This window comes from Liolophura sinensis, chromosome 6, assembly GCF_032854445.1.
Source record: "Liolophura sinensis isolate JHLJ2023 chromosome 6, CUHK_Ljap_v2, whole genome shotgun sequence".
NCBI lineage: Eukaryota > Metazoa > Mollusca > Polyplacophora > Chitonida > Chitonidae > Liolophura > Liolophura sinensis.
Genome location: NC_088300.1, coordinates 12328221 through 12616578, shown reverse-complemented (window position 1 = coordinate 12616578; position 288358 = coordinate 12328221). Strand labels below are relative to the sequence as shown.

Below are 288358 nucleotides of genomic sequence, written 5' to 3'. Positions count from 1 at the left end.
AGGTTCTTTAACGACTCTAACCATGCATCTGAACGAAGTGTATATTTGAAGCAATCCAATACGGAATGGTGTTGTAGTGATACCTAATAACCTTGTGGATATCCTCTTAGACTGTATAGAATACAGATCAAACGGATTAAGATTTATTTATTTATTATTTATTTGATTGGTGTTTTACGCCGCACTCAAGCATATTTCACTCATACGACGGCGGCCAGCATCATGGTGGCAAGAAACCGGGCAGAGCCCCGGGTAAACCCACGATCATCCCAGGTTGCTGGGTGACCTTCCCACGTACGGCCGGACAGGAAGCCTGCATGAGCTGGACTTAAACTCGCAGCGATCGCATTGGTTCCTGGGTCATTACTCTGCGCTAGAGCGCTAACCAACTAAGCCACGGCCCTCAAACAGACTAAGACTTGTTGCCAGGTGTTTAACACTTTTGTTACAGCGGTCAGCCTTATGGGTGGAGGAATTTCATGAAACAAACCCACCGCCCTTCACCAGCTAATCTAATGAAGAAATACAGCAACACTTATTAAAGTACAAGAAAGCTAAAATATAAAGTAACGTTCATCATACAGACAACTGAAAACGATGCGCAGAAGTGCTTTCATTTATTTTTTTCAGATTTTTAAAAGAGTGGTGAAAGGCATTCAAATATTTGAATGGTAAAGTGGGCTTTATGAGCCATACCAACAGTATCAAGGAACTCTGACGTCACATCACCTTTTACCGGATGTTCACGAGAAGCATGGTTAAAAGGAGTAATCCCCAACATTCAGTGTCGTCATTAGAGTTGGACAAAATTCCTGTGATTTCAGAGCTCCTAAACTCTGATAGTATGGCCCACAAAGCTCACCTTAGAATTCAAATGTTTTGAAGGACTTTAACTCTCTTCACAAAAATAAATAATCTAAACCATAAATAAAGGTATATTTATGCATAGTTTAAAGTGTTTTGTTTAGTGATGCCTACCTCGATTTTCAGAGGTCTTTTCCTTTAAACAATGTAGCCTGTTTTGTGGATACAAGAATCGTTTCGCATGTAAATAAGCTCATGAGTGATAATGCTTTTTCAGTACATCTGAAGCTTCAGTTGTAGTTATGTAGAGGAATCAGTTTCATTGCTAGTGTACATGTATTTCAAAAGGATACTAGCCTAAATAGTACTAGGTGAGGTATCTGATCTTTATTTCTATAGGTTTGACGAATACATTCACAGAAACCAAGACATGGAAGATGTCGGAAAGCATTACTGGCTAGTTGATATGATTCCCGGGAGAAGACATAGAGAGGCCTCGAGCTGGGCATCTGCCTCACCTCACAGAGTATTTGAGGATAGAATGGATTTCATGCTTGTAACTGTCTGGTGATGTCCGTATCATATCAATATGAAGCAGGTGTGTCCTTTGGCGATTTGCTGAAACGCCAAACACAGGGAGTTAATTTACCTCCTGCAACGACATACGTTTGATGGATAATAGCTGGTCACACTTACCAGGTGAAGTTGGTCCACGTCATATTTCTTCAACACACAGAGTTTTCTCCTGGAAATGCTAAAGATGTAGTATTACGCATGTCCATTAGCACCAGGGCGAGACCGGAACTCAGTAATACATGCCCGTTACAGCCGCATATTCTCTGAAACAGCCAATAGTTCCAGACAGGCTATAGGGTGAGAGTGTCAGTACAGTTGGCATCGAGAGATGACTGGCCCAGAGCAACATCTCACAAAAATAATTTAATTTCTTGTGGACTGCAATTTGCAAAAGTTTAACCTGTATTAGCACGGTGGTGTTTGCGCTGCCGTCATCTGCGGATAAGGGAAATAACGGATAATGGAAGAAATACCATCGTTGTCATGGCTTCCGCTTGGCCCTGTGTCATTGAGGTCAGGGGCCCAGTTTCATGAAGCTCACTTAGCTAAGTAAGCCCTTAACTATCATGGCAACGTATGTTGTAGAGATATAAAGTGCACCTGGCTAAGGGCATCTTAGCACTAAGTAAGGTTCATGAAAGCCGTATTAGGATGTTAATTTGTTGAAACCTGCGGATGGCTGTGGGTTTTCCCGGTTCCTCACACCATAATGCTGGCCGGCGTCGTTTAAGTGAAATATTCTTGATTACGGCGTAAAACACCAATCAAAGAAATAAATAAATAATTTGTTGAGGTATCTGCAGAAGGGCTGTGGTATATGTACCCTCCGCCCACAAACCTCACTACTGTCATATGATTTAAGTATTCTTATGTACATACAGAGTTAATTCAAAATGGAATAAATATTTCTGTACATTAAAGTTAGTGGTGCCCATAATTAAGGGCCTGTACACTGCGGTGAGAGTCGGTGAACCACCGCACATAATAAATGATAGATTTATTCTATGTAGGCGGTTAGCGTGACAGCTCGGGGCAATGGACCTGGAGCCTTTCATCAATGCAGCCACCGTCAGTTCACGGCCATCTCATGGCTGGCTTCCTACCCGGCCGTACGTGGGAAGATCTAACAGTAATTGTCGTGGGTTTCCCCGGATGTACCCGATTTCTTACACCATAATGTTGGCGGCCGTCGTACAGGTGAAATATTCCTGATTACGGCGTAAAACGCCAATCAAATAAATAAATAAATAAATAAATATACAAAATATTCTGTGAAATTTGAGGATCCAGGAAGCAAACCCCGACATTGTATCAGCTCATCAAAACATCTGCGAAATGTTGAAATGTCAAAATCGGTGTAACAGTAATGATTAATATAAAAGAATACAGCACATATACAGAAAACTTAGAGCAGTGACGACAGAGGTAGTTTGCAAATAGTAACTTGTAACCAGTGAAAGCTTGTCAGTCAACATCTTGCTTAATGCTTAAATAGTATAGCAGCATAAAATATCGAAGTACCATGACTTAAAAAGAATTATGCGTCAACGTTAATTGACGTCACTGGTGAAAGTGTTTATAAGAACACATCTGTTAAGACAAAATCATAGACAAAAATTTTCACATAAAACTTTCAGTCAGTTTTCAACAACCCGAGTAATTCGATATATACGGTATAGGCCTACCTGGCTAGAAATACAAATGCGATTTAAGCTCACAGTTCAAATAAATACTGTCCAGCCAGGCATTCTACATTGGGTAGATCTGTGTTGGTACGGTAGCGTGGCATAATGAATATAAGCAAGTCGAAACCACCATGTAGAGCTTTTCACCGCCATCAAATACGCAAGGTTGTCCCTTTAATAAAGTTTTCAAATATACATGGAGATTTGCCATATCGTATACTGAGGGTTAGAAGCTGTAGTGACAAAAAAACCAGAGCCTATTAGAAAGTGCAACATCATCTAAACATTCGGCGTACAACATGAAATCAATGGTCTTGTCAGTGGTATACTTGTCTTAAACACGTATGTTTGTATGGTCTTGTAATAACTGCAAAGATCATCGCATGGGACGACTGGTGAGACACAGTTATTTATTAACTAAAATGTCCAGGTAAGCAGGCGTTTATTTCGTGTATTAGAATCCAGCATGTAACAGATCTGATAGAGATTATTTTTATAGTGATTTTAACAAAGAAGTTCATCGTCTTTACGTTTCCTTTTCTTCTCGTGCGTTTTTTGATATTTATTTATTAAATCTTGAAGGAATACTTCACTGATTTGGCAGAGGTGAGGACTATAGGTGAAGGAATGAGGGAAACCATTGCATGTTGTTAGGTACCTGACACTAGAGTCTCGCCACATCATCAGTCTGAGAATCGTGAATAGTCTGGACTAGGCCAACAATTGTCCCACGAAAAAAACACATTCCTCTACATGCAAGGACTTTCATTTCATTTCAATTACTTATGAAGAGAAGCATCTGTAAGTAAAAAGTATAAAGCGTGGATAAATAATTGGCATTCCCTATGGATATTTATTATATTTAACTGACACAGTTAAATACGTTTTCTTTCAATGTTCTCAGAGGACAGGAAATTGCGATGGGGCAGATGTATGCAAAAGAGGTACTGTGCACTGTAGCAAAATGGGACATGCACCTTCGTATGCATGCATGTAGTATTTATTGCCATAGGTAATACTGAGATTGGGATTCAGAGAATAGCCTCTTTGTATGTGCACATTAATGATCAAAGTGTCAGTCTGGCGGACATCAGGTATTCAGTCATGAAAATGTCAAATTCGTGGAGTTTTCCAGTGATCAACTGTAGTGAACACACTCAAATGACGGCTTTCTTGGACTATACAGGAGATCTAATATCACCTTAAACCCATTGTAAGACTGATATTATATACCAGAAATGTCACACCATGCATATGCACACGATTTTGTGAAAATGTAGACGACAATAGAAGACTTCTCTTGTTTGCTTTTTATACAAAGGGAGAGGAGCGGTATTATAAAACATCAGATTTGAAGCTAACTTTTGCCGGTGGAACGACACAGAGCGCAGAAAGAAGCTATTGTTTAATTTAATTCCGTATGAAATGTACACAAGGCTTTCTGTTTAAACTCGAACTGTGGAAACGTGATCCAAATGTAGTTCTACTGAGAATGTATCTGAACTTATGATAGTGTGCCTGAGAGAATGGAGAGGAGATGAGATCCTGATACTTTCTCACCCCTCACATGGGTTTAATACTATACCCTTGGTGTCCTGGCAACACCCGATTTCCTGGGAATACACACAGCGGTCATTTGCCAAATAAACTTGATACAAACTCTCGCTTCATGAAAAAGGAAAGCAGTTGTTTTTTCTTCATTATAAAATCCCGGGACTTGACTTTAACAACATAACCTCTCGACTACCAGTGGAGATTGATTTCGGACAGAAAAAATAACCTTTGTTTAAATGGACAACTCGCCCCAGAGTTCCCTATTTTGACCCTTGAAGAGGTCATTTCCTGAAAGAGTTTTTCCACTGTGTTATTTTAGTATCCCTGGATTAGGCTCTGGTTACTAAACAAAATGATCGTATGGGCCAATATGGAAAGTATAAGATCACATGATCGCTTTTTGAAAACGTGCCAGGCTTTCCTCTTGTTAAGACAATCTTCTAGTTTATTCCAACTCCTTTTTTAGGATATTCAGATTCGTTAAGATTTCTGTATGGCAAACTTGGAGTGTCACTTATCTCTGCATTGTCAACGTCTCCATGAATTGATCGCTTGGGTAAAGGGACATAACCCTTGCAGTTTACGGCGCAGGCTTTTCACTCAGGAGTTATTGACCATTTACAGCACAGACGGTAACATGCGTCCTTAAATTCATCACGCGCAAGCAGTAAATATTTCAACAGAGCTGCTAACTTGTAAAAATGTCACAAACTGCCCTTCATTGCTAGCCTTAGGTGTAAGTTCTCCCGTAATTCAAACGTGTCAAGTCCTCAGCTGATCAGTGACTTGCCTCAGGACCATCTATAGTCTATTTCCTTTATAGAGTCGCCAACATTCAGCTGTCTGTAAAATCAGTCGTAGTCACTACCAAAATTTTTCTTTAGTCACGAAACAACATAAGCTCTGTACATTGATATGTTGAACGTCCATATCATTACAAGGAAAGTCAGAAGACTTTTTCTAATGCATAATGTTAAAGTCCATAGGCTCGTTTTCGACAGCAAGAACCCATAGCCTTGAGTGACGTCATAATCATTCAAAAATCAGCAAGACGCTGGATATTGGGCGGAGTTCAACGTTTTTTGACGGAGGTCGACATCAGTTACCGAAACTGCTAGCTGTTTTACTGTAAGCCCTCTTCATAACACTGTCATATTTGAAATTGTTAACACGTTTACCATAATATAACCTTATTAATGTTAATTTTATTTTATCTCTTGCAGTATACGATCTCATGGCAGTATGGTTTTAAAGCTGGATGATAGGAAATTCTGTTATAAAACACAATGTAGTCTATTCGTTGAGTGTAGTGTAGGCTGTGTTACTGCGTGGAGTTTGTTCTAACCGCACGCTGGTGCACCTATTGTAAAACAAATCAGTCTCCACGCCCATTCCTCAGGATGCCATGGGTTTTTTAAAATAATTATGACGTCACCCGAGGCAACGCGTTCTTGGTGTCGAAACTGAGCGTATGGAGTTTAACGTTATAAATTAGAAAAGGTTTTGTAATTTGATTTTCTTTGCAAGAATACGGACTTCCAACATATTCATGTGTAGAGCTTGTGTTGTTACGTGTCACTGACTAAAGGCAATTTTGGTAGCGAGAATGACTGATTTTACAGAGAGCTGAATATAGGTGACTCTCTATATAGAAAGAAATAGACTATAATTCAAGCACCAAACGTACTTGTAAACCTAGTTAACACTTGACCTTCGGGTTAGGTAGGACAGAGAAGTTGAAGACGCGTCACATTATATCCACATAGATTTACTCCGAGAATTCCTCAAGTATCATCAAAAATGAAGCTTTCATCATCAACCAAAGACTTTTCCCGAAACTGTCTAGCGTGTCCATGGTAATAAGGGTGCCAGCGCGGCGCAGTGACCGAGGAGCCTCTCACTACGGCGGTCGCTGTGAGTTCAAGTTCAGCTCATTCTGGCTTCCTGTTCGGCCGAGCGTGGTCTGCAGCAAGCTGCGGATGGTTATGTATTCTCCCCGGGCTCTGCCGGTTTTCTTTCCACCATATAATGATGCCCGCATTCGTATAAGTGAAATATTCTTGAGAACGGCGTATACGCCTAACACCAATCAAAAAAATAAACATTTTATTTGTTTTCCTGAGGGATGACTTCCTAAAAGTTAACTAATTTTAAAATCTTTTAAAATATTCCATACATAATTTTCAGACAATTCAAACTTGTATGAAGCCGTCTCTCACCAAGTAACCGTGTATATTTAAATGTGTTGAAAAATAATGTGAAGCCAAATATGGTCGTAAACCCTTCATCATCAGAAAAAAATCATTTTGCTCTTTCTTCTTCAGTACAAACTGTTCAAAGAGAAAGTAAAATAACGTATTCATACAAATTCTTTTCAGTAACCTTTTTCTTTAAATGGACACCGTCCATTGATTTGTTAACAGGCAATGTACACGAGCGTCTCACCAAACACGATAGCTTCAAACACAAACTTGTATCAAAGAATTCAATAAAATATTGCTGAGAATCAAATTAAGGTGGAGTAAGTTGTAAGGCGAAACATTACTGGATTAAGAAGTTGTCATATTGTACACATAAATATATTACGAAGAGCGTACAGTCTAGCAAGACGTTTAGTGCTTATGTAGGCTTACCATACTGAATCAAGCAGGGGGACATAAAAGATACCGTATATATAGGCCTACACTGTTTTCCAGATGGTGTCAGCCAATACCGAGTTGACAGGAATAGGCCTACATGCTGTGTGATATTCTTATCACGGTGACAGTGATGACGTCGTTATGTGGCATGTAGAGGCTTGGACGACCTGTCCTGTGGGAGACTCATACCAGCACGCGAGAATCTGATTGGTCAAAATTTTGCTTACTCAAGAATACTTAATATTTGGATAGAAATGCTAAACAGTATAATGTAACAACGTTACATAATTGGGAGCAAGTGCTATATTTTGGTTACTAAGTATTACAGTACGGGATTTTATTTCACCACAGGCATCAGAACACGTGCGAAGTCTGTGATACACTGTGTTCCTTGCTTAACTCATATTCATTAAATCAAGCCCGATTTAATGAATCTAATGGTTACGTACTTATCACTCTGTTTACTACCTTGATTCAAATACTGTGCATCTATATATGGAACCTGTTCTGTTTTGGAACCTGTGGTAAAATACCTTTTATCTCTAGCTCTCCAAAATAAATTTTTCAAATGTTGCATATACATGCAGTTGAATACTTACCCTAAAAAACATTAAACAGATTTTGGATATCTTTCCTAGTATTAAAGTTAATATTTAGAAAATCCATGAGAAAATGACCACTGTGAAATACGTCTGAGATGAATGATAAAAACCTGCAGGACAGTTTTTCAGTACAAATTGGAAAATAAAACCTTGAAAATGTAGAAATTAGTAAGAAAAATAACATTATGAAATTTTTTTTTGTTCAGCTCTTATATTTTTTATCTACAAAAGTTTTGATAGTATGTTCGGAATCCGCAGTCCTTTTGCATTCAGTGTATACATATGGCTATTCGATGAATATTTTGGGATACATAAGACAAAATATAGAATTTTGCTAAAGAAGGTTTTAATATCCAGAAAGAGGAAAGCTTTGAGTATAGTTAATAACCTTTTTGGGCCTATACTCTCAAAAAATATTCCTTTAAATTCGTTCCCTGGGTGATTACGGATTGCATTTTCGACATTCGTCGATCTAACGGATTAAGCCGTGTCTATAGAAACGAATTAATCTGTTCCAGATAAAGAATTAATCCGTAATCAGCAAAGGATTAATGAGTTAGATTCCCGGACGGAAATGCTATCCATTATTGCTCAGGGAACGGATTTAACGGACTTTTTGTAGGAACATTCTCAGTAGTTATACTTCTTAAATTCATCCTCTCTCGTGCCTTCAACATATATGTAGTTACCGTCGACAGAGTTAAATAAGTCTCATTCACGGCTTGTCCTCATTCGTCTTCAGCTCCGTTCAACAACGTTCTTAGGCCTCTCACTGTTCAGCTTCCCCATTTCTGGATAGTTGAACACAGCATTGCCGTTCGAGTTCTAGTTGTCCACATATTTATGCAAATCGAACACTTTGTTATTTATTTATTTATTTATTTATTTATTTATTTATTTATTTATTTGACTAGTGTTTTACGCCGTACTCAAGAATATTTCACTTATACGATGCATGCGGATATTAGCCGTATTGCTTTGGTCTGTGTTGTTCGTCGAAACGGAAAGTGGACCCTATTCATGTTACTTAACTGTGTTTTGTATATAATATTTTGTTTAATGTGAAAACATATATATGTATGCTTATGGTTTTTAGTCGTTATGACAATAATAATCACGCTGCTCGTGTTTTCGGATTATTCAAACAATTCATCTTATAAGGTGAAGAATATTACAGTATTCTTTCTTGAGTAAAATTTTTCACTGATACGATGGCGAACAGTATTATGTGTGAGGAAACTAGAGTGCCCGTCTTAAAGGACAATACAAAGAGTGAAACTATGCCAGAAGTGACGGAAAGATATGTACACCATACGGATGGAAGACAAGTGGCCTTTAGGCTTTTAACTTTAGACTTCGCAAACGGAAACACGAGAGTTTTCAGAGTTGTCTTCTGCTATAGTTCATCTGCACGGTGAAGAATGATCATGTTACTTGTCTTCTGCTATAGTGCACTGTGAAGAATAATCATGCTGCTTGTCTTCTGCTATAGTGCACTGTGAAGAATAATCATGCTGCTTGTCTTTTGCTATAGTTCATCTCCACGGTGAAGAATAATCATGTTGCTTGTCTTCTGCTATAGTTCGTATGCACAGTGAAGAATAATCATGTTGCTTGTCTTCTGCTATACTGCACTGTGAAGAATAATCATGCTGCTTGTCTTTTGCTATAGTTCATCTCCACTGTGAAGAATAATCATGTTGCTTGTCTTCTGCTATAGTTCGTATGCACGGTGAAGAATAATCATGTTGCTTGTCTTCTGCTATACTGCACTGTGAAGAATAATCATGCTGCTTGTCTTTTGCTATAGTTCATCTGCACGGTGAAGAATTATCATGTTACGTGTCTTCTGCTATAGTTCGTATGCAAGGTAAACAATAATCATGTTGCTTGTCTTCTGCCATAATGCACAGTGAAGAATAATCATGTTGCTTGTCTTCTGCTATAGTTCGTATGCACGGTGAAGAATAATCATGTTGCTTGTCTTCTGCTATAATGCACGGTGAAGAATAATCATGTTACTTGTCTTCTGCTATAGTTCGTATGCACGGTGAAGAATAATCATGTTGCTTGTCTTCTGCTATAATGCACGGTGAAGAATAATCATGTTGCTTGTCTTCTGCTATAATGCACGGTGAAGAATAATCATGTTGCTTGTCTTTTGCTATAGTTCATCTCCACGGTGAAGAATAATCATGTTGCTTGTCTTCTGCTATAGATCGTATGTAAGGTGAAGAATAATCATGTTGCTTGTCTTCTGCTATAATGCACGGTGAAGAATAATCATGTTGCTTGTCTTCTGCGATAGATCGTATGCAAGGTGAAGAATAATCATGTTACTTGTCTTCTGCTATAGTTCGTATGCACGGTGAAGAATAATCATGTTACTTGTCTTCTGCTATAATGCACGGTGAAGAATAATCATGTTGCTTGTCTTCTGCCGTAGATGGTATGCAAGGTGAAGAATAACCTTGTTACTTGTCTTCTGCTATAATGCACGATGAAGAATAATCATGTTGCTTGTCTTCTGCTATAGTTCATCTCCACGGTGAAGAATAATCATGTTGCTTGTCTTCTGCTATAATGCACGGTGAAGAATAATCATTCTGCTTGTCTTTTGCTATAGTTCATCTCCACAGTGAAGAATAATCATGTTGCTTGTCTTCTGCTATAGTTCATCTGCACGGTGAAGAATAATCATGTTGCTTGTCTTTTGCTATAGTTCATCTCCACTGTGAAGAATAACCATGTTGCTTGTCTTCTGCTATAATGCACGGTGAAGAATAATCATGCTGCTTGTCTTCTGCTATAGTGCACGGTGAAGAATAATCATGTTGCTTGTCTTCTGCTATAGTGCACTGTGAAGAATAATCATGCTGCTTGTCTTTTGCTATAGTTCATCTCCACGGTGAAGAATAATCATGTTGCTTGTCTTCTGCTATAGTTCATCTGCACGGTGAAGAATAATCATGTTGCTTGTCTTCTGCTATAGTTCACAGAATAAATTATTATCGTTGTGTTCTGTGGTAGTTCATCTGATGAGGAGAAAAATCCCATTGCTTGTGTTTTGCGGACAATAATCATCATGCTTGCATTTTGCAATAGTTGTTCTTAGGTTGAGAATAACCAGCATGCTCATGCATGCGATAGTTTGTGTTAGGAGGACAGTAATCATGTTGCTTGTACCGTACAGTAATTTCATCTTTCATTTCCACATTTCGTCTAAATGGTGGAAATCATCTTGTTCTGTGCTAATTCTCCTGTAAGATGGCGTGATACCACGATGCCTGTATTTTGCAATAGATACTCTTGTGCTGAGATTAATAATAATAAAAATATGATCCTGTTCCTTATGCTGTGTGATGGATATAGGCTGAATACAGTGAATATATTTGCGTCAGATTGATATACGGTGTATCTAATCTCACCTACAGCTACAGCTGAAGCACCCACGCTTATTATTTATTATTTTGGCGCGTTTTGTATGCATGCCTCACTGGTACTGTTATCTAATCCGTCGCTTTCAACGCAGACCACAAACTTTTGACCGGTGAGGCCAGTTTCGACTGTGCTGATAAAATATTTTTGACAATGACCGCACACCAGTAAATAATGAAACTGTGTTGAATCAAGGGAGACAACTCTTATAGGTATAACTATTTCAACAACATACAGATCGTCATGCAGGACCCTGCTTCTCATGCTCTGCTATACCGTCTCATGTCACCTATTACTATTCGTAAGATCTGAGACCGTTTTCCCTTACTGTTTTCAAAGTTACATCCATGAAAAAGTACACGTCATGCCTGAGGTTTGTATAATAAGATACAAGAACGTACACGAATGTCGATGTGTTATATGATTGCTCTCTTCTAAGCGTTTCTGTTGATAATCAGACTGTATATAGACATGCTAACAAACATGCCAAATCTCTTAAAGGATTGTTTTTGCACATACAGCACTACCTAGACATTTACCACAGTCTCCCTGTGCTCCCTGTTTCATCCATGAAAAAGTACACGTCATGCCTGAGGTTTGTATAATAAGATACAAGAACGTACACGAATGTCGATGTGTTATATGATTGCTCTCTTCTAAGCGTTTCTGTTGATAATCAGACTGTATATAGACATGCTAACAAACATGCCAAATCTCTTAAAGGATTGTTTTTGCACATACAGCACTACCTAGACATTTACCACAGTCTCCCTGTGCTCCCTGTTTCATCCATGAAAAAGTACACGTCATGCCTGAGGTTTGTATAATAAGATACAAGAACGTACACGAATGTCGATGTGTTATATGATTGCTCTCTTCTAAGCGTTTCTGTTGATAATCAGACTGTATATAGACATGCTAACAAACATGCCAAATCTCTTAAAGGATTGTTTTTGCACATACAGCACTACCTAGACATTTACCACAGGGAGACTGTGGTAAATGACCGGTAGACTCAAATAACCGGTAATCAGTATTTGAAGTATGTGCCGTCGGTGTCCTGTGGACCATGTCCATCTAATTACATCGTAAATGTTGTCACCACTGTGTTAAGTATCAGATACAAATTACAACCATTGCGTATTTACTACCCGAGCCATATATACCATATAGGATATGTCAGAAAAAAAGGAAACGCTTCTCAAACAAAGAGAATAAGAGAATATTTCACATATACGACGGCGGCCCGCATTATTGTGGGAGGTAACCGAGTAGAGTTCGGGGAAACCCACGACCATTCGCAGGTTGCTGAAAGACCTTCTCACGTACGGCCGCATGAGCTGGACTTGAACTCACAGCGATCGCATTGGTAAGAAGCTCCTGGCAATATTTTAGTCACCGCCTTAAAAGACAAGACAAATATTGTGGTCACTGTGCCTGTATCGAAATGTATTAAGCCTGGAGGACGTTTACCGTATCATACAAACGCATGCCAAAACCGAAAGAAATCAGTTTATTTATTTATTCCATTGGTGATTTACGCCATACTCCATAATATTTCACTTATACTATAGGGAGGTGAGAAGAAACCGGGCAGAGAACGGGGAAACCCACGGCCATCCAAAGGTTGCTGACAGACCATCCCGCGAACGTCCGGAGAGGAAGCCTGCATGAGTTGGACTTGAATTCACAGCGACTGCATTGGTGAGAGGCTCCCATGCCCTAACCACTGGGCCATGGAGGTCCAGAAACACAATAAAATTGAAAGCATGGGAGCACCCAATACGTTGGAGTGATCTGGGCCGGATATCTCGAATTCTCCGGGTACAAACCAAAACGGTTTTCCCACATTGGACAACCCAAACGGTAGTGCGGAAAACTCAAAGTATACATGATGTGGTTGATTCAAAGTTGATAGTAACTTCGTTACTTGTCATACGAAGGTCCCCGATTTTGACAAGCAATCCGTGTCTGAATAGTTCATGGGCGAAGTTTTCTTTTCATTTAACTCAGACCCTGTGCCTGTAACTTGCGCACTGACGATGAGTCAACATGTCATGCATGGAAGTAATGTATAACGCGAGTTTTGCTCAGACTGGTAACTGGAGAATTGTTTATAAATGCAGTCACTGGCTGTAGGCTGCCACCGCCGAAGTGTGCTAGCGTAACTGAACGACAGATTAGCGGGAAATAATAAACTCGCCTGATCACGTCCACTAACCGTAGACTGAGAGAGATATGGGGAGGTTTGACATACAAAATACCTGTCATAGCCTGACACTGTGTCCATATTGACACTAACACGTGATATGTCGACCGCTGACCTCAGCTCACACTGCAGGCGGGGTAGCGGATTGCATGGGCTTAGGGGTTGGTGTCACTTACCGTATAGCCTGCGTATATAGCAGACGCATGTCGCTAATAACATAGGACAAACGTTATCGTTTTGTTTCCAAATTTTCGTCCCAATGTACCTCTTCAGGATTCAGTAATTTAGTTCTAACATAGTATAAAACATACTAAGCAAATGTTGACGCCATGTGCAGGACCCTTCGGTGTATTGCTGTCCAACTAGGAATAAATTAGAGTGTCATAATTAAAACTATCCCTCTTGTCGTAAAGTCTTTGTACAAATAGAGGTCCAGATAACATGTACCATCTGGAGAGTCTTTTTGTAGTTTTTTCTTTAAATCCAGAAAATATGTATATATCTTTCACAGCCATCGCTGTATATAGATTGTTTAAAGCTAGCGGATTATCAATATGCCGTTTAGTGAATAAGAAAGATCCGGCCTGGGTGGGATTATTCCTTAATAGCTTCTGGATATAGTCCTATTCATAATAGAACAGGCAGAGGTCAGCCAAAAGCAATTTGTACCATACTTGGAATAACTACTGCTGATACATGGTTCACCCGAATTTCACATAGATGTTATTAATGAGGAATTCAAGCAACTCGATGAACAACGAAACGTCCCATGAAGTGGAGCTGCAAAGGTTTTGTTTTATTTGACGATAATGTAGCGGTGACCAGTTCTATGAAACACAGATACAATTAGTGATGAAATTAAGTCTGTGTGAGGAATAGTAGTATAGAGAGTGAAGAAAATCTAATTAGAGATGTCCTTCTGTACGTGTATTCGAGCCTTTAATTATTCACTGAGACGTTTGAAGTTTTTATTTATTTATTTATTTTATTTATTTGGTGCTTTATGCCATACTCAAGAATATTTCACTTATACGACGGCCATCAGCATTATTGTGGGTAGAAACCGGGCAGAGCCCGGGGAAACCAACGACCATCCGCAACCGTATCTACCAGAAGTATAATCAGATATTACAAAACTTTCATTAAGCTTTGGCTTAATTAAATATTTTGCAAGCGATTGGTTTAGTGTATTGGTTGGAAATGGGGTTCTCGTATCAACAAAAAGTTACCATAACAGTTGAATACAGCGTAAAACACCAGTCAAGTAAATAAATAAATAAATAAATATAAGGTATAATGCATTATGGTATCAGGTAATACCATATTTTTGTGGAATGTGGGATACGATATATACGTTATTCTAAGTATCATCTATCGGGTCCAAGTTTGAATTACACAACACTGTATCAAGTAAAACCAGATAATAAAAAAAACGGATAACGCGATGCAGGATCCGAACAACAGTTGTTGATTTCTGGACAAAAATGAATCTTAATTTTTATTATTCTTTCTGTGCTATGTACAAATGAGTAAAAAATACAACGAACTATGCAAGTCTGGTGTGCATGCCTGTTTGTATTAACTCTTTAACATCAAATAATGCTGAGGAGACGATTCGTTGAGAAACTCTCTACACCCTGTATCGATCACGTTATATAAACATGTCACGTGTTTTAAATGACCACGAATAAAAAACAGTACAATATCAGCAGCTCTATCTGTTCTAATTAACAGACGTATTCTAATCTAAAGCTACATTTATTGGAAATGAACACCATGTACTTCCGGAGACCATAAAAACTCAAGTCAGTAAACAATGAAAGGATTTCTTTGCATAAAATGTATACAAAAGCTAATAGTCAACGTAATTTGGGAAAGTTTTACCAAATTCTGTATATTTTCCAAGTTCTACCTTTACAGCAGATGGAAAATATGTAATGAAATTGAAATGTCGATGAAATTTTTCATATATAAAAGAATGTAGAAAGTACAGATGCCATCATGATTTCTTACAGCAACAAACAGCATAGCACAATATTATGCAAAAGATAACGAGTCTTTCATGATAAGAATGTAATGCCGTAATACCGCGATATGCTATCCCTTGACCACGAGCAAGGGAAGGGACATAACTCCATGACTACTACCGCTGCTCAGCAGCAAATTATATAGAAACGACTATTATACAAAATCACAGATTTGTGTACATTACCCTGTATACCACGCATAAAAATGTATAAAATGAGTTACCGAAAATGTCGCAACAAACATCAACACTAACAACCGCAACACTCATATCAAAACATACAAACATTTTTGGAGATTAGGTAAGAAGCCACTGATCGTGGGAAGCAATAATATTCATTGGGTGAAACTAGCTCTTTTTAGGAAGATGTACAAATGGAATATGTTAATTTACTTGAGTAAGTCTTCCATTTTATAGTTTTACTATACCATCAGTGGCATAATCATTTAGTACCGGTACCTCAAACCCACCGTTTCCATCAACTGGGTGTATCGTCAGCATGCTTCAAGCCAGAATCAATCATGGGATTTAACCACAAGTATATGCCTTTTTAACGAAATCAGTGTCGAATGAACCCTCAATATTTAGAGAGCTAGCCCAAGTCGTTAGCTAATACTAGGCGATGGGAGGATTGAAATATTCCGTTAATAGCATGAGAAGCACACGTACGGATACAACCACGATTGACTTATCACACACCAATCCTCCAGAGTTAAGCACTCAACACTTGCAAATTACCATATTATATCCACATCATGATCCAACTCCTAATCGACCGAGCCACACTTTATAAAATTAACTAAAACCCTGTAGATTCCTCAACAGCACCGGCAAATAAATATGAATCAATCTCAATTTAACGGCCTCCAACATGTCGTCTGCCTGCTTCATAACTGGAGTGTTTGAGCTTTAAGGTAAACGTTCCATCAAGAATATACCTCAGTCATTGGACGATCAGAAAAGTCACACACCATCCAAGGGCACATTACTCTTCGCTGACAAACAGCCGCATGCCTTTACTTCTAGTCGGTTTACGGAATCCATTCTTTAAATGTGTAATTTTCCTTCCTGTGGATTTAGAAAAAAAAAAGAATTATTCATAATCCACGATACCACCAGACAAGGAATGTACTCAGGAAACTGACTTAGTAACAAAGTCATCGCCTTCATTTGAAACATAACTGTTTTAGTTACAAGAACCTATACATTTTGAGAATTTGAAGCGCCAACATTTTAAAACTTTCTATTAAAGCGAATGACAAAACATAAATATGTGATCAGAAAAACAACCATTTATATATATTCCGGATAATGGAATTAAGACGAGGTCCGCAAGAAAGTATCGATTTTCAAACTATCGGTACATTCATGAGTTTAGACTATCTTAAGAGGTTAAGTGGCAAAAACCGATCAACGCATATCTAACTCATTGACTGCTCTTATTTTAGAATAGCCTGAGTAAACAAATATCTTTAACACTATAAATAGTGCATGTACGCCTCTGACATTTGAAGAAAAATAATAATCTTGAGGTATTCTTGGTAAAACCTTACAATTTGATTTATTATTACATTTATGTCGAATATGGATTTGTTGCCAAAAATCTCCGGTATAACCTCTTTTCATATTACATTAAATTACACCAGAAAGTCGCAGTGTTCAGCAAAAGAATCTTATTTAATTATTTATTTAATTATTTATGTAATTGGTGTTTTACGCCCTACTCGAGAATATTTAACTGATGGGACAGTGACCCGCATTACAGTAGGGGGGGGGGGATACTATATTATACCTACATCTAACATTATGCTAAGTATCATTGTACCTGTCCACGTCATTTGTGATGTCATCACAAAACTCCGGCACTCCGGATCGGTGTTACACATGTCTTCAGCCTCTCTCTGGTCGAACACTGAGATGGTACAACCACTTCCGGAAAGTGATAATTTACAGCGATAGTCGAAATGACCTGGTGTGTCGCTGTTTTTGTATTCCCTGTAAACTGTAAAAAAAAATTCAGAATATCTGAGATTATAATGCAAAGTGGTTTGACACTCGTCATAAATATTTCTATGCTCGCTCCGTGACCTGGTCCCATCTAAAAATATGTTTTGAGCGGACTTTCGGAAGTACATTTTTCGGGCTCATAGCGTACCAAATGGTATGCAAATACTATCTACACTGAACTATGCCCGTTCATCAACACACTAAAATGTTGAAATAGAGATAAGTGTTAACGATCGATATAATAGGTTCTCCCTTTAGACAAGCAGCTTTTCCCAAACGAGGTCACGTGTTTCAGCTCACGCTTGTTCGAAAGAGGCTTCTGTGTCAGGAGATTTGTCAATTTCTCCGCGGTAAATCAAACCATTCCTGCAGCTACAACATACCGTACAACATCAACGGCCACTTACAAGTTTTATAATCCTCTGGCTTGGTCCGGTTAAGATACACTCCGGACCTGTACATGTTCACAATTTTGTCCATTTGTTGTAACAGCTGGTCCGTTGTCATGGTAACATTTCCGAATCCGTCCACGCTTTTGTCGATGACTGGTCGAAGTCTCTTCGGAGCACCATGGGGTAACAAAAAAGTGGTGAAATGCCGACCAGCATTGAAGACATTTTTCTTTTCGTTGTAACCAATGCATCTCCCCGATGCACAAGGTGTCCTAGAAAATAAAAGACAAGGTATAGCGAAATGGTCAAAGCAGAAGCACTGCGTTTATGAGAAGACTAAAAATCCTGTCCATTTTCCTGAGAAATGACTTTCATTATAATATACAACAAGTCATCAGAAAATGACTTATATCGTTATATCCTGACATTTAGTTCTGTGCAACTGACCTTGGCATTTAACTGGAGTCATCACTCCCACCATTTACAACTCACCTTAAATTAGCCTAACAAATCAGAGGTAAATATGCCTAGTTTTTAAAAGGTAATCAAAACGCACAAAATTTGCGCAAAGATTTTCCACTGTTTACAGGTTGTGTCAGTTCACCACCCTCTTAATGACGATTATCATGCAATTAAACAAAGTCGTACGTAACTGTTTGGTGGTTATAAATGGACATTTGTCGTTATCATTTGGACGCGAGTGCCAGATTGACATTTAAAAACAACTATAATTGTACAGTGTCAACATCTGTACCATTTAGTGAACAACTGTGTTGAAAGAAAAACCTTAAACTTTGGACAGAAGTATACCCAAGAATGATGTGGCAGAGGACTAAATATACCATGTGTTCAAAGCTGTACCTTAGAGTCAGATTATCGTTGAAGAAGAACAATTCGCAATCCTTGTCGATTTGGCATGAAGGTTCCTCCATTCCCATGTCGTCCACGTCAGACAATTTCAGCTCGCCGTCCACCAGAACAAACTGCTGTCGCCGGAAGTCGTTCATGGACAGGGAACCGTATGGAGTTCGAGCGAGGAAGTGAACGATCTTTGTCATATCATAGGCTACCTGAAACATACAGACAGACTAAGTGAAAACTGATGCCAAATCCCAAGACTGCCTTCGATGCATACATATTATACGTAGACACATGGTGGGCGTTGTATCCCGTGGTGTTTCGAATACATAGTTTTTGCCTTCAACATTACATTTCTACAGTTTGTCGTCTATTTTTCCCTCTGAGACGACAGCTGCTATGGCGTCATATAAACAACGAATTTTGCAAAACGTTTTGGTAAAAGCTTCTTTGATGATAACGTTAGTAACGTTCTAGTATTAAAAGATATTTAAAACAACGTTCACGAAATTCTCCAAACATTGCATTTGTTTATCATGAATGAGTATACGAGCACTAAGACTGACCTGTAAGTTCTAATTTTATACCTTATCTTTCGTCAGTTCTGCATTTACAGATTGTACATGTACGTATCTGTATTACATAATACGCCTTCAAAAATATTACAAAGCAAGCTGTTATATTGTGTGCAAGTATATGTCTGTGATGTATCCGGGGTATTAGTGAGTTTCGATGCCAAGCCTACATACATGAACGCGCGTTACACTGAGCAATGGAATCTGTTTAGCATTAAACAATAGGCTCCAACGGTGGACCACCTTAGGCCTCCTTCATTAGCTTTACTAGCACTTGTATTTATTAACCTAATAAGTGTTTCTTTATTATACACTTAATATAACTTAATATTAAGTCTCGTCGAAGACTGAAGCTATAATGCTTGTAGCGCAGCTTAAGTCTATAGCAGTGTACCATTTTCACGATAACACATGCTACATATACCGTGCCTCAGCCGTCAACCTTCTGCTCAAAACCGGGCACATGCCTATCTACAATAAAATGGTGAATAGCAATGCCATTACACTTGTATCACTATCTGTCTACGTTTTGGATGTAACTTTATTACCTACTGGACTGATGATAAATACATACAGGGCTGCAACATGTATAGATAGAATATCATATGTAATATTTATTCCGCAAATGCATTATTCCTATGCATATTGGCGAGCTTCTATCCGTAAAGACCAGTAAATGTCAAGTGGATTCACTGGTATTATGACGAAAGTATGCATATCCTCTATGTAATCTTACTTATGTGGACGTAAGACTTGACTTAACTAATTGTTGTTTGAATGCCTTCCCCGAGTATTTAACCTCGGTCCTCGGTGTCATATAACGTCACCGTGTACATGTACCATTCGACGAGGTTCCTATCCCATACAACGTCGTCTTACATACTCTGAACAGATATTAATAAGTTTCTTTCATGTATTAAAAATATCAAATTAATTCCAAGCGGGAGCACATGCGTGGTGAAACAAATTGTTATGTTCACAAGTTTCCAAATTTAAAAAGCGTGCATGTGTTAATATTTGACTGGTATTTTTCCCACGAAAACCATAATCAGTTAACAAGGCAACTGGGTTTTTTAACAATACAGGGCACCAATATTTGGCCACATTTTTGTCTGAAAGCTAGTGAGATTTGTCTTGGATACATTTTCAACAAGACAATGCTTAGAAACAACATACTCTGTGTGAACATAGTTAAAGCAAATATTTATACATATTAAAGAGAAAGGATCAAGAACTCTGCATCCATTGATTTTGAAATTACATAATCTTATCAAAATATTTTATTAAAAATCTACTTGTAGAAAAGGGTTATTGCTTGAATTTGTTGGTAAGCAGTTATGATATAACGTCGTCAAAGTATTTGAACAACTTTACGGCAGAAATGGATTAATTATCATCATTAATATTATTTAATCCTTTTAATTGGACTGTTTTAGTTATGCCTTAACACACTTTACAGAAAAATAATATGCACCACCATCTTCAATATTTGTAATCTATGATCAAAATTTATGTTTGCTTCCGGAATCCTTTTTCCTCGTCGTTGTGCACGTGATTCACACCTGAAAAAAATGTTTCATTGAATAAAACAAAATGAAGCATGTCTAGATTTGAACCCACTCTTAGTCTGTCTTCCCACCACATTTGCAACAGGCGAATAATGTCGATTGGTTCTCCCAATTCGGTGACCATGGTAACAACAGTATGAGGCTCTCCCGTGTACGGTCTGTCCGGGATACAATAACCAAGGACCTGAAATAACAAGAGAAGAGAATGCATGTTGGTAACCAATCATATGATACCTTAGTTAGAACTCAGGTGTGATAACAGAGGAGTTGAATACTATAAGCCTACCCGGTGTGATAACGATCGTACGTGGCCCATGGGTAAATTTGTGTTACTTCAATCCTGCCCCAGGCTAAATAAACAGACGGCGAACAGAAGGCATCAGCCTCTTTATCACAGGTCTCTGTTCACACCCTATGGCCTTATCCTCTACCTTAACAGCAATAGCACGTGCTTAAGGATTACATCATTTGTGCCAGAACTAGAGTGAAGGAGCTGTGGGTACAGGAGAACAGAACACGGTAGAAGATCATATCTTGATGACACTATCAGATCGCTTTAGCTAATGCCGCATAAGGTTGCTCAGATCAGGAAAACGATAACAATAAGTTTTACACAACACTAACGTAAACGTCTGACTCCAACTTGTCGGAAAATATCCACTTACTTTATATACAGCAACCCATCATGCCATTATCGGAACTAAAAGTACCAAAAATCCAGCAAACATATACATTGTTCTGTACATTGAAAACACAGGAGTAAGCAGGAGAGTTGTCCGTTGAAATGGTATATAATAATACAGACAAAACAATGGATAAGTTTAAAGAATTAGAAATCTGTATATTATATATACGCTGTGAATTCATAGAGCCAAAATATATATGGAAAATCGGGCACAGTACATGAAAATCCTATTCCACGTAGGCCAAGAGTTCGACCCTGTTTTTAAAACGTGAGTTCTGTTCGGCGCTCTGCGGAAGTTGTCATATTAGGCTTGTTTACTCATCGATTGCCAAATTAGAGACATGTGTGTCGATAAACAACAAATTTTGAAAAACGCTTTCTTAAGGTCAAAGCGTTGTTTAACGACTGCACACAAGATAAAACAAAGAGCAGCAGTATACCCATAAACACGAAGAATGCAGCCTGCACTGGAATAAAATACGTGCCGTAATAGCGCACCCTGACATGCGCCAAATTCGTAGTAAAACTGCTAATTTGCTTTTTTCTTTCTTTAACTAACTGACACAAAACACCACATTTTGACAACTCTCATCTCAGTAGAGGCAGCTGCTTGGCATTCAGTTTACAAAACGCATGGAATGACATTCCAAACGTCACATTATTAGCAAAATCCTCCATGCTAATTCGTAAAAAACATTTCAATTTTATCGACACTTGACCATTCTGCATCCTTGTAAATACATGTATAATTATGATGATTTTTTGACAAATTGACAATTGTCATTAAACAGCGAGAAGTTCACGGGATGTTTTGTTGTTAAAACTCCATAATAGCATTCAGTTTTTATCACAACACTGTTCATTATCAAAAATGCACATTTGCTATGCACAGTACAATCTGATATACATTATACTGCAAGTGATATTTACCACTTAAAAATTCGCGTGCACTGTATGTCCATGCTTTCAATGTTTTCTTTCCATCTTAAATAGTCACAAATGATAGTTACAACAAATACGTGTATGTTTCTTTGAAAATCATAAGTGGTCAATCATCAGATATCCGCCTACCTCCCGGGACAACTGAGACGCGCCATGAAGGATAGTACATATCCTAACTAGTGCTATAACAATACATACACAAGGTACAGACTAGAAGTACGTGTATATTCTGTGTTAAATGTCCAAATTCAATAATTCTTACCTCGATAACATTGCTGTGCTCAATCCCTTGCAACAGTACAATTTCCTTCAAGATTTTCTGCGTAGCTCTATGGTAACATTCCGTCAAAGCGTATCCTTTTTCTGTACATGTGGTCACCTCTTGTCCACTAATATCCACTGTTTTAATCGCCACTGGTCTCCCATCGTAACGACCTTTATATACTGCTTTCGTCCATCCTGAATCGATGTAAGTCACATCGGTAATTTTATGTAAATCATCACAGCCTATTAATGACGTAGGCGAATCGGTTTCGACAATCTCCTTGGAGACTTTAGGTGGGTTATGGTTATACTGCAGCGATTCCTCAAAGGGTGCCCGTTTTTTATTTCCAGTAGGGGCATATTTTGAGCCTTCATTGTTGTCAGTGTCTTCCATTAATTTCCTTAAGCTGTGCTCCAAAACAAGTTCGCCCCGAAAGGCCATCGATTCAGCGAACTGTCCCTGCGATGATCGTCCTCCATGTTTGAGGACGTCCACTCTGTCCGGCTTTAACTGATGCAGGTCATCCTCATCCTTGCTTTCGGATAGAGGTTCGAAGCTGGATCGAAGTATAGCCAGGTTTCCAAGGAGACATATGAGGATGCTGGATGCGCAGATATACCACAGGTAGGTAGAGAATCTGGAAGACCGTGTCACCATCCTCAGCTTGCAGCTGCCAGTTAACGAATGCCACTTCTTTGTATCGTCTCACATTTTCACAGACCCTCCGCGGCAATCTTGCTCTCCAATTAAAAAGCTCTGTCTCATTCAGTACTTGCCCGCCATTAGGGTTATGTTGCCACCACTCGTCCTTTGACCCAGCGGCCAAACTCTGAAAAATATTTGAGAAGAAAATCTGAAAATACGCCGACTAACATGTAGAGAAAAGGGAGTCTGGTCAGGACTGGTGGACTCGCCAACTGTATGTCGCATAGGCCTAACTCTTGTCAACGCGGTACCAACCAAACATGATGAACAAATAATGTGGCGAGCAGGCTGGCCATGATGTGCTTACCAATTAAGTCCCCAACGCCCTGTCAGTTTGTTCATTGCTGGAAAAATGTGCTAACTGCGAGCGGTAATCGGCTTACACAAACAGAATTGTCCTGGCGTATCAGGCCGAACCTCGGGTCCCAGTCTATTAACAATGATTAACGCAGCCTTATTTGCTCGGTAAATTAGAACTCTTTTCATGGCCGATTCTTCAGGTTTCTTTACCTCAACCAGCGGTCTTACAAAGCCTTACAAAATCGCCACTGACGCGGCACCTGAGGGACGGAAGCCCAGTCTCCCCTTGCCAGCCTATGAATGGCTATTTCACCCGACTGGATAGTCTACAAACACAAGGCTTACCCCCTTAAACTGCTGCCGTTGTTCGGAATCACGGAATAAATCCTACTATAAGTCCGTATTGTATAGACACATAATTGGACCAAACATACCGACACAGAAATCTCAAATTTGAAAGAAAATGGACAAAAAAAAGGATTCCGACAAGAAAGAGGGAGTAAGAGCTGGTTTTGACCTGTGACAGAGCTCTACGAAGGACATATAATTGGTCACGGCCGCGGTACATACACGCTTTATAACTTCGCCTGATTCACTACAGCTCACCCTTCAACAGTGCTTGGGATTGTGTTGACAATATAATATACAGGTGCCACATAGATTTTACCAGGCCTAAACACCTCTGCCATCTACATGTTAAGCACACTAACGCCTTGTCAATTACAACTCTAAGCTACTAGGTACGTGGTTACCGTACATTTGATAGGCGGCGAATAGCAGACCTGTCAAAAAAGACCTTTCTTCTGCGACCCCTAACATTTTAACCCCGACGGAACAAAACAGCCATACGATCCTGCACCTGTTAATGTCAATCTATTCCTCTAGAATAGACTGTTTCGTTTAGTACGAACCCATTAATACATGTGCCTGCTCCAATCTACGCCGGTATAGGTCCGCTGTATAGTGGCTGGATTGCACGTCTCAACTGGGAATCTACCGTCCGCCTAGCATCTATATAAGGTGTACAAAACGTGTGATTTATAACGGCTATATAATAGTCTAAGCGTCAAAATATGAAAATCAAAACTCAGCTTACTGACGATGGGTCAGGGCAGGCGGACGTATCGCGCAAGGATATTTATAGCCTAAATCAATAAGATGTCGATTACAGGGCTTGGTTGTGTGTAAGCTGCCGGATGATGGACAGCTGTCAGAGCGACATATGCCTACTCCACGCCGACTCGCTCAGTATTTTCCCAGGAAAATGGGGGAAGCAGCCCTAACGATAAAATGTTTATGCGAAACGTCAAGCTCTGTTCACTTCTGACGTCCGCTTGGTCGGACCTTTTTCTAACTAGACGGTGGAACATAAATGGAACAAGATGGAATCTAATGTATGGCGCAGCTTTAAGCTGATTAGGTCAGATTTGGCTTCCCATCTCCGTTACCCTTGTTTGTAAGTTATTGTGTATCTATCACAGTCTAGGGAACAGCCGGAGGGGTGTCATTGCTAAGCAGTTTATACCCTCAGAAAGGAGCCATCTGCCTAGGGACTAGACAGTCGCTGTCCCCCATTTAACCTACCTCACCCGACAGGTGTCACAAGCCGTCAACTGTCCACATACAGAATAGCTCTGTGTAGATTTCTTCCCTTACCCACATGGCCTGAAAAACCCGGTCCCCCAATAGCACGGGACACAGAGGAAGCGACTGTGCCTGAAATATCGGGTAAAATTACCCGGTATATACCGTTAGATTTACAGCATATAAGAGACGTTCTGCGCGCGGTTAACGACCCCACGGAAAGGCTGAGTTAGATGCAGGGGAAAACCTGCATAGGGTAATCAATGGGTCAAAGCGAATCAAAGATTCAGTTGGCGATAATATCAACTTGTATACGTCGTGACTCGTTGCACACCACGGGAACGGTGTCCTCTTTCGTCTCAGCCTCCTTCTGTCGTGCAAACTCAACCATGTGGGAGAGGGATAGAGCTAAGGGTAGCAGCTGGTGAACTACAATTCCACATCCCACTGCCACGGGACGACAGACTAGGTACCGAATTCAAAACATGCCCCATCGAGCGCCTGTTGTTTACTTTCGCATTGACCACATGTAGTGTTAAATTCGGATCAGACCTCTCGCCAGCACCTCTCTCTCTATCCTCTACAGATGAGCAGCGCAAACTAAACACGGCTCTCCATGTAGATTTGGTTCCAGCTAACTAGCTACAGCCGCCTGAAGTCACCCACAAAACATTATTGACAACCAGCCGAAATATTTATAGGCATCCCCGGTCAGGTTATGCTTTATTGAAGCTGCATGTGCCACCCACCCACAGGGATTCGCCTCTGCTATAAACACCGGCTTCTCAATGTTTACTTAGGGAGCGAAAAGTGTTCAGGGGGTCTGGCAAATGAAACGCATGTATACATCATTAGAGCGGTAACGACTACCCAATTAAGGCTGTGTTCAAATGCTCCGGTTAACTGATGGAATTTGGCTTGGTGCATCGTTCTTGTCCTTACTACATTCTTACATGAAAAAGAAATGGACATAGCTAAACAATGAGTCTGTCACAACAGAAGAAAAAATTCTACACTTACATCGATCTCCTAGTTCAGCAAAGTTAAGACTTGATGTGTACTTTTTTACATCCCACTAACTTTCCATCAAGACATTTGAATGAGACTTGTCTCAGCCCCCTGTGGAACATTCATTCTCAAGACGTTAGCTGTCAAAGAATGTCTAAATTCAAACCTTATCAATTCCGCCTCTCTCGAGTGCTCAAACTTAATGGTGTTGTTCACAGCGCTAAACCCTACGCCACGCGTGTTCATGGAGATGTGGACTTATCTCCTTTTCTTTTAAAATAATAATGTGCCATTGATTTGTGGTAGATGTTTACACAATCCAGCGTTACCCAGGAAATCAGTGGACAGCTCTACACCGTGTTGACTCGCTCTCTCGATGTTTAACGAGCGGATGTTCGAGTAGGCCATTTATAAATGGACTGTCGCACGGAGGGAATAAATTATGGCAGTTCTCTCAAGTTGGCGTTGTGGTGCATGCAAGACGTGAGAAATCAAATATAGATTTACCTGTCTCGCCTCAATTTACTCTCTTAAAAGCTTTGATTGACAGGTCATCTCTCGCATACTTAGCAGTGGCCAACTGAAATTAACAATATCACGTCTACAACCCGGTGTTATTCAATACACCACAGAACGAAATACATATACATTACACGTATATACCATGTCGGCATCTTGTATGTTGGCCTACTAACGAAGTGACCCCTATTGTACACAGGTGTTTTGAAATCACTGCAGCTTAGTTTAAAACAAGGTTATGTTAAAATTTTGCATCTGAGGAGAATTATAGCACTTATATACTGGGTGACCTGAAATAGTGGGCATTCGGGAGCCGTGGTATAAGTAACAACACATCCTCATATGCAATATTTCTGGACATCCACTGAAATACACTGACAGTTTTATATAAAGACACTTTAAACTATCTAAACACTGTAAACAACTCGTTGTACCCACAGGCAAATTGTTCAATGCAATCAAATGTAATCATAAGAACTGTAATTAGAACAACTGTTTTAGTCATAAACAGATTTGACTAGGCAATGTGTCACAATAGATGTGCACATACTAGTATGTCAAGTTGAAGCGGCATCTGGAACGAACGCTAGTAAACAATAACAGTAAATACATGCTATCATTGTCAGCCTATACTGCTGGCAACATGAACTCAATTTGTGTTATCTTGGTACATTTGCTCGCCCCATATTCATCAAATGTTCACTTCAAGATTCACTAGATGTAACGATGAAGATAATTTACAAAAAAAGACGTTCCACTCATGCGAAAGGTTACATCACTCGACAAGGCCGCAGCTCACTAACGGCCGATTGGTACATGGTGCTGACTGTTGATCAATTTTCCAAATTTCCCATGAATTGTTAAGCAATTGCCATTAGGGACTCGAGTGTGTTTAATTTGCTAGCGTTAGACCTCCGAATGCAACATACAGGTAAGGCATACCTATCCAGGTTGTTTTATCTGGCTATACAGTACAGACAAACATATATCACGGCAGATGCATCTATGTCATCTATCACATCTAAACATTTTCTCTAGCAAAACTATACCATAAAATAATATTGTCGTCCTAGTAATAAAGTTCTTCGCATCTGTTGTACGCGTCCGTAAATATTTCCAAAATCGTATAAATACATGATCTTCGAACGGTTAAACTGGTTTCACAAGGGTCAGAAAAATTGTACTAAAAACCTAAAAATTCACATCCTATTTTAACACCTTGAGAATTTGGGAAAATAGTGAACGCTAAACGGAATAAAGCAATAGCTATTACAACATAAAAGCGTGATAATTGAGAAACATTATAATGCTTATATACGATATCACAAACTTGCAAACCTGATTTCTGAATCCGCATGCATGAAACATAATTTTCATTTATGGTAAATGATAATTTGTACTTTAGTTACACCCTCTGACATCGATAGCAGTGATTTTATCTTATTGGGGCGTCGAATACATCCTCAAATAAATACCCTGGACCGAAAACATTATAGTGGCAAAAACAAGTCAAATACAGAAACGCCATGTGTCCATGGTTATATGGAGAGGACGCCAATCGACAGACAGTCATAATAAAGCGCTCTATCATCTATAATGTATAAGTGAAAGACACACCATATTGAAAATATGAGCTGGGAACGTCCATAAATTCTACCGTACATGTCTAACTAACAATGACTGGCGTGGGCCTCGACAAATAACAGTGTTAGTCGAGCTGGGAGTGAGCAGATCGCTAGAAGCTTACTCGATTAGGTGAGTTGTATGGCTCCCGGGCAATCGTCGTCGTGTGGAGAGACAGCGCACAAAATACCGCACCTCGTAAATCAAAAATGGAGGAGGGAAGGGCCGTCTTCCTCTAGCAGATCGTCCATGTCTAGGGGGGAAGGATTTATGACGTGCCGGATCGATCGCCTAGCACGGTCCTAAACGCTTTACGATGTGCCACAAATCTCATGGCCACCCGATATTGCCAATAAAGTATGCAGCGCCAAATAGAACCATATTATTAAATATGAACGCCTATAGTACACGAACTTTCACCCATGTGAGACGGTGTGGAGCGTTCAAACCACGCAGATCCCAGCTCGACCACGAATACCTTCGGGGAGAGAGAAAAACGTATTCAGCCCTCGGAGCGAGGAATTAAATCTAATTAAACGGCCATAAATCCGCCGCCAGACCCATAAACATTTCAATGAAACAAACGCCTGGGCCAAGTAGCCTTTTACAAAGCCATAAAATTTTTATCCCACCATCGCGGACAAATTGTTATGAGTGTTTAATTCCTGCAATAATAAACCTCAGCGGGTAGTTTATGATAATTAAAGCTCCTAGTCGCCGTGGTTCATTGAAGAGATAAGGGGCCTTTACGGTTCGCAAGACAGCCTCAATGGAAATACCAGGCTACACTCACAAAAAAAAAGCTTCAAGCAAAAACTCACGTCTGAAGTATCACAGGCTGTCAATCAACCCGATGGACTGGGGATTTAGTGGGAACAGTTGAGAACCCCGAAACTGATGTACGACTAAGAAAACAAATGCCCAAATCTATACAGCCTCTATGATTTCAAGTGATGTACAGTTCCCCAGGAATTCTTTACTCTGGCATTTTTTTCTTTTCCATAAGTTCGGTACTCCACTCGTACATTGTTGTAACAAGATGTTTGACATCAGTATAGCTTTTCAACTACATAAACACAGGAGGCGTGCATAAAGCATAGAAAACCGCGTATGAATTTGGCTTCGGTATACTTACAACTCATTTGTCCCATGTGGCTATTTCCACTGATCGGGGAGGTGTATCGATGCTGGCCAGTGTACATAGCACCGTGGACAACGGGTAAATCTGTCTAGAACGGGCTGTGGGTCGCTGACAGGCTATAGATGAATGCTGCCGTGTTATGGTCGGGAGTTGTACAGGAGTACCACCAGCCCAGGCTGAGCGGGTGACTAAAGTGAGGGGGAATTTGGCGGGCACCTCGCTCGCATCTGTCAGGACAATTCCTAATTCTCTCCCTCACTTCCTTGGGTTCGGTCCTGTAGCTTCCTGGCTTGGTGCAGCCTGCTGTTTCTCTGGCACATGGAGACCGGGGAAGCAGGGTTGGTGATTGGGGCAGGGGACCGGCGCTGGCTGCCTGGTCAACATCGGGAGGGGTCCCAGTATTCCGTGACAATGAGACGATCGTGTGTCCGTGTCACATCATGCAATAGCCATTCTCATCATTTCTCCCTGTGCCTCCGTGTCTCTTCGTACCAAACGCGACTCTCTCTATAGTGTGACAAGCCGACGGTGGGTCATGGCGCTCTCAGTGCTTCGTCAAACTAAACCACACTTGCTTTTTTCAACGAGAAGTGTCCAGTCAGTCGCGTGGTTGTGGACAAGATGATAATAGTGTGAGAGTAGATTTTATAACGAGGGGTGGGGAAGAGATTGTCCCAGTGGTCAATACGGCCTGGGGGTTCTGTGGGTCCTGTGGAGCTGATCAATACCCAGTCATCACGGACCGCGGAGAGAGCTGGAACAACCGCCTGAAGCGAGAATTAAACCCCTCCTATAGCTAATCCTTTCGCTCGACCTTTACGGCTAAGGATTTCAGCTGGATGACCATCGAGTGGACAGCGCCCAAGTCGAAGGGCAGGAACTGGTCCGGTGATACGGCCGACTTTACAACCCAATCTCCCAGACACATAAATCATGTCGTGGTGAAGAGCCTGATTAAGCCGCCATTACGGCCCTGATCATCAATCGCCCCTCTGACCATTGTGTGCACGTGCATCGTCACACCAATTATTACATCTGCACTTTACTCATCATTAATTATCCCTACACTTAACACCTCACTTTGCCCGCTTGTTGCAAAGATACGGTCATGTGTGAAGCTAAATAGGGAAACGATACACTATTGTATGCCCCATGGCCCCCTCTGAAAACCCCCACCAATGTGACCAATGGCGCCTGCCTGTGTAGCCTTTGTGTACCCTTATAGACGGGAAAAAGCCGATTAAATGTCTAAAAAAAGTAGCAGACAGTTCGAAAGTAAAGCTCAATAAAATTCCGTGATGTCAGAGTAGTTAAATTTGTCTAAAAAGCACAGCTTGAACTTAATACAATGAAACAGAGGTTCTTGCAAATTGAAATTTTTTTTTGATAAAACCAGAAATTTTTAGCTAAGCTGTCGTTGTCTTTATTTATATCTTTGTGTGGTGTTTTAGCCGTACTCAAGGATATTTTACTAAGGGTACGGCGGCCAGCATTATGATGGGAGGACATCGGGCAGAGCTTGAGGAAAACCCACGTCTTGAGAGAACAGAGAGAGAAATGATAGCTAAGGACCGAGCACTAATGAGCTCAACAACGTAGTGTAGCTTTTCTGTTTGCAAACTTATGAACTTTAATTGTAACACCTTGTTGTGTATTTCATTTATATTAATTAATCTTCTTTCCTCTCAGGTCATCATGCAATGAGAAATCAGAAAATCGCTTTAACCCTAATGTAATGTAAACCCTAATTGTTTTCGTTTTCTTTTCTTTATTTTTTTTTTTTTATTTTTTTATTTTTTTTTTTTTTTTTTGGTTTAGGTCACTCTTTTGAAATAATATAAAATTTTAGTTAGTTAAATTGTGAAGAAGTGTACAAATCACCAAAAAATAAAGCATACGAATGGTGTCACTCAACTCAGGCTTGTCAGTGTTCAAATTTACTGCCTGACATAAGCAGATGTGTATCGTTATGATTTCGCCTTAATATATGAACAACCAGCGACAGTTCTGAGCTATCCTGTTCTCACGTACAGTCTGTAGTTTCCAGTAGTTACTATATCTGGTTACTATAAAGTGGAATGTAAAATGTATGTGTGACACTTGTTCAGTATGCGCTTATGTGCTGAACAATGGTCTTCGTGTCATTTCCTTTACAATAAATACGCTTCATCGCAAATGCGAAGGTGTTTTCCGTCATCCCATTTATGCCAATATTGAATCCTGCGATCAAATTTAAGTATGTAAAAATCTCAATTCCTGGAGATTATGGAGAAAGTAAACGTTTAGTCTGTCACACAATGTTAAAAGCATGCGACTGTGAGAACTTATACGTTCGACTAATACATACAATGAACGAGACATCTTTGAGAAATATTCCGTGTGGCACCATGTGGGTGCTTGAGCTCCTGAACCTTACACTTTATAATGAATGTGTCGCTCAAGTAGCTTGGCAATCAGTGTTGCTTCACATATTGGAACCTACAGACGCAGATATTCACATGTACCCTCCTATGGACTGCTTTCTCTAAAGAGGTAAACAAGCATTCTCTAAGAACTGTGTCAACAACCAAGAGCTTAAGGAATTATTTCGGTTTAGATTTCGATTAAGATTTTTGTTTCCTGAGCAAATCTCACGGGCAAAGGCGCTCATTCATTTGAACGCGCGAGTTTCATCAGTAAATCCATCTAAATTCAGCTTTGTTCCCGTGACAGCTGGGTGATTGATGAGATCTCGCGTGAATTATGTGATGGGCGCGTGAGTAATGGCGAACTGACAATGGCTGATGCTGTGACTGATGTAGCGGCAGCCTTTTGTCTGTCCAGTGCTCGGGTATTGTCTAAGGGGGTTCAACTGGCGTGAACCGACCTGCCTCCCAACAGACCAGCGAGGCCAGCAAAGTTGATCCCACTCGTAATGAGATGAGAAGTTCGCAGACACTTGACGTGGCCGTCAAACCTCTACCATTTCTAATCACGTTTCCATGGAAACTTAGCAGATGTGGTGCCAAAGAAACACGTCTTTCCACAAATGGCAAATCCCCGAATACCCTCTTGGTACGCTTGACTAATCTTCCATGTAACACACTGGAATATGTCTATATAGTGAGGTCAGCCCCACTCTTATCCTTTCTTACCGCCCTAACCACGGACTTGACCTTATATCGACCAATTTTTCAGAGAACTCAAGCCCTCAAGTTACGTTACAGCCATCGAATTAAAAGACACGGAAATGTACTTTTAAATGGTATATAAACAAGGATGATGTTGAGTATCTCTAACAGTCATACCAGTACTGATTGCTATTCGGAACGATATTAATAGAAGTTTTTACGTTAACATTGAAAAGAAAAAAAACTAATAGTTATCGAAGTGATGACATATTTAGTTTATTCGAATGATTCGCCTTATAATGGTGCTTATATATACCCTAGTGATCTCGTATTGGATCATTCCTTGTGTTCCTTGCTGCTTTCTGTCTGATAATCCACATTGCATCACTATTACCTAGAAATAAATACCTACATGCATTGTTTTGATATTCATTACATAAATAAACTGCCAGGCTCTTCCCTTTTGAAGTTAATACCCATTCATATGGAATATTAGGCAGTGTAAACATATTTATAATGCAAAATACTTAATTAATAGTTGATTGGCTAGTACCGTATTACGATGCCCGGTTCCTTCCCACCAAAATGCTGGTCACCATCGCATTAATGAAATATTCTACAGTTTGACGTTAAAGACCAATGAAATTCATAAATAAAAACCTTATGGATGGAGGAAACTGCTAAGAGTAAACTACCAAGTGACAAGTAGGTGACAGACTTCAGAAGTCAGATCTCCAACAACACTTGATCGGCCTCATGCAAGGTTTCCACTGCATACTTATTGTATGACTGCATGGAATTTAACAACCCCTTTTTGCGTCCTATGTTAAAGAGTACAGGCCTGAATACAGTGAAGCGAAGCTATCTCTTTCAAGACACCTTTATTCAATATAGCTCTTAATGCTTTTGTTATGGTGTGAAAATTGGCGATTCCGATGTCAGTTTATTGACAGTAAATTGCGGCTTTGGAATGGTTCCCGTCCTGGAAGACTTGGGTTTCCGTTTTATACTTTTGCTGTTAGCACTTAAACTGATGAACTTCAGATTACAAATTCTATGTATACATAAGCCTGTACCGTCCAGTCACTCAGCAGTCCATGTTATCGACTGCTGGAAGAGCCCAGCAGACCCTTTGGTGATACAGAGTGGCCAGTTCTGGTTTCCCCCCAAATGGTTTGCCGTACCATCTTGACAAGCACGGCCACACATATGGTTCAGGGACGGACTGTTGGTAATTTCTCCGGCACTTCGTCTGTATCCTCAGCTGTAGAGGCCGGTCTTTGGGTAACACGATAGCAGATGAATGGGGGAAACACCTTGTTAATCACCTAACGACAGGTATATTCGGTCTGCTCCTGACAGATCGGCACAAAGATGGATGAACATGGGATAGAGTTCGCTTAGCGAGTCCTGGGTGTTGACACGTTCTGGTGTGGGCTCCTTGTGTAACAGTACCACAATTAGTCACCTGACCTTTCCTGGCGTGAAGATATTTATCTTCGTACGCGTCTATTACCACAAGAAAGACAATTCTAATGTCTTCAAATCTGTTTGTCGGTGAGGTTTGGAACATGGTGGGTAACTACTGATGAGACTAAATACACTGGGAAGATATCCGTAGCATTATTCAATAATGGAAACGGATTTGGCGAAATGTTTGACTAAATTGGCGAAAACAGCATGAATTACAGGGACTAAATCAATCTGCAGTCAATGCTTTATTGTTTTCACTACTGCAGCTTAATGATCCACTCTGCATTCTGATACTAACGCCGAGTAAGCGTCTGCTAATGTCACATATATGACTGGCGATCTTGTCGATTGGCACTGTTGTATAAGTGAAATATTCTTCAGTGCGACGTAAAACACCAGTCAAATAGAAAAAATAAATAAACCTTGTCGGTTGGATACAGGGAGTAATATATAGAAATATACGACGAGAACGCAATGGTTTTGCCCGAGAGTGAAAATAAATAATGCATGGGAAATGACAGTAATGAATGTCAGAAACGGAACATTGCAAGAAAATTTTTTGCGGCTTGTATAAATTGCATGGTCATGGGAGAATATCTGTGACACGCCAAGAGCCGCTGAACCTTGTGACCCTTTCATGGATTAGTGAATTGACAAAAAAAGACAACAAATAATATAACGTTTCTTATTCCGAATGACGGATGCATGACTAAACAGTCACCGCCATTTCTTTCTGACATGTTTGGTAATTCTATCAACCAGCTTTTAATCTCTTATTCTTACTAGACCATGGGATATACCATGTCGCGAAACCCATTGAAACCCATTGAAACCCATTGTCGCGTCGCCCGTACCCCATGTGAATAAAAAAAGTGTCCGCGTAACGTCAGTTGCAACAATCGCGTTAGACTTCATGACATTTCGATTATGTGCGAATTTGCGCGCTTTGAACTGTGCTATCTCGGTTATTTAATCTGCTTGAATACTTCATCGAAGCATTAATACAATTTCTCTGTAGTGTTGTTTTTTTTTCTTTTAAAGGTGACCACAAAGGTGTTTTATGAACAGCAACATTCTGCTGCTTGTGTAAAGCGCTGTCGCAATCTAGTCGTCTTATCTCAGTTCATATCCCACAATTCACAGCGCCCAAAGATGTCGACATCAAGTGTAATATAGATAGGTCCTGCCCTATAGAGCATTAAATGCATGGTAAATGCTAAATTACATTAATCTGTGTGATTTTGGCAAGGCACTTTGTCGTGGCTGTCACATATACATGTGAAGCATGCATGTACGCCTACATCTGCGACTTTGTTTTAATATCTCTCAAAGGGGTTAAATATCAGAAACGTGACGTCATACAGGAGTATTGACTTTTATCGGACAACATCTGCTAGTATCTTCAACTGCCAAATATGCACGATCTCATTATTGGTAATGCAATATTCCAAGGTACTGATTTCCGTCCTGAAATAAGTTTCACAAAGCAAAAAATGTGTTTTTATTTTTCACTGAAAGCAAAGGAACAGTGGAATCAACGGTGTTTTATTTCCTTCTTTCTCTTGCAGACGCCTTGTGTGAATATCAGGGAACATGCATGTTATGTCGTCTTTCTGACTCATTTCACAAATACCCGCATGCACGCGTCTGTTATTCTGTACTAAAATTGTGGAGAATGCTACGTCTGAACGCCGAGCAGTCCTCAACATTTTTGAAGACAGCTTAAAAAAGACGATATTCCTGCTGCGGGATTCTAACGGATAAATCAGTGACAGCTACGTTTAAGCATTCTGCTAGTCGACGCTTTCAGAATTGAATAAGACGCCTCCCTAACACATTTAGATATATTTACAGCCGCATCTGTTCAACTATACATCATGATTATAGCTGTCCTGTATCATCTTGTGGGCCGTTTGGGGACAAAGCGGTTCCCTTTTCACACAGCAATTTTTTGAATTCTGTGCTGATACTGGATAAAGCGGTCAAAATTAAATGTTAATTGTCTTTATACGTATTATGCAGGTAGACAAATGTCTCCCTTAGTCTTGTCGTCGAAGCAGACATATATGTACGTATTCTAGTAACAATGGGCCTTCCTAGTCAGCAATTGCAACATTCAAGACAAACCACCAAATAACTAAGAAAGTATGTAACACTTTAACTTGTTCGTCCCCTTTACTATCATTGTGCGCTGCCAAAAATATTGTGCGCTCGCTCTTTAAACCAAGACTTTTTCATTGTAAAGATACTATGATGAGCTCACAAATGGATTCTTAACCCTCATTAGGCACTCATAACACCGAAAACCGTCTTTTACTGGCACATAAAGATTTAGACATCCCTTAACGGTAGGCCTACCTTTGACCCCATATTTAGGTCAGGTACAATAAATCGCGGAGGTCTGAGAAACAAAATAACGGCGAGTAAAGGCGTCAGTGGGAACTCGCCTAGCACCATTCGACAATTAGTCTGACAGTAATGAGTTACAGGGCGGGGATATAGTCCCGGCAGATTTACTAGGTTCCTCATTACTGTGGGTTTATAGCCCTAAAACGAGCCCCAGCTGGATACGGGGGAAACTTATCCGTATTCCCTGTCGCTCACCCCACATATACGTTAAAACGCAATTTCTGGCATTTGCCCATCGCATGCAGTCACCCTAGCTTGTGTCACTATACCGAACACTTTGTTTTACTTAAACGTTTGGAGGTTTATTCTCAGCGCCAAATGTGTGGAGTTCAAGAACAAAACCAAGTTGGTTTGCTTCATGTGGATACCTTTACAAAACTATAAATATTGTGCTTCCAGCTTACCGAAGATTTGTCAACAAGACAAACAATTTGATTCTGAAATGCCAATTTCCTTTCACACACACTTAAGTATCACGAGGGCTAGGTGTATAAGATCTATTCTGTTCCTCAAACGTGCCTTAGAAGTATTGTCTCTGAAAGACGTACATGTTCCACTCTAACATGAGGGTTTGGCCTAATAATCTTGAAAATTTTGAATTTTTGTCAACATGTGCTTTTTATCGGGTATATTTTGTATTATTATACGTGTGTAAAAATGTTCACCACACATATATTCTACAGGCCTTTCTTGCCTCTTTGTTAATGAGTAGAAAGTTCTATATTTAAAGTTAATGCTTACTATATCGAACATAAGCTTGGTATTTTAAAGGGTTTTTCTTTTATGTTTTTCACAATTCCATCGAATGATTGAAGCCTTTTCGCTGAAATACATTTGAGGTGATATCAAGGCCAAATTAATCAGTCATTCAGTACCACAAAGATTTGGAAATCTCCTTTGTCTGCCATATACAGACCTCTTACATTACAGTTGACTCAGTCACTGGCAGATGTAAAGTTGTACGTTTTACCGGTGTACAATGAATCTGTAGTTAATTCGAATCAGCTCTAGGTGGACTAATGGCATTGTCTCCAGCTCACCAATCTCTCGGCTGTGTTCCACCAGGCATGCCGGGTTTCCGCTCGCGAATCCATTACAGCCGGACTATGTCCTCAGCGATCGTGTTCTACACTCAATCAATAAGCCATTAAAGCGTCTGCCGCGAGGTGTCGCTCTATTCTCACTTGCACGTGACTTTTGAGCACATGGTTGAGAGTGGAGTACCCGGTTCTGTTTATCAAACATGTCACAGTTACTGAAGAAATTATGAGAGCGAAAGAGAAAGAGAGAAAGAGCAGTGGCCTGTACAGGCCAGGTCGATCAGTACAATCGATTATCGATTTCACACAGTCTTGTACACAATCTATAGGCTTACCCCTGTTCTGCCCAAAGTGGGTCACTTAGGAACAAAATCAGTCCATGAATGAAAACTCTTGAGATATACACAAAATAAAAAAAAATGACATTCTTTCACTTGGACCATTATAACACTATTATCGTTATTATGATAATGATAATACTGTTACTCAATCCACTTTCTAAATGACATCTGTTAGACCAAGATGTAGATGTAGTCATTTGTAGACCGATATAAATGTGCCAATGAGTCTAAACGTTAACCACTGACCGCTGAATGGCCATTTAATGGTACACGATTTGAATACTGATTTCACTCAGTCGCCTAGAATATACCTTGCGTCTTCCCAGCATCATTGAAAACTGTTCAGTGCTTCTCTTTGCATGATTCCGACCTATTTTCGTGCTTTATATACTTTCTTAGTTCTTTGTGTAATACATTGTTTTGGGGAATTGGCCATGCGATTATTGACCTGGAATGTCCTTATTGGTTGACCGCTGGTATACGAATGTTTGTTTCGACGCATAGATTTAACAGACATAGGACCTACACAAATGCCATTTAGTATAACTTACAAATACCACAAAATCTATACGCATGGTGAATGTTATATTAAATGTCATCCACCAGTTATTATAGCATAGATGTTTTGGAAAGATCCGAAAGTCATGATATAATTCCTATATATATAAAGTGGTGGTACAGGTGGAATATCAACACACATTTCGGGGTCTAAATTTGACGCAAATGTGGGAAAGTTCGGAAAGACCGATGGTATATTCCTGATGCTTCGGGTGGCCTCCGCCTGTAAAATTCTTCGGTATAAGGCATGACCGTAATATTTTTTTTTTAGTTTAAAGCAAACAGTGGAACAAATAAATAAATAAATATAGGAACATGTTTATCACATCCCTTGCAGGGATCCCCGGACAACAACAGCATCGTATTGCCCTACCCTCTGTGTAACCGTTGAAAAGAGCCAAGTGAAGAGATACACTTGCCTACCGGTTCTTGACATGTACTTCAGGCATGTCAAGTGCTTCCCTATGCGCTGAAGACGAGGATGGCGACATTTATAATGTATTTCTGTGGTTGCCCGCGTCTGTTTCTCTGCAAGAATTACTTTTTTTCTGAGATAGGCCTACACGGATATAAGTATCTGTCATCATGGCAGGGAGACAGTAATTAATTGTCTCTGATTATAATCAGATAACTCAGATGGCACATTTGCGTGTGTGATTTACTGTATTTTTGGTTGTATAATCGACATAGCGGAGTCACTTATTACATAGTGTGAAACGATTTTAGCAGATCTTAAGGTATGGTTCGTGTACGTATTTAGGTATACAGTTATACTGCATATATACAAGCGTGACGATCTTGATAGTTCATGGGAACAGTTTTTTTGTCTTAAAATAGGCCTATTTTTTTTAAAACATCATGATTAAATTTTTTAAAAATTTTATGATTGCGTGTGGCCAATGACCATTTGCTGTGTATTTTTTCATGGGAGTCCCCACAGTGTACATATGTTTAAAGGAAACAAAAATTCGTTCATTTCTTATGGTTTTCCTTAGACAGACAAAGAAAAAAAGAAAGGGATGTTGCTAGGTTTTTGCTATACAAACCGACGTTTCGGGGGTAGGTCGGCTTGTAAAGGAACGACATACTCTTGAGAAGAAACAATTAATTATGTGGAATTCTAAACAAACTTCAGGCTTTTTAGTGAAGTGGTTTCTCTTGTATACAGATGTATTTTACGCTGAGTGCCCTGACTTGGGGGAGGTTATGTATATTAACTGTGGAAGCGCACGGTTCTGGCAGCGGTGCTGGCTGCAAATGTTAGACCTCCTCACAACCCAGCGAATAGCCTGCGGAGGAATAGCAGCCAGCGTAAACAAGCAACATCATCAAAATAACTTTGCTAGAAATGTTTTCACAGTGTGTATTGGGCTAACGAGACCTGGGAACGGTAGGTTCCCTCGAGCCGCGAACATGTGGTTCTTCTCGACAAGCACTTATGCCGTCGTGATGGTTCCCAGACCTCCGTCGACTATACAGGTCAAATTCCCCCCTCGTGGCACTATGCTTATTGATGGGCAGAAATTTTTATTAAATTAAGCGTCCATTGCTTATCACAGCAATTACGTTGATCCATATCACACAAGCACATTTAAATCAAAATCTCCGTTGGCAACCAAAATTTAATCACAATATGTTTAACAGGAGGAAATGATCCCAGTTGATTAACCCTGCCTCAACTATTACGTTTCATAAACTACATGTTATACCCAGGCAATATTACGAGTTGACTGAGCTCATAGTTGTTAGTTTCTTTATTTTCGATTTATTTTGTGGTTATTTGGTTTTATTTAATTTCATTTTGTGATATTTTGCAGCCATGTGAGAGAAACTCTCCATTACCCCATATTTGAGGAGAAGAATATACATTTAAGCACATAGGACACGGCAGCCACTTGAAATCACATTAGCTGGAATCGGTGAGAAATCGATCTCTGTTTCTTTCGAAAAGTTCCTCAGCAGCGGCAATGCAATACATAGCAAAGCTCGATGGCTTTCCACCAGCACTCCGGTTCCTTCACCTATAAAACTAACCCGTCATAATAGAAACAGAAAATTCTTGAGTAAAACCTTAAAATACAGTCAATCAGTCTATCATTTTTTGTTTCAACCATATACAAGTTATATCCCACACATTACATAGTGTGGTATGTAAAGTGCCGCCTAACTAAACCACCACGCCGAAGACATCAAAGGGCATACAGAGTCACTCCAAACCGATGCCTTTAAAGCTCATCTGTCATTTTTTAAGATTTGCACGTGCCCTGGCTTAACCTGGATGATCCTTGTAAAATTTAAGGCATATTCATCATCCACTTAAGCGACTGCAACCAAAGGGAACTTAGGTTCTATGGCTCTAACCATGAATAATATCCATGGTTTGAAGTTGACGATGTTAATACAACTGGGTAAAACACTCTCAATCTAAAACTAAAAAGCACTAGCATGACTAAAGCGTTGAGATTATCATCTTGAGTAGTATTTGAACACACAACCTATAACAAATTTTGCAATAAAGTGAAACACCCTGTGCCGTTGTTATTAAACATTTCAGACTAAAGCTTTATTATCTCAGTCACTTGCCATAAGTCAATCTGAAACCATGGTGGTCAGATTTATGGGATAGTAGAAACATAGAACTTGTTCACAAACTCTCCCAGGAGTCGGTAACGAACTTGCATTTCGAAGAAGGCTCAACGAGCGCCGAGATTGTTCTACTTTGTCACCAAGACCAAACAAATGATCAGGGGCTATAACACTTTTGAAATAACTTGTTTAAGACAAGGGTTGAACCGGGAACTCGTGTGCCGGTAGATGAAAGCCGCCTAACAATCAGACATGGTGCTAATATAGTTATGATAATCCACTCCCCTTGCTGAACCACAAATGCTGTACCATGCTCTGACGAGATTCGCTTTATGGTGGAGGATACTCTCCGTGTTCCCAGACTTCCTCTTGTTGGCTTACGTTTCAAAGGACTGGTGGTGACAGGAAGTCTGCTGGTGTCGTGTTCGGAATGCTCAGGTTCCAGGTTTCTGACACCAGGGGATAGTAATTGGTCACCAAACGCGCTTGATCGCCCGATGGCTATGAGCCAGATAGCTCCCCGGCGATTCGGGTTGTATTCAAAGCGGTTGGTCTCGCGGGCATCATTTGCAATTAGAGCTGAAATGCGAGGAAACAAATGACTAGACAGATGTGATAAAGAGGAATGTTGTGTTTTTATGTGCGGTTTATACGGAGTAAATTGGCCACTGTACAACTGTAGACATGACCCGTATCGCCTATTCTGTCAATTGATTTGCTCATTTGTGGCGTCGATGCGTTTATAGTACTACGGCGTGGAATCTCTTGATATACATAAAACCGTGTACGAATACGTTATAAGACTCTGGTATAGGATGATTTGATGTTGTATACTGGTGTAGTATGGAAAGCCCTGCTCACGTATACGGTTCAGGTATGTTAAAGAACTTATGTATGAAATACCTCGTATATCTATACCGTGTTCAAATGTGTTATACAAATGTGCTCAGATGTGTTATAAGTGTGTAGAATGGAATGCCTTGTACACACGTATATGCCGTGTTCAAATGTGTTATAGCAGTGTGGTATGGAATGCCTTGTATACTCGTATATGCCGCGTTCAGATGTGTTATAGGAGTGTAGTATGGAATGCCTTGTATACTCGTATATGCCATGTTCAGATGTGTTATAGGAGTGTAGCATGGAATGCCTTGTATACTCGTATATGCCGTGTTCAGATGTGTTATAGGAGTGTAGTATGGAATGCCTTGTATACTCGTATATGCCGCGTTCAGATGTGTTATAGGAGTGTAGTATGGAATGCCTTGTATACTCGTATATGCCGTGTTCAGATGTGTTATAAGAGTGTAGCATAGAATGCCTTGTATACTCGTATATGCCGTGTTCAGATGTGTTATAGGAGTGTAGCATGGAATGCCTTGTATACTCGTATATGCCGTGTTCAAATGTGTTATAGGAGTGTGGTATGGAATGCCTTGTATACTCGTATATGCCGTGTTCAGATGTGTTATAGGAGTGTAGTATAGAATGCCTTGTATACACGTATATGCCGTGCTCAGGTGTGTTATAAGAGTGTAGCATAGAATGCCTTGAATACACGTATACGCCGTGTTCAGATGTGTTATAGGAGTGTAGTATAGAATGCCTTGTATACACGTATACGCCGTGTTCAGATGTGTTATAGGAGTGTAGTATAGAATGCCTTGTATACACGTATACGCCGTGCTCAGGTGTGTTACAGGAGTGTAGTATAGAATGCCTTGTATACACGTATACGCCGTGTTCAGATGTGTTATAGGAGTGTAGTATAGAATGCCTTGTATACACGTATATGCCGTGCTCAGATGTGTTATAGGAGTGTAGTATAGAATGCCTTGTATACACGTATATGCCGTGCTCAGGTGTGTTACAGGAGTGTACTATAGAATGCCTTGTATACACGTATACGCCGTGTTCAGATGTGTTATAGGAGTGTAGTATAGAATGCCTTGTATACACGTATACGCCGTGCTCAGGTGTGTTACAGGAGTGTAGTATAGAATGCCTTGTATACACGTATACGCCGTGTTCAGATGTGTTATAGGAGTGTAGTATAGAATGCCTTGTATACACGTATATGCCGTGCTCAGATGTGTTATAGGAGTGTAGTATAGAATGCCTTGTATACACGTATATGCCGTGCTCAGGTGTGTTACAGGAGTGTACTATAGAAGGCCTTGAATACACGTATACGCCGTGTTCAGATGTGTTATAGGAGTGTAGTATGGAATTCCTTGCACATGAACATGTGCATATTCATACTCCGCCCTTAGGTGTTATATGAATACGCCATTAATACCTTTCACATGCAAAATGTGTCCAGAAGTGTTTTATGAATGTGACATGCTTAATGCCTTATAAATGTATGTCTTGTCAGTTCGTGTTATACGAATCTTGTTGTGAACGGACAGGAGCCTAGTAGGACGGGAGCCCTTAGCCTTTATTTTAATCTTGGTCATGAGCCCACAGCTATGTGTTTTAAGTCCGGGAATGTGTTTTCTGGATTTCCAAATCCTCTTTGTGTAATAAAACGTAAAGGCTGAGATAAACATTAAAAGCAGCATATCTTCCATTAAAAGTAAAAAGTAATTATAGACCAAAGTATGCCAGCGCGTGTGATAGAAGGGAGATTCATATAAATATATTATATGTTTTAAGTCAAAAATGAAATCAAACATTAATATACTTTAATAACATTTTAGAGATTTCTACACAAATAGAAAAATGACATTTCTCTGACAGTATCTTCTTCAAAAACATGTCTAGAAAGAAACAAAATGCAGAAACAAAACCAAAATGATTACTTATGAATATTACTTATAAATGTAACAATATAAATGTTTCTTTAATTCCTGATAACATCTCAATTTGGGACAAGTGGCAGTATCATGCACAAAAGCATTTTCTAATATGTTGCAGGATTTGCAAATAAGAAACACATTTTTACATTCTGAGCTCATGTTCTGATATGATCGTGTCCTATAGAGCTCATGTTAAGATCCCCTATCCTGTGCTGCATGGTTTCTAGTCCTTAAGGGCTCATGCGCCACATCCCAATTTAGCATGTAAATGGAAATGTGATGTGCACGTCTTCCACGTGAAATGGCTTAATCACAGATTCCGTGTCCATATATATTTTATATCAATGTAACGGGGTGCTCGCTCGTTGGAACAATCGCCACGACATGGCTGAAATATTACCGATGTGGCCTTAAGCAATAATCATTCGTTCGCGCAGATCGTTTAAGTACTGACTCGCTGTAACTATCAGGCCCTTAACCTGAGGTCGAGTGTTCGACTCCAACTCTGGCTACTTTGATTGCGGATATATAAGGGAATTTGTCAGGTACCTCGCGGTCATTTATTCCAAAGACTTCAATCTTCTACACGTGACCTCCGTTAAACAAGTGAAAAATTTCTTGCTTATATCGTGTGCATGCACGTTTCTGGCGGGGAATACAATACACGTTTATTCCATGTATGCATGTTTCTGGCATGGATTACCCTGCACGTTTATTCCGTGTACATGCATGTTTCTGGCATGGATTGCCTTGCACGTTCATTCCGTGTGCATACATGTTTCTGACAGGGATTGCCTTGCACGTTTATTCCATGTACATACATGTTTCATGCGCGGATTGCCTTTATTCCGCAAAATTCCATGTAACAATAACCTAGCATGAAACGTCTTCCATGTGCTTACGGGTTACATTAATCTCAAATGGTGTGCCTTGCTAGTTTATTGCGTGAGCATACGTGACACATTAATCTCTCATGGGATGCCTTGTTTATTGCGTGAGCATACGTGACACATTAATCTCTCATGGGATGCCTTGTTTATTGCGTGAGCATACGTGACACATTAATCTCTCATGGGATGCCTTGTTTATTGCGTGAGCATACGTGACACATTAATCTCCCATGGGATGCCTTGTTTATTGCGTGAGCATACGTGACACATTAATCTCTCATGGGATGCCTTGCTTGTTTATTGCGTGAGCATACGTGACACATTAATCTCACATGGGATGCCTTGCTTGTTTATTCCGTGTGCATACGTGTTATATTAATCTCACATGGGGTGCCTTGCTTGTTGATTCCGTGAGCAATTGAATGGCTGTACATGTACTTCTTGTAGAGCCTTGGTAAACAGAGTAGATGCCGATTTGGTGTACAGCTTCGTCACCCAACAACCATTTGCACGGCCTGAGAACTTGTCTATTACCTGAGTGTTGGTACTAATGATATGGTAGATTGCATAGAGTACCTTTGTTTTTACTTGCTCAAGCCAAGTGTCAAGGACTGAAGGTTCTACCTTCTCCTGTTTAGATTATATTTTGCAAAGTTTAAAAGCGCCGAAAGGACAAATAGTGATATCCATTTAGATAGTCTTCTTCTGTCGTATGACAAATGCGGCTGGGTTGCAATCTTTAAAACGATTGCCGTAGCACAAAAAAATGAGAAAAAATGAATTCTGGTTAACATCATTAGTTAACAGGACACTAATTAACTCAGACCATTAAGCTAATCAACCTTATATACGAGGCTGGATTGAATTTGGTAACTACAAGATCACACACACACTAAAGTAGACGTCATTTAGAAAACCATTGGTTCTTCAGAATGTTGCTGTCAGGTTCTCCAACGTAAATCAATGCACGTGCGAATGTACATTTAAGATAAGCACGCAAGATCAAAGATATTGTCTATTTACAATTATTTAGCAAGTATTCGGCAGTCACGGTCCAAGATGTTCAATAGAGCCTGTGTGAGGAGGCTTATCGTATACGACTCCAGCTACAAATCAGGCGGAGAGGTAATGGGGAAGTTATAAACATAAGCCCACAAAGTTTACCAGATTAAGTTTGTAGTCTGACGGTACGTACAGCGGGGCGTCTCGACGAGTCGCAATAAATCACACTCAAGCCGTGCCATTTGTCAGAGAGACACCGGGAAACTGGTGCTTGCACAACGTAGCCTCGCTCCCAGATGCCATCAGATAAACTCTACAGGCATTGATGGAGACGTCCTGTTTACCCGCTCCCAGTAAATTCCGTTTAGCGGCACAGGGCGGAGCAAAACGGCGATAAGAAATTTACAGCGGAGAAATTCTGCCTTGGCAGCCAGCACTCATTCGCTGTTAATTTCACCCGTCTACATGTATGTAGGCGTACATTATGTTCAGCATATGTCTGTTTTGTTTTGGATAACGTCGAAGAAAACTGAAGTTCAACCAACATGTATACAGAAATAAAAGCTCAATGTTTAGATCAAAGCAAACCGTGTAAAAAATACGTCTATAAGATACAGTTTTTAAAGAACAGCCATATAGTAGATGTCAACCCGATGGCAGTGTACAGCGAACGTTTATCACGAACGTTTGCTCTTTTGTTTTAAATATTAACCACATCGAGAGAACTTTACTCGGCTTGACTCTGTTTTATTCCCAATTTCACGAAGTAATAGGGCTGAAGTACTATTCTAGCTCTATATTTACCCACGGAGGTCACCATCTTGATCCCATATCAGGAATTTACTATCGAAACCTAACATTGCATCCGACAAGATCTGGAACAAAAGGCCCTGTCAATGCACCGGGAAAAATCTTGAGCCAACAAGGCTACTGTTACACAGGACAAAATCTGGAACAATCAAACCTACTGGTGCATATACGACAAGATCTGTCTAAAACCTTTATGGCATATTATAACAGTCATTTCCGGCATGTTTACAACTGGGTCAGAGTGGAATGTCAGTTAACACATACAGCGAGCGCCTTTTAAGACTTGGCTCTTGGTGGAATTACAGCCATTTGAATACAGTTTCTTTTCTGACTGATTCGAATTTCAAACCAAAAAAGTACATGTGTATACCTGCGCGGACGTTATTGTTACGGTGAGCAACAGAGACAAACATTTCTCCAACTCGTATGCAGGTAACAATTTAAAACAATTTGACCATACACGATATGGATGCGATATTGCTGATGTGGCGTTAAGCCATGTATGATCATTCATTCATTCATTTTTTTTATACAGGATGGTTTCTGTCGACGGTTCCCTTGAACTCTTGATCAGTGAAACATGCACAGATTCTGGACAAGTTCCGGATGGTCCTGTTGCAGCATAAAGCCAGAAGGTTTCTTCGGTAGACTATATACACCTGGCCACGTGCACTGCATGATTCTCACCTGTAATAAATCAACCTCCGCCCACACAGTTTAAGTTAAAAATCAGGACGATGTAGAAAATAAAAAATTTAGTGCAAGCTTGACAAGAGCAAAGGTGATTATTGATCACTGTGACCAGTAGCACATGCGACGTGAAGTAAAATGCTTTCACCACTGAATGCTGATGAACCGTGTACACAGTTACAAAGAATCAAGCTGATTGTTGTTGAACATCAATGAATATTTTCCTTATACGGGAAGTAACCGGGATAATCGGGCTAAACAACCAGATCTGGCAACTTACTGACGAAAATGTTCACCTACAGATTTGCAGTCCATATATATATTTGTTGAAGACAGTACACTGGAGCGCCACTGACCGCCTCTTGTCGCCAAGGCCGCACGAGCAATGACATCTATTGAATCTTGAAATTGTCTGTCCAAGGACCAGATTGACCCGATTGAAGTGATCGCCCAATGGTACCGTACCTTCTCAATAATTACAGATACTCGCTAACTGAGACACACCGGAAGTAAGGGGATAGATCATACAAATCTCCCGCGAAGCGCTCACAGCGGGTGATATTGACATGTCAGTTAGTCCAGCTGGAGTATATTATTTACAGGGGAACATTCAAGACCCTACCGCATTAGGCATGATATCTGCAGGATTGTCTTGAATGTACCGATCTCCTGTCTTCCGCACACTCGTATATGGGGCCCATATAAGAATGGCACATGGATGATTAGTGTTTGATCAATGAACTGCACGCATTTAGGCCATGAGATATCCTTTGAATTTTACTGCATTCATGACGTAACAAATCTATCACTTTAACTGATTTACTCATCTGTGCATATTTCTTATACAAGAAACACATTTAAACAGAGTTTTAGTCAAATTTTAATTCGTTGAAATAAAATACACTCTTTATACAAACACAACATTTTCCTTCATGGCGACAAAAGCCTTGGAATATAATTGGCACATTTAACAATCAAATGTAATTAACTTTTCATAAAATGCTGATAACATACATGCAATTCTTCAAAATACTTAACAACCATAAATTGATAACAAAATATATATGAGTACGATATATTTTCCATTTCACAAATATCATGAACCATAAATTCACGCCTGTAACAATATTACATTATTACATATTATTATTAATGGTACATACAATTAAGCCTGACATGGCACAAATGTACATATACACATCCACAAATTAAGATTACATCCTTAAAAGTTGAAGTAAAATACAATGTACAAAATAAAATTACACACACTCATAATTTATCTACATTTTACACAAATTTAGACTCTTAAAGACCAGCTGTTAAAATTTCATTTGAAAACAATTGAAAGACACAATGAAGGTCTGAACGGTTCAGAAAATGTGGGTTCATGGTTAAATTCTCCATGTGAATGTACTTGTGGTTTGACTGCATCCAATGTACTGCAAGGCCTTTCCCACATACAATCCACCTCACCAGTAACTGAGGATTGTAACTGTGCCAGGTTTTTCTGGAGAAGCTGTTATCAGTTTAGTGTCATTTATCCACATCAGGTGCAGTTTGGTTGGCTGACGATGGACTACATTTAGCAGTTTACCTTCCTGTTGAAAGATATAAAACATGTTGAGTTAATCATTGGTCTTTCAACTTTTGAATATCTATTGTTAAATAAATACATAGAACATAAAAATTAGCACCAATGGTTTTCAAATTTCATTTCTTGGTTTAATTTAATGCTAATGTCAATTTTTATTTTCGAGGTTAACGATAAGTGTTCATAATTTTATTTTTGGGGGTAACTGATATGTTATATTTTTATACCATGGCCCAAAGATGGACTCGTGGACCATATGGTGTGAAAAAATCTGATGAATGCACGTTGAAACAACATGCAAAGGGGTTGAAGGCCTTGTAGACTTTTTCCAGTCTGACTGGAAAAAAAATGTACTGAAGCCAGATTCAAACCAGCCAGCATGAAAAAAAAAAAATAAAGGAAAAGACAACACAAAAACAATACATAAGCACTTTGAAATATAATAGCTTCTCTTGTATAGACAAAATAATAGCTTCTCTTGTATAAAATAATAAGAGCTTTCTCAAGGTTATTTTATTGTAGACAAAATAATAAGAGCTTTCTCAAGGTTATTTTACTGTAGACAAAATAATATGAGCTTTCTCAAGGTTATTTTATTGTAGACAAAATAATATGAGCTTCGACATGGTTATTCTATTGCATAGACAAAAAAATAAGAGCTTCCATATAGTTATTCTAATCACGAAAACAGGTTGACATTAACATAATGTGACAGTTTTGGCATACAGCTGTAGAGATTATGGAACTCTCAGCATCAGGTGATGTTGAATATACTGAAATATTCAGTGGAGGTCTACAAAAGAGAGGCAACATTCATCACGTTTGTATACCTCTTTTTTTTTACTAAGGAACAAGAAACACCTCCTGGGAAATCCTGATAAACTGCTGGCTAACTTGTACAGATGATTCTTATAAAAACGTCAGCAATCCACATGATGGCCACATGACTTCTTGTCTTTGGACAGAACAAAAGAATACTTAATACTCATCACCCTACTTCAGTCTAGTGACTACATGTACACACATGCCATAAACGAGGAACAACCAATGTCAGTATCTGTTCACTGTGAAGCTATAGACATCAATCACTTCTGAAAAAAATTATGCTAAACTAGAGTTTCTTCAAAAGGATCCGCAAGGCTTCTACTCATATTATAATCAGCAGAATATTTGTGAACTAGTAATATGTAATCTAGCTCATATCTGCAGGTCAATATTATACCTTGTAATCCCAGACGATAATTTTCTTCTGATCTCCACCACTGACTAGCCTGTGGGGGGTGAGATGAAGACAGCGTACCACACCCAGGTGACCGTGAAGGGTGTGGCATAGATGTCCTGAGGGATACACATACATCAGACATGTTAGCACTGCAGTATGAATCATAATCCAAACTGAATGTCTGACTGATCTCTACTTCTGCAACATTACAGGATTACACTCTAGACATGCACTGGAATAGACCCACCATTTGACATATGGCAACCTCTTAGCTCTACAATGCTATGGACTTATGTGGACACAACTCACAGCAAGACAAATATGAACAAGTCTCATTTATGAACGTACTTGTACACGTAACAGTCAGATTTGCTTGTATTAGTGCTGAAAAAATATTATCAAAAGTACGAAGATTAAAATGTTGTCAAAGCTAAACTTTCCAATATGTAAATTTGTTACAGTATTCAAAAATCTACACCAAAGTATTAAATAAAACTAGAATAATGTTAACAATATGGTGACAAATTGTCATGGTGATGACACTATCTGAGGAGCCAGGCACCCTCACCTGATCACTGTAAGTTTGTCTTACCTGGTACAGACCAGATGATGATAACACTGTCTTAACTGTTATAGGCCAGATGATGATGACACTATCTGACGAGCATGACACTCTCACCTGATCATTGTAAGTCTGTCTTACCGGTTATAAACCAGATGATGATGACACTATCTGACGAGCCAGACACCCTCACTTGATCATTGTAAGTTTGTCTTACCTGCTATACACCACATGATGATGACACCAACTGGGGAGCCAGGCATGCTCACCTGATCATTGTAAGTTTGTCTTACCTGCTATACACCACATGATGATGACACCAACTGGGGAGCCAGGCATGCTCACCAGATCATTGTAAGTTTGTCTTACCTGCTATAGACCAGTTGATGATTAAACTATCTGACCAGCCAGACACGCTCACCTGATCATTGTAAGTTTGTCTTACCTGCTATACACCACATGATGATGACACTATCTGACCAGCCAGACACGCTCACCTGATCATTGTAAGTTTGTCTTACCTGCTATACACCACATGATGATGATAACACTGGTTTACCTGGTACAGACCAGATGATGATAACACTGTCTTAACTGTTATAGGCCAGATGATGATGACACTATCTGACGAGCATGACACGCTCACCTGATCATTGTAAGTTTGTCTTACCTGCTATACACCACATGATGATGATAACACTGGTTTACCTGGTACAGACCAGATGATGATAACACTGTCTTAACTGTTATAGGCCAGATGATGATGACACTATCTGACGAGCATGACACGCTCACCTGATCATTGTAAGTTGGTCTTATCTGCCACAGACCAGAGGATGATGACACTATCTGACGAGCCAGACACAATCACCTAATCATTGTACGTTTGTCTTAGCTGTTATAGACCAGAGGATAGTGAAACTATCTGACGAGCCAGGCATGTTCACTTGATCATTGTAAGTTTGTCTTACCTGCTACAGACCAGATGATGATAACACTGTCTTACCTGCTAGAGGCCAGATGATGATGGCACTATCTGACGAGCCAGACACAATCACCTGATCATTGTAAGTTTGTCTTACCTGCTAGAGGCCAGATGATGATGACACTATCTGACGAGCCAGACACAATCACCTGATCGTTGTAAGTTTGTCTTATCTGCTAGAGACCAGATGATGATGACACTATCTGACCAGCCAGACACCCTCACCAGATCATGGTAAGTTTGTCTTACCTGCTAGAGACCAGATGATGATGACACTATCTGACGAGCCAGACACAATCACCTGATCGTTGTAAGTTTGTCTTATCTGCTAGAGACCAGATGATGATGACACTATCTGACCAGCCAGACACCCTCACCAGATCATGGTAAGTTTGTCTTATCTGCTAGAGACCAGATGATGATGACACTATCTGACCAGCCAGACACCCTCACCAGATCATGGTAAGTTTGTCTTATCTGCTAGAGACCAGATGATGATGACACTATCTGACCAGCCAGACACCCTCACCAGATCATGGTAAGTTTGTCTTATCTGTTAGAGACCAGATGATGATGACACTATCTGACCAGCCAGACACGCTCACCAGATCATGGTAAGTTTGTCTTACCTGCTAGAGACCAGATGATGATGACACTATCTGACGAGCCAGACACAATCACCTGATCATTGTACTTCAGGCAGTACTGAAATCAAAAAAGACCTCCTATCAGGAGCAGAGTAATAACTAAGATAAGAAACTGCAAATCTTAAATACCCATACATATTATAACATGTAATGAAGCTGGAAAGAGTGTACAAGAAAAAAATGCATAAAAAAGTGATCACTTCATGGAGGTGCTTTCTATTACATATAACCTTGGGTCAGTTTCATACTTGATACTGTTAAGTAGCCCTCAGCTAAGTGCACTTTATATCTCAACAACTACCGTTGTTAAGATAGTTAAGGGCATACTTAGCTTAGTGAGTTTCATGAAACTGGCCCCTGGGATCAGGACCATGGAGCAAAGTCATTAAGTAGCCCTTAATCAAGTGTACTTCATACCACTACAACATATACTGTCATAGTAGTTAAGGGCTTACTTAGCTTAAAATGCACTTCGTTAAACCAGGGCCAGGTGTTGGTCATTTATTCACGGACATATATTGCTGGTTGAATTGTACAAGTACATGTATGTTAGCAAGAGGTATGTTTGACCTTTAAGTTTTTGTCTTTACAGTTCTGGAGAAAATTGAGTTCATTTATTTATCTATTTCATTGGTAGTTTACACCATACTCTTTATATCATAACATCTAATTCTGTCCTCTTGATACATGTGATGAGTACTCACGACTTCTCCAGTGTGTCCACTCAGTTCCTTGAGGCACTGGCCAGTCCTGGGACACCAGATTCGCAGGGTTTGATCAGCACTACCACTGACAATCTTTTTGTCATCAAACTGACAGCAACTAATCACTAAAACAAAATCTTAACTAGGTCATTGATTGGAATCAACTGATTTTAGTTTTTTCACAAAAGAAAAAGACATAAAAAAGCAATAAATAGTGTAAGAACCAAAAAAGGACAGAAAAAAACCCCAAAAAACCCCACAAAACATGTACCCAGATTCAGTATCTGCACCACTTAGATTTACTTCATTGGACACCATATTTATCTTAATATCTGTATTTTTTACAGTGTGCACCCTGCCTTCTCCTAGTCTGTAACTTTACAGCACCAGACAGCAAGCTAATATCAGCCCATGTAAGCACATTGGTTTCCATGAATGACAATTAGGTAATTGATGTAACTCTTCGCTTCTTTAATAGGAAGTCTTATTTTATTTACTTGATTGGGGTTTTATGGCTTACAACGTTTCACATATACAGTGTCTATTAAATTAATGACCCTGTAAGTTCAATAGCAATTCCTGCTTGCAAGAGTAGGTTTAGGCAGATTTTCCTCTAGAAAATGATATGTCCAACTTGGCTGAAGATATCTTATCGTGTTTTCTCTCCCCTGGGCAATTCTAGCATACCAAAACAGTCTTATTTAGGCCACAGGTAATTGATATCGTGAAAACAATGTTTTAGCATGTCTACGAAAATAATCTGGCATTTGAGCATGTTTCAGTATTTAAATTCAGTGAAATACCTTGATGGTTACCCTTTCTCTTTCTCTCTTTTAAAGGTAAGGTGTTAAATGTCAGCATTATGTACATGTAGATAACTGCATGGTTTCCATTCATATCCCTCAAGCCATTTTCCACCTGGTAATTTAGCTTTTAGCCTGTACTACTGTACGTATACTCCAGAACCTTGTCGGACTATAGAGTTTTATGTTTCACTATTTCCAGCATGATCCAGTTTGCTCTGAACTGAAGCCACTCACCTTCTGTGTGTCCAGTAAATGTGAGCAGACGATGACCTTTCACCACATCCCACATAATCAATGATTTATCCCATGATCCTGTGATCACATGACTACCGTGCTCCCATATACACTGGGCAAAGAAGACAAGGTACACGTTGATATCAGTGGCTATCTGACAATCTGCCCCATGAGAACGCGTGTGTTTACCTCAATGTCATCTGTGCATTCCCTGAGAACATGCGTATTTACCTCAATTTCCCCTGTATGTCCCCTGAGAACGTGCGTTTACCTCAATATCATCTGTATGTCTCCTGGGAACACGTGCGTTTACCTCAATATCACCTGTGTTCCCCCTGAGAACATGTGTGTTACCTCAATATCATCGGTGTCCCCTGAGAACATGTGTGTTTACCTCAATATCATCTGTGTATTCCTTGAGAACATGTGTGTTTACCTCAATATCACCTGTGTATCCCCTAAGAACATGCGTGTTTACCTCAATATCATCTGTGTATCCCCTGAGATCATGTGTGCATGCTTACCTTAATATCACCTGTGTGCAGCCTGAGAACATGTGTGTTTCCCTTAATATCATCTGTGTGTCCCTGAGAACAAGTGTGTTTACCTCAATATCATCTGTGTTCCCCTGAGACCATGTGTGCATGTTTACCTCAATATCACCTGTGTGCAGCCTTAGAACATGTGTGTGTTTACCTCAATATCATCTGTGTTCCCCTGAGACCATGTGTGCATGTTTACCTCAATATCACCTGTGTGCAGCCTTATAACATGTGTGTGTTTACCTCAATATCATCTGTGTTCCCCCGAGACCATGTGTGCATGTTTACCTCAATATCACCTGTGTGCAGCCTTATAACATGTGTGTGTTTACCTCAATATCATCTGTGTGCCCTGAGAACAGGTGTGTGTTTACCTCAATATCATCTGTGTGCCCTGAGAACAGGTGTGTGTTTACCTCAATATCCCGTGTGCCCCTGAGAACATGTGTGTTTACTTCAATATCATTTGTGTGTACTCTGAGAACATGTGTGTTTACCTCAATATCATCTGTGTGCCCTCTGCGAACATGTGTGTGTTTACCTCAATATCATCTGTATGTCCCCTGAGAAGATGTTTCAATTTCCTCATTCCAAGTGACCACACTCGCACAGTCCTGGATGGAGGAAATAAAAATTTTAACAGTACCAGTTCACTTGAGGCAAATCTTATCTTGTACTTACTTCACTTTAAGTTTTAAAAAAAACTTGTGGAAGGGTTTGAAAAAGTGTATATGCGAAAAGCATTTAAAACTTTAGCAAGGATTAGGCTGGATTTTGACACTGATTAGAGGGAGAGACAACAAAGGAAATCGGCACATAAAATATTTTCCAAATCACACAATGTTTGCCGAAGTTAATGCACATAAACCAACGACCTATGAGAAACACAGATTTCAGTAAATATGCACACCTTGTACACAGATCTAGCGTTTTTCTTAAATTTCATCTGAGGTTCCATTTCACCTGAACACACGACTTTATCAAAACTAGATTATATTTGTAGAAATATTTGCTCTGAAACCAATGCTTGACAAACTGATGGATGGACTGACAGACAAACAGACAGTACCAAAGTAATATTCCTTGCATTTTGTGAAAGAATGGGATAATAAATACAGCCTTTATTATTACACTTATTCTTAAAACTTTCACAAAAATTACTTTATCTCTCTTATGTAAAAAAAATTCTAGTATGTCAATGATTAAATCCACATGTTAGGTCATTAATTATATTGTATGTATTTCAGTGTATGAACAAATAATGCACATGTATTTCCTGACCTGTCTGCTCCTTGACTCACTAGAATGTCTTCCCCCATTAATATCAGTCTGTCCACACTATCTGAATGACCCTGTAGAGTGAAGAGTTGTTCCCCTTTGGTCACATCAAACACCCTGATAGCCGTGTCTGCACATCCAGTCACTAACAGATTGCGCTGTAAACAAGCAATCATTAACATATTCAGTTTGCCACATTGATGTATAAGATCTACGTACACGAACACTCCATGTACATACTCTATCTTTCATAACATTCGTGATCAACCTAAATCTGTGTTGGGGGCCTCCGTGGCTCAGTTGGTTAGTGCGCTAGCGCAGCGTAATGACCCAGGAGCCTCTCACCAATGCGGTCGCTGTGAGTTCAAGTCCAGCTAATGCTGGCTTCTCTGACTGTATGTGGGAAGGTCTGGCAGCAACCTGCGGATGGTCGTGGGTTTCCCCTGGTTTCCTCCCACCATAATACTTGCCGTCGTCGTATAAGTGAAATAGTATGGTGTAAAACACCAATCAAATAAATAAATAAATAAATCTGTGTTCAAAACAAGAGCTATTTGTCAAAATTGCAAACACATGTTATACATGCATGAGAAAAGGACGACGAAAAGTAGCATTCCAAATGATCAGGCTGTGCTGGTCGTGTTATTAGTGATAGTTGTCAGTGGTTAGTTCTCCGTGGTGAGTATACAGGTTTGTACATTATAAAAGGTCAGTTAGTTGGAGCATGCATTATTTTCCTTCTTCAGCTGCCAATGGCTCAATCATTCAGCTAAACCACTAATTTTCCCACAAGCAACAGTCCCTGACCAATGAAGTTACTGGTTAGGTTGAATATTTGTCTTTTAGCTGGTGAAGGGCAATGATGTACCCCAGAGGCCTTCTGATGTATAATCTTGAGTGAACTATTATTGGATGAGATAACATTTTGCTTCTTTCTAATTTTACCATTTAGCTATATACATTTTTGACCGCAATTATGTTTTAGTTGAAAATGTTAAGCATATTTACAATGTCATATGTAGATTGAGGAAATAAACACATAAACAATTCTAGAGTTCAACACCTTAATGGATGAGGAATCTTTCCCACCTATTAATTTGGGATGGCCTTTGCAATTATGTTTCATGGGCAAACTAATTATGTATATTTTGTACATTGGTCAATTCAGTATGGACCCCAGTCCCCATACTGCAAGGGAAAGGTACCACATAGCTTGTACATTGGTCAATTCAGCATGGGCCCCAGTCTCCATACTGCAAGGGAAAGGTAGGCCTACCACATAGCTGGTAAACTGGTCAGTTCAGCATGGGCCCCAGTCTCCATACTGCAAGGGAAAGGTACCACATAGCTGGTACACTGGTCAATTCAGCATGGGTCCCAGTCCCCATACTGCAAGGGAAAGGTACCACATAGCTTGTACATTGGTCAATTCAGCATGGGCCCCAGTCTCCATACTGCAAGGGAAAGGTACCACATAGCTGGTAAACTGGTCAGTTCAGCATGGGCCCCAGTCTCCATACTGCAAGGGAAAGGTACCACATAGCTGGTACACTGGTCAATTCAGCATGGGCCCCAGTCTCCATACTGCAAGGAAAAGGTACCACATAGCTGGTACACTGGTCAATTCAGCATGGGCCCCAGTCTCCATACTGCAAGGGAAAGGTACCACATAGCTGGTAAACTGGTCAGTTCAGCATGGGCCCCAGTCTCCATACTGCAAGGGAAAGGTACCACATAGCTGGTACACTGGTCAATTCAGCATGGGTCCCAGTCTCCATACTGCAAGGGAAAGGTACCACATAGCTGGTAAACTGGTCAGTTCAGCATGGGTCCCAGTCCCCATACTGCAAGGGAAAGGTACCACATATCTGGTACACTGGTCAATTCAGCATGGGCCCCAGTCTCCATACTGCAAGGGAAAGGTACCACATAGCTGGTAAACTGGTCAGTTCAGCATGGGCCCCAGTCTCCATACTGCAAGGGAAAGGTACCACATAGCTGGTACACTGGTCAATTCAGCATGGGTCCCAGTCTCCATACTGCAAGGGAAAGGTACCACATAGCTGGTAAACTGGTCAGTTCAGCATGGGTCCCAGTCTCCATACTGCAAGGGAAAGGTACCACATAGCTGGTACACTGGTCAATTCAGCATGGGTCCCAGTCTCCATACTGCAAGGGAAAGGTACCACATAGCTGGTACACTGGTCAGTTCAGCATGGGCCCCAGTCCCCATACTGCAAGGGAAAGGTACCACATAGCTTGTACATTGGTCAATTCAGCATGGGCCCCAGTCTCCATACTGCAAGGGAAAGGTACCACATAGCTGGTAAACTGGTCAGTTCAGCATGGGCCCCAGTCCCCATACTGCAAGGGAAAGGTACCACATAGCTGGTAAACTGGTCAGTTCAGCATGGGCCCCAGTCTCCATACTGCAAGGGAAAGGTACCACATAGCTGGTACACTGGTCAATTCAGCATGGGCCCCAGTCTCCATACTGCAAGGGAAAGGTACCACATATCTGGTACATTGGTCAATACAGCATGGGCCCCAGTCCCCATACTGCAAGGGAAAGGTACCACATATCTGGTACATTGGTCAATACAGCATGGGCCCCAGTCTCCATACTGCAAGGGAAAGGTACCACATATCTGGTACATTGGTCAATACAGCATGGGCCCCAGCTAGGGGAAGGTACCACATAGCTGGTACAGCTGTTCTTAAGCATACTGAGATGTCCAAAATCTTGAAGACAAACTTACTTTCAATTTGATGGCAGTAACTGTGTCAGAGTGGACATTTAGTCTATGTATACATGTACAAGATGCAACATCCCAGATACACACAGATCTGTCCTCACTCCCACTGACCAATGTCCGGCCTAAAAATATACAGGAAACATCATTATAAATTAATGAATTAGGGTCACATATAGTAATCACCAACCCAGTGAATTACTACTTAATTTGACTGGCTGCTTTTGATGCACAGGCCTAATGATAAAACAACAACTGGAGTTCTTAGCATTTAATATACAACATAAGCAACATTCTCAGGAAGTGTGGATGGGTATTGAGGGATGGGTAATGAGGGAATTGAGGTAGTGTTGGCAACTGGGATAAATCAGAATCAAACATTCCTGAGTACTTGACAATCTTCACAACAGTAAATGCAAACAAGCTAGAACCTTAGTGAGCTGTATTATCTTAGACTCAACTAGTGAAATATTATCTGTTAAGATCTAGATTCACAAAAATTTTTTTCCTTCCCTGCATTTCATTTAACAACACACTAAGTTTCTGAAGTGTAGCCATGTGACATTGAATGCATTCATTTCCCTTTCTTGAACCAACAGTGCAATAAAAAGAATCAAGTGACAATAACAGTAAAGATCACATGCTTGAACCCTATCAATAATGTAGAATGGAAAGAAACTACGTAAAGCATGTGATTATGCACTGTGTACACTGCTTGGTCTACTGCATGCATGTTAAATAATAGATTTCTAACCACTACAAACCAAAGATAGAAAAAGCCACAGAACTGAAATTCTACTCAACCATTGCAATCCATTGCTGTGACTTTCTCTTTGTGCCCACGCAGAATTGGGGCGACAGAGTAGCGTCCCTTTGCCCAATTCTGCGACAGATGAGTCATGCGGAGGAAGATATGTTTCCACTTACATATTGGCTTTAATCGAGTTGTCTCTGGTACTGGATAGAAAGACACAACATAAAATTACAACATTACCACTACAAGGGCTGATACCTCAAAAATGTATCTACCATAAAGTTAAGTATGTACTGATAACTTAGTATGTGAAAATTATCATACATTGTAACAACTACATATGTGCATGTAAACTGACATAGACACTTATATGGCTACTTGTTGCTAAAAGCACCATGGCAGCCATTTAAAGGATACATGAAAAGCAACTATAAAACAAAGATTGACGCAAAATGAAGAAAATTATGCTCTGGAATTCATTTTGGGGGTACTTTTATACCCCTCTATAAAAGTTAATAACCCCTCTATATTATGCACATTTTCTATCAACTGTTGGATTTTTTCAGACATTTAGTCATCGTTGATCTTGCTCAGAACTCTGTGTACACCCTTGAAGTGCCCTGAGTCCGGTGAATGGTGTCTCTACAGTATACACCCGCCCCATTCGGTCTATTTCCCATATACGCCCCTATTCGGCCAGACCCGTTCGGTTTTCATGACACATGACATTAGCGGCATAGATATGATGTTGAATCAGGCTTGTTATGTAATATTATAATAACAGGTCAAACCAAGGTACAATGGGATCTCTTCATATCATACCGTTTAATGACTGTGAATTATGCATCAAACAATCTTTTGTGGCCCTGTGCATTATCAAGCAAAACAGAGCAGACAAAAGGCAATATGCATGATGAAAGCCAAAATTGTCATAACGCACAACAGCAGCACTGTCCTGATATATACTGATTATGGCATGGCTGGAGTATGAAGTCATCCTCTATTCTAGCCTGGAGCTTCAAAATGTGTACGCCATGATACACACTTTTATTAATATTTCCAGCCTTTGTCTGTTTGGATACCCCTTAGGGGTAGAAAATGTGTCCGCTGAGCCAAACAGGTGTGGAGGAATATTGTAGGATTGGTGACTGTCATGAATCTCATTGGTCACTTGAGGTCATTAGTGGTCATCAGGACAAAACAAAGTCATTTGCCTTTCTGTTAGTATCCCGATCAACACTATGGGAAAATACAAAATGGGAAAGTTGCCGAACTTATTCCTGCCTTTAACATAGCAGGCCAAACCAATGATACATTTTGTTTTTTCTACTCCAAGCTGGACCTCTTGGTGCATACTTCAAATCTCCCAACATAAAACACTATATGTACATGCATGGTTTTAAAAGCCAAAATAAGAGATGACACTGGAAATAAAACATGTATATAGCTATTAGGTTTTTAAGTATCAGTTTCTGGTTGTACTTCCTCTTGACATACCCCAAAGATAAAAGACAGGGGAATTTCCTGATACATTTGTCTCCTTGGGAAACAGGGATGTCTCTCTGAGGATCTGTCCTGATATCCCATAATGTAACCACCCATGACACATACAGTGGTGAAGCCTGGCAAACAGAACGGTACAACATGCACGTTTATGTTAATGGCATCTGGTTTACTGACCCATTTGTGCAATGAAGCAGCCTGCCAGAATTGAAAAAATAGAGATCTGCCCGAACTTGATATTGCCATGTAGTGACAGAGAATTTCCCTTACATCCACCATTTATTTCATGTAATTCAAATACAAATACAGTATCAACCTTTTTTTTTAACATGAACGGTACTGCACTTACAAAATGTTAGGGCTGAGCTTTACCCTTTTTCATCAACCTCTTTGTCCAAAGTGGATTGCATATGTAAGTGTAGCTTCAGGCAAAATCATATAGGTAAAAAGAAAATTTATTAAATAGTCATGTATTAATATTTCCATTTGATGCAGATCATTTACATCTTTAATTTTTCTCGTACTAATATAACTGAAGGTTAAAACTTACCACAAGGAATCAGTGTTAGCAATTTCTCTCCAAGCAAAACAGCATGCAGAAAACTTACTCAATTCAGAGGGCGTCAAGTAAAACAAAATTTTGAGAGTAAGTTCATGAGGAAGATAATGCACAAAGTCCATTTTTGCTTCATAAGCCATGAAGAAATTTGTTTTCTGAAATTAAAAAGAAAATGTGTATATATATTTTTTAATCGTGTACTGAAATGCATATATATGAATACTTATAAATACATAGGATTGTTGATAGTTTTATACCCAAGAATATACAGGTTTAAGGATACAAGTGACCTTTCAACTTTCTGAGAGAAAATAGCTTTCTGGACATTTTTTTTTTTTTACAAGTACAAGTTACAGATCAAGTTCAAGATTTGGCTTAACCATTTTCAACAAAATTATAGCTGTTTTTATTTTGCACTTTGACATGGCCACATGTATTATTCTGACAGCTCAAAGCATTAGGGAACTTATTTCTAATATTTCCAGAATGCTTGCTGCAGTCATTCCCATGTAATTTTCTTTGCTGGCTCAGTATCAACAACTGACACCAGTGAGGTTTTGCCAGAGAAAGATTTTGGTAATGTTATTGATGATCAGAAGCTCAAATGACCTACCTTAAAGATAACATGTCATGCTTTACAGTATATCAGACCAAGGAAACTGCTAAATCTGTTAGATATCCTCTCTAAGAGGAGAGATATAGAGGCTTGAAGATTTTTTGAAATTTTGAAAGATTTTCTTGAAGTCGCCCAAAGTTGAAAAGACTTTTACATTACTTTCACTGACCTTCTCTCAAGTTCAAGTGGCAAGTACCCCAAATTTATGACTGTCTCAGTCTAGGCTAAGGCCTACACACATGTACTATACACCAGTTATTCTGAATTTTTTTAACTATAACTTACAGCAGATATTGTTATAATTTAGTCCAAGAGCACTGACATCATTACAAAATTTTGTGTGACAATTGGAAGAAGAGATGTTACAATGTGGATTTGACCAGCTAGAAGTGGAGTGGTTCTTCAGCCTGCTACCTGTTCAGCCAGCCCCCACCACTGAGACTACATTGTTGCTGGAGGACTGTGGGTTAAGCAGCCATGAATATGGTGTATGTCCAAATAGTCCTCAACCATCAGTCAGTGTACTCGGACAGGTAATAAATATCAGACTTAAGGCTAAAATTTAGACACAAAAAAATTCCGACTATACACCTGTCTGTAACCGTCTTCATAGGTTACATGTGTTTAGGCTAGCCCAATCTGAATAAATTCAGTTGATCCATATAGTAATATCTTGCCCAACCATCCCAAGCCAGCACAAATGAAAAGAACAATGAGAAAAAATAACTGTTTTTCTAATTTTTTTTCTCCCATGTCAAGCTAAGCATCTTGACATACATATTTACCCTAGTCTAGATTATTCATACACGGTCGATATGGGGCGCATTTTTCGTTGTTCTGTTCGTCGACCTGAACAAAAACACGACTTGTCAGCAGTAACACATTTGAAGCGAGTTTGTGAATGCTCGTCACATCATTGTTTGGTTAAGATCTAGCTTCTCACACTTTTCACTTCAAGTTCACACTTCTAATATCATCTTACAACAAATGAAAACATAAAACTTTGGTAACCAGCGACGCCGTCTCTGTCTCCGTGCTGGTGCCTTGGGTGAGATAAAACAGATCCCCTTCACATCCGGAATCGGACTTCAACTCTGATGTACTGATGTTATGACATCGTTGTTTTGTGTCTTTCAGGAGGAGAAAGTAGTGTGAAAATTTTATAATAGCCCTTTCCGTTTATGTTTCCTTAAGTTTTTGTAACACGCGTTTTACATTGAAACCTATGTTAGTCCGATGGGAAAAGAGCATCAGAAAAGTAATCTCAGTGTGGAAACCCTGACTCAGTCTTTGAGGGTAAGTCAATACAGATTCAACAGATTATATAGCCAAAGTAACACCACCGTGGCTTGATATGAGTTGATATTAAACGTTTTTAAAGTGACCTCCTGAAGTGCTTGTGTGCGTGGGGAGTGTGTGTGTGTGGGAGGGGGGGGGGGGGGGGTACCAGTAAGCTATACATGTAGATAAACATGGGCTATTGGGTTGGGGCAGGTTGCCATAATGGTACGCATTGAATAAAAACCATGATAATAGTTTATAATGTGCATAAACACACATACTTTCAAGCTGATTTTGTTTAATGATTACATAATTGCAAGAAATGTTCTGAATATAGAGCGACATGTACGCAGTATATATATACACACGCTCAGATATAAAGTGCTACATAGAACCATTACAGGTTCTTTACCGTATGACTATGGAATCGAAGATTTATGTCTTCAAGATTCGATATGGAACCATTTTTATAAGGCGTGCATTGGGATTGCTGCTCTATGCAATCATATATTTAGGCCCATATCTAGCGAACCTTTATTTCTTAGAATGTGTATAGGGCCGATAGGCTTATACATGCTATTGCCCTATATATCAACACCATGTGTTAGAAACCTGCAAATGGTTTGCAGCTACATACACGTAGAAATGAACCTAGCTATAACACGCAGTGACTGTTTTTAACGGAAACTCAGCTTTTCTGTTAAAATAAAATTAGAAAATGAATGGAGACAAAATCAGCCAAAAAATTCGCCAGTCACATAGCACCCATATTATATTCCCCGGTTGTACCTATCTTGCTTATTATTGAAATGTAAGGTTGCGTTGTTGTAACATAAAACACTTATTATTGAAGGGTAAGGGTACGTGGCTGTAACATAAGACACTGTTATATATTTCTCAGCGATATGGACTTGAATCTGTACTAAATGTGCATAGAGTTCCACCCCTCCCAACCTCCCGTTGCAGCACTGGGCTATATTCCCCCTCCCTTGACATACGGGGTTATACATTTATTATTATTATTATTATTTTTTTTTTTTGGTTGGGGTGTTACCGCATTCTTAAGATTATTTCACGTATACGACCAGCATTATGGCCAGCGTTATGGTGGAAGGAAACTATAAAATTCTTCAAATGTTGATAAACAGATGTTTAAAATATATGAACATAGTGTGTCAGAAAGCAGTAAATGCCTTATACAGTTACACAGAAACCTATCGCTAAAATGCAGTTTTTATCGGAAACTGAGTTTTCTATTGAGATAAAATCTATATCAAATTCACGCATATCGCATGTATACTATAGAAGTTTTATTGTTCCTATAACATATCACAAGCTTGTTCGCTGCTGCAACAAAAAGCCGACCTATGTCTGTAAACTTCGCCTTCAAATGAAACGTTGATCTCGCGAGTCTGGAGCATAGGCCTATATACATTCTGTATGGATGGAAAGGATGCGTTAGCGTGTGAACGCTAGCTGTAGGGAGGACACATTTGTATGCATGTTTACGTTTCATCGATGCTTTTACGCTGTACTTGTTACCCCCATTTTCTGTGTATCGTTATGTGGGCTGTTTCGATAAAGTGTGGGCATGAAACGCATTATATCACTGCATATAAAACAAACATTCTGGAATTGTATAGCTTTCGCAATACGTTATCCATACCGGTTTAAAACGTAAAGTTACCTATGTCAATATTCACCACAGAACAAAAACGGCCATAATTTTGTTTCAATGTAAAATAACCAAACGTTTTCTAAAATTTGTTTTCTATTCCGCAAAAAGCCCCGAAAACATAACGGGACACAAATCAAGGGCAGCAGTTTCGTTGAAAATGATCAGAAAGTCTAACTTGATCGGTGTGATATCTTTCGATGCAATGCAATGGATCCCTTTCGGAGAAGTCAGAAACCTGTCCAAATCAGCGGCCTGAACTTTGTCGAAATTGGACAAAATGATTCGAACCTCTAAAATCCATATGTAGTTCGTCATCGTGTTTTAAAAACGGATAAAATGCAAAGCAGGAAAAAAAGCGGTCTTAACTTTGTCGATAATTGAAGGAGCTGTCCGAGGCTGTCTTTTATCTGTAAATGACCATGATAAAGCCATTCTTATAAAGCAATATTCATTATTACAACAAATTACAGGTTAAAATCGTGCAGAACGGATTGCAGGAAAGTTGAGAATGTAATAGTACTTGTTTCTACAGCTGGAATACAGGAGGTTTGAATGTGGAAATAACAGGTTGTCAATACATACATGTGGTTGATGGGATGGATGCAATGAAAAACGTTAAATTGTTACTGCTGGCAGAGAGTAGGCCGTTTCAATGAAGAATATTATATACATGATAATTGCTGCATGGATTACAAGCGGTCTCAATGGAGAGCAATGCATTAATACATTTGCTGCATGAATGGCAGGCGGTTTCAATGGAGAACAGTACATTATTACACTTGCTGCATGGATGGCAGGCGGTTTCAATGGAGAACAGTACATTAATACACTTGCTGCATGAATGGCAGGCGGTTTCAATGGATAACAGTACATTATTACACTTGTTGCATGGATGGCAGGCAGTTTCAATGGAGAACAGTACATTATTACACTTGCTGCACGAATGACAGGCGGTTTCAATGGAGAACAGTACATTATTACACCTTCTGCATGGATTACAGGCTGTCTCAATGGAGAACAGTACATTATTACACTTGCTGCATTCAGGCGGTCTCAATGGAGAACAGTACATTAATGCACTTGCTGCATTCAAACGATCTCAATGGAGAACAGTACATTATTACACTTGCTGCATGGATTCAAGGTGGTTTCAATGGAGAACAGTACATTATTACACTTGCTGCATGGATTCAAGGTGGTCTCAATGGAGAACAGTACATTAATACACTTGCTGCATGAATGACAGGCGGTTTCAATGGAGAACAGTACATTATTACAATTGCTGCATGGATTACAGGCGGTCTCAGTGGAAAACAGTACATTAATACATTTGCTGCATTCAGGCGGTCTCAATGGAGAACAGTACATTAATACACTTGCTGCATTCAGGCGATCTCAATGGAGAACAGTACATTATTACACTTGCTGCATGGATTCAAGGTGGTTTCAATGGAGAACAATACATTAATACACAGTGGAGAACAGTACATTAATACACTTGTTGCATGGATGGCAGGCGGTCTCAATGGAGAACAGTACATTGATACACTTGCTGCATGGATTCAAGGTGGTCTCAATGGAGAACAATACATTAATACACTTGCTGCATAGATTACAGGCGGTCTCAGTGGAGAACAGTACATTATTACACTTGCTGCATGAATGGCAGGCGATCTCAATGAATAACAGTACATTGATACACTTGCTGCATGGATTCAAGGTGGTCTCAATGGAGAACAATACATTAATACACTTGCTGCATAGATTACAGGCAGTCTCAATGGAGAACAGTACATTAATACACTTGTTGCATGGATTACAGGCAGTCTCAGTGGAGAACAGTACATTAATACACTTGTTGCATGGATTACAGGCGGTCTCAATGGAGAACAGTACATTGATACTCTTGCTACATGGATTGCAGCTGGTCTCAATGGAGAACAAATGCTGGCTGCCGTCGTATAGGTGAAATATAAGTGAAATATAAGTGAGAACACCAATCAAATAAATATATGAATAAATCAAATGAAAACATTACATTAACACAGCTATTGGATTGCAGACGGTTTCATTAGGGAACATTACATTAATGCTGGATTACAGGCGGCCTCAATGGAGAACATTACATTAATACAGCTGCTGAATTGCAGGCGGCCTCAATGGAGAACATTACATTAATACAGCTGCTGAATTGCAGGCGACCTCAATGGAGAAGATTCCATTAATACAGCTGCTGAATTGCAGGCGGCCTCAATAGAGAAGATTCCATTAATACAGCTGCTGGATTCCGGGCGGTATCAATAGGCAACTTTACATTAATGCTGGATTACAGGCGGCCTCAATGGAGAACATTACATTATTACAGCTGCTGAATTGCAGATGGCCTCAATAGAGAAGATTCCAATAATACAGCTGCTGGATTCCGGACGTTCTCAATGGGGAACATTACATTAATGCTGGATTACAGGCGTCTCAATGGAGAACATTACATTAATACAGTTGCTGAATTGCAGGCGACCTCAATGGAGAAAAGTACATTAATACAGGATTACAGGCGGCCTCAATGGAGCCTCATTGCATCAATACAGCTGCTGGATTGTAGAGTATCTCAATGAAGATTATTACATGCTGGTACTCCGGTTTCCTCCATCCATTTTACTGACCGGTTAACAGTATTGAAGAAAAATTCATGAGTGTAGCCTTCAACATCAGTGAAATAAAGATTTAAATTTTTCCTTGGTGGTCACTCTAACTTTGCGGCCAAAACACCTTTTTAATACATGCTGACCTGTTTATACGTCAGCATAAGTTAACTTATGATGTGATCTTACATACAATAGGAAATAGCAAAACGGTCGATCTCAGCTTCTGTTGGTATCGCATTACAATGTAAACCAAGTGCATGTTATACACCTGCACGCGTGCATAACGCTCTTAAAGACCCCGTCATAGGCCTATTCCATGGGGTAGGGGTGGAATCTTTTATTCATATACAGTTATTTAACATGCATGAAACAAACATGATGTGGAAACCACGCAGACAAACATAATTAAGCGCCTGTAGCACAACTGGTTTGGTGTCCATATGATGGGAAATCAGAGAATAGACCTATCCTCTCTATACATGCACAACCCACGTAGCCATTGATTACGATTATGGTTGTTAGAGAGATTTATATAGGGATATTCAAAATTAGGTTGTGATTTGTCATCAAAGCATGGAGTGACCGTTTGGTGGCTTATTACTTGTGTATCACGTCCAAACTGTCATCACCATACTTACACCATGAATGTATGCTCCAAACATTAGAAGCCCGAATCCAAGCTGATAACTGCTCCACAACCCGTAAATATAACTCTACATTTGTTTTATGTATTTGTTTCTTCGGTTCTAGTTCCTATTCCACGAAGCCATTTCTGGGTGAAGAAATTATAAAATGTAACAGTTCTCCGTTAACATAAAAAATTATCCGTGTTCACAATTCTATTTTCTTTATGTGATGCCAAAATAGTTTTTTAAGTTTCGATTTATTGCTACATACGCATGACACGGTCCACGAAAATTTAAAATTCCGCAAGGCAGAAATAAAAGGAGTCACACGACAACAAATCGACCAACTGACGCATTGCTACGTAATATAAATGCGTTGCATGGAAGTGTAATACTAGTATGTGCTATTCTGTATTTCACACACAGACAATAAGTGACATTCGATGTGCCCCGCAATCCAAGGTCTTACAATTCAAAATGTTTAAATTGGTGTTTCAGTTTAAACTGGCAGTTCGTTGAAAGCTAAATAGGGAAAAAGAAAGGGAAGACAAGAAAGAAGTTGACATCCCGTCCGCTTTAATGCTATAGCCACAAACACATGCATGATCGGCCACTTAACGACCTTGGAAACAATCAACATACCCGGTACATATACATGTAAGACGTAAAACTGCAAAAACTGAAATAATACAGTGATTTATGCATGACAACGGTATTCGTCCCCACATCCGTATGGACGTGGCTTTTGTGATTCACTAATTGTCAACATATATCCTACACACCATTCCACTCAGGATCACTGTATAGATAGACTTATGCACTTGTGTGCACAGAAACTACCTGACCTTTATAATTGTATCCCACACCATTTCTCTGTCCCTATACGAGCTGGTCTCGTGCAAGATATATGGGTCAATCAAAAGAACGCGATCGCTAAGACAGAAATAAACAAAGGAAAGGCTACCAGATCAAACAATCATGAAGCAAATACATAAACAAAGATACCAAATTGAAATCTGGCGACTAAATGTATATACACTGATTGATTTATTGATTTATTTATTTTATTGGTTTTTTACGCCGTACTTAAGAATATTTCACTTCTACGACGGCAGCCAGCATTATGGTGGAAGGAAATCGGGCAGAGCCCGCGGGAAACCCACGACCTTCCGCAGGTTGCTGACAGACCTTCCCACGAAGGCCGGAAAGGAAACCAGGATGAGCTGGACTTGAAACGATGGCTATAATTAGTGTCCATACAGAATATCACTCTCAGAATATGACTACGGATATAAAGCGTCAGGTGGTTTGATTAATTACGATTTGTTGTGTACTGAAGATAAGGAGCGTTTAGTAATGACAAGGGGTGGGGACTAACGAAATATAGTGATGCGACCCCAGGGAATTACAGTTACAGGCATGTGTACGAATATGTTTCTTCACTATAAAGCTGTTCGTAATATTAGCGGAACTGGACCAGCAATCCATTGTCACATTAACTGGACAATAATAAAAAAGCAATGTATAACATTCATAACAAAATAAAAAAAAATTTTATCCCATTTTGTGGATACCCAGCATGTCAGTTAGAGTAGAATGACCACTATTTTACCATATTGTTTTAGCGTAGGCTGCAGCCTACGCTAAAACAATTAATCTATTAATTTTAACAGAAAGTCAGTTATCTGAGTGATGCTAGAATGTATTTTGATATTGCAGCAGGTTGTTCTGTTAAATATAACACATATATTCTATTAATTCAACATAAAGGTTTAATTAAGCTAACCGGATTTTACGTTGAATATGACAGAACATGTTATAATAGCAGAATACATCCAGTATTACTCAGACATTGCAGATTCTGTTAAAAATAGCAGCTACATAGAAACCTATCACTAAAATACAGTAACTGTTTTTTTATTGGAAACTGACTTATTATATTGAATTTAACACAAATTGTGTTATAATAACAGAATACATTCTAGCATCACTGAGACAAAAGACTTTCTGTGACACAAAAGTTGGCCTATATATTCACTGTATAGAGACTGTGCAGATTCTGATGTGGATAACAAGGATTGAAAATAGAAATCGGTCGCTATGATATCATATTCACAGGCGACAGATAGAAAATGAGAGCGATGCAGGCCTAGAGCCAATTTAATTTAGAAGATGAATATCATTTTATTCTCCAGCCTATGGCAATATATGGGTTCGGCAGAGAATATTATTGGTCCATGGGCAAATGTACATTCGTGCACTAAAAGGCTATCATTTCCTATGAAAATGACAATAATCATAAAAAAAATACAATCAAATACAGCTGGCATTAATTATTGCCAATTTCTTTCTACATCTAAAGTATTCTTGACTAATGCCCTACCGAAGAACTTATCCTTCTACAGATGATTCTAGAAATGACTGCAGACGTATTGGCGATTTGTGCTATAACAAGCATCATAGGCTGCCGTGACGTAGCCTGGCTCACAAAATGTGAAGGGTAACGAACTGCGTTATCTCCCCTGTATGGTCTATCGCAGATGTTTACAGATGGCGCGCTGTTGACATCATTATTCGCGGGAAGAGTTGGGAGGGCATCTTGAGATGACAGACGGAAAAACCTGGGTTATTATTGGACTGTCATCAGCAGTTTTGATGACGTATTTGTTCCCAGAGCTTTGTCGAAAAATCCAGCAAGTCTCAAGGTTTCAAGAAGGTGCCTATCTACTCGTCATATCCATATGTTATGTGGTTAACAATCGCGCACGTGTCTATCATCATTCATAACAACAACAACGCGGCACTGGTGTTGTCATTGCCATTTGACCGTCTTATCAATCCTGTGCCTTTCAAACTAATGCCATTTGACCGGCAGTGCTCTGGCTGAGAGGGTAAAGCCCCAGGTCCACTCCGATTTTAGTCTTAGCAAGGTTGATAATACCATATTTTCTTGCAATTATGAAAATAATTCTTGTAATGAACTAGAAGTTGTATATGTTATAGGCCCAAGTGGCTACTTGAACTCCACTCTGTATATTGGGCTGGCGGGTATCGTAGCCACGTGGGAACCAATGGTAAACCATACACTGATTCACGCCATGTCGGAAAAGTCTTTTCTAAAGAATGGCTGCAGTTGTACTGAAGATCAAGTCATTCAATTAAGTAAAATGTTGATTAGGGCAATATTTGACGATCTGAAAGTTAACTGCTACATCAGCATTTAATGAAGCAAATTTTGAACCAAGTGGAATTTTTTCCTACCTGTATGGGTCTGAAAAATCTTTGTATCTCTTTTTTTTTTGCTTATGACAATTTTGGCTAATTTAAACAAATTGCTTTGGGAGAAATAGAGGGCGAGGGGTTTACTTGCACCATGTCCTTTCCCATTGAATACTGGTGTGCCAAAAAGAGGATCAGTTCAGCTGTTGGTTAAAGTGAAAGACAGCGCCTGACTAATGTTTATGTCCACTGAAACACTACCATTCAAAGTATCTTAAACTTAAATAAATAAATATATTTTTTTAGATTTTTTACAACCAATTAAATGTTCAGTGAAACTTTGTCTTGTCATAGCTTGCAGATGTCAGGTTACTCTAGCTCTCTAACGTTGAAGGTATTTCCTGTATAATAGTCTAAGTAGTAGCATATTAAAATTTTGGACTTCAGCAATAAAGGACCAAGTGATAAATGGCTTTCTCAGAAAATGGACATACTGGAAGAATATTTCTTCCACTGTTTGAACTGTTCATACAGTAGGCCTACTATATCATTTCTGCATGGGCCTCTGTGGCACAGTTCGTTAACACGCTAGCGCAGTGTAATGACCCAGGAGGCTCTCACCAATGCGGTCGCTGTGAGTTCAAGTCCAGCTCAAGCTGGCTTCCTCTCCAGCTGTACGTGGGAAGATCTGCCAGCAACTTGCGGATGGTAGTGGGTTTCTCCCGGGCTCTGCCCAGTTTCCAACCACCATTATGGTGGGCGCCGTCGTATAAGTGAAATTGACTACAGCATAAAACACCAATCAAATAAAATAAAATAAATATCATTTATGCAGTTCACAAGTAGCCTGCAGATGCATGGCAGGGGTATTCCTGGCCTCTGAAGGGGTTTCCCTGGTAACAGTAATCCTGACTCCTACTAAATGTTTATGTAATAAAAGTAGGATTGTTGTACAACTGGATCCATGCTCAATTCTGACACAAATGGAAAGGAATCTAAGCACCACTGAGGCTGATCCAGGCGTTCGACTGTCGCAGTATTTTGTTCTTCAGTTTTGTAGAGTTGGCTTCTAAGATGAGCAGTGCTGACCTAGGTTTTGTGGACGTCAGAGAAAGAACCTTGGCTTAAACATGGCGTTGCAATAATTTTACTGTATTTTATAAAGCAAAACAGAAAAAAACTTCCCTTGCATTCAAGAACGACAAAGGGCAAAATTTAAATTCTTCAATTGTAAATTCTGAGAGAAAATATTATAAGATTTAATTAATTTTAAGCATTGTCTTATAAGATGCCGTCTTCTCATTTCCATAAACCTTCAGCATCCCAAATGAATTTTTCACTGACTCTGATATTTTGTTTTGTAGCAAGTCAACTCAAGGCTAACATGAATAACAAAAAATGTATTTGCATAATTTGAACAGCGTGTCTAAGTTTGCCTAAGGTCTACTGGGAAAATGAATGTGGTTTGGGTCAAGACCGTTTGCTACTGTCTGACATAGTTTGTGATACCATCATGGAATACTACACAGCTTGTCGATCAACTAATTTTACATCTGTGGTGGTCCGTAAATGATACAGACCTGTCGCACAACACTGTGTGAAATGGCCCTTCAGCTACATGTGAATAAATCTCCACTGAAAATGATGTCTTATGCAGTAGTTCTTTGTTATCATGCCACTTCACACAGTGAATGGGTAAAGACTACGTCATAGCTTAGGCTGCACAATCTGATAACAACGTGTTTGATTGGATAAAATTCTCAAAATGCCTGCTTCGATTCACACCAGCCATTTTGCAGTATTATCATAATCAACATGTTACTTGGTAAAATCTCATTAAAATGATGAAGTGTGAAACTTTTTAGAAAGCTTGACTACCCTGATTTTGACTGAAATATCTGTTAGCCAGGTGCTGTGTTGTCCTTAAGGAGATGTCTCTGTACAGCAAGAGCACAATTTGCAGCTTCAAAGACAACCTCTCCAATATGCAAATGGCATTTTTGAACTGTTCTCTTGTTCTTTGATTTAAGCCATCAGCAGTTCGCAGTTGTTATATTTACCAAAGGTCCCATGAAACATGTTAAGCTTGTGGTGACTGAAATGAGTAATTTTTGCATAAATGTTTGTATATACGATTCTTGTGTCAAGTCAGATTCATTGATTTTTGATTTGATTGGTGTTTTACGCCGTACTCAAGAATATTTCACTTATACGACGGCGGCCAGCATTATGGTGGGTGGAAACCGGGCAGAGCCCGGGGGAAACCCTCGACCATCCGCAGGTTGCTGACAGACCTTCCCACTTACGGCCGGAGAGGAAGCCAGCATGAGCTGGACTTGAACTCACAGCGACCGCATTGGTGAGAGGCTCCTGGGTCATTACGCTGGGCTAGCGCGCTAACCGACTGAGCCGCGGAGGCCCCATGTGTCAAGTCAGAATTGTAAAAACAGAATTGCATTCTATGGGACAAGTGAGTACTAGTTGGTACATCCCAGAGAAGAGTCTTAGCACTCTGTCTTAAAGACGCAGGTCCACCTGTTTGCTTATTTGTGTAAGAGGCTCAGTTGTAGGGTTATGAAAAAAAAAAGAAGCTCAAGAAAAAAAAAGGTAAAGAAGAAAGCTGGTAGCCAACTTTTCCTGATCATCTGGGTTCTTCATATGCCTTTCCATTGTACAAATGCCATCAACAGTCAGTAGGTACCCAGCCCAAAACTCGTCGCAAACTCTGTTGATTTGAAGCTTAATTATAAACAGCTTAAAAACAACTCAAAAAAATGTAAATATCCATTGATAAAGTATCCCACAGGAATACACAATTGAGATACCGCTGTTCAATGTAGTCAAAATTGCACACATTGAGACAATTGGAAGCGCGACTGTCTTGTAAGGTTTATCCAATCGTGCATTGTTTCTATGACCTAAAGGCTTGTATTTTTGCTTATGTCTCCTGCACCCTGTTTTGCCTTTTAATCATATGAGTAACAAATATGTTTCAAGCCCTAACTTGGTGCGTACCATGGTATGAGTTACGCGTGACGTGACATTATGTTTCCTGCCCTAATATGGTGCATACCATGGTATGAGTTACACGTGATGTGACATTATGTTTCCTGCCCTAATATGGTGAATACCATGGTATGAGTTATGCGTGATGTGACATTATGTTTCCTGCCCTAATATGGTGAATACCATGGTATGAATTACGCGTGACGTGACATTATGTTCCCTGCCCTAATATGGTGAGTACCATGGTATGAGTTATGCGTGACGTGACATTATGTTTCCAACCCTAACATGGTGCATACCATGATATGAGTTACACGTGACGTGACATTATGTTTCCTGCCCTAATATGGTGAGTACCATGGTATGAGTTACACGTGATGTGACATTGTGTTTGCAACCCTAATATGGTGCGTCTCATGGTATGAGTTATGAGTGACGTGACATTATGTTTCCAACCCTAACATGGCCGGCCTATGGTATGAGTTACGTGTGACGTGACATTATGTTTCCAACCCTAATATGGTGAATACCATGGTATGAATTACGCGTGACGTGACATTATGTTTCCTGCCCTAATATGGTGAGTACCATGGTATGAGTTATGCGTGACGTGACATTATGTTTCCAACCCTAACATGGTGCATACCATGATATGAGTTACACGTGACGTGACATTATGTTTCCTGCCCTAATATGGTGAGTACCATGGTATAAGTTACGCGTGACGTGACATTATGTTTCCTGCCCTAATATGGTGAGTACCATGGTATGAGTTACACGTGATGTGACATTGTGTTTGCAACCCTAATATGGTGCGTCTCATGGTATGAGTTATGAGTGACGTGACATTATGTTTCCAACCCTAACATGGCCGGCCTATGGTATGAGTTACGTGTGACGTGACATTATGTTTCCAACCCTAATATGGTGAGTACCATGGTATGAGTTACGTGTGACGTGACATTATGTTTCCAACCCTAAAATGGTGTGTACCATGGTATGAGTTATGCGTGATGTGACATTATGTTTCCTGCCCTAATATGGTGCATACCATGGTATGAGTTACACGTGATGTGACATTATGTTTCCTGCCCTAATATGGTGAGTACCATGGTATAAGTTACGCGTGACGTGACATTATGTTTCCTGCCCTAACATGGTGCATACCATGGTATGAGTTACACGTGATGTGACATTATGTTTGCAACCCTAATATGGTGCGTCACATGGTATGAGTGATGAGTGACGTGACATATTTCTAACCTTAACATGGTGAGTACCATGGTATGAGTTACGCGTGACGTGATATTATGTTTCCTGCCCTAATATGGTGAGTACCATGGTATGAGTTACGCGTGACGTGACATTATGTTTCCTGCCCTAATATGGTGAGTACCATGGTATGAGTTATGCGTGACGTGACATTATGTTTGCATCCCTAATATGGTGCGTCTCATGGTATGAGTTTTGAGTGACGTGGCATGTTTCTAACCTTAACATGGTGAGTACCATGGTATGAGTTACGCGTGACGTGACATTATGTTTCCTGCCCTAATATGGTGAGTACCATGGTATGAGTTACGCGTGACGTGACATTATGTTTCCTGCCCTAATATGGTGAGTACCATGGTATGAGTTATGCGTGACGTGACATTATGTTTGCAACCCTAATATGGTGCGTCTCATGGTATGAGTTTTGAGTGACGTGGCATGTTTCCAACCCTAACATGGTCGGCCTATGGTATGAGTTACGTGTGACGTGACATTATGTTTCCAACCCTAATATGGTGAGTACCATGGTATGAGTTACGTGTGACGTGACATTATGTTTCCTGCCCTAATATGGTGAGTACCATGGTATGAGTTACGCGTGACGTGACATTATGTTTCCTGCCCTAATATGGTGAGTACCATGGTATGAGTTACGCGTGACGTGACATTATGTTTCCTGCCCTAACATGGTACGGCCCATGGTATGAGTTATGAGTGGCGTGTTATGTTTCCAACCCTAACATGGTCGGCCCATGGCCCGTAACAATTCCCCATTAGAAGTTGATTTACGGAGTTACAAAGCATATCAGATAAAAATGTCTTTGACTATTAAGGTGTGTTTTCACCCTGTTTTATCAACATCTAGTCAGAATATTAGTCTAGAACTTTATAGGAGTCCTGCATGATTGTTCACTATCATCCATTAATGGTCTGTTTTCACCTACACACCTTTTATGGCTGCAGGGGAGAAGAAATTATTTTGTTTTCTGCTTTTAGGAAAGCATATAGCATTCAAAAATGGCTGTGGAAAATAGACTTTTTATGAATTATTTGTAGTTCATTACATGCCAAAATCCTTGGAGGGAAAATAATACATAATACAAATAGTAATAATATATTCATTGATAGAAATAATGAAGGTGGTATCTGGCAGTGAAGAAGCAGGCTTTTATTAATAATCATGTACATGTAAATTCACATCTCAGTCTGAAAAATAAAACAAAAGAAGAAACTGTTCAGTCTTTGATCACTCTACTTGTACATTTAGGGAACCAATGTGCTCCTGCTCTGAAGATGCTCAAAGCTTGCACAAAATTTTCTGAAAAAAAAAAGACCCCAAACTACAGATGCATCTTGTATAGTTCCAGTTTATTTTATTCAAAACCATGTTTTTTTTGTTTTTTTTTTTGGTTAAGCAACTTATTTATTACCCTGCTGGCTACATAAATAGCTTGTTGAGGGTAATCTTATCGCTTGCAGATTTTGAGTTATGGTCTACAGGAAATGCTACATTACTGGCTTTTGTGCTTTTTTGTAGGTACACTGCCAAAGTATGACCTTGTGATTGGTATTTTGTCAGCTAGAGACCACTTTGAACACCGACAAGTGATCCGCGAAACATGGATGAAGGATGTTAACAGTGCCCCGGGTGCAAGGTTGGTGAAACATTTTCTTTTCACATGGAGAATTAACTTTTTTTTTTGGAAGTGAAAAGGAAGTGATATACGAGTTCTTTTTTCTTCAATAACATTTAACTCTGCAAATTTTTGCTTAAAAAATTAAATTGAGGTGTTTTCAGCGCTTTTTTTATCAGTTGTGAAATGTTTTTGTTTGTTTATTCAGTTGTGAAATCTGTCTAATACGTCTGGTTTCTCCAAAATGATTGGGATCAAGGCAGTTTACTAACTGATATTTTGACTGTATTCTGGGAACAACCTGCAAGTCCAGAGAGAGGCTTTGCTGCCCTTCTTCAGGGAGGCTTCTGGCTGTGGCTGTTTTGTTTTCTGTTGAAAAATTGGATAGTAGTATGCAGAGGAATACATAGGTGTCAAACCTTTTCGCAGATTTACGGTAAAAGAAGGAATCATTGCCATCGTATGTGTACCTTCACATGATGTGTTTGCATGTTGGCAGAAATTGGACTAACTTTAAACGAAACATCCACTTTTAGAAATGCTCAACTATTTACAGTGTTTTACATTACATTCACTTCAATACTGATGCAGACAGATGTGAGAATGCATAATATGTGATATCAGTTGTTCACTGGTGAGTCCTGGTGAAATTAGAAAATACATAGATTTTCTTGTCATGTCATCTGCAGGGATAGATCTGCACTTTATACCCACTTTTATCACATTGATTGATTTATTATTTGAATAAGTTTAACCCTATTGAAGAAATCTAATATGTAAATTATATAATGCTGTTCATTTTTATGAGTACAAGAAAGTTGAGTGCTTAAAGCAAACTGCTGAAGACATTGGCAAGTACAAGTATAAACCATGTTCATATGATAGCATTGACTTTTAACTCATACTTGATGTGTGCTGATCTCTGTTTTATAGTAATTCTTAACTGGACAATAGGAGCAGTTTAATACTGTGAGGAAATCACATAAAAACTAATTCTAAAATGCCCATCTCATCCAGGCTAGCTAGGCTCCGCACTGATGTATATATGAGAACTAGGTGGAGCAGTCGTCAGACAGTAGACTGAGTGTGTTCTCAGCTTCCCTACATTTGTATGCAGGCTCATGGAGGAGTGGTTACATATGGTGAGGAAGGTTGATTATTTCTGCCATCTCACTTGTCGCTTAATGAGAAGATAAAATGTCATAAACCAGTTGGTCTCATCTGGTGAAGGGACAGAACGGTGCTCATTTCCACTAAGATGTGACAAAACTTCTAACAACTGTCATTCACAGGGTTCTCCTGTATCCCAGTGGGCTAGCTGACAGCTTTATAGGAAAGGGCTACGTTCTCTGTACACAAGTGCCAACTGCATTACCCTCACGTGATACGACATTCGTTGGTTGACCATCTTTTAGCATACAAAACACCAACGTACAATTAATGCTGCTGATTGTTAGTTCACTGCTGGTGTTTGTTTCCAGTGTCCCTCAGGCCGAGGACTATTGTGGTTTCATTAATTTCCAGCATGTTCTTGATGCACCAGAACACGAGGGGGAATTTCCAGCCTGCTAGGGGCCTTAGAGCTAAGCACACACTTCTTCTTTACCGTCTTTCTCCCAAGTGAACTAGAGTCGCCATTCTTGCGGAATCGCTTAGTGGATATGCAATCTTACACTGTTCAAATACTGTTGGCAGAAATCAAATTTGGATGCAGTTGGAAGGCTTTTCAAGAATTTCAAGATCGGATTGGTTAGGCTGTATGCCTCAGTTGATATTTAAGTTTGTATTCTCTCATTAAGAATAATAACCTGCCCCAGGTGAAGTGTGAAATTTATTTTCTCTCAAACTCTTGAATGAGTTACCCAGAACAGATCTTCATACACATGGGTCGTGCAGTGATTATGTGTTAATTACCCCCATGTAGGTCATCTTTCCCAAGAGGGAAACTTTTGAAAGGGTATTTCAAATTGGTTTTTAAACACTCTGTTTTTTTTGTATCTTTGATTCTCAGTTTTCTACGTTGTAATGTTGGCGTGGTCTTGGTGACGTACAAGTGTCTATTTTTTTGTCCCAAGCCTCTAGGCCCTTTTCTGAAGCCATATCGGAGCAAGAGAAGCCTTAAGGGTGAGCTTTCAAGCCTTCCATTTCACTGAAACAGTAATTTGCCTGACAGTAATGTTGTTTATTTCAAGTATACACCATTTTCTTGTGATACTGCAGAAAGTGATAGATGATAATCATTAAAATTGTGCGACATGTGCATGGACCTTTATATAATGGGCTGTGCACACACACAAACGTCTATGTCTAGACAAAGCTATTGAAGTATGTAAATCTGTTTAGTAAATAACATATAATTGGTTCAGTGGATGTACACTTATATATACATGTATAATAATATCTTTTGGGGTTAATTCGGCTTGCTGCGTATCCAGTGTTTCTATACAGATTCATATGTCGTAAAATCCGAAGTCTGTCTCTGAGAATAAACATCTACATTGATCCCCAACTTTATGGGTTTATTTATTGCTTATTTTTACACTTTTTATTGTAGCCGCTTACATTAAGCCATATATTTTAGTGTCGCGTCAAGTAAACGATGCTGAAAACTCCTCATGAGATTATCCAGTTTGAAAATAATGTGCATTTGACAATCTCTTTGATACTGAATTTCACACCAGTTTTGCTTTGAGGCCTCAGACACTACATAGGCTTGTTGGGTATATGTATGCTTGATGGCCAGAAAAGGAAGGGCATCATCATACGAGGCAGGATTATACTGGTCACTGCTCTGGTTAGCTTGCCAGACTGCTCAAAGATCAGGTGTAGCTAATGTTGTACCCCAAGTATTGGCATGAACACAGTGAAAGCAATGCTAAGGTAAATGTTAGAGGTATTATCTTTACATACATTGAGCTCAGGGCTTATATGTGTACAAGCATGTTACCCTATCTTACAAAATTCATGTCTTAGCCTCTTGCGTATTTAAATCAGGGCTCAAATAAATGTGAGGGAGCATCTCAAAACGTACTGCATCTATTGAGCTGAGGCTTTTTTTACGTGTAAGGCACAGTGTACCATGGTTGATACCATAAATGACAAATTTCAGGACTCAATTGTGGTGTGTAACAAAAATTAGCTTTAAGGTAGGTGTAAGGGGAGGTAACTGAAAAGGAGTTGCATCTATTGAGCTCTGGTTTTGCATACATGTAAACCTCAACAACATGATCGGGGAGATCATCCACTGTTGATGCCCTGCATATACATGTATGTGTTAATGTCCACATTCGTGACCTGTATTAGAATCCATGTTACAGTAAATATTTAAGTTGTTTATTTGCATGTGTCAAACTGAAGTTTTGCGTTGGTGCGTCTCCTGCAGGCGAGTTATTTAATAAATCCAAAGTTCCAATAAAATGTAAGATTGACTCTCCATGCTGTAGTGTATTACATTGTGTCTGTTATCTGCACACAAGAAGACTGTCAATCACTTACATACTCATCATTGTAAGGTATTCAGTTTGTAATAGACAGGTGTCTATGAGAGATAGTATTCATAAATGTGAAATCCTTGCTTAATCACTTACCTTATCCCTGACTGTCAGAAACAGGTGTTGTTGGTTGAACACCCACTGTGCTGTTTATTGTGACTGCCAACTCACCAATATCAGCACCCCTCACCCCAGATGTTTCAAGGTCGGATTAATCACCACTGATCCTGCAAGTGTCTCAATCATTGTGTTCACCTTGACGTTAGTCTCCCACAATTCCTTTATTTTAGTTTGCTTTGACAGCCTACATAATTGTGAGCTCTCTTTTGGGTACATGGTACATGAATGCATATTCTTTTTTCCTGTTATATCTTCTGAAACAGAAACAGTGTCCCATAATCATGTAGAATGCGTTTAAAAGCTATTAATTCCAGTTTTTGAACCAGCATGTCTCTATTCTGTATGATTCAACCTTTGAGCTGTGCAGATGTGATACCGTGGACTTGTGCATCAAATCTGATTCCAGGCGGATAAGTTAACATGTACAAAATCTTCCGTTTGCAAGGCTGTCCTAATTTACTCTCCACATAAAATATACAACTGATTCTTTTCCATGACAACGTATTTCATATACCAAGGTGTTAATATTGCGGCAGTCATTAAAAAGATGTCTGTTTCGGGTAACCTGCCTGATCCGCCAAATTGGGGTGGACTCAGCATTATTTTTAGGGTTTTAAGAATTTTTTGTTTTTTACCAACTTTTCCTTTTCGTAAGTTGAACACAACATTGTTTAAACACAAGGCACTGTACTGCTCTGACTTGGAAACTGGACTCAGCATTACATGTTTCCTGGCATAAGAAAGTGCGTTTTCACCCACTTTTGCTATTAGTACATATGTATGTTTTCACACCTTATCAATGTGCGCTCTGAATGATCTCAATTAAAATGCACAGGCTCTTCACTAGGCATATAACAGTATGCAAAATTTTGAACTTCTAAACTGAGAGTCAAGATTTGGCAGGAGATTTCACAATCATGTTAGTCTTTTGTTTACCAGGGGGCTCTGGTTGATGAAAATAAGTTCATCTAATTGGTCAGTGTTGAATTCTGTAAGCTGTCAAGTACCCTTATGAGATTTACACACGTGACTGTGAGTTCCCTAAAAATGTGAGCAGGAATGGAATTAGCCTTGAAATAACACAGTCTTTAAAATTCTTGCAAAGTTGGTTACGGGCATCCAAATTCACCACGCGAACACAACGTTCAATCCGCACATGTTGAGTTCATGATCGCCATTTTATCAAATCAAGAATGTCTGGAGATTGTTCAGCGCAAATTTACTAATGTACAGACACTTTAATAGGCTGTCACAAAATTGCAAGAACGAGGTTTGAATGTGTCAGTTTCGGAAACCTTTCCTCGAGTAAGTGTACAACTGATGGTTTACTAGATGACATGGCGGGAAAATAGAACTCTTCTGTGAGGGTGAAACACCACCTGCATGAGGCTTGGACCACTGATATACATTTGCATGCTGATTTGTTACATTTATTTATGAGGCTGTGAATGCACAACACTGTTCCCCAAATAATGCATTCACCCATGCTATGCAGGTGACAGCCGGAGAAGCAGTCGTTAGGTTGACAAGAACATGCTTTGACACAGTTACGGAAAGTAAAGGTTTGTAGCAACTGTTGCCTGATGCTGTCTTAATTTCAATTTATGGATAAAAGTAAAGAGGTTTTCACCATTAATGCTGGCCGCCACGGCGTAAGTGAAATATTCTTAAGTGTGAATATCTCATTTTCTTGAGTCAAACATCGATCAAATTAATAAATAAATAAATGAAAATGAAGGGGTTGTCTTCAATTCTTCAATCTGTATGTCACTGACTTTGACACTGTAATGTGGATTAGCAACCCAAATCTCTGAGAAACTTAATAATGCAAAGGGTGTGTTTTTTTTTGTTTTTTGTTTGTTTTGTTTCGGGGGCGTACAGGGGGCTAATCACCCTTTTCTGTTCTCTCGCCACCAACTGTGTGGAAGTGACAGACGGAAGAAACATTGGTTCATTTACCATGTGACAGACTCAACTTCAAAAACAATGACTTGTTACCTGCAACAAACATGTTGTTAATGATGGCCTGCTACTTGTATGTGAAGTGCATGTATTTGCTGGAGAAGGTTTTTGTATAGAAAACTGTGTGGATCCTTCTTATAATAAGATTGTGATGTTGATGTGTTGAATTAGATTTGCTGCTGACAGTGAAACCCCTGTAGGTGTGTGTAATAGTTTTAATGCTTGTTTGCGTTGTGTCCCATTGAGGTGGAGTGTATAGCCTGAGGGAAACAGGGGATAAACTCATTTTCTCAGAATTGACTTTGATTCACAAGATACAGTCTACCAACAGGCCATTGTGGTCAAAGTGTATGATGATCTGATTTGAACACATTCTTGTACACGAAGAGCATGAGGATTAAAGAAAGCGATAGCCGTTTGGAAGATTGTCTGACACGTACATTTAAAGTGCTCTGAAGGGTTGCTGTTGTATCAGCGAGTTCTATCTGCAGATTGCATCTTAAAGATGAGTCAACAAACACATTTTATTATGTCAACATGTACATCTACATCTGTTTCCCCACTCGAAATGCTGATCGCCGTTGTGAAAGTGAAATATTTCTGAGTATGGCATAAAACACTAACAAAATAAATAAGTAAATTTCCCCACTCGGTCTGAACAGTTCATAATTAGGCTACACCAGTTTTATTTAGTGTTGGTTGAGCCAGCTGACACTAAAAAATCCACACCGGAATAAAAATAAAATTGAAAATCCACCTTCCAATTTTGTCTGACCTTGACCTTTTTATGATTTTCCTGTTTTTCAGTGTTTTCTCCAAAAGGCAAAAAATTGCTCTGACAGTCTACATTTCCAATGAGTTTGATGATTTGTTGGTTTTATTTTTATATTTATACCCTCCTCCTCTCGACATTGGGAAAAGATTCGTCCTGCCTGTAAAACAAAAATATGAATTGATGTGGCCAAACATGTTTTATCCCATGCCAGCAAGACAATATCACAGTGCTGTAGCAAGACAACAACAGTGTTATATTACATTTACACAGTGTGGGTGATGTACAAGGACAAGTATGACCTGATGTCACAGAAACACAGAAACTACAGCTGTGGTGTGATATATGCCTATTGAAACAAAATATTTCTTTGTTTCCTCAAACATATACATGTAGAAGTATAAAAACTTGCAGATATTTCTAAATTTCTGGTTTGGTAGGATGGACAGTACAGTGTAGAAATAACAGTGCATCAATAAGAGAATCCGAAGTGTGCAAAGTGAAATTCCATTTTAATACACCAGACTAATTAGATGATCTACTACTTTTGGGCCTGGTTTGTGGACACAAACACCTTTTTTTTTTTTGCATGTGCTTGTTTGCTAGAGTAGCCTCAAAGCAGTCATGCAGACCATCTCCTGCCCCAAATTCTGCTCGCAGAATTTGACTAAATTTCAACACATTTCTGGCGCAATGACGGTACAAAATTGTTTGCATTGTACTTGTAATCGGCTTTCGCTCATACCAGAATTTGCCAAATGTGGTTAACACGTAAAGGATCATTATCCAGATTTAGGCACTTGGCCTAATTACGTAGATTAGAACCTGTTTAAACATGATATTACCGCACCCCAGACCCTGAGAAGTGCAACATAATGGATTACATCGAGTAAAGGAAAATTCTGCCCCGATCGATCAACATCCAGGTACTGGTACGTACATGTAGGCCAGACGTCACGGATGTTCAAGGGTTTCTGCCAGAAAATATATTTTGAGTCCCTTTGAGACCGAGGGATTGTGGTAGTGAGTAGGGGGAGAGTGAGAGAGTGGTATTCCTCTGTCAGCTGGGAACTTTTAATGTTGAGTAAGGTCTGTTTCACAGCAGAGAGGCTATTCATAGTAAAATATGTATATGGGAACAGAGCTTGAAAATACAAGAAAACTCTATGGTGTCATCCGCAAATGTCAAGTGAATTACATTTGCCGACGGCTTAGTGGTTTTCTGGACAAGTTTTATCTCATTCCTTGACTTATGCGAGTGGTAGGTCCATAACACCTCGCTTTCTCAGCCCTACTCACAATGTCACCACATCCTCATTAAACATGTGCAGCTATTGTTTTCGTGAGCACCACATGCACACATTGTCAACACTTTGGTGGTGAAAAAAAAAAAAAAAAAACTCAGTCACAGCGTCAATTTCTTGTTATTTTAAAAGCATCTTGCCAATCCTTTTGCCAGTCAGGTAGCTGAATACTTCAAAATCGGGTGCAAACGTTGTTGGGGCTAAGGATGGCAGTGGTCTTTGCATATTAGTAAATATAAGGCATCCTTAGATCGGACTTTCAAGCAAGTATTCCCCCTTCTATTTTCGGCTTTTCGATAAGGTGTAATTCAGGTTGTCTGTAGTAAAATTCCAAAAATAAGTGCCAAAACTTACGCGTCATGGGCAAAAGTCAGGTGAATGCTACGCACCCGTGATTGACCAAAGTTCTGACCTGCCATAAGACATCATCTCGCACATCAAACGTTGATGTCTTGTCACTCTTAAAAATATTTTCCCAAAATTATCGACGTATGAAGAGGTCAGTTGAGTATATCATCCTTAGAGTGGATTTGGAGGGCTACTAAAGGTGTATGTTGAAGCATGAAACAAGCCAATCTAGCTATTATGTTGGAGCCCAGTGGGCCATTAGTGCTGCATGCGCTATTTCCGGCCATAGGACTCGGACACCTGGACACTAAAAATAGAAACTTGATGAGATGCATGAACAGGACTCGTCGGTGGCGTAGAGGATCCACAACAGTTTAGTGAATGTATAGATTGGTTTGGTTTGTGCTTCAACTATTTATTACCATGAACATGTCTGTAAAAGGGTTCAAATATTTCACTGGTGACTAAAAACTTTCCTTTATTTCGCTTTTTGTATGTGTGAAGGGAAATTTTCAGTAGCATTTCTGAGGAAAAGGGTCCATTTACCGGATGCAAAACAGGCCTAGCAAATAGCCTGTGTTCTGCAAGTCTAGTTAAATAACCAGGGAAATCATATGAAAATTAAAGTTGTTGAGGGCTTACTGACCCTAATAATGGAATTGTTGAGGGTGCAATTTTTATCATGCACTTTTCATATCGTCGTATGTTCACCACAATTTCAGTGGCCGGATGCGTCCAGTCAGATCTGGCCCTCATGGTATTTGCCATATTAACTAGTTTTATACTACTACTTCTCTGGAGTTATACGACGGCGACCAACATGACACTGGGAGCAGACTTGGCAAAGCTCAGGGGAAAACCCAAGACCATCGGCAGGTTGCTGGCAGACTTAAGCAGATGTAACGCCTGTGTCTGAAGTTTGAGCAAATCCGATCTTCCAGAATAACATTTTGTTTGTAGTTTATCAAAAACAGGAGCTCCATATGGTCAGTTTGTAAATGATCTCCTTGTTTATCAAAAAAGCGATCTCCATGCAAATCAAAAAGCTGTCTTCCCTGGCGAATGTCTGTGTCTCAGGTGATGTCTTATTTAAAAGCCAAAGCTATTATTTTACCTCTTGTTACTTACACTCTCCATAAGACATACACCCAGTCTGTGTGATAATTACTCATTCTATGAAATGTCATGTCTCAAGTTCAGAAAATAGCAGAGGTTAATACAGTCCCTGTAAACACATGGTTCCAATGACGGGGCCATGAGGAGCAACATCATAACCCCTGCTTTGTAAAGGGGTAAATCTGTTGTAGTGCAATATAAGAACAATAGGCTAGCGATTGAGGTAAGGCTCTTCTGATAATTGGATTATGTATTGGTTGAACATACTGTTAGGGGAGAACATTAGTCTTGTTCTGTGTCCAGCACTATCAAGCTCTTTTGTGTCACAGGTAGTAGTAGGCACCTCACCCAGTGATACAGCTGACAAACTCAGGCTCTAGGCACCTCACCTGGTAATACAGCTGACAAAGTAATATTGCCTGTTTTATTCCCCAAAGCTGTCTTATTCCTCGAAACACGTATTTGATGAGTTATCAAGTTTTCTGCCAGATTATCGTGTGAGGTGTCTAGCTTAGGGTTTAAGTTAGCTTGATTACCTTGTAAGATGTCGAGCTTAGAGTCTGAGCCTCTCAACTGGATTAGGGTTTTAGTTTGTCAGCTGGATCCCAGTGTGAGGGGCCTAGAGTCTGAGTTTGTCAGCTGCACTACCTGGTGATGTGTCTAGCTTCTGGTCTAACTTTGTCGAGCTTGGGGCCTGAGCCTCTCAACTTGATTTGTGCCTTAGCTTGTCAGGTGTATCACCGGGTGAGGTGCCTAGAGGTGTCAGCTGTATTACCTGGTGACGAGTCTCACTTAGGGTCTAACTTTGTCAGCCGTATTAACTGGTGACGTGTCTCACTTAGGGTCTAACTTTGTCTGCTGCATTACCTGGTGATGTGTCTCACTTATGATTAAACTTTGTCAGCTGCATTACCTGGTGACGAGTCTTTGTCAGCTGTATTACCTGGTGACATGTCTCACTTAGGGTCTAACTTTGTCTGCTGCATTACCTGGTGACGTGTCTCACTTAAGATTAAACTTTGTCAGCTGCATTACCTGGTGACGAGTCTTTGTCAGCTGTATTACCTGGTGGCATGTCTCGCTTAGGGTCTAACTTTGTCAGCTGCATTACCTGGTGACGAGTCTCACTTAGGGTCTAACTTTGTCAGCCATATTAACTGGTGACGTGTCTCACTTAGGGTCTAACTTTGTCTGCTGCATTACCTGGTGACACGTCTCATGTATGATTAAACTTTGTCAGCTGCATTACCTGGTGACGAGTCTTTGTCAGCTGTATTACCTGGTGACATGTCTCACTTAGGGTCTAACTTTGTCAGCTGCATTACCTGGTGACAAGTCTCACTTAGGGTCTAACTTTGTCAGCCGTATTACCTGGTGATGTGTCTCACTTAGGGTCTAACTTTGCTGCATTACCTGGTGACGTGTTTCACTTATGATTAAACTTTGTCAGCTGCATTACCTGGTGACGAGTCTTTGTCAGCTGTATTACCTGGTGACATGTCTCGCTTAGGGTCTAAATTTGTCAGCTGCATTACCTGGTGACGTACCTATCCATTATACATGATTCCACTCTCATTATGTATGAGTCTTCGGTGACAGTGTTTGTTGAACTGTTTAAAGTCTTAATGCTGTTTTGAAGACCACTCCTGTTCCACTACTGTGGTATGGTCATAACAATTGCACAGCACATTATGATGGTTGGTCAGTGCCAAGTGTGATGTTTGGTCATAACAATTGCACACCACATTATGGTGGTTGGTCAGTGTCAAGTGTGATGTTTGGTCATAACAATTGCACACCACACTGTGGTGGTTGGTCAGTGCCAAGTGTGATGTTTGGTCATAACAATTGCACACCACATTATGGTGGTTGGTCAGTGTCAAGTGTGATGTTTGGTCATAACAATTGCACAGCACATTGTGGTGGTTGGTCAGTGTCAAGCGTGATGTTTGGTCATAACAATTGCGAACCACATTGTGGTGGTTGGTTAGTGCCAAGTGTGATGTTTGGTCAAGACAATTGCACAGCACATTATGATGGTTGGTTAGTGCCAAGTGTGATGTTTGGTCATAACAATTGTGCAGTACATTATGGTGGTTGGTCAGTGTCAAGCGTGATGTTTGATCAAGACAATTGCGAACCACACTGTGGTGGTTGGTCAGTGCCAAGTGTGATGATTGGTCATAACAATTGCACAACACATTATGGTGGTTGGTCAGTGTCAAGTGTGATGTTTGGTCATAATTGCACACCACATTGTGGTGGTTGGTTAGTGCCAAGTATGATGTTTGGTCAAGACAATTGCACAGCACATTATGGTGGTTGGTCAGTGCCAAGTGTGATGTTTGGTCATAACAATTGCACACCACATTATGGTGGTTGGTCAGTGTCAAGTGTGATGTTTGATCATAACAATTGCGAACTACATTGTGGTGGTTGGTTAGTGCCAAGTGTGATGTTTGGTCAAGACAATTGCACAGCACATTGTGGTGGTTGGTCAGTGTAAAGTGTGATGTTTGGTCATAACAATTGCACACCACATTGTGGTGGTTGGTCAGTGTCAAGTGTGATGTTTGGTCATAACAGTTGCACACCACATTATGGTGGTTGGTCAGTGCCAAGTGTGATGTATGGTCATAACAGTTGCGCAACACATTGTGGTGGTTGGTCAGTGTCAAGTGTGATGTTTGGTCATAACAATTGCGCAACACATTGTGGTGGTTGGTCAGTGTCAAGTGTGATGTTTGGTCATAACAATTGCACACCACATTATGGTGGTTGGTCAGTGTCAAGTGTGATGTTTGGTCATAACAGTTGCGCAACACATTGTGGTGGTTGGTCAGTGTCAAGTGTGATGTTTGGTCATAACAATTGCACACCACATTGTGGTGGTTGGTTAGTGCCAAGTGTGATGTTTGGTCATAACAATTGCACAGCACATTGTGGTGGTTGGTCAATGTCAAGTGTGATGTTTGGTCATAACAATTGCACAGCACATTATGGTGGTTGGTCAGTGTCAAGTGTGATGTTTGGTCATAACAATTGCGAACCACATTGTGGTGGTTGGTCAGTGCCAAGTGTGATGTTTGGTCAAGACAATTGCACATCACATTATGGTGGTTAGTCAGTGCCAAGTGTGATGTTTGGTCATAACAATTGCACACCACACTGTGGTGGTTGGTCAGTGCCAAGTGTGATGTTTGGTCAAGACAATTGCACAGCACATTATGGTGGTTGGTCAGTGCCAAGTGTGATGTTTGGCCAAGACAATTGCACAGCACATTATGGTGGTTGGTCAGTGTCAAGTGTGATGTTTGGTCATAACAATTGCACAGAATATTGAGATCCTCTTTACGCATGTCTCACACTGGTGAAGGTTACATGTTTTCTTTGTCTTGATCTTTGTTGTGTTGGCTGCCATTGAAACACTCCTGAATGAAACTTGTCAGTGTCATGAGGGGGTTATAATTTTGTGATGGGCATGACATGTCGATATTCATTTTGGCTTTTTTCATTCAACTTGTACCACATGTGTACTGTAGCATTTACATTGGAAGAACTGTTAACTAATGTTTTTTTTAACTTCAAAGGAGGAGGTCTGCCTCCTTTACTTTAAGTAAAGGTAAGTGCACTATCTCTCTCAATATTCCTTAAAGCCAAAGGGTCTTTAGTGCATTGCATGTTATATTGGTGCTTTATGATGTACTTTGGCTGCTACACTTCACAGGGGTGACTGGGGTTATTACCAGTGATTCAAGGTTGGATGAATTAACACATACATGTATGTATTCTGGCCATTCATGGATGGGTGCAATCAGGTGGTGAACTTGCTGAGGTAACAGCGCTTAATGAACTGAACTCCTACAGGACAGTGTGGCTGATATTAGGCTGTCATGTTGTTGTAGTCATGTGTAACAGTTGGGTATCCTGTCTGGTAACAGTTGTACGTCTGTTGGGTATTTTGTCTGGTAACCGTTGTATCTCTGTTGGGTATCCTGTGTGGTAACAATTGTACCTCTGTTGGGTATCCTGTCTGGTAACCATTGTATCTCTGTTGGGTATCCTGTCTGGTAACAGTTGTACCTCTGTTGGGTATCTTGTTGGGTATCCTGTCTTGTTACAGTTGTACCTCTGTTGGGTATCCTGTCTGGTAATAGTTGTACCTCTGTTGGGTATCTCGTTGGGTATCCCGTCTGGTAACAGTTGTACCTCTGTTGGGTATCCTGTCTGGTAACAGTTGTACCTGTGTTGGGTATTCTGTCTGGTAACAGTTGTACCTCTGTTGGGTATCTTGTTGGGTATCCTGTCTGGTTACAGTTGTACCTCTGTTGGGTATCCTGTCTGATAATAGTTGTACCTCTGTTGGGTATCTTGTTGGGTATCCCGTCTGGTAACAGTTGTACCTCTGTTGGGTATTCTGTCTGGTAACAGTTGTACCTGTGTTGGGTATCCTGTCTGGTAACAGTTGTACATCTGTTGGGTATCCTGTCTGGTTACAGTTGTACCTCTGTTGGGTATCCTGTCTGGTAACAGTTGTACCTGTGTTGGGTATCCTGTCTGGTAACAGTTGTACCTCTGTTGGGTATCTTGTTGGGTATCCTGTCTGGTTACAGTTGTACCTCTGTTGGGTATCCTGTCTGATAATAGTTGTACCTCTGTTGGGTATCTTGTTGGGTATCCCGTCTGGTAACAGTTGTACCTCTGTTGGGTATTTTGTCTGGTAACAGTTGTACCTGTGTTGGGTATCCTGTCTGGTAACAGTTGTACATCTGTTGGGTATCCTGTCTGGTTACAGTTGTACCTCTGTTGGGTATCCTGTGTGGTAACAGTTGTACCTCTGTTGGGTATCCTGTGTGGTAACCGTTGTACCTCTGTTGGGTATCCTGTGTGGTAACAGTTGTACCTCTGTTGGGTATCCTGTCAGGTTACAGTTGTACCTCTGTTGGGTATCCTGTCTGGTTACAGTTGTACCTCTGTTGGGTATCCTGTCGGGTAACAGTTGTACCTCTGTTGGGTATTTTGTTAGGTATCCTGTCTGGTAACAGTTGTACGTCTGTTGGGTATCCTGTCTGGTTACAGTTGTACCTCTGTTGGGTATCCTGTCTGGTTACAGTTGTACCTCTGTTGGGTATCCTGTCTGGTAACAGTTATACATCTGTTGGGTATCCTGTCTGGTAACAGTTGTACCTCTGTTGGGTATTTTGTTGGGTATCCTGTCTGGTAACAGTTGTACCTCTGTTGGGTATCCTGTCTGGTTACAGTTGTACCTCTGTTGGGTATCCTGTCTGGCTACAGTTGTACCTCTGTTGGGTATTCTGTCTGGTTACAGTTGTACCTCTGTTGGGTATCCTGTCTGTCACAGGATGAGACCCAGTACAGTTCATCAGAGGATGGCTCGTGTCTGTCTGCTTGACACAGATCCAGCGGGTGGGTCATTAGTACTCATTAGTCATTGGTTGTGTTACATCCATGGTAGTGATCTGATTGGCTGTTATTGGCGGGTCTGTACGGAGGTGTATGAACTCTGCAGCCACACTGTGAAATCAGCCGTTTAGTAATAGGTTAGGATTCACCTGCCTCAGTGGAGATTCTTCTATAGGCTGGCAAGAAATAGCTGACATCTTTTTGTCGGGATGTCCCTTCTTTGTTCATTTGTTGAAGCATTTGAATAGATGACGTTTTGATGCTGACATTTGTCAGATGCCTGTTTTACAACTTTGCCCTCCTCGTTGAACTCATCAGAACGAACTCATTTGTAGAGACTCATGTAATACTAATCCTGTCCCCTGTACCTACAGATATAAACCTTGGTCACGTGCACTGTAGCTGACACACAAATTTGCCTCCCAAAAGTTTTATGAAAACATGTAGATAAACGTCATGAAGTATTGCATATAGTCAGAAAGTTGCATGTACTTTTTTCCTGTAGAATGTCATTCTACCCATCAAACAAAGCAAAAATCACCTTTCATTACAACTTCCTGAATCAGACAAAAAAGGTTGATATATTTTCACTGATGAAGTTGAAAACAGTAGGTAAATGTTAGCTGGATATAATGCACTTCATGTCTGTATGCCGGCTGTCAAGTGTTGGGGCTGAACAGCCTCCTTACAGTGACAATAATGTCTCCGTGGCTTATATCGTGTTGGCTAAGCATAGTGACTCACGAACCTCTCACCAGTGTTGTCGCTGTGAGTTCAAGTCTAGCTTATGATGGCTTCCTCTACAGTCGCACATGGGAAGCAATCTGTGGAGGGTCGTGGGTTTCCCGTAGGCTGTTCCTGGTTCCCTCCCACTATTTTCACAGGGTAGTCTTTAGATGCTCTTCGGAGAATCGCCACAACGCTTAAAACATTAGTGTCTCATTATACGTAGTCAAATTACTGACTGCAAATATAACTCTGAGAATTCTGGTTTCCTTCTCATATGAGGTTAAGTTATAAGTTGTCCCAAATTTCATTTTCACCAGGTGAAAGTGTTGTCTTCAACCAGACTATTGTTTATTAATTTATTTCTTTGATTGGTATTTTATGCAGTACTCAAGAATATTTCACTTGTGCTACGGCGACCAGCATCATGGAGGGAGGAAACAGGGCAGAGCATGGGAGAAACCCAAGACCATCTGCAGATCTTGTCGCATCTTGTCACATATCTCGCACGTGGACCAGGCCATTTTTGATCTGGCCAAAATGGCCCTGTTACACATGCATACAAAATTTCCTTTTTCTTCCCATAAACCTAAAGACCATCATGCTTGTGTATAAAAGCAAAAAGTGTTTAGTGTTGCATACTACTTGAGTAAAGAAATGAATACTATTTGGCAGTTTGATTTCTTAATCCAGCTGTTTGTTTGGCTTGTTTCAAGGAGCATCTATCACTGAAATTAACTGAAAGGTATCATACTTTGTTTTCAAAAGTGTACATTTTCAAAGTTAATACTGTGGGGCAGAGAGTTTCAGATTTTGGTACAACTGATACATATGTTAGGCTGTCATGTTATGGTAGTTTTCTCAGGCTAAGCATATAAATGATGGGTTCTTTTGTACATTGATGTCTGGAAATACATTCTGTCTGAACTGCTCACTCATTTGAGCTCTTTCAGAAGGGCAGCTCAGGTGGTGTGAATTGAGGTACATGTACTGCAAGTCGTCAACATTTCAACCATTGAAGCACTTTTTTTAAAGGGATTTATGCATACAGTTATTATGAAAATGAGATTACATACTCAATCTCAGGACTCTGTCTTTCCTTTACAGGGGCTTCACCCAAACATGGCACGGATCTAGTTAAAGTTTTGGTATGGTTGGTACATTTTTGACAAAATTATATCCACTTTTGTGGCCATAGCCTTCATTCTGATGACTGAAACCTGTAGGGAGAGAATGCATGCACGTTTTCCATAATATCCATGTATCACGTGGCTGTTTGCCTTGCTCCCCCATTTCCTGGAGTGACATTTATTTTCAGTTAGTTAGCTGAGTGCTTAACTGCATGGTTGAAGTCTCTTTTATCCCTACAATGAGCGCCATATCTTCATCCTGTAATGATTTGAGTAATGTTGTCACAAGAAGAAGCACAGTTGTCAGGGTGGTTATATGGAAGTCTGTAGCTGTGCTCAGTGCTACAGATACACTCTCAGTGCTACAGATACACTCTCAGTGCTACAGATACACTCTCAGTGCTACAGATACACTCTCAGTGCTACAGATACACTCTCAGTTTGTTAATACCAATGGCCAGAGCTGTTAATTGTGTCAGATCCTTCAGAAATCCACAGTTGTCCATTTATTAGTCTTTTTTAAAAAAACAAACATTGTAAATGCCCACTGGTTTAAATTTTGAAGAAGTACGGAGAACAGCAGGTGCATGGCACCATTAATTTGCTTATTGTCAACTTTTGAAGGCACAGGATTACACCTAATCGATCTGTATGAAAATAAATCAGTGTCCACATGTGTTGATGTTTGTTAAGGGTGATGACTGGGGTGTTTTGACACATTTGCTCACATGCTTAATACAGTGAGTTAAGTAACCAGAATCCGTAAGATTAGCCTGTGTGTGTCTGGCGAAAAATGTTTTATGTTTAAAGCGCTGTCTTTGGTGCATTAAGAGAGCGAAGCGAAGTATCATATGGGAGGCAATTGTTCCGAGAAGCCCTCTTCACCTCGCGATCTGTTTGTGTCTGGTGTAAAATTGGATCCCTACTGGGCGTGCAAATCTCGAAGCCAACGTGAGATTGCTGTCGTCAAAACCATCGAAAGACGAAATTAGTTCCATGTGGCATCTCGGAGAGATGATGAAAGTGATACTCTAGTTTAATGGAGGGATACTGCTATTGGCGATCGATCTCCATTGTTTTTTCAGCTATTAAGCCTATTAAAAGTTGTCTGACCAACATACTTTCTTTTAGACTTCAGACGGAAGAGAAAATTTGGGTGTACTGGTTATGCTACAATTCATTCTTGTGACTGGCCCCGATAGCACAGTGTCTGCTTCAGAAGCAGTAGATCCAGGGTCAATCCTGGGTCGAGTCATACCTAAGACTTTAACAGAGGATGTTGTAACTTCCTCGCTTGGCGTTCAGCATGAAGGGGATAGGGGCCTCTGTGGCTGAGGGGGTGAACACACCAGCATGGCACAATGACTTGGGAGCCTCTCACCAGTGCTGTCGTTGTGAGTTCAAGCTCATGCTGGCTTCCAGCCACTCTCCAGCCACACGTCGGCCAGGTCTGTGAGCAACCTGCGGATAGTTGTGGGTTTCCCTGGGCTCTACCCGGTTTCCTCCCACCATAAAACTGGTCTTAAAAGTGAAATATTCTTGAGGACTGCGTAAAGCGCCAATCAAATAAATGAACAAATAACTTTAAATTAAGACAAAGTAATGAGAGACCTATATATTTGTTGCATTATTGATTCACAAATCTGCATGGCTGCAGCATACAGCACGCAAACAATTGCGCCCGTTTGGCAGTTTTGCCATTTCACCGTCATCATCCACCATTCTCCAGCCAACCGTAAGATCTGGGAATATACATCAAAGACTATAAAGATCACCAGTATTTACAATAACAATGTGTCATTGTTTTATTGTACACACATGTAGGCCTAAATCAGGACAGAGGGCAGGCGATTGGAACAGGGGTAGGACAATTTTGTTGCTGTGCTTCTCACCATTCTGCGTGTCAGGAAAGTTATGATTGGAATGTATGCATTCAAACAGACCTTGACAAATAGAGTATAAAATGCATTACAATAAACTATATGATATAAATATGAAATGTGGTTGCCTACTTGGACTGTCAACCGGGCAGCCGACACAACGTGCTGCTGCACTGTAGGTCTGCTCCGCTTTTTCTCACTGCTGGATACAGAAGAGTCATCAGCAGGGGGAGATAATCCTCATACAAGAAGACAGTAAAGACGATCAAGCATTTCCCTAAAACATAACTTAAATATGTAACATCAGAAAAGTTCTCATGATTGAAGATTGGCTACGATCCCTACAGTTATATTTAATACAGCATTTGTGACTTCATTAGCATCACACCATATGCATGTGTGGTGGAGAACAAGAATTACGTGGTTCCGGCTGAAAGTGTATAATTTAACAAATATATTAAATGATGTACAGGTTTCGAATAAAGAAAATAAATACACGTTTTAGTAGATATGCTTTGAATATCGAGATATTATGACTACAAGACTATAACTTATTACATCTATTACGCAATGTTTATTGTCAGTATATGCACTGTGTGAAGGGAGAGGTGTTCATATATGCAATATGCTTGTTCACCAATCCATTTTCGTTGGTTTGAAATAAATAGTGTTTAAACCATGTACAGGTGCCAAATTACAGGTGGACCTCAATTCGTGCCCCATGTGAACGAGTGGGGCGTGGTGGTGGGGGGGGGGGGGGGATTTTGATTTGTGAGTGGGGAAATCTTGTGAGTGAAATATCAAAAAACTGTAAGGCCACACCAGTTAATATTTTGTTTTAAGAGTGGAGTCAGTGATTTTTCGGTATTGGACAACGGTATTAAAATCAAACTGAGTAATCATCTAATTTATGGGAACTGTTCCTGTTAAAAACATATTTACTTAATCAGAAAGCCTTGAATAAAAAGGAAATAATCAAAAAATATTAACATCAGGCAAAATAAAAATATGGAGTTTGACTTTTTATGTTTTTTTTGGATGTTTTAGTTAAAAAATTTGTTGTCACTGAAAGTAAGACTTTTCAATTTTTTTGCCCTTTCTTGATCTCCACTATCGATCGTCCTCATGGCTACAAAACGGAAAGGAGAGCCTCTAGTTCAGGTTGTATTTTCAAATGCGTGTATGGTGGTCACAGATGAAAGGAAAAGGTCATACAAAACAGTACTTGAGCAACACTAACTAAGAGAGCGATCAACATCTCCCGTTCTAGTTTCAGCCTCCAGCATGAAATCAGCCATCTCAAAGGGGTTTCCACCGACTAACACGGATATTAGTGGCATGAAATACCTACCAGACAAGACCAACCCGGCATACACATTCCGGGTGTATAGAAAGAATCCAGGAGTCGAAACCCAACATGAGGACTACATTCTCCACCAGCCCCAACCTAAAGACCCACCTAAAAGCCACAGGAAACGCCAGTCCACGCTCAAACAGCAACCTAAGGGAAGCATCTATCGTATAAAATGTGAATGCCAACAACACTATATCGGAGAAACCCGCAGACCGTTAAATGTCAGAATCAGAGAACATAAAACTTCAGTAGAAAAAATGGATGGAAAGTCAGCATTAAGTGACCACATAGCTGCCCACTCATGTCACAAACTTCAATGGGACTCCGTCAAACCGCTCTTAACTAACAACAGTGACTACGAGAAATGCAAACTACTGGAAGCCATCGTGATAAAACGAGACCGCCCCCAGCTAGACACCTACCGAGTGCCTAAGACCACCTCATCCAACTGGAGCTAGACCGCCTTAACCCCTCCACCCAGTTACTAATATGCTGATCTCAACTCGCTGTATATTTTTTTTCACACCTTTCACATACTTGTTGATCTCAACTCACTTGTTGCTAACCTAATTGCTATTTTTCACACCTTTCAGGTCATACTTGTTCTTAACATTCATCACTCTAGATAGGTATATATATGCCTAAGTTAAGCTGTATGTCATATGGTTTGAGAACGGTATTAGGAGCTATACCGAAACGTTACCAGCTAATAAACACAGGAGTTGTTATCCATTAGAAACCTGTCAGTTCAACTATACAACCCGAGCTCCTGTATGCCTCTGAAAGAAGTACTTATACTTGTATATGTTGATAAGGGTGGGGCAGTGTGACATATGTCTTTCAGGATGGTGATAATTTCAGAAAATAAAATCAGAAGACATGGAAGTTGGAGGTTCTTTATCAAAAACAGTTGGATTCTAGATTCTAAATTCTGTGTATGATGAACATTGTACTGCTTTTCACCTAAATAAAGTTTAACTTTTTTCAAGTGATTGTTTCCAATTGATTCATCCACATCGAGCATCAGTGAGCTTCTGAAAGTGCATTTTTAAAGGCCAAACTAGGAGACATACATGTACAGCAGTCATCTTGCATGTAGCTTCGAAATGTTCTTGTTGTTTAGGAATGAAAACCCTTGACCTTGCCATATTATGAATTGAAAGGTTAAAGCTTTGAGCTAGTTTCCGTTTTAACTTAATTTATTCGGTGAAATAAAGTGGGAACTTACTTCAGTAATACCTCTTTTTTTTTAAATACATTTGATGTCCTTCTGGGCCAAATACATTGTATGCCTGGGTATGTTAATTTCATATGCTCACATTATGAACAGGAAATGATAAATCATATGGCTTATAAAGAGCACTGATCTGAGGAATGTTTAGGTGAGAAATTAAAGAACAGTTGAACAGTTGTGTAGGTTTTCCAAGCCTACACTAAATCTGTGTAACTAAGGGTTTGAATGCCTATGAGGTTGTCTTGTAACGGAGGCCAGTGAGGATGTCTTGTAACACTCCTTACCACCACCCACACAGTTATATAGAACATGAAGTACTCAGGCAAATCTTTGTGTCTCGTCTGCAAAATTACTAATACTACTGTATGATCCTTAATTCTTTTCTCAGAACAGATGGTGTTATAGATTATGGGGCTCTCTATATTTAGCCTTCATCCAGCCTTAATTACTGGCAAAGTAGTACTTCAGTCATTGCAATATGCGAAGTGATCGAATTATTCTTGAATTATAAATACTTCATAATAATTTTTCTTCCTTGATTCTGGTTAAAACAAGAATTTAAGAATTTATGCAACATATGTAATTGCATGCTACTCGTTCTGCAGATGAGGTGTGGCTTCAATCCTGCCATTTGACAGCAAAATTTTGAGATGCCCTTACCATTAATGTTCCGGGGGCGATGGTGACAATAAACAGTGGACAGGGCTTGTTGATAGGCCATTTTTGTGGACTTACATACGCTGAAGATAACTTTCCTTTTGCTAATATGGCATAGGCATTGAACTTGCTGAGCTGCTGGTGAAAATTAACAAACAGGTTAAAGTTTGTCTGTGTACTTTGTAATCAGATTATGGTTGAGTACAGCCTTCATCGTAACTCTAGTCAGTTCAAAATAAATTAGTCAAATTGAATTTATAATTAAAATGAAGTGTGGGTTACTGTTGTTTTGGCTTTAGTGATGTGTTCTTGTACAAATTGTGTTGGAATCAGGAGGGAAAATGTATGTACTGATATGTATGTATGCTTGGGCTTAAATGTTGTAATTAACAATTTTGCAATAGGTATGTGTACATATACTGAGTCTTGCGGCAGAACAAACCCATGCTGTTAAAGTGCAGCCGCCATTGACGTGTCATGGTGAAGACACTAGGCATTGTACCTCAGCCAGTCATATTATACTGACATCTGGTCAAGCAGTCCTGCTTCCTTGCTCTAACCTCTCAGTGCTAAGCGCCAAGAGAGGTTACCAATACCATTCTTAAAGTTTTTAGTTGATCCCGACTTCGAGGTGGATGCTCTAACCGTTTGGTCACAGAAGTGGTTTAGGAAGAAGTCAGAAAAATTTTAAATGCTGTGTATTCTCTCCCGTGCAAACCATTCAAATCTGTTGATTCTAAACAGTGTTGCAACACGCCTGTTTTTCCGATGTGAGTCAAAAGTGAGCTAAATTAACCAGTGTTAGGCAGTGAATGTCCTGTACAAGCAAAGTACCTCAGAAAATGAGTACAACTTCTCGTAGGTCGAAGTAGAGGTGGGTCTTCATTAATATTCCCGTATCTTACATGTAAACAGAGACAGTGTGCGGGCTAACGAGTTTAGCATTTTCAGCTCATGAGACAATGTGATTGGCGGCAACTTACCTTTGTATACCTCTGCTGTTTTGGGATTTGCGAATGGTGGTCTTTTCATAATTTTTTATAATTTATTATACACACTAATGTATTTTTCAACCTTTCTGCAAGTTTTCAAGGTGTTTATTTAAGCATATTTTTGATCAAAGTATTATGTAGACTGTTAAAATTATACTTTTTGTAAATCCCTGAAATTGGCCAACCCAACTGATGTAGTTTTGTCTCCAGAATCAAATGAAAAAGATGCATAAATTACACTGAAAGTTGCTTTTTCGTATGCGAAAAGGTTGAAATAGGGAACTGTATAAAAAGATAAGATAACGAAGGGTTGATATTTGTTTTCCAATCTTCTAGTAATTGTTGTTTATAATCACGTACTCTTCACTTGTCTTTTGTGGATGTAAATTTCACTATGACAGGGTATTTTAAGCCCTTTAACCTTCTCGAGTGCAATCTAGCTCATGTGTTCTCGTCGATTTAGAATACATTTTCACTTATCTTTTGGATGGACAATTCTCACAAGCAGTCAGGGGAATTATCAGAAGACGTGAAAGACAGCACCTGACTGATATTTATGTTCACTGAATAATTACCAATCAGAGTATCATAAACAGGCATTAAATATATTTTTGGATTTTTTTCAACCCAATAAAAGTTTAGTGAAACTATTAGCATGTCTCCATTATCGAGGACAAGATGACGTAACGTTTACTCTAGCTCTCTAACGTTGAAGGTATTTTCCGTATAATAATCTAAGCAGTAGCCTATAACAGATAAAAGTTGTGGACCTTGGAGATCAAGGTCCAAGTGATAATTAAAGTTTTCTTGGAAATTGGACATACTGGGTGAATATTCTTCCACTGCTTGAACTGTTGATACAGCAGACCTACTGTATCATTTACAAGGAACTCCAGCAACCCTGTTTCAGTAACGTAGTTGCAGATGCACAACCGAGGTATTCCTGGTTCAGGTTGTATATAGCCTCCAGAGGGGTTGTGTGGGGGATTTTGACCCCAATTAAATGTTCACAAAATTACAATAGAATTGTTGTACAACTAGATTCATACTCACTTCTGACACAAATGGAAATAAATCTAAGTATCACTGAGGCTGATCTAGGCATTCTACTGTCGCTGGATTTTATGCTTCAATTTTGTAGCGATGGCTTCTAAGATGAAAGCAGTGCTGATCTAGTTATCGCAGAGGTCAGAGAAAGCACCTTGCCTTGAACACAGGGTTTCAGTAATTTTACTGTAGTTAATAAAACAAAACAGGAAAAAAACATCCTTTGTTTGCGAGAAAGACAAAGGAGCAAACTTTAAATTCTTCAGTTGCAGTAAATTCAGAGAAAAAAATATATCATAAGATTTTTAGTCAATTTTAACTGTTGTCTGGTGAGATACCTTCTTCTCATTCCCATAAACCTTCGGCATCGCTAATGAATTTTGCGTTTACTCTGATATTTGTTATTTAGAAACTGCTGACTAAAGGCTAACATGACTGACAAAAAAGTACTTTGGGAGATGAATGTGGTTTGGGCCGAGACAGTATGCGTACTGTCTGACATAATTGGTGATACTGTCGTTGAATGTTACCTGGCTTTGTGAAAGGGCCATTCATCTACACCTAGCTAAAGTGTTGCACATGTAAATGTTCTCAAAATGATGCTTTATGCAGTAGTTCTGTGTTATCATATGTCACTTCATGGAGTGTTTGGGTAAAGGCTATGTCACAGCTTAGGCCACACAACCTGATGGCAACGTGTTTGATTGGATAAAATTCTCAAGATGGCTGCCTCCACTCACACCAGCCACTTGTGCAGTATTGTCATTTTGTTTTACATGTTATTCGGTGAAATCTCATTAAAATGATAAAGTATGAAACTTTGTAGAGAGCTTGAGCATTTTATGGAAATATGTTTTAGCCAGGTGCTCTCTTGTCCTTTGTGAGCACGACGTTAAACCCCAATCACTCACTCACTCACTTTTGCCCTTTGAAGCTATTTAAAAATGAAATGACAACAACAGCATAGTGTGTACTGGAGCCTTCAAGTTTGTGAAGTCTTATCTGTGGGCTCTAAAAGTATCAGGGCCAATAATCTCTGCCACATTGCCAGGGTTGTCCTTAGAAGGAATGCTGGTGTGATGTACGCATATTAATCGTAAGCAGTGAAGGCAAGCCTTGTGAGCAAGTAATGCCTGTGGTACCGATGTACCGTGCTGGGGTGTGTGAATCCTTTATTTTCCTTTAAATTTAAATATGATTAGAATTGTTCATGTCTAGAAGATTGTTTTTCCTCATGGTCTGACAACATTGCCTTCCCTTAGTAAACACAAAACTCTCACCCTATTTATGTCCACTGAATTAGTAATTCAGTTATCTGTTTACACATATGTAAGCTTTTTTTTCTACCAAAACATCATCTGACTGTTTTTGTGGTTGGTAAGATTTATTGTGCATTTTTTTTGTGTGTGACGTTTAATCACCACAACAACGACGCATGTGATCACCAGTTTTATCTCTGTACATGCAGGCTTTATCAATTAAACAACACTTAATTGTGTATACTAATATCTCAGTATGTAATGTTTACAGGTTACATGTACACTAGTACCCAACCAACCATGTGAATTTCACCATGATTTTTTTTCAAACATCTCTGATACCTTGATGACTTTCACTTTTGCCATTTAAATGAATACAGGAAAGCTCATTTATAAAAAAAAAATCGGTCTGGAAGTTTGGTCTGTCATTTTAACTACTGCATAAGTTGGAATATTTCACATTAGTGGATGGATTTATTGGGTGTTTAACACCTGATGCTCAAGAGATTTTACTTATATGATGGCGTGCTGTTTATTGGTGACGAAAACTAAAACTGGAGTGCCTGGTGCAAACAACCAGCCCTAACAACCATGTTGGGGGAGGATTTGTCCATAATCATTAGCCTAATCAATGGTGGAAATCTGTACCGCTTTGTCATGCAAAAGGCCGAATTTCTGAAGTGATGGACTGTAAAAGAAAAATATGGGAAACAAGAAAAAACTTCAACCATTTTTGCACACGATCTAACAGGTTGAAAACTCATATATGGCAGCGAAAAGAAAGCAGATCATGGCAAAAGCTGTTCATGGTCAAAGAACCTGTTGTCAGTGAGCGGACAAAAAAAATGGTTGTTCGTCGCTTCGCTAAAGGGTTTTTGACAGAGGAAGTGTCAAAATGAAGTTTGGGTGTGTCTAACACGAGAGTGGGCTAAAGAATCTGGTTAGGTAACCTGCAGCATTCATGTTGCCATCAACAACAACAAGAGGAGTATGGTGGCGAAATATGGAACCACCCACACCATCACTGACCCGCCACCAAAATTGTTTCTGTTGACAACATTGGCATCAAAGTAACGCTCACCCAGACAGTGATACTTGCGCTGATGCCTATCTGAATGGGAAAGGTGGAAATGTGATTGGTCTAAAAACAGTACATTTCACCTGTGTGCAGAGTGTCTGCACCGCTGTAGCCTTTCATGCTGATGATGTGGTGTCAGTGAGGGACATATCACAGGGCAACGTCAAAGCAACCCAGTCTCCTACAGACAATTTTTTACAGTTTGTGGACTCATGCAACAATGGTCTGGAATGATTCAAGCGGCTTCTACAGCTGTTTGACGTCTGTTTCTGAGGTGTATCAAAAATTCACTGATTATGCACAGGCTTCGTTATCCGTGATCTCTTGGGAGCGGACGATCCTTTACATCCTGAAAAAATTCTCTGGGGTCAGGTGAGCACTGTTATGGTGTTTCTGCGACAATACATCCGTCCCGTGACCTCCAGTTGCGTTAATTCTATGGCCAGAATGCCAACCACCAACGTTTGTTTAAAGCTTGACAGCATAATGCTTTTAAGACTGAATGGGTGAAGATCTAATGACACACAAGACTGGCAAATCAGAGCATGCAGAGTCGTTCAATGCTCACCACGTGGCAAAACTTTATGTAACGCATAATTCCGAGGTCCCCTGTCATGAATGTTAATGTAGGATGTACTTGTATAATCTTATTCATTAAAACGTTTTGGCAATTCTGCAAACTTCAATCAGTCCGCAGTAACTTTTTTTTCCAAGTATACATGTACTTGTGCTGGTAACCATATAGGTTTTATGTTCATAAACAGAGTAGCCTCCACCAGTCTTTTGGTCTGGCAGAAATTCATTTTAACTGTAGCTAAAATCTGTTATGTTAACCTAGAAAAGAAATAGAAAAATGGAATGGCAGAAATTTTAAATCTCATATCCTGGCTAACTCAGACGTATATTTTGCTTTTCTGGTATATTGAAGTATGAAGGCATGGTTTTTTTTCTAGTATATTGCAGTATAAAGACATGGTTTATTTTTCTGGTATATTGCAGTATGAAGGCATGGTTTATTTTTCTGGTATATTGCAGTATGAAGACATGGTTTATTCTTCTGGTATATTGCAGTATGAAGGCATGGTTTATTCTTCTGGTATATTGCAGTATGAAGACATGGTTTATTCTTCTGGTATATTGCAGTATGAAGACATGGTTTATTCTTCTGGTATATTGCAGTATGAAGGCATGGTTTATTCTTCTGGTATATTGCAGTATGAAGGCATGGTTTATTTTTCTGGTATATTGCAGTATGAAGACATGGTTTATTCTTCTGGTATATTGCAGTATGAAGGCATGGTTTATTCTTCTGGTATATTGCAGTATGAAGGCATGGTTTATTCTTCTGGTATATTGCAGTATAAAGACATGGTTTATTCTTCTGGTATATTGCAGTATGAAGGCATGGTTTATTCTTCTGGTATATTGCAGTATGAAGGCATGGTTTATTCTTCTGGTATATTGCAGTATAAAGACATGGTTTATTCTTCTGGTATATTGCAGTATAAAGACATGGTTTATTTTTCTGTTATATTGCAGTATGAAGACATGGTTTATTCTTCTGGTATATTGCAGTATAAAGACATGGTTTATTCTTCTGGTATATTGCAGTATGAAGACATGGTTTATTCTTTTGGTATATTGCAGTATGAAGACATGGTTTATTTTTCTGTTATATTGCAGTATGAAGGCATGGTTTATTCTGGGAGCACACCCTTGTCTCGTACCCCCGCTGGACAGAGTGGATCCATACAGCTGTCAGAGATGGGATGTTCATTTATCAGGTAACGTGCACTGTGTTGATTCAGTACATGCCATTTTGGTAAAAGCATTTCCAGCGATTCATAGAAATGACATGCACATTAAAACCACGCAACACAATTGTCATTTTACATTCTCTGTTTGGTTGAATTTTGCACATTGTTAGAAAAGGTTTTCAGTGATCAATACACAGGAAACATGCACCTATTGTTTCATATAGAATCTTTGACATATTTCTGAAAACAGTGTGAAACATCTATCAAGTAAACGAAAACCCATGACAGATGTCCCAAGCCAGTGATTAGAGATAAAGTATATTTTATTTATTTTGTTTGTTTTATTGGTGTTTTATGCCGTACTCAAGAATATTTCGCTTAAACGATGGCTGTTTAAGCGAGGAAACTGGGTAGAACCTGGGCGAAACCCACGACTGCTGGCACACCTTCCCAGTAGACTTGAACTCACAGCGACCACATTGGTGAGAGGCTCTTGGATCATTGTGCTGGTGTGCTAACCCCCTCGGCCAAGTAGAACCCCGATTAAGTATTAGAGGTCGCTGTTTACGATCTGGACTTGAGTGGTAAGGGACCTTCCCCATAAATCGTTTCGTGTAGGTTTTTTTTTTCCGAAAAACTGAACTCGATCTACACCCTTCCTTTGCCGATTCAGTTTAAAAAGATTAAAGGGAATCAAATGAATCTGCGTATCGGTCGGCCACTGCGTAGTGATATGTTAAAAAATCATTGTGTAAACTTCTGATCGGTAAAGAGTCTACACAAGAAACAAATCCAAAGAAACATCAACAACAGTGGTTCCTCTAGTGAAACCTTTCCAAAAGAAAGCTTAAGTTTCACACTTGCTTGTTTTTATGATTTTCCCCGAATCTGCCGATACCCAGTGTGTAGGATTAAATATGTGTTCGGACATATATGCCAGAAACTCTTACAGGCCTAGGCTACACCGTACAAGTACACGCGTGCGAGGACATACCAGCTCCTGCTGGTTTGGTTCCAGCCGATCTCAAGTGATGACAACTATATTGTGCGACGGGTGCCCAAATCCATTCTTGAGATCTAATAAAGAATAAGTAAATGATTTAATTTGAACTGTACGCTATATCCATCCTTAGCAATCGGGGTGTGACCGGGCCGCCATCGGGGTGTGACCGGGGCCGTCATCGGGGTGTGACAGGGGCCGTCATGCAGGTGTTAGGATTCCTGCTGATCAAGCCCTGCTTCCCGTTGATTAAAAGTTTTAATTGTCATATGTAACCGGGTGTCAACATCTACTCCCACCGAGTCTTCGTGAAAAAAATGTGCATATTACTTTATTTCACAATAGGTAATCCTTCATTCACAAACATAAGTAGGCCTACCAGCGGGCGTAGAGATGATTGTCGAAAGCGGCTTAAAAATCTCTACAGGCTACATAAAAGCTATCAACTTCAGCTTTTGTCTGAATTCTCAAATAATATTTTAATCATTCGTATTGTTTTGTGTATGTTATCTGATCATAATTTCTAAAGTAAATACATGTACCAGCTGTTGTTCAGTCTGATGTAGCAAATATTACATGTAATCCATTGTATAGTTTGTGTCGCTATTGTTCAGGTGAAAAATTTGTCAAGAAGATAGTTCACTTCAATCCAGATCTGAGTTGAGGCTTCCAAGGGGTGGGAGAAGAGGTAACTTATTTACTGGAAATGGATCATTCGTATCCTTGAGCATACTTCAGCATAATTAGTATTTATATACATGTATATATATGCATATGGATTCTTCGCAGTTCTAAATTTACTGCAGGCATTATTAGGACAAGCAGTCATGTTGTATCAGAAATTGAGCGATACCTTCCAGAACTTCACATCAGATGCAGTTGCCACATGAAATGTACGTGGTTTGTGCGTTATGGCTGACATGTATGCTCACATTTTCGCTCTACAGATTTCAAATGAATTCTTGCGAGGAACCTGGGAATCAAGAAATGAGGCCTTTAATGTTTTCAGTTAGTTCGAACTGCGCAAACTTTGTTGTCAACTGAACGAACGTTGCCTATGCTTTCTATCACACTGCTTATAGCCTGTCCCGGCGCCAAATACCGCCACCATATCCAGAGGCTGATAAATTCTCCAAACATAGTTTGATAACAGTGAGCTTTGAAGTCATTATGACAAAAGTGTACACTGTACACGGATACAAATACTCCTGTAAACAATTATAAAGTCTTTTTTGACTTCTATTGTTTTGTAAAGTAAGATAATATTAGGCGAATTGATTGGTCCTGATGAGCCATCTTCACCCTCCCTATTTTTGGGAATGGGCTGTCAGATTGATGTCATTCTCCCGCCAAGGTAGACACGTGGCCAGTAAAGGGAAGCCATGAGTACATAACATTGGGTACATAACATTTTCTTTATCCAAGTAACTAAAAGGTGAGAAAGTTTACTTTAAAAAAAAACCCAAAGCTGCTACATATACTAATTGGGTTTTTAATTTAGTGCGTTGTCAACGTTTCATGTAGAAAAGATTTACATGGTTAATACAGCTGGGCGGTATCATGACAGTTCTGATCAGTGAAGCGTGTCGTTGTAGTTGTCAACATTCCCTGTTGTGCTTGTGGGACGACTTTCGCCAGGTATGCTGCCTCTTCTCCTGTTTCCATTAATCAACTCCAAGGAAAACGAACTTGACACCCATCAGTTGAGTGTTCATTTGTTTCATTCGTTTTAACTGAGCCTGAAGCAAATGATGTATGAGGATTGTCCCTAACACTACCTGTAGTTGGATGCCAAGTTCTGCCAATAATCTACGTTATTGTTTGTGGGTTTTTGCATTTGAGCCATGGAATATGAAATTCTATGCAGCATTCATTGTTATTGTTAGGTAACCTTGACAGTTGTAAAATGACTCAATATACAAAATTCTGTGCGATCGACAATGACATATACATGTATATATGCTGTATAAATGTACAGATTAGCTGGGTCTTGTCTTTGATTTTTGTGAGTGTTTTACAGCCAGTATAACTATGTGCACCCTTGTGTTCCTTAGATGTGATTGTGAATTCTCCTGGAAATGGTGAAATATCTTAATCTGAACATCTAAAAGCAGCATAATGGTGGGAGGGTAAAACCCACAACCATCCGCAGGTTGCTGCAGAACTTATCACACACAGCCGGAGAGGAAGCCAGCATGAGCATTGCAATTAAGCAAAAAAGCAATTAGACATTTACAATGTACATGAAGGTTATCAGCTCGGCTGTGGAAACAACTAATTTTTTTGAGAATTATTTTGTTATTTTGCAGGTATTTCTGAGAACATTTGTGCACTTTTTCCAACATTTGTTCATAAACCAGGTGGGCAAGTTGATACTAGGAAAGTCAAGGTATCATCCCTGGTATCATCCCTGACATTTAAGGTAAGGCTGTCTGTAACGTGCGATGATCATAACTCAGGAATATCTGGCCTGTCTGATTATGTCCTCAGCTTTTCGTGTTTATGACTTAATGTTACAGCCAGATGAGAAAAACTCATTTATTATTGATATGAAGGTGAAATGTCTCAGGATTGTATTTACTGATAAAAATGATATTCGACTCTGTTATATATCACTTTTGTGAGTACATGTTGATTTTTCTCACCCAGACAATACAACATCAAAAACATGTTTTGTCAAGTTTAACATTCCTATGTCACGCAACAAAACACAATGTCATACAAGACGTCACGGTATTGTCCATGAAGGCCTACAGCAAACTTCATGAAGGCAAACTTGTTCAAATAAACAAAATCATGATGTTGGCAAAAGATAAATAATGAATAGAATATTGCACAGTGAAGGTTGAATATCATAGATATTTTACTTGTGAAAGGTGGAAATTTTCACCTCTCACTCAAAAAGTATATATGGTAGTCAACCTTCATTGTGCAATATCCTCTATATATGATAGTCAACCTTCATTGTGCAATATCCTCTTTGTATGATAGTCAACCTTCACTGTGCAATATCCTCTATATATGATAGTCAACCTTCATTGTACAATATCCTCTATGTATGATAGTCAACCTTCATTGTGCAATATCCTCTATATATGATAGTCAGCCTTCATTGTGCAATATCCTCTATATATGATAGTCAGTATCCTCTATGTATGATAGTCAACCTTCATTGTGCAATTTCCAGTGTGCACTATACTAGATAGCCGTACCTTAATTAGCAGATGAGAAGGTTTCCAAAACACTGCAGTAATCTGAAATATTGTCGCAATTGCATTTAAAAGTACCTGTTTGGTGACAGATTATCAACACATATTAATATAGCTTCATAACTAAATATTGTCACGATATGGTTGCAGCATAGTGGAAGATATTATTCATTCCAAGAATTAAAGGCTGCAGCACAGTCAGACAGTTCAAAAGAGTGTTGAAATAAGCTTATATGTCAAGGATTCAGTCAGTGGAAACCTTGGAATTTAGGATGTTAATTGAATGTGGTAAGTTAAGATATTGGTGAAACCTTTAAGATACATGCTATTTTAAGGGTATTGTGCAGGTATGAATCATGGAATTCAAGATTGTGCTTAGGCCACAATTTTTTTGTGTTTTACTGGCGAGACATTTAAAATCTTAAGATATGAAATGAAAATAAAATTGAATATCCAGCGAGTTCTTATTTTGTCTGATCTTGATATTTGTATGATTTTAGTACTTTTTGTTTTTCAAAGATGTCTGATCATGTAAATATGTGTTTAAGACAAAAAACTGCAGGGACATCTACGTTTCCCACAAATTAGATAATTTTTAAGTTTTATTTTTATTTCTATTTCTATACCCTCTTTCGACATATGTTCTGCTGTATGTTTAGATATGATGTTGTAAAACAACATAATCACTTGGTGTGGCCTTATAGAACATTGAGTTGATTCACTATGTGACTTTTGGACTGAGATAAAATTTGTAATTCAGGATGCTGCTTATGTCAGTGCTCTGTGGTGATTAAATCTTGAAGTTCAATACACTGAAGAAACTGAACGGCATCGGAGGCCTAATGGTTAGAGTGTCAACCTCGAAATCAGGAGACACGAGATCAAACCCAGGTAGAGTGATACCAAAGGCTAGAGGAAGGAGACAGGACTGGTTGGCCCATTGTCAGTGTAATGGGTGGGGTGTCATGGGTGGTGTCTTCAGCATGATACTTCAGTGGCGACAGCACTTTGGCGGCATAGACTCGCTATGCCACAAAAAGACTCAGTATATGTGTTCCTAGTGACTCCTCCTCATCTTTTGACTAAAAAAATTGGTTGATTCATTCATTCATTCATTCACTCACTGAAGAAATACACCATTATGACATCACCAGATTTACTCAAACAGTGTTAGTTACCAATCAGCACTAATCAGGTTTACACATGTACTAGTGTGCTATACCTACATGAAAGCAAATAGAGAACTCCAGCAGACTTCATGGTAGCCTTACACATAAATACTCTGTAAAATATCTCAACAGATTTTTTTCCTCGCAGTATTGATCCAGATGTATTTTTTTGACATTGCACTTAGAATTGGGTTTTCCTTTTGACATTTAAAGTTGGTGAAGCAGAAAATGTTGTTCATCCAGGGAATTATGGTTTAATTTCTTTACAAAGCCAGGCTGTTCGCATTGTTGAACACGAAAAGTTGTGAGGATCATGTTGGGCTATAAATTCTTTCTGGCTGCTGAATTTCCTGTCGAGTATTCTCCAGAACTTGTCTTCAGCTTTTTTTGAAAAGAGATTTGAATTTTTTGTGCATTGATAATCACAGCCCTTGTGGAAGTGATAATCGTCTCAGGGTTTTGTGTATATATTGTGGGTGGTCCATGTGCGATTTCAGAAGGTATTTTCTTTGAAGTTTTCCAGTTTTGTATGAAACTCCATGGCTCATTTGTCCGGCATTTTATACTTGATCATTAGGATTTGTCAGAAGACTTGTGTTTTTATGGCTTCCTGTTCCTGTCTTGAAAAATGATTATGTGCGATTCTTTGCCATGACCTTGGAAACAGTGACTTTATAATTCTCTTGGTTGCTGTTTGAGTTTTTGTGGATTCTTTCCGAAAATTTTTTTGTTATAAAAGAGGGTGGAGGCAATTGATGTGGAAACGCTTTGTTTAGTAACACAACTTAGTTTTATATCATACCCAACATAACAGAGAAATGTTAAGGGTGGTGTCTGAAAAATTACCATAAGTATTGAATTGAAGTTTTTCAAAATGGCACAAGGGGATGTTCCATTGTTGTGCGCATATTAATTACTGTAAATTACTGAACTTCATTTGTGTGTGTATTGAGCTGGAGTTTTGTATTCATGTGTCTCCTACAGGCAAGCTCTTTGGTGGCATTGGGTGGTACATGTATATTGGAAGAAATATTGAAAATTGTATATGAATTCAATTTGAACATTTCTAAAGTTTGCGCAGCAAGTTATCACCCTTGTACAGAAGTCTTCATGAGTGGCTGTATTGAGTAGACTTACCGAATTCCTGACTTCATGTATTGTGCATTAGAATCAAAAGTTAAACAAAATGTTTGGGCTGGTATCACAAAAAGTACAGCATGTATTGACCTGAAGTTTTACATGCATATCAGAGGTATACATATGTGGGAAGGTGTGCAAGCAACCTGCGGATGATCAAGGCTTTCCCCCTCCCAAAATTCTGTTCTATGTGTGGATAGAGGTTGTTGTTTACATTGAATAAAGCAGACAAAAAATAAAGAACAAAGAAACAAAATGGCTTTTTTTTCTGTCGGGGCGAACGATTATTTTAAAGAGGAAAAGTATCAGGTTACAGATAATTTGAAGCCCATAGGGACGTTTGAACGCTACACAATAAGAGATAAGAATGGTTTCACGAAAAGTTTTTGTTTTACATACGGACCTGATAATTCTTCCTGCGAGTCTTTCTTTCAGCGGCCTCTCCTAAATGTCCCAGCTGACCACAAACCATGGTATGGGAATCAACCAGTGGGTCACAAAACGATCGGATCCATGATGTCTGATATTTCCCGCTATGCAAAACTCAGCCGCAGTACACGAATCACTGCATCCGGGCTACCACAGCCACAGTTCTTGCTGATGCTGGGGTTTCTGTGATGGACGTTATGTCTGTGACAGGCCACCGCAATGAATGCAGTGTATGGAGTTATGTGACCAAACCGTCTGTTTCAAAACAACATGAAATCAGCAATATCCTGCATGTGTCCAGTGTGTTATCAGAAAATGCTGAAAGTGAAAATGCTGTTGAGTGAAAATACTCCCATGTCAGTCACGCCACTCCCAGTGCAAATGCCTGACGCTATCGACTGTAATGTTACATGTAACAGTAGCAATACCATCCAACTGGCAAAATCCCAGTTTTCAGTCACGCCTCAAAGTTTTGGAGGGCTGTTCAGCAATGCAATAATAAATAACAGCAGAGTTCACATCAACTTCACATCCTCTGGACAGCAGACTGGCTGCCTTTTCAACTCCCAATCCTTGTTTGATGATCCATTGTGTTTCACAATACAATAAACGCAAATCGTATTTATCATGATACCTTCAACATATAAATTATAATATATTTATTTGCTTACTTATAATAATCATAAACACAAATCTATGATGTTGGTATTGTTTTGTTATTTCTCAACAGAGAAATTAATATTGAATTGAAAATGCGAACTGAAGTGCTCTATTATTTCAGCATTCATTACCCAGTGTTGTTGAATTTGATACAGAATACAAGACAACCGCAAAGCATTTACACAATTAAACCAAATAAAATTTAGTATCAAACTATTGTTAACCTAATTTTGTGTGTTTCATTTTTTTTTCGTACGTAATTGAAAAAACTTTAATTACGTTTAAACAGTTGAGCTCTGCATTTTTGTTGTTGTTTTGCTGATGCCAGAGGTTTCCAGCTCCTTTAGCTCAGTCATACAGGGTTTGGGAAAACTTTTGATCTGTCCGAACTCTGGCTGCCAGCAACGAGTGACCTCCTCGGCTTGCTGTCATTGTGGTCGCTGTTTGAGACCGTGCCTGTCTCACTGAAGCCTACCCTGATAACAGTGTATTAGCTGAAATGTGAAAGCAACCCTGCAGATGTTTCATTTGTAGAACGTTCGGTTGGACGAAAACAACGTGTCATGGAAAGTGGGGGCGTTTTTTGCTCTTTTTGTTTCTCCTCCGACTTCCATATATAAACTCTTCCACATCGATTTGATGTAAAACTACCGTTAGAATACCCTGACGCGAACATTATTTCTTAAATATATGACAATGGGGATGTTGTATCGGTGATGCTCTGATATGTATATTAATTACTAATTAAATTACTAAATTCATGATTTTAGTACATTATGCATTGAGCTGAAGCTTTGCATTCATGTATCTCCTAAAGACGAGCACTTTGGTACAAAATTACTGCACTTTTTTTATATTTTATTTTCCATCAGAGAATGGCATTTTAATTAGCTTCATCTTCTCAGTTCTGTATTTATTTTTGCTCAGTTTGAAAGGCAGTCGCATTAGACTTCCTGTAAAGTGGGGTTGTTTATTTCACAGATAAAACAGTAGAAATTTAGAAATAAGATCTTTGCTTCAGTAGATTTCTTAGCTTATTTTTTCTCCTCAAGTGAATAAACTTTTGTGTTCTAATCCGAATGGAATCTCTGAATATTCTTCTGATTGTTTTGTTCATGTCAGATTTTGTGGCCTGCTGTACTATTTAAATTGTTGAAATGATTCTGAAGTTATGATGCGACTTTCTCTATGAATTTTTAGAACTTTTTGACCGATTTCGAACATAACACATGCACAGACCTGCCTGATATTTGGTGGAAAGTAATTATTTGGGCTATTATAAAGTAACATCAAAAACTGGAATGGAATTGCACTTATAGATTTCTTTTCACCGGTACCCAAAAAAGATTTTGATTTTTACTTTCTTTGGTGTATTTTCATAATTTATACATGGATAGGTAAAGGAATATTGTCAAAATATGTAATACATTTTGTAGCTTGCAAGATTTAGAATGCATATAGGCCTGAGGCCTACATTGCATGTCTTCACACTTATGTAAATGCCACGTATGATTGCACTCGTTAATAAACACGTTTTTTGTGCTAATAAGAATGATTAAACCATAGGATTGACAATTGTGGAATTTGGGATAAAATTTACACACTCCATATGAAAGGGAAAAACATTAACTTGCTGACCTTTATATGTGTCAGTGGTTTGAAGTTTTATAAAATGTGTACCTTGTGTGATGTACCAAAAGGACTCGTTACATGTACGCGGGCATTTTCAAAAGGCTTTTTTTTTTAAGCGTATATACACACGAGGCTGACCCTCATGACACAGTAAAGTCAAATACTCCTGCAAAATTTTGTATTATAAAACTGTCACAAATTTACTGATAAAAAATGCGAAATTTGTGTGCAAGTAAAAGCCATCATGGTGTTCATAAGAGGTATTATGGTTTACAGGATATCGGTGCAAGTAAATATGGTGCAAGTCATAATGGTGTTTATAAGAGGCATGTCGGTTTACAGGATATCGTATTTACAGGTCCGTATTTAGTGTTAAAACATTTGATGGTCTGCTGATGGTCGGCCGAGGGTCAGCAGAGGATTCGCGTACGAAGGCCGGAAGATCGCGTCATGGTGCGTGGTCGGCGTATTGTACGCTATCCATGAGCCGACCTTCAGGGGATCCTCCGGTCTCAGTGGGTGTAGGATTGATTGGTTAGGATCCGGCTTCAATGTATATTATGTCATCAAACTGTTTGATCATGTTTTTATTCCAAAATGGTAGTTGTTAACAAGTGTGTATGGGTTAAGAAATGTTCGGACATGAAAAAAATAGAATGTACCTGTCGCACTATGCTGGTGACCATAGAGTGAAATAATACTGCAACCTATACTGTTATCAAAACACAACTTGACAATACACAAAACAAAACACTCATGGGGAACAGTAGTGCCAGTGTGTATTTAGTGTTTTAGAACTGAAACCGGGTGTGCTTGGTTGCCACTTTACTATCCTGTTGTTAGAGGCCGCCTGCACAAAGCGATTGTAGTCAAAGTGGATTGTAACCGCAATGATGACTCATGCGAAAGGCATATGTTGCCATGGTAGTTACAGGCAACTTAGGCAAGGATCGCTTTGTGCCAGTGGCCCCTGGGGTTTCGTGGCTCACAAAGCATTAATATGACATGAAACCTTTTTAATAAACAAAAACCAGGTAACTGGAGATTGCTATTCTGTTTTCTAGGTAGTGAACAAGATGAAAAAAAAATCAGGCATTTGTGTCCATGCAAAAAATTAAAAACATGACTTCCTGTGGAAAGCTGTTTCACACTAGAGACTTATGAGTAGACTTTTAAAAGGTCATATAATATTTATAAGTAAACATAGGATAACAGAGAATAAGTTTATAAGACTCACAGTTTGGCAGTTTGGATCTACCCTAAATGACCTCTGATTTCACCCACAAAAGTGCATTGTTAGAGGCAGATAAGTGTCTTAAAATATTGTATTTGGTGCTGACATTTGCCTTTATCCAGTAGGATATCATAGTCCCTTCCCTCAAAACTCTAGAACACCTCTTTAAGATCAGTAGAACTCTCAAAGTCCAGAAACATGAGGAAGTTAGTCATGGACAAAAATGTAGGTCATTTAGGGTATGTACATGTGTATACTCAGGTGAAAGACGATATTTTGAATTCAAGATGAGAATGTACACCTTTCAGGAACAATATAATGTTCTTGAGCATTGTTCTATTTGAAATGCCATGAGCTAAGAAAAATTAATGAACAAAGGTTAAAGATGCTGTACTGGAGATTTTTGTTAAAAAATTAATCAGTGTAGATCCAGTTGAAGATTTGATATTATTTTTGAGTAGGCTGCATAATTGCCTTTCCTAAAATATGAACCATGTCTTTGCATGTTATTGTTCAATATTGGTAATAAAGTTTCTGAAATTTGTAAGGCTGGATACTATAACTTTTTCAAGCTTTGTTCAAACTTGTAGAATCATTTTAACACTATAATTAGTACAGGAATTAAACTGAAGTTTAATGAAAGGCAATAATTTTAATTGAGCTATTTTGAGCTATTCAGAAAAATAGATTTGATTAGCCAATATGGATTTTTTTGCCCAAAATTAATGAGCAGTTTCATGAAAAAGTCTGTCATGGATTATGTGATGGGATCCTGGCCAAAACTTGGGCTAAAGTTGTTTTCTTGCTGCAAGCGATCGTTGGACACCTCTCTTTGAAGTGATCTGCTGTGGATTTAAGTCCAGAGGTCTGTCAGCTGCCTGGCAAAGAGCAGTCAGTACACCTGTTTCCACCACACATCAGCCTGATGGAAGTGAAACTTTATCATGCACTGCATAAAACCTAATCAAATAAATGTCTGATTCAAAATACACTATATGTTTATTTTTGTTTACTGTTTGCAGGTCTTGCATCCAATTGTGCTCCTTAGATTAGGGGTGTATGAGGATCTTCTGAGAGATAATCACACTGTGGAGGTGTGGCTAACAGATTTACACTCACAGGTAAGTGAGTGATTAGATTAGGGGTGTATGAGGGACTACTGAAAGATGATCACACTGTGGAGGTGTGGCTAATAGATTGACACTCACAGGTAAGTGACTGATTAGATCAGGGGTGTATGGGGGACTGCTGAGAGATAATCACAGTGTGGTGTGGCTAACAGATTTACACTCATAGGTAAGTGACTGATTAGATCAGGGGTGTATGGGGGACTGCTGAGAGATAATCACAGTGTGGTGTGGCTAACAGATTTACACTCATAGGTAAGTGACTGATTAGATCAGGGGTGTATGAGGGACTGCTGAAAGATGATCACACTGTGGAGGTGTGGCTAACAGATTGACACTCACAGGTAAGTGAGTGATTAGATCAGGGGTGTATGAGGGACTACTGAGAGATAATCACACTGTGGAGGCATGACGGACAGATTTACATTTAAAGTGACAGGTGAGTAACATGTTAGATTTGGGAGTGAATGAGGGAGTACTAATGGCTGATCACACTGTGACTGATAGATTTAAATTCACAGTTAGATGCAGACATGGCCGCAGATCAGAAAGAGCTTTAAAGGGATTATTATTGTTTTTGACATTTTTTAGAAAATATAGGCCTAGGAGGTTTAGTCAGGAGTGAAATGCAGCTCATTTTTGTATTTAGCTGAACCAACTCAAAAATTCTGAATTTCTTTCAGCATTGTGTCCCTTTAAAAACTTACAGTTCACCAGTTCACACCTACAACATATGTTCACACTTACAACATATGTTCACACCTACCACTTATGTTCACGCCTACAACATACGTTCACACCTACAATATATGTTTACACCTACAGTATATGTTCACACCTACAACACATGTTTACACCTACAGTATATGTTCATACCTTCAACATATGTTCACACCTACGATATCTGTTCACACCTATACCATATGTTCACACCTACCACATATGTTCACACCTACCACATATGTTCACACCTACAACATATGTTCATATCTACACCACATGTTCACACCTACAACACATGTTCACGTCTACACCATATGTTCACGTCTACACCATATGTTCACGTCTACAACATATGTTCATATCTACACCACATGTTCACACCTACAACACATGTTCACACCTACAACATATGTTCACGTCTCTGCGGTATATATTCCGGCCAACACCATATGTTCACGTCTACAACATATGTTCACACCTACAACAGATGTTCACACCTACAATATATGTTCACACCCTACAATAGATGTTCACTCCTACAACATATATTCACACCTACAGCGCACATTCATACCTACAACATATGTTCCCACCTTCTAATGTCGACACCTACAATATATGTCCACACCTACAAAATATGTTCACACCTACAACATATATTCACACCTACAACATGTTAACACCTACAGCAGATGTTCACACCTATGATATATGTTCACACCTACAACATATGTTCACACCTATTACATATGTTCACACCTACAGTGCATGTTCACACATACAATGCATGTTCACACCTACAACATATGTTCACACCTACAATATATGTTCACACCTACAACATACATGTATGTTCACACCTATAAAGCATGTTCACACCTATAACACATGTTAACACCTACAACAGATGTTCACACCTACAACATATGTTCACACCTACAAACATACGTTCACACCTACAATATATGTTCACACTTACAATACATGCTCACACCTACAGCATATGTTCATACCTTCAACATTCGTTCACACCTACACCATATGTTCACACCTACACCATACGTTCACACCTACAACATACGTCCACACCTACAATAGATGTTCACTCCTACAACATAGGTTCACTCCTACAACATACGTTCACGCCTACAATATATGTTTACACCTACAACCCATGTTCACACCTACAACATATGTTCACACCTACAACATATGTTCACACCTACAACATATGTTCATGTCTACAGTATATGTTCACATCTACACCGTATGTTCACGCCTACAATATATGTTCACACCTACAATATATGTTCACACCTACACCATATGTTCACACCTACAAAAGATGTTCAATCCAACAAGAGATGTTCACATCTACAATATATGTTCACGTCTACACCATATGTTCACATCTACAACATATGTTCACCTCTACAACATATGTTCACAGCTACAACATACGTTCACACCTACAATATATGTTTTTTGTTCACAGACCCTTCTGTTCTAGGGTTTCTTTAATATTGTGAATATTTATTTGTTTCTGTGATGCCTATGGATGTGTGTGACAAAAACATGATTTATCATAGAGTATTCCAGATGTTTTTTATAGGCCTGTCTTTATAATTGATGATACAGTTGTATTGTGGTACACCATGCAAAGTTTCCAATCCTCACAGTTGTCGTTGCTGGAAGATAAAGTGTGTATTGTTGTCAGCAAACAATCCTTTTGTCGATATTATTGATATATAGCAGTGCATTACTAGAGAATATGCTTTAATACATACATGTACCATTAAAGTTTTAAGTTGCAGCAGACTCTTGTTTATTCTCTGCAAACAAGTGATGTTTGTTTGCAAACATTTTCCTGGTTTTGACTGACAGTGATGTAGATAGAATCCAACAGGAGTCCATTGTCCTGCATGCACCAAGCACCAATTGTTGCCTTTGTTGGTCAACAAGATAGCTGGAACAGTTGTCCTCTCTTGGTGGGTGTTAATTGAAAACAGTTGTTTAAATCAGAAAATCAATTAATGTATGAAGCTGTTTGTCAACAGTTAGGGCACTGATTAGATCATATTTGTGGGCTCTTATAGTGGTGGAATTTATTTTGCAGTTCAGCAGATTGTTGTCAAAACTTTTGGAAACTGTGGACTGTTTGTTGTTTTACAAAAGACCATGACTATAGCATCTTCAAAAAAAAATCCTTTGTCGTTATTAAGTTATTGGAAGTGAATCATGATAGGAGGCTTGAAGAAGTGTACTTGGCTGTACGGTTGTGGGTATTTCTAGGAGCCTCTTCAGAGTCACAGAGGCAAGATGCCAGAGGTATTTTCTGGCAGATGAGATTCCTGATTGCAGACAGCTTCATCTTGTAAAGATGAAGTGTTGTCGTTCCATTGCTGATTCTAGCATTTGTGATTAGATTTCAGGAACGTGATCGGACAGCTACGAACGCTGTTGATGCGACAAACAGTTTTAATGGTTTGCCTTGGACCCTTGTAATTACTTGAGTTTAGAAGGACGCTTGACTGCTCTTCCAATTAGAAATCAATGAAGCAACGTCCGGAAGACATTGTTTGGCGTGTATAACTCTTGTAATTTCTCAGTTTGCCAGAGTTAAGCGCCTCACAGGGAATCCGTTCATCATTCTTCTCCACTCCTGCTTATTATCTGTCATCCTCAAGTACAACCTCAATGAAAATAGCCCACAGTTTTTGCTAACAGGACGCGGTAAGTCCTACAACACAAGTGAGACAGTCGTGTAAGAGCTAAGGTCAAGCACAGTTGATCTGTACAAAAACAAGATTTGACAAGGACAAACTGTGTATCTTTGTTGGTTTACTTCTGATATTAACCTCTGATGAAGTGTTGATGAGTACTATCTCTAGGGCTTTGCAGATCTTATTAATGCCTTACAAAGTGTAGCAAGAAACCTGCACTGTGCAACATTTTATTAATCGTAATAAAAGTTACATGGTGTTGCATTTATAACAAAATTTTCTGTGAAGCTGTCTAAAAGTGAAATTTTGTGTTGAGAAAAAAGAGAATGGTAATACCCAGCATGTAATCCCAAGGTTTGCTGATTTTTTGTTTCTTAAAACATTTTCAGCTGGCGTGGACTTCATTTTAAGAATTTTTGTGATGAACTTTTAAGAATTTAAGTTTAATAATGCTGCTGCCGCCTTTGAATTTGATTTCTAATTTTATGTTCAAATAACACACCACGGAATTCCCATTTAAGGCCATCTTTTCAATAACAGCGCAGGCAGGTAACTAATCACAGATAAACTTTGCCATCTGTGGCTGAAGAGTATTGCCGTTGTCTTGCATGTCCATTCGTATGTCAACAAGTCAATGTGTTGATGACCGAAATTTCTAGAGAACTGACTTATACATCTTCTTTGAATTTGATGAACTTTGTCTCTGCTCCAGTAGGATTTATCCTATTAAAAATGAACATTGTTGGAATCTTACTGACCTACTTTCTAGATCATGTTGAGCTTGCTACATGTACATGTATATGCCTACAACATCTGGAGACCCTGAGATCAAACCCAGGTCGGGTCATACCAAAAAATTTAAAAATGGTACTTGCGGCTGCCACACTTGGTTCTCAGTTCTGAGATGTTAGAGCAAAGAAAACATAACAGGTTGGTCCGGTGTCAGCATATTGTGACTGGGTGAGGTGTCATGTCTGTTGTCTTCGGCATGATACTTCAGTGGCAACAGCACTTTGGGGGCTTGGACTCACCCTGCCACAAGAAGACACAGTATATGTACACAAACCCAATGACTCCTCATCGTCATACGGCTGAAAAAAATGTTATGTATGAAATTAAACCTCCAGCAGTCATTGATTCATTCTAAAACTCCTGAACTAATTTAAATGGAACTTCATACATGAATGTAAAGGTAAGGCAGACCATACAAGTATTTAATGAATTTGCCATGTTGGTGAAAGGCAATTGACCCCATGTAAGATTTCCAAAACTGTCCCTCCTCTAAAAACTTGAAGAATATTGCTGGTGGGTAGAGGCGTGGGGTTGGGAGTTGGAGGGGTGTGAGGCCTGAGGAATCAAAACTCAGAGAAAAAATTTTGGTGCTAAAAAAGTTTTAGAATTGAACACACAACAGTATCAACCTGCTGGTAGAAGCAAGAAGAATCCCCATGCTCTTATTTAATGCTGATTAAAACATGTTCATGAGTTATTTCTATACAGGGAAAACACACTTGGGCTTTGATGTCAAAAGATCTGTGTTGCCTTTTGCCATTTGGGCTAACGCTCACAAGGCAGGTGTGACGTAACACGGTACTTCCTTTTTCCTTTAATACAGCTAATTTTATGTCCTTGTTAGTATTGCACATTAACGGTTTATTTACAGACTTACCAGTTACATCCGAATAAAAAAATGGCGATTGTGTACAGACATACAGCCTTGTGCACCAGTGTATATATTTGTTCATACTCTCAAGAAGGCAAAATTTTACCTCTGTGTAAGATGTCGGGGCACTATGGGATGAGAGACAAACTGTATTGAAAGATATGTGAGATATTACAGGTGGTTTGTTTTTTAGGGATCCCGTTCTTCCCGAATGTTTTTTTTTTTTCACCGACCTTGTTAGCAAGGAAATTTCTACACCGTTCAACATAGAGGTCCCAAATTTTGCTGATATATTCTGGCAGAGATTCTCCAGGGATAAATTCTCCATTTTTTTTGTATGTCACATGGTTTGGCCGCCATATTGAATTTAGTATAAAACCTTTTAAAATCTTCTCAAGAACCACGGAACCGATCGTTTTCAAATTCGACATGTTCAATTGTTCTGAATGTATTCTGATGTATCTTGAGCTGCTGATTCCGAAGCTGCTTGTATTTTTTGCATATCTATGTAACTTTTTGAGATATTAGCAAAAAACTAAAAAAAAGTACGTAATTTCAAAGACCTGTACCTCGAGAACTATGGCAGCTAGAAATGTGCAACCTGCACCAAAATGTAGCCCAAGACATGCTCTTTTGAGCATTCGTCAACGGATTTAAGCTCCGATCAATAGTTTTCTCGCTAGAAGCGTTTAAATGACAACACCGTTTTTTGTTTAGAAAAAGATGGGAATCCTATTGCTTTTACATGGGGTTAGATGGGGACTGGACTGGGTTTGTAGTATTTCATCTGATGCTTTCAGCTACACTGTCCGTGATCTCCCGAAACAGTTGTACGATGACATTCAGCTATACAGTACTCTATTAGATGGCGTAGAATTCTAACTACAACAGCAAACGATGTGGACCTGTAAAAGTTAGCTTTGTAGGCCTTGTCCTCTTTACTATGCGCTAACCAGGCCAGGGTGATTGACAGATATGGACATGTGCCGTGCCGTGGTCCAGGTGTTGACTTTCTGACAACAGCCTAGATATCAGTAGAGCTGTGAGTTTGTGCATGGCAGGTCGTGGATTGAGACATAAAAGTACAAACTTTGTTTTTTCTTATTTCTTTCTTTTCTCTTACCGCTGACGCCTGTCAGTCATGTCATAGTTCGATCGCAGCTTATCCAATTTGTCAGGCGATGAAAATGTTGTGATTTTCAAGGTTTTAAGTAGGCTTCTAGGCGTAGTTGGATGTTCTGATCAAGGGTCTGGTGTTATTTTCTTTCTCCGACGCACGGTTTTGTCGCCAATTGCTATGAAAGTGCGAAAAAGTGCAATTTTAGACCATGTTTGGAGGTCACGTGACACAAAATCGCTGCAGCTGTGGAGCTGAAACTGACTGAGTGCAAAGGGCTATATGGGTACTGTAGGCGTGCGGAAAATCGTTGAACTGTCATAATAAATGTGGGAGTTGCAGGGCTTGAAAAATTGTCCAAAGGCCGATTGGCTATGTGTGGCACTTTGACATCCCCATGTTATATGATGCATTTTAAATTCATTTGCAACTAGGATGAACATACCAACATTGTAATGCTACCAGACGTAGTTTGACGTCCTGATCATGAGTCTGGACGTATTTCTTGATGGCAACGTACAGCTTTGCCGCAAATTGCGATCAAAACGTGAAAAAGCGCAATTTTTCACAATATTTGGAGGTCTGGTGAGAGAACACTGTTACAGCTGTAAACCTGAAAATCACTGAGTGCAAAGTGTTACACATGTACTCTATGTGTGTTAAAAATCTTTGATCTGTGTCATCAAACAAAGGACATACACGTTTTCAAATAATGTCTTAAGGCAGATTTACCACATTCAGCACATTTACATAAATTTGCTGTTACAAGGGCTGTGTTTTATTTGGTGTGGAAAATGTCATCGATCCGATCCGGGATCCTGGCCTAGGATCTGCTGTTCGCAGATCCATTCTAGTTCTTTTTGTCTTTCATAAAATCCAACTAGATCATTCCATAATATCTGCTAATACTACACATCATTTTACTCAACAGTTTCCCTGAGTCTCAGTAACAGTAAAATGAGGAAATCATGGTGTAAGAAAATTGCAGAAAGCCGTGTTACCATCGCCAGAGCAGCGTGTCTAAGATATGTGTACACATCCAAAGGAAGGGGAATAACTTCAGGAAAAAAAGCAATCCACATGATCTTTCCATTTTTTCCTCTGCGGGCAATTGTCGACCAGGAATTCAATTTGGAGAGAGAAAATTGGTTGATTAACACAAACATTGCAGAGTCTTATCCTGGATAAAGCACTCCAACATTATGATTAACATACAAATCAACATATAGCTCACCTGCACCTGAATCCAATAACAGGTGAAAAATGGGATTTTGGCATGAAATCTTGATCCAGCTGAAGTTCATTGTGTGTCATTTACATCTGGAAATATGCAAGATACTTATATAGTAGTTAGGGGTTTACAGAACGAAGTCAGGTTGACTTGGTTTTGGTAAATATTTATTCATATGAGGGAGGTGTTATGATAGTGGGACATGTTCTACCTGTCATGTGGCCACCTGAAAACCCATACAGAAATAATGTTGATTATTGGGAGTGTTATAGCTTGTATCTCGGTGAAGATTTTATTGAATGTTTCCTTTGCTGGAAAAATGCGCGAGGTGAATCAGTTCAGCATGTTCATATGTTACAATAAAATATGTGCACATTTAGTAGACATACTTTAGTGGAAGTTTAACACTTTAATTTAGTAATTTAATAATTCCATGTACTTCATTTCTGTCCAACATGAGAACAGCATATTTACAATTTAAAATATCACTATTTGAACTTACAGATGTTTGGGGCTCCTCTTGGGTTGAGATTCCTGAAAGTGTCTTCCTACCTTAGTGGTGACCTCCATCATATAAGTCAAATATTCTTGAGCACAGCATAAAGCATCAATCAAATAAATAAATCAAAATGTATATAAATATACATAAAAATTTTTTGGAAATAACCTAGGTTTTAGGTTTAATGACAGACTGTAAAGTGCAGGGTTTAAGGTGTAAGTATAAACTGTATATGGATGAGATTTGTCTGAGTACAGATTGTAGAAGCGTCTCTATTGTTTACTGTGTCCACTTGATGAACGTGTGAGCCGATTTCTGGTATTGGATTTTTATTTGTGGCCTGCTCAAGCTTGATTGTTGTGTGGAAGCATCGGACGAGTGTCCCCAGGAGACGGAAGCCCTTTTGTTTGTCTACTTTTGCCCACGGGTCAGGACTAAGTGATCCTATGGGATGGTGAGTGAATAAGTTGTCCTGCGTTTGTTGATCCTGTCCGTATGGTGGTGGGTTTGCAGATTGCCTGTGTTCCGGTGTAGGCTTGGTCAAATGAAGGGTGGCCTGCCTGAATGGCTTTGGTGTTTGTCCTGACCAGAGCCAGCCAGAGCTCTTTGCATTTTTGCAATCAAACAGAAGATCTGGACTTTGCCGTAGATAAATTGCACTGGCTTTGGGATGGCATTGTCATTCGTCATCCTATTACCTCTCGGTTGTTGGCTGCATTTATTACCTCCAATAATTTCTCTGTCAAAGCCTTTGAGGACTTCAATCATAGGTTGGGTAGTAAATACTACCTAGTTCACACATCTACTTATCATAGCCCAGCTGTCTATTGATAGTGATAATTTGAATGTGAAGCTTAAGACGTGATTCCATGGCTTCAGATTAACAGTTCAGTTAGTGATAATTTGAATGTGAAGTTTAAGACGTGATTCCATGGCTTCAGATTAACGGTTCAGTTGGTGATAATTTGAATGTGAAGCTTAAGATGTGATTCCATGGCTTCAGATTAACAGTTCAGTTAGTGATAATTTGAATGTGAAGTTTAAGACGTGATTCCATGGCTTCAGATTAATGGTTCAGTTGGTGATAATTTGAATGTGAAGTTTAAGACGTGATTCCATGGCTGCAGATTAACGGTTCAGTTAGTGATAATTTGAATGTGAAGTTTAAGACGTGATTCCATGGCTTCAGATTAACGGTTCAGTTGACTGAAGGTGCTTATGCACATGGTTAACTCTTAAAATAGACAGCTCTACCCCAAGTCTCACTTCAAACCGGTGCTTTTTTGTGGGATAGACTCATCAGATTTGACTATTCAAACGAGGCAAAAAGTTGTTTTTCATATAATTCAGCAAACTGCTATGTGTAAATGTGATTTGTGAAATAGTATTTGTTCTATTTTCATTCAATAAATCGAATTCGATGAGTCAGTAGCACAAATGGTGCCGTGAATGCAGTTTTATCAGTGCATGTTTCGTTTCAAGATGGAGAACAGTGGATGAAATTACTGGCTTGTCTGAGAATTAAACTGACATCTAGGATCTTGATCATCTGCTATACCATCAGAACTGTGCATTTTTCAATGAGTTTAATTAGTAACATTTTAGTACATGAATGTTTGATGAATCTGTCTTTTGCTTGAATTTTTCCATTAATTTTCCAACATTTAAAAGATCCTTGCAATTTTGCTTTTGAGTGTACCAGTGTGATTAGGTTTTAACTATTAGATATTACCCATAACTTCAAAGAAGGGCAAGGATTAATATTAGTGTTTTAAAAAAAAAAGACTATTTCAGTATCTAATTGTATCCAAGAATATATTTACTGGCATATACATGTACTGTACATTGTCTCTGCTTGGTACAAGTAAGTGGAAAACAGTGGGCTGTACATGTGTAGATTTCTCTAGAAGCTTTAGTACATGAAACAGACTGATGAAGGAAAAGTTGGGAGGGTGGAGAGGTGGGGTGGGGGTGGAGGGTTTGTTTAGCCCAGCATCCCAACATTTGACAGAAGACTGAAAGTGAATGCTGACAAGGAAATTACTCCTGTTCAAGAAATGATTTCCAATAGATAGCAGTTATGATTGGTCTGTCTGGAAGAAATGACAGCTGGCTTCACTCTTGAGTGATTACCGTCTTGACTTTGAAAGGTTTATCTAGTAGATTTGAATTTTTGGTATCATATTGGTGACAGGAGCAAAGTGTAAAGCATGTATGCTGAGAATTGCTGACATGTTGTTCGGTATAATGTGTCAAGACTGAAGAGGATTTCCGTCTTCTGTTTTTCACCGATCCGGATTGTATGACGTCTGACAGAAATTGTAAGAGGTGCCATCCTGAGACTTTCACAGTATACTCATATGTTTTAAATCTGGGTACAACATCTGTTTGAGGAGGTTGATCAATACAGGCTAATATCTAAGCATCTACTGCCGACCTCCAGAGTGCTAAAGGTCATCTGTCCACCTGGCGCCAGAGATTTGGCTGGTTTTTTGTCGCTGAATATTTGGAGAAATGTGGCAAGGTCTTAGCTGTGGTTGGCCATAATGCCAGGTTTTTGCAGTGGGGAGCTTAAAAGGAAAGCTGCACTACATTGAATTATGACAACTTTGGGGCATTTTTGTGATAAGGAGACGTGCAGTCATGATATTACTGAGACAGAAGGGGTTGGTTTGGGTGGGTGGGGGCAGGGGTGTATCAGAAATGTATGTAGCCAAAGAAGGCACAGCACCCTAAAAAGAGAATCTCCCCATCCCTGAACTGCCACCATTACATGTATATTAGCACTTCGCATATCCTATTATTAAAGTCTGTATTATAAATATATGTTTATATCAACACTGCATGTGACCACTTTGGTTGCCCAAAGGTTGAAGTCTCCACTTCGAAGTCTGTTCATACCAAAGATTTCAAAAATGGTACTTATTGCTGCCTCATTTGGCACACAGCACGGAGAAGCTAGAAAAAGGCTGTTTCTGTGATTGCATGTATATACGAAGCAGTTCTTAATTTTGGGAAGTGCTGCTGTCTACCATAGCAACAAAGTCGCGTAATTCTAAATTTCGGTTTGCTTCTTGCTTCTTATGCTGACCGTGTGAATGTTTAAATTGCATTTGTGTTAATACACATTTTTCTGTTGCGTCATCACGACAACAGAATGATGCGCTGGTGCAAAATGACGTCACCACTTTATGGCACAGTAGGGCTACTTGCCTATCTTATAACATGTCAGTTATTGTGGTTAGGTCATAGTACCGGCAGAACATTATTTTTGTAATATTGGGAAATCAGACCCACCCAAGAACATAATGCAGAAGATCAGCCTAATCCCTTTTAATTAGTTTTCTATATCCTATATACCACCCTGTGTTAAAATTACCAGATTGTCCTTATTGTGCCGTAAAGTGATGACATATCACAAAGGGAGGTCAGTCTGTTGTGGTAACGTTGTATCTCAAAACCTTGGTATTGTGATGTTATGGTATTTATCTTTCGTGTATAATGAGGTGAGATGAATTCAGAATTGCTTAAAGATCACGAGAAACCTGTTTCAGTCACATGCAATGTACCTCTTTGGCACCTTGAAGACCATGCAAGCCACAGGACAGATTTCTGGGTTAGTGAATGTAACGATTCATGTGGAGACCGGGATCATGGCCAGTCTATCTCAGATCTAGTTGATGAGGAATCCTCTGAGAGAGTGGCATATATACCCTATGTAATTCTGGTATTATGTCTGTTGATCTTTATTCAGACTTTCAAAGGGAAGTGTTGTGTGTGTGTTGTGTCATATGTTTCAATAATGTATGCCACACAGGCAAGGTATGAGATGCATCAGTGACATGCATGACTGGTCAATACGCTTCATTTCTGTTTTGTGACATTTGCTAGGAAATGATGTACTGTACATGCATATTGATGTATGTAGACAGATGTGTCGCAAGTCTCATAGTGACATCAGTCCTGTACATGGATAGATTGAAATGTGACTGATGGAAAGATATCAGGGCACACCCAGGAAAGATATGAGGGCACACCCAGGAAAGATATCAGGGCACACCCAGGAACTATATCAGGCCACACCAAGTACCCACTCTTTCATAGCCATAGGCTGCATGTTTCCTCGTGATACAGCAGATGGCAAATGCCTATTGTAGTGCTTACAGGAAACTTAAACGACACACATGTAGTTAGAAAAAGAAAAGAACTGTCTTCATGCTCTGTATCCAAGTGTGTTTATTCAGCTTATTATTGACTATCTATTACGTGACATGTAGAATTGCTTCATTTAGTGTGTGTGGAAATGTGATTAGTGTCAGACGTATTGATTGTCCTCATGTGTGTCACATGACACACCCAATACCCTCCCTGTGTTTAGGCACTTACTGCTTGGGTGCTGTGTTTAGAGATTGTGAACCAAAACAACAAATCCATGTTAAACATTAAATTGCATCATGGTTTTTTTCTCATGCTAAATTGACACTCCACTGGAGCAAGATGTTTAGAAAAGTTAACAGAAACGGTAACAAACAGTTTACCCTTAAAGGGACATACCACGGAAAGAAATTCTGAATTTTTGTGTTGCATTTGGCTTCTAACTAAACCTCCTTAGCCTATATTTTCTGAAAAATGTCAGTTTAGAGAACTAAAATGGGAAATCTGACACCGGTCTAAACTGCCCAACAAGATAACATGCAAATAAGGCATTGCAGGGATTCCCATAATGCAACTTTCACTCGTGGATCGCAAACAAGTAAACAATACGATAGATTGAAAGTGAATTATAAGTTTAGGAAACCAAATATGATCATCTGCAAACTTACAACACAGTACTGTGTTTGACACTGTGTCTGAAATCTCTTTTGTCTAGACAAAAGGGGAGGTAACTGACTCTAAAAACCCTGTGTTCCAAATATAGCAACTTGAATGAGTTGGTGGTCACTTGAAACCCTTGATAAAACTGAACATTCGATTGTTCACTCAAAGTCGAATAAGTGTCAGTAGACAACGGGAAGTCTCAGCTTTATGTAGATGAAGTCCAGAATAACAGTGCATTTTTTTTCGATGTAGGCGGTATGTCCCTTTAATAGCGCGGGATGCATTTTGTCAGATTCTACGATTACCCAAATGGATACCCGCAGATGATGTGTACGGGTACCCATCAATATCCAGATTTTCCTGATCACTAATAGTTTTGTCAACTCACTCGTGATCACCTGACCATCATTGGATTAACAAAATAATCTTGTGTGCAAATAATCAGCTTTGATGAGATGGCATGTCAGCTATTTCAAGTTTAAATTCCTATACAAAGTAATATGGTCTGCAACCAGTGTGTTAGCCATAATTAACAGGGAGTGCAAATAAAACACCAGAGCTAGAGCGAACTCGAATCCTTCCCCCGCCCCGCACTTATGTACATTGTACTTGTCTTCCATCTACATCTACTCCACAAAACCTTTGTCAATTTTCAAAATAAATATTCTTCGATTTTTACAATAAAACTGACAAATAAACATTTGTTGAACATTTGTATGTACTAAGACACAGTTTAAGGTAGCAGTTTGTGATAACATTTTGAGGCCCTGTGCAGAGAAGGGCGAGCATGTGAAAGTATTTCCTGGTGATAATTTGGACAGGAAGTGAAGTGAAATGTACTCACTGACAGTTTCAAACCAACAATTTTTAAATCTTGTTAAATAAACTCAATCATGTAACATTTGTTTCCCTTTTCACTTTTGATCTCATAAATGTGTCCAAAATTTCCTTATTTTAGTTAAGCTTTGTATGATGTAGAGGATTCTTCAGTGGTAGGAAATATTCTTGAGTATCTGTACGGCGTAAAACACCAATAAAGTAAATACACAAATGTACTCGTACAGTTGACTGAACTAATTTAATTGATAAATATTAAACAAGGGTACAGCCAGCGTGAGCAACTTGCATTTATGTAAAAAAATTTATGTTAAAGACATTTATGTCTTTGTTTCGCCAGTGTTTGTAAATGTTTTGCACTCGTTAACCAGAGCCCATGAATTCTCCATGGTTCTGTTTCATGAGACTAGGTGTGTGTTTAAAGGTATGTTTGACAGTTGCAATGTTTACAGAGATTTCCTTCAACATTGTGCAATGATTATTTCACCAAATGAGCAGTTAATTTGAAATCTTGCCTCCCTGTGGGAGCGTAAGGACACTGGTGATTAGTTCAGCAAAACATGGGTTCCAACTCCACCTCCCCCCCCCCCCCCCACCTCCAATCCAAATGGATACTGGTGAACACACTTCACGGGCAACTTTATGGGTATAGAATATCTGTATACACCTCCACTGCAGGACTTGCTTAGTTATTACAGATCATTAGTGGAAACAGACCTAAATGCAGCAGTTTTGTTCAGATGTATTTTGTATGTGGAATTTTTACTAAGCCTGGGATACTCCTTGTTAAAGAGACGGGAATGTCATGTCACAGTCATACCCCACACTCATATGCAGCTTAAGAGCAGGACTTTGTCCGCATGTGCATTCATAGGAAAAATTTGCACCTGATTAGTTAAAGTTGATGACATGTCTGGGCTTTGGATTTTGTTAATGTGAGAAATTTTGCTGATTTTGAACTGATGTGCTTTTTTAAATGTTACGTGGGATATTTAATGGAAGGGAATGTATACATTTGGCTTAGTGTTGTGTTTCCTTTTAAGTTTCACTGGTCCTTTATCACAATTTAACCTGCAGCAGAATTACAACTATGATAAGAAGAATTTTATGTTTAGATTCAGCAATTTCATAATGTTAAAATGTTATTGATGCTAATTTTGGAATGCAGAGTAATCAGCAAATGGCCCGTTTCATATTGTTAATCTTAATGTGACAAATGACATGAGATAAGTTTTTCAAAGGAAATTTGATGGATATTTATAATTAAATATTTTTTCTCAATACATTTTGTCCTCTTAGAATTGCCAACTTTTAACTTTGTAGCTCAGCATGAAAGCTGTATATAATGGAATGTGGAAATTTTTGATGTGTCTCGATCAGAACAGGTATTTGCAGTGATAAGAACACTATGTGAACCAGCATACATATACACAGTGTTAATCACTGCTGTGGAAGCTCTGGCAGGAACAGGAAGGAAAGACTTTGCCTGATTTATGTTAAGGGAAACATTTAGCTGTGAGTTTTGGTAATAAAGGGTTCAACACTGTAATATTAAGCCCATTTTCTTTACTTTGAGCACTACAGTGTTGCAAAGCATTGGCAGTTAATAACTTTCCAAATTCAGGAATTTTATCCCATTTACCGTGTTTGTCATGTGGCATTTCTGTGGCATTGTAACCATCATTTTAGGTGTGTTTATAAAAGGTTTTGATACACAGACATACTTTATAGCTTTTGTTTTGGTTTCCTAAGGAACTTTGTTCCATGAACGAGCAATTTCAGGTTTGCAATGATTCTAAAGGCGTCGAGCTGACTAATGCTGGCTGTGGGGTCCAGGGTACTATACTACATGCCACTGTAGCTTCTGACCATGCAATGACATTTAAAGCATTTTGATGTATCACTGTGGATGAGTGTAATAAACTTCATCTTCACCATATAGATATATAGATTCAAATTGGAGTGATTTTGCATAGATTTATACAACCGATTCGCAGAAGTTAACCGTGTGAAATGTTTAGATGTGTGGGTCAGTAGCACATGGAGTCAGTGGTTTTTACTACATCCCTTTGGCGTCATGAATCATTTTTTCAACGAAATTTCATGGCTAAAAGAAAGGAAGGGGCCAAGCAGAAGGTAATGTATTTTCCAAAGCAATTTGTTTGTGAGTTTGTACACTTTTAGTCTTTTATTAAAACAAAGCCAAATGGCCAGTCTGACATGGTTCGGTCAATCAAAACTTTTGTTACATGCAGAACCAAGTTCAAACGCATTAAAAACTAGAAATAGCTACAGATACAGGAGAGTCTATTTCTATGGCTCTCGACTTACTGGGATGAAAAATAATCCCTCTGTGGTCTGTTATTTATTTTGAATAAGCCTTTACTTGTCCTGTTTTAACCACACTTCTGATTTTCATAGTCATCAATATTAGTCACTTGGACGATGACGGGGTAAGAATTTGCTGCCTTTTTGTGCCACTCTTTGGATGCACAATCGACATATCCCGAGAAATAGTTGATTACAAAACTGAAATTAGATAGTTGTTCTGTGACAAGAAAAAGGTACGATTTCAAAGGGTAATATCTCATTATACCTGATGACATTTCCACATTATTTTATTTATTTATTCGACTGTTGATGGATGCCATACTCAAGAATATTTGACTTATATGATGGAAGCCACTTTTATGGGGTGCCCGGGTACACCACTAATCGTTGGTTATTTACAAACCAACTTTCTTACATGTGGTTTAGTGATATGTACACCGTATTGGTGGAAGACAAGTGGTCTTAAACAGACAATGGACTATTCAACATTAACTAGTGAGGGCAGGGGAATCTACAAATCTTCAAATTCCCTGTTCAATGCTGGGGTTGAACACACACCTTGGGTGCTCAAGCAAACAAAAGACAATTTAAGCACCTTTTGCCACTGGAGGCACCTGTTTCTTTGTTTCATATAAATATCAAAAGCACTGCAATAGTTATGTACTTGACTTGTGTTAAGTATCACAAAAATGTAGCAGTTTTTCTAGAAAATTGTATAGCATTTTCATTGAGGCCTGAGGGTATACATGTACTCTGACAAATAACAGATGCAAAGATTTTGCTGATGTGTGTGGGTGGGTGCCCATCAGGTAGTTTCTGTTTTCTTATACAGGCATAACCAGTATAGAATGTAACATGGTACTGCCTTTGATTGAGTGTTGTTTTGAATGCCAGTAACATTGTTTTGTATGCGTGTACATGTATGTAGAGGCAAGCAGACAAGTCTTTGTCTGGCTTGCCTGGGGGTAACTCTTGTAATAATTTATAATCCATGGAATCAGAAGATATAACTTATAGATAACGGTTCATTGTTAATATTGCGCAACATGGTTATAAAAGTATGCTTTTGATATATATCTTAGCGTTCTTGGGTGCTCAGAACCTTCAGCAGATTTCTCTCAAAGGTGAACAGTTATTTTAGTCTTTAACTTTTACAAAGCAGTTGTCCAAAGGCCCCTACTGCTATCACTTCATGTATATATGGCAACTTTCTTTGTGAAAATCAGTAACTAACTCTTCTTTTGCATAATTTTTGGCATTTTTGCAGTATAAAGTTACACGTATTACATGTCACTGACCTTTCCTTCTTTTCAAAATGTCATGACATTTTAGTGATGCCTTTGAATGATGTCATAGACTACCAGAAGAAAGAGCCAAGACCAACATCAAAACATTCTAAAATAAACAAAAGAAAAGCCCTGCTGTTGAAAAGACTCTCCAGATTTGAGTGGTTTACCTCTGTTTGTACATATGTTACATGGCCAATACAAGATAATAGAATAACCTGGCATGAATAACACTGAGTGTGAACTGTACTTCTGCAACCTTTTTGTGAGTAAGTTTCCAAAGAAACCAGGGTTGAATCCATGACAGGTAGACAGGGAAGATTGGGGTAATCCTGTTCGCATAAGACACAAACACTGCAATTCAGGAAGTGTCGGTGTCCATGTGATGAGAGACTGTGTACACAGCACCTGTCAGCCAGCGCCTGCATAGCCGTGTGCTGAGAGACTGTGTACACAGCACCTGTTAGCCAGCGCCTGCATAGCCGTGTGCTGAGAGAGTGTACATAGTACCTGTCAGCCAGCCTGCATAGCTGTGTGTGCGTGCTTGTGTATTGGGAACTACATGACAAAATGCTAGTCACTCTGTATAATATTTATCAGAAATATAAAGTCCAAAACTATTACAGACAATTAAGGTGGTTGCTTTGTTCATGCCTAGATATGACAGTAGTTGTATTCTCGTCAGAACATCTGCATACCACACTATTAGCCCGCTCTCATGCACTAGCAAGGCCTGCAAGGACATTTTTATGTTGATCCTCCCTAAAACTTGCACCAGTGTATATCTCAAGTTCTAGACATTTAATCTTTGTTTCATACAGCATATATATTTTAAAATTGCCAGTGGCATGTGGGACTGAACTGCTGGACGCTGAGTAAGTACAGTGGGATTCACCCAGTCAAAACTTGCAGTGACGCAGACAGTGGATTAAAGCAAAGTTCAGATCTTGCTCAAGGTGTAATTCATTTCCTTTTTTAAGGCTTTATAAATAAATTATTCAACACCAACACTGTGAGAGTAAAAGATGATGCACAACATGTGTTACCGTTTATTGCTACATGTATAGTTAAATGTGAGATTGTTGTCACATTACTTGTAGTTATGCTGAGCTGATAATACCCCACAGTGTTTATTTACTCCGATAGAAGATATGATTAAAATTCAGCAGTGATGAAGTAGGCCTAAACTCAGTGGTGCCAAGCAGTCAGTTCTATGCAAAAATGTTATGTACTCCTCAACAACAACAACAGTTAAGACAGACGTTTTATTTCCACGCAGGATAATTTGATACCAGTACTCCAAATGTATGGGCCCCTATGTGTGAATTTTTAGATCAAAGAATAAAGTCTGTGTGCGAGAAATTTGTTTGGCACTGAAAAAGAGTCTTTGTTCTATCGGGTTGGATAGAGTTTATGATCTTGTCAACATGGTCTCTAGTTTGCTGGTATATCTTGCAGCCCCTGACTATATATTCACTTGGAATCTCAGGATTAAATATGTAAATATGTGCTGCATTACATGGTGCAAAATGGGCTCGTCTCTTTCAGTAGACATGCAAGACCTTGAAACACACAGTCATTTGAGGCCTGCCATGCCATTGGTCATCTTTCTGACCACAGGCAATGAAAACATAGGTTTTTGAAGTGATGGTCAATTCCACTCGTTCAGGTTCAGTTTTAGTGAGAGGAAGCGTCAGTTGTCTTAAAGAACTCTCAAGCTAGAAATAAAATTAACTCTTTTAGGGTTCAGCAAGTTTAGCAATGTTAGACAGGGGTTGACTTGGACAGTTTGACCGGATTTCACTGATTTGGAATCTCTGACTGAGACTGAAATTCAACATTGTGCAACAAGCATTGTCACACTTGACTTACAGTTACTGCCCATCATGGCAGGAATTTGGGGGAATTTCAGAAAATTGTGTGCAGTGCATTTTTTAGTTTAGCCCCATGCCATGCTGCTTTGACACCAGTCAAATTTATGGGTTCACACTGCCAGTACATAGATCTGCCAGCATTGTCTATACCCATGCCACCCATCATCAATACCCGTGACACACATTGTCTATCCATGACAATGGTCTGCTGGCAAGTTTTCGGTCTTATGAAAACAAGCTAGCCCTCCTACTTGCGGCATGTGCTTTCATGTTCTGATAGCTTGGGACATTGTTGTGACGTCATACAGCAAATGGCCTTGTCTTGGCACCTTTTGAAAAGCTTGCTAAAATACGGTACTGTTTTAGAGTGAGGTGTCTCTGGTCTGCCAGAGGCTTTTCTGGAATGAACCTGCTGAATGATTGTGATTTCTGGACAGCTACATGTAAGGCTGATTATTCATAATACCAACAGGCTTCCAATGTGTAGGCAATGTTAAAAGAGGAAATTTAAAGGAGTAAACAAATGCTACAATACAATTTTAAGCAAGTGAGAGGGATGGGCCAAGTTTATGTGGTTATATTGGTGCTTTCTTCTCAGACACTAGGGCCTGATCGAGGTGAGGATTCAAACCCGGCCTGGCACATGTAATTTGTAGATCCCATCCCACCCCTCTCCCTCAAACCCCCACCCCCACCTCTTACCTGCTCTATCTGCTTCTGGGACCTTGGTGATAACCATGACGGTTTGCAGCCTTACACAGTGGTTCTTATTTTATGATACTATTAGAAGACCAACAGTCGGTACTTTTACCAGTACTGCCGTTACCTGTTGCATTTATCATGATGCTTTAAGACTAAATTACTCCCTTTCACATATGAATCCCTTGAATTTACAACTAAAACGAACAAACAGAATTTGTCGAATCCAACAGACAGAAAGATGCAGTATAAATTACCATTTTACCATGAGACTGACCAGTTGCTCTAATCAAAATTATACACACTGTATAATACACTGTAAAACTACATGTAATTCTTTCTGAACACTTACGTTTCCACAGAATACATTTACCACTACAGTAATTAACCTCATCCTTTATTGTATACGTCATCACCATAGATTAAACTGTACAGAAGAGTTATGTCCCCTAAACTGCACTTTTGGGTTTATGAACTTAAATGACCAGTAGTAAATGCTTCTTAAAATCTATATCTGGCATGCTAATAAGAATTGCCAACAATGTCAACAAGAATGAATTCCAAATGAACTTAGAATAGAACCATTTAAATTACTGACAAAATCTCTGTTCCAGTGGGAAAATTTACTGGACGGTCAATTACAGCACTACATTTGGGAAAGGCTAACAGGTCATGACTTTTGTAACTTCGGTTCGCACCGAAAGCTATAAAGCACAACTAACTTATATGATTTCTACATAATCTGATTATCTATGCAGATGTGAGTTACAACACTAAAACATCTCTTTATGAAAAACTATAGCATAGTTACTCTACAGTTATCTCACCTGATGCAAAGCGTTGTATTGAACGCTGGGAGTGTGCCGCACAGCATTGTCAATTGAGATTGGACAATGCTTACACAGCTAAAGATTTAAAAAATTACATGTATCTCACATTTACCATAACATGCAAACTTGTGGCACAATACAATACTTTTACTCTAGATTAATAATTAAAAAAGGGTCCCTGTAGCATTTCACCACATTATCACAAAGACCACTTGTCTTCCACCAAGATATTGTGTATATATGTTCATGACATGCAAGGAAAATGTGAAAAAGTAACTTGCCAAAACTGGCAGCCATCATATAAGTGAAAAATTTTTGAATATGGCATTGACAACAATCGGATAAATCAGCAAAGTGACGTGAATGAGACTTGTTCTTGGAGCATGCTGGGTTAAGTTGCACGCAGTGGAAGGCTTGGATGTTGACATGAACCACAGGGATCAGTAGCTGCTTGACATTTTTGCTCATGACCCTTGATGTGATGTATTAGCGTTTAGCGCAGTACAGAAGAATACTTCACATGTGCAACTGCTTTTAGTGTTACGGGTGAGGGGAACCAATCATTGGCCTGTGCAAATTAAGTAAACTGATGAATTTCCTACATAATGTACATGTCAAGGTAGAGTTTCACCAGCAGGGCAGTGTTTGTGAAGATGATGTATGAGTGAGTGTAAGTGTATCTCCAATCAAGCTAGAGTTTCACCAGCAGGGCAAGTTTGTGAAGATGATGTATGAGTGAGTGTAAGTGTATCTCCAATCAAGCTAGAGTTTCACCAGCAGGGCAAGTTTGTGAAGATGATGTATGAGTGAGTGTAAGTGTATCTCCAATCAAGCTAGAGTTTCACCAGCAGGGCAGTGTTTGTGAAGATGATGTATGAGTGAGTGTAAGTGTATCTCCAATCAAGCTAGAGTTTCACCAGCAGGGCAGTGTTTGTGAAGATGATGTATGAGTGAGTGTAAGTGTATCTCCAATCAAGCTAGAGTTTCACCAGCAGGGCAGTGTTAGTGAAGATGCTGTATGAATGGGTGTCAGTGTATCTCCAGTCAAGCTAGAGTTTCACCAGCAGGGCAGTGTTTGTGAAGATGATGTATGAGTGGGTGTCAGTGTATCTCCAGTCAAGCTAGAGTTTCACCAGCAGGGCAGTGTTTGTGAAGATGATTTATGAGTGGGTGTCAGTGTATCTCCAGTCAAGCTAGAGTTTCACCAGCAGGGCAGTGTTTGTGAAGATGCTGTATGAATGGGTGTCAGTGTATCTCCAGTCAAGCTAGAGTTTCACCAGCAGGGCAGTGTTTGTGAAGATGCTGTATGAATGGGTGTCAGTGTATCTCCAGTCAAGCTAGAGTTTCACCAGCAGGGCAGTGTTTGTGAAGATGATGTATGAGTGAGTGTAAGTGTATCTCCAATCAAGCTAGAGTTTCACCAGCAGGGCAGTGTTTGTGAAGATGCTGTATGAGTGGGTGTCAGTGTATCTCCAGTCAAGCTAGAGTTTCACCAGCAGGGCAGTGTTTGTGAAGATGCTGTATGAATGGGTGTCAGTGTATCTCCAGTCAAGCTAGAGTTTCACCAGCAGGGCAGTGTTTGTGAAGATGCTGTATGAATGGGTGTCAGTGTATCTCCAGTCAAGCTAGAGTTTCACCAGCAGGGCAGTGTTTGTGAAGATGCTGTATGAATGGGTGTCAGTGTATCTCCAGTCAAGCTAGAGTTTCACCAGCATGGCAGTGTTTGTGAAGATGATGTATGAGTGAGTGTAAGTGTATCTCCAATCAAGCTAGAGTTTCACCAGCATGGCAGTGTTTGTGAAGATGCTGTATGAGTGGGTGTCAGTGTATCTCCAGTCAAGCTAGAGTTTCACCAGCAGGGCAGTGTTTGTGAAGATGATTTATGAGTGGGTGTCAGTGTATCTCCAGTCAAGCTAGAGTTTCACCAGCAGGGCAGTGTTTGTGAAGATGATTTATGAGTGGGTGTCAGTGTATCTCCAGTCAAGCTAGAGTTTCACCAGCAGGGCAGTGTTTGTGAAGATGATGTATGAGTGAGTGTAAGTGTATCTCCAATCAAGCTAGAGTTTCACCAGCATGGCAGTGTTTGTGAAGATGCTGTATGAATGGGTGTCAGTGTATCTCCAGTCAAGCTAGAGTTTCACCAGCATGGCAGTGTTTGTGAAGATGCTGTATGAATGGGTGTCAGTGTATCTCCAGTCAAGCTAGAGTTTCACCAGCAGGGCAGTGTTTGTGAAGATGATTTATGAGTGGGTGTCAGTGTATCTCCAGTCAAGCTAGAGTTTCACCAGCAGGGCAGTGTTTGTGAAGATGATTTATGAGTGGGTGTCAGTGTATCTCCAGTCAAGCTAGAGTTTCACCAGCAGGGCAGTGTTTGTGAAGATGATGTATGAGTGAGTGTAAGTGTATCTCCAGTCAAGCTAGAGTTTCACCAGCAGGGCAGTGTTTGTGAAGATGATGTATGAGTGGGTGTCCGTGTATCTCCAGTCAAGCTAGAGTTTCACCAGCATGGCAGTGTTTGTGAAGATGCTGTATGAGTGGGTGTAAGTGTATCTCCAGTCAAGCTAGAGTTTCACCAGCATGGCAGTGTTAGTGAAGATGCTGTATGAGTGGGTGTCAGTGTATCTCCAGTCAAGCTAGAGTTTCACCAGCATGGCAGTGTTTGTGAAGATGCTGTATGAGTGGGTGTCCGTGTATCTCCAGTCAAGTGAACTTCATGTAAGATTGTATGTTAATGGTTCTGCAAGTAGCGGCCACCATATAATACCACCAAGGAAGGCATGGTTCTGCAAGCTCTGTTCACTACATATTGCTGGTCTTATGGAGGCATATGGTTCTACAAGCGCTATCCACTACATGTTGCCACCCTTGTGGAGACATGCATGGTTCCCCAAACACTGTCCACCACATATTGTCAACAAGGGAGGCATGGTTCAACAAGTGCTGTCCACTACATACTATCACCCTTATGGAGACGTGGCTCCCAAAACACAGCCCACCACATATCGCCTCCACGGGAGGCATGTCTCTACAAGCACTTATTGCTACCGTTATGCAGGCATGGCTCCTTTTTTTTTTTTTTTTTTTTTTTTGATTGGTGTTTTACGCCGTACTCAAGAATATTTCACTTATACGACGGCGGCCAGCATTACGGTGGGTGGAAACCGGGCACAGCCCGGGGGAAACCCACGACCATCCGCAGGTTGCTGAAGACCTTCCCACTTACGGCCGGAGAGTAAGCCAGCATGAGCTGGACTTGAACTCACAGCGCCCGCATTGGTGAGAGGCTTCTGGGTCATTACGCTGCGCTAGCGCGCTAACATACTGAGCCACGGAGGCCCCAGCATGGCTCCTCAAACACTGTCCACCACATATTGCCTCCAAGGGAGGCATGGTTCTACAAGCGTTTTCCACCTCATATTGCCACCCTTATGGAGGTATGGCTACTCAAACACTGCCCACCACATATTGCCTCCAAGGGAGGCATGGTTCTACAAGCGTTTTCCACCTCATATTGCCACCCTTATGCAGGCATGGCTACTTAAACACAGCCCACCACATATTGCCTCCAAGGGAGGCATGGTTCTACAAGGGTTTTCCCCCTCATATTGCCACCCTTATGCAGGCATGATTCTGCAAGAACTGTCCACCACATATAATCAAAGTAGAAAAGAGGAATGATTTAAAAACTGGTCAAATGAAATTGATATCTCTTCGTAAAATGTTGAAGTTCAACGTGTTGGAATGTACATCTACCAAGGTATTATACCCACTCTAACGTGGAAATATTTCTTGACACATGCATAAAATGTAGTACATTTGACATGAAGATACAACTTCAGTCGTATAATTCCTTATCCCTCGCTGGAGCAATGGTCTAGCCTGTTCCTTGTTAGATGGGTCACTAATCGGGGACTCGTGTTCTGTATACTCCAGTCTACATGTCTCTCCCTGAGGAGTTATGTCAGTTTGTCAGAACCCGGAATGGTAATGTGAATTATGTGCTTTCCTGCAGGCTTTGCCATGACAACCTCTTCACCCATAAACCCTACCTCTGTCATACTGTCAGGTGAAATATTCATACGAACGGCGTAAATCACGTCTTTAATAAATAGTGAGGCATTTCAGAGATAAAACATTTGTGTAATGCACATAGTGGTATGGTATTTTCTGACACTGTGTTGTTATGTGTGTAAAAAAAAATATTCGGCACTGATTGTATTTTGTGTAAACATAGCTCTGGTTGATTTGTATTTGTTTTCTTACAAAATGCAGTGAATTAAATGTAACAGTATGTATACTGTTGTATACATCCTCTTGACTATTAGCTGAACTAGAAGTGCCTGCAGTTTCACGGCTTCCAAGCAGTCTTAATTTACAAATGGTTTCTAGCTTCTGCTTCAGTTCATAGCAGTGTGCGACAGGACAATTATTGTATTGGTCGATGCTGACAGTAGAGCACACAGTATTTAGCTGCCCATTTTGGGAAATCATGGATGGTTAACTAGATCCTAGGTTAACTGGGTTAAATACATGGGCTTAATTTTTTATTTGTGAAGTAGGGTGATGTCATGTAGTGAGAAAACTGTTGATGACAGCTTTGTATTTTTCAACCCACGTCAAAAGAGCATATTTTGGGCTACAATTTGGTGCAAATTACAAATTTTAAACTCTTGTTGTTTTTGGATAACAGGCCATTGAAGTTATGGATTTTAATGTATTATTAAAACTTCAGGTACCTGTATCTCGTGACATGCGTATGATATGTAAGAAGGATCCATTCAGTGGTTCGTGAGAAAATGTTTGCTGTAATCCATTTTGTCTGCCTAGAAGAACAAACTTCAAAAGTGTAAAAGGTAAAATCTGCAAAATTTCAGATAGCTGAGCTGCTTTGGCTTCCAGCTTAGAAACCTAATGAACAGCCAAACAGAAATATATTACACTGACTTTTATGAGTAGACTTGGTGGTGGTCTTATTTTTGTTTTTATACTAAAAGCCTTAAAATGTCATGTTGGAGTGTGTAGGTGTTTTCAGAAAGACTTTGTACGAGCTGTTGGCAAGATATCCATGCAGCTCTGGAAATTGCTTTTAGATTCCAATTTACTTTGAAGAACAGCTAACTTATTCACAGTTACAGTACATCAAGTATTACATTATTGGAGGAGGCTCAAAAGAAACATATGCCTTTGAAGAAAGACATTGGATATTCTGATATTTTGATAAACTTTTAAAAAGTTGATGACCAAAAGGACTTCTGGAGCTTCTGTATTTAGCACAAGAAGATTGTTTCTTGTCATGGTGGATTGTGGAATGGTGACCACTCCCCCCAGCCCTTTCCCATATTGCTTGTAATAGATGGATGGGAGACACAGTGTCTAGCATCTGCGGAGGGCAGAAAGGAATTCGGGAAAAGAAGAGAGACAAATGTCTGCCGTGATCACCTGTCGGATGGTGATCTGTACCAATTGTCAACGAACATTCATGCAAGCCCATGTCTCAGTCGAGGACACTGTCTGTTTGATAGCATCAAATATTGATGACTGTCTGCTAGAAATGCTTGTCAGATAGATAATATTGTTTGATGATCATAGCATATTGAGTTGAAAGTGAAAGTAAGTAATCAGCTAATGAAAAAATCGGTTAATATACCAAGTATTTATTTATTTGATTGGTGTTTTACGCCGTGATATACCAAGTAAAATGGTCTGCTAACCTGTACTTCTGTGTGTGTGAAAATGTTAACTGGCGGCTGAGCAGAAATCTTTAACTTGTCTTGAAATGAATTCTTAAGCCAAAAAACAATAGAGAATGCTTCATCTTGTATTCCAGCTGAAGTATTCTTTCTTGTTTTTGAGTCAACATTACTCATGTACAATGTCAAACTGATGAGTGGAACTACTGGTACACATTTTTGTAATTTTTTCTCTGGTATACCTGTGGAAGATTTTGAAAGAAAAAGGCTGTCCATTCCAGAGATTATAAGCTCGCTACACTGATTAATCTTGCGATCGTGAGCAACTGTCCCCAGTTGGGTGCTAGTGTAAAAAGATCAATGCAGTTGGATTCAACTGGATGCTCTGTATCGCAGAAAAGATCGAACATGCTCATCAGCAGTTGTCATTGATTGCAAGACGACATGCCAACTTAATCCAACTTTTGATCGGATGCTCCCTTTTGCTTCAAGATGCTTCGGGTGTTCAAAATATTCAGTTGCTCCCAGATGCAAGCTTAATCTACTCCAGGTCTTATGTTCGTAGGCATTCACAAATATCATGCTGAAGTCCTACTGGCTTTATGGCAGGAAGGTTTGTTAGGTTTTGGCAAGGTGTGATTGTTTCTCTTGTGTCAGCTTCACCCATTGACTGCTGTCATATAAGAACAGATGGTACCATGGCAAAATTAGTAAATTGCTGAAGTCAGTAATGTTTTTGCTTAAATCCAACAAGGGTTGTTTCTTTGAAAACCTGATAATGATGCCTGAGCCAGAAGTTAAAGAATTAACTTGTGAAGTTTCAGAAACTGGGCTGATCAGGTTCCCAACACAATTGACATGCAGTGTTATGTTTTCTTTGCATGTAAGGTCTTTCATGATCGTGTACGGTCGATAGGTCTGTTCACATGTATTTATTTGACTGGGGTTTTTATGCCGTACTCAAGAATATTTCACTTGTACGATGATGGAAACCGGGCACAGCCTGTTGAAACTCACAATGATTTACACGTTGCTGGCAGACCTTTCCACGTCCGGTTGGAGAGGATGCCAACATGAGCTGGTCATGAACTCAGAGGGACTGCATAAGTGAGAGGTTCCTAGGTCCTTGGTCATGGTGTGCTAACCACGTCGGCCACGGAGGCCCCCAGTTCATATGCACTGTGATGATGAAGCCATACAGTGGTCATTTTGCCATTGCAATATGTGCAACTGCCAGTGTTAAGCAGTAGTAAATTTGTTAACTGTTACAGGGCAACCCACTGGTAACTTGTGTCCTAAATCTCTCTGAACCATCAATGCATCATTCCATGTTCACTGCTGACCCAGGTGGAATTCATAGAAGTCCCACTCTTCTCCCGGGGAGGAACAGAAGGCGTGTGGTAAATTACTCACATTGCATGAACCCAGAAAATACGCTCTGAGTTAACTAAGCCCCTTACTTAATACAATTACAGGGCCTTTTATCCATTTAGTTTTTCATTGAATGCTTTTTGGATGTCTTGCAAATTAACTTTTATAGGGAAATTTTATCTTGACATGAATACATTCTACTTAAATTTCAAGCATTTATTCACTAAATATCAAAAATGGCATTCTTGTAATAAAGAATTCAGTTCATTATAATAAAGATTGAGATTGCCTTTATTGTCTTCAAAATTCACGCATTGACCTTCTGTGATGAAAGTTTTGAGTGGATTATCTAGGGCAAATTGGTCATCTAATGATCACACTCGGTTTTAATTAAGCAGGCACATTGATTTTCTCCTCCTTGAAACTGAATACCATCATTTAAGTGAAATAATAATCAATGAGCTTGAAAACCGATCCATCAATAAATCACATCAAATCGATCATGTGGTATATAGAATCAGTAGTAGCAGTATCAGTATGATAGTAGAATCAGTATGCTTTAAACACAACTGTTTAGAGTCAAATCTGACTTAAACAAGCGATCCATGTTGATAATTGCAATTAACATTCAATGTCCGAAACAACCTAAAAAACAAATTCTAAAGGGAATGTAAGAAATACATGTAATATATAAATATTAAGTAAAGCTAATTACATGTTTATATTCTAGTATTCACATCCTATCCAAATCCAAATTTAAGGACACCATCCTCTTAAACATTGATAGTCTGTTTTTGAAGGCTTGTTTTACACATGCTTCTGTAAAACAGAACTTCTCTTGTTTTGTGATTTCCATCTTGGATCTGTCACCGTTAGGCATGTTTGCAACTTGTTCTTGTGTCAGTAAATATCTTGTATCGATTTGATGAGAAAGAAAGCAATTTCTAGGTCGAACATTTAATATAGAATCTCATTCGTACTTCGATTTCAGTGTACTGTTCATAAGAGCATCGATGTAACAAACATGAAGGATTGTTCGATCTCTAGCCTTGGGTTCAGCAGAATTAGATATAGCAACTATGACACCTATAGCAACTATGGTGTGAAGGCACTGTCCATATTTGCCAGCCAGTTTAGTGTTACCTACACTCAGTGTTGGAGTGAGTGAGTGAGTGTTTGGGGTTTAACGTCGTACTCAACCACTCAGTGTTGGATGTCATATGCCTATAATATTGTCTGTCTCCCCTGCATCATTAAAAACTGTCGACACCCTTTATAACTTGACAGAAAAATCTTAAAACTTTTCAAACACAGTATTTGAAAGGAAAATTTATTAAACAATGCTGTTACAATGCTCATTTAATGTGCATTAAATATAACTTTGACATTTGTACAGTAATTTCTGCTGACAATTAAATAATATGAAACAATGTTCTTATTGCGCATCAAGAATTAGACATAATTTATTTATGAACTAGAAATTTGCTTCAATTGTTTTCCTTTGGACAAGATAAATTATCGAATAAGCATGAATGAAAAAAGGACACCATCCTCTTAAACACTGATAGTCTGTTTTTGAAGGCTTGTTTAACACATGTTTCTATAAAACAGACCTTGTTTTGTTTTGAGATTTTCCATCTTGGATCTGTCACCGTTAGGCGTATTTGCAACTTGTTGTTGTGTCAAAAAATATCTTGTATCGATTTGTTGAGCAAAAAGGCAAATCTCTAGAAAGAGATGTTATTTGGATAGAAAAATGAAACTTCCATAGCTTTTTTGTTCTGTCTTAACTTGTTTTATTACGCCAGCTGACTTTCTGAGGGATATTCCTGACGGATGTCTGGTTCGTAAAACTTACTGAGGGATATCTGGCTGGTAAGACTTACTGAGGGATATCTGGCTGGTAAGACTTCCTGACGGATATCTGACTGGTAAAACTTCCTGACGGATATCTGGTTGGTGAAACTTACTGAGGGATATCTGGCTGGTAAGACTTACTGAGGGATATCTGGCTGGTAAGACTTCCTGAGGGATATCTGGCTGGTAAGACTTCTTGACAGATATCTGGCTCCTAAGAAATACATACTTGAGGCATTTATGTAAGCTTCATAATGGCAATCAATCCTACTTGTTGATTTCTGTTTTATCATTCCTTCCTGACTGCGAATGAGTTTTAGCATTTCATGCACGTGTAGATTTCAATATAACTGCATGCATCCAGGGATTTGAATGGTAACTGTGAGAAAAAAATGAGAAGGCTGATATGTGAGGTTGTGTTTGTAGAGACCAGCGCGCAGACTGAAACAATAGCTCTGGCTAGCCTTACACTGGCAAACAGCTATTTTTTATTGATGAGGAAATCTTAATTAGTTTCCTTTCTTCCACCAGCTTCAGAAATAATAGATGAGGTAAGTGGCCATTATATGCAGATGTCTTGACGATTGTTGTGTGGTTGTGAGCTACAAGTGGGCTTTCTGCACAGGCTCAGTAGACTACATATTCCAGTAATTCTTTGACCCTTTCCACACAAAAAAACATAAAAATGCTAAGGTTCAGTTTATGTACTCAGACAATGTAATTTCAGGGAGCAAAAAAGCACCTGTGGTCTAGGATGTTACCCTTTGGAATTTGACATTTATCACAGACGTATCTGTCCAGACGTAGTAATTGTTTCCAGAACGTGTCATGAGTACGTGTACATGCATGCTTCGTGGATACTTCGTGGATTACATATTTATATGGTGTCTGTTTGGGCAGATATCAACAGAAGGGATCTGTATGTCATTGTAATAGTAATATTAACTACAACTAGTTATAGTCTGAGGTACACTTAATGAATTATGAACGGGCACCTATAATTTCAAATATTTTTCAGCTGTATATATATATACTGGTGTATTCATGTACATGTAATTTATAATTACGTTGATCACGTGTGCTGTTGTTTTGGTTAATTTTACCTAACTTTAAGGTTTTCTGATGTATATAAGGTACTGGTACATTGCTTATTCACTAAAAGTGGTAACAGCTGTTGTGGTAATACTGCTCGGAGTTTGAATTTTTTTATGGTAATAATGAATGGACCCAAAGGGGGCCCCAGGTCGAGGCTGTGCGGTTAAGTGCTGACGCCCTGGAATCAGTGGACAATGAAGTTTTCTGTTCAATTTCCACTTATTTATTTGGGGCATACAAAGTGTTCTTTAGATTCCTTCACCTGGTTTGTGGGACTGGCTAGGTGGGTGCATACGAGCAATCAGTAGCACTCTGTGGGTGGTTTTGTATGAAGTCTGTGGCTTTCCATTAGTGTATGATTTATACACATTAAACATCCCGGTAAAATCTCCTGAAAAACTTGGCCAGTCTTCTACTTGGCCAGTAGTTCAATCAGGGCACAATTTTCTCACCCCATTAAGTTGATCTCTAATAGAGTCACTTGAGCGAAATCTTGTGCATGGCATTAAAGGCCAGTTAAATTAATGAATAAACCTTTATGGAAGTTAAATAGTAGATATATTGTGGAAAGTGATGAATCATCTTCCCTATATTTGTTAAAATTAAATATCTATATACATATTCACTTTGTTTTACCAATGCCTATGAGAAAACTGCATGTCTACAACATCGTAATGTCTCTAATATGGTACCTCTTAAGCAAATTATTGTCTAATAAATTGTCAATAGGTGGTTGAGTCTCTCATTGTCCTGGTAAGATAATAAGGTGTGTCTTCCTTTCTGGTTTGTCTGCTTTCCTATACAGACTCTGGTAACGAGTTCTCCTGTCTTTGATTCTACAGGAGGAAGTTGTTCGTGTAGTTTACAGCACTTTGGATCATGGGATTGCGCATCAGTTATATCACTACCAGACAACGGAACCATTCCTTCTGCCCAAGGTAGGACATTTGTCAATTAATGCCAGCCTGGATATCCTACTGTGTGTGTTGAATTAAGGGATTAATTCATTTATTGTTTATTTATGGGGTTGTCCGTTGTTGTGTTGCCTGGGGGTAAGGTTTGCTTAGTTACAGTTTAGCCAAATAACCATTTTTATGTGCTGAAATTAATTCCAACTTTTTTGCATGTGTTTTTTCTTTCAGTGTTTATTTTGTGTGTATGTATGATTTTTATGGTACCTGGACAAATGAACAATAGATTCGCAGGGAATGCAGTGAAAAATTTCACAATGGAGAAGAAAAATGAGAACAGTTCTGAATAAAATTAGATACATGTTTGAATCAAAATGTGAAAGAGAGATTTTGTTATGGTATACATCGTTTTGAAAGGTCTGAAGGTGAATGATCTATAATGTCCGCCTGTTACCATGACAACTGGCACAGAGTAATGCAGTAACTTGAACTCACAAGTGTGAAGTTTCCCCCATTGTCATTTGAGTGATGCCTGTTCCTTTTCTTCAGCATTAGCTATAAATGTTGTATTTGTTTTAAAAAGAAGTTCTGAACTATTTTGTTGACTTGTCAAGGGAAATTGATATAACATGGTTCAGCAAACTACTTTTTTGCATGCAGGGCTAAGTAGTCACTTTAAGAGTAGTCTTTTTCAGGTTCTTCATATGTTTTCATATGTTTTAACAAAAAGAGATGCATTTGTGTCTGTTCTTTGTTACCAGGGAATTACATGGCCACACACATTTTGGGGAGTTTGAGGTTTATTGTTTTTAGGGGAAACTATATATGTAGGAATATATTTGAAGGTGAAGAGTCTGTACTCTGTACAGTTCAAGTGGCTGTACGCTTTGGCTGTAGGCTGACTTATCAGTTATCAGCTATGGCGGCATTAATATCAACTGTTGTTGAAGTACATTATTATAAAGGTAATCTATTTTTGTAAATGCATCATTCTGTAGATGTTCGTCTCTAAGTGGGCTGACATGAGATTTAACCGAGGTTGAGTCGTGCACAAAAGATGGCACATGCTCAGCACTGAGAGGCAAGGAAACAAGACACGTTGGTCAGGTGTCAGTATAATGTGACTGGGTGGGGTGTCATGCCTGATGTCCTCGGCATGATACATGTGCTTCAGTGGTGGCAGCACAGACACCCTACAAAAGAAGACACAGTATATGTACCCCAAGAATCCAGGCATACATACATTCTCTAACTTCTTCAGAAAAATGAAGTTTAATACTTTAAAAATCGTCCCAGTGCAACATTTAATTTATACAAAGTGACAGGAGTGCTCTGATGAATGTTTACAGATCGCACATTGTTTATTCAATGAATGCATGTTGTGCTGTCATCATTGAGTATACTTTTTGCGAAGATGTAATTTATCATGAATCTAGCTGTCATGTATTTAGTTTTCCATGTATGTAAATGTAGACAATACTTGTTCATCAATCTATTGATTAGCGATAACATATAGTTCACAGGTTGTTAGGGATGTCACTGTCCATGATCCATGAATGTCACATGAATGAAATTTGGTTGAGTATGACATAAATCTCCCAGTAAATACATATAGATAAATGGAGTGCAGCACCTAGATGTAGTGACATGTCTTGGCATGCTGACATATATATTTGTCATATACCATGAAAGCTCAGAGATTGTCCATTAAGGAATGCTGGGCAAGAAGTCATTTCACATTGTTGGTATTTGATTTTCTTGGATGCGGACAGTGTTATTTCCGGGATTTTGATTTATGAAATCAAATATGCTGGTAGTGAACATGAAATTTATATACTCCAGTAAATTGGAGTGTTCATAAAACCACATTTAGGTGTTGGATAGAACACAGCAGTAAGCTCAATTTTAGGGTAGGTGTTATTGATTTTTTTTCCAGAGCCTACCTCCTGTCTGGGGCTAAGAACATATGTACCTGCCTTTAAGTGTTAGTGTCATAAGAAATTCATGAGTTTAATTTTCGTGGAAAAACTTCAGGCAGCTTTGCAGATTGAGCGTGCCACCTTGAGAAGAAAACTTGGTGCAGTTTAGGGTCTGCTATACTAATATGTTTTCGAGTTGTACATGCGTGCAGTTGCAAAACTAAATTTTTTCTGACTTCTTGAAAACAAGACTGAACATTTACATTGTTAGGACAAGAGAAAACCACCAGCTCCTTGAAGCTAATTCACAATTTTTTTTACATGATTTCAAGCACAGATACCGGCCCGGATAGCACAGTTGGTAGAGCGTCCGCTTCGGGATCGGTAGATCCAGGATCAATCCTAGATCAAGTCACACCTAAGACTTTAAAAGAGGAAGTTGTAACTTCCTCGCTTGGCGTTCAGCATGAAGGGGATAGTGCAACGACTGGTTGACCCGTATCAGTATAATGGCTTGGGCGGGTTGGCTTACTTGCCTTCAGTAAGTCGTCTCAGTGAAGCAGCACTAAATAAAAGAGCGGTGGAAATCCGTCCTGCAACAAGGAGGCACATTACACGTACATGCACCCTAATGATTCCTTCGTCGTCATATGACTGAAAAATTGTTGAGTACGACGTTAAACCCCAAGCACTCACTCACTCACTCAAGCACAGATTATACTCTGTTGTTGAGATCAGTGTGTTTTCAGTAGCTTCATTTGGTAGATGACTCGAGAAATAAGAATAAGAATATAGTATAGGAAGCAGTTTTTATCTCTTGGCCAGCAATATGGACATTTGTCTGGAAAGAAATGAATGGACAAGTAAGAATGATCTATGAAAGAATCTACTTGAAGAGCTATCCATACTCCACTTCTGAGAGACACTATAGACAAGCTAGACCATTGCATGTACAGTCAGTTTAAAAAGTAAATCTTTATATCCTATTTATAAATCTACCCTATTCCCAGTGGTCATATAGTCTGACTGACTTTACAGCCTTGAAATCTGTACCCTTTGACACACTCATACACATACATAGACCTTGGGGCATCTGAAATATCAGTCTAGGGCTCATGTTTGCACTGGTTCTTTGTGGTGAGAGAACAGCGGCCATCATGGCGTCTCAGTTTCTAGCCGTGATGTAAATCTGCCAAATAGAGGATTTGAAAATCATGATAAATACCAACATAGGACGTCTGATATGTAATCTGACTGAGTTAAGTGAAGTGAAGTGTTGTGGATAGAGCGTCTGTGTGTCTGAGGTGAAATTGTAGTGGTTTTAGAATTACACACATATATGTTGAGTGCTGGGCATTTTCCCCAGAGCTGCAGGTTGATCTATTTTTTCCTCTCTTGGCTGAGAAAATCCCATAAACTTAAAAGCTTAACTAATTTTATTGTTCAGAGAGTGTATAACCCCTTGGTACACGTGCCCTGGTGTGGATTTCAACAGTGATTTTGTTACAGAAACTATAAAAGGTCCTACATTTGGCTTCTTTTCAACTTGAAATGTACAGGCATGTGTGTTTTTTACAGCTTCGTCAAACGTGCCCTAGAGACACCGCTTTAGCTCTAAACTTATACCACATGTACAGGTAGGCATTGGAAAAGACCCAATATTCATTTTGTTTGATTATGTATACTGCAAGGCAACACTCAGTAGTGCCTGCTAAATTACGTCATACAAGTGCGACCTTTACAAGCTGTGAGAGCTTTGCCATTTAGTTCAGTGTTCAAAATGCCACATGAGTAACAACAAGAGTATTGCATTTCCCCACATGCTCTTCTGTAAAAACAGGTTGTTCAATAACCCTGGGGTTAGTATTTTTTAGGTTTCTAGACGATTTGGTCCTCAGGAATGAGTGAATATAGAGCACCAGAAGGTGGGATTTTATACCCACTGAAAACAGCCATATCTGCTCTGGGTCTCGCCATTTTACAGCTGATAGCTGAGATAGGAAAACAGCTGAATTCCACAATGGCACCTGCGCATGCACATACAGTACTTACTTAGCAATTGTAGAAAACTCATCATACATGTATTATATTGTACACGACTCTGTTCGGAATGCAGACAACAGCGTGTACTGATAGTTGTCATTTCATATAGGTACCGTAAAGCCACTGATGCAAACTGCACTTTTTCCGTCAGATTCGACCTGTTCGCTCGGGGTGCGGTTATGAGTTGACAACAGAATGTTGGGATAATATTTCAGAGTAATCTGTAGATGCATGGTGTTCAGCCCGAAAACAGCACGTGGCACTCAGCATGAGTCTCGGGAGAAAACAAAGATGGCGGACATGAGGCTGAAGCGTTCAGATCAGCTGAAAACAGATATCTTCATGAGGCAAAACGTGTTTTTATTACAGGAAAATAAAAATATGTCTTATACAAAAAGATATTGTTTTGGCTTTTTCTTTGTCCATTCTTTTGTTATTTTAATTTTGTGATACAAAAGCCTTTGATGTACGCACATACACTGCCACCTGAACAGTTGTGGAATGTGAGGTAGATTGAATTATCTCCCCCTACTTGACTAACCTGTAGCCATGAGCCAAGCAAAATATGCACGTGTTCAAGCTCTTATAATTTTTTACCCGCAGTGTGAGAAATACTATGTGATTTGATAACACAGACAATAACTACTAGAATAGATATTTCATTTTACATAAGGATAAAAATGATAATGCTGAATTGTGACATCTTCGATCAGTCTTTGAGAAAACTCAAAGGCATATCATCCATGTCGAAAGCCTTCGGAGTCTGAATCTTCATCCTCAAACATAAAATCTGTGTGGTCATTGTTATTGTCACCTTTACCCTAGTCTTCAGCAGGCTAACCTGTCCAATGGATATCATCTGCTGTACCATCCAAAGATGTGGAAATGCAGCCTTTTCTCTTGACTGCTCAGATAATAATGGCAGGGTCTAGTTCTTGCCCGGCCTTGAGCAGCCATTCACAGATGACTGGGGGGTCTATCTTCTTCCTGTCCCTGCCTCTGGGGTAGAAGTAGTTGTCTTCAGACATCCACTCAGCTCACAATTGTTTCAGTTTCTGTTTCATGGGCTTGTTCAACAATACAGCAAGGGGTTGTAGCATGGAAGGCATCCCTCCTGGTATGATAGCCAGTGTTTTATTGTGTCTGTCCCGCAGAGTGGCCTTGATCTTGTCAGACTTATGACACCTAAAGGCATCGAGAACAAAAAGGTTCTTTCTTCTCAGTATACTGCCTGGGCGCTTTTTCCACACTGTCTCCAGCCAGTCTGCCATGATGGCATCATCAAACCACCCATTGGGATGTACCTGGACTACGATTCCTGCTAGGACATGTAATTTGGGAAGTGTCTTCCTCTTGAAGACGATGTACATGTATGTTGGTGGTTTTCCCACCATCAATGGTGCAGGGGCAAGCGTAACTCTAAATCGTCTTTTTTTCATTTCCAGTTGTACGGATGGATACTGTTTTAGACCCACATACTGAAATGGACGTATCCACTGGTGGGTCAAAGGTCAGTGGTGTTTGATCTGCATTGCCAGTCTTGTCCAACACATAATATCTCGTTTTGCGGGCTGATGAATTTTCAGAAATTCATTATTCATCAGGTTTGTCCTACGTCGGACAGATAGATTCTTCCTTTGCACGAGTATGCAACGACGATGTATACGCCTTGAGGTTTTCGGCTCCCGGGTTGCACTTGGAGAGTGTCAAGGCTCTTATACCGACTTCCACTGTTGAAACAGACAGGCCTTCCTTTCTTTTATCCTTCATATATTCCAGCAAATATCTCTCAATCCCAGGGTACGGAGGGCTACTTCCTGGGCAGATTCGTCGGTTCCTGGGCACCTTCTCCAGTTTACTTATGCCTGACATTAATCTCGCACGTGGTGAACTCTCATCCAGCGGTGCGGTTACAGTGAGCGTCAGCATAGCAAATGGCCTGCAGTTTTTCCTTTACTGTAAGTGTATGGTGTCTTGACATATTTGCTTTTGGGGAATCATCTTCATTATGAAATTATAGAACATTTTCGCTACTTTTATATTGTAAAGAATTACAGCCAACTCCACCACAGTTGTATCTTTGTGTGTGTTTTGGATGCAGTTAGCACTACATGGAAGTTATTTCATGCAGCCTTTCTCTGTATATACATGTTACACTTCAAGCCGGGTGATGTACCTTGCTGATTGTATGAAAAGGTAAACCAACAAAGCCATACTAATACTAACTTCATGCATTGTTCATATACCCAATGCAAGTTAACCAAAGTTGTCTACACTGTTTATTTACATTCATCACGCTGCGCCCAGTCGAAGGTCGGCACCATTCACAGTATGGGCCATCGATGACTTTGCGCGCTGAGTGATCTGATGTTCCATGCAGCTGGCCCGAGTTTGCCTTGCGGCTTATAGGTTGTTACAGGTGTTTTTGCGATTTAACACTCAAAATTAACACTGCGGCATGTAGGAGGATGCAGGATGTATCCGTGGCGTTACAGTATATATGCATTAGAGTCACTCGGTGGAATTGAATGATACCTATTGTGAAACGGAAAGAGGGACAGAATAGTAAATTAGAATGGATCTGCGAACAGCCTGAATCCCGGATCGGATCACTGACGTTTTCCCCTTCATGTCCTGTGTTTGTTGACACAGATCAAAGATTTTCAGCACACATAGAGCACGTGTGTAGCACTTTCCACTCAGTGATGTTCAGCTTTATACCTGTAACGGTTTTCTCTCACCAGACCTCCAAATATGGTGGTGCTTTTTCGCATTTTGATCGCAATTTGCGGCAAAACTATACGTCGCTGGAAAGAAATAAGTCCAGATTCATGATCAGGACGTCAAACTACGTCGGGTAGTATGCTTACAATGTTTGTGCCTTCATCCTAGTCGCAAATGCATTTAAAATGCATCATATGGACATCAAAGTGCCAAATACAGCAAATCGGCCTTTGGACAATATTTGAAGCACTGCAACTCCCACATTTATTGACACACTTCCATGATTTTCCGCACGCGTACAGTACCCATATAGCCCTTTGTACGTGACTTCCAAATATGGGGGGACCGGCCCGGATAGCACAGTTGGTAGAGCGTCCGCTTTGGGACCGGTAGATCCAGGATCAATCCTTGATCGAGTCACACCTAAGACTTTAAAAGAGGAAGTTGTAACTTCCTCGCTTGGCGTTCAGCATGAAGGGGATAGTGCAACGACTGGTTGACCCGTATCAGTATAATGGCTCGGGCGGGTTGGCTTACTTGCCTTCAGTAAGTCGTCTCAGTGAAGCAGCACTAAATAAAAGAGCGGTGGAAATCCGTCCTGCAACAAGGAGGCACATTACACGTACATGCACCCTAATGATTCCTTCGTCGTCATATGACTGAAAAATTGTTGAGTACGACGTTAAACCCCAAGCACTCACTCACTCACTCCAAATATGGGCGAAAATTGCACTTTTTTGCACTTTCATAGCAATTGGCGACAAAACTGTGCGTCGGAGAAAGGAAAAACCACCAGATTCGTCATCAGAACATCCAACTACGCCTAGCAGCCTACTTAAAACCTTAAAATTCACAACATTTTCATCGCCTGACAAATTGGCTAAGCTGGGATTGAACTCTGACATGACTGACAGGCGTCAGCGATAAGAGAAAAGAAAGAAAGAAGAAAAATCAAAGTTTGTACTTTCATGTCTCAATCCACGACCTGCCACTGCTCTACTGATATCTAGGCTGTTGTTAGATACTCAACACCTGGACCACGTCACATGGCGATGTCTGTCAATCATCCTGGCCTGGTTAGCGTATAGTAAAGAGGACAAGGCCTGTGCAAAACAAAGCTAACTTTTACAGGTCCACATCGTTTGCTGTTGTAGTTAGAATTCTACGCCATCTAATAGAGTACTGTATAGCTGAATGTCATCGTACAACTGTTTCGGGAGATCACGGACAGTGTAGCCAAAAGCATCAGATGAAATACTACAAACCCAGTCCAGTCCCCCATCTAACTCCATGTTAAAGGAATAGGATTCCCATCTTTTTCTAAACAAAAAACGGTGTTGTCATTTAAACGTTTCTAGCGAGAAAACTATTGATCGGAGCTCAAATCCGTTGGCAAATGCTCAAAAGAGCATGTCTTGGGCTACAATTTGGTGCAGGTTGCACATTTCTAGTTCCCATAGTTCTCGAGTTACAGGTCATTGAAATTACATAAGTTTTTTTAGTTTTTTGCTTATCTCAAAAAGTTACACAGATATGCAAAAAATACAAGCAGATTCGGAATCAGCAGCTCAAGATACATCAGAGTACGTTGAGAACAAGTGAACTTTCAGAACTTTTTGTGATGTCACAACTTCGACCAATGGGGGGCTTCCAGAGTTTTGACCCGAAGTGAGCTGCATGTCAAATTTGAAAACAGTCGGTTCAGTGGTTCTTGAGAAGAAGATTTTTAAAGGTTTTACACAAAATTCAACATGGCGGCCGAACCACGTGACATAGAAAAAAAATGGAGAATTTATCCCGAGATATTCACCAACAGAATATATGAGAAAAATTTGGGACCTCTATGTTGAACGGTGTAGGAGTTTCCGTGCTAACAAGGTCGGTGAAAAAAAAATAATAATGATAATAAGAAGAAAAAACAGAATGATTACAATAGGGATCCCGTTCGGGAAGAACAGGATCCCTAATAAATCTTAAATCTTATAATAAACACACTAAGTGTACAGTTTAATACAGGGTCAGGCTATAGTTTACCAGTCCATATTGCCAGTGCTGTTGGAAATGCCTAGACAAAGATCGAATTCAGCAAATTCACCGTCTGAAAACTCAGAATCTGAAGTCTGGCCAGAGATTTTAGTGTGGTAAATCGGAACTTCAAAGTCGTCAACTATGGGTACAGACTGATAAGGCAGTATATTTGCTTCTGAATTACTTGAATCCCTTTTGAAAATGACATCGTTTTGATACAAATTCCCGGGTTATATAGGCCAGCTAGACTTGGAGCGGCCATCTAGGATGTCACCCTCTGAGTTGTACCGTGGGGCAGGCAGCAATAAATGTGTTTTTTTTTTTTTTGGGGGGGGGGGGGGGGGTGGATTTAAAGCCATTATTAAGATTCTCAGAAGCCCTCTGGGTAACATACGGTTTAATCGGGTTGTCTTTATAACCAGGATAAGTAGCTCAGTCTGGACGCTAATTCTTTAATACCTCTTGACCGTTTAGCAATCTTCATCAAACCTATTTCTCTGCGTTCTATTCCACTTTTGTCGTGAATATAACGACCAAATATAACAGCATGTTAGACATTTAAAAAGCTTTATCAAACACAGAGGTTGGTCAGTTTCTTACTTGCTGGGTTTAGTCACAGTCTCTCATATAAAAAGAGTCTGAGAGGGAGGAAAAAAGATGACAGAGTAGGAGGTCTGATGAGGCAGGCGTAATAAAGCCTTTGGGTGGTCATTTCTTACTTTTCAAACTTTTTTAAGTCAGTTAAGTTATATATTTTGTGCCAAGCTTATTGACTTAATATCTCCTGACCACTTAGCAATTTTCATCAAGCCTATTTCCCTGTGTTCTATTCCACATTTTTAGTGAATATAATGACCAAAAATGACAGCTTGTTGGACATCTAAAATACTTTATCAAACATATGGGTTACTCAGTTTCTTACTTGGTCTGCCCAGGCACAGTTTCTAATAAAGAAGAGTCTGAGAGGGAGGAAAGGAGATGACAAAGTAAGAGATGTGATGAGGCAGACATTATAAAGCTTGTATGTGGGACGATTTCAGCCTATATCCAATTCTCCTCATTCTTGGAAACCGCATTTTAAATACTCTCTGATCCATCCTTTCTAGTGCTGCCTTTGTAGTAGGTATGTGTGCCTGAAGACGGCCAAATCTAACCTTCGTTCTGTTTTATACAACTAATTCCCGGCCCTCACATAAACATGTGGTACCTTTTTTATGCCTGTCTGCCTTCGTTTCTCTGTGAAATTCTGACTTGGTCAGCACAGCACGCCATCTATAAATCATTCATCAGAAGCCTGTCTAGGACAAATGCTTCATTCATTCCCCCTCCCCCCCCCCCCCTCCCCCCCCCTCTGTTCATCTGACCTTTTAGATGTGTCTTACAGATAATTTGTAAAGTGAACATATAAGGCCATTCTGAGATTTTGTGTGGGTCTAGTAAACATGAATGGGAGAACCATACCATTTCTTCCATGGTGAGAATTAAAATCCTACTGGAAGTTTTTTTGTTTGTGCTGTTTTGTTCTTAAAAAGGGCGTATAGCTTCATTCTACCCTACACATATGTGCATTTCCAATTGTGCTCAGAGGAGAAATGATTTTCTGGTGGTTTTGAAGCAATTATGATGTTTTATCATCGTTTTTTTTGCTTGAAATTTGTAGCTTACATTTTACCTGGATTTATCCCACATGAAGACTTATTTTTCCATTCTTTGTCATATATGTAAACACAAGCTAGACATGTTGCATAATGTGCCAGGAAATTGCTTTTCACTTACTTTGTTGTTATCAGTCAAGAATCCCTACACTTCTGGCCACCTCTATTAAGACTTGCCTATAAGTTACTTATATAGTAATTAATTCATGTAATTCTGTCTGCGATAGGTGGTACTTTCCTGTATCTGCTTTTCGTCTTTATTCAGAGGGTGTTAACTGGCCTCAGTGGGAAACCCTGGAAGTTGTTGTTGATTTATGTGATAAGCATGTTGTCTCAGGCCTCGTTGGGGTTTAATAACTGAGTTTGCAAAGTTTTGAGTGGAGAGGAAACCTCGCATATGCTGGGGTAATATTCTCAGGTCACATGTGACTTTATTATTGAGATCAGGTTGCAGTGAGCACCTGTTGACATGCACTGTGGTGATTCTTCAGCGTATACGTAGGGATGAGGCCATGGTCTAGTGGTTACACACGTTACAGGTGCTTGCCTTTCAACTGTTCAATAGCTAGGACACAAGAGGTGCTGGCTCAGTCCCTGTCTTTGACACAAGTTTTAGATTCCTCCTCTCTCACTTCTTGGTGACCACAAGCGATGACAACGTCTCATATTTATTGTAGATCAGGCGTCTCACACCGATCAGGTGCACATATCATGCCATGTGGGAAGGGTTGTTAGTATCTTCCCAATGGATGCTGCTTAGGTGTGCATATCATGTCATGTGGGAAGGTTGTTAGTAACTTCCCAATGGGTGCTGCTCAGGTGTGCATATCATGTCATGTGGGAAAGGTTATTTGTGACTTCCCAATGGGTGCTGCTTAGGTGCGCATATCATGTCATGTGAGAAGGTTTGTAACTTCCCAATGGGTGCTGCTTAGGTGTGCATATCATGTCATGTGGGAAAGGGTTTTAACTTCCCAATGGGTGCTGCTTAGGTGTGCATATCATGTCATGTGGGAAAGGTTATTTGTGACTTCCCAATGGGTGCTGCTTAGGTGCGCATATCATGTCATGTGAGAAGGTTTGTAACTTCCCAATGGGTGCTGCTTAGGTGTGCATATCATGTCATGTGAGAAGGTTTGTAACTTCCCAATGGGTGCTGCTTAGGTGCGCATATCATGTCATGTGGGAAAGGTTTGTAACTTTCCAATGGGTGCTGCTCAGGTGTGCATATCATGTCATGTGGGAAAGGGTTGTAACTTCCCAATGGGTGCTGCTTTACTTAGGGCATTCTGATTCTCCCCACCCATGAAACTGATGCAAAGTTTTTGAGAAATGTGTGAAGCAAGTTAAATAAATAAACATGTAAATAAATAAACATGGCTGAAGTTTATAATTTATTAAAGATGTGTTGTCCAGATTGCCACAACGTTAAACTCTAGGCCAATCTGTGAAAGTGTTTAATATTCAAGAACACAGCATTAGTTGGTCACATCTCTTAGTTAAGGAAATGGAACAATTAAAATGAGCTATTGAGAAAATGGCATTGACGAAACAATCACGTTGACAGGATGAATCCAAACGCCCCCATGGACCAAAGCCCCAGTGGACAAAAGACCTGCAGATGAAAACCTGGCAGACAAAAGCCCTGTCATCTTAATTAACCTGCAAAACATATCCGAAGGTCTAACAAACGTGATGTCGTTTTTGTTGACGGGAATCCGCATGTAGTGTGACTTTGTTTTCGATCTAAAATTTGTCATCAGAGTGCAATTCACAGTATCAACACGTGTCTGCCGTAAGGTAAGCATTTTGATTTGGTTACATGCATCTTGGAAAGATCAAAACAGGCACGTTTTGTTTCTTCTGGTTTCTGACGTTAAAACCATCACTGCTACAGGTATTTTGTCCACCGGGGCTTTTGTGCATCTCCTGATTAAACGACTTTCCGTGAATTGTTGATGTTTTGTGTTTCAACAACTTGTTATGTGAAGCATATATCGCCTTAAGTTTATCATCATTTGTACCTCATTGCACAGCTACATTGATGCCAACATTAATTCTGCTATGCCAGCTGAACATTTGAGCCACTTATGGTACAACCTTTGTACATATTCAGATGTATGATATCTGTCAGTGTCAGCTACAAGACAGTATCCTACCGTGTCTACCCAGGGATGTCGTTTGTTTCAGGTGTTAGATTTCACATTAAACTATGTGTAAAAAGAAAAAATTGTATTATCCACAGAAAAGTGGTTTATAAAAAAAAACAACTCTTTCTCCTTCTTTCAGAAGAGATACATTTTAATAGCTGCATGTTTGTTCATTAGACTAAGAAAGGCACTTCCCTTTTGTACACCCAGCCCTCACTCTTGATCTAATGTTGATGTACGTTTATTAGTAGTTATGGCACTACAGATGACTTTCGGTGTAAGAGAATAGTCTAATTAGTTTGTACATGTAACTTTACTACCCATACCATTACCTCCTTATGGCTAAATCATTACTTTCATTTTGGGAGATGGGTGCTATTAAACTGACAGGCTTAAAAAGCAGCCATTATTGCCTCGGGGGTGTAGTGTATCGCACACGTGGATGTGCCAGTTTGGCTTTGTCCAGTATTCCTGCTCTGCATGCCATGGTGTATTGTGATGCAATTTGCATTCAACAATCATCTGATTTGTTTGGCTCCCAGTTGATAAAAGAAGAATAACAGAAGAAAGAAAGTGTCCCTGTTGACTTGGATAGTTAGAGTGCTGGCTCCCTACATCTGCCTGGCCCTTGACAGATCCACCATGTGTTTGAATGTGTAGCTGTCAGTGCTTGGAATGTGCTAGTCAGAAGGTGTATATGGTATAACGTATCTTGTGAAGGGTGGCAGATTTCTACCATCCTTAACCGTGACCACCATCATGCTAGTAATAATATCCTGAATGTGATGTTAACCTTCAACAAATAAAAGATAGAATTCTAACTTCACTAGTTTTGGCAACTACAAATTCTTTAAAATAAGCACCATTAAATAAAGTAATTAAAATGCATTAAGAAAATTATATCATTTTCATGTTGTCACAGGAGGGTGGCTGATAAAGGTATTTTTCTAAGTATTTCCTAATCTATAGGGAAATTAGTGGAAAATATTGAAGGATATCAAAAATGGGATATCTTAATTGTCATTTATATTCAGTTTAATGATCATGTGCAAATTTACAGAGCGAAATGTTATAATAACAGTATTTCAGTATTATAGGTGTTAATTTAAATTTTTACATGTGCATAAACTGTTTTAGGCATAGTTTTTCCAAGATTACTGAAGTTTATTTTTGTTTGGAGGGCATAAGATGGCCTCCCTGTTTTTCTCTGGATGATCTGATTTTCATCCCTGAAACCAGTTACTATACTTATAGGAATTCAATTCACATATGCTTCTCCCATGGGTGTGTTTGAATCAGCGAACATGTGTCTCAGAGTACTGTTTTTTTTTTGCAGAACCTGTCTTGTTTTTCCACTGTTTGTGCTTAGCAAGTCATTAATACAGTTCTTTTACATTACCAGCGTTCCGCATCTGTGGGTATTTCAAAAATATCTCTTTTTTTTTTAAATTTTTTTATGGATTTTTTGAAGAACAAACAGTTTAATGATGAGGTTTTGGTGTTGGTTTACCATTAGTCCAGGTTGACCTTAAGTGCTCATATTGATGCTGTTGTACAGGAAGCCAATGAATGGACGTGTTCTGATAGATACCTGGAAGGAGGGGATATTTTGTCAGGACCACAGTTATTTACATGCTGCACCTCAGTTTGTCAAGCTGAGAGGATAGAATGATGCATCAATTCAAAAGTCAATCTACTGCATGTAATCCGATCCCTTTGGGGGCTCGTTATGCGATATAAACGGACCTATTACCATGGATGTAGTTTAGCGCCAAATGTTTCATTTGGCTGTTAAATTACTAGAGTGATCTTTGCCGAGGTAGCTTGATTTTGTGATCTCATAAAAGTTCTTCTGTTACAATTTTATGCTGCAAGAGGTAACTTTTTTTGCATGATTTACGTTCAGTTGTGTGCAGCATGCGGCTTTGAGCAAGTATTTATTTTACAACAATTCTGACGTGGATGCTTTTTCATCTCATTTAGTTTTGCACAGAATTTATGTCTTGTTGCTAATTGTTGACCTGCGAGATTGAATCCCAGTGTTAGCATTTTCTGGGTGTCCCATTTTCTGTCATTGAACTATGCATGGCTGAAGATTAGAAGGATTCAATGTATCCTTTATGTGAGCAATGTGAACATTCCTAATTTGTGGGACATGCACGCAGGATTTAAATGGAATAATGGCTGCGCAATCAGGTAACCATTTTCACAGTTGATTCTGCCAGTCAGATCAGTGCAAGTTTCAATGCCATCCTCTGTGGGGCTATCTCATTGTTCCTTGAGATTTTTATTCTGTTTCACATTGTGTGGTAAATCATTACTGTTTTGAGTTCTGGGGTATTTTAGGCCTGCATGGCTGCCTTTTCGTCAGTTTTTTAGTGAATTGATTTCATTTGGTTTTGTTAATGCCCCTTTTTACCAGCCAGAACGTATGTTTTTGTTTCTTGCTCTTGTCTTTTTTGCGAGTGTTTTTTTGTGTTCTTTAAAGAAGTCAATAAATTATTAACAGATTTTTGTGAATCTTGCTTCAAACTGTGGCCATAAGCTTAAGGAGAGGAATAGGCCTAGATAAAGTGTGCTTATGTTTTAGGATTGTGTGACTGAGTACATGAGTCTGTGGGCTGCCTTTTAGTATTTTACACAGGATCCTCACCAATTCATTCACTGTGAGTTCCAGTCCAGCTCACGCTGGCCTCCTCTCCGACCGTACGTGGGAAGGTCTGCCAGCAACCGGATGGTTGTGGGTTTCCCGGGGCTCTGTTGGGTTTCTGCCCACCAAAATGCTGACTGCAGTCCTATAAGTGGAATATTCTTGATGAAATAAATAAATAAATAATGAAATTTAGGTATTACTTGTCTTCATGTTTCGAGAACAAAATTTCAAAGAAAGATTGATGTGATCTAAATATCCTGCTGCATTTGTCTGGACTGTGTCCTGATTGCTGATCAGTGAGTGATGTGACATCCAGTTTTGGCATAGAAATGAGTAACGAAGAGACAGAGGTTGGGGAGGATGATGAACAGGGTTGATGCCCAAACTATGAGGCTTAGTCCCAAACTTTTTTCTTACTCTGACTGCTTGGAGGGGTGTTGGAATAGTCTTCCATTCTTTGTTCGTCACGTTGAGAAGTGTCTCAGTAACTTGCCAAAGGTCAGTGGTTTACCATGAAACACTCTTGTTTTCTCCATGCAAAAAAGTGGGTAATGAAGCAATTAATCAATCAAACAAGCAATTCCGTGGACATGATTGCTTCAGTTTTATTCTCTCCTAGTGATTTTTGTGCAGTAGCTCAGGTCTCCAGCATCCAAACTGTGACACTGCTCAGCTGTGAAAAGCCATTCCATCGGTCCTTTTTTCTGAGGAAAGCCAACTGCTTCTTGCCTAATATTGATGGGGCCCTTGGGGTTATTTCGCCAACTAACTGGTTGACACAGTATTACTGGAAGTGAACTGTGACTCAAACATATCAATCAGGATGTTGTACTGTGTTTGTGTTAGCCGGCCGCATGCCAGCCAGACAGGAAGAGGTTGCTGTGTCCTTGTTGCTGAGCTGAGCGCAGAAATGTTCTCTGCATATCAGTGTTGAGAATTTAACTTTTTGTGTGTGGTCCATACCTGAACTAGAAAAGCTTTATCTGAAGGGAAAGGTTGAGTGAAACAGACATTGATGTCCATGACCCAGATGAAGTACAGAGGTCCCTTGACATAACACGTCATTCTCTAGCTGTTTTAGGTAAAATCTTGTGAATATTTGTAATCAAGAAGTTTGTTACACAAAGTGCATTCCCTTCTGTGGTTTTGGGGGACCTCTGTGAACAAGGGTTTGTGTCCTAGCATAGCACATTTGACTCAGGAGCCTTGAGTGCAATTGCTGCAAGTTCAAGTCCAGCTCATGCTGGCTTTATTTTCGGGGTGTCCATGGGAAGGTCTGCTAACAAACTGCAGATAGTCATGGGTTTTCCTGGTTTCCTTCTAACATAATAAGCTGACTACCATGGTATAAGTGAAATATTCTTTACTGTGGTGTAAAACATGAATCAAATATATAAATAAATTTATGCATTATGTAATACTAATAACTTTCAGCATTGAATGACAGCTGACTGAAATGTGGGTAGTTGGTAAATATAATTAAAGATGTAGGGCATAAAGAGTAAAACAAGAGCAGTGATGACATTGTGATAGCTAGCTAATGGTCACACATAACCAGTAAAATACAGCCTCTTTTTAGTTTACCTTATTGTATCTGTAACTGTATGTAAACATAAAGCGACAAAGATATCAGTCCATTTGCTGTGGTTATCACTTTGATGATTAAGATGCTGTGTAATATTAAATTAAAGTGCATATCTTTATGCATTTCAGGCAGAATATGTCCAAAACACCTTGTGTAATCATTCAATCCTAATTTTTAAGTTCTAGTTTTATTTCTTAGTTGATAAAGTTTTGAATGTTAATGAAAAGAAAATCTTTCAAGTTTGTTTCCAGTTGTTGGTCATATGTGTTGATTTTAGTTTATTTTATGTTGACATGAGTATATGGTTGATACTGGAACTATAACATACCATTTAGATTGGCTTGTGTTAGTGAGCTATTCATCACATGTGTAACATTAAGTGGTAATCATAGGATATATGTATATAGACTCACAGACTCTCTGAGCATTCCAGTGTTGATGAAATCTAGCAGGTGTTTGATAGATATTGTATACTCACCAATCCCGAGCTGTATTAAAACATCCACGCTTTTAGACAGAAGGAATGAATCTAGACTTAACGGCACTTCAGCATTATTGCAGCCATATATTGTGGCGACACCTATTACAGAAGATGTCACTACATGGTACTGCCTCTTGTTCAGAGCATTAACTTTCCCCGCAAGACACTTTCCCCTTTGAACAATCCAACGTAAAGACATTCCTTCATGGGACAATTTCCACTAATATATACATGTGTAACGAGGAAATGAACACCTTTATTTATACCTCCATCAACAAAGTTAGGCGGCGTAACATGGACTAAATGTCAAGATTGGTATGCTGCCATCTTTTGCAGTGTTGTCCAGCATGCTGGGAAGATGAAGCAAGTTTTTTTTTGATCCCAGTCATCTTGTTGAGTTGTAGTAAACAGTCTTACCCAGTGTCACCAATCCAAGTTATAGCAGAACTTTGTAGAAAACATTGAAATCAGCACTCATGCAGAATCCCAATATTACATGTAAATGTATAAACTTCATAGTTTCATAAATTAATTGTGAAAAATGTGAGGCAAAACCTAATAATGTTGTGAAACTAAAATTAAATCTACTATGCGGTGTAACAACAATAAATAAATTGGTTATATACATGTACGTGGGGGGAATTGTCCAAAGGGGAAAATGTCCAAAGGGGGAATTGTCTATGAAGCAAAATGTCCTGGAGGGAATTGTCCAAAGGGGAAAATGTCTGTAGGGGAAATTGTCCATGAAGCAAAATGTCCTGGAGGGAATTGTCCAAAGGGGAAAATGTCTGTAGGGGAAATTGTCCATGAAGCAAAATGTCCTGGAGGGAATTGTCCAAAGGGGAAAATGTCCAAAGAGGGAATTGTCAATGAAGCAAAATGTCCTGGAGGGAATTGTCCAAAGGGGGAATTGTCCATGAAGCAAAATGTCTTGGAGGGAATTTTCCATGAGGCAAAATGTCCTGGAGGGAATTGTCCAAAGGGGAAAATGTCCTTAGCGGAAATTGTCCATGAAGCAAAATGTCCTGGAGGGAATTGTCCATGAAGCAAACTGTCCTGGAGGGAATTGTCAAAAGGGGGAATTGTCCAAAGGGGAAAATGTCCATAGGGGGAATTGTCCATGAGGCAAAATGTCCGTAGGGGGAATTATGCATGAGGCAAAATGTCCTGGAAAGAATTGTTGATCCATAGGGGGAAACCTCCTGGATGTTTGTTGTTCACATCATACATGTACTTCACAGAAATTGTGAAGAGAGATCTTAATTATGGTACATATAAATGCATATATAATATATTTGCATATATACATATAAATGCATAATATGGTTTGTCATTTTGAAAAAATGAGAGGGAGAAATAACAAAATTCTGCCCGCCATTTGCGTTGTGACAACCTTGATGTGATTGTGAGTTGGATCGGGTAATCGAGGCCAGACCACTTTGTCTATTATTTAACCAATGCTCATGGTAATATGAACTAACTGGTCATTAACTGGTCAATACAGGTATTGTTTGAAAAGGTCATCGTGTCAACAACACCTGTTGTTGTGTTACATGTTTAAGGATTTGCTTGATCCGCAGAGACTAGACCAGTACTACTAGCAGCACCAGTGAGGCAAGCTCTAAAAAACAGTTGATATTTTATTGATGGTGCGTTGACATGGAAGGCCAACTGTTTCTTTGATACCTTGTTAGTGTTGATGCCCCATCAGTATTTCTGCCCCCTCAGCCCGTGGTATTATCCAGAGTAATTCACAAGCCAGACTTTGATCCACTTTGGTATGTGTCTGTAGGGTAGGAAGGATATAGCAGGTGTGCGCACCATACAGGGGAAGTTAGGGTTCCTTCACATTGATCATTGTCAGCTTTAATTTCTCCTGCATAGCAAGACATTTAGAACACTATAGGTAAATGGCAACATTTCACAAATATACAGGACCGTATTTGTCGTATTATGTCTGCAAAATGTATCTTATGTTTTTCTGGAAACGTGATATGTATTTGACATTTCACTGCATTTGTTAGCATGATTCTACTGATGAAATAACTCGAGTGAAGTCTCAATATTAAGGCTGTCAAAATGCATTTGCTTCAGGTTATTTCCATCACTATTATTCTAATATCTGTTTAACAGATGCGCTAGATATTACACGTGCTGTGAAGTCTTTTGTTAACTAACTGTTTTACATAGGAAATCTCTTATTAAATCACTGCACATTTGGTTTGTTAATCTGAGACCTGTGTGGAATACTCAGTTGGATCAATAAGGACTTCACAAAGATTAACAGTTTCTCTAGTTCTCCATTTCTCCATTTCAAGCTGCCTTGGCTTTAAAGGCTAACTTCAATGGTTTAGGGTCTGAAAGGTGTCAGATTGAATACATGGTTGTGAGTGTGTCACATTTTTGTAATATTTCATATGTGTATACCCAATTCTTAGCTTATGTTTGTTCAGGAATGAACTGCACAATACTGGAAAGTGTATAATTTGCTCAAAATACCAGGACTTCTGTCTCTTGGATTTTAGAAAGCGGCCTTGGTTCAAACATCTGATTTTTTTTATTTATTTGTATGAATGGTGTTTTACACTGTACTCAAGAATATTTCACTTATACGACCACAGCCAGCATTATTGGTGGGAGGAAACCAGGCAGAGACTGTGGGGAAACACATGACAATCCACATGTTGATGGCAGACCAAAGAGGAAGCCACAATGAGTAGGATTTGAACTTACAGCAACCACATTGGTGAGAGGCTCCTGGGTCATTGCACTGCACTGGCATGCTATAAACCACCTTGGTCACGGAGGCTTCTTTCATTCATGCATCTTCTGATGTCACAAACACCATTACATTTCAGTAAATATGATTGGAGGTCATATAAGGGCAAATATTTATGTGTTTTTAAATTATTTTAAGAAGAAAACTTCCACAACTTTGTCGGTGCCTGTTGACTACAATTTTTGAAGAAATTGAATGCATTATAGTTTATAGCTAAGGGAAAGCAATTCTTGCCATCCGCAGCTGTTCCCACAGTTTTCATTGGATTGTTGGGAAACTTGGTAAATGACATGGTGGTCAACAGAAGATGTACATGTGCATTTTTGGCTGAGTTGTTTTCCATGTTTTTGCTGTTTGCATGTGGAAACTGAATTTCTAAAAAATGAGAGAAAAAAGAACAGAAAATGACATATTCTAAAGTATGGCTTTTTTCTGTGTTGCAGATGCAATCATTTTCTGAAAGCCTCAGCCGTTGAGTTAATTTTCCTGGGTTTCTCATAACCCTTGCTGTCATCAGTATCAGTAAATTATAGTCAAGGCACTGTGTGAAAAAAGCAAAAAGAACTGTGCCTATTATCATAAAAGCATGAAACTTGGTACACTTCCAGATTATGTTCTGAAGATTTTCAGGTTTAGAGCCATTTGTTTCTGCCATCAAACAAATGCATTTTCTGCAGGTGGACAAAATTTGTTGACAAATACATACCTTATAACCATGGTTTGATGGTCCTTATATACTGTGATGCCATTTAGAACAACGTCTGCAGCTGTAGATAGATGTACTCACATGTAATACTCAAATGTAATATGCAAATTAAAACTGCCATTATGGAAAAACCTGTTACACTCAGTTTATTTGTAGCACTATGGGATAACGTAGTACTTGAAGTGCCAGTGTCTGTTTTTATGGGTAAGTGATCAAATGTGGATTATGAGGTAAAATGTATGCTAATTGCTCTCACCATTGCCTGTAAACATACTGAAGAAACTTACCATTGACAGCACAGTAATTGTTGCAATGTGAAAGCCACAGTCCACAGTGCAATGAAAATACCAGTTCCCAGCACAACACGGACAGAGAAACACCAAGCGTTGCCAATCCGTGGAAGACTTACAATTTACATGAAAACACAGAGACAGGATCTTGTAGGAATTTGGAATGTCCATGTCATATGAGGGTCAGGGTAATATGCATTATTGCTTCCTTGGATAACAGTGTTTGTGAACAACAAAAATTGTTCAGCAAACTTCTGTGGTAATCTGATATGCTCCCTACATAGCTTGATAACACAGCCCTGCTTCGCATATGCTTCCGGATCATTCCATTGAGAATTGCAGCTGACCGAAGGATGAGAGAAATCTAGAGGGAAATGGAGATGTTTTGTCTCAATCTTGGATAAACCACAGGACAAGAATCTGAATAGCTACCAGAGTCTCCCAACAATAGGTCCATATGTAACTCTTCCCAAAGTGTGCTGGTCCATTCCAAGGAAATGGAATTGCTTCCAAAGGTATAAACTAAATGGTCGGTTAGCGCGCTAGCGCAGCATAGTGACCCAGAAGCCTCTCACCAATGCGGTCGCTGTGAGTTCAAGATCAGCTTATGCTGGCTTCCTCTATGTACATACGTGGGAAGGTCTTCCAGGAACCTGCGGATGGTTGTGGGTTTCCCCCGGGCTCTGCCAGGTTTCCAAACACCATAATGCTGGCCGCCGTCGTAGAAGTGAAATATTCTTGAGTAGGGCTAAATGGCTAAATTTAAAAGGAAATTAGTAAAATACTCAATAACTTTCCATATTGGAGGCATCTACAGTGACTTGCTTATTATGTCCATGGCCCCATTTCACAAAGAGCACGTCATGCGATGTTCACGTAACTACCATGACAACACAATACCTGTAGTGCTGGTCACCAGCCTACCATGTGCTTTTGGAGGATCACCAGCATTCAACTAACATTTACCTTAATTATTATTTTGATAGATCCAGTCATATAATCCTCAATGATGATTTAGTACACAGCATGGCAGTTCATGTCTTCTTTCATGACTTGCCACATGTACATGAATATCTTAAGTTATATGTGGAAATCTTGCTCAGCTATGGTGTGTGCTCAATTTGGCCTGTGCTGTCTAAACTAAGCAACCTTGTAATTGATGGGTTTCATTTGAAAGACATTGTCTGTCGTTTATTTGCTGGTGGTGGCTCAGGCGGAATGGAGAAGGGGGAGAGGAGGGTGGGAATGGAGTGTTTCATTCATAGAATTGCATGCTCACTGTGTTGTGTGCCAAGCTATACGATTACCTGGACGCTGGCTTAGACTCTCATCCATCAGGTCATCAGTCAGGTGATCGGTCAAACTTCACAGGCAGGTCATAGTGATTTGCTGCACACTAGCTGCTCTCAATTAGTCTCCACTGGCCACTCGGGCTTGGGGAATGTCAACCAGTGGACTGACCTGGGATATTGGATTAGACTGGTAATCCTTGATCAGCATTGTAATCAAATACTTCAGTTCTTCTTTATGCAGCGAGACAATTTTATGGCATTCAGACTACTTCAGGGAGATTTTGTACAGAGATTTTTTCTAAATTAATGTACACTCTCTCTGGTGCAGTTGTAGATGGTAACATTGTTTCTGAGGGAAGAACTCCATATGAACCTTTGTGAAAGTGGCCATACAAGAGAACTGCGAAACTATTGGTAAATTTGAACACACTGGAACTGTTTTTAGCATGACTTGTTGAGATAATGAAGATCTTGCTGCGATTCATAGTACATTGAGGCAAAGGGTAAAAACCTGTTGAAAGAGCTCACCAACCTGATACAGATGACTAATTAGCAACGATCGCAAACTGTAGCAAGTTGTTGTTGTTAGGTTAGGCTCTGACTGAGTGAAGTGGGGCGGAAATTAAATGCTTGCCCAAGTTTACGAAATTCATAGGTAGAGATTCGGCTTTAAGTGTGGGGATAATTTCTGGGTCATTTGTGGGCAATAGGTGATGCCAGAAGTAGTTTTTATATAGTTGGAAATGTGAGACTCGGTAGTCAACACCCTGACTTATGTGTAAGTGAGGGGAGTGTTAATGAACACACAACTCCACTTTGACCAATAAAAACTTGTACTTGTTGGCCAAGGTATCTAGCTCATAAGGAGTGTTTATTGGCTAACACGGATTACCTCACTTTCCACTCATATCGGAAAAACAGGTGTCTTTAAACAGAGCATAGAATCAGTAGATTTGAGTGGTTTGGGTCGGCCATCATCAGTGCGGTTCGGGCCGGCCGTCATCAGTGCGGTCTGGACCAGCCATCATCAGTGCATATTATTTGAGACCCCTGATCGATCTTGCGCACCATCGCAGTTATACATTTTTTCATCTTAGTGTTTGCGAGCTGTTGTTATTGTTGTGTGTGCAGAGTGAAGGAATAAGGACTCTTTATCCAATCATTGTTCGTTTTAGCCTGGTAAATGTGGAAGAGTTGAAATTTTAGAAGTATAGGCACAGTGAAGAATGTTTGCAGCAAATCAATTTTGTTCACTTGTTTCACAAATTTCTTATTAGTTTTCACACAAATTTGCAGCCATGTTGTCTTGAGACCTTATTGTCATCAGTGGTAATGAATTTGATTGACAAGTGGGATGAACACCCTTGAGAATCCGCCTACTTTTCAGTGATGTCAGCCTGGTTTGAGTGGTGTGAAATCAGTTGTGATGTGAGTTTCCCATCGTGAGCGTCTCCCATTTTAGATCTATAGGGAGTTCAATTTTTCTTGTTGTAGGAAAATAATATAATAGAACAAAGGTTGAAGCTGCTTCAGATGACTCAGATAACTGTAGTCTGTCCATTACAACTTCTTAGTGTAGGGGCTATATTACTATAAATAAGGGCCTAATTACACTATATTATAGCATAGCAGTGGTATGAAGCAAATGAGATAGACACCTTAGGACTGCATGAATCTGTGTAAAGAAGTTGGACGTCTGTAAAAACCAGATGTGTTATTAACCTGTTCAGGCTATCTAATTTCAAGCTGTCACTAATGATGCGTTATTTATCTAGTTTATGCAGCAATTGGTTTTCTGTTCTATGACCAGCCTATAAGTGCCACTAGACGATGATTTACCCAAGCACTTGTCAAATGCTCCACTGAAGTGGACGTTTTAGTGTCATTTTGGTGCCCGTATTGGTGACCTTGGTACAGTAATATTTCGTCAGAATGATATTATAGATATATAGGTTTTTTTCAGGAGCGCAATATTCCTCAAGATTGTATTAAGACCTAATTCTGTTGGAGCTTATTGCATATCAGTTAGGAAGTGGATTCAGTAACAGAATTATCATGATTGGGAATTGCACTTTGTGAGTAGGGACCTAGTTCTAGTGCTGACGAATGTAGGGTTTTGGAAAAGTGCAATTTGTTTCTAAATGACACGCAGTAAACTTGTGTGTTGAGTTCTGGGAACTGCTGTCATTGGTGAGGTATTGCGTGTTTGCAGTAAATCATATTGTGATCAACATTATCCATTTTTGAAGGACGCCTGTTGCGTGGTTGGTTCAAACAGTTTCTTATTTTTTGTTACTGCTTTCTGGACTCTTAACATGGCAGGTTCACTTTTGGTGCTTGAATTTGAGCTAGGTGCCAAATGATAGTAGTGTTGCTTAAATTTCTGTTTTCTCTGCAGCTATAGAATAGATATGCATCATAGGCGTTAATTTTGTGGGTCATTCAATTTGTGTATCTATATAGTACCAGTGTGAAATAATTATGTCTCGTCCCCCTCTTCAGTTCCCCCGCTCACAAACAAACCTTTGCTTGGAGGGAGATGTATTTGTGTTGCCTGTTGTCCATGTAAGCCAATGTAACCTTGTCCTCCTGATATCTCAAGAAGGAGTGAACCAATCTTCATTCAGTTTACTTTTAAGATTCATATCATTGACTTCCTATAGCCTTGATGGACCATTGTAGTTTGTCGTTCTTCTCTTTAGTCCATTCGCGTATATTCTGAAATATTTGTAGCAGGCAGTTACCCTAGAACGGTTTTGAAGCAAAATGTCAACTGCTTGATGGGAACTGAGAACTTTTGGGGTTTGTTTGTCAGCTTGCTCTCTCAGTTGTTAATATTTTAACGTTATAGCCAGTTATAAATTTGTCTGTGCAATATTTCTGTAACTTATGGGCTGATCTTCAGCAAATGTGGTTTGAATCTTAGTGACACAGATATTAAGAACTGATGCATTGGTCACGTAGGGTGGATATATTCTGGAATCCTGCAGACAACGTCAGATGTGACTGTTGTGTCATTTATCTCCCTTTGTTGTTTTGTGAATGCAATGGTCACATCACTGAAGCGATTCACCTATACCTCGGTCATCTGATTTTTTGCACGATAAATGTGTTACATGGTGACTCAGTAGTGATAAGATATGGAAATATATGATGTCAGTAACCTTCACATTGAGCTTGGCCTTAGTAATGAGGGTTACTGACACCATATATTTCCGTATCCTATCACTGACTAACCATGTAACTGCTAATATCTGCTGGCTGGTTTATGTGTTTTACCTAGAGCCCGTGGATATGTCAGAATGAACGCGATTAGGCCAAGTCTGTAGCCTTTAATGCATGCAGAAATCTGGTGCTAGGCATACTGTGCTATGCCTGATTAACAAGATTTCGAAGTAAAATCTATATATGTATTCAAGCGTGCAACATCGTGGCAAATTGCTGATTTCTCCAATAAAAGCACAAAAGCTTTAATTTTCTGTCTTATCTAGAAGCAGAGACTCAGTGTAATTGAGAGCGAAAGACATTGTTGATAACTCTTGGAAAAGCTTGTGAAAACCTAGACATTTCAGAAAGATTCAGAAAATTTTGCAGCTTCCCTATTAAAGGGTGCAAGAAAGACTGGGTTAAACAGCAGATCGTATGTATTTACAAATTTATTTTGATTTTTTGATGAACCAAAATATCTGTAGGATAAAAGGTAAAAAAAATTACATCACCATTAATTCAGATAAATTTTCTGCAAAAAGGTCAATGTGCTGAGGTGTATTTCATTAATGTCGTATCAGTTTCAATCAGTTTTTCGATATACGTTTGACAGTTAACACAAATTTTAGGAATGCATGACCTAGATTTAAATTGGGATGATCTGCTCAATTCCGTCTGGGCGATTTACACATGGCTATTAATCTGTTAGGTCTGGTAGGTGTCGGGAAAACCACAAATTGGACAAATAATTAGCCATTGAATGTGTTTGGCTTTTTTTTTCTTACTAAAAGAAAGATTCATGCTAACTGCCAATTGGTGTATAAATCTGGCGGCTGTTTACAATGGTTGCTGTACTCCCTGGGGCTACAAAGGCAGCAGGAATTGAGAACAAGTGGAAAAACATGTTGTGTGATAATATGTTTAGCTTCTTTGCTATAGTGAGTTCAGCTCAGCATTTTAATTATTCGTTATTTAAAACATTGACAACCTGTTTATGGTAAGAATAAACACACAGATACATACCATCCTTTATTTTGGTCAAAATTCACTTTTATAAGGAGTGTGGCTTGTACTTTTGAAACAGAATGTTGGTGTAAAGGATACAGAGTAATCCAATGTGTGTTGTATGAGGATGGGGTATAACAAAGATGGTAGATGAGAGATATTAAATGTAATGTAATTACAGTTTTTTTTTATTAGATTAAAATAATTATTGTATAAACACAGATTTAATAACAGATTTAACAACAAGTTTACCATGAATGAATCGAGAGGTTGGTAGAATTTAGTGACAAAGTTCAAAACGGTTAATTTAGGAGTAAAATTAATTTTAACAATGTAATCAATTTTTTTACCAAATTTAGGATTGGAAATAAATGAATTGACAATCTTTAGCAAAGCTTACAGATAATTAATTATAAGATAGTGTACATAGTTTTCAGTTTTGCACATTTTGCTTGATATTTTTTCATGCACCTGCATGCACTGAACAGTACACTCAATTCGAATGGTGTTGTGACATTTTTCATAATAAGGTGCTTTGCCTCTTGGATAAAGCTTAAGATATTTTGTTAGTGAAGAAAAAAAAATCTTCATTTTTAATTTTTTTTACCTCGCCTGTACAATTTAGCATATGCCATACCCTGTGAGTCAAACTGATGTTCAGTCGCTGATTCACTGTGTGCATATTGAGCCCGGCAAACATGGCAGATGTCAAAATTCATGACTTGGTTGTATTGTGTTTGAGTCTAAGAATTCATGTTAAATTAAATGTTAACGATGGTATCTCAGAAAGTACTGCATGTATTAACCTGAAGTTTTACATGCATCTAAAGCACAATGACATGAAGAGGGCAATGTTCCCTAGCTGATGCTTTGTGTGCATATATTAAGTACCATAAATGGCTAAATTCATGATTTTGGTACTTTATGTATTGAACTGACGTTTGACATTCATGCCTTTTCTACAGGTGAGCTCTTTGGTAGCCTTGTTACCAAATCTACATTCTTTACGTGACACAGAGAACAATTTAGGCTGAGAAAGGCTGAGATGTGTTCACCTCTTGTTTAATGGCCATCCCTGTTCCTGATATAAAATGGGGAACAAATCTACTCTGTACAAGGCTAAAGTTAAGCGTTGCATTGTTCAGTGTAGAACTTATGACTTTATTGATAAAAATCAACCAAACTGGAGGAGTCGTTGGAATGTAACCGCGTGCAATGAACGAAATAGATCTTATTCAATTTTGGATATGTTACAAGATTAGATGTGGTTAAAAATAATTCTTTATTAACTTATTATAATGAATTCTCTTTGATATTTTGACAAGTTTTATTGCTTTTTTTAATTGAAGTTTTGATCAGTTTGGCTTGATTACAGTAACAGTGAGCCAAAATTTTAAGAAAAGTCAGTGAATGGTCAGGATCAAAGGATATTTTGTGTGAAATTTTCAAACTTTTTCTGAGATACTCATTACTGAATTGAACGTCTGTAAAATTCTGATATGACTTTCAGAACTGAATGCAAATTTCATTACACAGATTCAGATTAATTTCATATTTGTAGATATCTGTTAATAACATTCAAAAACTGATTTTTCATTAACATTGATCCTTTTCACATGGGTATAGTGACAGACATCTGAGTAAATTGGTTTGCTATCTTTAATATGTAACAGATAGGATCTGTAATTGTAACAAATTTATTCAGAAAATAGATATGATTAAAATGTAATACTTTGTTGTAATGGTATCCCCTTTTGGGAATCAAGTATAATCATCCGGGATTAAGAGTTGATTCTTTTGTCAGTAATTTGAGTTGAAAATTTGAGGGAAATGATGCACTGTGAATTTAGCGTGATCATTGATGTAGCAGAAAAGATGCACTGTGAATTTAGCGTGATCATTGATGTAGCAGAATATAATTAATCTTACAGTGGTTACTTTATGTAGTGTATTCTGAGGTTATTCATGTGCAACCATGATAACATGCACACTCTATGTAGTGTATTCTGAGGTTATTCATGTGCAACCATGATAACATGCACACTCTATGTAGTGTATTCTGAGGTCATTCATGTGCAACCATGATAACATGCACACTCTATGTAGTGTATTCTGCAACCATGATAAAATGCACACTCTTTGTAGTGTATTCTGCAACCATGATAACATGCACACTCTGTGTAGTGTATTCTGAGGTTATTCATCTGCAACCATGATAACATGCACACTCTATATAGTGTATTCTGAGGTCATTCATGTGCAACCATGATAACATGCACACTCTATGTAGTGTATTCTGAGGTTATTCATGTGCAGCCATGATAACATGCACACTCTATGTAGTGTATTCTGAGGTCATTCATGTGCAACCATGATAACATGCACACTCTATGTAGTGTATTCTGCAACCATAATAACATGCACACTCTATGTAGTGTATTCTGAGGTCATTCATGTGCAACCATGATAACATACACACTCTATGTGGTGTATTCTGAGGTCATTCATGTGCAACCATGATAACATGCACACTCTGTGTAGTGTATTCTGAGGTCATTCATGTGCAACCATGATAACATGCACACTCTATGTAGTGTATTCTGCAACCATGATAACATGCACACTCTATGTAGTGTATTCTGCAACCATGATAACATGCATACTCTATGTAGTGTATTCTGAGGTCATTCATGTGCAACCATGATAACATGCACACTCTATGTAGTGTATTCTGAGGTCATTCATGTGCAACCATGATAACATGCACACTCTATGTAGTGTATTCTGAGGTCATTCATGTGCAACCATGATAACATGCACACTCTGTGTAGTGTATTCTGAGGTCATTCATGTGCAACCATGATAACATGCACACTCTGTGTAGTGTATTCTGAGGTCATTCATGTGCAACCATGATAACATGCACACTCTATGTAGTGTATTCTGAGGTCATTCATGTGCAACCATGATAACATGCACACTCTATGTAGTGTATTCTGAGGTCATTCATGTGCAACCATGATAACATGCACACTCTATGTAGTGTATTCTGAGGTCATTCATGTGCAACCATGATAACATGCACACTCTGTGTAGTGTATTCTGAGGTCATTCATGTGCAACCATGATAACATGCACACTCTATGTAGTGTATTCTGAGGTCATTCATGTGCAACCACAATAACATGCACACTTAATCCATTATCACAATTCAGAGAAAAATCTAGGCTTGTTATTGGTCAATCTGCCTTGAATAATTTACCATATTTGCCAAATATTCTCAAGCATAGATATTTTTAAGAATTTAAGCTGCACAGCAGCAAAGCCTCTGAAAACATAGCAAGCCTTGGCAGAGTTACCAGTATCATAACTTAAGAAAAAATTTTCCGTAATGGTCTTCATTGTGATAAATTTGTTTTGCCAGCCTGTTCCATGGGTATGCGGCCTGATATTTTATCTTGAAGATCAATGGCCTCATTGGGCTCATGAAAATATTGATCATCTCGACAAAATATCAGGTTGCATGCCCACCCAACACGCTAGTATAACTTATATTGCTAACTAAGTGGCGTTAATTTAATATTTTATTTATTATATGCTTTAGTTATCTAGGATGATGCAAAGAGACTACCACTATCATTGTTGGCACTGGTCCAAAACCATGTTTGGCCAGACTGATATTTGTTCACTGAAGTTAAACTTCAAATGACCTTGTATTCAACAAACCAAAGTGTGTGACCATGGAATTCCATGGGCATGATGGGACGTGATGGTCTGGTATTGAACAGTTGACCTGGGCAAATTTGTGATATGGCTGCATTTGTTACTGTGTATCATATTTGTTGTTGACTAAATGTTAATATTGAAAGTAAGAAACATAACACAACGAATTATAGGTTGTCGATATGAGACATTGAAAATAAGAAACCATAACCAAACAAATTATTGGGTGTGGATGTGGATATGAGACATTGAAAGTAAGAAACCATAACCAAATGAATTATTGGATGTGGATGTGGATGTGAGACATTGAAAGTAAGAAACCATAACCAAACGAATTATTGGATGTGGATGTGAGACATTGAAAGTAAGAAACCATAACCAAACGAATTATTGGATGTGGATGTGAGACATTGAAAGTAAGAAACCATAACCAAACGAATTATTGGATGTGGATGTGGATGTGAGACATTGAAAGTAAGAAACCATAACCCAACGAATTATTGGATGTGGATATGAGACATTGAAAGTAGGAAACCATAACCAAAAGAATTATTGGATGTGGATGTGAGACATTGAAAGTAAGAAACCATAACCCAACGAATTATTGAATGTGGATATGAGTCATTTAGGACATTTATAGGTGATGTGTTTCGGTTTCTTTCGCTTTGTAGAGACATAGGATGAGTTTGGCTCTGTTCTGTGTGCCTGCGGTGTTCATTTGTTTGATTGATTGGTCAGAAGTTGCCTATAGTCCATTAAGTATAATACATAACCATACAGCTAAATAAAGTAAACTTTAAGGAAACAATACTTACAGCCATGACTGTCTCACGAAATGTCATTAAGGAAACAGTACTTACAGTCATGGCTGTCTCACAAAATGTCATTAAGGAAACAATACTTTCAGCCATGGCTGTATTACAAAATGTCATTAAGGAAACAGTACTTACAGCCATGGCTGCCTCACAAAATGTCAGTAAGGAAACAGTACTTACAGCCATGGATGTCTCACAAAATGTCATTAAGGAAACAACAGTTTCAGCCATGGCTGTATTACAAAATGTCATTCAGGAAACATTACGTACAGGTATGGCTGTTTCACAAATGTAATTAAGGAATATATTAAGTACCAAAAAATGTGATAAGTGCAAAAACAAAAGGCACCAACTGGGGCATAATGGCTCTGCTATGGACATCAAGTTGTTATTTACAAAAAAATAAATCGAGAAAAGTCGTCCAGATTTCATCCAGAAAAATGTGTGTGACTTAGATTACTTATTACAATGCTCAGCACATTAAAAAGGCAGCCCCTGCCAAATTCAAAATACATCATGGAGTTTGGCTTTATTTGCATGAAAAAGACAGAAGGTTTGCATTGATACAAACTGTGCAGAAAATGGGTTGGACCCTATGATATGTGTATTTGTTATGAACATAATAACACATTCATGTTAAGAAATTCATTAACTCATGATCAAGTTAGGTTTGTGGTTCATGCAAACAGGCTAAAGCCATATGTAGACCCACATAGCATAGGCCAACATATCCTCCAAAGGACTGGAGTGAATTTCTAGATTACACATATTCCAAAGCCTGGAAATTAAGGAGATTTACAGAAAAACAAAGAAATCACGGAGTCAGACTGAAGATCACCAGACTAATAACAGTGATCGGATTGGTAAAATACATCCAAAATTTTGCAGTCAAAGAAAAATAAAGGGATTCATTGGTGCATAGTGTGTTTTATGTCAGGTAACCAACCAAAATGGGTTACAGAAAATTTGTTACCTGGAAACTTGGTTCGAGAGTTTGAAGCCCATAAGACACAAAAATGTTGGGCACAGAAGAGAAGAGCCTCAACTCTCTAAAAGTGAAAAGAAAGTCATAACTGACTTTCTAACAGTGTGACAATTTAGGTTGCAAAAAAGGGAACCTGATATTGGTCATTATTGTATATTGTCTATTATATTGAATGAATGATTATGGCTTAGCGCGACATCGGCAGTTTTTTGCAGCCATATTGTTGCAATCTATTGCATTAATATTGTATTAATTCCATACTTTACATACTGCAAGAGTCTTAAACCAGAAAAATAAAAAAAATAGTTTAGGAAGAAAAATACAACTTTGGTGAACTGGTCATCTACTTCGGTTGGATATAACATTGCTCACATTTGGCTTGAGCAACGATTGGATGCCGTATGTTTCAAGAGCAAAGAGGTATACAATTGTAAAAATCAGATGACCTTTGCAGTGTGTGGATCTTCAGAATTACTGTATGTATGTATATATAAATGTATATTTTCATACTCTTAGATGCCTTAAGGAATTGTTTCTTAATGTTCATATACTTATGTGGATCTGGATAGAACTGTAATCAGTCTTAGTAGTCATCGGTTATAAAATTGTTGATTTAGTCCTGATTAGCGTTATCTAGTGATGCTGGCTGGTACTATTCACATCATGGATCACAGGTCTAAAATACTAAACATGTCTCAATTAATATGCGTTTTTGTACAATTTTTTTTTCTTCAGGAACACTTAAAATCGTAGTAACATTAGTTGCATTTTGGAAAATTACTTAAATGTATGAGGTATGATTGTCGGTAAATAAGGAAAACATGTATATTTTTTCCTAAATAAGGAAAAGCATGTTTATCTCTCAGGTATATATATGTACTTACTTAAGCTGTACATTATTATAAATTTGAAGTGAACTTTTCTCTGATTGATAAAGTTCAGATTGAGAAACTGTTGTGGACTGTAACACAAAATATAAACAAGTTATCCGTGCAGATGTTTAGAAGATGTGTTATAAAAACACAAAAACTTGTGACATATACATATTCCTTGTGGTTTAGGAAAGGTTGCTTATATGTCATTCTAAGCTTATTTTTTTGTATAATATTTCCTTATGTGTCATTATTCTAATGGACACAGTGTGAACCTAGTGTGAAAAATTACTAACTGAATATGTTTGTGTCAAGTTAGAACAGAAAATTACATGTATATGTAACATAAAAATGTTCTATACATTTTATCACAAACCTGTGGTAAACCGCATTGAGCCTTATAGATCATTTGCAAATGATGATCTGTTGACCTGAAATATGGCCATAAGTTACAAGGAATTGAGTTAACAATTGGTGCAGTAAAAGTGAATGAATACTGTGAATTTGAGAATCATCTTTTTGTCAGTTTTTTAAACATGCAGTGTAACCCCAAAAAGCCAAGGCCATGTGAAAAAGTATTCCCCCCTCTCATCCCAGCATCTTGGAAAGATGTGCAGGATGAGAGGAATTCTTTGGGGGTCACACCCACCCATACATCATTAAAAAATTCTTTATGCTTCGGTTACTCTCCCTGGTTTTACTGCCAACAGACACTGCTCTTTAAAAAAGATACAGTGGGTTGATGTTATATACAGCCTAAGACGGACTACTTTATAGGTCTTTAAAAATCATGTGGTGCTCTGACTGCATGATAGAATATGCAGTGTGACCCCTCAAGGCTGAACAGTCTTGTTATGCTCAAAGAATTCCTCGCATCTTGCACATCTCTCCAATGTGAATATGTGAACTATTTCACTTTTACTATGGCTGGCAACTTTATGGTGGAATAATATCGGGCAGGGCCCAGGGGAAAACATATGACCATCCACAGGTTTCTGACAGACCTTCCCATGTATCAAGTTAGCATGAGCTGGACTTGAACTCACTGCGACAACATGGGTGAGAGGCATAGACTGCATTAACTACTCCGCAGTGTAATGTCAGACAATGATCCATAAAGGTTTAGCTAGATCCCATGTATGGCTCCATGCTGAGGCAAGGTTATCTTTTTAACCTCAGGAGTCAGTGTGTCTTTATCCCATTGCATTGTTTTCTTGTGATTGTTTATTGAATGTGATGAGACTTTCTTTGTAATTCTGCTGAAGCCATGTCGCTGGGAGAGGGAGGGGGCTTACACATGTATGTTTACTTCTATTCAAGCATTTACATGGACAATTAGAATAAAATCCTAACCGTGGTAAAGAGATGATAAGCAAAATTCACCGGTTACTTGAGACCATTTGCCAATTAACTGTCACACTGTCGTTGCTGATCTTCATGGATTTTGCTCTCCGTGCTGTGGATTTTTTGTATTTGATGCAGATCACATTCCCAGAGGTATTATCCCAGAAACCAAATCTGCATGATTGATAGATCTAATGTTTTTATAGTGACTATACCAGCTGATTTGTTTCTCAAAGACAAGCTGGTTTAGCTTTGGGATCATGGTTGAAAATCATTGTCCTTCTCATAACATATGTTTGGACTTAAGGTGAGATAATAGCAGAATATAACTGACAGTGAAACAAGGTGCTGATTTATAATGGTCAGGTATAATGTTGACCTGTGATAAGTTCCACCACACTTAAGTCGTTAGCAACATAAAAAGTTGGTAATTTATTGTTGAGTCAACAAACTGAACACTTCTGATGAAAAGTGCCATGACTTTCAAGTTAAGCTCTAGGTATGTTTTGTATAAAAGTACCTCTAAACAAAGATGTGTGTGCAAGCATGTCTTCACAGCTGATAGATCAGTGAAATATAGCTCATTACATGGCAAATTTCCAATCAGTCCACAGGTTTACTGTGTGTTTGTCCAGGAACTTTTGATCAGAAAATGCTGTCCTCAATATGTAGTGTTGTAAAGTATAATCAGGGTTTAATCCACAATTATTCATTGAGCTACATAGGGCTAAAAAAAATTGATGAATACTATATGCAATCTTCCATATCCCAGGAAAATTGCCATTTATTCTTTTTTTGTTATTATGAGTAAGTATTTATCAAATTGTGCTGACTAATATGCATATATTATTTAATTCTAACCATTAGAAACATTTGGCCTTAACAGTTTTCGTACCTGGGAATAATGGTGGTGCAACCTGTGGATGGTCTGGGGTTCCCCAGGGCTCTGTTTGGTTTTCCCCCACTATAATGCCCCCCCCCCCCCACCGAGAGTATCTGCGTTTTGTTTCTTTTGGATTAGATAAACCTGACCATTATCTCAGATATATTATACATTTGTATCTAATTAATTTCGAGATGTCCAGTTCACATTGGTTTCATTTTCTCAGCCTTTGGCTTTGTTTTTGTTTGTCATACGATGGGTTCTTATCGGCAGTTATACAAACCTTGAGCAACTAGGACAAGACAGTCATTGATTAAACAATTCAGGGAAGCTTTGCTCGAACATGCCAACATGATAAAAACATTGGACAGCTTTTTAATCCTAAAAACTTTTGGGATACAATCATGGGGATTTTAAATAGTCAAAAAGTCTGTTTTGTGATTGTATCTTATGTGTGATTAGTACGGAGCAGTAAAAGGTACATGGCGGTTTTCCTTATTTTAACTGTGCATTTTTTGTTTATTCTACTTTTGCAGTCTTTCTTTTTTTAAGCAGGCAAAAAAAAAAAAGATAAATTCTTAAGAAAAGAGATTGGATGGGAGTTTTTATTTTTTTTGAGTAGGCTAAAAAACAAGAAGAAATCCCAGAAAAAGATCTTGTGGCCCAGAGGCCAATCAGATTATGTTTTGTTATGCGCTCTTGTTAAAACACTCGAGCATGTGACACTATCATTGGATGATTATCTCAGGGCTTGAGATAACTAAGTCAGTCCGCAACATAACCAGTCAGTCATTTGTCGGCAGGTGTCCAGATTTAGAGAAAACCACAAACCAAGTTGTAATCTGATTATCTCGGGGCCTGAGATCTTTTTCGGAGATTTTTTTTTTTTTCGCTTGCTTAAAAAAAAGGAAACCCCCCTGCCTGATCTCTTTTCTGGGAAGTTTTCTTCTTTTTTTTTTTTTTTGTCTGTTTGCTAAAAATGAAAATGGAGTGCTTTTGACATATAAATGGAAGTACTGTTGCCATATAAATGGAAGTTCTATTACTGTGGAAATGGAGGTACCGTTACCATGTAAATGGAAGCACTGTTGCCATATATATGGAAGTACAGTTGCCATGTAAGTGGAAGCACAGTTGCCATACACATGTAAATGGAAGTATTACAGCCATGTAAATGGAAGTGCTATTGCCATGTAAAAGGAAGTGCTATTGCCATATTAAATGAAAGTACTGTTGCGATATTAATGGAACTATTAATGGTCTGCATTCACACATGTTGACATTAAATGTCAGGACAACTAGAAATGCATTTAAATTGGGACTCTGAGAATATATTTCTGTAGTGGAAAAGTATTCAAACAATAAAGGTAATTGCAACTACAACAGTGAATTTCAAGTTTAGAGTGTCCAAATGATTAGTCAATCATTTGGTCATTGTTGCACCCTTCCATGAGAGTCTTTCCAAAATATGTGTCCCTACTACAATTTTGTACAGTATGAAAGCAATTAATATCTAAAAATAAAGGAATGGCTTTCAAAGTTGTGCACATAGGGTTGTAATTGTCATGGTTGAAACGATGGTTGGGATTGCTTTATACTGCACATTTATTTGTCTATAAGCTATTATCCATGCCGTGGATGCGATATATTCCTTCAAACATGCTTCAAGGGACATAGATATGGCCTAATCAGTTTATAATTTTCATAACTGAGCTTTATTGTTGTTAATGCATGGCTTTTTTTTTAACATGATTTTGGGTCAACTTGATTTAATTATAGAGACAGACATGAATAATGATTTCTTGTCTCATCCACATGATTGTGACACCAAATGTTATTATTTGTTGCTGGGGACCGGTCTGGAAAATACCAATACATGCCTTTATATCTATAGCTTTTTCAGGATTGCAAAGAAATTGGAGGCCTGTAATAGCCTCAAAAGATATAGTGTATGCGACACAGCTGCTTGTTTTTGTCTTGACATGCTGTATGTATGGGCAACGTGATTTCTCAGAGCTGAGCCATTTTAATGAATTTTAATGAATGTCTTTATTAGCAATTTCTGCTATCGGCATGGAGCCTGATGAATGTGAGAAAACTCATTATAGCTCAGAACAAAATTTATCTGTCTAACCTTTGTTTAAAGCCAAACTTAGTTTTATAGGAGATGGTGTAAAAATAAAATGAAATATGAATATTGATATTTTGGAAAATTGATTGTTAGATTGAGATTTGAGTTGACAAACTTCAGTAAGTAGGCCCCCAGGAGCACGGGAAATACACTGATAAATAAATTGGGCGGTATATGAATGGCTTTTTTATGCAGTAGTGGGAAATTAGGTGGACTTCAAGCTTATACATTTTGTTGGAGATATGAAAAAAGGACCGCTTTATATCTTCTGTTTTTTTTGGGGGGGGGGGGGGAGGGACTGTTGTTGTTTTTTCATTTTTTTTGTGCCTAATGTGCAATTATTGGGAAGTGAAGCTCCTCTTGTTTAAGAGTTGTCGTAATGAGCAAGTGTTAAATTGCCCAGAAACTTAGTGCTGTTATGCCGTATTGGATTTCCTGAACTAGTAATTTGGTCTGGTTAACAGTGGGAGAGATGGCCAAGGTCAATCCCAGCGCTGTCCAGCCTGATCACAATGCTGATCATTTCCCACACCAGGGTAATGCACACAGGGTGTAAGTCAGGAAATGGAATTATCTAATACATGTTTTTCGAGGAAATTGAGAGACGACTAATTTCTAGACAGACAAGAACGGACGTTCTTGAATCGTGTGAAGCGGAACTCTCCGATGGTCCTTACTGCTAGAATTTCCTTACTGTATCTCGACTGGGTACCTGGTTATGTGTAACACCATATTATAGTACACTTAATGGTTTCCTGTTGATTTCCAGTGGTTGCGTGTTGGCCTGGCTGGTTTGCTGTGTGTAGGCTTGTTTCGCTAATTGATCTAAATGTGTTCACTATTGTTGCATCGATTAGCAGACTTCTGAGGTGCTAGATTTGGAGCTGCTGTGCTGTCGTGGACTCGCAAGACAGTTCAGATTTGTCACTGAGCTAAGTGTCTAGACCGGAATGCCTGTCTCTCACAGCATTAACCTTATGTGAAAAACTGTGAGAAATGGAAATTGATAATTGTAATACTACAATATATAGCCTTACCATGAAATGTATTACTGTAGTATATAATGTTCCCAAAGAATACCCTTGTAAAGCAATGTCAACATTTCGTGACATTTAATCATGTCCCACTGAAATAAATTGTGGTTGTGCACTGTGGATAACCTGGATGACAGTGGGTAAACAGTTAGAGGCAGATGAAGAAAAGTGAACCCGTATATTCATGCACATGCTTGCACGCAAGCAACATGGCTCAGTTGGTTAGTGCGCTAGAGCAGCGTAATGACCCAGGAGCCTCTCACCAGTGGGGTTGCTCTGAGTTCAAGTCCAGCTCATGCTGGCTTCCTCTCCGGCCGAATGTGGGAAGGCCTGCCAGCAACCTGTGGATATTCATGGGTTACCCCTGAGCTCTGCCCCGTTTCCACCCACCATAATGCTGGCCGCCCATTATATAAGTGAAATATTCATGAGTAAGGCGTAAAACACCATATCAAATAAATAAATATACAGTCCAGTTTCAATTCAATAATCAGGTATGAACCGCATGGCAAAGTGACTATAATCATTTTTTTATAATTGAAAAAATGAGATGTTTTGTGAGACACTCTGCAGTGTCTGCACTAATGTTATGGGCAACTATTATTAACCACATTTACTATAACACGGATGCCTGAAAAAAGTTTCCTATAGAGTTCGAACTCAAAACTCCCCTATTGAAATGATTTGAAATGAAGAGTGTGCTCTCTTGCATATTTTGTGTTTGCATGACTACATTGTAAAGGAAAAGTCAAATTAGCTTGGGGATAGGATTGAATAAAGTGATATGAAATGGTTGGCGATGAAGGATTCATGCTTATGTAGGTTGGATAAAAATGTAAATCGTATTGAAGCAGCTAGCCAAGGCCTGTCAAATTAATCTTCACTTGACTTCACTTCATCTTTGGCAAACCCCACTCATAACTGACTCATATACTCTTTAGCTTAGTTTTCCTGTAGATTAGGCAGAAAAATAGTGCTATCGACAAGCTTCTCATTAAATGAAGAAGAAATTTGAGTTAATTGTCTACCTGTACACATACACAGTGAGATATAAAACCTGGGTGATCTATACAATGATGGCAATCATCATATTGCATGTACATGTAGATTGATCACTCTTGATACCAAGCCATAAAGTTCCGCTGCACAGAATGCTTTCTCAGTGGTGTAACTTAATTTTTTTTGGTGCCTGCCATCAGGGCAGCCAGCACCTCCAGTCAGCCTGCCCTCTCGGGAAAGGGCCTGCCAGCAGGGCAGGTAATAGCCTTAATCTACCTGCACACAGCCATTATTCAAATATTACTAACTAAAATGCCTTTGAAGGAATGGATGACACATTGAAGCACAAGCATTACATATATTATATAAACTGATCGTTCTCCTGTCTTATTAGTTAAATGCTGAGGCCTATAGTTTTCAACACTTCCTTATATTTACTTGCCTAAATGTTTAATCGTTGAATGAAAATGTCAAAATAACTTTGTACTGTCATGGCAAGTCGGGTGTACTTGAATCTCAGAACCTCGTGCCAAAAGATACGGAATCAACCTAACAAGAGAAGGCCACAATCTTAAACAATCTTAAATGACAACTAGCAACAAGTCAACATGTATGTAGAATAGAAAGAACAAAATGCAGAGTCAGTTGATTCTAAAGGTTCCAGTCAAGGCTTGTGGATATCATGTGTGCATCTGCTTTATTATCCATGTTTTCTCCCTGTGGCCTCAGATACAATTTGGACTTTGGATGAACCCAGTGTGTCGTGTCACCTGTGAGCACTGCAATATTGAAGACAAGAAAAGTCAACACTTTATCAAGTTTTTTGCATATAATTACTTTGAAATTGATTGAAACTTACAAGAGTGATTGAAAAGACACAGCTTTTCTCAGTCCACATCAGAAATCGGCGTGTGCTGCTGTTTTTCTGTTTTTGAGTGGATTTAATGTCCAACTTTGTTCCGCAAAGTGCCTACATTACGAATTGAGTATCAGGAATTTTTGACCTGAACGTTTAATTTAATTGAACTATGGTCATACAACCTGCTGCGATCAGATGATGGAGAATTGGTAGCTTTACCTTTGGTTGTGATTTTTTTGAGCAATGTTCATTAGAAAACAATGATCGGCACACAGTTGCAGCTTCTTGTTAGCAATGGATTTGACACTAAAAATACAAAGTCTCCTGTGCCCGGCCTTTCGTACTGGATGTATGCATCGTGGTTACCGTAACGCAAGGAACAGAGTCATGGAGAACACAGAAAATTTCCCTATCCATTGGCGGAACTCTTGTGTGGCTGAGGCATGTTTGTCGAGATAACAACAACAACAGAAGATTAAAAGTGTGACATCCATCGGACATTACAAGTTGAATTCATTGGCAAAGAAGTAAATGGGTATGAAGAATAAACAGTGGCTGCCTGATCGGTCAGGCTACGCCTAGAACATATCCGCAGCGATTTTTGCCTACATTGGTTATGCGGGCAGGCTTTAAGTTACCCTGAAGCTGAACTGATCCAAGATTGACTTCTGCTGAACTGACCCAAGATTCAGCTTCAATGGATTGATTCAAGATTCACTTCGGCTGAACTGACCCAAGATTCACTTCTGCTGCCCGTTTTCCACCTATCATAATTCTGGCTGCCGTCCAATAAGTGAAATAATCTTGAGTACGGCGTAAAACACCAATCAAAAAAAAAAAAAAAAATCACTTCTGCTGAACTGACCCAAGAATGACTTCTGCTGAACTGACCCAAGAATCACTTCTCCTGAACTGACCCAAGATTCACTTCTGCTGAACTGACCTAAGAATGACTTCTGCTAAACTGACCCAAGATTCACTTCTTCTGAACTGACCCAAGATATTCTTCTGTGGAACTTATCCAAGATTCACTTCTGCTGAACTGACCCAAGAATCACTTCTCCTGAACTGACTCAAGATTCACTTCTGAACTGACCCAAGATTCACTTCTGCTGAACTGATCCAAGATATACTTCTGCTGAACTGACCCAAGAATGACTTCTGCTAAACTGACCCAAGATTCACTTCTGCTGAACTGACCCAAGATTCACTTCTGCTGAACTGACCCAAGATTCACTTCTGCTGAACTGACCCAAGATATACTTCTGCTGAACTGATCCAATATTGACTTCTACTCAACTGACCCAAGATTCTCTTCTGCTGAGCTGACCCAAGATTCACTTCTGCTGAACTGACCCAAGATTCACTTCTTCTGAACTGACCCAAGAAATTCTTCTGCTGAACTGACCTAAGATTTACTTCTGCTGAACTGATCCAAGATTCACTTCTGCTGAAGTAACCCAAGATTCACTTCTGCTGAACTGATCCAAGATTCACTTCTGCTGAAGTAACCCAAGATTCACTTCTGCTGAACTCATCCAAGATTCAGCTTTGCTGAATTGACCCAAGATTTTAATCACTTATATGAACTGATTTATAATTTGATCACTTCTTATATGAACTGATTTACACTTTCATCACTTTTGCTCAACTGATCCATAACGTAGAATTGAGGGCATTAAGATTCACATAATTCTGCTGAAACGCTCAATGATTCCTCAAATCCTCAGATTCAAGGGCATGATTCACTTGTGTTGAAAGGATCTATGATTTACGTGTGCAGAATTGATCATGTCACTTTACTTTAACGTTTTTGATCACATGATTCACTTCCACTGATTTGGTTGCAAAATCTTTTAGCTGACATTTGTGGGTGTGTTGCTAATTTTCATTGTTCATATCACTTACACGTATATGGTCCTCAATGGCTTCCATCTTTGTGACTGCAGGACAAGAAAGTTAATCACATTTCCTAGTGCAGTGTTCTAGCATTGATCATCATTGAAAGACATGTTGGTGATGTTTCTTGAGAAAGGGATAACCCCACAATGCACAGAATGCCTTGACTGTTTGTCCAATGTATTGCTTACTTGTCAGCTGGAATTGAAGGTTTGCTGAAGACCCGCATGTCCTGGACGGAGCTGTAGCTCTGATTGAGGCTGGGTTATCATCTTATACTGTGGCAACCACTATGGCATGATGAGGACACTCCAGTGACTGAAAGCTTGGACATTGGGCTTCCATTAATAATGCAGGAGACCTACATGTTGCTTGGCTCAGTGCTGTGACAGGGAAAGGCATTCAGTCTGTGCATCAGTAAACATATTTTCAGCATGCAAAAAACCTGAGTTTGCACCCAAGCTCTGGACTTCAGTTTTTACTGTCCTTATGTCCTTATGCTCAAAGCTGCTTGGGAAATGTATTTTTCTCACATTTATCCAGTGGTGTAACAACACCTGCCCGCATGCCAAATGCGAGCAAAAAATCGCTACAGGCATATTTTAGGCTTGCTTAGCCTGCCCGATCAGGCAGCCTCTATTTCTCGTTACCCACTTTCTCCTTTACCAATAAATTCGACTCGTTATGTCCGATGGATGTCACGTATTACCCTTTCACTCTTTTGTTGTTGTTGTTAATTCAACAAGTGTGCCTCTGCCACTCAGGAGTTCCGCCAATGGGTGAGGAAGATTTCTGTGTTCTCCCTGACTTTGTTCCTTGTGGTATGATAACCACGATGCATACATCCAGTATGAGAAGCTGGGCACAGGAGAGTAACATCAAATCCTTTGCTAGCGAGAAGCTGCAGTTGTATGGTGTGCACTGTTGCTCCGAGAAACCAAACAAAGGTAAAGCTACTGGTTCTCTATCATCTGATCGCAGCAGGTTGTATGACCATAGTTCAGTTAAATTAAATGTTGAGGTCTGTTTTCAAAAATTTCTGATATTCAATTCGTAATGTATAGGCACTTTGCAGAACGAAGCTTAACATTAAATCCACTCCAAAACAGAGGCACAAGCCGATTTCTGGTGTGGACCGAGAAAAGCTGTGTCTTCAATCACTGTTGTAAGTTTCAATCAATTTCTGACTAGTTATATGCAAAAAAACTTGATAAATTGTTGACTTTTTTTGTCTTCAATATCACAGTGCTCACACGTGACATGACACATTGGGTTCATCCAAAGTCCAAATTGTATCTGAGGCCACAGGGAGAAAACATGGATAACAAAGCAGATGCGCACATGATATCCACAAGCCTTGACTGGAACCTTTAGAATCGACTGACTCAGCAAATTGTTCTTTCTATTCTACATCCATGATGACTGATGAACTCATAGTTAGTTGTCATTTAAAGTTTTGTGGGCTTGTTAGGGTTGATTCCTGTATCTTTTGGCATGCGGTTCTGAGATTTAAGTACACCTGACTTGCCATGGTAGCACAAGGATATTTTGACGAAGGAGAAGGAAATATTTCTGTGGATTTCAACAGTATATCGACTTGGGAATGGATTTATACTCTCAGGAGTAGTAATAAAGGTCCTATTCTCTTAATGCACTCCAAAAATTGGTGTGTGCATCCATTTCAAAGTGGATTGAAATGCCCACTTCATTCCGCAAAGTGGTCAGTGGAATGGACCTACTGTGCTTTTTAATTCCACAATTAATTGTTTAGGCAGGTAAATATTAGAAAGTGTCGAAAATTATATACCTCAGTGTTAAATTTAATTCAACTAATAAGACAGGAGAATGGTCAATTTACATAATATATGTAATGCTTGTGTTTCATTGTGTCAATACCATTCCGTCGAAGGCATTTTAGTTAGTAATATTTGGCTTTGTTGAACATTGGCTGTGGGCAGGTAGATTAAGGCTATTACCTGCCCTGATGGCAGGCCCTTTCCAGTGAGGGCATGCTGACTTGAGGTGCAGGCTGCCCTGATGGCAGGCACCAAAAAACATTAACTTACACTATTGCTCGCATGTCGAGTCTTCATTTCAGTCTGATTCCTAGCATATATTTAAGCGCAGAATATTACAGAGAAAAGTGTTATATCCCCAGAGGCAAATATAGTCTTTATAGTGAAGCATTCCCTTTTTGTAGAGATGAAAGCTGTAAACAGTAACTTGATCCGTGGGAGGTAAATACCATCCCTCGATCTGTGCTAATTGAAGACTTCAAAATAACAATATTGGTACTTCTTTTGGGGGTGTCAAGTGTATAAGGCTACAAATAGTATAGGCTGGAACAGTGTAACATGTACTGTGACTGGATGAGATGTCATCTCTTCAGGTGTCTTTGGCATGGCATCCCAGTGAAGCATCACTGCAGTTGTCAGCTTTAAACTGTCTGGTACACGTTGTGACGTGGTATAAAAGTTGCTTGAATGTCAATCAAATTCCAAAAAATCAAATGAATAAAGAATTTAGAGTGGGAGATCACAGACTGAATTAAATAATGACAAAACAAATGAACAATATATTCAGGAGAAGATGTGAACATGACATGCAGGTATATTATACCAGATGATGTCACCAGAAAATTATTTATCAGCATCAATGAGAATCCAAAAGTTTGTATTAAAATGGCAGAGTTTTTGTTCTTTTTCCTTTTTTTTCTTTTTGCTGCCATATATTAAGTGCTTAGTAAGCAGCATATTATTTTACTGACAGGAATCTAGGTTGTCAGTTGAAAAAGCTTTTTAGTCATTGAATTGATCAGAAGTTGCTGATTGATTTGAGTTTAAGAGGACTTGGGTTGGATGAAAATTTTATCATTTACGTCAGATTTGTTACCTTCCTTAGGCTTCTCATGGCAGGTTGAACATCAATGACGAGTTAGTTTGTGGCCTTATGGATTAATTGGGATTCCATTTTGTTTCTGTTCTTAATCTGTAGACATCTTAGCGTGTTAAGTGGCTGGAGAAAAAGTTTAGCTTGAGAAACCGGACACGTCAGAAAATGTGTTTATTTAATGTTTCTGTATGCTCATTAGCATGTGGTGCATAACACAACAAATGTGTACTGAATTTTCTTTTAAACTGCAAGTGTTAAAGACTAGGTGCTTAATGTGTCATCTAAAAGTTTTCTAACACGTAATGCCTGCTGTTTTTTTTTTGTGTGTGTGTGTGTGCGCGTGTGTGTGTGTGTGTGTGTGTGTATGTGTGTGTGTGTGTGTGTGTGTGTGTGTCATGCAGAGACATAAAGTATATATAGTTTAATCAGAATTTAGGACTGCTTTGATAATTAGATTTAAGTTTAATTGATACCCGTATAGGCTTCTGGCTGATTAAACATTACAGATTTTACTCATTGTGTTAGTTACTAGATCTTGAAGCCAGAAGCCAACATTCTGACTGTAGTCCCATTCATGTGAGAAATAACCTGTAATTAACACAACCTATAAATTTGTATAAAATGAAATCTGAAGCAGATAAATTACAGTTCTGATATCTAAAGGCTGTCACCGCATATTTGATGGATAATAATATGTTCCTGAGACTGGGATTTTATGTGTCATTTACATAATGTTAGACCAATTCTGAAAGTTGCCACACGGGACATACAAGGGTTTTTATTTTATGTTGGCATGTGGAGTTCTGTACACCACTGTGAATGGTTGACCTACAGCTTAGCTGTCCTCTGAACCATTGCCCAGACCAGCATTGCCAGTGTAATGCAGCTTTATTCATGCTCTGGCAAACCTTTCCTTAGCTAAAATGGTTTACTGCAAGGGTACAGTTTGTTTACCTGTTAGTCAGTGATCTGCAGAGATACCTTAGATGAAATAGCCTTGATGCATTATCATGGTTTCACATCTCTTTTGTGTTTTGGAATCCATTTTAAGGTAAATTTTGAGCACTTTATTTATTGAACCAAAGGTTTGTATTGATGTGTCAAGTAGGATATATCATCACACCAGTCAAATAAACCCGAAAACACCATTCTGGGATCAAAAGAACCCTTAGAATCAGGGAAAATGAGCAAACTGCAGCCATGGAGAAAATTTTAGGTTATTTGATGTATTACCTGGAACCAAAAGCAAATAACTGTTTATTAAGAAAAGCATCTTACTATAGAATGATTCTGTGTATACACCATACAAGGAAAGGCCTTCCTCTCATGTATCTACTTTATGTGTGAAATTGATAAATGTCTGCTTATATAGGAAGAAACACACTCTGTTGTGGGATAAAAAGTCATGCTAGTGAGCTGTAGACACATGTGTATGTCTTAAATTCTTTGGTGGCTCTGTCTGAATTGTAAATGAGAGATTATTTGGAAGAGCCAATCTTTGTATGTAATCCCTCTCAGATAATTTTTCTGCTGCCTGTCTATGAACCAAGCTGTATATAAAGGCACTGCTACGTCAAGCCCTTGTATGGCTGGAAGCAAACAAATATCATTCCACAAAACCACTAGTTTAAGAAGAGGGCATTTTTTCATACATGGCCAAGCACACGTCTTGGTTACTAAAGATTTTGTTTGAAAGATTAATTAAGGCTTCACATGAGATGGGGCAAATTGATTTCTTCAGCCATTTTCTTTAGCTCGTTGTTGGAAGTCTGTTGAATCCAGGGTGGTTGCCGTGATCACTCAGCAACATTAGGGTGATGTATCGTCTTTTATCCACCGGGATGCAATTAAAGGTTGAGTGGACATTTGTTACATGTAACTTTAGCAAAATATTGACTACAATTAAATCTGGTCTAGACCCGGTTAAATTCGCCATTAACCGGTTGGACTCATGCTGGTCTCTACACCATGCATACACATCACGGTTTGCCATTAAATTTTTTGCACCATAGTCACTTTGGTTTAGGACCAAGATGAATAACCTGTGGACCTCTGGTAGACACTGACTTAATACTTTGGCTTATAAGTATATATTTAAAAAAAAACAAAACAAATGAAAACCCCCAGTAATTGAGCATTAAGTATACACTGTATGACATAGTTATATATACTCTGCCTACCACATGTTCATGTTTTACCTAGGTGTGTACTTTTAAATATTTTAACCCGAGACCTTATAGAGTGACTTTCAGACTTGAAATGTCTAGGGGCTTAATGTCGAATTTTCTTAATTTTACCATATCACACTTGGTCTCTTGGAGTGTTGCCAGTTTCATGACTGTAGTTTATCCTAATAAGGTAATTTGACTGGTGTCTGATATGGCACTAAGTGTCTTAGAACTATCTCAGAGGTCAAACAGGCTAATGCTTGCTCAAGATGTCCTCACCTCTGAGTAATTGTATACTCCTGCAGGAAAATGAAATGGTAATCATCAAATTATCTTGTGGATAATTCCAGGGTAACAACTACATGTAGCATTTCACAGACAGCCACCTGTGGATGGTTATGGGTTTCCCCCAGGCTTTGCTCGGTTTCCTCCCACAATAATGCTGGCCACCATCAGATAAATGAAATATTCTTGAATACAGCATAAAAAACCAATCAAATGAAATAAATAAAACTTGTTACTGATGAGTTACAGATCAAGCACAAGTTTCAAGCTTTCTTCATACTTTTAATTAACAGAAGCATTAATTGATGGTTTTTTTTGCCTTGTTTAAATGTTGAATCCGTCTTAATTTTGTACTTTGCCAGTTCTGTGGTGGTTTGTGTTTAACAGCGTTTTGGGAATTGGCCTTGGGATTATTGGCCTGGATTGCCCATTTTGGCTGATGGCCAGAATACGAATGTCTCTGTTGACTCATGAAGTTGACAGTTTTCCTTACATTGTTTTTTATGTTCCATGGGTTGAATTGAAACTCGCTACTTGACTTTACCTTGGCTAGTTACATATTAAGTTTGTCTCAGGTTATTTCATCCTTTTTTGACAAAATTGTGGCTCTTTTTGTCCCCTTATGGTCGGGTGGACATACAAGGACACAAAATATTACATGGAATAAAAAATACTGTATTACATGGAATAAAATACTGTATTACATGGAGTAAAATACTGTAAACAGTACTGAGTGGTTTTCAGTATGCTAGGTTTGAAAAATTTGTTGAGGATTTTATTCTCATCGATTTTAATTGTGAAAAGGTGGTGTGAATTTTTTAGTAGAGGTTGATTTCAGACATTTTTTCTAAGAATCTAGGAAATTGAAAATCACTTCAAAGTGGCTGAAATGCACTAATTGTGTTGGCAAGGATCACATATGCTTCACTTTTTTGGCATGGAATTTCACATGATAGCTTCTTGTGAAGACTTAGTACAAGTTTATTGATTTTCAAGAGGTTTTCGCTTGTGTTGATCTGTGTTCAATTTTGTTATGAAATATTAGTTAGCAATAAATCTGTAATTTATCTGTACTCGTATGATACTTTTTTAAGGTTTTTTAGTTCGATGCTTTTATAAGTGGATGTACAGATATGAATATCTTATGTACATGTATCTGTCTGCTCATAGTAAACTAGAAATGGTGCATTCGTGTCCTATGTAACATCCAATTGGCTTAATTATAAGGCACTTGTCACTTAATGAATTGCACATGTTCACAATTTACCTGGAACTTCTTTGAACAAGACAGTTATTTAAAACTTATTAATTTCTCACTGGAAGATGTTATGGCAAGTGTACACTTTCAGAGTGAATAAAGTATCATATGTTTGAAATGGTGACTAATACGTCTAATTCTGCCAGTTTCATATGGCATGATCTTTAGCTATATGAAATAACAGCCTTTTGATAGGTTAAAAGATCTGTCTGTAAGCTCTAGCAAAATGAGCTGGGCAGGGCCGTGCTTCTCGATCAAAGTGTTTGCTGGGCTATGATCAATTTACCTTCAGCCACGATGTGTGGAGACGGTGATTAAAAATCACTTTGAGGAACATGGCCCTGATCTCTAATCCTGGCCTTGAGTCATTTCCAGGAAAAAAATTAGCTCTTGTATTCAATGGATCACTTCCTGTCCATTGTCACAGGAAGGTTTAAGGCTAGGATTGACCAGTGGCAAAGATGATGGCCTCGGCTCTTGATGAAGCTATCTGATCCAGTTTTCACTGGAAGGAAGCTGTAATTTCATCCTCTTGCAGTGAGCAGCTCATAATCTCTATAATCAGGTTATGTGGTTTATATGGAAACTGTGTTCTGTATGGTATAGGTGATCATGTTGCCACAGTCATCATTCCAAGAACTGTACCAAGTCACTGTCTGGACGATTAGAGGGAATTTATTCTTTGATTTTTTCCTTCTCAGCTATTGTTGTTAGCCTAGGGGTATATTTTCAAAGTGACCTGTGTCATCAGTTCATCTGTCTCTGTTTTATCACCATTGTATATAACCATTGCATTTCTGTCACTGACCAAGGTTGTACTGAAGAAAATATGTTCTTGCATGACTGGCATTAAAGGCCATGTATCAAGTACAATGTCCCTAACCTATTTTTTTATGGAATTTCACTGTAAAAAGTTATTTGTTTGTTTGATGGGTGTTCATAAAGCCATACTCAAGAATTTGTCACGGGTATAATAGTGCTGTGTCATGTTGATATAAGGTGTGGAAGATTTTTTTTCTTTTTCCTTGTTTTTTTCTATGCAAGCAAAATTTCATGAGTGGATGGAAATGTGGAAGTAGGAAGAAAAATAAATACATTAATAAAGAAACTGTGACTTCTGACTTAAACAACATACTTAAAACAATTTAAATTCACGAATATGATAATTTGTAAAATTATAGTCAAAGTTAAGGTTTCCGTTGAAAGAGGGCTTGATATTTCTTTCTGGGAAATAGCAATTAGGGTGATATATAAATGTAGCAAATTAATCATGTCCTATATATTTCTAATGTATATTTTATAATCTTGTGTAGATAAATTCTAGTATGACAAATTCTTTATGGAATAAATGAAAAAGAAAATTGAAATTGTGGGAATGAGTCATGGCCCATGCAAGCAATGTAGTTTTGCAAAATCAGTTTAAAAATGTGTATGAATTGCTCAGAAAGTTCATATGCGAAAAGGTCGAGGGAATAGGGTTTCAAGGATACGTTCCACTTTGAGCTAGATTTGAAAGGGGTTAAGGATAATGGTGGTACGAAAAAGTCTAGGTGTAAAAAAGGTTAAATTTGATTCAAGAGTCTTAACCCAATTCGCTGTTACTTCCGCAATGAGGCACACACCAAGGTTTTACATTAGTAATGCTGGAAGCCTAGATGGTGAGAAAGTTTTAGCCAACCGTGATCAAAAAGTGACAGATGTCCATGCCTTCAAATTATGACTACCATAGTGAAGCCTTGATCTGCCGTAGCAGGAAGCTGAGCATTGAAAGAGATTAGGTAAATTTTACCATTAAAGTGCGGCAGGTATTAAATTGGATGGGCACATGTATCCGTGCTTATCTTACCTTTGCACAGTGAGTGTGTCATCTGCTAATTGCTTCAGAAATGATTGGAGCAGCAGTCTGCTAAGGTGTGTACAGCATTATGATGATAGGACATACATGCTTGAACAGGCCAATTTCTGGTTTAATTTTCATAGAAGATCATTATTAAAACATGTCTACAAAACCTGGGTATTTGACTTGGGGGCCTGATGGAGGGAGGTGAAGATCACTCGCCTCGCTGTCCAGTGATGACCTTTTGAAAAGTACCTTTCCGCTACTCTGTAAATGTGTGTCTCAGGTGATTTGACTCTGGCAACTAAAGTGCGCATGTACTGTCCTATTTTTGGGAAACAAGAATAGCACACATTTCAAACTGACACAGAGCAGAAAGCCGTACTTAGAAGTGGCCATAGCAAAGTTTTTGTCACAAAGTGCGTTGATATGTAATATGTCATTGGTGACTTACTGAAAATCGAGGCAAAACTCTAGATTGTTGATAACTGGGAACAGACACTCTTATCATATATAAAGCAGCACTGAAGACTCCGAGCAAGTATAAACAAAGAGTAGAAAAACAAAAATATAAAAGAAGCATGGACTTTATTATAAAGTTAAATGTCTCGGGGGTGGGGGGGTGGACGGGCAAAAAATTTGAAATTATCTTCTTAATTTCAATCACGTTTCTCGTGGAAATGCTTGGAAGGTTGGCAATGACATATATTTACCACTCTTCCTCAAACTGTTGGTCCGATTGAGTGGCCTAATGGTTGGAGCATCGGCCTTGATGTCAGATCAAACCCGGGTCCTTCCATATCCGGAGATTTTGAAAATGGTGCTCAGCTTTCAGCACTGAGGGGTTAGAGCAAGGAAACAGGACTGGTGTCAGTATAATTTTACTGGGTGGGGTATCATGTCTGGTGTCTTTGTCATGATAGTTCAGCAGTATACACTTGCCACGCCTCAAGAAGACATGGTTTATGAGCACACACCTAATGATTTCTCCTCCTCGACTGAAAAATTGTTCAGTACGACCTTCAACCCCAAGCTTTCATTCATTCATTCATTCATTCCTCAAACTGCCATGCTTTTTGGCATTGATATTGATGGACAGAACAGTTTTTTCTCAGTATATTGCAGGTAACATGAAGAAAACGGGTGGAAATGCAAGAAAACAGAAAATGCTGCTTAAATGACCACATTGCTTTGAAGTGTATATGTTAAGTGTAATGACTTCATGGGTGTATAATGGTACATTCCTGTTTCACTTTTATTAAGATGCTGATTGTACCTAAATTAAATGGAATCACTCAGATTTAATGGCCCATTCATAGCCATAAAAGTGGTTGGAATTGCCCGTAATTGGTGTAGTTTAGAGATTGGTGGGTCTTGTTACACCCAGAGGGTTGAGGTCTATTACGATGTAGTGGTCAGTCTTTTCTAAGATGCTGATGGGCTGTTATTGCTTTCTGTCAATGGATGGTGTTGTAAGTCTGTCTTTGAAGTTCTCTGATCTTTCCCAAACACCTTTGAAGTCCAAGGGAAAACTCAAGCTTGATGTATTGTTCTCCTGGAGCCTGGATATTGTACTGAGTTCCTGCCTAGGAATTCATCAGCAGAATCCTCACAAAAACTGACGAGAATTGTTTCAACAAATAACGGCCAATATGTTTGCATTCTGTGTTTGTCACAGACGTCTAATGCCTTTAGGGGTTTCACCTTTGCTGGCTGTCCGAAGAAACCCTTATAATAGAGTGCAGCTTGGACTGGGCAGAGATCTGGAGTGTCTGTCCTTGGTCAGCTCCTTTTGCAGCTGAACCAGTATCGTCAGCTTACAAGCATCTTGTTAAGCCCAGGACAGAAACTGTTGCTCGATCAATGGTCTTTTATCGCATTTTTTTTATACAGCTGTATTGATTCTTTTATGGAGTGGAATTGATTTTTTCTTGTTGTTTTTATGCAGTATTTGCATTTTATTTGAGTTTTTCATGTACACATTGAGTGTGTTTATTTCTACGTTTTTTAAACTTGCTTTGTGGACACATGTTTGCCCATTTGGTACTTGGAATTTGATGGGAGCCAGTTACAGAAGCAGAAGCAGTTGTGTTATTGAATGTGTTAAATTGTTGAACATAGCTTTTAAACAAACGTGTGAATATTTGAGGAGTGCTGTGAGTGCCCATGATAAAGCAAGTTTTCTTACCATCCCACAAATACCTGTCTGCAGCTTTGTTTTTTGTTTTAGTCAAGCAGTTGTATGTCTTGTTTGTTTCATTTGTGTTCAACATCATCTATACTTGAGAAATTTTGAATAATTATGTGATGGCTACAACAGTTGTTGATGAAGGAAAGTGAGAATAACATGATGGCCTTTTCCAGGTACATATGTACCTGACAGACCTCCAAAACCCATTACTCACCATTTGTCAGAAATTAATTAGTTAAATTAAACAGTTTAATTGGGGAGTTATATTTTCTCATAAGTGAAATCATGATACATTGTGTAATGGTCCCCTGCACATTTCTTCTTTTAAAAAAAGTTTTGGAAGCCTGTCCATACTGTATTGACCATCCACCCCCTGGGCAGGAGTCCCACGCCTGCACTTTACAAAACTGCTTATCCGGAGGGTGTAATTATCCACTCTTGGGTGTTCTGTATAGACAACAGCTGTGAAGTAAGGCTTAATATCAGACCATTCACAATCAATACCATCTGTAGTGGCCTAGCACTGGGCTGTCCAAGCCCATACTGACCAGTCAGTAGAACTATAGTGTACTGACTATATATACACCGTAAACTTTAGTGCAGATCTGGAGTTGTCTGAAGAGATCTGAATGAGATCATAGAGACTACTTCAGGAGACCTCATTATAGCTGATCTGTCGAAATCGTGCCATTATATTTGTGCTTTGTAGCTTAGTTTGTGTCTCACCTTTGTTGTAAGCAGCATGAATTAAGACTGCCAGAGCAGTTGTTGAAGACCAACTTTGTCTTTCAGTAAGTTGGCATGCATTTCTCAGTAAAGTTGGTCATTTACTTTATTACCTACAAAAAACAGCAGTTCACTCCTAATTAAGGAAGGAGGTATTTTAATACAGAATTAGCTTACTAAAAGATGTATGATGATACCCCAAAAACTGTTAAAGGCCAGATCGTGTTGTGTTTAGAAGAAAAAGAAAAAGTTTTAAATTTCTAAATTTAGGGATTGAATAGATAACTAATTAAAGAAAACGTTTAAGTACATGATATCTTCAAATTACCTGTTTCAATATTTTAGCTGGTATTTGTGTTTCTAAAATGTTTGTTTGATTTTGGATGATATCAGTTTCAGATCTAAAATTTTAATTATACATTTTCCTTGTTCAAACAGAAAATATTGTGAGTGTGGCATTAAGTAAGCTATAAATGTTCATTCATGCATTCAGGTTACTTTACGATTTTCCATCACATGACTTTACGTACATGATACGTATATGTTAGTCATAGCTGTGAATTATGCCAACCATCACATAATTTTACAGTCTCACTTCTGCAAACACCAGCTTGGAAACGATGTTTACTTTTGAAATTTTGGCCGGAAAAGTTCTCTCTATTGGGAGCAGCATCATATGGCTCATAATGCTGCTGTAACAGCTAGCCCATGTAGAGCAGGGCTGCTTTCCCACAGGTTAAAGTATAAAATTGATCCCATGTATGTTTGTTTAGTTGACAGAACATATATTCCATTTCCACTGGTAAGCACACATGGATACTGGGCTGAAACTGCTGGTGGTGTCCTGATGATATTGACAGTTGTAGAAATCACATCGGGAGCACAACTGACAAATAGGGATGAAGTTGTAGGTCGAGACGTTTTGATGGCTGACAACTATGTGCGAAATTGCACAACTAACTTTCAGGCTGCTGAACATTAAAGTACTTGGCAAATATAAAAAAAATATGCGTATTGCCAATGACAATTAGCACAGGTATACTTCGAATGGACCACCGTCATGAGACTCATCTGTGTGTGCACAACTTTCTCGTTTAAGTTTAGATAATACTCATTGAAGTGTCATATTCATGTTTTAAGCGAGGTTTAGGCAAAATTGATTATTGATGAAAATGAGGAAACCAATTTCATTAAGCTGGATGCACTTAATTTGTTAAAGGGACATTACGTCGTTTGGGACACTCCCTGAGGAGATAGAAATAGAGATCCATGAAATGACTATAATTGTCATGTTGCCACAGTTGTGTCTGTAGCATGTCTCTTTTGCTCAGAACAAAAAGAACTCTGCTGTGAAAAAGCTGAGTTCAATTTTAGCTAATGCGCTTACTAAGTAGTAAAATTAATTGGAAGTTTCTTGTGTAGCAGGAGTAATCTGTTGTCAGAATCACCCTGAATTTTGTGCTGATTTTTACGTGATATTCTACAGTTATTACAGTGTATGATGTCACAATCTCTCAATCATGTTTTACTTTCTTTACCTGTTATTGTTCAAGTAGGCCATAACTGATAAGACTTTTTTGGCTGTTTTTCAGATTTCAAAGATGGAAATTGAATTTCTGTTTATCATGTTTGGTCTGTACAAGGAGATATTAATTGGCAAGCCAATTTTGGCGGACTGGTATTGCTGAATCAGTTGGTGTTCATCTGTCAACATAGCCGGCTGTGGTAAGCAGCTGAGATTTAGACAATTTCACCTTTGTGAAATGACTTAGACAATTTTTTTCATAGCCGGCTTATGGTAGTCGGCTAAATAAACCTTAGCCTACTAACAGACCTTAGATGGTTACAGAAATTTTGTGAAACTGTCCCATGTTTATGTATTTTAGTAATTGACCATTGATAGTTGACGCAAGCAACCAATATCTCAGTACAACACAGTTTCTGTAATGCCTTTGTGTGATGGTGGTGCACACTAATTCGTGTCAAGCAGTTTCAAACACTTTTGTTGGGTGCGGCTTCTTAATCTGATCTGTAGCAAGTATGCTAACTATAAGTTACGCTCAAGCTGTCAGCTCTCAATTTTCAAACTAGTGGCAGCACTTTCTGCAGAGCACTGATAATGTTTTAATCACGTAATCTGTATATGATCACATGTCTTTAAACAAATTGGGCTATGTTTATGGGATTGGCTGGATCACGCACCTCTATACTGTTGCATAGTGCAGTGGCTATGACCTGTGACGGCGAGAGCTATTTAAGTGTTATTACAGGCTTTGGCTGATATCACAATTTGAACACCATCAGAAGTGGTTTATTACTTTTGAATACATGCACATAACTACACAATATATCTTAATTTTGAAAAAAAAAATTGTAGTTTTAATTAGATGTTAATTTTAGGTATTAGTAAACAGCAAAAATGGTTAAAGTGTATCCACAGGCCAGACTTACACTTTGAAAAATGGCATGCACTTTTGAAGTGTTGAAAACGTGTGGGGAGTGAGGTTGTGATTTTGTGATAACCTGCGTTATCAGTCACCATGCAAAAATCAGCAGTATTAAATTTAGGTGAGGAGAACTAAAAACGTGCTTGAGATCACACGATTATGGTCAAAGAATTTACAAATGTGCTGTGAAATCGTGAAGGAAAAAGCAATTAGCAACGTTTCTATCATCAATCTGCCAGAGGCGCTCATGGTGAACAGTGCACAGCTAGCAGACATTCTGAGCAGCAGTAGGCAACGCTGTCATAGTCTGGTCTGGGACTCTTTAATGGCTGCCAGTGTACTGGTGATAATCATACTAAAACAATTGAATACACAGCTATTTTATTCTGATTGCATGGAGCATGGTGTGTTAATTTTGATGTTTCTGTTTTACTTTCTATGTGCACATAATGCAAGGGCTTTCAATTTTAATTTTTTTAAAGTATTATGAGTACCTAAACGGTATGTATGTCTTGACCACAGCTTTACCCACTCTGTTAGTTTTCTGCCTGGGTATAAATTGTAGGAGAATCTCTGGGGAGACTAGACCATTTTGAATTTTTTTCGTCCAATCTGTAGTAAATAGAATGTAAACCAATGTTGTGTTTCAATTAGAGAATATCACACTAAACATCAAAGTATTTCCAAACCTTGTGCCTTGCCACAGACTGTTTCTAGTGAAAGATGAACAGTTGCTATGTGGTTATGTAATGTAAAAGAATCTGATTAGAGCTGCTATGTTCTCATGGAATATAAATCTGATCATGTATTCCGGTAAGATTATATGTGATGCCCAACAATATTTTTTATCATCTTAAATGTCACTCAACCTTAAGTAAGGCTTTAATACCCACTCTTATTATTACATATTTTTACCGGGGAAAATCCATGACCAAATGATCTATTGCGTTATCCCAGTCTCATGACAAACAAGATTCACCGAGGATCTGTGCTGATTTCTCTGCAGCTTAAGATCAAGATCTTTATCAGGTATCTGATTCCTGCCATCAGTAAACCTGACCAATGTGTTCAAATTGAAATAGGGTACCTGGTCCCAGTGGCACAGATATTTGGTCAGTGAGATCATGAGTTCAAATCCAACTCTTGCTGTTTTGGCTGAAGCTATATACCAGTAACTTTGTCAGGAACCTGGCAAAGAGTGGTGTTCATGCATATTTGCCACTGCAGTTTTACCCATCCATAAATCTGAGGGATTTCATTTAAGTGAGAATTTTTTGTGTACAAAGCTAAACATGAATGAAATAGATAAATTAATAAATAATAGTATAAACATGGACATAATATTTTTTAATGTAACAGTATTTTTAGGACTGCGCTTTATGGGTATTACAAGTTCTCATTGTACAACACTAGCCACTGAAATAGTGCTGGTTGTTAACTGTATATTCAATATTTATAAAAAAAATATATCACCTCTATAATTAATAGCAATATGAATAATGAAACTGACTGCAGCACTGACCAATGTATCTGGTGCATACACATGTATGGAAGGATGTATTAGCGACGTCCTTTGATGCTGCAGAATAAGCTTTGCACTTTATGTATTAATTATAGGTATTGGTAAATGTGGTACTTTTAGGTGTGTGGTATGATTCCATTAAGGAAGACAGATTTGAAGAACTCTAGATATCAGCTGACTTAATATTTCCCAGACTTACTAGATCTGGTACAATTAAGCTGACAATTGACTGAGAACTTGCTTACATGCTTTGGAGCTGTATTCTTTTGGGAAAGATTTTTATTTGAATGTTGTGTTGTATTAAAAGGTTTTCACACTGTGAGCAGGTATGGCTGTGTTAATATTGTAATGTTGTGTGTTTACACTGGCCTTGTCAGGTTAGCCCAAGGCACCACAAGACTTGGAAGGATTAAAGGGCTCAGATTGGTGCATGGAAGTGCCAGTTCAGCCTATCAGCTGCTGAGAACTGGACAGCCCAGAACGGCCTGTCACTCAAAACACCCTTCATTTTCTGCACCAACCTTTATTAACTGTGAACTATTGGAGATCAATTTTCTACGAACCAATGTTCAGTGGTGAACGATCAGCCTCCGCAAATCGGCGACGGATAATTCACCTCAAACTTCCCCCCTCCGTTCGAGGGCTGGCTGAATTCTGGCTAAGAGGGATGTTATGTTAGGCATCAGTTACGTGCTCATACTGCTCAGCCTATGCTCGTGGACACCATCCCACCCTGCAGCCTAGCAATGAGACAACCTTTCTGATATAACTACCAAGCCCCCAGAGTTTTTTTTACTGCTCGGATGTATGCTGTTGTCAGCTGGAAGATAAATCTGAGAGAACAAAAGGAGCAGTTTACCTGCAATTTATTAAGGCACATACACAGATGATAAATAGGATGCTCTGCGGAGAGATATTCTACCAGCGTCTATTTTGTCCCCAGAGGAAAATACTAGGGAAGAATGAACTTTGGTAGGAGTTTCCTTTGTTTCTTGAAAGTGACAAGTGAGAAAGGTTGATGTTTTTATGTTATCACTCTGTTCAGAGAGATACGATTTGAGAAGGGCTTGGTGAAATGTGGACAAAGCCATGGAAGCTTGCAAGGAGGCAGTAATGACAGGTTGGTAATGTGTTGATAGTTCATGGACTCTCTGTCTTTGATGGAACAGTGCTCTGCAGAAGAGATATGGACAGTTAAGGACATCCCAGAGTTGATGCCTTGGAGGCCCAGGTGACTCTCCCCAAGCTTTTAGTGATCACTGACTGGACACCTGCTGCTGAGGGTTCAGGGAAGGACCCTCGTTTAAGAGTATATTGGCGAGTTGCCGACTAGTTCGAGGTGAGGAAAGCTCTGGTGTAGTAAATGGAGACCTGGCATATTGCACAAGCACAAAGTATATTTGGTTGAGCAGTTGCCGACAGGGCTAATCTATATGGTGTGTAATTTGTAACTCGTTCACTTCACTCAGACTAATGATGTACAGTGGTAACTTGACCATGCAGCATTACACCTTTAACACGACTCGTTTCAATGATGGCATCGGCCCATCGCCGCTGGCCTTGAAAATTGGCTCAGCAATCATGTCTGTGGCCTTAGCCAGTGGTCTGCTGGGCAATTTGTACGTAATCACGTTCTTGGTGCAGAAAAAAAGCCTTGATAACATTATCAATATTTTTATCGTCAGCTTGTGCATTAATGACATAATGAATTTATGCGTGAGCAATGTATCTGTGTTGGTGTCATACTTATCTGGAGGTTGGACATCAGGAATGGGCATCTGTGAGTTTGTGGTCCATTTTAACTACATTCTCATGGGCTGCTCTCTCTGGCATACCAGCCTCATCGCCATCCATCGCTTCATCGTCGTCATCTTACATCCGTGGTATCAGCACATTTCTAAGAAAGCTTATACCATAGTAGTGTTGGCAGTAACCAGGATAGTGCCCCTTTTATTTCTAATACAGCCAAATCTTGGTCACATGACCTATTATGAACCCAAACTTCTCCGTTGTCTTATAACGAAAGAATTTGGTTTTACAACTTTACTGGTTGGGATTGTGCTCATGATGATACCTTCTCTAGTCCTTATAATCTGCTACGTGTGTATATTCATCAAAGTGCACACCTCAGCCATGCGTGTGCGGCCAAGCAGCCGGAACTGCTCGCCAGAGAGATACGGATCACAAAGATGTTTGGCATGGTGTTTTTAGTCATCATGCTGGGATACCTACCTTACGGCATTACACGGGCTGTTGACCACAAGATGAATCTGAGTCCAGACTTTTATGTGTGGATCTCGGTTCTTTATGCTATCGCCAATAGCGCTAACCCGCTGGTTTATGGAATTATGGAACCAGTGCTTCGTGAAGCTTGCCTTAGGTGTGTGCGTATTCAGGAAAAGCCCAAAGTTAAGCGATGTTGTTGGAAGCGTTCGCCTGCCTCGTGCAATTCCACGGTCCTACGGGAGAAAGAGTCGATACATCTGGACCCGTGTCAGACGGATGTGACTAGTAACTGTTCCTTGTAACCTACCAAAAATCTTGTACATCCACCAGAATTGCAATTTCGTAGGAGGACGAACCGTGTGTACATGTCTCATGGTTGATTTAGACGGAGAACAGATTTTTTAGCATTTCCAAATGCTTACCTGAAATTCCTCTGCCCAAGTGGCAATTAAAAATTTTGATTAGACTTGTGAAGCTACTGCTTTCTCTGACATACATGTGTACATGTAGTCCTGTTTTGTCCTCAACATTGGAGTTCTTATTCCAGGAGCTAACTGATATGCTGAGAATACATGGAATGTATTTCAAATTAATCCACGACTTTTCTGTGACGGAATCAACTGTCTGACAGGCTAGGAGTATAATTTTAGGAAATTGACACATGAAAAAAATGCTGATTTAAAAACAAAAAAAAGTCAGTACTTGAAAATTGTCGGAATCCTGTGAAGGTTCAACCTTTTCCTAAATGGAGTCAATTATTCAAGGGTATATAAACTATGTTACTCCTGTTAATATTAATGTATGCTTTAAAATTTAATTGAGATTTTCGTCTGAAATTGTGGGAAATGCAAGAAATTTTGTTTTTCAAGTTATAACTTGCTTTGTGGTGACCAAGACATGTTGTGAAGAACCTGATTTCCTCTATTTTGTGCAAAAGGAAAGCTCTATATTGACCGACCAGTGGGTGCTTTTACGCTATAAAAGTGTTCCTTATACCATTTCCTGTTGGCTGGTGACTGTGGTTTATGCTTACCTGTTGTGTGACTGTGGTAATCTAGTGACCAAATATGGTACTGACAATGACCCATTGCCTATCCATGTCAATCATTCTTGTGTTCATTGGTGATTGGATAATGTGCGGACCCAAACTTGTTCATATACGGGTATGTGTACAGTCTGACTTTTGTTTTGTGCCACACAGCTTTATTATTATTATCAACTAAGCAGTTCTTCTCCTAAGATTGACAATCGTTCATTGCCATGCTCATGCCACAGTAACTGAATATAAAGAGACATTTGTTGGATCATCAAGGTTCTGTTGTTTCCTAATGTGGTTTAGGCTGTCAAGGAGATGGTCATCATACGCTAATTTTGTCTGCCAGCAAGTAAGTTTATAAGTATGGATCATAGCTCTGTAACCACATAAGAACTTGAATGCTAATACCAATTTGATATTATTGTGAGAATAATTATGACTTAATACACTTGCTAATTAAATTTGTCTCAGATTGACATATGAACAAAAATGTATGCGTTGACCAGCAAACATGGATGAATTTAATCCCATATCTTTTAGCCTACATGTAGACTATATACAAACATCTTCTGATATTTGGGACATGTACCAGTGTTCCAGTGTAGTAAATGCCAAGAGTGACCACATTATCAGTCATTATTAGTCAAAGTTAATATAGTTAATTAATATGTAAGTTAATTTTAAGAACATGCTTAAAATACTGATTAAAGGGGAGAGTTGGGAGGGACAATTCTTGTTTCAGGATGGGTCAGGAATATAATCCACTCTGTAGTTGGCCAAGTATATTAAGTGATTGACTTTCTCCTCAACACACATATTACATACATTAATATTAATTTTCAGTTACTTTTTTCAGAGTATTTTTTTTTCATATTTCAGCTGGAACACATCTAGATTAATCATACAAGAATTAAAATACTATATATCTGGGGTTTTATTTTTTTCCTAGAGATTAACAGTTGGTGATTGTAACCAAGATAAAAAAAAAACATTTTATTTGCATGTTTGTTTCTAAAATGGTTCATAGTTGACACATGCTTAATTATTGGCCACAAAAATGAGGGTCAGGAACACGAACATTCTAGTCTGCATCATTTCAGTTGCTCCATCTTTTTTTTTCACATACCTGTGATTGACACCGAACATAGTTTAGTTTCAAGGGAACCTGTACTTTATCAGAGGTCAGATTTGAAAGTGTCCTTGACTTTATAGACTTCATATTAGACTTGTGACCAGATAAAACAGTACATTCATTCTCTGAAACTCTATCCAACACTTTTCTCTACATTACTTACCTGATAACATCTGCCATAGCTAAATTTTGAAATTAATAATTTGACGCTAGGATCTGTTGCTTTGATTTATGTACTGGTGTTTAATGACATGCGCTCAAGAGTTTTATCCTATATGATGGCAGTAAGATTTATGCTTTTAACCTTATGATTGGTTTGGAACTGAAAACCATGCTTTACTGACTGTGTCTGGGAGTGTCCATTGCTTGGATCCCAGTTGACGTGCAGGTATCCGTAAAATAACCAATAAAATAAGCTCAGTATTACATGTTTATTGTATGAAAGTGCAGTAGGCCATATCCACAGTGCGTGACTATAGCCTGTTCTGAGATTACCCTAAATGACCATAAATTTCGTGCATGTCTAACTTGCCCATTTTTCTTGATTCTCATAATTTTGTTGATTTTAGAAAGTTGTTTTGAGCTTTGCTTGAAAGATGGGATGATATTCTACTGGAAAATTGTAAGTTTCAGCACCAAAAATGATTTTTGTGACATTTATTTTCCTCTGAAAATGCACTTTTATGGCCAAAATTTTAGGTCGTTTAGAGTATATTTGTACTGTGTAATGAGACTGATGAGTTGGTGTCATGCTGTACATCAGTCTGCTTCCTAACTGGCTTTTTCACATGATGGCTTTTTCACTTTTGGCTTTTTCACTTTTGGCTTTGGCCTGTGGTCTTTGATTACGTGTATACATGACAATGTGCACTTTGATTCTTCACCTGTAGATCCACTCTATGCTAGTCCTGTCCATGGCATTTAGTTTTACCACCAGATTTCACTGAAAACTCTTGTAAAAACTGTTGAAAAAAGGCATACATCTGTGGACATGGCAAACATTGCACACTTTTGGTTAATTGACTAGCCACAGATTATGGTAGTGATGTCATTTTGTGTTAAATTAAAAACGTGTAGGTAATGTTTGACTTAAAAAGAAAATGTTAAAGCATTGCAAATGTAATGGTAACTTTTGACTGTAGGTATGCTGATTTTTTCAGGAATTCTTAATTTTACTGAAAGTAGAAAGGCTTTTTAAAAGTACTGTAATTATTAAGATTTTTTCAATTCAGAATTTTTGGAAAGAACAATCACTATTTCACTGTTAAGTAAAGTTAAATCAGTAATCTGGTACTTGTCAGAAACTGAATGGTCAGTTTGGAATTCAAAGAAATGACACTTTATGGCTAGCTGTTTGTGGATTCTTTAATGATTTGACAGATATGGAAGCGATATCAATTAAATTAGATGCCTGAACTCCTTTAATAATAGTTCAGTTTACTTCAATGGATAACATTATAAGTATATTCTATCACACATAACGAGCCTCTGTGGTTCAGTTGGTTAGCGCACTAGCGCAGCGTAATGACCCAGGAGTCTATCACCAATGCGGTCGCTGTGAGTTCAAGTTCAGCTCATGCTGGCTTTCTCTCCGGCTGTATGTGGGAAGGTCTGTCAGCATCCTGCGGATGGTCGTGGCTTTCTACCGGGCTCGCCCGGTGTCCTTCCACCATAATGCTGACTGCTGTCATATAAGTGAAATATTCTTGAGTACGGTGTAAAACACCAATCAAATAAATAAATATAACACATAATTCTTGTGTATGGCCTTAAACACCAATAAATTTATTTCATTGGTGTTTTATGCCATAAGAATATTTCACATAAATGTCGGCGGCCAGCATCATGGTGGGAGGATAAACACTAGTGAAAAAAAGAAAATATTAAACACAATTAATGGTAAAAAATACATTCATATTCATGGATGTGCTTTGATGTTACTTATATTATAAACATTTATTCAGTTCTAGGCTTGTGATTTAAAGGCACCATGAACATACTTGACTTCCTGATGCAATTGTCTACATGTCTGCTCTCCTTTTTGGTCAACAGACTTCATGTCTATTTTTACATTTATGGTATACTCATCTTGTGTATGATCTGGACATCCAGGGTGAGATGTTACTAAGGTGGCATTTTCGGTTGCCTTATATTTCATTGCAGAATATGTCATACAGCTGCCTGCTGGACATGTACATAACATTTTGACATTTTCTTCTTAGCTTAGTGAAGCGCCTGTCATATCATTTAACATGTCCTCCAGTTTTATATTGACTATGAACTTTCTAAATTTCTGACATACTGGATAGTACAAAAAGCTGCCTGAATAAAAAAAAGTTAGAAATTGAATAATGTCACCCCTTGTAAGGGGTAAATAATTGCTCTCATCTATAAGTTCATAGAATTTTCCACGAATCAATCACCCACAGTTGTAGATAAAGGTGATTACTGTGGTGGAGCCCCACTCACCCACCTCAGTAGTGCATTTTTGGAAACCAATAAAGATCATAAAATTCTAATTTTTAGTGCTGAAACTTATTTTTTTTTCAGTAGGATATCCAACCTTCCAAACAAACCTTTGTGATCAACAGAACTCGCTGAAATAGGAAAAATGAATAGTCATTAAAAAAATATGTGATTTACAGTTGTCATTTACCAACTTAAAATTCAATCTTTAGTGAAAATTTCCAGGACGTATTCAGTGGGAATTTACCATATATGTAATTTAAGATGCTATAGGTTTGACAAATATGCCACTCATGTTACTAATGTAATTCTTCAATCTTTTCTCATGTTTGCAAGTTGTTTATTAAGGCATATTCTGAAGGTATTTTTCTGTGTTGACTGATGAAATTATATTTTTTGTGAAACCCTGAAATCGGTCAACCCAACTAGTGCTGGATTAAAAATGCACATAAATTGCACTAAAATTGCACTGAAATTGCACTAAAATTGCACTGTTAATCTTTCACATGAGAAAAGGTTGAGGAATAATGGTACATGAACTGTTAACCTTAATGTATAATACAAGTGATAGTTTTGAACACTGACGTGTACATTGCACTAGAATGAAATTTACATTTTTTTTCACCAACTGAAGTTTTGTCATACATATCATATCATACCAATTGAATCATAGTCATGTGACTTCAGGTTAGTCTCAAAATTGTTAGAGCAGGATCAAGTATTCACTTCTGGCTACCAGATTCTTTGCTTGTAGCCAGGGGGAAAGTGACAATACAGATTAATTGTGTCTGATGAGAATTAATTGAATCATTACTGCATATTAAACTGGGACAATTTTGATCTTGGTTTTACAACAATCAAATTTTATGTTTTAAACGTGCAAACAGGTATGTTATCATGAACTCTTGTACGAGTTTAATTATCCTGTATTGAGAATTCGTTATTATAAATATATCTGTGTGTGTACATGAGCTTTCAAGTGGTTATTGTCTTTTTTATCAGCTCTTCTTCAAAGGTATGAATAAATATGTGCTTGTACATAAATGTCACAAATAGAATTATGTATTGTTATGAAAATGTTGGTAAAATGCCATCAGTTTGTGATCCAGTATTATTGAGTTTCCTGAAATTGTTGTTTTTTGTTTTGTTGGAGGGTGAGGTGTATGGGGGGGAGAGGTGGGGGGGGGGGGGGTGCACAGTTGTGTAGCTGATCACTTGTTAACCAATAAATATGGATACTTCTGTATACACCTAAGGATTAAGGCATTTACTTCTAACCAGTAGGTAAAGAAGGCAAATGGCAAGTGTTAAAATGGTATAACCTGTACCTATGTACAGGATGGTATATACATATAGTATATATTTTGTACGGCTGTATCAATTTTGGCTTGTGTTTTACAACAAGATGCTCATCAAAGTTTTCAGACAGAATAAATATGTAGTCATATATATTGAGTGTGATTATGGAAATTGGAAGAAATAGTATGTGTTGTATTTTACTAGAAAATGAAATGCTGCCATCTCTTTGGTCATTTAAAACATACATTTAACATGCTAAACAGCAAGCTATCCACTGAGAGGTGACCATACATACACAAAATGGTGTGTGGGGATGGAGGGTGGGAAGATATTCAGTTATAGTGTTAGTAATTGTCTGACAAAGCATTTTTGCTGATTTGCACAGGAAATAATGGCAGAACTGGGCCGAGTAAAGAGAAATAGAAGCTGTTTAGCTTGTGGGAAATACTTCATGCAGTTTTTGTGTTTTTGGTTATAAGAATTGTGTTAAACAGAAGCTGGAATTGACTTGGCCTTACATGAAGTTGTTACAGCACAGGATTTTTTTTATTTAGGAATCCTGTCACTGTAGCTGACAGTACACCTTATCTGTAAGATATGTCCATTTTACAGCACGCTATGTAACATACAAGAGCAACACAACGGATGTTGTCCTTTGAAATGTGATACAATTTAATTTGCCTGAAGTGATGGCTGGCAAGTATGTTGTTGTTCATATGTACATTGTATAATCTGATAAGTGTGAGATTGACCCTTGGTAATGTGATGAAGCTGTCTCAGCTTCAGTATAAATGCTGGGATTCACAGGCTGTACAGTTAACATGCTGCTGAGTGTATGCACATGTAAAAAATGCTGAAAATCTAAGCTTTGGTCATATCGAGTGAAATAAAATGTTATCTGGATTCATTATCAACATGACTGTGTTATTTTTAACCACTTCTTATTTCTCCCGAAATAATAGCCGATACTGAAATTTCAGGATTCCTTATCATAGACAGGGGAAACATTTGCAGGATGCATTGATTGGAGTACTGTAATTCTCCTAATTTTTTGAACAGATAATAATGTTGCTGAAAGCAAACAATTATGGGTATCTGTCATTTTTGGGAAAGATATGTATGCTGTCCATTAAAGGGACTATAACCATGTGAGAAAAAAGAAGTTTTTATGTTTCTGTTTCAGTTAAATGTATGTTGGCTAAAAAGAGCATACCAGAGGCCGATTCCACAAAGCCCTTTCTAACTTAAGTCAAAATTTACTGTACGATGCTTTTAGTTTTTGGTACTAGAAGTTGAAATTTGGACACATTTGTCTTAGGGCACCTTTATATAACCAAAAAACAAGCTTTGAGATTATATTTCAAAGTTTGACTTAAATCAGAAATGGCTTTGTAAAACCGGCCCCAGGTGTCCAAAAAATTCAAAGTTTTACTGTATTTGACCAGACTCCTGAAATTTCATCACACCTTTGTCAATTAATCAATGTACCATATCAGGTGACATTATATTTTGTTACCTAGCCAATTCTGGGGTCTAATAGACCTGTGAGATGTGAATGGAGTCGGAGGGGATCTATGGTTAATTAGCCATTATGGTTAATTACTTTATAATGAAACTGCTGAATTGAGGCTTTTCAATGTACGTGATGTATGTCAGGTTTTTGTCATTGTGTTGACATCTATCTACACAAAAGTTGTTAATAATATCAGAATAATGTTACATTGTTGTATGTCAGTTTAAGGTTATGATTTAACACAGCAAAGTAAAACTTGGCAGTCAAATTAAAATTATACCTGTATCAAATTTGTGCTTTCTGTTTTTCTGGGACTCAACTCTACGTTCAAGCTGATTGATCCAATTTTGTCCCTTCAGAAATTGATTTTTTGAAACTTCTGTGAAACTTTTCATAGAACTTTCAATGTGACACAGTGCGGAGAGGAGGTAATTATGGTTGGTGAATTTAAAGTCAAATGGTCTGTTGTATTATTGCTACAAAGCTTCCATCAGTTGTTCATTAACAATGAATATATTAGGCTAGATTTTGTTTCTGTCTACATGGAATCGAATAATTTTGGTTCATCATGACGATGTCACATGAAAGACAGCAGAATGCTTCAGTAACTGTTGCGCTACGATGTCACATGAAAGACAGCAGAATGCTACAGTAACTGTTGCGCTACGATGTCACATGAAAGACAGCAGAATGCTTCAGTAACTGTTGCGCTACGATGTCACATGAAAGACAGCAGAATGCTACAGTAACTGTTGTGCTACATGAAAATGACTCAAGGTCCTGCTTCACACTAGCGCTCCACCTCACAGGATTAAAAAAATGCTGCCTAACAATAGTAGGCAGGTAGCACTGTAGTTAAAAACGAAAGAAAACAGATTGTATAGGTAGGCCTCTGTGAAACATAAGAGAATGTTCTTCTTAATGTTCAAAACATTTTTGACCACAGGGGGAAGTTGAAGTATATCACGTGATAGCATGTTAGTTGATATCTGTACTCAAAAAAAACCCCTCAAAAAATAGTGGATCATATATGTGTTTATATATTACTACAACTGTATATATGTGGCAAATGTAAATCTTAAAGCCTTTTGAGAGACAAATTTGAGAATTCTCAAAGCTGTACTGTTATGATGGTGTGGGTTTCTTTGAGCATATAATTGCTGTGTATTAAGAACGATCAAGAACATTAATATTATATATAACTTCATTATATGTCAACTAAACCTAATAAATTCTGATGCTGTCACTGTTTGTGGGGCCTTGGTGACAAGAAGCGCAGTCCAACTTTCCTTGAAGAGCACCTGTCTTTCACCAGTATCTGTGTGTCACACAGGGGACAGCTTAATTGTCAGTAACTTGTCAAACGTCCGTACTTTGCACCTGGCATTCCAGTTTCCTCCTTGCAGCCATTAAACTGATGATCAGCGTATCAGAAAATCATTCTTAAGTATAGTGTTAAACAGCAATCAAAGAAATGAATAAATCCTTAAATCAGATTATATGCATAATCTAATTTGCATAGACTAATAATATATGCATAGACTAATAATATTGTATAGTATGCGTGGTAAAGGTGGGAAGGAGTGAAATAAAAAAGTAACTTTTTTCTTTTTTTGGGCTATTCTACTGGCTTACCGTTCTGTTTTAAGATGTGGGTGAAGTTACATGTGTATCACACACTGATCAGATAAAATGAAGCATGGAAAGAATTCAGTCTTTGACACTGGATTTTGGGAGCCGTCTCATACTGCTTCAGATGACAGGCCCTGGACCTATCCATCATTTTATCCCGGGAAGAACCCTGCCTTGGTTTCAGTTAAATCTCGGCTCTGTTGGCCATTTAATATAGCTGCCATTAACCCTGAGCATCCAGATTACTTTTTCTCTGATCCAGTAGAACAGGCACAGGGCTTAGACAGTAATATCAATTCTTCATCTGGGTCTTCTATTTTTTTGTGAAATGTTTAATTGTTTATTAGAAGATAAGAGGGAGGGCGAATTCCCAGCTCGAAAGCTGTAATTTACAGAGGAGGTAAGAAACTGCAAGTCGGTTTTCTCGTGAGGAAAACACAGAGGATTGAAGAGATTTCCTGGGGCTATGTCCTGGCTCTCTTTTATCCCACGCTTATTCCGTCCCCCTATTAGTCTCTGATTATTAAGCGCACATCTTATAGTGATGGCCAATGTCCTCTGCATTACCATTTTCCTTACAAATTGGTAATCCTGAGTAATGTGTTAAAAAAAGTTGAAGGAGACTAAAAAATAATCCTTAATGAGAAGATGTTCATCAATTGAAGGAATTAATGGAACTGTGCTGGCTGTAAAGCATTATCTGTCTTGTTAGTATTTGTTAGAATTCAAATGTTGGAATAAACATGTACGAAAATATTGGATTCAGCTCATTAGTGAAATTTTGCTGGCATGTAATATTAATGTTTTATTCATTGTCCCTAGTCTTGTGTTAATTTGTTGAAAGCTTGCCAGTAAGAAAGAGTATGAAAAGGTGTTTTTCCGAGAAGATGTGTATAGAGTTATGTGATCGATGTAGTTAGTGCAGTTTGGTAAAAATTTATTTGAATTTTATGTTTGTTATGAGTAGAGTTGTCCTGGAGAAAGGAACTGAATTCAACACTACATGTACATGCTATTTATACATTTGAAGTTACTTGATTAATAAGCTCTGAAAAACTACCATGGCTATTTAAAATTTCTGCAGAAACTTAAGGTCCTGGATTTCTTTAAACAAAAATACATTGATGGAATAATCAAGAGCACATTGCCATGAAAATGAATGTCTAAGTTTTTTGCTTATTCTTGTGACTGATGATTTGTTCGTAAAAATGCAAAATATTCGGTGTAATGTCACTTGCACACAAAATCATGCGGAGTATCAATTATTAAATGGTCATGAAAAAAAAAATCGGGATGGATTAAATCTCCACGTTGGTAGGAGTGTGTGTAGGATGAAATGTGTAATTTGACTCGTAGTAATGGTGCAACTCCATGCAGATTGTGATTTCCATGTGTAAAGAATTGCTGCCTCACAGCTACGTGTTCGTGATGAAGCCTTAAGGTTTTGCTTTGGACATTCATTTCTCTGACTTTCAGGTACATTGAGTGGTTAATATCCTAAATTAAAGTAAAGTAATACTGCATTTTGGTAATTTACATTAAACGTTTTATAGTGGAATTGAGTACATGTATATGTATTTATGTAAGCATTAGGCAGTACACGGAAAGTGAATTGTACATAAAGTTCAACGTGAACCATTTTTATTGGCATCGAGCAATGCACTGTTTGGCTGTTTACTGCGAAGATGGATTTATGGCTGTCTGGTAGCTGCCAATGACACTGTACATATACATCACTATTTCTGGCTCAGGTGCTGACTTAAATCCTCACCGGTGTGATCAAAGTAAGCTTTGCCCGCTGCAGGCGCTGTAGGGTACGGATCTTCACAGTTAATCTTTCCCTGACTGCCTAGACATTAATACCACCAAATATACCATACTGGCTTTAATTGGAGCTCAATAGCTATAAAACACTGTGATCCACTTCTCTTTGCAGAATGGGAAAAGTTTTTCCTGTGCATTGGTGACTTATGTCCATGCTGAATTGCAGGAGTTATAAGTAATCCTGTTCCAGTGAGTTTGATGCTGGATTTTATCCTGCTTCCTGCCAAAGATGCTACATCAACAAATGGGATAAAATTCAGCGTAAAGAAATGGGATGGGTTAATTAACAGATACATTCTTACAAGCGATTCATGAAATTAAAAGAAAGCTAAAATGTAAAGTAAGCTTCATCATACACACAACTTAAAACTGTATGTAAAAATTTTTATTTTTTCAGATTTTTTGTGAAAGTGTCAAATATTTGAATACTTTGGTGGGGAATATGAGCCATACCAACGGTCTCTAGGGACTCTTACATCACATCACCTTTTTTCCTGATGTTCACCAGAAGGAAGGAATTTTTGAGAACATTATTTTAGTAGTCTTTTATTCAAGGGTAAAAAGAGTTATTCCAACATTCAGTGTCGTGATTAGAGCTGGATAAACTTCCTGTGACATCAGAGTTGATAACCTTTGATAGTATGGTCAATAAAGCCCACTTTAGAATTCAAATGTTTGAGCACCTTTAACTCTTTTCACAAATATCTAAAGAAATAAATGAAAGTGTATTTATGCATAGTTTCAAGTTGTCTGTTTAGTGATTTTAGAGATCTTTTCATTTAAAGAAATTTAGTCTTTAACATAACCCAAAAGAAGAAGAAACTAGTGTAGAATTTGGGAAATCAGGTCACACTGTGAGGTCATGTATAGGTGAATTTGACTCACCGAGTGGCAATGGAAACTTCTTTGAGATGTAAATTTATTGAAGCCAGATTCTGTTCTGTTTGAATAATAATTTTGAAGGCAGTGGATATTCAGCTAGGTGATATATGACATCCATAGAAATTGGCAGTTTGTCTCAGTGGCCATAGGAAGTCACAACTAACACATACCATTCTGTTCATGCTTCTGGAATGATCATTTAGTTGCTTTTGTAAGTATAAGTTCTAAGATCTGCTGCTGAATATCCAGGGACGATAGAGAGATTTTACGTTTCATTTCTGTACTGGTTTGGGGGTCTGATGAGCATGACACAAGTAAGATCCTTTACCAGAGTTACTGAAGTTAAGACAGTGATCTGTGAGAAGATGGATTGAGGTACCAATAGACATCTTTGAAACTGCCTTTGTGAGCTGCCAGTGTAAGAAATGTGCCATTTTTCTATCTGTTAAATCGTGACATTATACCATCTGTATTCCATTGCTTTTGACCATATTGATGCCTTGTGGACAGTTCATTTTCATCTTGATAGCTATGTATTTGTCTTTTACAAATGGCTTGACAGCTCTGTTTGGCTAGACCATGTGAGTACATTTGACCCATAACCATTTCCCATTACTCTTGTGGCGTGTGCCAGTATGTTTGGTAGCCTATCAGTGGTACCGGAGTTACGTTTCGGCAGCTGATCACACTAGGCACTGACCTAGCCAACACGGAATCTTAATTCAACTTGTCAGGACTGATGGTGTTGGTATGTCCATTTCAGTGAGGCAGCACTCTGAAGATGGCAGCAATCAATCTAACTCGTCGGGACCTCCGTGGCCAAGGGGTTAGCTCTTAGTGCAATGACCCAGGAGCCTCTCACCAATGCGGTGGCTGTGAGTTCCTGTCCAACTTATGCTCAGGCTTCCCCCTCTGACTGTGCATGGGGAAGTCTGTCAAAAACCTGCAAATGGACGTGGAGTTTCTCCCGGCCTCTACCCAGTTTTCTTCCGTCATAATTCTGGCTGCCATCGCATAAGTGAAATATTCACCAATCAAATAAATAATACTAACCTGGCAAAAGCCAGGCAATGCATGATGCCTGAAAGAGAAATGAAACGTGTTCGAACCCAGAGAACCTGTCGTATGTAAATGCTTGGTGAATTATGCACTGCCATACTCTAAATAATAATGTTTTCTCATGCTTGTAAAGAGGCAGAGAAAAACTTTTCTCGATTTTGCATTTAAGTGCAGTGCTCAGTTGACCATCTTGGTTTTAATGATCATAGGCAGAATCATGTTGCCATGATAATTTGCTCTCAACACCAGAAGTTGGACCTTGACATTTACTAGAGAACATATCTTTTAACTTTGCTTCATGCTTGGAAAAATCAACCATATTCCATTGCCTCGGTTCATCATATTGTTAAGCTGCCATCCTTCTCCAATCTTTTATTGGAAATGAATTATACTTTAAATATCCTGTGTCACAGGAGTCAAGGCAATAAATTTATATAATGTACATTTCATTTCCTGAAAACAGATGTAACGGCTTCAGCATATATAGGTGTGGGAATTTTATCAGGAATGTTCTTATAGTATTGTATATAATAATGTAGAGCAGGCTATGTGAGAGAGCTAATTAAGATTCATGAAATCTGCAAAAACAATAGGAAAGTAAGCTGCTTTTTAATGCTACCTTTGGTTTTTTATATGGAGAATTAATTGTTAGTGGAGTGAAAACAGGTTCAAACCTAACCTTGACAGGAATTTGAAGATACCATTGATCTACTACTGTTTGTAATCTATAGGCCTGGTTGACAATTAAGTTTTCAATATTGCCATCTTCTGATGGCTCTTATTAGCTGCGAGGTGTTTGGTGAAGTGTATCTTTTAATGTATTTTCTGTCTAAACTGCTTTCCTGGACATATCCGGTAAATTGAATTGAGCTGGCTACTTTAATTTTTGTTTTTTTGCGCCTTTACTGGTATGCTTTCAGTGAAAGTTTTAATGCCAGAGTTAACGTAAAAAATCTGATAATTGATGATTCCATTAATTTAGATATCTTCTTATCCGCTTCATTTTATATTCACTATTGAAAGGATAAAGAGAATATTAATAGTAGGAAAAAAAACAAAGGCTCTGTTTTTCATCATCCATGTGTATAGCTCTTCATTTTCAAAATACCATGAACAGCTACAATGCATTGGTAAAATGTCATGTAAGAACCTTGGTATGTGTTTCTTTGTCTTGTATGGCAAGATTTGTAGTGCACTATTTCTTATGCTTTGTGCAAAATAAACTGGTGTAGTAAGTATGTAAAAATTGAGCTGTCCTAACTATTACCTAGAGCCATTATTCATTAGCAAATTGTATCAGGTGTTCAAATCAGTTCATTTCTCTTGTTAACATTGTTATTGCGGCTGTTTTGTTGTCCAGGTGTTGCCAGCGAGAGTTCACATGCTTTGACCATTAACTAAACAGACGCATTTCATGAAATGGTGAATGCCACAATATTTGAAAAAAAATTTAAGACAGTTGAGATTTGTTTGCCCCTTTTCAGTTTCAGAGTTGCCAAATTTGCATTTGAAATATAATATACACATGTATGTTCACACGTATGCTGAGCTGATAATTACTGATATCACGTTGAACCCCGTAATGTTGGATGTAATGTTTTTCTGTACTATATAGAAGAACAGTATTCATGGAGTTTATTGTTGTGTTATATTGATGAATCTAATTAAATGTAAATTGCGTTGTTTTGTCGATAACAGATGTGACATTTGTTAACACGAAAATGTTAAGCTGAATGAAGTTTGGTACAGGAAAAATATTATTTATTAACGTTGGATGATAATCATCGTTATTTTTGATATTCTCCACAGTGTTTTAATATGACTTAAAAAAAAAGATTGGAGAAAAATGGCAACAACATGATGAATATGGAATATGGTTGATTTTTTCAAAAAAAAAAAGAAAACAGTCTTCTAAATGATATGTGTGATATTGTTCTTTCGTCTGTAGGGTGATTGGAATCCTTTAATCTTGAACCTTGCTCATGTGTTCTCATTTCCTTGGAAGTTTTTCTTTAGCTTAGACATTTCCTGATTAGGATTATTAATATGTTTATAATTAATAATCTAAGAATTATTTTTTGGCTCCAGATCAGATTGCTCTAGCAAACCTCTTGTCTTTTTTGTTTTTTTTTTTCCTTGGCAATAATCGATCATTGATTAATGCCTGAAATTTATTAGGTGCGATATTGGATTTGGGGAGGGCCAGTTTAGAGGGATAAGTACACCACTCAAGCACAAGATCCAGAGGGTTGGGTTCCAAATGGGTTGGCTAATGGCTGTGGTGTCATAATACTGTCTGGCCTTGCTTCTAAGACATAGTAAAGAAATCTCCAGTGTCTGTGCTAACGCCTTAATGCAATTGTTTCCCTGTTTAGTCATCACGCACCACCCTGAGCTGCCAGGTAATGGTATCATTCAGGATGTTGTCTTCACGCCTGTGTCCGGTTTTCAAATTGCTGTGGCCAGTTCGTGCTGATACCTTAGCTTCAGACCACTTCCCTAACAAATTTAAGCCCACACCCCAAACATTGGCTTGACACTGGCTTTTTTCTTTGGCACATTCTGTAAGTTTCCATTTTTCATGAACGATTTATGTTTTGATCAATCAAAACCCATGTAACTATATATGTGAAACTCTCTGTTTTTGTTGACATATGCAACATGAACTACACAGTTAAAGTTTTGTAAGGAGTAAAGTTAATTTACTTTCCAGTTTGATCAGTATTTTTGAAATTTTGTATTCACTGATTGCATGCTTATGGAGTGAATTTCTTTGTAGTAGTGCCAAGATTTATCGATTTATTGAATACCCCTATGTATACTGTCAAATTGAGATATTAAAATTTGAAAAAAGAACCCCTAAATCTGATAAATATTTTATAGTTAATTGTTTTGTGCATATTTTGCCACAGTCGCTAATGGTGATGATAATCTATTCGAAGATGTGTTGGAGATGTCTAACCTTTACGAGCTGTCAGAGTTTGGGCATTTGGCTTTGTATTAAAAAATGCATCAAATCAACAATAAGCATCCCAAATGTCCTTAAGGATCTATGATTTATTAGTGCTGTGCATAGGTACAGATCAGTGAAGAACACTTAACATGTGAAAATATGCTAGTAACATCGTCTTGAAATAATTACACTGCACATCTTTGTAAACTGAGTTAAATAACACTAACTGAAAGATTGTTAGTTAGTACCGATAGTACTAACTAAAAGTCTATTTAATTAAGACGAGTATTTGTTAATTTTGGGAAGATTGTAAATATTTTCTACACGATTAATCCAAGTGTTATTTCTCACAGTAACTTACAACTATCGCAGCTTATAATCTCTTTGTGCAAGAGGGTGCCAAAGACGAGTTAAACAGAAGGTTCCAGTGACAGTAAAACGCATCGTTTTCGTCTGTGATGTTGCAGTGCTTGTGTACATCATGTATGTTTCATGAGCACACATCCATCTGTAATTGTGATGTAATAAGAGAAAGAACAGATGAGTTCACAGCTTTGGACCATCTTGATACAGGCGGGAAGGAGTTTTACGAGTTCCCCATTGTAAGGTAAGGCTACGATCTTGATGATTTACCATCAATTTATGATCACAGCTCATGAACTTTGACACCACTGAAGTAATGGAAGACAACTGTGAGGTCTGTGTGAGCCTTTTGCCAGTTGAAGATTGACCACGGCGCTGTAAATCTATTGTTTTTAATATGGCTTCATTGTTGAGTGTCTCAGAAGCACTTTTGGCAGTATATTGTTTAGACTATTGTAATCTTTGAAATTGAGTTTGTGTCAGTATCTAGTCTTCACAGTAAATTTTCACAGTAAACACTTGAAAAAATTCTCAGGTTTTGTAGTATTTTATATATGCTTTCTCTAATGGAGACCTTATAATTGACTAAATATATTACATGGAAATAAAAAAATCAATTTTTATTTGACATGGTCATGAATTGTGATGTACCTTTTTTTCAAATGTCCACATTGGAATTTCATTTCAAGTGAGAAGAAGCTACTGAGAAAGTGGAACTCACATTGGAGGCAGACACTATTATTTTGGCCAGTGCAGAACATCACCCCTCCACTTGCTGATTTTCTTCCCATGTATGCAGAAATTTCCCCCTTAAAACACTGATCCTCCAGAGTCTTGCACTGGTATCAGCTGGATTTGAGGAAAGTGTAGATTTCCGATTCTCAACCAAGCCTTTCTAAAATATTCATGAAAGTCATATATATTTATTTGTGCATGCAATTTGCCTCTGTGTGTTAGTTCTTATTTTCCTTTTGATGGTAGCAATGTTTTGATTTCATATCTGAAAGTTAATTACATTATATTCAAATGTCTGGTGCACATCAGTTGTGGTTGCACATCTGTTGTGGTTGCACATCTGTTGTGGTTGCACATCGGAGCGGTACTGTGTGGCAGTTTCATGTCAGCATCGAACAGTCAGTTGCCACATGATACTCAGCAATCATGATCTTTGTAATTTTCTTGATGTGACGTAGTAATATTCCTTATGCGACGATGAATCAGGCTGATATGACGTCCCGTAAGGCAGTTTCTCTGGAATGACGTCAAGCGAGGACGTCCCGTAAGGCAGTTACTCTGCAATGACGTCAAGTGAGGACGTTGCATAAGGCAGTCACTCTGGAATGACGTCAAGCGAGGACGTTGCATAAGGCAGTTACTCTGGAATGACATCAAGCGCATTTGAAAGTACGTCATCATTTGTTGCTAGAAGTTAGTGATGGGTGACCTCAAATGTTCGTACATAACGTCACATGAGGCAAAATTGCATGGAAACCACAGAAAACTTTTGTTTCTGTATTATCCTCCCGAATTAACAACAATGGCTTTAATACAATGCGTTTTTTTCCTACAATTTAAGAAAGCAATTCTGACTATCTCGATCCTTATAACTGACCTTGCCTTTAAGACACACATGTTTTAACACTAAAGTAGCTCTCAAAGCAAAGCTGTACAGTTCATCAGCCGCACAGTCTTGTATCTCACAGTTCTGTACCTCACAGTACTGTGTGACTGATGTGCAGGGTTGAAACTATGGTACCGTATTGTGGCATGCATTAACTGTCCATCACCTTTTTGTGGAAGGTTGATGCTGTGTAGTTAGAAAAGTGATGTAACACCATGGCGTGAATTTGCAGTGGTGTTTAGAACTGAGAAGGCACAAGATCTAACAGTTGTATTAAGCTGCTTACTTACCTAGTTTTGTTTTAACATGGATGAGCCTTAGCTGTTCTTCTCATGTGAGACTATTTGTTGAGTGCTCCCCACTCTGAAAATATTCTGTTTTCTTTTAATTTGACTAGTTGATGCGATGAATGTGGTATTAATCAAACATTCATACAATTATATAGCAGTAAATATAATCTATTATAACATGGTGATGAATTGACAATGAATATACAGAACAGTTTAATGATGATCGGGCCCTGAGTAATTATTACTGCATTCAGTCTTGGTCTGAGGTCTAACCTGGCTCCAGAGAGAACAACAGTTTAGGTTCAGATCTCATATTGTTATCTGTGATCTGTCACCATTATCGTGTCCATGCCATAAGTCATCACAGTAGTGTGTGAGAATAGGTTAACGAGCAGACTCCCTGAGTTGGGTCATTCTGTGGTCAGACAGGACATTGGGTCAATTGAGCTGACAATTGTGACACATAGATGTTGCCAGTACAGGTCATTGTGGTCAGTGAACAGACTTGTAGCCTGGATAGACTGATCAGATCTAGTGTCAGTGTTATCCCGAAATTCTGTCACGTATTATTAAATTTGGCCAGGAGCTAAGTGCTTTCCGTAATTTGGCGTCTCACCGGGATGATAGCCCCACCAAGAAGAGGTAATAAGTTAATCGTCAAATCCTGGAATGGCCACGGAAGGTCTTAGCATCTCTTGCCGAACATGTTGGGAATGTTCTGTTGTTGTCAGCGATTGATTGGCGCGGCCTCTCTTGTTGACACATGATACTGTCGGTTCGGCGACAAATCAATACAGCACTTTGCTAGGATAACTTTAACAAGGGTATTTGCGGTTTTCTCGACATCAGCAGAGCTTCTAGAAAACTGGCACGCAACGTTTGATATGGATGTAATTACGTCTTCAGCAATCGCCTTTATCTCATCAGAAATTGCTACCAAAACTGTACAAAACAAGTGGATTAATAATACATTTCTTGGTATCAAAAGCTGTTAGAAGACTGAGCTGTGGGATGCGATAGAAATCAATATCTCCCTCTGTTGATGACAACTGATTGTATTGACCGTTAATTACTGATGACTAATGACCTCTGTGGAAAGTGAACTGGTCATTGTAACAACAGCTCAGCTGGAGGAAAAGACTCGCCGCTCCCCACCCCCAAGAAGATTGGATTAATTGCTCTTGTCAGCAGGAATGTCTACTATGTGGTACAGACAGTTTCATGTTACAAACCATTCCACAATGTTAATGGTAAGGGTGCTCAAGGATATATGGGGTCATATTAAAGATTTTGTTCTTTCCACTGAGAGAACTGAGTACAGTTATCGATTTATTTCGTGAAAGCACGAGAGTGGAGATAAAACTAGGTCAGAGTCAGTGTGTGCTTTGTGTGGGATTTATGTTCTTTGTATCTTTTTCATGATAATTACTATCAGGAGTAATTAACTCAAATCTTAAGGTCATGGGTACCAGACTTTGGCAGGCTTTGACAGAGGCATTGTGTGCTATGTGAGAATGAGACGCCTGGCAGTCTTTAATTTTAAAAAGCCGTCTGATGTACTATGACTTGTTGTCAACTTACTGCGCATATGCGACCAGATCTGACACTGTTCTTTTGTAGATTAAATCAAAAGAAATCAAGTGTTAAAGTGGTTCAGCTTATGACATGTCTCATTCGACTCACATTATAAAGGGGTTCACCTTATATAACAACAGAATAATTCATGAGCCTTTGTACTTATAAAACCTATATTACACGATAATAAAAATCACTCATTTGTTCTGTATCCATCTGAAATTGATTTGACAGTAGCTTTTTGTTGCCACTTTGTTCAGAAGAATTTAAAACAGTGTCTAAATTTACCTGTGAATTTACTGTTTGGTGTATGGATTAAAATTGAACCTTGTGCTAGCTGGGAGAAGGTGTTGCAAGTCGCACAGCGATAGAGTCTGCCAACAGCTGTTCTATGGAGGTTATTATGTGGCGATTTTTGTTAAAAAAAAAATAAAAAACCTATTTCGATAGATTCAGTCAATGCCTCTAAGGAAATATCAGGGTCCTGGCCGTACTATCTATTTTTGGTGTTGAAATAATTCTAAAGTTTGAAAAAAAAAAGCTGTACCATTTATAGTATAACTTTTTTTTCACAAACTTTAGAACTTCATCACTGATCTTTAATGGTCTTTATGAAACTTAATTAATTGGTAATTGTTCGGGCTATTTTGAAATGATGCCAAAAATTCACCTATCATAGCCCTTCCGTCACCAGGGAAGGTTTGAAGTTTACGCCTAGCTCCTCTGTAAGCCTGACAGTCGATATTTTTTTTTTGTCCATTAGTTTTCACAACAATTACAGGGATTTTTGTCATGTTTTTTGAATTGTACACTGCTCATGCTGGCTTCCTCTTCAGCCTTACGTGGGAAGGTCTGTCAGCAGCCTGCAGATGGTCGTGTGTTTCCCCAGGGCTCTGCCTGATTTCCTCCCACTATAATGCTGGCTGCCATCACATAAGTGAAATATTCTTGAGTATGGCGTAAAACACCAATGAAAAAAATAAATAAATAAATTGAATTGTACACTTTTTCCAGATTTTTTTTCCAGAGTTCCTTGGTGCATATATCTGCATCATAGCAAGTGACAGATCAGGTTTGAGATTCAGGCTTTTCATCTGTTTTGGCCATTGTTGTCATGTTTTGATCAGTTTTTCAGACTTTTTTCAAACAGTTTTGAATTGAAAATTGATACATTGCTTCATTGAGACAAATGGGACTCGTCTGTGGCCTGAGCATGCCAATGCAGCGCAATGGCCCAGGAATCTCTCACCAGTGCAGTCTCTGCGACTTCAAGTCCTGCTCATGCTGGCATCCTCTCCAGCCATACGTGGGGAGATCTGGCACCAACCTACAGATGGTCGTGGGCAGGTGTTGAATAAGTGAAATATTCTTGAGTATGGCTTAAAACACCAATCAAATAAATAAATCTGTTAAGACAAATGGTTGACCATGTTTGAGAATTGTGCCATTTCATCCATTTTCAACAAAACCCCAGTGGCAAAGAATTGTTATAAAAATTTCCTGTGGATCTGCATTCAGATGACTAGTAAAATGTAATAGATTGGAGCTTGATTAGCCCAAGGTCAGACTGTCAACAGAATTTCATCGAAATTGGTAAATTATTTTTCTGTAAAGACAAACAAAGAAATAAACCTGATCCATCTAAACAGCTTTAAATTAGTGTACTTTAAGGCATAATTTTCTGTACGTAGATATTACTTTTTGCCAAAGAGGACATAAACTGGATACATGATAGGAAATCGTCAGTTTCAGTGTAGCAGTTATATCCAGAAGATTGTTTACTATTTCTACCCTGTTAGTTAGGGGCCGTAATAAACATACATATTAAATAGAGATGACCTTTCAAACAACATCAACTCTGTCATGCAACACACTGGCCGGTACATTTACTTTCTTGATTAATACCATTTCATACTGTCTACGTCTACAAATAAAAGAATTTGAGATTGTTTACTTGCTAGATTTGCTTTTGTGATTTATATAAAGGTGACCTATCGGAATTTCATTTAGTGATAGAAGCGTTATTTCGCACAGTTTGTAGATATTGCTTCTGTTTTTACCTTTTGATATTTTACACCTAGACGCCATGATGTGGAAAAAGAATCTTTTCTTTTTGATGACGTTCCAATCTGAGTTCCACAATATGACGCCATAATACATCTACAGTAAACTTTTACGTTCTTTACGTTACTTAACAATACGCCACAATGTCAAACATACATATGCACCTTTGACGTATCTATGTCAACCGCTATGGCCTGCACTTGTCATTGATTGGTCTAAAATGCATGACTCCTATTGAGGGAGTAAAGTGGAATGGCATTATGAAATTTGTAGTTTTTGCCACATTTTCTTCATTTTTGCTGTAGAATAGATTTTAACACCTTCGTCTTGGTGTTAGTTGTGTAACCCAATACTTCTGAACCTTGTTTTATACTTTGTCAAATCCCTTGAATACATTTGACTCCGTACGAAACAAGATTCAGGTGTATCGGGTTGCACAACAAACACCGCTATGGGGGTGTCAAACCCTTAACAACAATGTATCATGAAATGTCCTGTTTCCTAAATGTTAATGTATATTTAACTATGAGTGGCCATTAATACTGGCGGTGCCGTTATCCAGTATTACACAATAATCAAACCAGAAACAGGACTGATGTATGTGACCCTTCTGGTTTCTGTCTGTCTAGCTACCATGCTGTTCTGCTGGAGGAGGTGCAAACTTTTGATTGCATGATGAACCACAGGCTTCATTTCTTTGTGTATCTAGTATTGCATCAGGAATGAACCAATATCATGACATCTAGATGCCAAATCTATGACTTTTATGGCTGTTGTTTTTTGACATAATCTAAAGGATTCAAATTGTTCAGTTTGAAAAACTACATTGTAACCACTGGTTTGATGTTCATGTGATGTATGTGGTTTGATAAATGATACCACAGATGTGTCATGGCAGGTGGGGTAAATTATGTGTATTTTCTTATGAAAAACATATCTATTTTCATACCTTCAAACTTGTTTATGTAAAACCTGAAATTGCTCTTAAGTGTGTCTTAATTAGAAAAGAATATTGAACTAGATTAGTTGTCTTTGCTACCTTCGAAAAGTGTGATTTGATATGTCTATACCCATGTGGTTAGAAAGATATCAATTAAGTCTTTTTGTACACGTAAGCCATGAGGGAAGGCCTTTTCAGAAATATATACAGTTAGAGTTTCACCACAATAAGTCTCGTCATGCAGAGTCCTCAAGGCTGTCACACTGTTCACATTTCCTAGAATTTAGTTTCCTTCTGTTTGCATCTTGGTGCCCCTTTTGACCGACGTGATGAGCGATTTTTATGACATTTGACATATTACCTTAGCTTTCCAGCTCTCCTGTAACAACTTCCTTGGCCTTGGGTTTGTATGATCTTTCATTTGTTGGGTCGGTCCATTTCTTTTCGACCATCAGTTGTGCTTCTGCCAGAGCATGTGGTTTAATTTATGGTTATTTGGGGAACTGCACGCCTTTAGCTAAATGGTTGAAGTACTACTGCAAAATGATCAAGGAAATCCTGTGGAACAGAGTAACAGCATGGTTCAAAATGATTTATACTGAAAACCCCTGTTCAGCCCTAGAACTGAAGGTCGAGTCCTCAGGAATGAAATCTTCGTGGGTGTCTGTAAAATTTACCCGGTGTGGCATGATAGTATTCCTTATACGATGTTAAATTTGGAAGATAATATTAGTTATATGGTTACTTAGTGATAGGATATGCAAATATATGGTGTCAATAAACCTCATACGCCTCTCCCAATATTAGGATTATTGACACCATATATTTGCGTATTCTATCACTGAGTCACCCCATGTAACAAATTTATCCTGTAAAGACCCATCAATTCAGTGCAGAACACCAATGTATAGGTGAATTGCGTTGGCGATGTGACCATTGTATTCACAACCCAACAAAGGGAGATAACCTACTCTGCTACTCTGACATTTGACGTCGTCTGCAGGATTCACGAGTATATCTATACCCCACGTGACCATTGTTGTCCAATGAAAAGCGGAGTATGCGGAGTATTTTTTCTGATGCGAGATAAAGTGTCTAAGCAGTTACGCTGGAATGACATCAAGAGCATTTGAAAACACTGCATTATTTTTATTTTGGCTTTATGTTAGCAATGGATGATGTCATGTGCAATATGTGTGAACGCAGGCAGAAGTTAATATGGAAAGGAGAAAATGTTTTGCTTACTTATTATCCTTAACATACAAGAGTGCTTTTAAAGGCAAAGAAAGCACTAATGTGAAGTATATGATACAGATACAGTTGAAAGGTCATTAAACACTATCCATAAACATAAAAGTTTGGACACTACAGTGGCCTTGATCGTCGCACAATATTAGGATCAGTGACATCACATCAGTTTTTCGCCAGTTTGTAATGCACATGGACTGCTGTGTACTTTCATCATTAAAAATGCACATACATATATATTTGTAGCTACATTTACCGAATGGACCTTGAAACGAGCTATTTCACACAAAAAATATGGATGTGATGTGACTAATACCACTACTTTACTACTTGAAAAATTCTAAAAAAATAAATCCCATTATTTTCTTGGACAGTGTTTACTGGTATGCCATCTGATACATATTACATGTTAGTATTTTCCTTGTGTTTTCCACATTAGTTTTGATACTTTTTTTTTTTTTTTTTTTTTGTATACAAGAGATATGGTCCTATAGCTAGTATTTGTTAATTCTCCTGCTCTCTTTGTGGACAGGATCTGGATGAGAATATGCAGTCATCAACAATTGTGTGGCTCTTCTCACAAACACACTTTTTTTTCAAGACAATTTCACTTTCGCAGATATGGGGCACATATGGTATGGGAAAGTTTGTTGGTAACCTTGCCAAAGGTGAGTTGTTTAATCTGGGCACTCTGGTTTCCTTAACGTATAAAATTTATTTATTTATTTAAAATAAAGAAGATTATTTCACTTATGTGATGGTGGCCAGAATTTTGGTAAAAGGATATTAGGCAGAGTGCGAAGGAAGCCCACCACCATTTAGAGGTTGCTGAGAGACCTCACCATGTACGGCTGGACACGAAGTCAGCTCAAGCTGGACTTGAATTCACAATGACTGTACTGGTGAGAGACTCCTAAGTCATTGCACCGCCCTGGCATGCTAACTTTCTTGGCCTCGTAGGCCCCTCTATAAAATTGACCCCCATCACGTAAAAATCGGATAAATAAATATAATGTAGTTATTACTTTTGGGAATCAAATCGAATTGAGTAACTTTTACTTGTGTAAAGAAATGTTTGAGTAACAGTGACTTGGCTGTTTGGAATAATGTACAAACATGTAGGATCAAAAGGAGAGCATTGGACCAAACCCAGTATACATTTATTTATAAATTTCTTTGAATTTGTCAGAAATTTATAAATCTGTATAATATACCTTCATAATTTCACAAATAAATCATCATTATTGATGGCATTCATAATGGATATGTTCATGTAAAGTTATTGTGAAGTTGTTGAAAAAGTGCTATAACTTGGGGTTTATTTGCTTGTAATCATCAGGGGGGTTGTTTTGAATTATACACGTGGGGTTTTCTAATTTAGATGAATGATAAGTGTTGATTCTTTATTGTTTACATTATTTGATGCATATTAATCTCAAACACAGAACTTGACAGTATTCACTGGTGGATCTCTTGAGTATAGTTTAGTCGTTTGAAGTCAGAGTTGTTACATATATGTAAGTTTTATTTACGTTTCAAGTGTGTTAATAGGATGCTAATTTGTAGGCAGACAGCTTATATCTCCATGTCTTTATGTCTTCTTGATGTTCATTTAAGATGGCCATGTAAACATTGAAAATTTCTGTCATTCTGGTGTCACAAACTTTGTAAAATGAAATTTGTGTTGTGAAATGCCAAGCTGACTTGACAAAATGCATGCAAAATGTGATTTTTTCGCCAGAACTCTGTCCCTGGATACCGCTATTGTGACAAGTATAATGGACTTGTGATGTAAATCTCTGTGAAAGGTGATAACCTTATATTCTCCTGGCTTCATGACTGCACAGATTTCCTCTTGTTGCTCTTGTTTCCTCTTAAAGAATTTCTCAAGGAGTATTCCAGCCATAAGTGTGTCTTATTTCGTATGCAAAGTGATTCTTTGAATTCAGTTTATAGCCAAAATACCAGCGTTTTTTGTCCTGTTCTTTCATAAACTGATGATACATGTTCTGACAGGATTCTGTAAAAAGGATTTTGTCATTTGGAGATGGCTTTGTAATTTTTTTAGTATTCTTCTCTTCTGTGATGTATACATTTATTTCTGCTTGGAAAGTTAAAAGGTCAGGGCCCGTTTTCAGTAAATTTCTTAAATCAGAGTTTTTTTGCCTTAGTCCAGGATGAAGTGTTTCTTGACCAAACTTAAGTCAAACTCTTCATAAGTAAAGTATTATGTTGCTTAAGCAAAACACTTTTGCTTAAGGAAAATAACTTCGGGTTTGGTGTTTCGGTTTGTTTAAGGTTTAATGTGCAGCCTTTTAATTCACTTGTTTCCATGGTGTGAAAAAATCAGTATACTTAGTCTTCTAATAGAATTCATGTATGTTTAATACTGTGCTCTTTAAAGTCGTTCCGCCATCTATAGTCACTATTAGTTTCATTTTGTGATTCTGTTCGTCCATAATTGGAAAAAGGTCTTCAAAACAGATGAGTACATTGATTTAAATTACAAAATTTGTGAACGTCAAAACACATGGCCTGACTGTTCATCTCTGACAGCCTCGCAAGAGCGCTTACGCGTAGGCCTGACCTAGCCAGACAGCTCTAATCTCTTGCCACAACAGAAAGCACACCCGCAGTGTTAGTAATGTACAACGAACACTTTGAAACCTCATAGTTGTGCCTTCTTCTATTCTACCGCCATGGTTATGCTAACAGCTTTCTGCACAACTTAATCTTTACACAGCTTCTTTAAAACAGGGTGAAGCACTATGACAGCCTGTATCAGCATCAACCCCAAAGATCAAAATAAAGAAATGTATAAATCACCTATGATTTGTAGGACAACAACGACATGAATGAAGTGAATCAAGATAGAACACCCGTTCAGCATGTGGCTCAGTGAACGAGGGATCATTGAGAAGTTTTTTTTGCTTGCCTTTCAATATTTCATCACATTTACTTATTTTCAGGGTTCATACAGGGCCGTCAAAATCTTGAAATGTATGCGTCGAAGTCCAGTTTCCAAAATGACCTACAACACTCTCCGTCCATATTTACTTACAAGAGAATTATACTCATTGTAAAACTACAGAAACAGTTTCGCTTTAAGTTTGATGGAATACTCTTGACACACTAGTTGTTGCAGTAATAACTAAGTAATGTGACGTTGCTTGAAATTGTCTTGAAAAGCTTGGAATTTGAAAATATCTTTTCCAGATGATGACAGTCCTGGAAAACCTTTTTTTTTTTTAAATTTAGGCCTTGAAAAGCCTTTTGAATTAAAGTTACACATTTGGAAACGCTAAATGCTCTGTTGTGTATATATGAAAGATTAAAAGTTCATCAGATTGAAATCATTTTACATTGCTTCATATACATATGTATGTGAACATATCCTTGACTGCTGTGGATTATCTTTGTGTAAGTCTACTGTGGCTTAATTTATATCTTGTGTGAGGAGTGAAGACTGCTGTGGATTATCTTTGTGTAAGTCTACTGTGGCTTAATTTATATCTTGTGTGAGGAGTGAAGACTGCTGTGGATTATCTTTGTGTAAGTCTACTGTGGCTTAATTTATATCTTGTGTGAGGAGTGAAGACTGCTGTGGATTATCTTTGTGTAAGTCTACTGTGGCTTAATTTATATCTTGCGTGAGGAGTGAAGACTGCTGTGGATTAGCTTTGTGTAAGTCTACTTTGGCTTAATTTATATCTTGTGTGAGGAGTGAAGACTGCTGTGGATTAGCTTTGTGTAAGTCTACTGTGGCTTAATTTATATCTTGTGTGAGGAGTGAAGACTGATGTGGATTAACTTTGTGTAAGTCTACTGTGGCTTAATTTATATCTTGTGTGAGGAGTGAAGACTGCTGTGGATTAGCTTTGTGTAAGTCTACTGTGGCTTAATTTATATCTTGTGTGAGGAGTGAAGACTGATGTGGATTAGCTTTGTGTAAGTCTACTGTGGCTTAATTTATATCTTGTGTGAGGAGTGAAGACTGCTGTGGATTAACTTTGTGTAAGTCTACTGTGGCTTAATTTATATCTTGTGTGAGGAGTGAAGACTGCTGTGGATTAGCTTTGTGTAAGTCTACTGTGGCTTAATTTATATCTTGTGTGAGGAGTGAAGACTGCTGTGGATTAGCTTTGTGTAAGTCTACTGTGGCTTAATTTATATCTTGTGTTAGGAGTGAAGACTGCTGTGGATTAGCTTTGTGTAAGTCTACTGTGGCTTAATTTATATCTTGTGTGAGGAGTGAAGACTGCTGTGGATTAGCTTTGTGTAAGTCTGCTGTGGCTTAATTTATATCTTGTGTGAGGAGTGAAGACTGCTGTGGATTAGCTTTGTGTAAGTCTACTGTGGCTTAATTTATATCTTGTGTGAGGAGTGAAGACTGCTGTGGATTAGCTTTGTGTAAGTCTACTGTGGCTTAATTTATATCTTGTGTGAGGAGTGAAGACTTCTGTGGATTAGCTTTGTGTAAGTCTGCTGTGGCTTAATTTATATCTTGTGTGAGGAGTGAAGACTGCTGTGGATTAGCTTTGTGTAAGTCTACTGTGGCTTAATTTATATCTTGTGTGAGGAGTGAAGACTGCTGTGGATTAGCTTTGTGCAAAACATGACTCAGCTGAGCCTAAAAGACAACTGTGTTGTATTGTGAATACCAAATATTAATGTCTGACACGTGCAGTATTTTCTATTAAATTTGAATAGATTAGTGTGTATTGGTTTGGTAAAGCTGACAGACGTACATGTAGAAAAAAAATACTTTTTCCCTCTCGGACTATATAACGCCTTCAGTGGTCTAAGCTAGGTTTTGTACATCCCAGATATCTGTGGTTAACGTGTTTTGATAAAATACAGACGTTCAAACTGTCTGTTTACTCACTGACTAAATATTCAAAATCTTTGTTAGATGGTAAACCAGAAATGCCTGATTTGTTTTTTCTACTAAAAGTCTGTGTAACAACCGTTTTGTGTGGGCTGAAATGAGCAATTAATATGGGGTATAAACCCATCAGACTTGGTCAGACATAAAGCTGGTACTATCTGGCTGTTACTTCAAGCTTTTCCAGTCAGAATTTGGATTGGGAATTACCGTGATAATGAAGTTATAAATTGAAGTACCCAGCATTTCCTTCAGATGTATTATAATGTTTATCTTATTCTTCATTGATAGATACGAATATACATATCTGTATATTGTTCCAGGATAGCAGAAGACAGGACCATGAGACTGCAAGACTGCCAGCTGTTTTTATTACAGATGCATACTTTATTGCTCCTCATGAACGGTTGTGAATAATTACATTAATAATAAATTTCCAATTTTTGTCCTTGGAGAGCTGATGATGAGGGAACATATTATGCTTTCAGGAAGCAGAAGATCAATTTTACCAGGATAAGCACCTAATTTTTCTTCTTTGCTCTTCTATTATCTTGTATAAAGAAAAATTTTGTGTTAAAAAGGAAAAATGACTCTTTGCAGTTCATCTGTTCAAGGCTGGTGAAATATTTGACTTTTTATTTCTTTAGAAGTTCATTTCTTTTTCATTTTGAAATTAGCTTCTTTATGATTTCTGGCTCATCGGTAAAGATTAACTGAATACATGTGACACAAGGATATCCTGGGATGTCATCTTGACTCCAAATGTCTTAGAACAGATAAGTCGAGCTCTGTTGTCAGAAAAAGACCACCTTGGTGTGGTCCAATTCTAGCCTTTCTCCTAGTGGCACAGAAAGAAAGTAGCCTCACGGGGTAGATATAAAACTGAACAGAACCGCAAATCAACTCATACTAGGCATGACTTGTCAGTTTTCCCCATTAGCACACAATTATTGAGTTTCCATTCAAACTTGAATAGTCTGCTACTTGCCCTCCAGGGAATACTTTGCCAGTTTCACTCCCAACATTCATCCCTGGTTATTGGTGTATTTTTAGCTTTGTTGGCTTCAGACTTTCTTTTCTTTTCTTGTTGTTATGTATTTTTGTTTTGTACTTTGTATAAAATGTATAGGTGTGTGCAGGACTTGCTTACCTCTTAGTCCATGGCTTACTCTGTAGACATTTTCATCACACTCAGGGGGATATGAAGACATCACCCTCTACAGAAGCATAACAAGGTCTTATTGATTTCTTGGTGACAGCTGTCATTTCCTTAACTAGATTTACCACCTCACAGATTTCATTCCTTTCCACACAAAAGAAATTTGGTGTCAGTTTTCTTTCTGTTGTGTCTATATTAATAGAAATGGTCTCGTCTCCATTTCCAAGTATATTAAGATTTCTAGATTTTGAAGTCATATCCAGCTGGCTGTTATTGACAGTTCTGCATGCTCATGAAGCTGGTATTTGTCAGAAGTAAACTTAGATCCCTTGATGGTATAAAGCACTAAAGCTCATCTCAAATTTCTTGGTCAGGTGGAAGGTTACACTTCATACACATTTGAACACTGCAGATTAATTCTGGCATGCACAAAATTTTGTTACAAATCAGATTTTGGTTGCTAAAGATTAGCCTTTTAGGTTTTTTGACAAGATGATATCAAACCCTGAAAAATCTGAAGTACAAACCCAAGTTTTTGTTTCTAGAGTTGTCAGTGATGTTGTATTTAATTTTGAGTTTGGAAGACTGAAATGGTGAATTGGTGAGAAGAATTCAAATGAACGTTGGATTTTATTAATTCAATTCATTACCGACACCAGGGGATTTGGGATAAGTGCATACTCAGAGATCACTTTAGTAAGATTCCTATTATTTGAAGAGCTGCTCAAGTGGGTTTAGTGTAATCCAACTGGCACATACAAGTTCCAATGCAATATCAGGTGACAATCAAAAGAACTACAAGGAAGTAAAAGTGAAGAGGATTGCTGTTGGCTCTGAGCTGTTAGGCTGCAATTTAGGGATAGGGTTTGTCCCATTCACCGGCTCAAACAGCTGTGTTTCACGGGATCAAGATTTACTGATCAAAGCCTACAACTTTTTTGCAAGACTAATTTTACTTTATTTTGAATATCTTGATAAAATTTACCTGATGTTTTTTGAAATATATTGGTGCCTTCAGGGTGATTTTTTTAGATTTATCCAAATTAATTTGGAAAAAATGTTCAAAGCAGTTTTTTCAGTATTAATGGATGTATAATTTGACCTTGAAGCAGAATGTGAAAATTTGTATCAGAACGTGATGGTTAATACTTTCAACCAGATTGAATAATTGACTGGAAATACATGTTTTGATTTTCATCCCATACATCACATCCGGTACGTCACATGAAATCTTATTGTTTTCTGAAGACTTTTCGGATCTGGCTCCTAGCATATGGAATATAGACTTTGGCTGCATGGAAGTAAGTTACGGTGTGACATTTATGATGTTGTATTCGAACTGTCCTGTCGTCACAGTGTCTCATGAACGTTGAGATATGACATAGACTTATAAATTGGTAGTTTAGTCACTTTATTGATCCTCGGCACAGAAAATTCAGTGAAATTCATATTTGGCCATTTTTTGAATAGGTGTATTATTTCAAATTCAAAATAGGAACTGCATGGATTATTCAGTTGTATGCATGTATGTGTTAAATTCTATATGTTGACAAATTTAGTGAAGAACAAAGTATGGTGTGCCTGTTTCCACCGGATAAAACAGTAAAATTAAAGCTGTTATCCAACTTGTTGTCAGGGTCCACGCGACTGGACTTTTACCACTTCTCGTAGCCTGATGTCTATGAAGTTCATGATCGTGGTAAAAAACATGAAAAAAATGTAAAAGAATGTACCGGATTTGAACCCTACACTGTCAAACATCACTTACAATTGGCCAATTATTTAAGACTAGAATAGAGATTAAGTGACTTTGATCTTCTGCTGATACCTTAGGGCAGAAGACAGAAAGAATACATTGTTGCAGAGCTGATGCCGTTCCCATTGTTATTTACATAGGACAGTTTTGTCAAATTTTTGGTGGTTTTTTAGTCATAACATGAAAACAACACAAAGTACAAAAATAATTCTTGCAGATTTATAATCGTGATGTCCAGTGGCACCAGGTAATGTTTTTTTTCTTATGATTTTAAGCAGTTTTAAAAATTGACCTACTTTTGAGCCAATTTCATTGGTCAGTTTGGGCCTATTTTTCATATCAAACTAAAAGTTTTTTTACAATGTGGGAAGGGCAATCCACCTAAAAACTGGTCGCAGAAAGTTCATCTCAATAGGTTTAGCCGTTTTGAAATGAAGATTTTTTTAGAGTGTCAATAAAATTCAAAATGCTGCTAAATCATGTTACTGGTAAAATATCATGAAATGGCAAAAGTTGCTTCATGTGTTCCTTATTAAGACTCGAAAGTTTGGTTTTTCTGCCTTTTATAGTTTTCGAGATATTGCAATTTTACGAGTTGACTAAGAACGATTTCAAAAGGTGTTCCGTTAGGAACTAGCGTGGACACCTATTAATTTGGAACTGCCTTGAAGGAGACTTGAACTCCTAACCTTAGTAACGAGCACAGTCTGTAATGATTCTGAATGAAGTGCTTAGTTTGTTAAATCAGTGGTATGAAGGGGGTGAAGGTGATAACTGTATTTTACCGCAGAGACATTGCCCCTAGATGTAGCAGGCGAAAAAGGCCTACAGTCTAACTTGAAAACTTCCTCCCACACAACCAGACAGATTGCACTTAAATGAGCTGAAGGCTGCCATCAAATACCCGAATTACATAACTTTTTTTATTACAGCTTCATGGGTGTTTTTTGTCTCTACACTGCCGCATTAGACACTTCTTCTAATTTCCTTAACGTTAGTTAACTGCCATGCCCTCATATCCTTCAGAGGATCTGGAAGGCCACAAGTTAAAAAAAAAAAAAGAAAGAGAGAAAATACTGTAGTGGAGAAAAACTGGCATCTTTTACATTTACAGCCATTATATTACCACGCATTACTTTTCGTAGAAAGTGCAAAAGGCAGCTTCTGCACTGCAGCTTGACAGACATTACATTGTTGCATTTTGAAGGAGAAAATGTCAGCTTCCAGAGCTTGCATATCCAATTAGTTAGATTTCAGAGGCCCTCGCACATTAAGATGGTATAAGGGCCAACTCGCTGGCACTACTAGGCCCATGGCAGTGGGTTCAAATCCAGTTTTTGTTGCCTTGGCTGAAACGTTACATGAAGAGATTTGGAGGTACCTGACAATGTTTAAACGGGCAGTGGTTTACTCTGAGTTTTCCTCCATCAGTAAACCTCACCGTAGAATATTCTTGTGTAAGGTATTGGAGAGCAGTCTAATAAATGTATAAAAAGAAACTGATAGTTGAATTTATTTTTTGAAATTACTTCATGGAAATAAGAATTTTGTCCTTAATGATCTATTTCTCTGCATTCTGTGGCTTGATGCACATGTGGAGTAGTTCTTTTCTTTTCTGTGTGCCTGTTGTGACCGAATTGGGATGTTGGATCGAAACTTTCAGAAATAATGCTTGTGTTCATGAGGAGCTTAGCTGGCAAATTGCTCCAGATACTCACAGAGATTGCATATTGATTAGCCCTGGATCCTCTAGTTGGATCTAAGTAATGTGTAGCATCTTCTGGATTGGATGTGTGCAGTACATTTTGATTTGACATCAATTCTGAAATTAGCCAGTCATTTGACTGGCTGAAAAGGCAACCTTTGGACTATACCCTGGATTTTCTGATATTATGAATAATATTCAATCTTCTGAATTTCTTTTCTTCTCTGCATATTCCATATTTTCTCTGTTATTATTTTATTTTATTATCATGATTATTTGAGACGTTTTACACATTTCATGTCCAAAAGTCTATACCAGTATAAAGATGTCTTTAACAGTTTTCAAGGGATCAAAGCTATACTGGCAGAGTAGATGAAATGATTGTTGTGAATCTTTGTAAACAATTATGGCTGCTGCCGGCCATATTGGATTGTCTGACAGTCACACCTTTTCTCTAAGCTGCCAACTCACATAGAAACTGGCCTTACAAAACAGTGGGTGACCTGTCAACTGAGCTTTCGTGTACAAGTTGTACAGATACACTTAAATGAAAATTGTGACTATATCCAAAATTAATTTCATGGTAATTGGTATGATTGATTTATTTAATCATAATGCACCTTCTTGAACAACAGACCTAGGTCAATCAAATGATCAGCATGACTACCCGAGTCATGAAATAATCAAGGTCTACATGCAGGTCTTGATTTTTCAATTCAGAAAAGAGTTGGAATCCTGTTTATTGATGATAGCATGGTCAGTATATTCATTTTCTGCTTATATGCATAGTATGAGAGGCTTATCAAGGTGTTGACATGGAGTCATACAGTATTTTCTTGACCTTTACTCACTTTGGCCTATTGTATGTTGCTATCCATGTGAACTACCTGCCTCACTCCTATCTTATGCCAGCTAGAGAATGCAGTTTAGTGTGGCCTGACAAAATGTTCATTAGAAATGCTAATCTATAAACTGAATGTAGGCATCAAAACAAACATACATCCTGTACCAGCTGCCATACAAAATGGATGGTACAAGTCAGTAATTAGACTGATTTGAAATACACAGCACAACTAAGAAATTAGGACAAAATTCCGCAAAGAGAAGTCTTCAACAATACTCAGTGATGATGGAATGTTGTAAGGTGTGTTTTAGGCAAATGAATTAAATCTACGTAACCACACTGTATACCGTGTTAGTCCAAGATGTGCACGTATAACCAGTGTGGCAATTATCCTCCGAACAATGAATATGCAGACCCTATAGCCCCAGGTAAGTGGAATTAGACTCGGTTATGACCAGTGTAAAATTTGAGTAGTTTACAGTAAAGGTGTTTGATGGAAGAACCTTGAAACACTACTTTTTTTGCTGTAATAACTTTAACATTGCTAGAAATCTTAACGTATATCATGGTCAAAGTAGTATTTACCACTGAGTGAAGCAGTTAGAAACATTGTTTATTTTATTGTTTGTTTGTTTATTAACCAATATAATACACAAAACATGAGATTCGTATAAACATACAGAAACATACTGGCCGGAATAAAGCTCCATGGAGCTTGCTCTATCCCATTAACATACAATTTGTATATAATACAGGCATGTGAAGTGGGGAGATTATAAACATCGTAATTATCTGTTCCTGTGAACAAAATAAATAAGTAAATACACATGTGCTTATAGTAACGACTCTCAAGTATATTATTGTGTGTTAGACTAAACGGAGAATAAGTGCTGCAGCATATACGATTTCAGTTTAGATTTGAATAAGGAAATTGACTGAATATTGCAAAAGTATGATGGGAGTTTGTTCCATTCCAGAGGGCCAGCTACTTTAAGTGAACGATAGGACAGATTGCTTTTAAAGGGGGTTCTATACAGATCTAATAGCCGAGGTGTTGTGCCATAGTGACGTACGTCAATGTTTTTAATAATGTAATTATTAAAACTAGGTGGTAATACTTCGAGGGTGATAAAAAAATTTATGCATTATCATATTAGTAGAGAAAATGTTCAATTCAGATATGGGCAGAATTTCAAGAGTACAAAAAGTGGATTTGTGTGTTCTAGGGACCTAGACATAGTCACAATTCGAATAGCGTGTTTTTGTAATGTTTGCAGAAGAGTTACATAAATAAGAAAATTTCATCATTTATTAAAACTATTCTTTCTTGATAAATTAGCCTTATAAAGCTTGACACTTTTTTCAGCCAGATAGCATGACAGGAAAAATAGTGAAATAGTCCAGTACAGTAATTTATTTTTGGCAGGCTGTTGTTATGTTCTGTTGGATATTGACAATCTCTGACATGGTTACAACATATTTTTATAGTAAAGTGGCATATTTCATGATAAATGGAGTTCTGAGTCATAGAGACAGTTAATTTTCCCATCCATTATTTGCTGCATTTACTTATATGCTTTCTGATATATCGTTGGTAAAAAGAAATATTTATATGTCTTGTTTATTCTCTGTGTTGATGTTAACTCAAATTGCTGTGATACCTAACATTGTGTTTGGAATGACTAAAATATAGCTGAGCTTTAAGTTGTCATATTCTTCACTTTTCTAAAAGAGCTGCAGGAGAAGAAAGTGAAATGAAAACATGTCGTTTGTAATCAAGATTACTTTAAGTGTTGCTAAGATTTTGAAGTCCACCAACCTTGCCTTATTTTCATGATCCATGGTTTGCTGTTTGGGTTACAAGGTGGACGATGAAAGTTTGTGTGAGATACGGGATAGCAGGTGTTCACTTCACAAGACCTGTCGTTGGTGACAAGGTACCAGAAGCAATTTCTTTGCAAGGACTACAATTCGAGAAGCAGCTTTCAGGTCTGGCTGTCACTGGCTAATTTACTGTTATGTACATGTTGACAGTTGCTTCAAGACCGAGCCAACTAAAGTAGCACAATATAATGGCTCTAAGCCACATTGGCGCTGATCAGCTCAGGAAATGGCTGGAAACTGATAAATTACTCAAAACTGAATTGCAGGCAGTCGCACTTCAGTAAATGCGTCAATTATCAAGCATTATTTCAAACAATCTAACCTGTTATGGAAAGTGTACAAATGCTGAGTAAAATATGTATTTTGGAAAGCCCATGATTGTTGAGTGTATTGTAGAGGAGTCCATTTGCTGCCCTCCTAATGAATGACCAGACTTATGCTGAGAGTGCTTCTTACTGTCTGCACTGGCTGATCTTTCTAGTTGATCACTATGTCTATCTGAATTGGGGCAATGGATTTTAGTGGCCAAGCATTTTAAGTCCACCTCAAGCTTTCTTGGTCTTTTTCCTGAACAAGATTCCAAGTCTTGACTACGATTCAACCTTTTATTGGACATACTAAAGGATGAACGTTTAGTCATTCACTGGAGTACATATTGTTTGATATGCCAATATGTCTGTTTAGATTTTTTTTTTTGGTAAACCTACAGTAGATGTTTTAAGTCCTAAGTAAATGCTTATAATGTATAAGTGTTAAAAAACGTATTCTTGAAAATGGGTTTGCAGCATTCAGTGTTTGTACAATTACATTAGCCATTGGTTTTAGCACATTATGTAACTGATAAAGTGAATTAAAGAAAATAATTGTGGAAGAAAAGTCAGCATGCATATCAACACGCGCTCTTCGATTGGCTCTAATTTCAGTCTGTAAAGTTGTTTTTGAACAGACAATTAGTTTCTTTATGTTAATAATTGCTCTGTCAGATTATCCTGAATTGAATGTAATATGTCAGGTTTAATGTCAGTGGCTTTGGCTTTTACCTTTTATTAAATAAATGCAATAAACAGCAATCATATTGGTCATCTAAAATGTCTTCAATCAAGAATTTCTGTAAGATAAAATGTGGACTGGCACACGGCATCAGATACTACATTCTGAATATGACACTTAAATCAATGCAGCATTTGATTTATTCATTCATTTATTTGATCTCTGTTTTACCCAGGAATGTTTCGTCTTACAAAGATTACATGCAGGCTTCGATCTGATCTTGTCTGGTAGTCATGGGAAAAACCCCATGATATGGATGTAGCATGGTGGGTGGAGGACTCAGACATGTGACACGCCGTGGCCATTAGTCATGGGTTATAGTGGGCTTAACTGAGGGGTCTAGATGGAACTCTGGCAGCAATGATTTCATCCCAGGTAGCAAATCTGAACTGGATGTTCAGATACCCTAAATGACCATAAATTTTGTCCATGATCAACTTGCTCATTTTTCCTGATTGTGAGAGTTCTATTGATTTTAGAAAGCTGTTTTAAGGTTTGCTTTGAACACGAGATGATGTTCTACTGGAAAAATGTAAGTTTTAGCACCAAAGGTAATATTTTGAGACATTTATTGTCCTTGGAAAATGCACTTTTGTGGGTGGACTTTTAGGCCCTTTAGGGTATCTATGGTGCATGCTGTAGGCCGTGACCAAGTGGTGAAGTTGCTTACCTCCGAATGTGCAGGCTCAGAACTGATGATAATACGCAGGGCTTCCCCAGCTCTGACTGTTTGTGAGGCCATGGTGGCAATGAGCAGTTGTTAATTGACAGTGTTGAGTGTTTATTCTATCATATAGAGACAACTCTCAATCAGCAGGTATGTCATGTATATGTGTGTGCCACATGTAGGAAACTCTGTCAGTAACTTACTAAATAAACCAAAAAACTGTATTTACCATTTACATGTACCATTAATCCCAAGTTAGGCTTTATTTTCTCTTGTCTTTACTCCTTGCTTGCTGTATATACTTGTGTATAGTAAATAAGTACCTTGTTTTATGCTAATAATGTAACCTTTCTTGCATATGATATTGACAGTGTTTCTTATTAAATTGATACCGTTACCGGTGATGGGCATTAACGTGTCATCAACCTTGTTGGAGATTGTGTACTTAATTTTATTACCACTAGTGAAGACCATTAAGTCAGTTATTCTAGGTGATCCGTACTCTTTCAGGGAGTGAGGGTTCATTTTGTGGTAACTTGGCGACCATGTCATTCCCAGCTAGGACAGGTCACGTAGGCCAACATTAAAGTCATAACTAACTCTCCCCATTTAATGTGTCAATTCAGGGTTTCATGTTGACCAAATTAACTGACTATTAACCACTGTAGAGTATTGATTTCAGGAGCAGGAGTTTATGTTTCACTGCTTGGCTTTTCATTATGATGGCTTTTTAATCTGGAGGAGATCGCAGGTGTAATGGCAAATTTGTATTCTGTTTTCATTTCCCACCTCTGCTCAGTGGAATATGGTAAAGCCAAAGGAATGCATTGTACAGACTTTATTCAATTTCCTGGAGTGATAGCAATCTGGTGTCCAGTGACAGCTCTGTCGTGCCTTCTGCCCCTGGGTCCTCACAGCTATCTGTGTCTTCCAGCGCAGTTAGATTGACCCTAAACAAGGAGGCAGAGAGTCTGGATTGATAGCTTCGCAGATACTCCCTTATTTGATAGGCATGTAGAACATAAAACATTGGCTAATTGTGGGCCTCAGATCTGTCCAGCAAGACAGACATGAATCTGTCTTTAACCCGAGCACGGCTGAAAGGCGGTAAAGTGATCAGCGGAAATTGCTCACTGGCATGTTCTATCGCATCTGCAGAGACAAGATCTTGACCTAATACGGTCATCAAGCTATTGTGTTCTCATTTTAACTGTGCTGCACACAGTGCAGGCTGAGACATGGCGCTGGGTGTTCTCTGCGGTCAGCACCTCTGCACAATGGTCTGGTCAGAGGCTACACAGCTGGGGCTTTGGCCAGCCCATGAATGATTCAGCCGGTTTTGGGTTGTCGGCTAAACCCACAGACATGTTATTGTCTGAAGGCTGTCTACTGTGTATCACAGACTCAGATTGATTGCTTCCCATTATTTCATGGTTCTTGTAACCAGGCATAGTATACTAGCCAGCATTTGAGGAGGAAAAGTTGTAGTTCATTAATACAAATGAGATCTGTCTCATTCCTCACCTTCATTATTTTTCCATGATTAACATGTGTACAGATTTTATGGGTCGGTCTCCTTCATTACTTAGAAGCTGATGTCAGTTGCTTTATTTATTACTGCCTATGTGGGAAATGTATACTGGTATTTCATGACTGACTGTATGGTTTGGTAAATTGACTGACATTTGTAACATACGGTATTGACATAGTATAACTGATCTATCCCAAAAAGCATACTGTGCTGTAATATGTGTGTGTAGATGTACATTCAACGTTTTGTAATACACATGATTTAAATAATTTTGAAAGGAATCCGAAAATCTGATTCTCATCACGACCTCCCAGATATAAACCAATATTGTAAGAATCTGAGTCTCATCATGACTCCCCGGATATAAACCAATATTGTAAAAATCTGAATCTCAACATAACTCCCCGGATGTAAATCAATATTGTAAGAATCTGAGTCTCATCATGACTCCCCGGACATAAACCAGTATTGCAGAGCCTGAGTCTCATCTTGACTCCCCGGATATAAACCAATATTGCAGAATCTGATTCTCATCATGACTCCCTGGATATAAACCAATATTGCAGAATCTGATTCTCATCATGACTCCCTGGATATAAACCAATATTGCAGAATCTGACTCTCATCATGACTCCCCGCATATATAACCAATATTGCAGAATCTGAGTCTCATCTTGACTCCCCGGATATAAACCAATATTGCAGAATCTGATTCTCATCATGACTCCCTGGATATAAACCAATATTGCAGAATCTGACTCTCATCATGACTCCCCGCATATATAACCAATATTGCAGAATCTGAGTCTCATCTTGACTCCCCGGATATAAACCAATATTGTAAGAATCTGAGTCTCATCATGACTCCCTGGATATAAACCAATATTGCAGAATCTGAGTCTCATCTTGACTCCCCAGATATAAACCAATATTGTAAGAATCTGAGTCTCATCATGACTCCCTGGATATAAACCAATATTGCAGAATCTGACTCTCATCCTGACTTCCCGCATATATAACCAATATTGTAAGAATCTGAGTCTGATTATGACTCCCCAGATATAAAACCAATATTACAGAATCTGAGTATCATCATGACTCCCTGAATATAAACCAATATTGTAAGAATTTGAGTCTAGTCTTGTCTCCCTGAATGTAAACCAATATTGTAAGAATCTGAGTCTCATCATGACTCCCCAGATATAAAAAAATATTGCAGAATCTGAATTTCATCATGACTCCCCGGATATAAACCAATATTGTAAGAATCTGAGTCTCATCATGACTCCCCGGATATAAACCAATATTTTAAGAATCTGAGTCTCATCTTGACTCCCCAGATATAAACCAATATTGTAAGAATCTGAGTCTCATTATGACTCCCCAGATATAAACCAATATTGTAAGAATCTGAATCTCAACATGACTCCCCGAATATAAACCAATATTGTAAGAATCTGAGTCTCATCTTGTTTCCCCGAGTGTAAACCAATATTGTAAGAATCTGAGTCTCATCTTGTCTCCCCGAATGTAAACCAATATTGTAAGAATCTGAGTTTTATCAGGGCTCCCATAAACCAATATTAAAGGAATCTGCTTGGATTCTTGTGTAAACAGTTACATTACATATTAAAGAATATATACATTGTTCATATCGATAAAATGTTCTGAACATGGAATCCCCCAAATCCGTTCACTTGTACATGTATTTATGAAAACCTCCACTTGGAACAAGATTTTATGCTAGATTCTGGGGGATTTTTGTAAGGTCTGTCTACAGGATTGGTTTCTGGTAAAAACAAATGAAGGCCTGAATACTGAGCAAGGTTAGCTAGCCACCCATCCACCCTTCCAAGTGGACAGGTGAAATAGCTGTTTTGAGCACTTTCAACATGGGAGAGATAGGAGAAAATGAACACCCTCACTGTCCTTCACATTTCTGGCTAATGTCTGACCAGTTTTCAGTATAATATGAACTGGTAAATTTATTGAAGCATGTATGACAATTCATTGTCAACACTGACCTCTTCTCTTAACTCCCAACTTTCATTGAATACAAATTCTGCACCTGCTCAGACTCTTAATAAAAGGGTCTTTTTCTGGCTGATGTGTTCTGCTTCCAAATCAGTCACTTGGTCAACTAACCCTGCATGTGTCTAATTGGCGCTTCATTGCTCTGGTACAATTACTGGTTTTGTGTTCCACTGGGCAAGGTTCACAGTCACTGTCGTATTGTCAGTGAGTTTGTTTGCCTCAGTGGTTTTGATTGTGTTTATATTGCACACAATTATTGCATCTGATTGTTCAAAACTGTGTTTGTGTAATGTGATTGCATGGCTTAAAGTCAACTGATTTGGGGCCTTAGTGCACGGTGGTTAGCTTGCTAATGCAGCACAATGATTGGGAGGGGCTTTTTGGGCATTACAGTCACTGCGAGTTCAAGTCCAGCTCATGCTAGCTATTCTTCTCTGGTCGTATGTTGGAAGATCTTCCAGCAACTTTTAGATGGCAGTGTGTTTCCCTGGTTTCTTACCACCTTATCTCTGTTCACGATCATAGAAGTGATTTATTTTTGAATGCGATATAAACAACCCAATCCAATAAATAAACTGATATATCCATGACCATCTGCATATGTTTTACACATAGATCTAAATGTAATTATTGTTGTATTAAGAAACAGCTGTCATTAATTTCATTAACTTATTAAAAAGACCAATCAAGTTGTCGTTGTGAAGGTTGTAACCTTGAATTTAAGAGATTTGTCACAGATACCTGGCATATGGAGGTGGTTTACTTCAGACTTCCACTCCAATGTCTTCTGCGTATGAACTTGACTGTCATCTTATTAGTGAACAACACTCAACTAAATCAGTTAACAAGTTTTAAATTGTACTTTGTTAAACTTTATTCATACACTGTATTTTAACATGTGGTGCATTTCAGGATATGCTTCAATCTGCGAATGAAATTTAATAGAAATACGAAAGCAACATGTGCCATACTTTGGCATGACCCAAACTCCAGTAACACTTGTTATGAAGTTCAGATTATTTGCCAGCAAATTGCCCAAAAACATATTTCTTCAAGGTGTTATTAGTCATTTAAACTTTTAGCCAGTAGGATATGAGTGTGTCGCCGTCTTTAAAAAGGTGAAATATTGGAAGATGCTCGTGTGGATGTTGCAGCCAAATTTATGTAATGTTAAGGCTAATGGTTCTGTCTGATCTGTGTGGTAGTGGTCCATTAAATATTCCCTGCGGCAGTATACCCAGAACAGTGTCGCTAGGAAGACCTGAATTGTCTTTTGCCGCCCAGGGCAAGACTAGCCTGTGGAACCTGTTGGAGAAACATTATTGTGAGCAGGTATTAGATGGGCCAGATGGAGAGCTGAGTGTCTGGGTTGGGATGTAAGCACAGAAAAGCAAATGGCCATCCGCCTGCCTAATGTTCCCTTAAGGCCTCCAATGACACAGTTCGAAAGATTGGGTAGAAAACGAAATCCCTCTCTAACAACAAAAGTGTTTTGGATGAAATATTGATGTATATCCCATTGGACCTCTATTTTCCCTTTAACGTGTCCCTCTGCTGCCTATCCTTCTTCCCTCTGTTGGTAAGATTTGTTGCATTCTCTCTGGCTGCAAAGTGTTATGATTTCTGTGCGATAGGTAGCAGTAGCTGATAATGTTACAGTCCTGTTTCATTTATTAATATTTAACATGTGGCATGTGCAGTTGTTATAGTCTTGGCTTGTTGACAATTTGAAGGTCACAGTGAGGCCGTCACTGACATGTTCAGCTAAAGTGTTATCCTTGCCACAGCCAATGTGCCCCTGAGTAATAAGGTTACAGACTTGTTTCCAGTTTTCCCCTGGTTCAGCAGACAAAGGCTTTTAATCAAGACGTATGTCAGGTACCTGGGAGAGGGCGGTGGTTTACTTGTGGCACTCTGGACTTCAGCAATTAAAACACACTAAGGTCACAATTACATTTAATCGGATACAAAGGGTATTTGGTTTTCAGTGTTGGTAGTACGGATAAATGTTTTGGCGATATATATTAACTGATTAGTCAAAATTACACAGAAATTATTTTCAAAAAAAAAAAAATTCAAAAAATCAACATGAAGTGATGTTTGTTTGGTGTTAAGGGAAGATTTATGTTAATTTTTGGAATGTTTTATACATTGCTGTATAACAATAACATCCATCATGAATATTGTTGGAAGAAAGACACCAATCTTATGTGCAAGTGACATGATAGGATGGTATAAAGCACATAATCTGTCCTCACAGATACCAAGTTTGCGAGAAATCCAAATGGCAGGTAATTGAGTAAGTGTTGTTAATTTAACTTGCCATTGTGTAGTAAGTATTGATCCGTCGCACAACTTGTTATCGTCAGTGACAGAGGTAATTCTTTGTTCAGTAAGTTGTAAAAATGTTGATTCAAATGTTTTTGTTAGGCTTTGTTTGTTCAAACATCAGATTCCGAAGTACTATTCTGCTTACTGTTAGTGGACAAGGTTATAGGTATCCTTGGCATAATCACTGGAGTTGTTGTAGATCATAAAACTTGTCAAGGGTTTGATCTTGAACATGATTATACGCGGCCATGGTAACCAAGCAACTGGCATCCATTATATCACGTCCAGCTTAACTGTAGGTTTGTAGTCCTGTTTGTGGAATCCGTGTAATAATAGGTCTGCTGGAAGGCAACGTGAGACCTGCTCTGTATCATTATGAGGCTTGGGGGACAGATAATATGTCATTCTCTTTTCAGACTCTGTAGACTACTCAGATATTTCACCTGACTTCTGGAACATCCTCTCTATACCAGGTCATAGTGCTCTTAACTTGGTGATATCTTGGTTGGGAGCTTTTTGTGACGTACTTTTATGTTGTAGAGTTAATTGTTCAACATTTCATATTTTGTCTGTTTATTCAAAAATGTTTTGAATAGACTGGTAAAATTATCCTTTTTTGTGAAAGCTCTGAAGATAGGCACTCAACCAACATTTTGTCTCTAAAATGAAATTAAAAAGGTTTTGTATGCAAAAAAAATTAAACTTAAAGAATTGGAGAGTCTTGTATGAGAAGATATTAAAAAACGGATGTATAATTTTTTTTTAAAAGTAACAATACATTTTGCTAACTTCATGACAAAACAATCATTTGGCAGGTATTATTCAAGGAAACAAATGATGTTTTTTAAACATTAATGATGTATATTGTATTGATTTATGATCGCACATTTCTTCAATAAGTCAGAGTGGAATAATTAAAATTTATGTAGTGTGAAATATAAATGAAGTTTTCAGTTCTTTTATCCGTATCAATTAAAAGCAGCAGAATCAAGCTGTAATGAGTTGGAGTTTGTGCTGCAAATACTAATATGCCCCTGGCAGCAAATCTCTATAAAATGTGTTACATGTCTGATAAATATTTAATTTGCTTGTTATTTGTTGGATTTGGTGAGATTTATTGCACAGCTTACATGGGGTGAACATAATGTATATGGGCATTTTAGAAAGCTTGGCCAATATCTACCTGTAAACCTGATAGCAATCAAAACATTTTTCAGGTTTTCCATTTGTGGTGATTATTCCCCACGTGTCAGGTTAATGGGGGAGGGGGGTGACTTTTGTTCTGTTAATTACAACAAGTTTACAGGGCTGCCGCATGGTTAATATGGTTTCAAAGCTTCACATATGTACAAAGGGTTACAGGGATCGTCAACTCTCTTTTGAAGCATACACATTGTTTATATGTAGGTGAAATTCAAACATTTCCAGATCTCAAACTGTCTAACATGGTCATGTAGACAAGTTACAACATTCACTTCTATTCATGCTTGTATAATGTCACTTTCTCCATACTAATGGCATGGTGTGGACAGTCATACCATGTGAACACTTTTTTCTCCAAGCCCTTTGTGCTCCCCATTTCATGCAAACTACTTATATCCCCAGGGGCCAGTCCATTGTAAATATCCATCAGCGGAATCTTTCTTTGGTACCAAAATTTGTCCACATACATTGTGCGGAATATGCCCCACTGACCTGCCCGATGTGTGCATCCATTTTGTGATAGGCACTGGAGAGTAAAGAGAACCACATCAAATTAGTCACTAAATGGTATGCCCTTCTTTTGCTGTCTACACCTTTCATCACATAGAACTGGTCTACAAACAATTTATCAGTGGTGTGGGCTACAATAACTAGTGATTTGCTGTCGAGCATCTACGTTCCAGTATAGACACAACCATCACCACCAGCATGTAATTAGCAGATGGATCTTAGTGAATGGGCTTTGCTTGGCTCAGTATATAAACGTATGAAGTGATGTAAACAAGAAACTTAACCTGGTATCTTTATGTTGGCTAGTTTGAGGGAGCATACAGTTATATGAGAATTGATCATTTGTTTTTGTACCTCAGGTGTGTCAGAGTGCTTATGTTTCATGTATGCATGTGTCTTCAGATGCATAAATATGGGTATTCAGTAGTTCCTGGACATTGGTAATTGTGCGCTATATGTAGATGGTCTAGTAAATGTTGGGGAGTAAATGTGAATCTTTGAATGTCAGTAATATGCCCTATCAAACAAAAGCTGAGCTCCTGGACTAAACATCTGAATATTTGGCTCTAATACAAGGTAATATCTGTCTTCAGGGCCCTTCTCCAGATTGCATCAAACTGTTAACTGTTCCATATATTTATAGTGTTATACTCTATCAGAGAAATTATCAGCATTTTTTGTGTCCTCCATTCAACTGACCCAGTCAGGTGTGCATATTATGAACTGATTTTATAAGTGAAGTAAAACTCCAACTAGATATATTTAAATAAACAATTTTTGTGCTCCCCCTTTCGAGTGCATTGGAATTATCCTGATTTGCTCTTTTCCATGAGTGGTTGTTTCTAGGTGACAGTGCGTTTCTGTTTGGCATAATCTTGTGAAGAAATTGTCTGAAAAATTAACTAAGTTAGGTTTTTTACATTTGGTATGCGCTTCTTACCACTATTGTCATGATCTAATTTATTGCTTTGTTACATTATTGCCAGCTAGATTTTACAGAATTTGGCCTGCTACACTGTGAGTATTCAGATCTGAATTGACTGCACAGTACAACTGGCTGCAACTAATTACAAAGCGAAACTGGAGGGCATAATCTTATTTGTTTGTCAGCACCTAGTAGCATATCTAGTTTTACATAATTCTGTTTGTTAGAACTCCATCCGGAGCTGTTGCTGGGGCGGTTGCCCGAAGAGTAATCCCAGCAGCTGATTGTCCCGCACCAATTTGGTACCTTGTTGTGGGCTCTAGTCCGTCTTACACCAATTCAGAAGCGGCTTTGACTCAGGACCTTAACAGTGTACAGGTTCCTGACCAAGGGCAGTGGTCTTCTCTAGCTTTCACCCATAAACCTTTCCTCTGTCATATTAGTAATAAATTCTTGAGTAACCAATGCATATTGGTAAGATTGCATCAGGATCGCTATTAACATGTCCTGATTGAGTGATGGGTCAGAAACTGGACATGTGCGTGTAGAAAGTTGCCATCAGTGTAAACAGAGGAAGCTTAGTGTATAGCCAGTAATAAGCATCCTCTTATATTACATTCATGTGATAGCAGTCTGGTTTATGGATGGAAGAAAAACTACAGGAAACCACCAAGATATCGAAAATTTCCTTGTGAGACCAAGCTTAAATTACAAGTTGAGTGTTTGAAAAGGCTCTGCACAATGTCAAATACATCTGTGTAGCTGTCAGTAGTAAATACCAGCTGTATCTGCATTAAACACATACCAGACAAAGCTGAAATATTTGTGTCCTGACGTCATACTTAACAGTTTTTCCATCATATGACAATGAAGGAATCCTTAGAGTGCATGTAATGTGCCTCCTTGTTGCAGGACGGATTTCCACAGCTCTTTTATCTAGTGCTGCTTCACTGAGACGCCTTACAGAAGGTAATTAACCCACCTCACCCAAGCCATTATACTGATACGGGTCAACCAGTCGTTGAACCATCACCTTCATGCTGAACGCCAAGCAAGGAGGTTACAACTTCCTCTTTTAGGTTCTTAGATGTGACTTGACCCAAGATTGACCCTGGATTTACTGCCTCTCTAAGCGAACACTCTGCCAACTGTGCTATCGGGGCTGGTTGTCATAAAGAAGAGTAATCTAAAGTCATCCAAATTTTGATTAACTCAAATCATTCTATGGCCTGTATATGTGATATTGCAAATCTGGGCTTGAGATTTGAGATCAGTTGGTTGATATTGGATTAAAACCTTCAGAGGTGTTGCTCTGCAGGATACGTTCTGATAGAATATGTCTTGTACACGCAAAGATATTTATGAACCTTTCTTTACCCAGCCGTTTGAATATACATGTAAATGTATTAAGCCATGAGAAGCACATCATTTAGCATTCAGACTTCTTTGGCCTCAGTGAAAATGGAGCCGCCAACTTTGAATTATGTGATCCTGACAACAGTAGAGTGTTGTACGTAAGCTAGGCCAAGGCTGCCTCTTCCCTTGCAATATACTGGCATCTGATCAGGCTGTGTGTTGTCAGGCAATGCTTGTAAGTGCACTGCAATTACTCAGTAGCTACACAGTTGAAGATTGAATGGTATCCCCAAGGAAAACTGTAGACAGGTCTTAAATGGCTGTGTGCATTGCTACGCTGTGACCTGACCAGCCTGTCTGCTGTGGAAGCGCATGGTGTTTTAAAATCCTTTACAGTAACATTTTCACATATGAAAGAGGAACTTTCAGTGCAATTTATGCACATTTTAAAGTTGATTTTGGAGACAAGACTACATTGGTTGGATTGGCCAATTTCACGCCTTGACAAAAATTGTAATTTTACAAGTTCCACAAAGAAAATGCTCTCACAATAAGCTTGAATAAGCACCCTGGAAAAATGTGCGAAAAGGTTGAAAGAATTACAGTATTTATACTTCTAAACCCACAACTTTGACTGGATTGGTGAAGTTGATGCCTTCATTAAACATGGAAATTGGCAAGTGTAGGTATGCACCATTAAATGTGCAAAATAGATAAAAGTATTGACTGAATTGAATATGTTGGCATTGGCATAGGCCAGCCAAATAGATATGCTTTCCTTGTACAACTAGAGGTGTGGAAAGTGCTTAAAAGGAATCAAGCAGTAAAAGCAAAAAGAAAACCTAAGTACAGTGGAGCCTCGTTTTAAGACGCCTTGGTATAGGGCGCAATGGGATATAACATGACTGCCATCTTGTTCCCCAAAAATCTGTGGTTTACTTTCATGTGAAAATTGCTAAAACTGCAAACAAGTAAAGATTTTAGACCAAGAAATATATGTAATTAATGCAACCTCATTCGCTTCATTTCCTACTCCTAGTGAGTCACCCATGTGTTACAGTGTATACTGTACCAAATTGGTGCGGGACAATCAGCTGCTGGGATTACTCTTCAGGCAACCGCCCCAGCAACAGCTCCGGATTGAGTTCTAAAAAACAGAATTATGTAAAACTAGATATGCTACTAGGTGCTGACAAACAAATAAGATTATAAGTGTATGTGATATTTTAGGCTTAAGCTTTTGAATATTACGGGAGTATAAGGAAAAATAAATTTATTTTTCTGTGAATAATGGGAAGATTGAAGCTTGTTACATTTCCTTTGCGAGGGAGTTTGATTCCAAACACAAATGTGACGTTGATGTTGCAGCATTACTTCTCTGTGTGTGTCGCTTCATCAGCAATGCAAAACACATTTGGCTCACTGTGATAGGCATACTTCATAAAGGGATTAATGTTTGTACACTTTCAGTAAATGCTGATAACTTCAATTAGATTTTTGAATGGGTATAAAGCGAGGCATGAAACTGCAGGTAGTGAGATTTGGCCTACTGGCATGCAGGCATGCTCAAACGTTTGAGAACGGCTTCATCATTTTTTTCCTCTTTCCTTCATTTAATACATTGAATTAGCATGATATACATTGAAATGGTGAACATTATTGTTGTTGTTGTTGTTGTTGTTGAGTAGCTATAACATGGTCATGTGATCGGGTTGACATTATGGTGTGAAGTAGCCTATGACGCACTCAGGAACCTGTCCCCAAAGCGGTGTGCTGTGGCGAGGCTGCACTGTAGTTGCATCTGCTGTGGACTAGATTTCCAACATCTGACATTCTGAAAATGTGACTGTTGAAGATGAAGTAACATGCACCAGATGGCAGTTTATAATTTGAGCTGTGGAATGCTACCTGTAGTAGGCAGAATCGGCTGTATGTTTTTACCATGTTGAGTAATGATTCAGTTTATGTACTGTTAGATAATAATTGTTTTCTAAAATGTGCTGGCTATAAACTCTGTTCACATTGACTCGGGTAATGCCAGGTTTATGATTCTTCAAAGACAAGCAGATGGCAATAAATCCATGTTGAAAGAATTTGTTGTGTAAAATTAGCAAGGCCGACGCATGTACATGGGCAGTAATGACTTTTGTGTACATCTGATACAAAACTTTGCCTGTAAGGTTCTGAAAGTGTGGATCTTGTAGGTTACATGCATGAATTTAGGCTGAATCCTGACTGCCTAGAGACAGGTATCTGCGTGTAATCTTAGCTCAATTAAATTCACTGCAGGTAAAACAAAAAACCTTGCTGTTGAATACATTCATTATCCATAATCTTACATGTAAATATGCACTTGAGTTTATCTGTCTGGTCGCTTTGTTTAGCATATATATGTGACAGACAGTCTACCTGTAATTGCTTTGAATGTAGACTGTTTACCCAGCAAAATGTCTCTTTTACATGCAATTCCAGAGTTGAAACCTTGCAATACTTTATGTTATCATGTCTCTTTATTGGGAAATGTGGGGTAGATCATGCATCATTTGTGGTATGAAACAATACATATATATATATCAGGTGAGCATAAAAAAATGGGCTGTACTTTGATGCTGCATTGCTCCATTATCCTTTGTTCAAACCTTTTCAAACTTAGACATTCAAATAGCATGGCTTTGTTAATATACTGACCAATTTTCAAAGTCATAGCTTGAGTAGTCTGTACACAGGTTTAAAATGAAAACATAGCCCCAAAAATGACCCACAGTACATCACCTGTCAGGTGTCATGAGTAGAGTGTGCGCTGCACCTGTGTGACACACGTCAATCAAGTGTTGTCTGAAAAAATTGTCTGACTCTAGTGTCAGAGAAACCCTTCTGCCATATAGGCACAAGTTTTGCGGAATCAAGATGGTTTTCTCTGTGGCGGACAAGGAATAGATCACCTTTTCAAGTAAAACAAGGTAGAACATTTTTTTGAAATGTCTGGAACATGCATTTTTGACTCTATTTTAATTTTGGTCCCATGAACAGGAATCTTAAAGGATGAAATTGAAATTTAGTCTGTATACTTGGGACATTATGGCTTTTGCGCGTGTAAATTTTTAGAAGGTGACGTAATAGGGTTTCAAAGATATCGCGTGTCAAAGTACAGCCCATTTTTTTTTTTTTTTTTTTTTCTTTTTTTTATGCCCACGGGGCCTCCGTGGCTCAGTCGGTTAAAGCGCTAGCGCAGCGTAATGACCCAGGAGTCTCTCACCAATGCAGTCGCTGTGAGTTAAAGTCCAGCTCATGCTGGCTTCCTCTCTGGGCGTACATGAGAAGGTCTGTCAGCAACCTGCGGATGGTCGTGGGTTTCCCCCAGGCTCTGCCCGCTTTCCACCCACCATAATGCTGGCCGCCTTCGTATAAGTGAAATATTCTTGAGTATGGCGTAAAACACCAATCAAAAAAAAAAAAAAAAAATTTTATGCCCACCCAATATATATTTGCATTGAATTGGATATGTTGCAAACTGAATGTGGCCATGAGGAAATTGGGCATAGAAATTATTTCTTTCTTATTCTTTATTGTGATATTTTTGTATATTTTGTTTTTAGTATATATCTTAGTCTAATCCAATAAAACATCATGAACTTCTTGGTGCTTGAAAAAATCAAGGAGAAAACCCAGTTATAGTCTTTTGCACCTTTTTTCTATCTTTAAAGGCTTTTTTTTTGACATTAGTTTTACTTACATCTGTTTGGCACTGAGGATTTCACAATAAATTCTGAAAAGACATTTACCGATATTCATGATTTCTTCTTTATGCAATTGTGACCTTTTGTTCAAATAGAAAGTGATTGAAATGAAATTGTATTTAGTTCTCTAAAATGCATATATTACATTACACAAATTGAACAAACTCTGAAGCACCATTCAGAGACTAAGTGTTATTTTTATTACCCAATATGTGAAATGACATAGCCATTAAATTGGAAATATTGTACATTATAATCATAATGGATGGGTAGACATGACAGGAAAAAATATGACAAATGATGCTCTGTAAGAACATACATTCATCTGCTATGGTAATTATGTGTTGTAAGAAGCTTAAGATATTGTTAATTCTCGTGTAGAATGCAAACAGGCTTCTCCCTGCGGGATGCTTCTCTTCCAAGGAAAGAAATAGAATTTCCACTTAGTAGTAGTTTGAGATCTTAAAATTGATAAATGGAGATATGTAAGACAAAGTAAAAAATGTTGTGAGAAATTATGTAAACTATTGTCAGAAAATGCCGAAGAAAAATCAATCTCACTTTGTAGGAGTTCCCAAGTGTACTGTTTAAAAGGACGAGTTAATTTGCAAATTGCCTGAAGGAAAAAAAAAAAGAGCGCAAGCTCATGTTGCTTTGTAAAGAATACAGCAAAAATTGAATTGTTCAGGATATTGTCATTATATTTAGTATCGTGCTATGTGGAGCATTCTTCACTTTTACATGAATGTTTTTTTGGTGCCTATCCCTTCAAGGCCTGGGTCACAAAAGATCTTCAATACTGGAATAAAGCTTGAATAATTATGCTTTTATCACAATTGAATGAGGTTTGTAATTTGCTGATCACAACTACATGTGTCACAAGACATGATGTATTTGGTGTAAGAAAGTTTTTTTTTAGCCAACCCCAAAACCCCTCTGCATCACCAAAGTGTTAACTTGCAGAGACTGTTATATCTGGTGTATTTGGCTCAGTTGTGACCACTACACCTTCTACACTTCTTGGCTGCTTTTGATAGACTCGTTCAAGTCCATTCCATTGTTGTTACCAATTTCACTGCCTGCCTACTCCTCTGCCTACCAAACATTCACCCAAGTTTTCACCGTCTCTTTCACAAGGGTAACTGAGGCCTGTGGTTTTAGCTATGAGCGCTCATGATGGTCAGTGTAACTGTCCAGATACACTGTACATACATTTTATAACGGAGGACCATGGTCTGATCAGGAGTTCTTTTTTGTGGTCAGTGTAACTCTCCAGAAACACAGACCATATATTTTGTAACAGACGACCATGGTTTGTGTAGGAGCTCTCATGCTGTAAGTGTAAGCCCATATAACTCCCCACTCCCAAAAATTTTGTAACAGAGGACCATTTTCTGGTCAGGAGGTCACATGGTGGTCAATAACTCCTCAGAGACACTGAACATACATGTTGTAACAAAGGGCCATGGTCTGGTCAGGTGCTCTCTGGGTGGTCAGTGTAACTCCCTAGAGACACTCTACATACATGTTGTAACAGTGGGCCATGGTCTGGTCATACGCTGTCTGGGTGGTCAGTGTAACTCCCTAGAGACACTCTACATACATGTTGTAACAGAGGGCCATGGTCTGGTCATGTGCTGTCTGGGTGGTCAGTGTAACTCCCTAGAGACACTCTACATACATGTTGTAACAAAGGGCCATGGTCTGGTCATGCGCTGTCTGGGTGATCAGTGTAACTCCCTAGAGACACTCTACATACATGTTGTAACAGAGGGCGATGGTCTGGTCATGCGCTGTCTGGGTGGTCAGTGTAACTCCCTAGAGACACTCTACATACATGTTGTAACAAAGGGCCATGGTCTGGTCATGTGCTGTCTGGGTGGTCAGTGTAACTCCCTAGAGACACTCTACATACATGTTGTAACAGTGGGCCATGGTCTGGTCAGGTGCTGTCTGGGTGGTCAGTGTAACTCCCTAGAGACACTCTACATACATGTTGTAACAACGGGCCATGGTCTGGTCATGCGCTGTCTGGGTGGTCAGCGTAACTCCCTAGACACACTCTACATACATGTTGTAACAAAGGGCCATGGTCTGGTCATGCGCTGTCTGGGTGATCAGTGTAACTCCCTAGAGACACTCTACATACATGTTGTAACAGAGGGCCATGGTCTGGTCATGCGCTGTCTGGGTGGTCAGTGTAACTCCCTAGAGACACTCTACATACATGTTGTAACAAAGGGCCATGGTCTGGTCATGCGCTGTCTGGGTGGTCAGTGTAACTCCCTAGAGACACTCTACATACATGTTGTAACAAAGGGCCATGGTCTGGTCAGGTGCTGCCTGGGTGGTCAGTGTAACTCCCTAGAGACACTCTACATACATGTTGTAACAACGGGCCACGGTCTGGTCATGCGCTGTCTGGGTGGTCAGTGTAACTCCCTAGAGACACTCTACATACATGTTGTAACAAAGGGCCATGGTCTGGTCATGTGCTGTCTGGGTGGTCAGTGTAACTCCCTAGACACACTCTACATACATGTTGTAACAGAGGGCCATGGTCTGGTCAGGTGCTCTCTGGGTGATCAGTGTAACTCCCTAGAGACACTCTACATACATGTTGTAACAACGGGCCATGGTCTGGTCATGCGCTGTCTGGGTGGTCAGTGTAACTTCCCAGAGACACTCTACATACATGTTGTAACAAAGGGCCATGGCCTGGTCATGCCCTCTCAAGGTGGTCAGTGTAACTCCCTAGACACACTCTACATACATGTTGTAACAGAGGGCCATGGTCTGGTCATGTGCTGTCTGGGTGGTCAGTGTAACTTCCCAGAGACCATAGTCTGATCAGGAGTTTGTGGTCAATATAACTCTTCAGAAACACAGAACATATATTTTGTAACAGAGGACCATGGTTTGTTTAGGAGGTTTCTTGATGTAAGCCCGTATAACTCCCCACATAGATTTTGTAACAGAGGACCATTTTCTGGTGAGGAGGTCACATGGTGGTTGGCGTAACTCCCCAGAGACCCTGTACATACACATTTGTAACACGGGGCCACACTCTGGTCAGGTGCTCTCGGTGGTCAGTGTAACTTCCCATAGAAGCTGTATATATACATTTTGTAATATGGTCTTTCTCAGGAACTAACTCTCTTGAGACAAGGTAGTATATGCAAATTTATAATCTCTGCTACATGTATACCATTCCAAGCGGTACACTATTGATGATGTCAGTAATTCGTTTATCAACCTGAGCAGTCTGATCTTAACGCACATATATGTACCTGTATCATATGTCAATGAAGGTATGACTGTGGTTGGCGGTATGGAAGATGTAATGTGAAGCGGTACGGCTTCCCTGGGCGGCCTACATTATGTATGCCATCAGCTTTGTTGTTATCAGGTCAACAGGGATTAATATCATCATCATCACCATGTGACCTCTAAATGTAATGCTCCATGTATGACCTACATGTAGCTGGCACTGATCTTGACTATTACTCTTTTGGTTAAGTTAAAGGAAAATCCGCTCAAGTTCTAACAGAGCCCCACTCTTAGAATCCCAGATTGGTCGTCTGTGCAATCCTCTCAATGGAATATGACTGTTAGTAAAATTCCTGAGGTAGCATTCAGTTGTAATCACTCACTCATTCTATTGCAATCCATTCTTTATGCACATGGTAACATTTTTTGTGTTGAAGTTCATTATGACAGAAAAAGCCTACCTTGTTACCAGGACAGTGATATCCACATGTGCACAATGAGGAGCATTTCCTGTCAAATGTAATCTGCCCCAAACGTGTTAATTCCTACTTGATAAGGACTTTTTGTGGGTAAATTGCATGGCTCCATGCAAATCTTCACTCTCCTCCTCATAATGTTGATTCTTTCAGATCTCAAAACCGCAGACTTACTACCCTGCCCACTCAACTACTACAACCCCAAAGCTCCATCCATTCACCAGAAAACTCATTATAGATTGATTCTCCATGATATTCAGACTACTTGAATGACAGTGGACCTGGATACCCTGGATGGTAGTTTAGATTTGAATTGCATGCTTTCGTTTTATTCTTTTGCCATGACTGTTTTGTTCTTCAACTGCTCAGTATTTTTCATGTTACAGTATCTCTTAATTTTCTTAAAATGAAAGCTTGAGGATTGGGTCCAAACCATTAGAGTGCTGCACTGGTCAAATGAGAGCCTTTCCCCTCTGGCTATATTAACTCTATGACAATCGTGTAATCTACCACAGAGATCCAATTTGCCTGGCAGTCTACTTGAATCGTCGTGTTGCAGCACAAACTTTTGCTTGTGCACTCTATTGTCAGTTCACACCAGGATGCCTCCCTGCGCTTTCACGAGTAAAAACTGTAGCTATTAGTCTCCTGTTAACACTGATCGCTCTCATCAAAGCAGTTGAATAATATTCAGGCATGTTGCCTGCTAATTTGACCTGAAAATTGGCTGAGTAACATCTTGTCATTGGCAGACACTGCATGGCAAGCTGTGCACAGAAGAAGGCTATTAGTAACTCTGATTCTGTACAGGAGATGGAACATTGCTTAATCTAGGAAATTTGCAGTAAGAGATTACCAGATAATTTCGCCTTCCTGTAGACATATAAGGTGATGGTGTCACTGTCCGGCTTGAATCCAGCTTCTGCTACTTTGTTTCCTGTTCACTGCATGTCTTGATACATTATGTACCATGTTGTAGGATTTTTATGACCTGTCCACCCCACTCTCACCCAGCCCCTACCACCAACACCCCCCCCCCCCCCCAACCCCCACCACAATTCGTGAATGCAAATCAATTGTATCATGATGTGTGTTACTTGTAGAGACGATTTTTTAAAAACTGTTTTTAGATATGCCTTCCTAACTTCACACACACATTCTTTTTATGAACATGACTTCATTAAATTTTGAAGCTGGAGGCTTCAGAATGTCCAGTTTTTCCTCAGTTTTAAAGAATTTAAATTTAGTCATTTTCTGACTAAATGTGGGAAGCAAATGTGACATAAACACTGGCAACACCAAAAATAGTTCTTCTAACACTCAACTTTTTACTCAGCTGAAGTAATGCCTTTGTCTTCTCATACCTTATGGTTCTACATGTAGGAGACATAAGAGCTTGATTATTTTTGCTTTCATTTTTATTGGAAATATTATGCACCACCAAATGTAAATTTTTGCAACTTAAAGATATGCATTTGCACTTAAAACAATTGATTCATCTACATTTCATCAGTGTTTAACCAAGTGTTTAAGCTGTGATCCCAACCTGGTTTTGAGTTGTGGTTAGAAAGTCTTGAAATAGGATGTAATTACCTGTATAATGAAGAAATTTTTGTGGTTATATCTTCCCTATGAGGCTAAAGATAGTTTCTTTAGGTATTCAGGGAGTTTCTTTAGGTATTCAGGGAGTAGTTAAGTTCATATTAACTGTGTACATGTAACTTTCAAGAAGCAAAGTTAATTGCTGTTTCTTGAGTCCACGATGGTACTTGCCCTCAAGGAGTGTTAAAAAAAACTCGTAATTAGTGTTTAAATTTGCTGTCAACTATGTATATATGTACTTTTGAAATCTCCTTGCAGGACAATAAATCTTCAATAGTCATGGTTTAAATATGTACAATGTGTACGTGTTCTGATAGGTTTTGGGGAGTCAGTGATGCGATTGGTACCTGCATGCACAGTCACATACAATCCAGCCTGAGCACCAGCCTAGAAAACATCATGCATATTCTTCTGTCTTTTCTCATTACCAAACTGTATTTCGATAACCACTCAATTAGGTATTCTGTTGGTGTAATTTGAAGTATTCCATAATTTTAAGGATGAATTAATATCATGCTAAATAGGTCAGTTTAACTACTAACATGTAGATGTCTGTTGATTTTCCACAATCATGTGAATAGTTAATGAATGACTTTCAGCAACGACCGTACGAAGCCTAGGTGAAAATCACTGAGTGTCCATGGAAAGCAAGATTCTTGTTTTGATGGATGTTCAACAAAATCAGTTTTCTCAAAACTTGATTTTTGTGTGGATGTTTAAAAACACAGATACATCATGATAGGTACAATCCCAATTGATCCGACACCTTAAACTGGAAAAACTCATGATTAATGGCTATCCTTACTTCAATTCACAATAACATACCTCCTAGAATTGTACTTCAGTCTACTTTGAGTCAAGTTGGCAGGGCCTTGTTTTGAAATAAGACATATGTGATGGTGTAATATGGGCTATAGTCTCTGGGAATCTCACAGTTAAAGGGGCTTGCTTATACTGTGCTATAACCACCTTTGATCCAGCTATAATCCTCTTCCTTCATCATAATGACAAAAAATTATGCTATGGTAACAGTTTTTAAGCCTCATCTATTGCGGGTTAATGCATTTTTATGAGCTAATCCAAAAAGAATGTTTTTTGGAAATGGTCTCCCATGTGAACTGAAGCGTCACAGAAAGCACATTGCCATTCTGTGATTAGAATAAATAAGCCCCGTTCCATCACAGGAGATATGCGGGTAATGCAGCTCTCGAATGTAGGCCAACTCTGCAAGGTTATCAGGCTGTACAGAAAGTTTTAATCTGCCAATGTTTCTTGTGTTGTATTGCAAGAACAATGACCAGTGTAGATAATTACACTGTTTCAAGGACGCTGTTATTCTGATTCTTTCAGTTTGGTTGTGTTGTCATGACATGTGAATAATAATGCTGTTAATATTATATTCACCGGTAATAATAATTGAATACATTTCCCAGACTTTCTTTTCTTAACAGCTCAGCACGTTTTAGTGAAGCTTGGTACATATATGTTAATCACTGTGACAAGTTACAGAATATGTTCTAGTTTCTTGCAGTTTGGTCCATTTTTGACAGAATAATGATGGCTGCAATGATCATGTATATAGATTCAATATGGTAATTATTTTGCCGATCAAGAGTCGTTTGCTCTTCATCCTGTTTGTTTTTTTTTTTTTTTTTTTGGACTATTTACATACTAGCCAAAGGGATACAGAATGGATTCTGAAAGATAGGCAAGCCCAGGTTTACATGTATGCTGAATTTAGGTGTGGCAGATTTATTCAAGCATCAGACCAGGGTGGCGGTGTTTCACCCAGGAAACCCTATCTCCACTGTCAGCCTAGCAGTGTTTAACCCAGGAAACCCTATCTCCACTGTCAGCCTAGCAGTGTTTAACCCAGGAAACCCTATCTCCACTGTCAGCCTATCAGTGTTTAACCCAGGAAACCCTATCTCCACTGTCAGCCCAGCAGTGTTTAACCCAGGAAACCCTATCTCCACTGTCAGCCTATCAGTGTTTAACCCAGGAAACCCTATCTCCACTGTCAGCCTATCAGTGTTTAACCCAGGAAACCCTATCTCCACTGTCAGCCCAGCAGTGTTTAACCCAGGAAACCCTATCTCCACTGTCAGCCTAGCAGTGTTTAACCCAGGAAAGCCTATCTCCACTGTCAGCCTATCAGTGTTTAACCCAGGAAAGCCTATCTCCACTGTCAGCCCAGCAGTGTTTAACCTAGGAAAGCCTATCTCCACTGTCAGTCTAGCAGTGTTTAACCTAGGAAACCGTATCTCCACTGTCAGCCCAGCATTGTTTAACCCAGAAAATCCTATCTTCAGTGTAAGTCTAGCAGTGTTTAACCTAGGAAAGCCTATCTCCACTGTCAGTCTAGCAGTGTTTAACACAGGAAAGCCTATCTCCACTGTCAGTCTAGCAGTGTTTAACACAGGAAAGCCTATCTCCACTGTCAGCCTATCAGTGTTTAACGAAGGAAATCCTATCTCCACTGTCAGCCTATCAGTGTTTAACCCAGGAAACCGTATCTCTACTGTCAGCCTAGCAGTGTTTAACCCAGGAAATCCTATCTCCACTGTCAGCCTAGCAGTGTTTAACCCAGGAACGCTTATCTCCACTGTCAGCCCAGCAGAGTTTAACCCAGGAAACCCTATCTCCACTTTCAGCCTAGCAGTGTTTAACCCAGGAAACCCTATCTCCACTTTCAGTCTAGCAGTGTTTAACCCAGGAAATCCTATCTCCACTGTCGGCCTATCAGTGTTTAACCTAGGAAACCGTATCTCTACTGTCAGTCTAGCAGTGTTTAACCCAGGAAACCCTATCTCCACTGTCAGCCTATCAGTGTGGATTCTGTATCCCTTTAAATCACCATTGACATGTACATGTGAACATGGTGTTCTCACAAATAGTGCTGTACATGTATAAATTCAAAGTTACAGCTATTAAATATTCTGATTTAGTATGTATTAGGCTGGTCAGATGCTCACCACATAGTTATTATATTTTTGTTTATTTCATTGAGTAAGATTTGTATTCTGTATAGTACCTTAAGCTATAAATTATTGAACAAAGTAAATCCATCATTTTTGATATGGCGTGTCCTGTCCATTTATCTCCATTGTGGCCCACATGATTTACATGTGTGTAAGTATGAAAAGGGCACTTTGCCTTGAAGTTGAACAGCAGTCTTTGATATATTATGTCGTTGTTCTCACAGTGTTTGAATGTTTTGTTGTTTGAGGGGTGAATTAAGACATAGTGCAAAAATCACCAGAACGATTTCGATGCTCGAAATAAATTCTTTAAAGAAGTTGACAAAATTTTCTTGGAACGGTTAAAGCCTAGGTATCTGTTGAGGAAATAGTATATTTCTTGGATAAAGAGTTGTTATTCCCATAATTTTTTGTGAGCTGTCAGGTCAGCCTTGTTATTACACTTTTGTGCCATTGTGTTACAGGGGCTTTTAGCCACATTGAATGATTTTGAGTGATGTATATGGCTTCTACATAGCAGCCCACAAGCCACAGAAGTGAATGTAGATAGGTAAATGGTGACCATAGTGAATGAGTGGTTGTAGTGGGCACACAGGCACATTAACCCTTTCCCGTTCCCGGCTCGATCTGCTAATGTTGTTTTTATGCATTTGTTAAAGATCTTTTAGGTGTACATGAGTGTATTATTGGTGTAGAATATTTTGAAATTCCGACAGTGTATATTCATTGTGACGTGTAACAGTTTCAAATATGGATGAAAACACTTGGTTCTAAGATGGCAGTATGTTAAATGAACATCTTAATTCATAATAAGGGGCCTCTGTGGCGCAGTTGGTTAACGCGCTAGTTTGGCGTAATGACCCAGGAGTCTCTCACCAATGCGGTCGCTGTAAGTTCAAGTTCAGCTCATGCTGGCTTTCTCTCCGGCCATATGTGGGATGGTCTGTCAACAACCTGCGGATGGTCTTGGGTTTCCCCCAGGCTCTGCCCGGTTTCCTCCCACCATAATGCTGGCAACCATCCTATAAGTGAAATATTCTTGAGTACAGCGTAAAACATCAATCAAATAAACAAATAAATAATTCATAATACCAAAAAGATAAATTAAAACTTTATTAACCTTGATGTACATGTAACCTTACATATTAGCAGTTTCGGTGATTGTATGACATGGTAGGTTAAAATGTGGTGAATGGATTTACCAGGGATGATGAACTGCGAAGGAAATTGTAGTTTGTGGGCAGATTGTTTGATTCAATTAGAGTCTGAAAATTTCTGCCGCTTTCTTGACATCCTGTACTAATTCACTGCCTGCTGACAAGCCTTTAGCAGAAGATGTAAATTTGTACGTATAGATGAGTTGGAGGAAATGATCTGTGCATCAGAATCATATTAGCTGTGAATTAAGTGAGCACACTGCATCTTGTTACAAGTGTATTATTAGCGGACAAATGTAGCCAGTGCCGATGACAACTTCCTTCGGTTCTCTTCACTTTGGAATGTCCAGGAAAATATTCCCCGTTAACATTCGTGCAAAGTCTAGTATCTTGTAGATCTGAAGTACCCAAGATGACGTTCACAATAAAACCATGCCACATCATTCAACAATAAGGACCCAAGTCTCTGTACTTTATGTAAGCGTTTGTCTCTGACAAATATTTGGTTTAATTACAAATGATCAGCTCCATCATTCTTAATAACTATATAATTTTGCCATAATTGTTTGAAAATGTCTGTTCAATTAGATCTGTTTATTTAGAAATTTATGCCATGATAGAATTTTCCTCACTAATGTGAGAGGAGTTCTCTCCCCTTGTTTTCTTGCCGGTATGATTATCTTATACATGTACAGGACAAGCCTGGTAAAATAAGACACCCTTGTTGACAAGAAGCTAAATCATGCAAGTTGAAAAAGGAAAGGATAATTGGGGGTGGGATGGGTTCATGTTGTTAACACGGGTGAAATTAGAATCAATTTTTTGTTGAAAATTATATGTGTGTTGTGGAATTTGCCAAACTCCCTTCGGTTTTTGGGTGATTTCTTGTTCTTTTCTACATTTCATTAAGAAAAGTCTGTCTAGAATCAAGTTTTTGGGTTTCCTCTTAGCTTAATATGGGATACCTTTGTGTGAGTGAGTTTGGCAGAAAACACCAATCAAATAAGTAAACAAATTACTATTTTGAACATCTAGAAGATCAGGTTTGCCTGAAAGGAGTGCTATACTTGTGTCATAGCTTGTTCATAATGCATCATCACAACCCATATTGTGCATAAAGCTATTGACTTAAATGAGGTATCCACGAATACCTGTGGGAAAGAACGGGTGTATGTGATGCTGTTACCAGGAGGTCAAAATTGGCATTGTAAAAAAAATCATATTCTCATGAGTCAGTGTTATATTGTACTGACAATCCTAATTGATGTGTTCACTTCTTTCCGAAGGCTCTCTCCCTTCACACATTGGCACATGTCACATTTACCAAACTCCTATTACACTAGCACTTACTTGTAATTTAATATCGCAATGTTGGCCTACATTGTCACAGCAGTAAAGGTAAATTATGTAAAGGGTTTGCGAACATATTATTTCCTGAAAATACATAAAGAGGACCATCCTGTAAAATAAGCCGTATGTACAGTTTACTATGAAGAGAATTTGGTCCCTTCAACCTACTGTTCAGCCATTTCTTCAGTTACTTGATAAGATCCTCTGTCTTGGATTTTTGAAGTTAGGCTTACCAAACGTAAACTGTATAACCTTGTGAAGGTAGGTCTGCCAGCAACCTGCAGATGATAGTGGGTTTCCACCCAGGCTCTGTTCGGTTTCCTCCCACATATTATGCTGGTTGCAATGGTATAAGTGAAATATTCTTGAGAGTATGGCACAAAACACCAGTGAAATGAATAAATGAAATACAGTAAGATAGAAAGACTTTTCCTATTAAACACTGTTAAAATAGAGGCAAGAAGAAAATGTGAGGTCATGGCCGAGTGGTTTAGATCTGTGGGTCTGAATTTCTAAGACACACAAGGTGTTGGCTCACTACCAGACTCAGACTGGCAGATTCCTGGAAATGAGTGGTCAGCAGTGCTCTTAGAATTGTTTAGGTGGCCTCAGATGATCTTGGTTAAAGATCATTGTCTTTGCGCCCATGTACCCTTACATTTATTGTTAGTTGCATCACATATGCCCACCAAAGGTTTGTGGTGTAGGCACTGCATGGCCACCTAAGGTTCATTCAACCTGTTAAACTGATGAAAACTGATAAAGACAAAGGAAACAAAGTAAATTTCAGCAACCTTGACCTTTTCTTCAAGGTCATTTAGGTTTGCAAATTATTTAGAGTTATATTATATAGAAATGATATTATTTGTTAAATTTGTGAAGAAGGGGCCTCCATGGCTCAGTTGGTTAGCGCGCTAACGCAGCGTAATGACCCAGGAGTCTCTCACCAATGCGGTCGCTCTGAGTCCAGCTAATGCTGGCTACCTCTCCGTCCGTACGTGGGAAGGTCTGTCAGCAACCTGCAGATGGCCGTGGGTTTCCCCCGGGCTCTGCCCGGTTTCCACCCACCATAATGCTGGCCACCGTCGTATAAGTGAAATATTCTTGAGTACAGCGTAAAACACCAATCAAATAAATAAATAAATTTTTGAATTTTTTAAAATTGCCATAATGCCACTGAAATAATATCTGTTTTCCAGCTAATTTGGCTGAGTATATTTTAAGTGCATTGTACATTTTTTTTTTAAATTTCTCCATTTTGACTGCACAGAATGATATATCAAATAATCACCACAGGGTATTTATCAGAGCATTGTATGGTTTTTTGTTAATTTGTTCCATTATGACTGCGGGGAATTATATGTCATTTAATGGCCAAGGTGTATTTATGAGTACAGTGTATGATATTTTGTTAATTTGTTCCAATTTGACTGCAGGCTATTATAATATGTGGAATACCTCATTTGTTTCAGGGCTTTGAAGGCAGAGTTTCTATGTCCTGTAGCTGTGACATTGATGAGATAGAGATCACTGGACATGTAGCAGAGCTGAACACTGCAGGAGGAGTGATTCACATTGATCCGGTACAGATCTAACATGTGTACAGTCTGGGACATGAGCAAATTCTGGGAGAGCGGCATATCACTCATCTTAAACATTTCGGAGAAACTAGCCATTGCTCTGATAAAAATCACTGTTTGAAACAGCTATTTTGTTGATATATCGCTTTAGTAACATGATCAATGTATTATTAATACGTGTATTTTGAGGCACATATTTTGGTGCACTTTCTTTGAGGAATACCTTGGAGCACCTGACAAACTGTGTTTTTTAACCTTTAAGCCTTTGCCTATCGACCATTGCAACCCACCACAACTGATCTGACATTAGTTGATGGCTACAGGATTCTTTGCATTGTGCATGTCCCATTGCTTTATCAATTTAAGCATCTGGACTGTGCATCTAGCAGAGGATGAAAGCATCATGCACACATTGACAAGAACAGAAATGATAAACTTGTGAGAAATATTTCAGATACGTGTGTTTTGGGCTGATCAGTAATTCAAATGCTTGGAGGTCTAAGGGCCCATGTGGACACAAGCTTTCATGAAAAAAACTGGATAGACATGTGTAAATGCTTATGTGCTCCACTGCCTAAATTTACTTTTGTTTGGTGGATTGGACATAAGGAGAGCATGATGTAATGAGCCGAGTCCTGTCCAAAGGCCTGTTATACAGAGGTTTGTCAGAAGTCCAACAGTTCAGTTCTGACTTAATTTATACGTCGAAACAGACATTCATGTACCAGCCGTCAACCAAGATGGACATTCCAAGCCTATAATTGCAAAGCCAATTCCCAAAACGGCCTTTAGCACAAACTTCCAAAGAACGAAGAAAGTATAGAAAGTTCGAAAATAGGACTGAATACTAAGTCCATCAATACAGAGTTCTGTGTTCAGTCCAGCAGTACTGTGTTTTGTCTTTAGTCCATCAATACAGAGTTCTGTGTTCAGTCCAGCAGTACTGTGTTTTGTCTTTAGTCCATCAATACAGAGTTCTGTCTTCAGTCCAGCAGTACTGTGTTTTGTCTTTAGTCCATCAATACAGAGTTCTGTCTTCAGTCCAGCAGTACTGTGTTTTGTCTTTAGTCCATCAATACAGAGTTCTGTTTTCAGTCCAGCAGTACTGTGTTTTGTCTTTAGTCCATCAATACAGAGTTCTGTTTTCAGTCCAGCAGTACTGTGTTTTGTCTTAAGTCCAACAATACAGAGTTCTGTTTTCAGTCCAGCAGTACTGTGTTTTGTCTTAAGTCCATCAATACAGAGTTCTGTTTTCAGTCCAGCAGTACTGTGTTTTGTCTTAAGTCCATCAATACAGAGTTCTGTCTTCAGTGCAGCAGTACTGTGTTTTGTCTTTAGTCCATCAATACAGAGTTCTGTCTTCAGTCCAGCAGTACTGTGTTTTGTCTTAAGTCCATCAATACAGAGTTCTGTTTTCAGTCCAGCAGTACTGTGTTTTGTCTTAAGTCCATCAATACAGAGTTCTGTGTTCAGTCCAGCAGTACTGTGTTTTGTCTTAAGTCCATCAATACAGAGTTCTGTCTTCAGTCGAGCAATACTGTGTTTTGTCTTTAGTTCAACAATACAGAGTTCTGTCTTCAGTCCAGCAGTACTATGGTTTGTCTTAAGTCCATCAATACAGAGTTCTGTATTCAGTCCAGCAGTACTGTGTTCTGTCTTAAGTCCAGCAGTACAGAGTTCTGTGTTCAGTCCAGCAGTACTATGGTTTGTCTTAAAATTGCCCATATAGTTCCTGTTAATCATCCAATGATTCTGCTTAATGTAGATGTGAAGAGTTTCTAGTCTTTTTCTTACATTACTACCCTGAAATTGCCTCATGGAAACCATGACAACTCACTGGGCAGACAGAAGCCTCCCCCAACCCACCCACACTCCCCTCCCTCCTTGCCCTCGCCTCTCCTCCCCCGTGAATTGATAGTGCTGATAATGATCATTTCAATATGAAATAAGAGGCATTTGGGCATTTTGTGTATTATTACACCAGTACTTAACTTTCAAACTTTAATCTAAGAAATGGTCAGGTATTATGTGGGTCAAAAAATTATTTTGACTTGCTTGGGGGTGACAAAATTTGTTCTATTGATTTATTAAATTGCTGCTTTACACCATACTGAAGAGTATTTCACTTATTGACCAACTGTTCTGAAGACCTTTCTATTTCACATAGGAAGGTTTCTCTTAATCACAAATGTCAGTTTTGCCAGAGTTAAAGTATCTGAATGGTTAGTGCAGCACATATTTCAAGTTTCATTTTACTTGCATTCAGTCTATTTATAGATTGTAATTTTTGTATTCGTCATGGCTTCATGTGTGTAATTTGATTGTAATGCGTGCTTGTTTTCTCATTTCAGGAGGAATGTTTGCTCTCCTTTGATGATTGTAACAATGCTTCCATGGTCACTTTCATGTTTTCTATTCATGGTAAGATGGTGGTGTTTATTAAATCTTTGTCTTTTTAAGATGGTACTTTCCGTCAAATTGGTGTTATAGTTGATGTTTCCTGAAGGTACATGTAAAGGTTACAGTGCCGTGTATGATTGTTATGTGGACCCGTGAGCTCATTTTCTTTCCCTGCTACAACACAGGTACAAACATATATTGCTTTCATCCTGTACAAGAAACCATGCTTGGGGCACTACAGCATCCCGGAAGACAAGTTATCAAGCAAAACTGATGCATTCTAATGACAGCTGTTAACTGATCTCAACTGTTCAAATGGGTAGTTGACTTTGTCATCACTTGGTACTGTGTCCAGTACAATTAACAAAATCTGAAATATTTTTCTTGTGCGTACCCTACATCCTGAACGCTTTCAACTACAAACATATTGAATGATTTAGCATATTAGAGAAACATTGTGTGACAGGTTATTTTATAATGTATGTAAAGTTTATATGTGTCTTTTAGGGAACAGTTGATTTTAGTATTCTAAATCCTATCAACTGTGTTTTCAAATTGCAGATTAAGTTGTAATTTAATGGTCCAGTTTGATCAGAGTTTAGGGTACATATTCGAGGATGGTGACAAATGAGAAAGACTTAAATTTTGGAATTGGTTGTAACATACTTTAATCTCTGTGTGTCTTCCCTGGAGTCTGTCTAAGGTTGTCTATTGCCTTGCATGTGTGTAGAACAAGCTGTTATTGTCAGGTACCATAGGGCTACAGGAGCTTTCCGAGTTTTCTCGTCATACACTTTACCACATCTCTCTTATTACTGAAATAATCTTGAGAATGGGTTGAGTGAGTTAGAACATGAAAAAAAAAGGAAATCTTCTTTTGCCTTAAAAAAATCTCAGATTCTTATGTTTTTTGCTTTATTAAGACTCTGTTACAGAAATGGTATTCAGCAGACTGAAGGTTTATTGAAAAAGAATGATTATTGATTCCAGATAAAATTGGGTTGGAGAAGCACATTTCCAGCAGAGACACACGGTTTGACAGGTGGGCAGAAAGAATAAGACAGGAGAGCAAAAAGATAACTGCGGAGATTGAGGAGTTTGGTGACATTATGCTGGTGGACACCATCGATTCTTATCGTAACTTGCCAGCAAAACTCTTACACTTTCATCACAGGTAAAATATTCACAACAAATTCGCATTTGTGTTGTTTTGGTTTATATATGATTCAGTAGATAGAAGTAGAAAAGGCAGTACAATTAATGTAATAAATATCGAGTAGTGGGTGAGAAATTAATGTCTCTGGTGTAAGATTTTCTCCAGCCATACATGTGCTTGTCACCTTGTAGTTCATACTGAAGACAAGAAAGAGGACATGCAAGTGATCTCCATTTCCACAAACTCTGTAGCATTTTATGTCAGGAAGGTTACAGAAATTTTAATTATTGTTTATGTGGAAAAATGTGGACTATCCAGGTAATTTTTCCTGCTGAAGACATATTTACATGAGGAGAAAGCCTAGAAAAAGAAGGAAAATGATATAAAGATGGGAGGCTGCACAAAATAAAAAAGGATGGGTTTTCAGTTTCAGTTTTTTTTTTTTGGACCTATTTTGAGGTAGTTTGCACATAAAAAGCAGACTAAAATTTATGTTGCCTGTGCAAAGGTGAGGAGAACATAATTGAGATGCCAGATTAATCAATGCTCACCTTCATTTACCTTTGTCAGGAGTGATGACAGCCTCTATACAAAATTCACTGAGCTGGAACTTGGGTTACATTAGTTTTATGCTCGTGCAGTTAGGAACAAAAAATAAACAGTTCACAAAATCTAATTGGTTGATGCCCTTCCAAAGCATTGTTTTAGAGAGCTATTGTGTGTATTGATTTTAACCCAGAAGTGCAACTCATTAATGTTATTCATAATAATACAGGAACAGTAAAGTTTGGCAATGATGGCCAGAGCTGATGGATGCTATTTGTTTGAGAATATGTGTGAAATATATGACGCTGTTTCATGCACCATTAGGTGACCATGTAGTTTGTCATTTGTACAAAACAATGATCATTAATTTGTTCCAGCAGTTTTATCTATGAAGCCGGTTATGTCATAAAATGGTGTGAGAATAAGTATGTCTTGTATGACATCATGTCTTGTTGTGTGAGCAAGGAATGTTAAAGTTGACTGAAGTTTTGGCTGAACTCAAAATAGAAAAAAAGTAAAATAAATTTCTTTTCGTTGATACCATGGCGTTTGGGTGAGAATGTCAGAATGTTATAACAAAAGTGATATGTAACAGAGTGAAATGTAATTTTTATCAGTGAAGGCAATCCTGACATAGTGGTCTGATTTCGTGCCATTTTTGTGTATTCTTGTGTATTTTGAGCACTGTGGCTGAAATTGTTTTTTCTTGTTACATTTTTTTTTGTTGCATTTTGTAATTATGAGAGTCTGTTGTATGAGCTGTCTTATCTGGTTGTTGAATTGGTAGATTACAAAAGCAAAGCCATCAGTATTTTGTGATGAAGACTGATGATGACTGTGTTGTGAACGTGAGAAATGTGCTACAAGGGTTACAGCTCTTAAACAAGACAAAGGTGGCCAAAGTCTGGTGGAGCAGGTAGGTGTTCAGGCGGAATGAATCCAAATCTAACAGGTGATCATAAATATCTTGTAATTTTTTCGTTACATGTGTTAAACTTATTTAATTACATTAAGTTTAACAGTTTTCCAGTTGCATATTTAGCTTGATACTGTTTTGATTCTGATTGATTCTGTTTTGATTCAGATTGATTCATCCACCTTATGGGGCCACTTAATATTTTTTGTGACTTTTGATTAATTCTTAAAGAAAAACATACGTAATGGCATCAAATAACATTTTGAGGGAACATTGAGGTGAAATACAATAATCTGTAGGTTTTTGATTTGATATTAAAAGTTTGATCATTGTTTTTTAAGCAAGAATCTGTCAAAAGGAAAAACATATGAGCTTTGATTTCTGTAAACTGTTTCAGTGGGTAACCTTTAAAATAATAAGGGCCTAAACTGTGTTCAATTCTGCCATTTTAATGTGGGAAAACTAGTAGCGCATTACTCATGCCTGTCAGGGGAAAAACGGTCAGTTCAGACTGGCTCCAAGTCTGCATTGAACGTGAAGAGGTGTTCCATTAAATTTTTGGACATTGTCCACCATAATACTGGCTGCCATCGTATAAGTGAAATATTCTTGAGCACTGTGTAAAACGCCAGTTAAATAAATAAATAAAGTTTTGAGATTAGCTGCCATGAAAGATAAAGAGTGCTTTTTTCATACTTTGAAACCTGGCTTGGGCTGTGATAAAATGGTGCTTGTTGCTGCCTGTCTCATAATGCACTGATGGGTTAAAGTAGAGAAACATGACTGTTGAGCACGGTGGTAGTATAATGTGCCTGGTGGCTTTGGCATGATGCATGAGTGACATCATATGGCAGAAAAATTGTCGATGAAAAAAACCCAAGCATACATATGTATGTGTATGTTATTCTTTAAAAAAAAAAAAAACATGTTTATTACAAGTATTGGAAAGGTTACACCTAGGGCTACTTTACCTTGACCGTCATCCTAGTTGTCTGTTGGTACGTGCAAGTACATGGACTGTTATAAGAGAACAGCTGATTGCTGAGGAGGATGATTAAATTATCTTGTTGCTGCTTCACGAGGCTTCGGATTCATTTATCCTGGACTAATGGCCAGATAAAACCAATATTTAACCAGTTCTGAATTATTAGCCAGCTGACTATGGGAACGTTTGACCATCTGACCGCAGCCTTTGTGAATTCTTTGGGTGTGCATATATTCTGTACCTCATCAGTCAGCTACTGTAAACACTTCCCTGCTAAATGGGTTATGATGTGGTCCAGAACAATAAAGCTGGCAGAAAAGGTTGTAATTGTCAGTGTATACTCAGCATTTCTCTCTGCCAGTATTGGTTAATGACTGAACTCGGCAAACATTTAGTTAGAGTAATGACGTTCCAGCGTGCCAACTCACGATTGTCCAATGCTTGGGGTGTGGATAAATTGAAGCCATTATCAGTTAATCCTCCCGTGGCTTTGCAATGATCTTTTCTGCACTCTGTACTACCTCCACACCTACCCACCCCCCAAACAACAATTCTTCAGAGATGACCCCTTTGTATGCAAATCAAGGGAATATCCCAGAACCGAAAATTGGCTGCATGCAAGTTTGTTATTAGACACTGCTGAGATGTTCATTACCAAAGCTGTGTTAACGAAATTGAATATAATCCCTGAAATAGACTGAGCATATGTGCAGAGAATTGTGGGATATATGTCTGCATGGAATTGTAGAAAATATCCTCATTTGATGTTGATAGTGAATTGTAGGAAATATTCCCGTTTGATATTTATTTATTTATTTATTTATTTATTTTATTGGTGTTTTACGTCATACTCAAGAATATTTCACTTATATGGCAGCCAGCATAATGATAGGAGGAAACCGGGCAGAGCCCTGAGGAAACCTACGACCATCTGCAGGTTGCTGGAAGACTTTCCCACGGCCTGAGAGGAAGCCAGCATGAGCTGGACTTGAACTCAGAGCGACCGCATTGGTGAGAGGCTTCTGGGTCATTACGCTGCAGTAGCGTGCTAACCAACTGACCATTTGATATTAATTAGAAGAAGATTAAACGAAATATCGCCATATGAATTTTGAAAGGGTATTGTAAGAAATATCCCCATTTGCTGTTCAAAGCGGATTGTGCTGGAATTATGGGAAATATCATGTTTACTTAGAGGTATATAAGACTTTTTGAGATTCCCCATATTATGGTGTAAACAAATGGCAGGCTGTAGAGCTTGTGTAGGACCTCATACCAAAAACATTGGTATTCTTGGTCACCAATGAGTTAACTTTGTCCTCTGAACTTGTGTGAACAATAATATGAAATAGGCAAAGTCGCAGACCTAATGTAGTGTATAGGCCTACATATATCTCTCTGAGGCACATTAATAAGTGGTCTGTTATCAACATTTAGGCTCTATATAAGCCTATAGGAGCTGAAACACTTATACAAAACAAAGAATTTGTATTACTGCATGTGCTGCATGTGGTTCTATTCTGAATATATGGGGCTGTGTATAGTCAGGGAAGAGCCTATCACTTTTAATTGGCTGTTCCATCAGTCTCACTTTCTACAGCAGTCATAAGTAACATGAGGCAGGGTGGGAAAAGGTTACCATTTGAAAATAAAAACAAGCCATTGAGATTTCTGGCTAGATTTCTAGTACATGCATGTGGTGATGAATGAAGTAAGCCCATTAGTGAACACATAGGTTCTATACTTTGAAATCTTAATTTGTTATAGGGTGTGATATGATACCAGCAACACCTGTGTTAAAGTACCACCTCCTATAGACCTATATGGCCTTGTGTCTTGAACTTGTGTGGGTGATACTCTTTTTCTGGCTTTAATGTTTAACATCAACAGTGGTTAACGTCCTTGTTTGCAGCTACAAGGAAAATGTGATACCCTTTGCATGTTAATGTTCATTTCAAGATATACACATACAGCATATGTGTACTATGAAGAAAAAAAATATGCTGCAAAGCCTGTAAAAGGCTTTCTGATAGACTTGCAATTGATAAGTAACGTTTTGCAGGCATAATCTGCAATATAATGTTTGAGGTACATGTAGGCAGGTAATGGTATTGTACATGTAAATGTTTTTTTCCAGGCTGTACCAAGTAGTTTCAGTTACCCATTAAATGAATGGACAACATATAAGAGGAAAACACTTGTGCAGGCCACCCCCACCCCCCAACCCCACACCTCTCTATAACAGCCAAAGTTAAAAAAGAATTTAATTATCAAGAGGTACCACATAAATTAACTTTGCAGAATATGCCATAAACAAGAGTTTACAGAGAGGGCGTTGCATCCTCTGACCATGCTGACTGTGGTATAAATCAGACATATATACATCAAAAACCTATTATTGAAATTATAACTACCTGATCATCTCATAATGTGTAAAGTGAAAAAAAAATTATTAACATAATCAAGATAGAAAGTAAAACAAGACCCAGCTTTAACAGCTTTTAATTTTAGAAGTTTTAAACATGGAGAAATGCAGATAATAAATAGAGGATATTATACAGAAAGGGTTGAGTATCATAAATTTTTTTTCAAGTGAGAGGTAAAATGTGAAATGGGTCATCATTTCCATCTTACACTCGAAAAATGTTTATGATGTTCAACATTCGCCATGCAATAATTTATTCCTTATTTACAGTATGACAATGTCATCGCAAGAAAACATACGTCAACGTATTTTGTGATGTTGTGCCTTCTTGCGGGACGTAGGTATGTTAAAGATGAATAAATTTGTAATGCTGCGTCATCCCACTGAGCTTGGTTTGGAACGCCATAAAACAAAATGTTTCTTTGTTGACAGCAGGGTGTCTGGTTGTGAAATATCAAAGCTGTGACAAAAGTGGTATTTGATACCGTGAAGTGTCCCTATTATCAGTGGCGGAAATTCTGACATTTCACCTTTACTTAAGTAGTGAAAATGGCATAGTAGTATAAGTGAAAAACAAACAATACGTTTTTGACATTTTTGTTATATGGTATCACTGTTGTGGGCCTATAATTAGCCTATATGGCCAATGAGATGAATGTATGGTGTGTGCTATTTATACCTTAATAAAATTAAAACAGCAGTGCTTTTGACTAACAATTGTCTGGCAAGTGTGAAGTAAACCCTTTCCATGGAAAAAACATGAATTTACTTTGAACTAGGCCTAAATCATGTGAAACTGAGAGTGAGCCGGTTGCAGATTAGATTGTGGCTGCTAGGATATGGGAAAGCTGAACTCGGTCATCTCTTCCATTTTTGGCTCTTACAGTTTGGAGTTGCAGAGAGAAAAAACGCTGTTCAAGATTAATGATAATTAATGAAAATCAGAAGCATTCAGTGTGGATAAATTTTAGATTCTAGAGCAGTTGACACTTTTTACTATTTTTATACGCTCTCGCCATTAGGCAGAGCGTGTTATGTAGTAGCGATTTTGTCCGTCTGTTTGTTTGTCCATATTCATGTCTGGGCTGTAACTCCAATAGTTTTTGACATTTTTTCATTTTTGGTGGGTACATAGATACACAGATGACGTTGTGTCGATACTCAAATATGTCCATTTTCACAGTTGTCATGGTAACCAGATAGCCTTTTTCCTTATATATACTATGAAGATAGATATGATTTCATGTTCGGGGTATAACTCCAGCTGTTTTCCAGGTAGAATTTTTGGTGGATACATATATAAACAGATGATGATGTGTTGCAACTCACATTTGTCCATTTTTGCAGTTGTCATGGTAACCAGATAGCCATTTTCCTGATATATACTATATAAATAGATATGATTTCGTGTCCGGGCTGCAATTCCAACTGTTTTCCACGCAGAGGTTTAATTTTTGGTGAGTACATAAATACACAGGGGATAATGTGTCATGACTTACATTTGTCCCTTTCTGTGGTTGTCATGGTAACCGGTAGGTGTTTTCCTTATATATACAATATAAATAGAAATGATTTCGTGTCCTTGATACAACTCCAACTGTGTTCCACATAAAGTTTTTATTTGTGTTAGACACTTGCACAGTTGTCATGATAAACACATACCTATCATCAACACCCATGAGTGAGTGAGTGAGTGCTTGGGGTTTAACGTTGTACTCAACAATTTTTCAGTCATATGACGACGAAGGAATCCTTAGGGTGCATGTATGTGTAATGTGCCTCCTTGTAGCAGGATGGATTTCCACTGCTCTTTTATCTAGTGCTACTTCACTGAGACGACTTACCAAAGGCAAGTAAGCCGCCCCCGCTCAAGCCATTATACTGATACGGGTCAACCAGTCATTGCACTATCCCCTTCATGCTGAACGCCAAGCGAGGAAGTTACAACTTCCTCTTTTAAAGTCTTAGGTGTGACTCGATCAAGGATTGATCCTGGATCTACTGGTCCTGAAGCGGACGCTCTATCAACACCCATGAAGATTCCACTTAGGGGTTATACTCACCACGGTGTTGCTGGTATTCTTTTATACATTGTTGGGCATATGTTGTGTTCACCTGAACTCTTGTTCCCATAATGCTTTCAACATGGCAGTTATCATAAAAACCAGACGTTATGCAGCCATATTTAACGTGTCTCAGGAATACGAGGGGTAAATGAGTTTAACTTGCACACCTGACTTTACTGGAAATGTTTATTCAAGCTTGCCTACTCTGCATGTGGACATCATTCTCTTCAGTCAAATAACATTATATTTTTTGTTAACCTTTATAATAGACTAACCCGGCTCTCGGAATTTAAAAAAAAATCAAGTTAATAAGGTGCATAAATTGCACTGAAAGCTGCTCTTTTGTATTTGAAAAGATTGAGGAATTAGGGTAGATCTTTTTTTAATCTTTTAGGATGGCACTGTTGCCGTGTTCTAAGAATGCCGTGTTTCAAATGCTTTCTAAATGGGGTCTAAATTGAAGGCTACGGAGATTTGGTATTCATATTTACATTTTGATATGGAGAGGTATGTAATTTGTTGCCAAATATTAGAAGTTTGAGTTGGTGAAGGAATGGTGAGGGGTACATGTATGTTGATTTTTTTTTTTGGTAAAATTAGTTTACATTTACTTGTTACAAACGTACTTGTATTTACAGTTTTCGTGATCAGTGGTTTGTGGAGCGACATGGGAAATGGAAGGAGAATACATTCACAGCTGATGTGTACCCGAAGTTTGCCTGCGGTACAGGGAATGTTGTATCTGATGATGTCAGCAAGTGGTTGGCAGAAAATGTGGGACACCTGCATTTGTTTCAGGTATGCAGGACATTTTTAATATTGCATCTCTCTCCGTCTAGTGTCCTCCACATACAAATCTGATATATATGGTTAATTTGTTGGTTTTTACACTTTTTTGATTTATACAACTGATTAGTATTTAATGTCATACACAAGAGTGTTTGACTTATACCATGTTGGTCCCACCATGATGGTGTCCGCCGTCATATAAGTGAAATATTTTTCAGTAAGGCATAAAACACCAATCAAATAAATGAATTGGGTCAGTCGCCACTTCGTCCCGAGAATGCGAACGGGTACATATTCACGCATATCGAGTAAACCCAAAAAGTAAACGTTCTACACTTTCGCCGAAGAGAAAGTCTATACCCAAACTAAGTTGGAAACTAAAATGCCACGGAAGCAGTTAACCTCATAATACTTACTGAACCAATACAAGTATTTCACATTGGAGGAAATTTCACATCTGTAATTTACAAAGCTTCCTCTCCGGCCATACGTGGGAAGGTTTGCCTTCTACCTGCAGAGGGTCGTAGGTTTCCCCTGGACTCCCCTCAGTTTTCTCCCACTATTATGCTTGCTGCTGTCGTATAAGCAAAATATTCTTGAGTACGGCGTAAAACACCAATCAAATAAATAAATAAGTAATTTACAGAGCCAAATGAAAAACTTCAGAAAGGAACTTGTGCATTTCTCAGGAGAATCCACAGCAAGCAAACTTGTCTGTATATGTGTGTTAATCTGAAGATGTGATGTGTCTGTGCAGAGATTAACCTGGGCAAAGTGGAGTGAGCATATGGGCCAGATACTATCAGTTGTTTTTCAAAGTTTTTTTATGGTTGCCATGTCGGACTGGGATAGGGAAGACTGTTCTTTTTGTTGTTTTTTTTGTTGTTTTTTGTTTTTAAGCAACATTCAGATGGTGTGATTTGTTGAATACTACAATCACATGATCTAGCTCAGGTCAGTCCAAATTTCATTTCGCTAGGAAACTTGACAATCTCACTTTGTGAAGGCAGCTCAAGTCAATGGCAATGGTTACTTGTATGCTCTAAGCAATGGGAGGGAAAGAGTTTGAATGTTGATTAAAAACTGAAATCTACAAATTTGAATTTTGCTGACTGTTTATAATGTATGGAAATTGCCATGGTTATAAATTTGTAGTGCTCAAGTAACTTGATAACTTACATTTTCTTGTCCGCTATCTCGGAGAGGTGAAAGCTGTAATTCTGGTGATTCAGCATGTGGAGTAAGGGACATAACTCAGAAAAGTTTTAAAATCTAAAGTGAGCTCCCTTGTGTCATGCAAAAGGGAAAGAAAATAACGTGGAATTAACTGCTGCAAATTTATGTTTTCAAAAATAAAACCACATTATGCAAACTTTACCATTGAATTTTAATTGAAAGTTTGACAAGTTGAATTCTGAGGAGATTCTGGAGAACTGTATTCAGATAGGCATACTTCTGTCGACTAAAGAGGTAGTCCAAGATAGGAAATGAATGGAGACCCTGGAAGTTGCCTACCAAATGCCTTCGACCAGCAAATGTCACACGACTTACAGACTTTAACAATGGCAGGAGATAATCTTCCTTCCCTCTCCATGTACTGATCGTTCACACCTAGTGTCACACTTTAGCTGTCACCTTATATAGGTGCTAATCCTTCTGTAGTATAACATTCTTTCTTTGGAACTATCCATTTATGTTCTTGACCTTCACTGATTGTATATATAGTCTTATATATAGTCTTAGAATCAAGATAAAAACGTTGCCACCTAGTACAAAAACCTAGAAGTTGTTATTGAAAGCGTTGTTTTACTTATAACTACTAGCCTCCAAAGGCCGATCAAAGACGAATTAAATATATTTGCAGACTCATTTCACCGTGTTCTGCCTATGTACACATGCACTTACAGTTTGAACTCTCTTTTTTGGACTATAATCCCACAAATTTACTTTATGTGTTAAAACATTGTTTAAAATTATTCAAAAAATTGGTGTGCAGGGAGAAGACGTGTCAATGGGTATTTGGCTATCAGCTATTGGAGTGGCATATATAGAGGTAAGGTGTCAATAATAAATTAACCTAATTTAATAATGTGATGTCTTGCTTAGCTTTTCTGTCAATAATATTTTATTCACTTTCTTAGTTGAAGCTGTGTGCCTGCAACTATGCAGCTCCAAAAGTTGGTTGGTCTGTCGGTCAGATTTTTGAGATCTATCTTTTAACCTTGATCTCCTATCTTTTAAGCATGGAGCATTCATTTAATGAAGGGGCTGGGTGCTGAATGACAAAATCCTGAGAGAAGATGTCATAACAGTTGTGTGAATTAGCACCTGTTTCTGTGTTTCATTATGACTAGAAGATAAATGTTTCAAGTATATGCTGTAAATCTTCAAGTTTTTGGACCTCTAAAGCCCCTTTTCCAGGGGACATTATGCATACAATTAAAATGATGCTAAAAATAATTTGCTCATCTAACTTAAGATGCAAGCTTCATAAAACAGTGCAAATTATTTCTCTACTTCCTGTTCTCTCAAAAAGTTCTGTAGAGGTGATTGAAAAGGGTGAAAATTTAGGGTATGTCATGAATACTGCATTATCAGAAATAAGGCTTTATAAAAGTGAATAAGAAGGAATTAGAAGATAGATGGTAATATTTTTATGTTTACAGGACAGTCGTTGGCAGTGTGATGACACATGTGTAGCCACCTCATTAGCTATTTCTCAACTAAGCCCTGGAGATATTCGCAGGATGTGGACAAACCAACAGACCTGTGGGAATTTCTGTTACTGTGATAATAAACCTTCACACTCTGACAGCAACTTATGATATTTTCTTAAGTTAGACGTTATCAATTGCTTTAAGTGATGTGCCAAGTCTGTGGCATCTTGCCAGATGAGGAGAAAAACTGTGAATAGACATAGTTGTGGGAAACATTGTCACCTCTTAGACACTGCTGACCGGGATTTGTTCTGTATTCAAGGATTGAAATAAAAATTTGTGAGTACTACATCCCTTCATGTTTCAGTTCTGACTTTGACATTATGTTTAATTCATACTGAAAATCCATTAATTTCTGTTACATATTACCTCTGAGACTAACATTTCTATTTTGTTTTTCATTACCTTGTTTTTCTGCATTGCCAGAGCTTTGTTTTTTATCAAAAGATATATATATATTCATGAAATAAAGAATGCCTATTTAAAGGTTCAGAGTCTCATGAAACAAATATATAGGCACTGAATCAAGAATAAAAACCAAATATCAATTATTGTCCAGGTATCGTGTGGGTAAGACTGATCGCACAAGAATATATGTGGTGGGTTAGGTCTCTCATGATTTACACTGAAGGTTGATTATGTCAAGAGAAGGTTGTTTATATCAAGAGAAGGTTGTTTATGTAAAGACAACTTGGACTGTATCCAGGATTTATGTTGGCACATTACTGTAATTCTTCAACCTTTTTGTATGTTAGCAAGGTCTTCATTCAAGACGTTTTTCTGTGTAGACTGATAAAATTATACTTTTTTGTGAAGCCCTGCAGTTGGCCAACCAAACCAATGTAGTTTTGTTTCCAAATCAAATAAAAAGTGTCCATATAATGCACTCAAAGTTCCTCTCATATGCGATAAGGTTGAGGAATTAAGGTAGAGATAAATGCTTGGTTTTCAAAGGAAGCAAAACTTTGGTTTTCTTAGGATTCAGACTTAACCAACACCAACAGATCTACAGTGTGGTGCCTGTGGGTCTAAAAAGTTCAGCCTGTAAGACGGATGAATTCAGTCTCGTATCAGGTGTTGCTGAAGTCCTATAAATGGGTTCAGCCTCGTATCAGGTGTTGCTTAAGTCCTGAAAACTGGCTCTTAATTGAGCCACTTCACTGTCTTAATTAACAGCTTACTTTAGCTGCGCTGGTTGGGATGTCATGTCTGGGAGTCCAGGGCAAGTCCACCACAAGTGTTCTATCACATCAGAGAAAATAGCCTTGTTTCCATTGCATAGCACCTTTATGTGTATGTTTCTGTATCTGATGTCATTTGCGTATCTGGACTAGTTTTAATTGTTGTTTTTTCGGCTTTGTCAGCTTTCACTACAGGGATGTCACAGGAGCCATTCTCCGATACAGAGGCCATTCCTCTGAGCTGGTCTTTTACATGATAAATTTGTTACATGGTTACTCTGTAACAGGATGCAAAAATCTACAGGGTCAGTAACTCTGACATCAGAGTAACAGTGTACCTAATATTGTTAATTAGCCATTTTGGTATTATATTTCCTTACAGGGATAATGAGATTGTTCCTGAAGTGCAAATGGAGATATTGTTTTCTGATTAGGAACCAGTTTTAATACCTCCATTAACTTGGACAAATTCAGTTGATATTAACCAATCAGTTGTTGTCTTCGGCATAGTGTTACTTGAATCAGCATTGGATCAGGCCTGCTGCAAGAAGATACTTCTGTAATGTGATGGAATAGACGTTAAAATTAGTTTAGTTAAACTTCAACCAAATAAAAGAAGCAAATCAATCAGTGTGTGAGTGGTGTAAAATAAATCTTGTGTGGAAGGTGGGGCTATTTGCCTTGAGCTTTGAAGAGGCTAAGGTTTCCTGGGGCGCCTCAGATATTCCAGGACAAGTCAACAAACCAGCTGGTTTTGTTCAGTGCCGTATCAGTGTGGCTTCATGGTCAGAGAACTTGTGTGTGGTTTGATCTGCATCATGGTTATATTGGAATTTTGATACTGCAAAGGCATGAATGTGTCTTTAAGATCTCTGTCTGCATCAAAGCACATGCTTGTGGTCCAGCTGTAATTTATGGAAAAACATACTGTTTCCAGTATAATATATATTCCAGTATAAATTTAGCTAGATTCCCTAAAGTTTTTCAAAGATGCCTTATTCAGCTGTCAGCAGAGCTCGATTTATATATGTAGTCCTTTTGTTCATTACATCTGTAATGGTTGAAGGATTTTTAACTATGTGGGTCACACCAGGATTCGAACTCGGGTCTGAGCAGCCCTATTCCAGCACTCTATCAACTGAGCTGAAGAGAAATTCCCCTTAGCTGTTGCTTGTATTAACACTGGTAGACTGCACCTGTTATAGTCCTCCCCACTTAGATCCTTCCCCCCTCTCCCAAGGCACACCCACATTCACAGGCCCAGAGCCCCATGTTACTTGGAACCTGTTTGGTCATTGGCACCACTGTAATGGTTGAAGGATTTTACTATTTGGAACAC

At 38.7% G+C, this 288358-nt stretch overlaps 4 protein-coding genes across 9 annotated transcripts; 2 read left to right on the top strand and 2 right to left on the bottom strand.

The window, feature by feature from the left end:
* Nucleotides 1-14257: 14257 nt before the first annotated feature.
* Nucleotides 14258-29839, bottom strand: LOC135467793 (extracellular tyrosine-protein kinase PKDCC-like). Of its 6 annotated transcripts, none has more exons than XM_064745641.1 (7): nucleotides 29700-29839; nucleotides 22823-23654; nucleotides 20986-21117; nucleotides 18794-19002; nucleotides 17948-18204; nucleotides 17359-17535; nucleotides 14258-16601 (listed from the first exon to the last, which is right to left on the bottom strand). In XM_064745641.1, exons 2-7 carry the CDS (start codon nucleotides 23480-23482, stop codon nucleotides 16519-16521), a joined length of 1518 nt encoding a protein of 505 aa, XP_064601711.1. In that variant the 5' UTR covers nucleotides 23483-23654; nucleotides 29700-29839; the 3' UTR covers nucleotides 14258-16518. The 6 variants fall into 6 exon arrangements, with proteins under 6 accessions (XP_064601711.1, XP_064601712.1, XP_064601713.1 ...); XM_064745642.1 differs by lacking the exon at nucleotides 29700-29839 and adding an exon at nucleotides 28689-28816; XM_064745643.1 differs by lacking the exon at nucleotides 29700-29839 and adding an exon at nucleotides 26435-26490.
* An 18448-nt stretch (nucleotides 29840-48287) lies between these two features.
* LOC135467941 (F-box/WD repeat-containing protein 7-like) lies at nucleotides 48288-63200 on the bottom strand. The gene is made up of 12 exons (XM_064745879.1): nucleotides 62957-63200; nucleotides 61547-61710; nucleotides 60991-61115; nucleotides 59544-59696; nucleotides 58746-58864; nucleotides 55990-56144; nucleotides 55250-55322; nucleotides 54167-54278; nucleotides 53127-53251; nucleotides 52405-52480; nucleotides 50229-50344; nucleotides 48288-49013 (listed from the first exon to the last, which is right to left on the bottom strand). Exons 2-12 carry the CDS (start codon nucleotides 61693-61695, stop codon nucleotides 48885-48887), a joined length of 1332 nt encoding a protein of 443 aa, XP_064601949.1. The 5' UTR covers nucleotides 61696-61710; nucleotides 62957-63200; the 3' UTR covers nucleotides 48288-48884.
* A 7787-nt stretch (nucleotides 63201-70987) lies between these two features.
* Nucleotides 70988-286196, top strand: LOC135466902 (UDP-GalNAc:beta-1,3-N-acetylgalactosaminyltransferase 2-like). The gene is made up of 13 exons (XM_064744655.1): nucleotides 70988-71117; nucleotides 77436-77553; nucleotides 105110-105210; nucleotides 108493-108605; nucleotides 116676-116774; nucleotides 148267-148362; nucleotides 271731-271841; nucleotides 274190-274259; nucleotides 275229-275412; nucleotides 276728-276856; nucleotides 282971-283130; nucleotides 285118-285174; nucleotides 285788-286196. The coding sequence occupies exons 1-13, from the start codon at nucleotides 71006-71008 to the stop codon at nucleotides 285944-285946; spliced, it is 1509 nt and encodes a 502-aa protein (XP_064600725.1). The 5' UTR covers nucleotides 70988-71005; the 3' UTR covers nucleotides 285947-286196.
* Nucleotides 207199-208250, top strand: LOC135469268 (melatonin receptor type 1B-A-like). Its single transcript, XM_064747882.1, is given in 2 exon segments — nucleotides 207199-207865; nucleotides 207868-208250. Coding segments are annotated over 2 exon segments (1050 nt in total).
* Nucleotides 286197-288358: the final 2162 nt, after the last annotated feature.

Excerpts from the sequence above, each read along its gene's own strand:
- LOC135467793 (XM_064745641.1), bottom strand. The coding sequence starts at position 23,482 with ATGGTGACACGGTCTTCCAGATTCTCTACCTACCTGTGGTATATCTGC. Across the intron at positions 21,118-22,822 it reads AGCACAGCAATGTTATCGAG|GTCCTTGGTTATTGTATCCC; the intron begins GTAAGAATTATT and ends TTGTTATTTCAG. Across the intron at positions 17,536-17,947 it reads GCCAGAGGATTATAAAACTT|TTTACAGGGAATACAAAAAC; the intron begins GTAAGTGGCCGT and ends TTTTTTTTACAG.
- LOC135467941 (XM_064745879.1), bottom strand. The coding sequence starts at position 61,695 with ATGGCTTATGAAGCAAAAATGGACTTTGTGCATTATCTTCCTCATGAA. Across the intron at positions 52,481-53,126 it reads GTGGACACACTGGAGAAGTC|TACTGCCTGAAGTACAATGA; the intron begins GTGAGTACTCAT and ends TTTTGATTTCAG. Across the intron at positions 49,014-50,228 it reads TTATCGTCTGGGATTACAAG|GAAGGTAAACTGCTAAATGT; the intron begins GTATAATATTGA and ends ATCTTTCAACAG.
- LOC135466902 (XM_064744655.1), top strand. The coding sequence starts at position 71,006 with ATGACAGACGGAAAAACCTGGGTTATTATTGGACTGTCATCAGCAGTT. Across the intron at positions 108,606-116,675 it reads TATCATCCCTGACATTTAAG|GTCTTGCATCCAATTGTGCT; the intron begins GTAAGGCTGTCT and ends TACTGTTTGCAG. Across the intron at positions 116,775-148,266 it reads TAACAGATTTACACTCACAG|GAGGAAGTTGTTCGTGTAGT; the intron begins GTAAGTGAGTGA and ends TTGATTCTACAG.